At 41.6% G+C, this 261923-nt stretch overlaps 2 protein-coding genes across 7 annotated transcripts; both read left to right on the top strand.

Annotated features, from left to right (window-relative positions):
- The first annotated feature begins 1295 nt into the window (after positions 1–1295).
- LOC133262192 (adenosine 5'-monophosphoramidase HINT1-like) lies at positions 1296–5604 on the top strand. Its single transcript, XM_061441134.1, is given in 4 exon segments — positions 1296–2040; positions 2042–2080; positions 3608–3712; positions 4480–5604. Coding segments are annotated over 4 exon segments (558 nt in total). The 5' UTR covers positions 1296–1791; the 3' UTR covers positions 4645–5604.
- Positions 5605–73460: 67856 nt separating this feature from the next.
- LOC133262194 (nipped-B-like protein) lies at positions 73461–255133 on the top strand. 6 transcript variants are annotated; one of them, XM_061441138.1, is made up of 48 exons: positions 73461–73714; positions 124523–124586; positions 138160–138303; positions 140625–140790; positions 141871–142001; positions 146514–146613; positions 148132–148283; positions 149318–149478; positions 153038–153131; positions 166676–167308; positions 183518–185005; positions 195972–196154; positions 203070–203267; positions 203416–203487; positions 203594–203683; positions 204835–204938; positions 207100–207186; positions 211865–212096; positions 212400–212551; positions 212930–213010; positions 214064–214164; positions 220547–220685; positions 220911–220993; positions 222016–222148; positions 223024–223167; positions 226919–227008; positions 227213–227427; positions 227526–227628; positions 228496–228594; positions 228697–228843; positions 230092–230226; positions 231673–231771; positions 233276–233329; positions 234798–234906; positions 237856–237992; positions 239629–239769; positions 240092–240185; positions 240296–240450; positions 240716–240806; positions 243787–243960; positions 244491–244681; positions 245464–245571; positions 248905–249105; positions 249482–249628; positions 251506–251801; positions 252153–252327; positions 253070–253255; positions 253814–255133. In XM_061441138.1, exons 3-48 carry the CDS (start codon positions 138240–138242, stop codon positions 254177–254179), a joined length of 8301 nt encoding a protein of 2766 aa, XP_061297122.1. In that variant the 5' UTR covers positions 73461–73714; positions 124523–124586; positions 138160–138239; the 3' UTR covers positions 254180–255133. The 6 variants fall into 6 exon arrangements, with proteins under 6 accessions (XP_061297122.1, XP_061297121.1, XP_061297125.1 ...); XM_061441137.1 differs by lacking the exon at positions 124523–124586; XM_061441141.1 differs by lacking the exon at positions 124523–124586 and having other exon boundaries at positions 253070–253299; positions 253814–253954.
- The last annotated feature ends 6790 nt before the right edge of the window (positions 255134–261923 follow it).

Here is a 261923-nt window from a genome sequence, read left to right as displayed (position 1 = left end):
TTGTGCGGTTGCAGGGCTACGATCTCGTTGGGATCACGAAGGCGTGGTGGGATGGCTCCTGTGACTCTTTAGGAAGGACAGGGTGGGGAAATGAGGAGGGGGAGCGGCCCTTTTAGGTAAGAGAACAGCTGGACTGCATGGCGCCCTGCCTGGGGAGGCCTGATGAGCCGACCGAGAGCTTATGGGTAAGGATGGAAGAGAAGAGGGGTGAGGGTGGCATTGTTGCGGGTGTCGGGTATAGGCCGCCCGACCAGGAAGAGCAAGCGGGTGAGGCCCCCTAAAGACAAACAAGAGCAGCCTCGCGTTCGCAGGCCCTGGTCCTCACGGTATTGGCTGGAGGGACAACACAGCGGGGCATAAGCAATCTAGGAGGTTCCTGGAGCGTGTCGACGACAACTTCCTCACCCAAGCGATAGAGGGGCCAACGAGGAGAGGTGCTCTGCTGGACCTCCTACAGGCCAACAAGGAGGGGCTTGTTGGGGGTGCAAAGGCAACCTTGGCTGCAGTGATCGTGAGATGGTGGAGTTCAGGCTCTCGAGAGGAGGGTGAAAAGGCAAGCTCGCACCCCTGCACTGGAGGAGAGCTGACTCTGGCCTCTTCAGGCATCTGCTTGGAAGCGTCCCATGGGATAAGGCCCTGGGGGGAAGAGGGGCCCAAGAAAGCTGGTTCGTATTGGAGGGTCACCTCCTCCAAGCTCAGGAGTTGGTCCATCCCAAGGAGCAGGAAGTCTGGCCAAAATGCCGGGAGGCCCATGTGGATGAGCGAGGAGCTCCTGGGCAAACTCAAGCGCAAAAAGGAAGCCTGCAGAGGGTGGAAGCAAGGACCCACCCCCCTCCAGTAGGTAAGACAGGAGATGATCTAGTGACAAGCACCGAGGAGAAGGCTGAGCGGGGTACTCAACGATTTTTTTTCCCTCCGTTTTCACTGGCAATCACTGTTCCCAAGTGCCTCAAGTCCCTGAACCTCAAGGCAGGGACTGGGGGAACAAAGTCCCTCCCATCGTGGGAAACGACCCGGTTCGAGACCGCCTGAGGAGCCTGAACATGCACGAGTCCGGCACCTGGGGTGGAACAGCCCCACGCACCGGTATATGCTGGAAGCCGACTGGCTGGAAAGCAGCTTTGCAGGAAAGGGGGGGGGCGGTCCTGGTGGACACCAAGTTGAACGTGAGCCGACAACGTGGCCTTGCCGCAAAGGCGGCTAAGGATATCCTTAGCCCGATAGAGAGGAAAGCAGGGGTTATAGAAGCTGCAGTACCCAATCAAATTGCTCGCTATTCCCCAGGGATGCAGGGCACCCTCGGGCAGCTTTGGGGGCGCTGCCTCTTTTTGTAAAAGCCTCCTACCCAGGTCAGCACAAAGCCTCTCTCGATCGGCCCTCGAGCCACCAGTGCTGAACACGCGCTTTGTATTTTATTTGTGCTTTCTTTTCTCCCGGGAGGCGTGCATCTTAGAAGCGCCTGCAATTGAAGCGGGGCTTTCAGGGAGCAATTCAGAGCAAGTTCTGTTGGTTCTGCGAAATGTTCCTAAAAGTTAAGGCCCGCCCCGGCAGAAGCAGTCATTTGACTGGAAGGAGCAGCACCAAAAAGCCACGGGCACGTTTGGGGTGGAGTCGATGCGGTAATAAATACGAGGAGCCAGTAGTTCTAGCTACAGGAGCCTCTTCGGAGGCCTCGTTTCCCGCCCACAGGGTCGCAGCACTACACGGCGCAGACCCCTGCGCGGCCTCGCCCGGTGTGTTCTCCTTCGGCGCCCCAAGGGCGCGCAAACTCCCTGAGCCCCTGTAAGCAGCATGTCGACGAGGGCTGATCCGCCAAGGGGGCGGGGACAAGCGAAAACGGCAGGCGAGGCAGCCAATCGAAGCGCGGGATCGGCCGGCGGCGATTTGGCGGTCCAATGGGCTCTGCGGAGGGCCTGGCCGAGCGGAGGAAGCGCGGGGGCGACAAAGGGCTTTGTGGTGGCAATCGAGATTGTCGGGGCGCGGGCCGCGTGGCCCGGTGGCGCCGCTACTGTCTTCGGAAAGTTCATCGGCAAGACGCTTCCCCGCCAGCGTCATCTACGAGGACGAGGGGAATGAGGAGGTGGGGGTAGCCCCGGCTTTGCTCTGTGCGCGGTTCCTCTTCCTTCTCCGCTCCCACTCCCGCTGCCCCCGCGCTCGCAGGCTCCCTGAGCCGAGGACCCGTTGCGCGGTGGGTGCCCTGGAGCGGGGCAGGGCGGGTGGCGGCGTTGCTGCGGGTGGCTGGAGGGACGGACGGGGCCTCTCTGGGATGTTGCGCTCTCTACTGCACCGTCCCTAAACCGTCGCGCTTTTTCGGTGCGCCGCCCCCGTCCCCGGCTGTCGCGGCGCGTACTGGGTTGCTGGTGCTGTCCGGCTCGCCTCGGTTCCCAGCCCCACCGTGCCGTGTGCGCGCGCGCGTAGAGGAGGGCCTCTGACGGGAACGCGCTTGGCGTAGGCCGCAGACGTTTGCCGCGTGATATCCCTTTGGCGGTGCAAGTCGCGCAAAGTTGGCTGCCGAGGGATGGGAGCGGTCCTGCCTCGTGTAGGATGTTAGCCTTGAAACCTTAGATTAAGCGCGCGCAGCCAACCTCCTCGGGGCTTCCGGGGTGTGTGTGATGTGTGTACGTATGTGTGTAAACAGCAAACGTCTGAGCAGTGACCGTAATGCGTTAGTTCTGCGTTGGAGACACGGAAGTCTTGATGTGCCTCGTAATACCATTGTAGAGATTTCACGGCTCTGCCGTGCTGGGCTTTCTTTCTGAACAGCCAAACTGGATTATTTAAGGCAAAGAATGACAGCGTTTCTTAGTTTTCTATTGCAAAAAGAAGAAAAAAATCTAGAAACCGGCCAGGCTGCAAAAGCTTCTCAGACCTTGTTTTGGTGGTGAAGGGGGACCGTGATAAGAACAGGCTTGCAAGGCTCACGGATGCTGGCGCACTACAGCCTGCTAGGAGCCGGAGTGAGCTGCTTAGGTTGTTTGGGGGGGGGTGTTGGGGAGAAGCAGCCCTCACGTACACGATGTTAACTTTCAGTTAGTATCCCGTTGAATTTTGTCATTGGGGTGCTGATGATGAGCAGTTCGGGATGTCTTCTGCTTTTGAAGGTAGGGTTTATGCGCAGTACAGAGGACAGGCTCGTACTACGCACTTGCAGGCTTCCTGTGGTTATGCTTTGGTTTAGTAGTTGAGCTCCCTGTACCATGGAGAGTGTATGGCCGCTCATCTTGCGCTTCACTAAATTCTTTGCTGATTCAGTTAAGCCGTTTGTCTCCTGCCTCTGTGTGGACCACTTCTCAAATTGACAAACTGCTTAGGAAATGGCCATCCCGAATTCAAACCTGCTGGAGGTTGCTAATCTGAAGTGCTGTCCCGTCTCCTTGCCCCCGTCGTCTTGGATGCCGAATCCCAGTTCTGGAGGGGGGCTCTGTAACTACGGTGGGTTTTGCGTATAGAAAGCGTTAATATCGCGTAAGAGAACTCAGCGTTTCGGCTTGTGTTTGGGGTATGTGGTAATCTGCTTCAGTGCGAGTTCTTGGGGGCGTCTTGATTTGCTTCAGCTATTACCTTTTTCTGGAGCCAACTACGTTTTAACTGCTTACTCTTCCTCCAGCGCCTTGTGTTCCATGAGCTTTCACCCCAAGCTCCGACGCTTTTCCTAGTCATGCCTAAGGAGGCAATGATCAGGTTATCTGAAGCAGAAGATCCTGGTGAATCTGTAAGTACTGTGGAAGCCTTCTGTGTGCTAAACTGTACCTGTAGTTAGTTCCTCTTTCCCCCGCCCCCCTTTCCCTCTTGATAGGGCCCAGCAGTAGGCTCTCTTGGGTTTTCTGGCTTGTAATGGAGTTGAGCTTTCTGACTAAAAGTAGTGAGCTAAAGCAATGCTCATCCCTGGGTATGTAGTTCTGGTGCAAAATGCAGCGTTGTTGTGGAGCGCAGTCTGCTGCCTATTGTCGTGGTTTAGAGTAAGAGCGGTAGTACTTCTGATATGGGGAAGAGGGCTTGGGGGTTTTGGCAGGTCAGGGGTGAGGAAGGGCAAAGCTGGCTGAGAGGTGCTGGATGCTTCACTTTTAGCTATAAACGTCAAGTTCAAAGGCTCTGTAAACCCACGCAAAAGGCAGCCTAAAGTTTATTTCCGGCTAGAATTGCTTACGTCGCCTGAAGATATGAATGGGGGCTTTAACCCGGAGACAAACTTAGCTTCTGTGGTTGTTTAGTACTCTGTTAGTGTCTAGCTTGACAAAAATTGAGTAGCTCTTCGCCCCCCACCCCCTTATAGCGTGCATAGTCGGTCTTTGTAGCTCTGCTTGGGAAACGTTGGCTGCGGGCGGAGAGGCAGTAATTTTGAAGCGCAGCGGTTGACTTGCTAGGAATTGGCTATCTGGTTTCTCTGGGTGGTTCTCTGCTCCCGTCCCTTCCCTTGCCGCCCCCTTTGTGTGTGGCTTTTTATTTACTTTATTTATGGTTTCGTGCTTCCTTCTCCAGCTTCTCGGGCGTTTAATGATTGTTGGCAAGAAGCGTGCTGCTCACCTGGGCCCGCCTGATGGATTCCGGACGGTTGCGGGTGAAGGGCCAGAGGGTGGGCAGTCTGTCCATCACGTGCACCTACATATTCTGGGTGGCCGTCAGTTGGGCTGGCCGCCTGGCTAAGGCTTTTGTCCCCCAAGAGTTGCTGCACGTGTACAAATCATCACTGGATGGATTTTTTCTGTTGCCCGTCAGTCTAGCCACTGTTGGTGTCTAATTTCTCGTGAGGCGTGTCTGTGGAAGGTAATAAAAGCTTTGAGCGGCAGTTGCACAATAAAGATTTAGCATGGGGATATCATCTCTGTCTTGTGCATCTTACTGAGGGGAAATAGTTCTGCAAGGTAAAACGGTGTCTCCCCGGAGCGTAAGCATGTGGAATGTTTCGGTCTGTTAACAGTGTTGCGTAGATAGATAGTGATTTGCCCAGTCATTTGAAGCGTGACAGGGGAACCGCACAGCAGTCTCCTGCGTCTTGTTGGGTGCAATCTCTTAGCTTTTTGGGAAGTGGGATGCAAGTGTGCATACAGCCAGTGTAGGCTGCTGCTGAACCTCTAGAGAAGACTGTATGCGACGCTAGAGGCAGGCCGGCCGTACAAGGGCGGTTTCATCACGGTGCAGTGTGCTGGGAGCATCCGATTCCTGTTGGAGCACTCGATGAATGGCTGTGTAGTAAGGCCCCGTTGATATCCCTTTTCTGGTGAGGAGGGGTATATATGGTAGGAGAAAACAATTGGCCTGAATGGCAGCTTTGCTGCTTCCATAGCACAGTGGACAGTTGTGGAATTTGTCAGTTTGGGTCAGCTGTCCTGGCTCTGTCCCCTCCCAACGTCTTGCCCACCCCCGGCTTACCGGATGCTGGGGGAAAGGGTGGTTGGAGAGACAGCCTCCATGCTGTGGGAGCACTGCTCAGCAGTAGCCAAAACACTGCTGTGTTATCAAAGCCCTTCTAGCTACAACTACCAAGCGCAGCACTATGAGGGCTGCTACGGGGAAAGTTGCCGCCGTCCCCGCCAGACCCAAACCAAAAGTACATGACAGGGAGACGGCAAACTTCATCTTTCTTTTTTTCTTTTCGGTGATCAGGTTAAGTTTGGTGACGCTGGCACGTAAGCAACCCGAGGACTTGACCTTGATTTAAGCTTTCCCGGGAGGCGATGGAAACTGATATAGGATGTTTCCTTGACACCGCACGGGTGCAGCGAAGCGGAGTGCAATGCAGCGCTTGCTTACTGAACGATTGAGCTAGGTAACATCGATTGTTCTGTCTGTGCAAACTCCCTAAGGTATTTAGGAGGTGTTCCTACTTCCGGGGGCAGGGGAATTTTGAAGAAGCTGGTATGGCTTGTACATTCAGAGGGACTGGGTGATTACCGTCGGTTTTGGAAGCCTGTGGTGCCTGGTGGAATTGATGTCTCTCCTCACAGGCAGCGTTGGAGAGAGCAAAGGGTTATTAAAACAGCCCCCCCCCCCGCGCTGGGGAGTCTACCGCATCCCTGGGGACGTTGTTCCAGTGGTTGATGGTTCTCACTGATTAAAAAAAACCCAAAACAACCCGAACGCAAACCCCAAACCCCAAGTTTGTCTTGTATGGAGATGAAACCTCTCTCCTGGCACAGACTTGTACCTGTCGTCTCTATGTGGCTCCTTGAGAAGAGAGTGCCTCTGTCCTCTTTTTGTAGCCTCCCCTTTAAGTAGTGGAAGACTCTGCTGAGGTGTGTTGTGTCGTCCCCGTGTCGTCGTCCCCCCCCCCCCCCCCCCCCCCGAGCCTTCTCTTCTCCAAGGGAAAAAAGACCCAACTCCTTCATTCTTTGCTCACAGGGCAGGTTGTCTGGCCCTTTAATCATCTTTGTGGCCCTCCTCGGGACCCTCTCCAGTCTGTCTGCATCTTTGTTTGAATTGCGGTGACCAGAACCGGACACAGTGCTCCAGGGGTGGCCGCCTCTGCCAGAGGAGGTCAGGGTCTGCCCTGTGGCAGACACGGCTGGTTCCAGGCAGCAGGTCACCTCCAGCATTTGCATGTAAGCAAAGAAGCGCCTACGAGGCGGCGTTTTGGAGAAGTCCCCAAAGCCCTTTCTAGGGAGCCAACATGCTGGGGTGCCTCTCTGAAGTGCCTGTACGCGATCGCACGCAGTATGGGGAATAAGCGTGAGGAGCCGGAGATGCATGTGCGGTTGCAGGGCTACGATCTCGTTGGGATCACGAAGGCGTGGTGGGATGGCTCCTGTGACTCTTTAGGAAGGACAGGGTGGGGAAATGAGGAGGGGGAGCGGCCCTTTTAGGTAAGAGAACAGCTGGACTGCATGGCGCCCTGCCTGGGGAGGCCTGATGAGCCGACCGAGAGCTTATGGGTAAGGATGGAAGAGAAGAGGGGTGAGGGTGGCATTGTTGCGGGTGTCGGGTATAGGCCGCCCGACCAGGAAGAGCAAGCGGGTGAGGCCCCCTAAAGACAAACAAGAGCAGCCTCGCGTTCGCAGGCCCTGGTCCTCACGGTATTGGCTGGAGGGACAACACAGCGGGGCATAAGCAATCTAGGAGGTTCCTGGAGCGTGTCGACGACAACTTCCTCACCCAAGCGATAGAGGGGCCAACGAGGAGAGGTGCTCTGCTGGACCTCCTACAGGCCAACAAGGAGGGGCTTGTTGGGGGTGCAAAGGCAACCTTGGCTGCAGTGATCGTGAGATGGTGGAGTTCAGGCTCTCGAGAGGAGGGTGAAAAGGCAAGCTCGCACCCCTGCACTGGAGGAGAGCTGACTCTGGCCTCTTCAGGCATCTGCTTGGAAGCGTCCCATGGGATAAGGCCCTGGGGGGAAGAGGGGCCCAAGAAAGCTGGTTCGTATTGGAGGGTCACCTCCTCCAAGCTCAGGAGTTGGTCCATCCCAAGGAGCAGGAAGTCTGGCCAAAATGCCGGGAGGCCCATGTGGATGAGCGAGGAGCTCCTGGGCAAACTCAAGCGCAAAAAGGAAGCCTGCAGAGGGTGGAAGCAAGGACCCACCCTCCTCCAGTAGGTAAGACAGGAGATGATCTAGTGACAAGCACCGAGGAGAAGGCTGAGCGGGGTACTCAACGATTTTTTTTCCCTCCGTTTTCACTGGCAATCACTGTTCCCAAGTGCCTCAAGTCCCTGAACCTCAAGGCAGGGACTGGGGGAACAAAGTCCCTCCCATCGTGGGAAACGACCCGGTTCGAGACCGCCTGAGGAGCCTGAACATGCACGAGTCCGGCACCTGGGGTGGAACAGCCCCACGCACCGGTATATGCTGGAAGCCGACTGGCTGGAAAGCAGCTTTGCAGGAAAGGGGGGGGGCGGTCCTGGTGGACACCAAGTTGAACGTGAGCCGACAACGTGGCCTTGCCGCAAAGGCGGCTAAGGATATCCTTAGCCCGATAGAGAGGAAAGCAGGGGTTATAGAAGCTGCAGTACCCAATCAAATTGCTCGCTATTCCCCAGGGATGCAGGGCACCCTCGGGCAGCTTTGGGGGCGCTGCCTCTTTTTGTAAAAGCCTCCTACCCAGGTCAGCACAAAGCCTCTCTCGATCGGCCCTCGAGCCACCAGTGCTGAACACGCGCTTTGTATTTTATTTGTGCTTTCTTTTCTCCCGGGAGGCGTGCATCTTAGAAGCGCCTGCAATTGAAGCGGGGCTTTCAGGGAGCAATTCAGAGCAAGTTCTGTTGGTTCTGCGAAATGTTCCTAAAAGTTAAGGCCCGCCCCGGCAGAAGCAGTCATTTGACTGGAAGGAGCAGCACCAAAAAGCCACGGGCACGTTTGGGGTGGAGTCGATGCGGTAATAAATACGAGGAGCCAGTAGTTCTAGCTACAGGAGCCTCTTCGGAGGCCTCGTTTCCCGCCCACAGGGTCGCAGCACTACACGGCGCAGACCCCTGCGCGGCCTCGCCCGGTGTGTTCTCCTTCACACGCACACACACACACAAACGGGATCCCACAGACACACTCTTACAGTTACAAGACTTGAGACAGAGACTAAAATTCAACCAACCAACCGTTAGTAACACAGTTATAATATCCTGTCACCTCTACCAATATCCCAAGAACAAAGTCATTACTGTAAGAAGCCACAAAATAAGGCAAATACCAGTAGAATCAAAAGCAGTTCTTTCTAACCCCTATGGCTCAGACCATATTGTAACATTAATAGGGGGGTTTCCTTGAACAATTTATAGTTGACGAGCCTGTCAGTGTCCCAAGAAGGATGAGACCCTTGTGTCCCACCAGCCTGTCTGCGTCCCACTGTTGGAACAGTACTGGACAGCTGTTAGCAGCGAGGAGAAGCAAGACTCGCCAACTCAGTATGGGCGATAAGCAAACTTCTACTTTTTCCGTGGTGCACATCGCTTATATCGGCGTGGTGTTAGCCACGCCTACTAGTCACAATAGTATTGGTTAGTTCTACTCTGCTTCCTTTACATTCTCCTCCCACATCCGGTTTCTGGTTACCTGTGAGGCCTACACTTTGCTTTGCTCGCACAAGGCCTCTAAGGATCCATGGCCTTGCTCTTGGAGCCATTCTGCAACAATTCCCCCTTTTTTCTTTTGTATGAGCAAAACATTGTGGGTCATTCTGTTCACTTGTTTCATTACACAACTATAAGCAAGTCCAACAACTACAATGATTAAAATAACAACGATACATAAGCGCAATCCTTCAAATAGCAGTGTTTTAAGTCAATCTGTAATGCCCCATGAGGACAACCATTTAGTTATCCCTAGGTCATTGCTCACTTGCAATTGTTGAGTAAGCTGAGCCAGGGTTTTCAGCTGTGCGTGTATCGAATTAGAATGATCAGAAAAATTCATACAACACATTCCATCAAACTTTTCACATCCATGTCCCTGTTCCAACAACAAAAGGTCTATAGCGGCTCTGTTCTGCAGTGTTGCATGTCTTATGGAGTCTACATCAAACAACAAATCAGAAATTGCCTTCGATGTAGCCTTTGTCTGCTTAGCAAACCAGCAACCTAGCTTGTTTAACTGAGCCAAGGCCCCGGCCAAAGCACTTACAGTGATTTGGCATATTATGATTGGATACATGTCTTGAAGACCCTTAGTGACTAGCATATAATTGGTTAAACACAGGTGTGAGAACTCAACCTTGAAAGCTTGCCAACAGTCCACAGTTCTCATTAACTTGGTGAATTCCAGCCTCTTATCTTGCTTGCTTAATCTTCTTCAGGCCTCTCATGGCCTTGCTGTATCTTTCAGGATTATTCAGAGTTTATGTACCAATTATGCATTCTCCCGTGAGAACACTGTCTCCACATCTCCCCCCTTTTGTTTTATATCCAGTAACAAGTCGCTACTACAGCAAGGCACACACATATTTACATTAGCAGAGTAACTATTACAGGGTGCAGCAGCATGTTGAAGATGCTGGTGGTAGCGAGGGACTAGCCAAAGAAATTTCTTACCAGTAGAATTCTCCCACCCTCTTAATTTGTTCCATTACCTGCATTATAACACTACCATTGTATTAAAATCTTTCTAGCTTTTGCCTTAGCATTTTCTAGCAGCTACTGCAAATTTCCATACTCTAACATCTCTTTTACAAGTGACAAATCTATACAATACAAGGTGTAGTTTCTTATTAGCAACTAGCTAGTAAATACAGGTGGTTTTATACACAAAATCACAGCCTCTAATAATAGCTACTTTACAAGCACACATATTCAGGATGTTACTTTGCAGTTGACCCCAAGTGATGTTTTGCAATCATTCGTTTTTCTCTTCTTCTATCTCATTCTGCTTGGGGTATTCACGGTCAGCTCCTGTAGCTGAGGCATCAGGTTTCTCCATTTGTCTGTCCAGCTCATGGCAAGCCTTGACAAACTTTGCAGGGAGTCGCCCCGTGGACCTGTAGGCAAGAGGACACAAATATACCCCCTCCCCCCAGGTTATCAGTTCTTGAGAAGTAGACAGGTTAAACTGCATATTTGCAGCATCATTACTCTCTCTCCTGCCCCGCCCCCCCCCCTTTTTTTTTTTTTCATCCCTGCAAATGCCTGCCTGCTGGGCAGCAGCTATAGCAGCCTGCCTGCTTCAGCAGCAACCATAAATACCTGCTGGCAGCCGCACTTTTACATTAACCCTTTCATGCCCGAAATGTTAAACAGCTACCCGTTGAAAGCTTTTACATGAACCTAACAACAAAAAAAAATACACAGAACACTGACTGCCCTCAGCACACACACACACACATGCGTATGGGATCCCATAAGCACACGCCACACAACTACAATATCTGAAGCACAAAATCCAGACAATCATTACTCACACTACAGTTCCGCGTACAGAACATGGCACAAGGACCCTGTGGAGACTAATAGCAAACCAGCTCCGAGAAGCATCACTGCAGTGCGAGGTGGCAGGCTCAACCTTAGCGGGCATCCCCGCAGAGGCTCTGCCTCCCCCACATCGTATGAGACTTGGGCTTTTATACTGACCAAAATGCACACTCATTCCGACACAGGTGGCCAGCCTGTGCTGGAAGAAGTGGCCAGCAGTATCTACAAAGGTCTCCAAAGGTTGATAGAAACCTAGACATACTCATTTTTACCAACTTCTAGTACATGAGTGTCACAGAGAAACTGTATGAGCTCCCCCTGTCAATCGCAAGAAAAAATCATAACAATACAGCTTGAGTATAAGAGGATTTTAACCCATACGTGGTCACTGCTTGTCAGGCCTCCTTAACTATTTTGAGATCAAAAGCTTCCCACTCTTTAGCCCCCTGCCGTGTAGTAAACACAGGATATGCAGAGAGGCCCATTGCATAAAATTCACCAGTAATGATCGCATCTTTGATTAACCCATGCCAACAGTGCGCAGGATTTGTGCCCCCCCATACCCCTCCCACCCCCTCCCCCTGTTTGCCTTCTTTAAGGAAGGGGTTTTACGGAGGGTAAGGTGGAGGCGCCGATGGAGATGTGTCAATCCGAGTCTCGAGGGCTTCAAGCTTTTTCATCAATTGTTGCAGCTGAGCGTCTCCAAGGCCAGTAAGTAGTTGCTGATGAGCTGAGCAGACCGACCCGGGAGACAGAGTCAGAGTCTGGAAGCAGAGGATATAAATCTGGCTCGGATTCAGGGGACTCGGGGTCTGATCCTGGGTCAAACTCAGGGTCTCTGTTGTTCGCAGCTATGTCTTTATTGTCAGATGTCTCTCATTCAGTATGTGGCCATCTGCAGACCTGGCTCCTCCGTAACTGAGTTAAAAATTTCCAATCTAGGGCATAATGGGTTGGAAAGGCTCACAGTTCCTTTAAATCTCCCGCTAGCGCATAATCTCTATTTTCTACTGCGTGCTTCAAAATGGCGCCCCAATCGATCCGGCGATGAGGCACCACCCTCTTCCTTTCAGCTTCCTCAACATTCATCATGCGTATCCCTTCTAATATAATTTCTCTGTCCTTTTCAAAGTCCCTAGTTTTGGAACTGGGGTGGTGGGGGAGCAGGGAGTTGCACCTCCTCCACTGCACTTTCTGATGAAGAAGGAGGGGGAGAAAAGGAAGTGTGGGGGGGAACCCTGTGCTCCAAGCACAGGGAGCGCCCCGCGAGTTGGGGGAAACGAGTTGTAATCTTCCCCCGGCTTCAAACGACTGGGGACGTCTGTTCCTAATTTTTCTGTTGCTACAGCGGCAGTTTTCTTTTCCGCCTTGTATCTTTTTATACAATTTATTACTTCTCTCCGTGGCTTACCGAGTTTCTTTGCTGTTTTATCATCATTAAGCATTGAGTCAAATAGTTCATCACCAAACTTTTGCCACTCACTCTCCTCAAAAACTGTATTAGGATCTACAAAAAATCCCTTAGCCTTCCCTACAGCCACTAGACCTGCTAGCTGCTTTAGAGTCTCAGGCTTAATTCCCTGCTTTTGTAAAAAGCACTGTAATCAATCAGGGGCTACCTCTTGGTCCATTTTCATGGCCGGCCTTTTCCGGATCATCCTCTTCTGGATCGTCCTGTAACCTCGGTCTCCGGATCGTCCAGTACTGGATCGTCCTCCCGATGCAGGTGTATCTGGCTCGCCCCAGAGGCAGACTCCTTTTGGTCAGTCCAAGCACCCGGGTCAGTCACGCCACCGCAGTAACACTGCCCGCGCTCCCCGGCCGCTGCTGCCGGTGTCACTCACTCGCCATTCCGGGTCCCTGTTACCCAGGGCCCTGTTATCCGGGTCCCCGCTAGCCGGGCCCCTGTTATCCGGGGCCCTGTCATCCGGGGCCCTGTATTCCGGGTCCCCGTCATCCGGGGCCCTGTATTCCAGGTCCCCGTTATCCGGGGCCCTGTATTCTGCGTCCCTGTTTGGGTGCCATTTGTTAGCAGTGAGGAGAAGCAAGACACGCCAACCCAATATGGGTTATAAGCAAGCTTCTACTTTATTCGTGGTGCACATCGCTTATATCCGCGTGGTGTTAGCCACACCTACTAATCACAACAGTATTGGTTAGTTCTACACGGCTTCCTTTACATTCTCCTCCCACATCCGGTTTCCGGTTACCTGTGAGGCCTACACTTTGCTTTTTCTCGCACAAGGCCTCTAAGGATCCATGGCCTTGCTCTTGGAGCCATTCTGCAACAGACAGCCCACTATAGGAGGGTGATTCGACTAACCTATTCAGGGACCCACTCTGACAGCATCACTGAATCAAATCCCGTATGGGCTGTTGATAGCACACTGGACCCAAAACCATTTCCACAAGACACCCCTGCATCTTGTAGGACCCAAACCACAAGATGACCCCTGCTTATTTATAACAGTCTGTCACTGATACCAAAATCACAAGACCAAAATCCTTAATGTAACAAGCCACAAAATAAATCAAATACCAGCAAGATCCAAAACTATTTCCACAAGACACCCCCTGCGTGTTGCAGGACCCAAACCACAAGAAGCCCCCTGCTTCTTTTGGGTGTATAGCAGTAAAATCCAAAACCTTTTCTACAAGACGCCCACTGCGTCTTGCAGGACCCAAACCACAAGAAGCCCCCTGCTTCTTGTGGGTGTATACCAAACAGATGCTAGCATCCAGGTATACGCCTTTACCTACGAGATTTCCTATCTCGATTTACGGAAGGCTTCCAAACCTTGCTTACGCTTACGAAACGAACCCAATTACCAATTTAGTCTTTATGCAAGATGCCCCCTGCACCTTACAGACTGTACAAAAGAAAAGAATACCTTTTATGAAGATGGTCATTGTCTGCTCCCGCAGTGATCCAAATGAGTCAAGGGGTCCCTCCGGGAAAATCTCCCAAGGGCCCTAGGGAGCCCTATCCTCAGCGGGTCCTGCAGCCGAGCAGAGAGGGTCCCATCTGGGTCGCCGGATTGATTCGGAGAAAACTCCAGGAACAAACTTGCCAACAAAGTTTTCAAGCTGACAAGTAGGTATTCTTTATTGTGGCGTCAGGAGACATGGGGGATAGCTCCTCCTAACGTGTGTCCCCCTATTGCTACACAAGCCGTCCTTATATAGTCCCTGGGTATACATACATATTCATGAGGCTACATATAGATTACATCATATTCCAGAAAGTTCCCCGCATGCATACAGAATTGTGGTGGTGGTCTCTGAGGGTTGTTTACTTCTTCCAACAATCTTCATCACTTCTGGCTGCCTTTGGAGCATGCGCAGTAGATGCTTATACCAGCTTAATTGGTTTGTTAGCACCACAGACATAATAATCCTCCTGTCCTCCTACTTATCAGTTAGTTTAGCTGTAGCCCATCCTGGACACCTGCCATTCCCAGATATTCCTTATCTCTGTGTCCTGTTCTTCTAGACTGTTTTTCTTAAAACTATGTCAACTATAACGATTTATCTTGTACAAGAATTCTCAGTATGTTCCCTAGCTGTAGTCTACTTTTTTTCTGTGTATCATGCACCTCAGTAATTTTCCATTGCTACTGTTACAAAGCCTTCAAACTTAACGCTACTTAAAACTGATTCTAAAGGTTTATATATTTCATTTTGTAATTTTGTGCTCCCCCTTGTCTCGCCACCAAATACCAAAGTCCAGACAACCAAAACCAAACAACCTTTTACCCACCGCACAGGGCATCCCGCTGCACCTTACATAGAAAGGGACCAAAAAGAATGCATTTTTAAAGAAATAAAATCAGCAGTCTTACCGAGCTCTTGAGTTGGTCCGGGGAGCTGTGGTTCGTTTCAGAGAAACTCCCCCAATGCCAGCGTGAAGGTCCCAGATCCCTGGATCCACGGGAAACATGGGAGATGGTCCCTGTTCAGGCACCAAATTGTTACCATAAAAGTCGGTCAGACAAACTCTCTAAGACTCAATTTGGTGTTTTAGAAAGCAACCATAATTTATTGCAGCGCTGGGCCCGGACACGAATCATTTCGCAAAGGTGAGCGCACCTGATACTTGCTGACAGTGGCTGCATATTTATCATACTTATGCATATTCATAGCTTTTCTGGGAACTAATTATAATATTTGCATCCTAATTGCACATGCACTTTCTTGCTGAATGGGGGTCTCTGGTGGTTGCTGATAGTCTTCCTCGCTGTGTTTACTGAATGACCTCAGTGCTTGCGCACACTTGCAATATCCTAGTGCCGAGTTAGCAGTTGGTATATCCTTGCTTCTGTTCTGCTTCGGTCTCCCTCCATGCTGGGTGCCACTCTGTTATCTTGAAGGCTGACATCCCTGGTCTTATTTACTGTCTTCCTAGTTGTTATCAGTCCCATGATGTTCCTTCCCCCATTATCTGAACATTCCTTTCTATGTGTTACTAAGTTAGAACAGTTTGGCCTATTCTATTATGTTAAAGGCACACACACTATTGTTAGTTTAAGATTTCAGGTTACAAAACCATAACAGAAAAATGGGAATATGTCCCTGCAAATAAATGCTATTTAAGAGAATGATATTATTATGTTTTAGCTTTCTGTTTTACAGGAACTACAGAATCTTTCCGTCCTCATATGTCTTATGGTCGCTTTGGGCGATGCCATTACCACAGGAAGATATCGGAAAAGGACTGACATCTCACTTGTGCGCTGGAGACGGAAGAGCAGCACCACACCTCACAGACAACAAGATAATTACATCTGTAATGTGAATGAACCTTGCCTTCATAGCTAATTCAGCATTTTCCCCAGGAGTACACCTGTGGACAACCAGTTTGTCAGAAAAATGCTACAAATTAATGTTTGTACACCATCAAACAGATTAAGATGTAGTAACTGTAGCTAATGCTAGTATTGTTGTTATCAAATGTTGTAACCTTTCTAAGTGCTTGCAATCACTGTTCTAATAGTACAGAAAATGTATACAACCTGAGTAGTAGTAGTGGGAATACAGCTCTAGCATCCTTCAGTGTGCATAATAGTTGTTATACTCATTTTATTAACAATATGGACCTCCTGTCTATGGTACCAGTCATGAGACATTGTGCCTCATGTGTCTCCGTCGTGATCGGGAATCAAAGGACCAAATGTAATGCATGGGACACTAGCTGAGAGTTGATTCCCTCTCATGTCTGAGAGAGATAGCAAAGTATGTGAAAGGCAAGGGATGTGAAAGATAACAGGAAGGGATTCTATAGGTAAATTGCAAATAAAAGACAGACTAGGGACAACGTGGGCCCTCTCCAGAAGCTGTCAGGAGAACTGGCTACACAGGATTTGGAGAAGGCTGAGGTTCTGAATGACTTCTTTGCCTCAGTCTTCACTGGCAAATTCTCTGACTGCACCACCCAAGTCTTGGAAGGCAGACACAGGGACTGTGAGAATGAAGACCTTGGGCCCACTGTAGGAGAGGATCTGGTTTGAGACCATCTTAAGAACCTGAACCTACACAAGTCCATGGGACCTGATGAAATCCATCCGTGGGTCCTGAAGGAGCTGGCAAATGAAGCTGCTAAGCCACTGTCCATCATATTTTAAAAATCATGGCAGTCAGGTAAAGTTCCTGACAACTGGAAAAAGTGAAATATAACCCCCATTTTCAAGAAGGGGAAAATGGATGATCTGGGGAATTACTGACCAGTCAGTCTCACCTCTATGCCTGGCAAAATCTTGGAGCAAATTCTTCTGGAAGGTATGCTAAGGCACATGAAAAACAACAAGGTGCTTTGTGACAGCCAGCATGGCTTAACTAAGTAGAAATCCTGCCTGACCAATTTGGTGGCCTTCTATGATGGGGCTACAAGACTGATGAACAGGGGTAGATCAGTTGACGTTTTCTACCTGGACTTGTGCAAAGCGTTCAACACTGTCCCACACAATATCCTTGTCTCTAAACTGGAGAGACATGAATTTGATAGGTGGACCACTCGGTGGCTGGATGGCCACTAAAAATTCAAATAAACTTTAAGTACATTTTATAAATCTAGCGTGTCTTTAAACCTGATGTACAAGCTTATAAATTTCTCCACTAAGAACATGACAGAGGGGTTTTGTTTTCTATCTGCCAAACTAAAATGGTAAAAAAATTGAAAGACATACATTATTACTGAGACTCTCAATATTCCCTTTCTGGAATCATTAAGGAAAAAAAGTTCTGAAAAACCCACTCGCAGGTATCCCAGTGAGCGGTTGCATGGTATTTTGTTGATGGCTGAGGTTAAACCATGACAGTCTTTCTGCCTTTCCCAGTTTGATTCACTGCAGGCTTCATTTCAGAACCAATCTTTGAGCCATCTGAGACTGCATTATTACAGGACACTGTTGTTTAAGAAATTGAAATAAGTAAATTTGCATAAACACAATCTAAACCAGATATGGTTGGTTGTTTACCTGGGGAACAGTAACAGCCTAAACTGTACCACATTTAGTGCCTCCTGCAGCATTTTTTCCCCTAAATATGGCAAATATAAATGTCTACCATGTTTGGTCACGAAACCTAGATTGTCTCCTTGAGTTGCGATGCCCCAAACTGGTCTGTTTAAAAGAGGAATTAAAAAAAAAAAAGAGAGTGAATGTGTTTATTGGAACAAAGAATTGAAATTATGTTGGCACAAGCAAAAAAAAAAAAAACAGTATTGTCCAAATTCAGAAATTGATTGCAGGCACAGACATGGAGGATTGGCATAGGGATATCTGGGGAGATTCTGATGAGGGTAGTTCTGAAGAGGTGGAGGAACTGGAGGAAAGGAACGTGTTGCCTCTTATTAAAACTGAAAGGCACACGGGTCCACAAGGTGTCAACTCCCGAACCATGGTCAGCACCTGAGCTCAATGAATTGCAAAACAGAAAGGGAGTATTTGTGGAGAGTCTCTCTGACAGAGGGAGATCAGATACTGTTAAATGACAAAGCAAGCGGGGTTTGGGGTCCAGGAGTGGTTTTGAGCAACAGACCAGCGGGTGATTGCTCAATAACCTCCTGAGGGCTTATTGAGCTGGGGGCATAGACTGCAGGGAGAGCGGAGAGCCTGTCACTGCTCAAGTGAAAGGACTGTCCAGGCTACCGGAGGGAGTACAAAAGGTTGCTTGCATCCCAACAGTGTGTGAGAGAGGGTTGCATGGAGTACTGATGACTGCTCTGGTAGATCCCAGCCACCTCAGAACCTTCATTAGAGGATTACCAGATGCCCTGAAAATATTTGTTCAGTCTCTTAGGAAGAGAATTTAAGCAGCCACTGAGTACAATTGGCAAACCTCTCAGAAACACACCCCACCCCCCCCCCCCCCCCCACACACACACACACACACATGAATGTTTTGACTTGGGCAGAGTCATTAATACACGGTATAGTCACCCATGGGTGTGAGATGGGCTGGACCGATCCAGAGGGTGGCATGGACAGGAGCAGGAGGGTCCAGCAGGTCATTCACAAACCCCGCCCTGGCCACTCGGCTGGGATCCCAAACCATCTTAAGACAGACCAGGATGAACTCTAGATTCAGAAAGAAATTATCTTTGGCACTTAGGAGCCCAGAAAGACAGGCAACCACCCCCCTCCAGCAACGGTGCCATTAAACCTTGTGCACCTTTCCGGGAGGACCTGAAGGGGTTAAAAAACTAGAAGCCGCTGTTTGGGTCTCCAGCAGCTGACTCTGCATAGTGAACACCTGCCAGTAGTCCACTGATAAGGAGCCCTATATACATATCCCTGTGGGTCCAAAGCGAGTAAGTCTGGAATTTTTAATTCATACAGGGGCCCAAATTAGGGTTTTAAATAAGCAGCAAGTGGAGAAGTTAGGAATTAAACCATCAAGGAAAGCTATAAATATAGTGGGGGTAAATGGTGTAGTGGAAAAATTCCCCTTGGTTTGAACTCAATTCTGTTCATCTGGGGAGAAGAGGATGACAGCTGTGGAAGTGGTTCTAAGTCCTCACAAGGAAAATATATTAGGATTTTACATACTAGCAGGCAAGCAATGGTATCTACCCAATGGCAGGGCATGGAGTTTTGGATGCAGAGAGGCAAAAGTTGCTCATGCAAGGCTTTTGCAGGCTGTCCCTGCACTACAACAACCTAGAACAACCTGTACCTCTCAATATCTGCTGCCAATCACTGCCAAATGGGGCACCTCTGAAGTAATTAAAGAACTAGAGAAGAGACACATTGTAAGTCGTACATGCGCCCCTTATAACTCTTCAGTCTGGCCAGTCCGTAAGGCTGATGGCCAATGGCATTTAACAATTGATTACAGGAAATTGAATAGTTGTGGAGGCAGTGTTCTCACAGGAGAATGGATAATTGGTACATAAACTCTGAATAATCCTGAAAGATACAGCAAGGCCATGAGAGGCCGAGGAAACTTAAGCAAGCAAAATAAGAAGAAGCTGGAATTCACAGAGCTAATGAGAACTGTGGACTGTTGGCAAACTTTTGAGGTCAAGTTCTCACACCTGTGCTTAACCAATTATATGTTAGTCACTAAGGGTCTTCAAGACCTATCCAATTGTAATATGCCAAATCACTGTAAGTGAATGTAAGAAATAGTATATAAGGAGTTAAGGATTTGTAATAAACGGCTTTTGTCTGATCATATTGATCTCTGACTGGGTCCATATATTCTGTGGCAAATAGTAATAATCACTGACTGCTGCTGTTCCAAGCATAACCTCTGTAGTGACAGCAATACAAGCTGCTGCCCACCCCTGGATGACCACTCTAGATGTTAAGGAAATGTTTTTTATGGTTTCCCTAAGCGAAGAAGGCAAACCTCAGTTTACTTTCACTTGGGAGGGGACGCAATACACCTTTAACCAACTCCTGCAAGGGTATAAACACTCCCCCACTAGTGCCCAAAATGCTTTAGCCAAGCTCCTCAGTAATGTGGAGGTGCCAGCAGGCATCCACATATATCAATATATAGATGATATCCTAATTGGTGGAGACAATAAAGAACAGGTGGGGCAAGTGGCTGGATCCATCTGGACCCTATTGAATAAAAACGGGCTAAATGTTCCACCCTGCAAATTCCAAGGTCCTGGACAAGAAGTTAAATTCTTAGGGGCTTGGTGGGTAGTAGGAGCTGTTCAGTATCTGATGATACCCTCTCAAGTATCAAGAAAGGACAAACCCTGGGCAATAAAACAGAATTTCAATAGTTGCTAGGCACATTAGGCTATTGGAGAAAACATAAAAAAGGGGTTTTGGTAATTGCTTGACCATTACACAATTTGCTTTGGGAAAAATAAGGTATGGGACTGGACTCCACAACTTATGGAAGCCCTTAATAATCTGAAAGATTAACTCAAAGCCTATAAGAGACTGGGTCTACTGCACCAGCAGGATATGTTAAGACTAGAGTGGTGATTTGCCACCCACACTTCATACTGTGATGTGTTACAAAAGGGACCATGAGGACTGGCCAGGCCTCTACTGTTTTCTTCTACCTCATTAAAGAAACAGAACAGCAGTACTTGGATTGGGAAAAGGGGGTCCTGTCCCTCACTAGTGCAGTTAAGGAAGCTGAAAAACTATGCACATCGCAAGATGTTATAGTACAGTGCCTTGGTGGGTTGGTGGGAGTGTGATACAGTCAATCTGCCAGGTCTCCCATATTTGTACTACAGCCATCATCCTCCGTACCAAAGAGGCTTTAACCGTTTGGCTTGTTTAATTGCAGCACGTTTCACATTCCTGAATAAACTGAGCAGTAGTGTCCATTGTTAAGTCCACCCCTCAATCACAAGCCCATCTATATGTTGCATCTCTGCCCTGATGGTCTGAAGTGTCATGGGCCCACTGGGCCAAAAATAATTCACCCTTCTGTTGCCAATTTAAGTCCAACTGAGCCACTTCAATCTTAGCAGCTTTATCTACTTGTTGGTTGTTCTGATGTTCCTCAGTGGCCCGACTCTTGGGTACATGAGCATCTACGTGGCGTACCTTCACCACCATGTCCTGCACCCGGGCAGCGATATCTTGCCACAGTGCAGCAGCCCAGATGGGTTTATCTCTGCGTTGACAGTCGCTCTGCTTCCATTGCTGTAACCAGCCCCACAAGGCATTTGCCACCATCCATGATTCAGTACAGAGATAAGGTACTGGCCACTTTTCTCATTCAGCAATGTCCAAGTCCAGCCAGATGGCTTTCACCTCTGCAAACTGACTTGATTCACCAAGTCCTTCAGCAGTTTCTGCAACTTGTCATCAGGGACTCCATACAGCTGCTTTCCATCTCCAACACTTCCAAAGCACTGGAGGGACCCACTGGACTACATACTTGCCCATACTGTCCCACGCACTCTGCCACTCATGACTGTCCATCCTCAGGGAAAATCTCTTGGTGGCCCTCCTACATCATCATCTAATCCTCGACAAGACTCAAGCCAGACCCTGCTTAGCTTCTGCGATCAGACAAGATCAGGCATTTTCAGGGTGGTCACGCCATAGGCAAAACATAGAGAACATATGCAGCAACAAGCTGGTTCCCAGCAATAGGAGCAGGATGCTTTCAAGGGCATTGAAAAGATATTCAGGATCTTTAAATCTTCCAGTATCTACTCCCACTGTAAATAGTCTGGTGGGGGAGCAGAGGGTGTGAGGGAATGTCTCCTTCATAGGCTGACCACTTGAGGAGAGGAGAAGAGATGTGTAATTGCTAAACATTTCCATTATATACCTCTGTCATGGTTTAAACCCAGTCAGGCAACTCGTTCACTCACTCCCCCCCCTTCTTGCGCTCCCCCTACTCCCGGAGGGACGGAGAGGAGAATTGAAAAGAATGCAAATCCCATGGGTTGAGAAAAGAACAGTTTAGTAACTAAGGTATAACACAAATCACTACTGCTACCACCAAGAATAATAGTGATAAGGAAATAACAAGGGAAGAGAATACATCAACTCACCACCAGCCAACCGATAACTCGTCCCTCCCCCCAGCCCGACCAAGCACCGACTGATAACTCCTCCAACACCTGCAGTCCTAGCCCTTCCGGGTAACTCTCCGTTACATCCTGGGCATGATGTGCTGTGGTTTGGAATACCTCTCTGGCTAGCTTGGGTCAGGTGTCCTGTTTCTGCTTCCTCCCAGCTTACCCTCCTCCCTGGCAGAGCATGAGGCTCACAAAGTCCTTGGCCAAACCAAAACATTAATGTTACCAGCTCTGTTCCCAGGCAGAAAGTCAAAACACAGCACTGCACCAGCTACCAAGAAGGAGAAAAATGACTGTTGCAGAATGATTCCAAGAGCAGAACCATAGAGTTCTGGAGGACTGTGCAAGCAAGGCAGAGGGTGGCCTCCACAGGTGGCCGGAGACCGGACCTGGGAGGAGAATATGGAGGAAGCTGTGGGGGGCTAACCAATACTCTTGTGCCAAGAAGGAGAGGCTGAATACCACTCCTATATATGTGTGAACTGCATCACAAATAAAGTAGAAGTTGCTTATCACCAGTATTGGGTTGGCCTGTCTGCTTCTCCTCGCCGCTTACAAATGGCGCCCGAACAGGGACGCAGACTACAGGGCCCTGGTCGCTGGGGACCCGGATTACAGGGCCCCAACTAGCGGGGACCCGGGATACAGGGCCCCAGTCGACGGGGACCCGGATACAGGGCCCCGGTCGACGGGGACCTGGATACAGGGCCCCGGTCGACGGGTACCCGGAACGGTGAGTGAGCGGCGCCGGCGGCAGCGGCCGGGAAGCGCGGGCAATGCTGCTGCGGTGGCGTGACGGACCCGGGTGCTTGGACTAACCGAAAGGAATCCGCCGCTGGGGTGAACCAAACACTGCTGCGTCGGGAGGCCGATCCGGAGACCGAGGTTACAGGACGACCCAGAAGAAGACGATCTGGAAAAGGCTGGCCATGAAAATGGACCGAGAGGTAGCCCAGGACTTATTACAGTGCTTTTTATAAAAGCGGGGAATTGAGCCTGAGACTCTAAAGCAGCTAGCAGGTCTAGTGGCTGTAGGGAAGGCTAAGGGATTTTTTTTGCAGATCCTAATACAATATTTGAGGAGAGTGAGTGGCGAAAGTTTGGTGATGAACTATTTGATTCAGTGCTTAATGATTATAAAAAGGCAAAGAAACTCGGTAAACCACGGAGGGAAGTAATGAACTGTATAAAAAGATACAAGGCAGAAAAGAAAACTGCCGCGGTAGCAACGGAGAAACTAGGAACAGACGTCCCCGGTCGGTTGAAACCGGGGGAAGATTACAACTCGTTTCCCCCAAGTCGCGGGAGCACAAGGTTTCCCACACCCCCCCACCCCCCTACCCCCCACCCCCCCCTTCCTTTTCTCCCCCTCCATCAGAAGGTGCCGCGGAGGAGGTGTAACCCCCTGCTCCCCCACCACCCTAGTTCCGAAAGTAGGGACTTTGAAAAGGACAGAGAAAGTATATTAGAAGGTACACGCATGATAAATGTCGAGAAATCCGAAAGAAAGAGGGCGGTGCCTCGGCACCGGATCGATTGCGGCGCCGTTTTGAAGCACGCAGTAGAAAATAGAGATCATGCGCTAGCGGGAGATTTAAAGGAACCGCGAGCCTCTCCAGCCCACTATGCCTTAGAGTGACAAGAAAAAAAAAAAAAAAATAAATTTTTAACTCAGTCACGGAGGAGCCAGGTCTGCAGATGGCTACATACCGAACGAGAGACATCTGATAAGAAAGACACAGCTGCGAGCAACGGAGACCCCGAGTTCGGCGCAGGATCAGCCCTCGAATCCCCTGAATCCGATCCAGATTTATATCCTCTGCTTCCAGACCCTGACTCTTCGTCTCCCGGGTCGGTCTGCTCAGACTTACTGGCCCTGGAGACGCTCAGTTGTAACAATGGGTAACCAAAGATGTGATCATTACTGGTGAATTTTCTGCAATGGGCATCTTTGCATATCCTGTGTTTACTACGCAGCAGGGGGCTAAAGAGTGGGAAGCTCTTGATCTCAAAATAGTTAAGGAGGCCTGACAAACGGTGACCACGTATGCGTTAAAATCCTCTTATACTCAAACTGTATATGTTATGATTTTTTCTTGCAATTGACAGGGGGAGCCCATACAGTTTCTCTGTGATACTCATGTATTAGAGGTTGGTAAATATAAGTATGTCCAGGTTTCTATCAACCCTTGGAGACCTCCGTAGATACTGCTGGCCACTTCTTCCAGCACAGGCTGGCCACCTGTGTCGGAATGAGTGTGCATTTTGGTCAGTATAAAAGCCCAAGCCCCATGCGATGTGGGGGAGGCAGAGCCTCTGCGGGGACGCCCGCTAAGGTTGAGCCTGCCACCTCGCACTGCAATGATGCTTCTCGGAGCTGGTTTGCTGTTAGTCTCCTCAGGGTCCTTGTGCCACGTTCTGTACGTGGGACTGTAGTGGGAGTAATGATGGCTTTTGCAGGGACTTAAAAAAAAAAGGGGGGGGGCGGAGAGAGAGTAATGATGCTGCACTTAACCTGTCTAACCTGTCTACTTCTCAAGAACTGAAGAACTGATAACCTGGGGGAGGGGGTATATTTGTGTCCTCCTGCCTACAGGTCCATGGTGACTGCCTGCAAAGTTTGTCAAGCCTTGCCATGAGCTGGACAGATGAATGGATAAACCTGATGCCTCAGCTACAGGAGCTGACTGTGAATACCCCAAGCAGAATGAGATAGAGGAAGAGAAAAAAGAATGACTGCAAAACATCACTTGGGGACAACTGAAAAGTAACATCCTGAATATGTGTGCTTTAAAATAGCTATTATTAGCGGTTGTGATTTTGTGTATAAAACCACCTGTATTTACTAGCTAGTTGCTAATAAGAAACTGCACCTTGTATTGTATAGATTTGTCACTTGTAAAAGAGATGTTAGAGTATGGAAATTTGCAGTAGCTGCTAGAAAATGCTAAGGCAAAAGCTAGAAAAAATTTAATACAATGGTAGTGTTATAAAGCAGGTGATGGAAAAAATTAAGAGGGTGGGAGAATTCCACTGTTAAGAAATTTCTTTGGCTAGTCCTTCACTGCCATCAGCATCTTCAACATGCTGCTGCACCCTGTAATAGTTACTCTGCTAATGTAAATTTGTGTGTGCCATGCTGTAGTAGCGACTTTTTACTGGGTGAAGCAGGTGAAACTGTGCATTGACAGCAAGGTGCAAGGACTGAGGCTGACCAAATGCCTGCTACCACAATCAAGGGCAAGACTGGGTTGGCTTCTGTGTTTGCCACCAAGAAGAACCTTTAGCTCCGCTGTTGGCTGCAACCCAGCAGGTGTGTAGCGGTGGGGACACATGCCATGCCAGACCTTGATGTGAAGGATCAGAGAGCTATACAGCCTGTTATCAGAGAGCCATACAGCAGAAAAAAGGGGCAGGCCCAGGCAGCCTCTAGTTGGCATATGTTGGGGATATAATCTAGCCCAGATCCCCTGCTCAAGTAGGGCCACCCAAACCCTATATAAAACATAAAGGGGGAAGATGTGGAGACAGTGTTCTCACGGGAGAATGCATAATTCCTACATAAACTTTGAATAGTCCTGAAAGATACAGCAAGGCCATGGGAGGCCTGAAGAAGATTAAGCAAGCAAGTTAAGAGGCTGGAATTCACCAAGTTAATGAGAACTGTGGATTTTTGGCAAGCTTTCAAGGTTGAGTTCTCACACCTGTGTTTAACCAATTATATGTTAGTCACTAAGGGTCTTCAAAACATGTATCCAATCATAATATGCCAAATCACTGTAAGTGCTTCAGCCAGGGCCTTGGCTCAACTAAGCAGACTGGGTTGCTGAGTTGCTAAGCAGACAATTCTACATCAAAGGCAATTTCTAATTTGTTTTAATGTTGACTCTGTAAGACATGCAACACTGCAGAACCTTTTGTTGTTGGAACAGGGACATGGATGTGAAGAGTTTGATGGAATGTGTTGTACGAGTCTCAGATTATACTAATTCGATGTACGCACAGCTGAGAACCCTGGCTCAGCTTACCCAGCAATAGTAAATGAGCAGTATTCTAAGAATAATTAGATGGTTGTTTTCACGGGGCATTACAGGTTGAGTCAAACACTGTTTAAAGTATTGCACTTATGTATCATTGATTAGGTTAATCATCATAGCTATTAGACTTGTTTATAGTTGTGTGATACAACAGGTGAACAGAATAACCCACAATGCCTTGCTTGCACAAAGAAAAAGGGGGGAATTGTTGCAGAATGACTCTAAGAGCACAACCATAGAGTTCTGGAGGACTGTGCAAGCAAGGCAGAGGGTGGCCCCCACAGGTGGCCGGAGACCGGACCTGGGAGGAGAATGTGGAGGAAGCTGTGTGGGGCTGACCAATACTCTTGTGCCAAGAAGGAGTGGCTGAATACCACTCCTATATATGTGTGAACTGCGTCACAAATAAAGTAGAAGTTGCTTATCACCCATATTGGGTTGGTCTGTCTGCTTCTCCTCGCCGCTTACAAATGACTGCTACTGCTGAACCCAGGACAACCTCTCAAAGTATAGAGGCGATGACCACACCTGGAACGCAAGCCAGATCAATGACTCTGTTGTATTACAAGTCATTACCATAAAGTACAGTGAAATATGAACCTTAGCCCAAGCCCCCCAGCCGATAAACACTAAAACAGCAAATATCGGCTGTAAGTAAGGTACAACATGCTGGCTCATGTTCAGCTGGATGTCAATCAGCACCCCCAGGTCCTTTTCTGCTGAGCAGCTTTCCAGCCACTCTTCCCCAAGCCTGGAGCATTGCAAGGGGTTGTTGTGGCCCAAATGCAGGACCTGGCACTTTGCCTTGTTGAACCTCATGCCACTGGCTACCGCCCATCTATCCAGCCAGTCCACATCCCTCTGCAGAGCGTTCCTATCCTTCAGCTGAGCAACACACCCAGCCAACTTGGTGTTATCCACAAATTTACTGAGAGTGCACTCAATCCCCTGATCCAGAACACCAATAAAGATATTACACAACACTATCCCTAACACTGAGCCCCGAGGGACACCACTAGTGATGTGATTCCACGACTAGTGGCAACACCACTGGTCACCAACTGGATGTGATGACATTTACCACCCCACTTTGGGCTCTATTATCCAGCCAGTTACCAACCCAGTGAAGAATCCACCTATTCAGGCCATGAGCAGCCAATTTCTCAAGGAAAACTAGAGTATGATATACTTGTAGAAGCCCCTCTTGTTGTCTTCAATGTCCTTTGCTGGACTCAATTCAAGCAGGCCTTGGCCTTCTTTGACACACCCCTGCATACCCTGACAATGTTTCTATAGTCCTCCCACTTGGCCTATCCCTTTTTCCACATCTCAGAAATTTCTTGCATTTGAGATTTACTAGGAGCGCCCTGCTCATCCATGCAGGTCTCCTGACCCCTTTGCCTGATTTCTTCATCATGAGGATCCACTGGTCCTGAACTTGAAGGAAGTGGTGCTTAAATATTGACCAGCTTTCTTGGACTCCTTTTACTTCTAGAGTCCTATGCATTCTGTGAGTCTATGAACAAATTATTTACTAAATTCTAATGAACTGAAGCAAAGGGATTAACAGCAGAAAACATACTGTCCCAATGTGGGAAAAAGACCCTGCTTGAACTCTCTGAATGCACACTGAGTTTGCAGCACTGGAATCTGTAAGTTTTACTTATTTTAAAAGGCTTTTCTTTGTACAATGTAATCATTTGAGGTACATTTCATGGAACAAGAAAATACCATATGGTAAAACAGATTTTAAAGGTTGTGTTTCACAGTAAACTTCAAAGGAAAAGTTTTATTCATCTGATTACATATAAAATTACAAGGACACCAAAACCAAACAAAATCTTCTCATTCCTTTCATAATCTTTTCTTCTTTTTCACCGAGAAATAATATGACCCAACCGATTCTAGAACATAAGTGCACTGGTTTTGGCTGGAATAGAGTTAATTTTCTTCATAGCAGCTTGTATACTGTTCACACACACACACAGATATCATTCTTTACTCCATGGACCAATCCCTATGAAGTTGCTGAATTCATCCAGTCCATGAAGTCAGGCTCCATCTGTTGTAACAATCTTTCAGGGCAGGAGAGATGGTGTGTAGTGTTGGAATGCTGATGACACCGCCAAAGTCATCTGGTCACTGTTGAGCTCATCTGGTTTCGTCAGTGTTCATTCTTTGTTGGGGTGATGATCGGAGTGAAGTCAGGGTCAGTCGATGGTGGCCTGAGGACAGTTCTGCTGCTGCTGCAAGCTTTTCCATGACATTATTCTCCACTGATGATCATGACAGCACATATCTTCTTTTCAAAGCCCAGAGTGGTGGAGATGGGCATCTAGTTGATGGGCTATAAAAGTGTTATATAGCAGGCAACAGCATATAACTGAATTCATGGGCTGTTTTCCCCTAAAATTAAATCCCCTTGAGGTACACACTGGACTTCCCCATCTTCCCACATTACCCACCAAGTATATCCGGGTCCTTGAGCAAAAGCAATCCCACGAGTGGGTTTGCCTTTACCTGAAGCAGGAATAACCCAGACTGTCTTCCCCAACAAATTCTCTATGGGCACCACAGGAACTTTATCCCCTTCTACAGTATGAAAAAGTTCTGACTGGGCTGGGCCAGCCCTGGTGGCAGATCCCCTCGTATTGATCAACCAGGTGGCTTTTGGTAAATGTGTATCCCAAGGTGTGAAAGTCCCACTACCCATTGCTCTCAGTGCAGTTTTTAACAGCCCATTGTACTGTTAAATATTCCCAGAGGCTGGTGCCTGATAGGGGGTATGATATACCCACTCAATGCCATGCTCTTTGGCCCAATTTTCTATAAGCTTGTTCTGGAAATGAGTCCCATTGTCTGACTCAGTTCTCACTGGGGTACTGTGTTGCCACAAGACTTGTTTCTCAAGGTCCAGGATAGTGTTCCGGGCAGTCACATGGGGCACAGCGTATGTTTCCAGCCATCCGGTGGTTGCTTCCACCATGGTAAGCACATGGCGCTTGCCTTGGCGGGTCAATGGCAGTGTGATATAGTCAATATGCCAGGCCTCCCCATATTTGCACTTCAGCCATCGTCCTCCATACCAGAGAGGCTTTAACCACTTAGCTTGTTTAATTGCAGCACATGTTTCACATTCCTGAATAAACTGGGCAGTAGTGTCCATTGTTAAGTCCACCCCTCAATCACAAGCCCATCCACATGTTCCATCTCTGCCTCGATGGCCTAAGGTGCCATGGGCCCACCAGGCTAAAAATAATTCACCCTTATTTTGCCAATTTAAGTCCAACTGTGCCTCTTCAATCTTAGCAGCTTTATCCACTTGTTGGTTGTTCTGATGTTCCTCTGCGGCCCAACTCTAGGGTACATGAGCATCTACATGGCGTACCTTCACTACTATGTCCTGCACCCGGGCAGCGATATCTTGCCACAGTGCTGCAGCCCAGATGGGTTTCCCTCTGCATTGCCAGTTGCTCCACAGGGCATTTGCCACCATCCATGAGTCAGTATAGAGATAAGGTACTAGCCACTTTTCTCATTCAGCAATGTCCAAGGCCAGCTGGATGGCTTTCACCTCTGCAAACTGACTTGATTCACCAAGTCCTTCCGCAGCATCTGCAATTTGTCATCGGGTACTCTATACAGCTGCCTTCCATCTCTCTTGCCTTACCACAATACAGAAGCACTCATCAGTGAACAAGGCATATTACTTCTTATTTTCTGACAGTTCATTATATGGTGAGACTTCTTCAGCATGCATCACCTCCTCCTCTGGTGACATTCCAAAATCTTTACCCTCTGGCCAATCCTTGATAACTTCTAGAATTCCTGGACTACCGGGATTTCCTATTTGAGCTAGTTGTATAATTAGTGCAGCCCACTTACTCCATGTCTCATCGTTTGCTTGATGTGTAGAGGAGACCCTGCCTTTGAACATCCAGCCCATCTCGAGCAATCAGGGTGCCAGGAGGAGCTGTGCTTCAGTGCCAATCACTTCTGAAACAGCTTGAACCCCTTCATAGGTTGCCAGTATCTCTTTTTCAGTTGGATTATAGCTGGTCTTGGAACCTCTGTATCCCCGACTCCAAAAGCCAAGGGGTCAACCTCAAATATCCCTTGGAGCTTTCTGCCAGAGGCTCCAGGTAGGACCATTCTCCCTGGCTGCGGTGTAGAGCACATTTTTTACATATTGCCTGGTTTGGACTGGTCCAAGGGCTACTTCATGAACTATCTCTCGTTAAATTTGTTCAAAGGCTTGCTGTTGCTCAGGGCCCCATTTGAAATCATTCTTCTTCTGGGTCACGTGATAGAGAGGGCTTACAATCAGACTGCAATTTGGGGTGTGCATTCTCCAGAATCCCACAGAACACCCAAGAATGCTTGTGTTTCTTTCTTATTAGTTGGTGTAGACATTGCTGTTATTTTGCTGATCACATCTGTGGGGATATGGTGACATGCATCTTGCCATTTTATTCCCAAAAACTGAATCTCCTCTGCAGGTCCCTTGACCTTACTCTGTTTTATGGCAAAACCAGTTTTCAGCAGGATTTGGTTTATTTTCCTCCCTTTCTCAAAAACGTCACCCCACACAATAATGTCATCAGTGTATTGCAGGTGTTATGGAGCTTGCCCCTGTTCCAGCGCAGCCTGGATCAGTCCATGGCAGATGGTAGGGCTGTGTTTCCACTCACCCCTTGGGCAGTAGATTTCAAGTGTACTGGATGCCCCTCCAAGTAAAAGCGAACTCTGGAATGCACTCTGCTGCCAAAGTAATTGAGAAAAAAGCATTGGCATTTCAATTGTGGCATGTCACTTGTCTGCCTTTGACCCCAGTTCATATTGAATTTCTAGCATGTCTGGTACGGCAGCACTCAATGGTGGTGTGTGGGTCCTGCTGATCACTCCTTGGCTCTCCAGCCTACGGATCAGCTTATGGATGGGAATCAAGGAGTCTAGGTTGGTACACTATTGCCACCGGAGCACTGTTGTGGTCACGATTGGTACTTGTTGTTCTTCAACCTTCAGCAACCCCACAACAGAAAGATCCTCTGAGAGACCAGCCAAGGTGGACAGCTACTTAATTTCCTCCATCACCAAGGCAGCTATGACAAAAGCCAATCGGTCTTTGAAGTACCCTCTCCTAAGACAGTCCAAGGATGCATGGAGCTTCTGGACCAGTCACAACAGGGTGCTTTTGCCACTCCTTCCCAGTCAGGCTCATTTCAGCCTCCAGTACCATCGACTCTTGGGATACTCCTGTCACTCCAGAAATACAAATGGGTTCCACCCCTTGATAGATTGATGGTGTCAGGGTACACTGTGCACCGGTATCGACTAGAGCCTTACACCTCTGTGGGACTGATGTGCCAGGCCATTTGATCCAGAGTCCAGTAAATCCGACTGTCTCCTACCACCAACTGGCTGGAGGAGGGCCCCTTTACTAGTGATCATAAAATTCTCCACTTATGTCTTGTATAAAGGGACTAGTGTAAGCGGCGAGGAGAAGCAGACAGGCCAACCCAATATGGGTGATAAGCAACTTCTACTTTATTTGTGACGCAGTTCACACATATATAGGAGTGGTATTCAGCCACTCCTTCTTGGCACAAGAGTATTGGTTAGCCCCCCACAGCTTCCTCCACATTCTCCTCCCAGGTCCGGTCTCCGGCCACCTGTGGGGGCCACCCTCTGCCTTGCTTGCACAGTCCTCCAGAACTCTATGGTCCTGCTCTTAGAGTCATTCTGCAACAATTCCCCCCTTTTTCTTTGTGCAAGCAAGGCATTGTGGGTTATTCTGTTCACCTGTTGTATCACACAACTATAAACAAGTCTAATAGCTATGATGATTAACCTAATCAATGATACATAAGTGCAATACTTTAAACAGTGTTTGACTCAACCTGTAATGCCCCGTGAAAACAACCATCTAATTATTCTTAGAATACTGCTCATTTACTATTGCTGGGTAAGCTGAGCCAGGGTTCTCAGCTGTGCGTACATCGAATTAGCATAATCAGAGACTCATACAACACATTCCATCAAACTCCTCAGATCCATGTCCCTGTTCCAACAACAAAAGGTTCTGCAGTGTTGCATGTCTTACAGAGTCAACATTAAAACAAATTAGAAATTGCCTTTGATGTAGAATTGTCTGCTTAGCAACTCAGCAACCCAGTCTGCTTAGTTGAGCCAAGGCCCTGGCTGAAGCACTTACAGTGATTTGGCATATTATGATTGGATACATGTTTTGAAGACCCTTAGTGACTAACATATAATTGGTTAAACACAGGTGTGAGAACTCAACCTTGAAAGCTTGCCAAAAATCCACAGTTCTCATTAACTTGGTGAATTCCAGCCTCTTAACTTGCTTGCTTAATCTTCTTCAGGCCTCCCATGGCCTTGCTGTATCTTTCAGGACTATTCAAAGTTTATGTAGGAATTATGCATTCTCCCGTGAGAACACTGTCTCCACATCTTCCCCCTTTATGTTTTATATAGGGTTTGGGTGGCCCTACTTGAGCAGGGGATCTGGGCTAGATTATATCCCCAACATATGCCAACTAGAGGCTGCCTGGGCCTGCCCCTTTTTTCTGCTGTATGGCTCTCTGATAACAGGCTGTATAGCTCTCTGATCCTTCACATCAAGGTCTGGCATGGCATGTGTCCCCACCGCTACACACCTGCTGGGTTGCAGCCAACAGCGGAGCTAAAGGTTCTTCTTGGTGGCAAACACAGAAGCCAACCCAGTCTTGCCCTTGATTGTGGTAGCAGGCATTTGGTCAGCCTCAGTCCTTGCACCTTGCTGTCAATGCACAGTTTCACCTGCTTCACCCAGTAAAAAGTCGCTACTACAGCATGGCACACACAAATTTACATTAGCAGAGTAACTATTACAGGGTGCAGCAGCATGTTGAAGATGCTGATGGCAGTGAAGGACTAGCCAAAGAAATTTCTTAACAGTGGAATTCTCCCACCCTCTTAATTTTTTCCATCACCTGCTTTATAACACTACCATTGTATTAAATTTTTTCTAGCTTTTGCCTTAGCATTTTCTAGCAGCTACTGCAAATTTCCATACTCTAACATCTCTTTTACAAGTGACAAATCTATACAATACAAGGTGCAGTTTCTTATTAGCAACTAGCTAGTAAATACAGGTGGTTTTATACACAAAATCACAACCGCTAATAATAGCTATTTTAAAGCACACATATTCAGGATGTTACTTTTCAGTTGTCCCCAAGTGATGTTTTGCAGTCATTCTTTTTTCTCTTCCTCTATCTCATTCTGCTTGGGGTATTCACAGTCAGCTCCTGTAGCTGAGGCATCAGGTTTATCCATTCATCTGTCCAGCTCATGGCAAGGCTTGACAAACTTTGCAGGCAGTCACCATGGACCTGTAGGCAGGAGGACACAAATATACCCCCTCCCCCAGGTTATCAGTTCTTCAGTTCTTGAGAAGTAGACAGGTTAGACAGGTTAAGTGCAGCATCATTACTCTCTCTCCGCCCCCCCCCTTTTTTTTTTAAGTCCCTGCAAAAGCCATCATTACTCACACTACAGTCCCACGTACAGAACGTGGCACAAGGACCCTGAGGAGACTAACAGCAAACCAGCTCCGAGAAGCATCATTGCAGTGCGAGGTGGCAGGCTCAACCTTAGCGGGCGTCCCCGCAGAGGCTCTGCCTCCCCCACATCGCATGGGGCTTGGGCTTTTATACTGACCAAAATGCACACTCATTCCGACACAGGTGGCCAGCCTGTGCTGGAAGAAGTGGCCAGCAGTATCTACGGAGGTCTCCAAGGGTTGATAGAAACCTGGACATACTTATATTTACCAACTTCTAATACATGAGTATCACAGAGAAACTGTATGGGCTCCCCCTGTCAATTGCAAGAAAAAATCATAACATATACAGTTTGAGTATAAGAGGATTTTAACGCATACGTGGTCACCGTTTGTCAGGCCTCCTTAACTATTTTGAGATCAAGAGCTTCCCACTCTTTAGCCCCCTGCTGCGTAGTAAACACAGGATATGCAAAGATGCCCATTGCAGAAAATTCACCAGTAATGATCACATCTTTGGTTACCCATTGTTACAACTGAGCGTCTCCAGGGCCAGTAAGTCTGAGCAGACCGACCCGGGAGACGAAGAGTCAGGGTCTGGAAGCAGAGGATATAAATCTGGATCGGATTCAGGGGATTCGAGGGCTGATCCTGCGCCGAACTCGGGGTCTCCGTTGCTCGCAGCTGTGTCTTTCTTATCAGATGTCTCTCGTTCGGTATGTAGCCATCTGCAGACCTGGCTCCTCCGTGACTGAGTTAAAAATTTATTTATTTTTTATTTTTTTTTGTCACTCTAAGGCATAGTGGGCTGGAGAGGCTCGCGGTTCCTTTAAATCTCCCGCTAGCGCATGATCTCTATTTTCTACTGCGTGCTTCAAAACGGCGCCGCAATCGATCCGGTGCCGAGGCACCGCCCTCTTTCTTTCGGATTTCTCGACATTTATCATGCGTGTACCTTCTAATATACTTTCTCTGTCCTTTTCAAAGTCCCTACTTTCGGAACTAGGGTGGTGGGGGAGCAGGGGGTTACACCTCCTCCGCGGCACCTTCTGATGGAGGGGGAGAAAAGGAAGGGGGGGTGGGGGGTAGGGGGGTGGGGGGGTGTGGGAAACCTTATGCTCCCGCGAGTTGGGGGAAACGAGTTGTAATCTTCCCCCGGTTTCAACCGACCGGGGACGTCTGTTCCTAGTTTCTCCGTTGCTACCGCGGCAGTTTTCTTTTCTGCCTTGTATCTTTTTATACAGTTCATTACTTCCCTCCGTGGTTTACCGAGTTTCTTTGCCTTTTTATAATCATTAAGCACTGAATCAAATAGTTCATCACCAAACTTTCGCCACTCACTCTCCTCAAATATTGTATTAGGATCTGCAAAAAAAATCCCTTAGCCTTCCCTACAGCCACTAGACCTGCCAGCTGCTTTAGAGTCTCAGGCTCAATTTCCCGCTTTTATAAAAAGCACTGTAATAAGTCCCGGGCTACCTCTCGGTCCATTTTCATGGCCAGCCTTTTCCAGATCGTCTTCTTCTGGGTCGTCCTGTAACCTCGGTCTCCGGATCGGCCTCCCGACGCAGCAGTGTCTGGTTCACCCCAGCGGCGGATTCCTTTCGGTTAGTCCAAGCACCCGGGTCCGTCACGCCACCGCAGCAGCATTGCCTGCGCTTCCCGGCCACTGCCGCCGGCGCCGCTCGCTCGCTGTTCCGGGTCCCCGTCGACCGGGGCCCTGTATCCGGGTCCCCGTTAAACCGGGGCCCTGTATCCGGGTCCCCGTCGACTGGGGCCCTGTATCCCGGGTCCCCGCTAGTCGGGGCCCTGTATCCGGGTCCCCGTCGACCGGGGCCCTGTATCTGGGTCCCCGTCGACCAGGGCCCTGTATCCGGGTCCCCGCTAGTCGGGGCCCTGTATCCGGGTCCCCGTCGACCGGGGCCCTGTATCTGGGTCCCCGTCGACCAGGGCCCTGTATCCGGGGCCCCGCTAGTCGGGGCCCTGTATCCGGGTCCCCGTTGACCGGGGCCCTGTATCCGGGTCCCCGCTAGTCGGGGCCCTGTATCCGGGTCCCCGTCGACCGGGGCCCTGTATCCCGGGTCCCCGCTAGTTGGGGCCCTGTATTCCGGGTCCCCGCTAGTCGAAGCCCTGTAATCCGGGTCCCCAGCGACCAGGGCCCTGTAGTCCGCGTCCCTGTTCGGGCACCATTTGTAAGCGGCGAGGAGAAGCAGACAGGCCAACCCAATATGGGTGATAAGCAACTTCTACTTTATTTGTGACGCATTTCACATATATATAGGAGTGGTATTCAGCCACTCCTTGTTGGCACAACAGTATTGGTTAGCCCCCCCCCAGCTTCCTCCACATTCTCCTCCCAGGTCCGGTCTCCGGCCACCTGTGGGGGCCACCCCCTGCCTTGCTTGCACAGTCCTCCAGAATTCTATGGTCATGCTCTTAGAGTCATTCTGCAACAGACTAGTATTCCTTATCACAGGAGGGAGTTAGAGTAAAAACAGATCTTCCACTCCATCTGGGAACCTGCCCACCAGAGACTGAAGACGCAGCTTTCATGGGAGGATTATCCTTGACTTTTGTTCTGCTCTTCAATTCACGCACCCGTACCTCTAGGACTGAGATAGGTTTTCCATCCCATTTCCTCATGTCTTCTCCGTGATCCCGCAGGTAACACCATAGGGTGGCCCGTGGCGTATACCTCCTATATCTTCTCTCTCGAGCAATAGGGTGCCTTCTGTTAATAGCTGAGATGCAGGTTGGTACGCATGGGGAGCTGGATAGGTCATCTCTCAATTGTTTGAACTCCTGGGTCAGTAGTTTTTCCACAGCTGAGATGATGGAAGGGGTTATATTGTCTACAAACTATTGGAGTTGACAACTCACTTCATCCACTCTTGGTGGTGCTGCCTCACTCCGGGTCATTGATGCCAATGAGTGGGCATATGATGATGGCACACTTTGTGTAAGTTTCCTCCACATGGGTTGTGGACATTCAACTTCATCTGGATCTACAGGTGCATTCCCAGCATCCAGCCTACAATAGATGATCTCTAGAATGGCTGATTCCCTCGGGGACTGGATGCATCTCTCTATCGTGGTCCAGTTGGTTGAGCAACTCATAACATCATCCTTGTAGGGAAACCTTTCCTTCACAGCTGCCAAGAGCTGCCTCAAAAGGCTGAGGGCTCATTTCTCTTTTGCAATCACTTTGTTAATTCTGCCTTCCCTAGCAAGTGATCCCCGCTACCTGGCTTCCCTACCTTCTAGTTTGTTACTGTTGGCCCCATTGTCCCAGCATCAGAGCAACCAGGTGATGATGTGCTCATCTGGAAGATGGCTGAAATCTTTTTGTCTATTCTGCGGCTTGGTCAGGGTCCAGGATCGAGAAGTTAACTCTTCTTCTTCTTCCTCTGATTCATGTATTAATAACTCCTGTTAATATGTCATCCCCTGTAATATGTGCATTGAGTCTTTGTCTTTCTTCACTGCATGAGTTGCTCTTTGTGGCTCTCATTTGCTTTTCCCCTTTGCATATAGAGGAAATTGATATTGGCACAGATTGGTCCTTTAGTTTAGCTGCAGTGTCTATCACTGTGGTTGTAGTGGCTGCAGTGTCTTTTGTCAGGGTTGGTGCAGCTGCTGTGCTTAGAGCTTGAGTAGCTGTGTTGTCTGTTGCTTTGCCATCAGATCCAGAGACATTTTTTTCCAGAGAGTGTAGGCACAGGCCAAGCCCCAGCACGTTGCCATGATTTGTCCTCTCTTGTATTGCCAGGATGACTGCACACCTCATTTAAGTGCTTTACTAGTTTTTCTGGATTTCGCACTTGTTGAGGGGTGAAGTTCCAAAGCACTGGAGGGGACTGCTGGCCTAGATACTTGTCCATACTATCCCACACACCCTGCCACTCATGACTGTCCAGCCTTGGGGAAAATCTTTTGCTGGTCCTTTTAGATTGTTGTGCAACCTTAGACAAGACTTGAGCCCAACCCTACTTAACTTTCAAGATCAGATGAAGTAGGGCGTTTTCAAGGTGGGATGGCCGTGGTTAAAACACATGCAGTATTTGTGGCAACATGCTGATTCCCAGCAAAAGCAGCCAGGCAGGTCTCAAGGGTTTTCAAAGGCCATCCAAAACCTTTAGAATTCTCAAAAGCTGCTGTAAATAGCCTGGTGGGGAAGCAGGAGATGTGAGGGAATGTCTCCTTCATAGGTTGACTCCCCAAAGGAAAAAAAATAGTGTAATTGCTAAAAATAACCATTATATAAGTCCCAAAGTATAGAGTTGATGACCATGCTGGGAATGCATGGCAGACCAGTTTCATAATCAATGATTGTATTGTATTACATGTCATTACCATGAAGTACAGTGAAACAATAACCTTAGCTCAGGCCTCCTAACTGATAAACACTAAAACAGCAAATGCTGGCTCTAGGTAAGGTATGCAGAAACTGAGACCAAGCACAATAACTCTGAGAGCAAATAAATCAACATTGTGATGAGTGACTATTAATCCAAAACAATGAATGCTTATCACAAATACAATTAGACACACTCTGGTCAGATCTGCTGTTTTCTCAACAATTTGGGCCCCATGTTGGGTGCCAAAAAGAAATGTGGTGTAAGCCCAGCTGGTAAGTGGGAACGTCTTGCTCACTCCCTCCCTTCCTCACCCCCCACCCCCCCCACTACTGGAGGGATGGAGAGAAGAGGAGAATCGAGTTGAGAGAAGAACAGTCCAGTAACTAAGGTAAAATACAAAACTCCTACTGCTACCACCAACCACAACAATGATAAGGGAAAGAACAAGGGGAGATAATAAAAGTGCTCACCACCAGCTGACCGACACCCAGCCCAACCCGGGCCTTCTGGGTAACTCCCCCAAAGTTGATATACTGGGCATGACGTCTTGTGGTATGGAATACCCCTTTGGCTAGTTTGGGTCAGGAGTCCTGTCTCTGCTTCCTCCCAGCTTCCCATGCCCCTCCTCACTGTAAGAGCATGAGACTGAAAAGTCCTTGATCAGAGTAAGCATTCGTTAGTAACAACTAAAAACATAGGTGTGTTATCAGCATTGTTCTCAGGCTAAAGTTGAAAATGCAGCACTGCACCAGCTACTAAGGAGAAAAATTAGTGCTACAGCTGAACCCAAGACACCCTACCAGGCGAGGCTTTCACCTCTGCAAACTGACTTGATTTAACCTCTCCTTCAGCTGTTTCTGCATCTTGGCATAGGGGACTCCATACCTCTGCCTTTCATCTCCGACACTGTACTGTCCATTTTGATATGGTATGCAGCCATCCTTAGAGTAAAATTCTGAAGCTATCAAGAAGCAAATAGATGTGACTGACTTGGACAGAAGTTTTATAAGGCTACTCTACAGTATGTGTTCATGAATCTTTGAGCACTTTATACACAGAACTTTGGGGATTTTCAGTGAAATGGAGAACTTCTTGTAGGTGAAGGTGAGGCACAGAGACCATGCAGAAAATCTGGAAAGAGACAGATACATATTCCGTGCCTTGATTTTAGAAACGTTTCTGAGTGGTATAGCCTGATGACACTGTTGTACAAGGATCTCTTAAAATCATCTGATAAGATAAGAAACATCTGTTCAAAATCAACTTGTTTGATTGGCATAGCTGCAAGAGTCCCCTGGAAACCCATCTGTTGGTAAAATGGTATCTGACATTTGGGCTATAAAACATGATGGGGTGTGTGGTATTTTATTTTAGCTTAGTTTTATTGTTTAAATTTAGGAACAATAAATGTGATTATGATTTTTTGTGTCCATAGCTCTAGTTGATGGGGAAAATGGAATTGTCTGCCTCTCTTTTTAGGTTTTATAAGCTTCCATTTTGTGAAAAGTACAAGGAAAAATATTTACTAAAAGTCATCTGCACATTATTATGCAACCAGTTTGCAAATTCCTAGTCTGCGATGCTTTAGAAAACTATTTTTGTTCTATTTCATTTGTTGCTTTTTCTCTTCTTAATTCTCTGATTTTTTAATTATTTCTTTTTAACTGCTTGTGAATGTAAATCGGTAGCCAAAGGCTGATGTTGACTGTTGTTGTCTTTTTGATAGAAGCTAACTACATTCATGGAACGAGAAAGCAGTTGCCTTGAAGTTGCCAATAATGCAAGAACCTGGAGGAGTTTGCACTCTTTGTGATGCTTTGTGTTCCAATGCCAAGTTTCATTTCTTTTGCTGACTACTAAAGAACCATCTTTTCCTATTCCACCTTTCTTAAGAAGCTTTTGATTATAGGTTTATTCTGGCAAGACCAGTAGATCTGACATACTATGAAATCCACTAAACTTCCTGCATTTCTCCAGTGGATCCAACTTCAGAATTACCAGTATTAGATTGAGAGAACGGTGTCCAAAAAAAGTATGCAAATAGGAGACATGTACACAGTAGAAATTTTGCCATCACAGTAATCAGTTAATTATAGATTACTTATAACTGTTGCATTCATAATTTGTTAAAACTTGTTATTAAACCATGGAAAGACATGAAACTTGTGGAATAGGAAACTAATTTAGCTCGTTAGCTGGACTAAACTAACAGTTGAGGTTTCTTTTTCAGTGATGTTGAAGTTTTGCTGAAGACAGACTATTGCTGTTGAAATTGAATCCATTTCTGTTGCTGGAGTAGGGAAGAACTTATTTGTATTCCACAGCCTCATTACTTGCATGCTGTGTGGGGAAAAAGCTGGTCAGCAATAGCTTAATGACTGCTGCTATAACATGGTATGGAATAATGACTGAGTACTTATTTCCTTTGAGCTTTTCTTTCTTTTTACATCTGAGTTGAAAATTTAACTTTGGACTAATGGAGGAAATTCAGGTCCTCCAAAGAAATAGGGAAAGCAAGTCTAGTCTGATGATGCATCTTCCCAGACATGTTAAATTATTGTGTTTGATCTAAGGATAATGAAATAACTATATTCACATAGAAAGTTGTCATGATACTTAAGATACTTCCATGGAAAGCAGTATACTTTCTGCATTTTTGTACTTTTATTTAGTTTATTATGTAGCATCCTACACAAATATAGCACAATGCTTTTATTGCTTCATTCTCCCCCATATCCCTTGAAGTAACTGAAAAATACAGAAATTCTGAACTTCTTAAGCCAGCAGATTTCTATGCTTTATTCTTCTAAATTTCCATATTTTCCTCGATAACTGGTTAGTGCCATCTGCTGGGTCTGCCTGGGATGAAGTTAATTTTTTTCATAGCTGCCCATATGGTGCTGTGCTTTGCATTTGTGGCTAAACAGTGCTGATAACACACCAGTGTTTTAGCTATTGCCAAACAGTGCTTGCACAGCACCAAGGTCTTCTCTGTTTCTCACTCTGCACTTCAAGTCAGTAGGTTGGGGGTAGGCAACGATTCGGACAAATCTCCAGGAACAAAGTTGAAGTTGACAAGCAGGTATTCTTTATTGCAGCGCCAGGAGACACAGAGGGATAGCTCCTCCTAGCGTGTCTCTCCAAATTGCTAAACAAACCGTCCTTATATAGTCACTAAGCATACATATTCATTATGTATATACATATTCATAAGGTTACTTATGTATTACATAATTTTTCTAGAAAATTTCTCCCGCATGTGCACAAAAATGTGGTAGTGGTCTTTGGGGGTCGTTTAATTCTTCCAACAATCTTCATCACTTGGCCGTTCCTTGAACTTTTGTCCTGGCAGCCTTTGAAGCATGCACAGTAGATAAATGCTTATGCCAGCTTAATTAGTTTAGTAGCACTACTGACATAATAGAATGATTTCTCCCCATCCTTCTACTTATCAGTTAACTCAGCTACAACTCATCCTGAACATCTGCTAGTTTCAGATAATCTTTATCTACACGCTCTGTTTTGCTTACCATAAACTTTGTACACAATACTCCAGTTGAGGTGTCACAACAGCAGAGTAGAGGGGCAGGATCACCTCCTTTGACCTGCTGGTCACGCTCCTTTTGATGCAGCCAAGGATACGGTTGTCTTTCTGGGCTGCGAGTGCACACTGCTGGCTCACGTTCATTTTCTCATTGACCAGCACCCCCAAGTCCTTCTCTGCAGGGCTGCTCTGAATCTCTTCTCTGACCAACCTGTAGCTGTGCCTGGGATTGCACCACTTCTCATGGTTAAACTTCATGAGCCCATCAGCCCACCTCACAAGCGTGTTGAGGTCCCTCTGAATGGCATTCCTTCCCTCCAGCGTATCAACTTGTCGTGGTTTAAACCCAGTCAGGTAGCTTATTATAGAGTGGTGTAGCTGCTGTACTTGGAGCTGGGGTAACCGCACTGTCTGTTGCAGTTGAAGTTTGAGCAGCTGCTGTACTTGCCACTGGGATAGCTGCTCTGTTCATTGAGGCCAAAGTTTGAGTAGCGACTGTACTTGTTGCTGGGGGTGGTGCAGCTGCTGTGCTTGGAGCTAGGGTAACCGCGCTGTCTGTTGCATTTGAAGTTTGAGCAGCTGCTGTACTTGCTGCTGGGGTAGCTGCGCAGTTCATTGCAGCCAAAGTTTGAGTAGCGACTGTCGCTTTGCCCTCAAATCCGCCGACATTCTTTTCCTTTTGAAGGTGCCGGATAGTGTTGAACAAGGCCCTGTAAGCATAGGCCAAGCCCCAGCACGTTGCCGTGATTTGTCTATCTCTGGTATGGCCAGAATGACCACACACCTCATTTAAGTGTTTTACTAATTCTTCTGGATTTTGCAGTTGTTCGGTAGTGAAATTCCAAAGTACTGGAGGGGCCCACTGACCTAGATACTTGCCCATACTATCCCACTGTCCTGGGTTCAGCAGTAGCAGTCATGTTTTTCCTTTGTGTTAACTGGTGCAGTGCTGTGTTTTGACTTCTAGTTTGAGAACAGTGTTGGTGAAGCCGATGTTTTCGGTTGTTGCTAAGTGATGTTTACCCTGACCAAGGACTCTGTGAGGCTCATGCTCTGCCAGGGAGGAGGGGAAGCTGTGAGGAAGCAGAGACGGGGCGCCTGACCCGGGCTAGCTGGGGAGGTATTCCATACCACAGCACGTCATGCCCGGGGTGGGGGGTAACTGGGAGTTACCCGGAAGGACAGGGGCTTCCAGGTGGAACTCGTTTTCTTGGCCGGTGGTATCGTATTCTCTTCTCTTGTTATTTTCCCTTATCATTGTTTTAGCTGATAGTAGCGGTGGTGATTTGTTGCTGGACTGTTCTTGTCTCAACCCGTAGGAGTTGCACTCTCTCGATCCTCCTCCCCGTTCCTCCGGGAGTGGGGAAGGGGAGAGCCCCGGTGTGGGGGGGGGGAGACGGACACGGACCTCGATTGTTGTCAGCTCGGCACCACTCACTGGGAGTGAGTGAACAAGTTACCTGACTGGGTTTAAACCACGACAGTTCTTTTTGGCGCCCAACGTGGGGCACGAGGGGTTGAGATAAGAACAGATCTGACTGGATTGATAGTCACTCGTCACAATGCTGATTTATTGGCTCTCAAGGTTGTTCCTCTTGATCTCACAGTTTCAGTATATCATATCTTACTTCCATCCGGTATTTGCTGTATTAGTGTTTTTCAAGTGTGGGGCTTGGGCTAAGGTTTTTATCCCATTGTACTTTATGGTAATGACTTGTAATACAATAGAATCATTGATCATGAAACTGATCTGGCTTATGTTCCCAGTGTGGCCACCACCTTTACACTTTGGGAGGTATATGATGGAGGTGCTTAGCAATTACACATCTTTTTTCTCCTTTTCAGGTGCTCAACCTGTGAAGGAGACATCCTTTCACCCTCCTAGTCGTCCCCCCAGACCATTTACATTTGAGAGTTTTGAATTTTTTGAATGGCCTTTTAATGCTGTTGAGAATTGTTTGCTGATGGTGATGGGAATCACCATGCTAACACGCATACAGAGTGTGTTTTGCCCACTACTGATTTCAAGAGTTAAGCAGATTCAGGTTTGGGTCTTGTCTGGGGTCAAACGACGATGTAGGAGGACCGAGAGATTTTCCCTGAGGCTGGACAGCCATGAGTGGCAGGGTGTGTGGGTGTCGTGGTTTAAACCCAGTCAGGTAACTTGTTCACTCTCTCCCAGTGAGTGGTGCCGAGCTGACAACAATCGAGGTCCGTGTCCCTCTCCCCCCCCCCCTGCACCGGGGCTCTCCCCTTCCCCGCTCCCGGAGGAACGGGGAGGAGGATCGAGAGAGTGCAACTCCTACGGGTTGAGACAAGAACAGTCCAGCAACAAATCACCACCGCTACTATCAGCTAAAACAATGATAAGGGAAAATAACAAGGGAAGAGAATACGATACCACCGGCCAAGAAGACGAGTTCCACCCGGAAGCCCCTGTCCTTCCGGGTAACTCCCAGTTACCCCCCCACCCCGGGCATGACGTGCTGTGGTATGGAATACCTCCCCGGCTAGCCTGGGTCAGGCGCCCCGTCTCTGCTTCCTCACAGCTTCCCCTCCTCCCTGGCAGAGCATGAGCCTCACAGAGTCCTTGGTCAGGGTAAACATCACTTAGCAACAACCGAAAACATCGGCTTCACCAACACTGTTCTCAAACTAGAAGTCAAAACACAGCACTGCACCAGTTAACACAAAGGAAAAAACATGACTGCTACTGCTGAACCCAGGACATTATCCACCCCTTATTCCATACCATTCACGTCGTGCTCGGATCCCACATTTTCAATACACCATCGCTCTCCCACATATATACATCCATATACATACAGACCAAGAGGAAAAAATCATTTTCTTAGTGCATGGACCAATCCCTATAATGCTGCCGAGTCCATTCGGTCCATGATGTTCCAAGTTCATTCTCTGTTGGGATGATGGCTGGAGGGAAGTCAGGGCCAGTCGCTGGTGACCTGGAGACATCTAGTTGATGGGCTATAAAAGCATTACACAGCAGGCAACAGCATACAATTGAGTTCACTGGCTGTTTTCCCCTAAAATCAAATCCCCTTGAGGTATACATCGGTCTTCCCCATCTTCCCGCATTACCCACCAAGTATATCCAGGTCCCTGAGCAAAAGCAATCCCACGAGTGGGTTTGCCTTTACCTGACGCAGGAATAACCCAGACTGTCTTCCCCAGGAAATTCTTCATATGCACCACGGGAACTTTGTCCCCCTCTACAATATGTAAAAGTTCTGACTGGGCTGGGCCGGCCCTGTTGGCAGATCCTCTGGTGTTGACCAACCAGGTGGCCTTTGGTAAATGTGTATCCCAATGCTTGAAAGTTCCCCCACCCATCGCTCTCAGTGTAGTTTTTAACAGCCCATTGTACCGTTCGATTTTCCCAGAGGCTGGTGCATGGTAGGGGATGTGATATACCCACTCAATGCCATGCTCTTTGGCCCAAATATCTATAAGGTTATTCCGGAAATGAGTCCCATTGTCTGACTCAATTCTCTCTGGGGTGCCGTGTCGCCACAAAATCTGTTTCTCAAGGCCCAAGATGGTGTTCCGGGCAGTGGCATGGGGCACAGTGTATGTTTCCAGCCACCCGGTGGTTGCTTCCACCATGGTAAGCACATGGCGCTTGCCTTGGCGGGTTGGTGGGAGTGTGATATAGTCAATCTGCCAGGCCTCCCCATATTTATACTTCAACCATCGTCCTCCATACCAAAGAGGCTTTAACCGCTTGGCTTGTTTAATTGCAGCACATGTTTCACACTCATGAATAACCTGGGCAATAGTGTCCATTGTTAAGTCCACCCCTCGGTCACGGGCCCATCTATATGTTGCATCTCTGCCCTGATGGCCTGAAGTGTCATGGGCCCACCGGGCCAAAAATAATTCACCTTTATGTTGACAATCTAAGTCCATCTGAGCCACTTCAATCTTAGCCGCTTTATCCACTTGTTGGTTGTTCTGGTGTTCCTCAGTGGCCCGACTCTTGGGTACATGGGCATCTACATGACGTACCTTCACCACCAGGTTCTGCACCCTGGCAGCAATATCTTTCCACAGTGCAGCAGCCCAGATGGGTTTACCTCTGCGTTGCCAGTTGCTCTGCTTCCATTGCTTCAACCACCCCCACAGGGCATTTGCCACCATCCATGAGTCAGTATAGAGATAAAGTACTGGCCACTTTTCTCGTTCAGCAATGTCCAAGGCCAGCTGGATGGCTTTCACCTCGGCAAATTGACTCGATTCACCCTCTCCTTCAGCAGTTTCTGCAACTTGTCGTCCAGGACTCCATACAGCTGCCTTCCATCTCCGATGCTTTCCCACAATACGGCAAGAGCCATCAGTAAACAAGGCATACTGCTTTTCACTTTCTGACAGTTTATTATATGGTGGGGCCTCTTCAGCATGCACCACCTCCTCCTCTGGTGACATTCCGAAATCTTTGCCCTCTGGCCAGTCCATGATGACTTCTAGAATGCCTGGACGACTGGGATTTCCTATTCGAGTTCGTTGTGTAATTAGTGCAGCCCATTTACTCCATGTAGCATCAGTTGCATGATGTGTAGAGGAGACCCTGCCTTTGAACATCCAGCCCAGCACGGGCAGCCGGGGTGCCAGGAGGAGCTGTGCTTCAGTGCCAATCACTTCCGAAGCAGCTCGAACCCCTTCATAGGCTGCCAGTATCTCTTTCTCAGTTGGGGTATAGCTGGCCTCAGATCCTTTGTATCCCCGACTCCAAAAGCCGAGGGGTCGACCTCGAGTCTCCCCTGGAGCTTTCTGCCAGAGGCTCCAGGTAGGACCGTTCTCCCCAGCTGCAGTGTACAGCACATTTTTTACATCTGGCCCGGTCCGGACTGGTCCAAGGGCTACTGCGTGAACTATCTCGCGTTTAATTTGCTCAAAGGCTTGTTGCTGCTCAGGGCCCCATTTAAAATCATTCTTCTTCCGGGTCACATGATAGAGAGGGCTTACAATTGAACTGTAATTTGGGATGTGCATTCTCCAGAACCCCACTGCACCCAAGAAAGCTTGCGTTTCTTTCTTATTAGTTGGTGGAGACATTGCTGTTATCTTGTTGATCACATCTGTGGGGATCTGTCTACGTCCATCTTGCCATTTTATTCCCAAAAATTGAATCTCCTGTGCAGGTCCCTTGACCTTACTCTGTTTTATGGCAAAACCGGCTTTCAGCAGGATTTGGATTATTTTCCTCCCTTTCTCAAAAACTTCTTCCGCTGTATCGCCCCACACAATAATGTCATCAATGTATTGCAGGTGTTCTGGAGCTTGCCCCTGTTCCAGTGCAGTCTGGATCAGTCCATGGCAAATGGTAGGGCTGTGTTTCCACCCCTGGGGCAGTCGGTTCCAAGTGACCTGGACACCCCTCCAAGTAAAAGCAAACTGTGGCCTGCACTCTGCTGCCAAAGGAATTGAGAAAAATGCATTGGCAATATCAATCGTGGCATACCACTTGGCTGCCTTTGACTCTAGTTCATACTGCAGTTCTAGCATGTCCGGTACGGCAGCACTCAATGGTGGTGTGACTTCATTCAGGCCACGATAGTCTACTGTTAGTCTCCATTCTCCATTAGACTTTCGCACTGGCCATATGGGGCTATTGAAGGGTGAGCGGGTCCTGCTGATCACCCCCTGACTCTCCAGTCTACGGATCAGCTGATGGATGGGAATCAGGGAGTCTCGGTTGGTGCGATATTGCCGCCGGTGCACTGTTGTGGTCGCAATTGGCACTTGTTGTTCTTCAACTTTCAGCAACCCCACAGCAGAGGGATCTTCTGAGAGACCAGGCAAGGTGGACAGCTGCTCAATTTCCTCAGTCTCCAAAGCAGCAATACCAAAAGCCCACCGGTACCCTTTTGGGTCTTTGAAGTACCCTCTCTTGAGGTAGTCTATGACGAGAATGCATGTAGCCTCTGGACCAGTCACAATAGGGTGCTTTTGCCATTCCCTCCCAGTCAGGCTGATTTCAGCCTCCAGCACAGTCAACTCTTGGGATCCTCCTGTTACTCCAGAAATATAGATGGGTTCCACCCCTTGGCAGCTTGATGGCATCAGGGTACACTGTGCACCGGTATCTACTAGAGCCTTATACTTCTGTGGGACTGATGTGCCAGGCCATCTGATCCACACAGTCCAGTAAATCCGATTGTCCCCTACCTCCACCTGGCTGGAGGCAGGGCCCCTCTAATGGTCGTCACAGCATTGGACACTTAAGTCGGGTTGAAAGGGATTATTCTTCATTATCACAGGAGCTGGAGTAAAATCAGCTCTTCCACTCCATCTGGGAAACTGCTCACCAGAGACTGAAGCCGTAGCTCTCATGGGACGATCAGTCTTGGCCCTTGCTCCCCTCTTCAGTTCACTCACCCGTTCCTCCAAAGCTGAAGTAGGTTTTCCATCCCACTTTGTCATGTCTTCTCCGTGATCCAGCAGGTAAAACCATAGGGTACCCCGTGGCGTATACCTTCTGTATCTCCTCTCTTGAACAATAGGACGCCTTTTGTTAATAGCTGAGACGCGTGTTGGTACACGTGAGGAGCTGGATAAATCAGATACATCGTCCCTCAATTTTTCGAGGTCCTGGGACAGTTTTTTCACAGCTGAGATGATGGAAGGGGTGAGATTGTCTTCGAACTCTCAGAGTTTATGAACCATTTCATCCACTGTTAGTGGTACTATGTCATTCCAGGTCACTGTTGCCAATGAATGGGCATATGATGACGGTGCATTCCGTGTAAGTTTTCGCCACATGGGTCGTGTACATTCAACTTCATCTGGATCTATAGGTGTATCCCCGTTATTCGGCTTGATGTGATAGATCATCTCTACGATGGCCGATTCCCTCAGAGACTGGATGCCTTTGTCTATAGTAGTCCACTTGGCCGAAGGAGTCGTAACATCGTCCTTGTACGGAAACCTTTCTTTCACAGCTGCCAAGAGCCTCCTCCAAAGGCTGAGGGACTTTTTCTCTCTTGCAATTGCTTTGTCAATTCCCCCTTCTCTAGCAAGTGATCCCAGCTGCTTGGCTTCTGTACCTTCTAGTTCGTGACCATCGGCCCCATTGTCCCAGCATCGGAGTAACCAGGTGATGATGTGCTCCCCTGGTTGACGGGTAAAATCTTTTCGCATATTCCGCAGCTCGGTTGAGGTCCGAGGTCGAGAAGTTACCTCTTCTTCTTCTTCTTCGTCATGTGATGATGACTCCTGATCAGATTCTGGACCGGGTGGTGAATTCATTGGTTCTTCATCTCGCTTCACCCTTTTTGCCTCTTTTTGCTTGTTCTCTTGCGTACAGGGGCAACTGATATTGGTACGAATTGGTCCTCTGGTTTGGCTGCAGTGATTATCACTGTGGTTTGAGTAGCGACTGTACTTGTTGCTGGGGGTGGTGTAGCTACCGTGCTTGGAGCTGGGGTAACCGCGCTGTCTGTTGCAGTTGAAGTTTGAGCAGCTGCTGTACTTGCCCCTGGGGTAGCTGCGCAGTTCATTGCAGCCAAAGTTTGAGTAGCGACTGTCACAAAAACCTTAGCCCAAGCCCCACACTTGAAAAACACTAATACAGCAAATACTGGATGGAAGTAAGATATGATATACTGAAACTGTGAGATCAAGAGGAACAACCTTGAGAGCCAATAAATCAGCATTGTGATGAGTGACTATCAATCCAGTCAGATCTGTTCTTATCTCAACCCCTCGTGCCCCACGTTGGGCGCCAAAAAGAACTGTCGTGGTTTAAACCCAGTCAGGTAACTTGTTCACTCACTCCCAGTGAGTGGTGCCGAGCTGACAACAATCGAGGTCTGTGTGTCCCCCCCCGGGGTTCTCCCCCACTCCCGGAGGAACGGGGAGGAGGATCGAAAAAAAAAGTGCAACTCCCACGGGTTGAGACAAGAACAGTCCAGCAACCAGTGTACACAAATCACCACCGCTACTATCAACTACAACAATGATAAGGGAAAATAGCAAGAGAAGAGAATACGATACCACCGGCCAAGAAAATGAGTTCCACCTGGAAGCCCGTGTCCTTCTGGGTAACTCCCAGTCACTCCCCACCCTGGCCATGACGTGCTGTGGTATGGAATACCTCCCTGGCTAGCCCGGGTCAGGCGCCCCGTCTCTGCTTCCTCCCGGCTTCCCCTCCTCCCTGGCAGAGCATGAGCCTCACAAAGTCCTTGGTCAGGGTAAACATCACTTAGCAACAACTGAAAACATCGACTTCACCAACACTGTTCTCAGGCTGGAAGTCAAAACACAGCACTGCACCAGCTACCACAAAGGAAAAAATACATGACTGCTACTGCTGAACCCAGGACACAACTGAACCACACAGCTTGGTGTCATCGGCAAACTTGCTGAGGGCACACTCAATCCCACTGTCCATGTCAGCGACGAAGATGTTAAACAAGACCGGTCCCAACACCTATCCCTGAGGGACACCACTCATTACTGGTCTCCAGCTGGACATTGAGCCATTGACCACAACTCTGTGTGCAGCCATCCTGCCAGTTCTTTATCCACCGAGTGGTCCACCTATCAAATTGATGTCTCTCCAACTTAGAGACAAGGATATTGCGTGGGACAGACTCGAATGCTTTGGACAAGTCCAGGTAGATGACATCAACTGCTCTACCCCTGTCCATCAGTTCTGTAGCCCCATCATAGAAGGCCACCAAATTGGTCAGGCAGGATTTCCCCTTAGTGAAGCCATGCTGGCTGTCACCAAGCACCTTGTTGATTTTCCTGTGCCTTAGCATGCCTTCCAGGAGAATCTGCTCCAAGATTTTGCGAGGCACAGAGGTAAGACTGACTGGTCTGTAATTCCCCAGGTCATCGATTTTCCCCTTCTTGAAAATGGGGGTTATATTTCACTTTTTCCAGTCGTCGGGAACTTCACCTGACTGCCATGATTTTTCAAATATGATGGCCAGTAGCTTAGCAACTTCATTCGCCAGCTCCTTCAGGACCCGTGGATGGATTTCATCAGGTCCCATGGACTTGTGCACGTTCAGATTTTTAAGATGGTCTCGAACCAGATCCTCTCCTACAGTGGGCCCAAGGTCTTCATTCTCACAGGCCCTGCGTCTACCTTCCAAGACTTGGGTGGTGTGGTCAGAGCCTTTTCCAGTGAAGACTGAGGCAAAGAAGTCATTCAGAAGCTCAGCCTTCTCCAAATCCTGTGTAGCTATTTCTCCCGAGAGCTTCCTGAGGGGGCCTACATTGTCCCTAGTCTGTTTTTTGCTACGTACCTGTAGAATCCCTTCCTGTTATCCTTAACATCCCTAGCCAAGTTTAATTCTAACTGGGCCTTGGCTTTCCTAACCTGGTTCCTAGTTTCCCAGACAACATCCCTGTATTCTTCCCAGGCTGCCTGTCCTTGCTTCCACATTTTATAAGCCTCTTTTTTCATTTGAATTTTCCTCAGTAGCTCCTTATCCATCCGAGGAGGTCTCCTGGCCCTCCTGCTGCACTTCCTTCTAGTTGGGATGCAACACTCCTGAGCTTGTAGCAGGTGATTCTTGAATATCAACCAAGAGTCTTGGGCCCCCCTGCCCTCTAGGGCTCCTTTCCTTAATTGCAGCTGAGATATTTACAATCACTTTCTTTAATTCACTAACACCTAGAGATGGAATAAGCCATCTAACAAAGCTATGGAAAGCAGTATTTCGTTCTGCTATGGGATTATATCCTCGTTTGATTCTTTTAATAAAACTACGAACCCGGGTTCCAGAGGGATGAATGTCAATTACTGTAAAGTTAGGAACCACTACTCCTAGTGTGCATGTTCTTTCCTGTTAGGGTGGTGAGGCACTGGAATAGGTTGCCCAGGGAGGTGGTGAATGCTCTGTCCCTGGCAGTGTTCAAGACCAGGTTGGACGAGGCCTTGGGTGATATGATTTAGCATAAGGTGTCCCTGCCCACGGCAAGGGGGTTGGAACTAGATGATCTTAAGGTCCTTTCCAACTCTAACGATTCTATGATTCTATGTTCCTTTCCAGTTAGGAGGCAAAGCCTTATAGGCATTTTCTCCACATAACCAATACCACCCCTTTCCTTCAGGAACATTCCAATAACCAGTTAAAGGTTTTCAAAGGTGAAGTTGCATTGCCCAGCTGCAATATGGGTAATTTCTTACCAACATGTTGCCTTGATTAAGAGTTTTGTTAGTGGTCACTTTTAATTTCTGACATATTCGAGGCTTGAATCCTTAAAACCTATAAATTTGTATGGCTCTTGTCTGTATAAATAGGATCTTTCCACAATCTATTCCAATTTGTCTTAAAGGGGATAGGGAGGCCAATTAAAGGAATACCTGGTCTCTCTCCTGATTTAGGTAGCTGAGTACAGATCCAACAATCACTCTTGTTTAAGACAGTAGTAACATTTTGTATAAATCTCAGCTATAGATTTTGATTCCATGCTTCTACACCTATTATTATACAAGTCCAAATTATGATCGATGTAGTCTCATATGTGTGGGTCCTGAAGACTTGACACGCCATACTTTTTCTCAGTTCTTTTTTTTTTTTCCTGGTTCTGTCATCTTCTTGAGTAATGTATCCAAGCAGGTTGCTCTTTTATCTTGATTGCAGTGAAGGTGATCAGCAGCACCTGATATGGTCTATTCCACTTTTTCTTAACAGGATTACCTGTAAAGTTCTTAATATAAACCCAATCTCCTGTCTTAAAAAGATGAATAGGATAATCTAAACCTCTGGCCCTGGTCCCTAACACTCTGCTGTTTATTTTTTCTGTTTTCCTAAGTTTGCTAAGAACTGTTGAAGGTATCCTTCCCCTACTTCTTGAAGGCTCTCCCCTTTAAATTGAGAATGGTATGGCCTTCCATATATAATCTCAAATGGGATAATTCCTTCCTTTGACCGAGGTTTTGTTGTGAATCTTAATAAGGCCAATGGTAATGCCTGATACCAATATAACTTAGTCTCTTGACAAATCTTTCCAAGTTGTTTAATTAAGTGATTCATTTTTTCTACTTGCCCACTGGCCTGAGGCCTATATGGAACATGGAATTGCCAATCTATTTCCAATTTCTTCCTGATTTCCTGTAATAATTTTGCACTGAAACTTGTACTGTGGTCAGAGGAGATAGTTGCTGGTACCCCAAAACGAGGTATTATTTCATTTAATAGCACCTTAATCACTTGTTTCGCATTATTTGCCCTGGAAGGGAATGCTTCTGGCCAACCTGAAAAAGTATCTGTCAATACCAACAAATATCGATAACCTCCTTTTCTAGGTAATTCAGAAAAATCTATTTGCCACTGTTGTCCTGGATAATTCCCTTTTCCAATTGTCCCAACCTGATTTCTGTTTACAGTTTTAGGATTATATTTCAGACATAGTTGACATTGTTTTGTAACTAATCGCACTATTGTATAGAAATTTCTTCCTATGATCTGTTTGTTTAAATGTTTATACAAGGCATTACTTCCCCAATGAGTTTTGTTGTGTTCTTCTTGTATCAATTTCTATAACTGATTATCGGGCATCAATACTCACCCATCAGGTATTTTTATCCAACCCTTTTCATTTTCCCGTCCTTCCAAGTCTTCAATTAGTTTCATATCTTCCTTGGAGTACCTAGGTTTATTTTGCTCAATTACCAGTTTACTGTCAGGACTTAAGGACATAACCTCAACTCTTTCTGTTTCTGCCACCCATTTAGCCTCACAATCAGCCAAATTATTTCCAATCTCTTGATCAGTTCCCTTTTTGATGTCCTTTACAATGTATGATATCCACTTCATTAGGTAATTGTACAGCTTCTAACAATGGCAGAATCTCCATTGCATGTTTAATTTGTCTTCCCTGGGTATTTAAAAGTCCTTGTTCTTTCCAAATTGCTCCATGTGCATGAACTACACCAAAAGCATATTTGGATGTTTATCCCTTTGTCCTTTGCCAACTCCAAGACTCTAGTCAGGGCTATTATTTCTGCCTTTTGTGCTGAGGTGTTAGAAGGTAATAGTTTAGCATCTATTACCTTTGAAGTTGTATTTATGGTGTATCCTGCTTGTCACTTACACTCTTTAACAAAGCTGTTGACATAGGTGAACTAGGAATCTGCACCCTCCAGAGGCTCCTCCTTCAGGTCTGATCAGCATGTATACTGTCTCCATAGTGGTCAAGCAATCGCGAACCAATGGTTCGGTGGGGGTTTCCTGAAGGAAAGATGCTGGATTCACAACATTAGTGACCACAATTTCCACATCATCCAGTTCTACTAGGATTGCCTGATATTTCAAGAAACACAATGGCGATAGCCAATGAGTACCTTTTTGTTCTAGGACTGTTGATACTGCATGTGACACTAACATGGTGATCTTTTGTCCCAGTGTAAATTTTCAGGCCTCTTGGATGTTTAAGATAACTGCTGCCACTGCTCTCAAGCATCCAGGCCAGCCTTTGCTTGGTTCATCCAGTTGTTTTGAAAAACAGGCTACTGCTCTTTTATAAAGTCGCAATTTTTGAGCCAAAACCCCCAAGGCTATTCCCTGTTTCTCCTAGGAATAGAGCCAAAAGTGTTTGGTTATGTCCAGGAGCCCCAGAGCTGGAGCGCTCATGAGTTCTATCTTTAAACTTTTTAACACCTCTTCAGCCTGATCTGTCCATTTTAGAAAGGTTGGATTTTCTTTTAGTAGCTCATATAAAGGTCTTACCAGAGTCCCATAACCATGGATCCAGAGTTGACACCACCCTGTCATTCCCAGAAATGTCTGGAGATCTTTAACTGTGGATGGTCATGGTGTTTGACAGATTGCTTCCTTCTGAGCTGCTCCAAGTTCTCACTGTCCTCCTGCTATTTCGTATCCTAAATAAGATACTTGAGTTCAAATTATTTGAGCTTTTGAGTTAGATACCCAGTATCCATTTAGCCCTAGAAAGTTTAACAATTCTACAGTCCATTAAACACATTCTTTTTCGGTTTCAGTAGCAATTAACAGGTCATCAGCATATTGTAGTAAAGTTCCTGTCTGGGTGGGTGCTTCCCAGGATTGTAATTCTTGTGCCAATTGATTTTCAAAAATGGTCGGACTGTTTTTAAATCCCTGAGGTAACACCTTCCAAGTGAGCTGTGTCCTTCCTGTTTCAGGATTTTCCCATTCGAAAGCCAATAAATTTTTATTTTCTTTGGCCAGAGGCAGACAGAAAAATGCATCCTTTTAAGTCCAGAACGGTAAACCACTACTGATTAGTATTCAATTTAGTCAAGAAGGTACATGGATTAGCTACTACTGGATGAATATCCTCCACAATTTTGTTGATTGCTCTGAGATCTTGAACTAATCTGTAACCTTTTCCATCATATTTCTTTACTGGCAAGATAGGAGTATTATATTCCAATTCACATTCAATTAATAATCTATATTTTAACAATTTATCAATGATTTCTTTGATTCCCTTCTGATCCTCCAACTTTAACGGATATTGTTTTTTTTCTAATAGGGCAGGCCCCCTTTTTTATTTCTACTTTAACAGGCAAAACATTTTTCACCTTACCTGGAACTTCAGGTGCCCATACTCCCAGATATACCTGATTAAGAATTTCTTCTATTTCAGGGAGGGCCTCCTGTTTGCTTTTCTGTTGAATTAAAGATAAACTCAAAACTGCAATTAATGGTTTTAAATGTTTAATTACATTTTGCTTTTTTTAATTGTTGCTTCTCGCCCTAATAAAGATTTTGGAGAATTTGGCATGTGTAAAAATTTATGCATTCCTATTTGTTTTCCCAATTTGCATTCCAAAGGTTTCAGAAAGAATGCTTTCTTTTTCTTTTTTTCTTGGTGGCCAATAGCTCCCACAACTGTAACAAATTCTTTTCCCTCTGATTTCACACTGATTATGTTGCTCCTGTATCCACTAAAATTCCTCTTTATTTCCTCTGGTCCCTAGTTTTAATTTAACCAGTGGATCTGCTAGGGTAGATTCCCCAGGTCCCTTGTCAGTCTAGTTCTAATTCGTTCACCAGAGCCACCTTGTGGGTATTCCTTTTAGGGCAGACTCACTTCCAACGTCCAAATTCCTTACAGTGTGAACACTGATCTGGTCCCACAGGAGAAGAATTCACTCTTTCACCCTCTGCCTGACATTCCTCCTCTACCTCTGCCTCATCCTCTCACATTAGTCCCTCCACCAGTTTCCACTTGTCCCCAAGCAGCCACCGTAGCCGCGGCTATAGCACGACTCAGCTTTTTCTACTCTACTTGTTCCCGATTCCTATACGCTCTCCATGCTTCTTCTTTTATTTCTGTTTGTATTTATCCAATAAGTTCTTAATCTCCTCTGGACTATAGTCTGTCCATTCGTCTGTTCTTACTTGTCTGTTTGCCCTAGTAATCATCTTATGTTTAAACACAGGAGCTACGCAAGCTCCTTCCATTTTTTCGATTTTTTTTTCACAGTAGATCACCCTGCTCTGCAGGGGCTGCAGATGCCTGCCTCTGCAACAGCACTTCTGGTTTAACCCTTTTTTAACTCTGTATGTGAATCTGCTACTTGTTGCCAGTGACAGCAATCTCTTCCTCCTTATCAATATCAGATAGGACAGATGCAGAGGGTGCTCCTCTCGGAGGTACCTGTGATACATAATTTTCCAACCTATCTTCCTGATTACTCTGTTTTGTTTTTTTTTTACTTTGAACATCTTTCCTCAATATCACAGGCTGAACAATATCTCCACTGTAGCTTTCTGGTTTTCCCTGTCATTTTCCAAAGCCATAATTAAGGGATCTGGCGGAGCTATATTAATTTCGCATTCCATCTGCTACTCCGGGCGGTTTCTTAAAGTGAAAAACATATCTGCATACATTACTTCATCCTATTTTCCTTGTTGCCCTAAGAATAACATCAGTTGTAATAATGTATTATAGTTCAAAGTCCCGTTTTTGGGCCATTTTCAGTAAGGGTTGAGGGCTGCCTTGGTTGCAGCGACCACAAGATGGTGGAGTTCAGGATCTTGTGTGGTAGGACTAGTAGAATAGCAAGTAGAATTGCAACCCTGGACTTTAGCAGGGCAAACTTTGGCCTTTTCAAGCAATTGCTAGGGGAAATCCCATGGGCAAGGCTGTTTGAAGGCAAAGGGGCCCAAGATAGTTGGTTGACATTCAAGGATTGCTTTTTCCAAGCTCAAGATCGGAGCATCCCGACATGTAGGAAGTCAAGGAAGAGGACCAGGAGACCTGCGTGGCTAAATAGGGAATTGCTGTATATGCTTAAGTGGAAGAGGAGAGTTTACAGGTCATGGAAGGGGGGCTGGCCACTTGGGAGGAATATAAGGCTGCTGCTAGAGGATGTAGGAAGGCAGCTAGGATGACTAAGGCATCCTTAGAATTAAACCTGGCAAGAAGGGTCAAGGACAGCAAAAAGAGCTTTTTCAAATACATGGCAGACAAAACTAACACCAGAGGCAATGTAGGCCCACTGATGAACAGGATGGGTGCCCTGGTGACAGAAGATACAGAGATGGCAGAGTTACTGAATGCCTTCTTTGTCTCTGTCTACTCTGCTGCAGGCAGTCCTGAAGAGCCCTGTACCCCTGAGACATTAGATGAAGTCAGGTCAACGGAGCGGTTTGCCTTAGTCGATGAGGAATGGGTTAGAGACCAGTTGAGCAATCTGGACATCCATAAATCCATGGGTCCAGATGGGATGCACCCGCGGGTGCTGAGGGAACTGGTGGAAGTCATTGCTAGACCACTCTCCATCATCTTCACCAAGTCTTGGGAAACGGGAGAGGTGCCTGAGGACTGGAGGAAAGCAAATGTCACTCCAGTCTTCAAAAAGGGCAAGAAGGAGGACCCGGGTAACTATAGACCGGTCAGCCTCACCTCCATCCCTGGGAAAGTGACGGAACACCTTATCCTTGGTGCCATCTTAAGGCATATCAAGGATAAGAGGGTTATGAGGGGCAGTCAACATGGCTTCACCAAGGGGAAATCATGCTTGACCAATCTCTTAGCCTTTTATGAGGAAATAACACGGTGGATGGATGATGGCAGAGCGGTGGATGTGGTCTACCTTGACTTCAGCAAAGCATTTGACACAGTCTCCCACAGCATCCTCACAGCTAAATTGAGGAAGTGTGGTCTGGATGATCAGGTAGTGAGGTGGACTGCGAACTGGCTGAAGGAGAGAAGCCAGAGAGTTGTAGTCTATGGGGCGGAGTCTAGTTGGAGGCCTATAACTAGTGGAGTGCCTCAGGGGTCAGTACTGGGACCGGTATTATTTAATATATTCATCAATGATTTAGATGAGGGAATTGAGTGTACTATCAGCAAGTTTGCTGATGACACTAAGCTGGGAGGAGTGGCTAACATGCCACAAGGCTGTGCTGCCATCCAGCAAGACCTGGACAGGCTGGAGAGTTGGGCAGGGAATAACTTGATGAAATATAACAAGGGAAAGTGTAGAGTCCTGCATCTGGGCAGGAACAACCCCAGGTTCCAGTATAGGTTGGGGAACGACCTGTTAGAGAGCAGTGTAGGGGAGAGGGACCTGGGGGTCCTAGTGGACGACAGGATGACCATGAGCCAACACTGTGCCCTTGTGGCCAAGAAGGCCAATGGCATCCTAGGGTGTATTACAAGGGGGGTGGTTAGTAGATCGAGAGAGGTCCTCCTTCCCCTCTACTCTGCCCTGGTGAGACTGCACCTGGAATATTGTGTCCAGTTCTGGGCCCCTCAGTTCAAGAAGGACAGGGAGCTGCTGGAGAGAGTCCAGCGCAGGGCAACGAAGATGATTAAGGGAGTGGAGCATCTTCCTTATGAGGAAAGACTGAGGGAGCTGGGTCTCTATAGTTTAGAGGAGACTGAGGGGTGACCTTATTAGTGTCTATAAATATATAAAGGGGGAGTGTCACGAGGATGGAGCCAGGCTCTACTCAGTGGCAAACAATGATAGGACAAGGGGTAATGGGTACAAACCGGAACACAAGAGGTTCCACTTAAACTTGAGAAGAAACTTCTTCTCGGTGAGGGTGACGGAACACTGGAACAGGCTGCCCAGGGAGGTTGTGGAGTCTCCTTCCCTGGAGACATACAAAACTCGCCTGGACACATTCCTGTGTAACCTTATCTAGGTGTTCCTGCTCCGGCAGGGGGATTGGACTAGATGATCTTTGGAGGTCCCTTCCAATCTGTAACATACTGTGATACTGTGATACTGTCATCTTCCAAAGTATATAAAGGCCACCATTGGTTACAGTATTTTATCAAAGTTTTCAAGATTACCAAGCCCCAAAGAGACCTTCCCAGTTCTTTCCAGTGTGCCAAAATACACCCTTAAAGGACTTTTTTTCAAGATTTCTCCACTCTGTTGATTTCCCCTTATTAATTTTGCATTCACACACACTAGGGATCCCACAGACACACTCCACACAGTTACAATACTTCAGACAGGGACTAAATTCAATCAAACAACAATTAGTAACGCAGTCACAACATCCTGTCGCGAATGACAGAATCGTCACCGTAATGAGCCACAAAATAACTCAAATACCAGTAAAATCAAAAACCGTTTCCACAAGACTCCCCCTGCATTTTGCAGGTGTATGCCAAATGCATGCTAGCAGCTGGGTATAGGCCTTTAACTATGAGATTTCCTATCTTGATTTACAGAAGGCTTCCAAACCTTGCGTAGGCTTACCAACCCAATTTAGACTTTATGTAAGATGCCACCTGCAACTTGCAGACTATATAAAAGAAAAGAATACCTTTCATAAAGATGGTCCTTGTCTGCTCCTGCAGCGATCCGAATGAGTCAAGGGGTCCCTCTGGGAAAAGTTCCCTAGGGCCCTAGGGAGCCCTGCCCTCAGTGAGTCCTGCAGCTGAGCAGAGCTGATCCCATCTGGGGTGGGCAACGATTCGGACAAATCTCCAGGAACAAAGTTGAAGTTGACAAGCAGGTATTCTTTATTGCAGCGCCAGGAGACACAGAGAGATAGCTCCTCCTACCGTCCTTATATAGTCACTAAGCATACATATTCATTACGTACATACATATTCATAAGGCTACTTATGTATCACATAATTTTTCTAGAAAATTTCTCCCGCATGTGCACAAAAATGTGGTAGTGGTCTTTGGGGGTCGTTTAATTCTTCCAACAATCTTCATCACTTGGCCATTCCTTGAACTTTTGTCCTGGCAGCCTTTGAAGCATGCACAGTAGATAAATGCTTATGCCAGCTTAATTAGTTTAGTAGCACTACTGACATAATAGAATGATTTCTCCCCATCCTTCTACTTATCAGTTAACTCAGCTACAACTCATTTTGAACATCTGCTAGTTTCAGATAATCTTTATCTACACGCTCTGTTTTGCTTACCATAAACTTTGTACAAGGTTACAAGGTCCTAGAACTATGTCAACTATGGTCATTTATCTTATACAAGGATGATCACTAAGCAGAACTAATTCACTTATTTAGATTATATTTAAGCCTATATTTCTCTATTTCAATTCCCCCTTCCTTTGCAAATTCTTTTGCAAAAGTTTCTTAAATTATTTTGTTATGTTCTAGAGTTTTTCTAAAATATTCTCCAGTTTCTACCTGATATTTAATTCTGTTCTCATAGTTCATTACTGATTGTTTGCAACACCAAAAGGAACATTGGACTGTCATACATGTAATCAAAACCATTCCTATTATTACTAATAGAGTTAAAACCAATTGTCTCAACCAGGAGAGATTGGGTCCCCATGATGTTGATTTTTCCCAAATTTCCTCAAATACCAACGAGGTGTCATACTCTGCCACCTTATGAAATATTTTCATTGGTTACAGAACAAACTCCTCCTGATTATATTTCAGCCTATATTTCTCTATTTCAGCAAGAGGCTGTGAAGGGAGACAGCCAGCACAGCTGCCCCAAATTGACCAGAGGGATATTCCATGTCACATAACATCATGCTCATCATGATGAGGGGGCAGTCTTTACTCGGGGGGTAGTCTTTACAAGGTTGCCATTGCTCAGACACCAGCTGGGTGTCGGTTTGCTTGTGGGAGGTGATGAACGATTGCCTTTGCATTAGTTGTTTGTTTTTCTGTTTCACTTCACTTATTAAACTGTCTTCATCTTGAGCCATGATGGGTTTTTTTCCCTCTTTTGCTCTTCCAGTTGTCTCCCTCATCCCACTGGTGGGGTAAGTGAGCAAGTGGCAGGTGGGTGCTTATTTGCTAGTCAGGGTCAACCCATCACATGCCATTATCAGATTTCAGTTAGAACTTTAAAGAATGCTCTGTGAAGACCTGATCATGAAGCGGTAATTGCAGAGATTTGTGATTCCATGCTTATGAATGTTTCCCCATGCTGTGAAATAGAGTACCTGAAGCTGTTTGTCAGCTCTTATATTCTTGACTCCTGGCTGCTGACCTTTCTGGCAATCCTCCCATTGGTTTTCCTTGGTATGTTATTTTTCACCACTATTAATTTATCATTATCTCTGGGTTCTCCTTGCTGCTCCAAAGGCATCCTGACCAGTTACTTCATCAGTATGTATCTCATGAATTTATCCTGTAGTCACAAACAGCAAATGTTTTGGAGATAATAAATTTAAATAGTCATTCTCTGACTGCAGAAAGTCATTCTTCAAAGGAGCCCTTTAGAACATCCAGCTGGATTATTCACTTCTGTGTTCACCAAGTAGTTTCTCAGTAGGGAGTTAGCAAGTAATTGAACCAGTCTACAAAGAGAAATTATATGTTCTTTAGTTACCTTCTTGTGGGAAGCAATGATAAGCCTGTTTTCTGAGAGTAATCATTTAATAAAAGGAAATTTATTTTTCTCTTAGCTAGGCTTCTGATCCTGAAAGCCACTAGGAAGCTCAATTAAAGCAACCCTGCCAGATAAATGTGACCTGATTTAGTCTCATATGCTGCTGGGATACCCACTTCTACACTGTAATAGTATGGATAGCTTGATTTCCTTTTAAGGGTTGATTTATTTTTTTTAACAGTCTTAAAATTAAAGGAAAGACTGATACAAGACTGGAAAATGAATCTCAAGAAGTCGATATCTTTACTGTGCATTAGATAAGGTGCCAAAGCCTGATGGTTTTTTTGTTTGTTTTTTCCCCCCGATTATGTATCAGTGTTATTGGTTAAAATACAAAAATATTTCTTATTATTTTATTCAGAAAGGAAGATTGTAAAGCACAGGGATCATGCCTCAGATAATTAGACAGATTGAAAGACAACTGTGTTGAAAAATACAGATGCATCACATTATTTATAGATCACTTCATATTGATTTGGATATGGCTGGAGACCTGGTGCTTAGACTAGATCAGATCAGCATGCTATTTCCTTTCTAATTTAGTTTACTGTGCCCTACACAGATAAATGGTTAAGTCTAGTCTGTCTTTGATATTAATCTGTTGTTAGCATTGATATGCTCCATTCTTTCTCTTTAATAGGCTCATGTTGGGGGCAGTGGGTGTTCTGTTGCTTAGTTTCTTAGTTTACTTGAAATTAATGCAATCTTAGAATCAACCACTTCCCTGGGCAGCCTGTTCCAATGCTTAATAACCCTTTCAGTGAATAAAGTAGACGTGATGAAATGATAACTGATGACAAAAAAGTGTTCTATGAAGGAATTTCAATAAAGAAGCCTTGCTTTCAGAAATTGAATGCTTTCAGTACAACAATAATTCCTTGAATTGCTTTGGTTTCTGCGATGTATCACTGTCCTGGGTTCAGCAGTAGCAGTCATGTTTTTTCCTTTGTGTTAACTGGTGCAGTGCTGTGTTTTGACTTCTAGTTTGAAGTGGTGCGGGGGGGGGGGACGGACACGGACCTTGATTGTTGTCCGGACACGGACACGGACCTTGATTGTTGTCAGCTCGGCACCACTCACTGGAAGTGAGTGAACAAGTTACCTGACTGGGCTTAAACCACGACAGTTCTTTTTGGCGCCCAACGTGGGGCACGAGGGGTTGAGATAAGAACAGATCTGACTGGATTGATAGTCACTCGTCACAATGCTGATTTATTGGCTCTCAAGGTTTTTCCTCTTGATCTCGCAGTTTCAGTATACCATATCTTACGTCCATCCGGTATTGGCTGTATTAGTGTTTTTCAAGTGTGGGGCTTGGGCTAAGGTTTTTATCCCATTGTACTTTATGGTAATGACTTGTAATACAATAGAATCATTGATCATGAAACTGATCTGGTTTATGTTCCCAGTGTGGTCACCACCTTTACACTTTGGGAGGTATATGATGGAGGTGCTTAGCAATTACACATCTTTTTTCTCCTTCTCAGGTGCTCAACCTGTGAAGGAGACATCCTTTTACCCTCCTAGTCGTCCCCCCAGACCATTTACATTTGAGAGTTTTGAATTTTTTGAATGGCCTTTTAATGCTGTTGAGACTTGTTTGCTGATGGTGATGGGAATCACCATGCTAACACGCATACAGAGTGTGTTTTGCCCACTACTGATTTCAAGAGTTAAGCAGATTCAGGTTTGGGTCTTGTCTGGGGTCAAACGACGATGTAGGAGGACCGAGAGATTTTCCCTGAGGCTGGACAGCCATGAGTGGCAGGGTGTGTGGGATAGTATGGGCAAGTATCTAGGTCAGTGGGCCCCTCCAGTATTTTGGAATTTCACTACCGAACAACTGCAAAATCCAGAAGAATTAGTAAAACACTTAAATGAGGTGTGTGGTCATTCTGGCCATACCAGAGATGGACAAATCACGGCAACGTGCTGGGGCTTGGCCTATGCTTACAGGGCCTTGTTCAACACTATCCAGCACCTTCAAAAGGAAAAGAATGTCGGCGGATTTGAGGGCAAAGCGACAGTCGCTACTCAAACTTTGGCTGCAATGAACTGCGCAGCTACCCCAGGGGCAAGTACAGCAGCTGCTCAAACTTCAACTGCAACAGACAGCGCGGTTACCCCAGCTCCAAGCACGGTAGCTACACCACCCCCAGCAACAAGTACAGTCGCTACTCAAACCACAGTGATAATCACTGCAGCCAAACCAGAGGACCAATTCGTACCAATATCAGTTGCCCCTGTACGCAAGAGAACAAGCAAAAAGGAGGCAAAAAGGGTGAAGCGAGATGAAGAACCAATGAATTCACCACCCGGTCCAGAATCTGATCAGGAGTCATCATCACATGACGAAGAAGAAGAAGAAGAGGTAACTTCTCGACCTCGGACCTCAACCGAGCTGCGGAATATGCGAAAAGATTTTACCCGTCAACCAGGGGAGCACATCATCACCTGGTTACTCCGATGCTGGGACAATGGGGCCGATGGTCACGAACTAGAAGGTACAGAAGCCAAGCAGCTGGGATCACTTGCTAGAGAAGGGGGAATTGACAAAGCAATTGCAAGAGAGAAAAAGTCCCTCAGCCTTTGGAGGAGGCTCTTGGCAGCTGTGAAAGAAAGGTTTCCGTACAAGGACGATGTTACGACTCCTTCGGCCAAGTGGACTACTATAGACAAAGGCATCCAGTCTCTGAGGGAATCGGCCATCGTAGAGATGATCTATCACATCAAGCCGAATAACGGGGATACACCTATAGATCCAGATGAAGTTGAATGTACACGACCCATGTGGTGAAAACTTACACGGAATGCACCGTCATCATATGCCCATTCATTGGCAACAGTGACCTGGAATGACATAGTACCACTAACAGTGGATGAAATGGTTCATAAACTCCGAGAGTTCGAAGACAATCTCACCCCTTCCATCATCTCAGCTGTGAAAAAACTGTCCCAGGACCTCGACAAATTGAGGGACGATGTATCTGATTTATCCAGCTCCTCACGTGTACCAACACGCGTCTCAGCTATTAACAAAAGACGTCCTATTGTTCAAGAGAGGAGATACAGAAGGTATACGCCACGGGGTACCCTATGGTTTTACCTGCTGGATCACGGAGAAGACATGACAAAGTGGGATGGAAAACCTACTTCAGCTTTGGAGGAACGGGTGAGTGAACTGAAGAGGGGAGCAAGGGCCAAGACTGATCGTCCCATGAGAGCTACGGCTTCAGTCTCTGGTGAGCAGTTTCCCAGATGGAGTGGAAGAGCTGATTTTACTCCAGCTCCTGTGTTAACGAAGAATAATCCCTTTCAACACGACTTAAGTGTCCAATGCTGTGACGACCATTAGAGGGGCCCTGCCTCCAGCCAGGTGGAGGTAGGGGACAATCGGATTTACTGGACTGTGTGGATCAGATGGCCTGGCACATCAGTCCCACAGAAGTATAAGGCTCTAGTAGATACCGGTGCACAGTGTACCCTGATGCCATCAAGCTGCCAAGGGGTGGAACCCATCTATATTTCTGGAGTAACCCTATTGTGACTGGTCCAGAGGCTCCATGCATCCTCGGCATAGACTACCTCAAGAGAGGGTACTTCAAAGACCCAAAAGGGTACCGGTGGGCTTTTGGTATTGCTGCTTTGGAGACTGAGGAAATTGAGCAGCTGTCCACCTTGCCTGGTCTCTCAGAAGATCCCTCTGCTGTGGGGTTGCTGAAAGTTGAAGAACAACAAGTGCCAATTGCGACCACAACAGTGCACCGGCGGCAATATCGCACCAACCGAGACTCTCTGATTCCCATCCATCAGCTGATCCGTAGACTGGAGAGTCAGGGGGTGATCAGCAGGACCCGCTCACCCTTCAATAGCCCCATATGGCCAGTGCGAAAGTCTAATGGAGAATGGAGACTAACAGTAGACTATCGTGGCCTGAATGAAGTCACACCACCATTGAGTGCTGCCGTACCGGACATGCTAGAACTTCAGTAATAACTAGAGTCAAAGGCAGCCAAGTGGTATGCCACGATTGATATTGCCAATGCATTTTTCTCCATTCCTTTGGCAGCAGAGTGCAGGCCACAGTTTGCTTTTACTTGGAGGGGTGTCCAGTTCACTTGGAACCGACTGCCCCAGGGGTGGAAACACAGCCCTACCATTTGCCATGGACTGATCCAGACTGCACTGGAACAGGGGCAAGCTCCAGAACACCTGCAATACATTGATGACATTATTGTGTGGGGCGATACAGCGGAAGAAGTCTTTGAGAAAGGGAGGAAAATAATCCAAATCCTGCTGAAAGCCGGTTATGCCATAAAACGGAGTAAGGTCAAGGGACCTGCACAGGAGATTCAATTTTTGGGAATAAAATGGCAAGATGGACGTAGACAGATCCCCACAGATGTGATCAACAAGATAACAGCAATGTCTCCACCAACTAATAAGAAAGAAACGCAAGCTTTCTTGGGTGCAGTGGGGTTCTGGAGAATGCACATCCCAAATTACAGTTCGATTGTAAGCCCTCTCTATCATGTGACCCGGAAGAAGAATGATTTTAAATGGGGCCCTGAGCAGCAACAAGCCTTTGAGCAAATTAAACGCGAGATAGTTCACGCAGTAGCCCTTGGACCAGTCCGGACCGGGCCAGATGTAAAAAATGTGCTGTACACTGCAGCTGGGGAGAACGGTCCTACCTGGAGCCTCTGGCAGAAAGCTCCAGGAGAGACTCGAGGTCGACCCCTCGGCTTTTGGAGTCGGGGATACAAAGGATCTGAGGCCAGCTATACCCCAACTGAGAAAGAGATACTGGCAGCCTATGAAGGGGTTCGAGCTGCTTCGGAAGTGATTGGCACTGAAGCACAGCTCCTCCTGGCACCCCGGCTGCCCGTGCTGGGCTGGATGTTCAAAGGCAGGGTCTCCTCTACACATCATGCAACTGATGCTACATGGAGTAAATGGGCTGCACTAATTACACAACGAACTCGAATAGGAAATCCCAGTCGTCCAGGCATTCTAGAAGTCATCATGGACTGGCCAGAGGGCAAAGATTTCGGAATGTCACCAGAGGAGGAGGTGGTGCATGCTGAAGAGGCCCCACCATATAATAAACTGTCAGAAAGTGAAAAGCAGTATGCCTTGTTTACTGATGGCTCTTGCCGTATTGTGGGAAAGCATCGGAGATGGAAGGCAGCTGTATGGAGTCCTGGACGACAAGTTGCAGAAACTGCTGAAGGAGAGGGTGAATCGAGTCAATTTGCCGAGGTGAAAGCCATCCAGCTGGCCCTGGACATTGCTGAACGAGAAAAGTGGCCAGTACTTTATCTCTATACTGACTCATGGATGGTGGCAAATGCCCTGTGGGGGTGGTTGAAGCAATGGAAGCAGAGCAACTGGCAACGCAGAGGTAAACCCATCTGGGCTGCTGCACTGTGGAAAGGTATTGCTGCCAGGGTGCAGAACCTGGTGGTGAAGGTACGTCATGTAGATGCCCATGTACCCAAGAGTCGGGCCACTGAGGAACACCAGAACAACCAACAAGTGGATAAAGCGGCTAAGATTGAAGTGGCTCAGATGGACTTAGATTGGCAACATAAAGGTGAATTATTTTTGGCCCGGTGGGCCCATGACACTTCAGGCCATCAGGGCAGAGATGCAACATATAGATGGGCCCGTGATCGAGGGGTGGACTTAACAATGGACACTATTGCCCAGGTTATTCATGAGTGTGAAACATGTGCTGCAATTAAACAAGCCAAGCGGTTAAAGCCTCTTTGGTATGGAGGACGATGGTTGAAGTATAAATATGGGGAGGCCTGGCAGATTGACTATATCACACTCCCACCAACCCGCCAAGGCAAGCGCCATGTGCTTACCATGGTGGAAGCAACCACCGGGTGGCTGGAAACATACGCTGTGCCCCATGCCACTGCCCGGAACACCATCTTGGGCCTTGAGAAACAGATTTTGTGGCGACACGGCACCCCAGAGAGAATTGAGTCAGACAATGGGACTCATTTCCGGAATAACCTTATAGATATTTGGGCCAAAGAGCATGGCATTGAGTGGGTATATCACATCCCCTACCATGCACCAGCCTCTGGGAAAATCGAACGGTACAATGGGCTGTTAAAAACTACACTGAGAGCGATGGGTGGGGGAACTTTCAAGCATTGGGATACACATTTACCAAAGGCCACCTGGTTGGTCAACACCAGAGGATCTGCCAACAGGGCCGGCCCAGCCCAGTCAGAACTTTTACATATTGTAGAGGGGGACAAAGTTCCCGTGGTGCATATGAAGAATTTCCTGGGGAAGACAGTCTGGGTTATTCCTGCTTCAGGTAAAGGCAAACCCACTCGTGGGATTGCTTTTGCTCAGGGACCTGGATATACTTGGTGGGTAATGCGGGAAGATGGGGAAGACCGATGTATACCTCAAGGGGATTTGATTTTAGGGGAAAACAGCCAGTGAACTCAATTGTATGCCGTTGCCTGCTGTGTAATGCTTTTATATCCCATCAACTAGATGTCTCCAGGTCACCAGCGACTGGCCCTGACTTCCCTCCAGCCATCATCCCAACAGAGAATGAACTTGGAACATCATGGACCGAATGGACTCGGCAGCATTATAGGGATTGGTCCATGCACTAAGAAAACGATTTTTTCCTCTTGGTCTGTATGTATATGGATGTATATATATGGGAGAGCGATGGTGTATTGAAAATGTGGGATCTGAGCACGACGTGAATGGTATGGAATAAGGGGTGGATAATGTCCTGGGTTCAGCAGTAGCAGTCATGTTTTTTCCTTTGTGTTAACTGGTGCAGTGCTGTGTTTTGACTTCTAGTTTGAGAACAGTGTTGGTGAAGCCGATGTTTTCGGTTGTTGCTAAGTGATGTTTACCCTGACCAAGGACTCTGAGGCTCATGCTCTGCCAGGGAGGAGGGGAGGCTGTGAGGAAGCAGAGACGGGGCGCCTGACCCGGGCTAGCCGGGGAGGTATTCCATACCACAGCACGTCATGCCCGGGGTGGGGGGTAACTGGGAGTTACCCGGAAGGACAGGGGCTTCCGGGTGGAACTCGTTTTCTTGGCCAGTGGTATCGTATTCTCTTCTCTTGTTATTTTCCCTTATCATTGTTTTAGCTGATAGTAGCAGTGGTGATTTGTTGCTGGACTGTTCTTGTCTCAACCCGTAGGAGTTGCACTCTCTCGATCCTCCTCCCCGTTCCTCCGGGAGCGGGGAAGGGGAGAGCCCCGGTGCAGGGTGGGGGGAAGACGGACACGGACCTCGATTGTTTTCAGCTCGGCACCACTCACTGGGAGTGAGTGAACAAGTTACCTGACTGGGTTTAAACCACGACAATCACTTTATGTTTAGAAAGCAACATCTTAATCTACACCTGCAATACCACTTTCTTTTGAGAGCTGACAGATGCATTTGCAAAGCTGGGATGGAGGCTTCAGCAATTAAAATCACCATAGGCTTTGGTAGTAAGAGGGCAGATCATTAGAAGTGATGTACATCAGTTCACTCAGACCTGGGTTTAGGGTATGTATGTATCTGATATCTTGTAATAATCTGTTGTAGATTAAGCAGAACATGCTTTTCTCTATGCTAAACAGGAGACACCTCTTTGCCCTTGATCCCTTGGGTATATACATATAGACTCCTACTTGCAGTGAATTTAGGATATCTTTGTATGCTCTTCTGTGTTTGACTTCATTTAGGACTTCTACTTTTAACAGCTTTCAGAAAAATAATTATCAGCCTGCTTGGATCTAAGTGACATAACTTGTAATTTTTATTATATATTTGAGACCCGACACTACTTGATGTTCTTCTCCACTAACAAACATGACAGCACATATCTTCTTTTCAAAACCCAGAGTGGTGGAGATGGACATCTAGCTGATGGGCTATAGAAGTATTATATATCAGGCAACAGCATATAACTGAGTTCATTGTCTGCTTTCCCCCCAAATTAAATCCCCTTGAGGTACACACTGGACTTCCCCATCTTCCCGCATTACCCACCAAGTATATCCAGGTCCCTGAGCAAAAGCAATCCCACGAGTGGGGTTGCCTTTACCTGAAGCAGGAATAACTCAGACTGTCTTCCCCAACAAATTCTTATGTGCACAACAGGAACTTTGTCCCCCTCTATGGTCCATAAAAGTTCTGACTGGGCTGGGCCAGCCCTGGTGGCAGATCCCCTCGTATTGACCATCCAGGTGGCTTTTGGTAAATGTGCATCCCAAGGCTTGAAAGTTCCCCCACCCATTGCTCTCAGTGTAGTGTTTAACAACCCATTGTACTGTTCCCAGAGGCTGGTGCCTGATAGGGGATGTGGTGTACCCACTCAATGCCATGCTCTTTGGCCCAAGTGTCTATAAACTTGTTCTGGAAATGAGTCCCATTGTCTGACTCAATTTTCTCTGAGGTGCCATGTTGACACAAGATTTATTCCTCAAGGCCCAAGATTGTGTTCTGGGCAGTGGTGTGGGGCACAGTTTATGTTTCCAGCCACCCGGTGGTTGTTTCCACCATGGTAAGCACATGGCTGTGGTGCTTGGAGCTGGAGTATCGGCATTGTCATTTATGGTCGTTGTTTGAGTAGCTGCTTTGCTTGTTGCTGGAGTTGGTGAAGCGTGCTTTGCTTGGGGTTTGAGTAGCTGCATTGTCTGTTGCTTTATCATCAGATCCAGGGACATCTTTTTCCTGCTCCTTACAGAGCAGGGCCCTATAGGCATAGGCCAAGCCCCAGCACATTTCACTGAGTTGCCCCTCTCTGGTATTGCTAGGATGACAGCACACCTCGTCTAAGTGTTCTGTTAATTTTTCTGTTATTTTTTGGATTTGTCTGGATTCTGCATTTTTTCAGGAGTGAAATTCCAAAGCACTGGAGGAGCCAACTGGCTTAAGTGCTTGCCCATACAATCCCACACACCCTGCCACTCAGGACTGTCCAGCCTCTGGGAAGATCTCTTGGTAGTATTCTTAAATAGTCATTTAACCTTCAACAACACCTGAGCTACACCCTGCTTAGCTTCTGAGATGGGACAAGATCAGGCATTCTCAGGGTGGTCACGCCGTAGGAAAAAACACAGCATATGCAGCAACAAGCTGGTTCCCAGCAAAAAGAGCAGGATGATTTCAAGGGTCTTGAAAGGATATTCAGAATCTTTAACTTTTCCGGAATCCACACCTACTGTAAATAGCCTGGTGGGGGAGCAGAGGGTGTGAAGAAATATCTCCTCCATAGGTTGACCCCCTGAGGGGAGGAAAAAGAAAATAAATGTGTAATCGTTAAAAATTCCCATTACATGCCTCCCATAGCATAGAGGTGATAACCACACTGAGGATGCAAACAAACTCAGTCTTACGATCAGTGAGTCTATTGTATTACAAGTTGTTACCATGAAGTACAGTGAAACAAGAACCTTAGCCCAGAAGCCCCAACTGATGCACACAAAAACAGAAAATATTGCCTGCAATTAAAGTATTACATGCTGATACTCTGAGATCAAGTGCAACAATTCCGAGAGCAAATAAATCAACATTGTGATGAGTGACTATTAACCCAAAACAATGAATGCTTATCACAAATACAATTAGACACACTCTGCTCACATCTGTCATTATCTCAACCCTCTGTGCCCCACGTTGGATGCCATAAAGGACTGTCGTGGTTTAAGCCCAGCCTGTAACTCCAAACCACGCAGCTGCTCACTCACAATACCCCTTATTAGAATTATAGAATCGTTAGGGTTGGAAAGGACCTTAAGATCATCTAGTTCCAGCCCCCCTGCCCAGGGCAGGGACATCCCCCACTAAACCATGTCACCCATGACTCCATCCAACCTGGCCTTGAACACCACAAGGCCAAATTTAATGACTTAAATTTGTTGTTTTCTTGTGCAGGTAATAACATCATAGTACTCAGACAATATAGCCATTTATACAAATTATTTTAGTTGAACAGTATTTTAAAAGCATAAAATGGTCCAGTGACATTCTCACTGGAAAATTTCAACAGAAACAAAGTAGTCAAATATGTGTTGTGTCTTGCCATGATGTTTCTACTGGCTAAACCATATTTGCTATGGAAGACATCTGGCATTTGAAAAGCAAAATTTCAGTATTTACATTCTTTACACACTAAATCACCAATTAAGAACAAAACCCCCACTATATAAATAAGTTACTAAAAATCACATAAAGACTCCATCAACATGAATTAGTAACAATCAGTTAGAAGTAGTATTCCTGGGCCAACTTTGTTATTTTAGAATCACATTTTCCTGTGAATTCATAGGTCTATATGTCCACTAAATAGGTAGCTTATTAAACCTTAGTTTGTTACCAAAAGAAGATATTTTCCCCCTTGACTTACAGAGTTGTACTATATTAAATTAAGCATAAAGACATATGAACATACTTCATTTACTACACCAATTATTTGACTTTATTTCAAATGGATAACTTGAAGTTCTGAATGAATAAACAATTACAGGATTGGGATTTTTTTATATTAACTTGGAACAAAGGCATATAATACATATCTTTCAGAGCCCAGTTTACTTTGTCTCCATTAAACTTACAGAGCATGTACCTATTAGATAATAGCATTTCCAGTACTGAATGACCATATTCTCCAGTGCCAATCTTCATTTCTGTAGTCTCAAATAAAAACACATACACTTGTAAAAGAAACTTTGATTCATCCAACATTACAGATTTAAATTCTTTAAGCTTGAGAGAGGCATTTTAAATTTGCATTTAAGACAGAGCATTATGCAGAAAATCCTTGGAAAGATTCAAGTGCATTGATGTAAGATATTATCTCTTTGTATTGGTGTAAGATATTATTTCTTTGTGCAAATAATATCCATTCAGAGTTGAAATATGTCATAAAACTAGCTGTGCCCAACTGTATGGCTGAATCCTCAAGTCCACAGACAATGAAAACTTCCTTTAAAAATCAAAGGATTTTTGTCCAAGTACTGAAGAGCACAATAACATGAGTAGGAATAGACACAATTAATTCATCATATATTAATACTATTATCCTATTATATGATTATTCAGCTTTACCTGTACAGAAGAAAAACAGAAAATCTTTCAGACTAGGATACTCTCTTTCACCAAACACTTTTTCACAACCCACAATTAAAACATTTCCAGTAAATCTGGTGGTGGTGACAATAAACATCAGCCTCCTTCATCTGAGCATCAACATTTTCCCACATGACTGTCCCCAAAAAAGGTGTTTTTAAAAGTCACTCCAGTTTGGTATGCCCACCTGGAAATTACTCTCCCCAGCAATGCTTTCAGCATCAGGTGTTTCAGTTCCTGTGATGCAGCCTATTTACACCCCCAGAGACACACGTGAATGATAACAGTAACTCCAGCAAGTGTCCCAGGTCTTCCATATCTCATCCACTAGGATAGGGGGACCAGACTGATGCTTTTGTGGGTTTATTTAAAAAAAAATTTTAAGTCTGCCTCCTGCGAGGTGGCATTTTGCAGTCCTCCTCCCCACCATCCTTAAGGAAAGCAAAAATAAACCCCAAAACGTTTTTGTATTTTTGGTGGGCTTTTTTTGGTTTGTTTGTTTTTTTTTTTTTTTTCTCCAACAGTCATTTAATCACAAATTGCTGGCTGCCTTTCTCTCAGTCTAGTCCTAAACTTCAGTCTTCTTCCACACACACCAAAAGGGGAGAAAAAAGAAACTCAGGCAGTAGCTGAAGAGGTAGGGGAAAAACAGCTATACAGTAGAGACTCAATTGCGCCCACCGTTGCTAGGCAAGGTAAGGTAAGGCAAGGCTAAGCTAGGCAAGGCAGAGGGAATCACTCCAGCAGCCATAAAGCAACGCAATAACAGCGGCGGAAGCGACGCGGTTTGAGTAAGAAGGTGGAGCCTGTTGATGGTTGGCGCTGGTGAAGGGAGTTATTCCTGTAGCTGCACTTCCGGTCGGCATTTTGTTCTGAGAGGGAGCGAGAGAGACAGAAACAGAGGACCCTTTCCTTTCTCTTTTTCTTCTTTTTTCTTCTTCTTCTTTCCCTCCTCCACCTCCCCTCCCCCCCGCCCGCCCCTTCCCCCCCCCCCCCCCCCCCCCCCCCAGCTCGATACCGGTTCACAGGGGCTGCCGCCTCTCCACCCTCCTGCAGTCGCTTATACAGAGGGAGCGGTGGCCCCTTGGCATCTGCTCTTCCCCTAGGGACTCGGAGTGTGTCTCGGAATTGGTTCGGTTCGGCCCGGCCCGACCCGACCCGACCCGACCCAAGTTAATATTGTGAAGCAGGCTCAGGAGGAAGGGATTTGTTTCGGTTGCTTACGCCCCGGCTCTACATGTTCGCTTCACTGAGGAGACGGAAGAAGAACCAGCCCCCCTCCCGGCCTGGATTACTGTTGTTATATTATCTTCCCTTCTCCTGCTCCGCGGTGGCGGCGGCCTAATAGCGGCAGCGGCCCTTCTAAGAAGGGAGGGGGCGGATTTCTCTCCCTCTCTCTTGGATTTTCGTTGGATTCAGACGCCGATTTGCTCAGGTAATTCTCCTTCATGTCTCCCTTTCCCCTCCCTGCTCTCTTCAGCAGCAGGATGGGCCTCCCAGCCCAGGCGGCCTAGCACTACCGGGAGCAGAGGGAATTAGCTGTTATCCGTGATAGAGGAGAATAAGTGGCAACCAGAAGTACTTATTTCGCAGCCCTCCTTCCTGCTCGCTTGGGTTTGGTGGAGGAAATTGGTTCCTCATGGGCTGCCGGGAGGCCTAGGCCCGGTGGAGAGCGCAGGCCCGCTGGCCAGCGCGTTTAGTCTAGTTTGTGGATTAGAAAGGCGAAGTGGCTTCTTAGTGACAGGCCTCAACCCGGAGAGGGGCGGGAGGAGGAGGAAACAATGCAATTAGTCACAAATGTGTATTGATCCTTTTGCCGTATTTACAACTTTACCTCGGCAAGGAAGGAAGATCTCAGCGCAGACAGCTCTCTGAAGTGGGGAAGGAGTAAATTCAGTAGGGGAAGAGAGACAATGTAAATACCCAGAAACAAAAATGCCACCTCTCTTTGCTATTATCTTCTCTTTCTAACCAGCTCTGTTCTGAACATTCAAAAGTTTGGAATGCACATGGATTTATAATGTGCAGAGGATTAATTTCTAAATAATATAGCAATTGATTAGTGTTAATCACTTTATATTTATACCATAAATATACTATTTGTGGGATGATTTGTCACGATACAGGCACCTGCAGACCTAAGAAATACAGATAAACAAGCATATTGTGTTGGGTACTCCACACAGTCTCAGCGTTCATGCGTTGTATACTTTATAGGAGTATGTACTAAATTCATATGAAATACTATTTTATACTCTCAACAAACAAAATGGGAGAGGAGTCCTGTAAAGTGCTGTTTATGACATTTCAGGGGCCAAGGTGATGAGATCTTATACTGAGTATTTGAGAATCAAGAGTAAATTTAATTGAAAAGTGAGGAATGCTTAAAAAGTGTCATCCTTTGTCAGGCTATATCAATTTGAGATCCTGAGGTTGTTATTGATGTGTTCATGACTGTAATTAGGTGTCATTTTAACAGGTCAAATGTGTTTTGTAAATGACGGCTGATTAAGTGTCAGGACTTTATAAATGGTAGCTTATTTACAGTAAAGTAAATATAATATTTATTGTGTGGTAGAGTTGAGAGTGCTATTAGAACTTGAGGTGGACTTAAAACAAACACCCTGTGAACTAATAAAAATGCTTCTACAGAAATTAAATAATTGAGGGAAATTTTAAGATACCAAGTTTGATCTTTCATATAGAAAAGAAACTTGTAAATCACAAGCAAGTATCAATATTACATAATCTCTCTATTTTTCAGTAGGTTTTTAGTTGTTCAGGCAGACCTGTTGTAATAATAAGTGGTTAATGTATCTAATAAAGTAACTTTCTGGTATATTGTGTTTAGAGTCTTATAAACTGTGCTAACATGTCTCTGCCCTGATAGATGTTTAAAAGGGTGAAGCAAATATAGCTGTTGCATAGAAGGTGTGTTTTTAATGCCGTAAATCCGCGTAGTAGTCAGTAATGTGTTCGTGTTTTGTATTGGTCAGTGAGCAGTTTGAATTTTAAAAAGCCTGAAGATCCTGCTGAGCCCCAAATCCCTCCCTCCCACAAATCTCCTATTCTTGTCTTTGTGCTGCCTGGTCCTGTTAGACACTGTTTGCAACAGGTCTTTGAGTCTATGAATGGAAAGGAATTGTTTACACTTCAAAAAAACAGGGTTTTATTTTTAAACTTTGTGATTGCAGAAGGAGCCACTAGTTGTCTCCGTCACAATCTCTGTGTGTAGTTGAACTGTTTTCTTTTGGTCCATATCATGCATAGAGGCTGAGTGTAACTGCTTTGCAAGAAAGAAAGGACTGTGCAGAAGTAGTTGTAGTTCATGTGTAGTTTTCGTCATCGGGAAGCGACATTAGCTCTAGTGTTTCTTTCATTATCTGTTTCAAACAGCTCTTGTTTTAACAAAAATGGGTTTGTTAAGCTAACAGTAGTGAACTTCTTTGACTTATTTTTCATTTAAGGAGGTTTACTTTAAATATACCAGATAAGCTCAGGAAATAAGCTACTGTAGTTATGTAGCTCTCATCAAGTTTATCTTGCCAGGGTTCTGTTTATGGTACTTTTGTTTTCCTTTTAAATCAGAAAGCATGTACTTTTCTGGTATGAAAACTAGATATATTTATAGAAGAAAATTTAAGGTGCTGCCTTTTTATAATGAGGATTTTTTTTGTTTTGTTCTGAGCCATATTTGATCCTGAATTAGTTGCTTTATCACAGTTTATGTAGTTATAAATGTCTGTCTTGGAAATTATATTTAGCATATAGAAATACTCAATGTGGCAATGTTTAGAAGATTATGTTTGGTTTAAATTGTGTTTTTAGCACACTTAAGAGTGTATGGGAAGCAGGACTGTCACTTTACTCCTTTTTCCTTAGTGTTAGGAGTTCATACTGGTCCACTGTTTATCACAAGAGCTAGCTGCTTAAGGAGGATGTAGTTTTTATTCCTGTTATAGAAATACAAAATTAATTATTCTTAAGGTCTTAGTTGTAACAATAATTTTAACTGAAAAAGAAAATAATTTTATTTTTTGCTTTTGACTACCTTGCACATTTTGAATTTGCTTCTTGTGTACAGGTTTTATTTATTTTTAGATTTTGCTATCTTTAAGCTATTTATATACTGTGTCAAAACATTTTTTACATATTGATTTAGGAGAAACAAAACAGGATCAAAGATGCAAAATTATACTGCTAAAACCATTTGCAAATCTGTGTTCTACATAACAGCACACATACTCTGCAACCTCATTGTGTGTTTGAGTTCCATGTGTACTAATATTCATATGACTCTTCTTGCAGAATCAAGACAATAGATGGTTCTAACCCAAGGGAATGACTCTTGTGTTTGTATGATGATTGAGGTGATACAGACTTAAGATTAAATGTTTCATGTATGTATTCCTCTATAATAAACTGTATTTTGAAGGATATTAGATGAATAAGTCCCAAGTGTGAATTGATTTGAGTCAGGAATTGGTATAACAAGTTTCCTACTGCAATTTTCAGTGTGTTCAGTGGAAAGTGTGGTACTTTTTGTGTATTGTACTACAAAGTCATGATATTAAATTTATATTAACATACTTCATAACTATTGCACAAGAAATGCAAATTTAGTGGACAAATGCTAGTAACTAGAAAGAAAAATATTTCTGTTCTGAGTATCTGTATGTAGGAAATTAAGTTTTCAAATTCAGAAGGAATTCTAAAGGAGTATATAATACACATCAATGTGGGGACATGTTGACATACTTAATTGGAAAAATGAGTTGTAAGTTTGGTGTCTGGTAGGTGTGTGGTGGATCATCCAGTCTTATAACAGCTATTTGGTGTCACAAAACACATCACTAGAAATACTTAACACTTGAAAAAACTGTCCATTTCAGTATCATGCTGCTTATTTCCAGTCTTGCCTTTCATATGCCTTTATTAGAAGTAGTGCAGGTTAGGTTAGCTTCTGATTTTTTAATCATCAGCAGTAATGAGCACTCAGTCACATATATACATCTACCTACAAGCAAATGCTTTAAATTTGTGGTATGTGTGTATTATAGAATCATAAAATAGTTAGGGTTGGAAAGGACCTTAAGATCATCTAGTTCCAACCACCCTGCCATGGGCAGGGACACCTCATGCTAAACCATGCCACCCAAGGCTTCATTCAACCTGGCCTTGAACATCACCAGGGATGGAGCATTCACAACTTCCCTGGGCAACCCATTCCAGTGCCTCACCACCGTCGCAGTAAAGAACTTGTTCCTTATATCCAATCTAAACTTCCCGTTTAAGTTTTAACCCGTTAACACTTGTCCTGTCACTACAGTCCCTAATGAATGGTCCCTCCCCAGGATCCCTATAGGCACCCTTCAGATACTGGAAGGCTGCTATGAGGTCTCCATGCAGCCTTCTCCAGGCTGAACAGCCCCAACTTTCTCAGCCTATCTTCATTCAAAAGGTGCTCCAGTCCCCTGATCATCCTCATGGCCTCCTCTGGACTTGTTCCAACAGTTCCATGTCCTTTTTATGTTGAGGACACTAGAACTGCACACAATATTCCAAGTGAGGTCTCATGGGAACAGAGTAGAGGGGCAGGATCACCTCCTTTGACCTGCTGGTCACGCTACTTTTGATGCGGCCAAGGATACAGTTGGCCTACTGGGCTGCGAGCACACACTGCCAGCTCATGTTAATTTTCTCATTGACCAACACCAACAAGTCCTTTTGCACAGGGCTGCTCTGAATCTCTTCTCTGCCCAACCTGTAGCTGTGCCTGGGATTGCTCCGACCCAGGTGTAGGACCCTGCACTTATCATGCTTAAACTTCATAAGGTTGGCATCAGCCCACCACACAAGGGTGTCAAGGTCCCTCTGGATGGCATTCCTTCCCTCCAGCGGATCATCCGCAGACTTGCTGTCCATGTCCATCCCACTGTCCATGTCAGTGACAAAGATGTTGAATAATACCAGTCCCAACACCAGTCTCTGAGGCATACCACTCATTACTGGTCTCCAGCCTGACACTGAGCCATTGACCACAACTAATTATTGCTAATAACCCTGTATAATATCCTTTTTAATAATCAAAAAAGGAAGTCCTTTTGATATGATAATCATTAAAGGCTTGTATTCTAAAAAACCTTTAGTATAATTCATTTATATTTGTGTTTTTATTAGTATTGCATGCTATACTTCTTCATAGCTGATCTTGACCTCTAAAGTACATGAGAGAGAAGTGCTTTACATTGACGTGCTGCACCACAGGACCGGGAAAATTGTGTTTGTGGAGATTGCGCAGGATCTATTATTTGTCTTGTTTCTTGTTCCTACTGTTCAGCATGGAAAATCTCACTTGCAAAAGGGAAGGGAGAAAGGGTTTTGACCCAGTTGTATGTTGTTGATACTGTACTTCAAGGTGACTATTTGGTTTGCACAAATAACTAAAAAAAACCCCAAACCATCATTGAAAAAAAATTTTTCATGTTAAACTCTAAGTAAGGAAAAAAATTGCAGAAAAGTTTATTTTTATGGCTTTTGGTATGCATATCAGTTGGTTCTAAGTGGTTTTCCGATTAGAGATCTCAAAATTCTTTATGTGGGTAGATATTTTCATTTTTCACATTACTGCTGTGGCTTGACTTGAAGGAGTTCATATATGTAGACATACAGGAACAGCGTTAAAAAAAAAAAATGCTAGGCTGCAAAGTCAGGGACTTGGATAAGGAAACATCAGACTAAGATTGTGTAAACAAATGTAATCCAGTCCCCTTCTCCATACACTGGGCCTTTAACTACATTACTGTATTTCCTCCTTATCCTTGTCGCCTCAATTCAGTGCTTCATACAGTGTATAGGAAATTATAGCTGACTAGTATACTGTAAGTTTAGTCCATATATTTGCTTTTCTTTGTCATTCAGTGTACAGCCTGCTGCTTTATTACTTGCTGTATACCATCTGAATCTTTCATGAATACTGAAATGTTTTCATCTATTCATTTGTAGGAATTGTCTCAAAACATATACCTGCACAAACATTAGATTTTTTTTTACACATCTGTAAAACACTATTTCCATTTTACAGATGCAAGACTGAAACTGAGCCAAATAGTAGGCTTGTAAATCTTGTATAACTTAAAATGCTTTATTCTTGAGATTTTTAGTTAGTTTACAGAACTTGGGAAGTTCATAAAGTTTTCTTTGACTTTATTTGTGGTTGCAAGTGCCTTGCATTTCAACATATTGGGCTCATTGTTTCTCATGGTGGTTTCCTAAATAGTATAGAATGGGTTTTCACTTAGGGCCTTAAACATCTGTTCAGTTTCGGCTGTCTTGATCATGCCAAGAGCTGGACAAGAATAGATTTTTTGTCCTGAAAAATTGAAAAGAATCATCGTCCACATTGTGAAGAAACCAAAATCTATTAAATTTTATCAGGAAGAACAGAGATGACAACTAGAGAGTAACCCAAATCTGCAAGTAATTAAATGGCCTGCCTGCAATACTGGAAAAAGTTTCAAAATATTACTCTTAACTTTCAGCAGGAACTAGCAACCCTGGAGAGTATCATAAGCATTGGTTATTGGGTGTTAAGGTTAAAACTCTGCCTCTTAAACTGATAATTGTTGCAGTTGATGTAAACTTGTTCAATGGAAACCTCTGCAGCTTGGTGGTCAGACCATTTCATTATGATGTCTGTCTGTTGCCCAACTGCTGTATGGCTCTGTTAGGAAAGCAAGACTGTTCAGACATGTAGCAAATGTGTTCCTAGCCAGATCATTGCTTTTGGGATGTAGGAAGTACAGACTCAAATGCCTGACCTGTATCAGACAGAGAAGTTCTTGAGCTTTTCCTCCCCCGTATGACTTTTTATGTTCTGATCGTATGCTCTATATGCTGTGGGTATATTATGGAACAGGTAGAAATAGAATTACTAAAGACTTTCTTCCTTTATATCTACCTTTTTTTGGGTTAAAGCCATTTATTCTTGTCCTGTCACTACATGCCCTTGTAAAAATTCCCTCTCCAACTTTCTTGTTGGCCCCCTTGAGTTGCTGGAAGGTTGCTATAAGATCTCCCCTGAGCCTTCTCTTCTCCAGGCTGAACAAGCCCCAACTTTCTCAGCCTGCCTTCATAGGAGAGGTGCTCCAGTCCCCTGGTCATCCTTGTGGCCCTACTCTGGACTTGCTCCAACAGCTCTATGCCCCTCTTATGTTGAGGACACCAGAACCGTACACAGTACTCCAACTGGGGTCTCATGAGAGCAGAGTAGAGGGGCAGGCTCACCTCCTTTGACCTGCTGGTCACGCTCCTTTCGATGCAGCCTGAGATATGGTTGGCTTTATGGGCTGCAAGCACGCAATGAAGCCAGCTCATGTTCAGTTTCTCATTGACCAACACCCCCAAGTCCTCCGCAGGTCTGCTCTGAATCACTTCTCTGCCCAACCTGTAGCTGTGCCTGGGATTGCCCTGACCCAGGTGTAGGACCTTGTACTTCACATTGTTGAACTTCATGGGGTTTGTATTGGCCCACCTCTTGAGCCTGTCAAGGTCCCTGCAGCTGGCATTCCTTCACTCTGGTATGTTGGCTGTACTACACTTGCAAGCTTGAGGGCACACACAGTCCCACTGTCCATGTTGCCAGCAAAGATGTTAAACAGTGCAGGTCCTAACACCTACTTCTGAGGAATGCCACTTGTCATGGGTCTTCACTTGGACATCAAGCCACTGACAGCAACTCTGAGTGTGACCATCCAGCCAATTCCTTATCCACAGAGTGGTACATCTATTAAATCCATGCCTCTCCAATTTAGAGACAAGGATGTCATGCTTGACAGTGTCAAACACTTTGCACAAGTCCAGGTGGGTGATGTCAGTTGCTCTTCCCTTATCCACCAGTGCTGTGACCCCATCATAGAAGGCCACCAAATTTTTCAGGCACAATTTGCCCTTAGTGAAGCCATGTTGGCTGTCACCAATCACCTCTTTTGTCCATGTGCCTTAGTATATTTTCCAGGAGGATCTGAGTTGTGATCTTGCTGGACACTGAGGTGATACTGACTGGTCTATAGTTCCCTGGGTCTTCCTTTGTTAAAAATGGGGGTTATATTTCCCCTTTTCCAGTCAGTGGAAACTTTACCAGAGTGCCATGATTTCTTAACTATGATGGACAGATAGTGGCTTGGCAACTTCATCTGCTAGATCTCTCAGGACCCGTGGATGCATCTCATCAGGTCCCATGGCCCTGTATACCTTCAGGTTCCTTAGATGTTCTTGAACCTGATCTTCTCCTACAGCAGGTGGTTCTTCATTCTCCTAGTCTGTGCTTTTGCCTTATGCAACTTGCACTATGTGGCTGGAGCTCTTGCCAGTGAAGACCCAGTACAAAAGCCATTGAGTACCTCTGCCTTCTCCATGTCCTGTGTAACCAGGTTTCCTGTCTTCGTTCTGGAGAGGCCCCGCATTTTTCCTTGTCTTCCTTAATGCCCCTGGCCAGGTTTAATTTTATCAGGGCTTTAGCTTTCCTTACCTGATCCCTGGCTGCTCAGACGATTTCTCTATATTCCTCTGAGGCTACCTGTCCTTGCTTCCACCCTCTCTTGGTTTCCTGTAGGTTTTTATTCTTCTCTGTTTTAAATCATATTACCAAATAGGTTGTCAAATGCAGGAGTTTAACTGAGAAAAACAATCATGGAATCTGAAATCCTGTAATAATTTTCTAGATATGAGGTGTTTCTTCTCTTAAACCTCATTTTGATATTGCTCATCCAGTCATGCCTGTAAATACAGCTTTAATTTACCTAAACAAAAAATATTCTTCTTGTTTTAGGTACTGGGGGGTGTTATTGGCTAGAAGCTTTCTTGATGGACTTGATAGCATTAGTCCTGCTTGTGATATTGAGTGTGTCTGTCTATATATATAATACAAAAAGAACTAACAAGTATATAATTTGAAAAACAATTTGAGTACCAGACAAAAACACTCAACCAACTGGCAGGCAGTTGAGCTGTGATTCTTAACAAAAAATGCCCCTTCTGATTCCTAAATAACTAGTTTTTCAGAATTTGATTATTGTAGTATGATGTCAGTTGCCTTTTAGTCTGTTTTCTAAAAAGGTGGTCTTGTTTTTCTCACTAAGATTTGTCTATCTGAATGTATTAAAACACAGAGATAAATGTTACAAGAGCAGACCTTAATATTAACAGTAATCATGTAACTCTTCTCTGTAATTCAGGTAACCTGTGCAGTATAATTTCTCAGATTTTCAAGTTGCTAGCTTGAAGAGCAAGTGGCTAAAACATGGTAAGATGGTGTAGAAGGTTGTGGTACCCACAGCCTTGCAACTTTTAATGTTTCCACCACCTTATTAGCAGAGAGCACTTCTGCACCCTTTGTCTAGTCAGGTATCATACACAGCTTGTGCCTTATGAGTCTTGAACTGCTGTTTTCCACCTACTAGTCAAGAGGTCTCAGTCATGTTGTGCCAGAAATCTTGACAATTGTATGGCAATTTTTTTTCTTTATTTTTTTTTTTTAAAGTTAAGTAAGAGTTTTTTTGTTTCTTATTGTTTTTTTTTTTTTTTTAAATCTAAACAAACCCAAAACACCCCCCCTCCCAACCCCAAGCCAAAGCACAGTGAATTGCAATACACTATTTTTGGGAAACAACATACAAACTGATATTTTAAAATAATATTTTCTTATAGTCTGTTAGTTAAGCTGTGCCTCATTTTGGATTTACCAAATTAAAAGTTTTTGGATAGGAGGGATGTTTTCCTTTGTGCATTACCTAATGTGTAGTATCTATTCTTAATTGAACTCTGTTGCTAGTGGGGCTGTATCTGATTGTGAGTAGTATTAAAATTGACATAGCCTATGATTAAATTCTTTGCTGGACTAATGCAGTTTTGTAAAACAGTCATAATTCTGAAACTGTGTGCCGTATGTGCCTGGATAGGTTTGAGGTACCTTTGGTCCTACTCAAACAAAAGCCTGTGTTTCTTCTTACTGCTAATGCTGACTGAAAGATCAGTATTGTTTTGAATATGTCATGCTACAAACAGCAATGCAGAAAACATAAGCAACTGCGTTTACGTTTCTTTTGATAAGCTACTTAACAGGTAGGTCCTTTAAGTAATCAGGCTTTGCTCTGTTATGTTCATAACTTTTTGAAGTATTTGGTACAGTCTTTTCTTATGTGACCGATATTAACAAAGCAAGCTTGCCGATGACACCAAACTTTGTGGTTTGGTTGACATGCTGGAGAGAAGGAATGCCATCCAGAGGGACCTTGTGTGGTGGGCTGATGCCAACCTTATGAAGTTTAAGCATGATAAGTGCAGGGTCCTACACCTGGGTCGGAGCAATCCCAGGCACAGCTACAGGTTGGGCAGAGAAGAGATTCAGAGCAGCCCTGTGCAAAAGGACTTGTTGGTGTTGGTCAATGAGAAAATTAACATGAGCTGGCAGTGTGTGCTCGCAGCCCAGTAGGCCAACTGTATCCTTGGCCGCATCAAAAGTAGCGTGACCAGCAGGTCAAAGGAGGTGATCCTGCCCCTCTACTCTGTTCCCATGAGACCTCACTTGGAATATTGTGTGCAGTTCTAGTGTCCTCAACATAAAAAGGACATGGAACTGTTGGAACAAGTCCAGAGGAGGCCATGAGGATGATCAGGGACTGGAGCACCTCCTGTGTGAAGACAGGCTGGGAAAGTTGGGGCTGTTCAGCCTGGAGAAGAGAAGGCTGCATGGAGACCTCATAGCAGCCTTCCAGTATCTGAAGGGTGCCTATAGGGATGCTGGGGAGGGACCATTCATTAGGGACTGTAGTGACAGGACAAGGGGTAATGGCGTAAAACTTAAACAGGGGAAATTTAGATTGGATATAAGGAACAAGTTCTTTACTGTGACGGTGGTGAGGTACTGGAATGGGTTGTCCAAGGGAGTTGTGAATGCTTCGTCCCTGGTAATGTTCAAGGCCGGGTTGGACAGAGCCTTGGGTGGCATGGTTTAGGGTGAGGTGTCCCTTCCCATGGCAGGGGTTTGCAACTAGGTGGGCTTAAGGTCCTTTCCAGCCCTAACTGTTTTATGATTTTATGAATGTAGGATGAGAATTATGCATTCCATAAATTCATTGTTGTAGCTCTGCTTTTAGTCTTGTGCTGAAGCGTTTTTGCTACTCAGAATCTGAGCCTATTTTGAGAGGCACCTGCTAGTGATGTTTAATTATATGGTAATTTCTAGTTTATTACTGTGGGCCAGCTGCTGTCTTTCAATTTAGGATACAAACCTTCAATTTGTATTGTGCTGTCTTTTTTAAAACGTGGGATCATTTATCTCTTTAGGTTGAGTAGCAAACCTAGGAATAAATTATTTACTCAATAGCTTATTCTTACCTCTGACACTAGTGTGGCTTATAGTTTTGACAATTTTAGGGAATATGAGGAAAATTCTATTAAGAAAAAAAGTACAAATGTAAACAGACAACCAACCCTAAACTTTGATACGTTAAATTTTCCTTTATGATTGTATTAGATTAAATTTTTTGGCATATGTCCTGAGTTCAGCAGTAGCAGTCATTTTTCTCCTTCTTAGTAGCTGGTGCAGTGCTCTGTTTTGGACTTTCAGCCCAGGAACAGCGCTGATAACACTGATGTTTTTAGTCGCTGCTCAGTAATGTTTAGTCTGACCAAGGACTTTGAGTCTCATAGTCTGCCAGGGAGGAGGGGAAGCCGGGAGGAAGCAGAGACAGGACACCTGACCCGAGCTAGCCAAAGAGGTATTCCATACCACAGCATGTCATGCCCACTATATAAACTGGGGGCAGTTACCCAGAAGGGGTTAGATCACTGCTCGGGTTGGGCTGTGTATGGGTCGGGGAGTGGTAGTTGATTGTATTCCCTTTCCTTCTTATTTTCCTTATCATTATTGTTGGTGGTAGAAGTAGTGGTTTGTGTTATACCTTAGTTACTGGACTGTTCTTATCTCAACCCGTGGGAGTTACATTCTTTTGATGCTCCTCCCCATCCCTCTGGGAGGGAGGGGAGGAAGGGGGCAGGGAGTGAGTGAGTGAGTGGGCTGCGTGGTACTGAATTACCGGCTGGGCTTAAACCATGACAGCATATTTCCTGTCTTTTCCTGTCATTGTTATGTTTAAATTTGCATATTTCTTTTTTTCTCGTTTGCTATCCTGATTGAGATGGTGTGATTTCTTCTAAGGCTTACCCTTATTGGCTTAGGAGAACCTTGCTTTAAGAATTGTTTCCAGTTAAGAATTGTTGCTGTTACTGAATGTGCTTTGATAGTTTTTTCTTAATTTATTTATTTTTTTCTATTATATTTTCATATGCATTATTTTTCTATACTATTTTTTCTTTCCTGAATTGTGATAATCAGTGAAGAATTTTTTCATTCTTAGAATTTCAACTTTCAGATTGCATATGTTGTGTTCAAAATTATCATTTGTAATTGAGGGAAAGAAAAGCAGCAAAACCAAACCATGTCAGAAGTTAAGGAATTTGAAAATGCTTGTTCTTAGTAAATTTAATCATGTGTTTACTTTTGTGATGGCAATTTCCAAAAAGATGGAAAGGAGGGAGAGATTTAAGCATGTTGTCATTATACAGGCCTTATTCCTTGTTTGCAGAATTCAGGCATAAGAATATTTTGCCGAAAGCTGGAAAAAACCTACTTGTAGTTTAATGGGCAAGTGTCTCTCTGTTCACCATATCTTGCATTGATCATGCGTCTTTGCCTACTACCTTCTAAAACTCAGACAACTTTCTGGTCCTTGACAGGCCAGTAAACAAGTCTGCAAGACCCATAAATATTTCCTAGAAATACTGCTACTTGAGCCTGGGCCTCTTCATATATATATATATTTTAGAGGTCAGCTGTGAGTTGTTTTGAGTCAGTCTATTTAGTAGACCAAAGCTTCCAGTGAGCTGATATGGTTTTGTTGGAAAGTGAAACATGAGCTGGAGTTTGAGTTAGTTTGGTTCTTCAGAAACCACAACGGGTAGTTGTACAGTATAAAAATAGAAATAGTAGTAACTCGGTTAAGTCTTAGATTTTTTTTTTTTTCCTCTACAGTACTACTAGTAAAAATAGCCAGAGCATGCTAGTGTTATGCTGCTGTATTGCAGAAGTTGTAAGGAAGAGTTTCCTGGATTCTGCAGAACAGCATGTTAGAAATACTTCAATGACGCAAGTAGATTAGAATAGTGGATGTTATAGTGATTGTATGCCTTTATTTTGATGTGGATATAGTATATAGTGTTATTTTAAATCCAGCTTGTTTTACATTTTGCTTGCACATGATTTCTGACATACTAATGCCTGTTGTTATATAATTATCCCAGAAGAGGTACAGGTAACCCTAGGATTGGGTTAGAATAGCTGAAGGCTTTTGTCTGTGTGTGAGACCAGTAGGGTTTTTAACAGCGGACTTGAACATCTGGATGCGAGTTTTTGAAGTGACCAATTTCCCCATGTAGACTAACTCTTGCTAAGATGGTAGCAACAGCTTGTCATGGTTTAACCTCAGGTGGCATCTAAGCACCATGCAGCTGCTTGCTCAGTCATCCCATTGTTGTCCTGTTGTGTCATTCCCCCCCCCCCCCATCCCCTGGTAGGATGGGGAAGAGAATTGGAAAAGTAAGAAATAAAGACAGTTAATAGGTAAAACAAAAGCTGTGCACGCAAGCAAAGCAAAACGAGGAATTCATTCACCACTTGCCATTGGCTGGCAGGTGTTCAGCCACCTCCAGGAAAACAGGGCTTCATCATGCATAACAGTTACTTGGGAAGACAGTGCCATCACTCTGTGTGTGTGTGTGTGTGTGTCCCGTTGTCCATGTCCTGTCCATCTGTCCCCTCCTTTCCCTAGTGTTGTGGTTTAAGCCGAGCTGGTAACCTGGCACCATGCAGGTGTTTGCTCACACACGTACCCCTCCCCCGGCGGGATGGGGAGGAGAATTGAAAGAATGTAAGCCCTACAGGTTGAGATAAGAGTCCAATAACTAAAGTATAATACAAAACTACTACCACTAATAATGATAAGGGAAATAGCAAGGGGAGAAAATATAAACTTAAAAGAGGAAAGGAAAAAAGCCCAAACCAATAACCAGCAGTGATGCACAATACAATTGCTCACCACCCACCTGACCTGAGCAGCGATCTGGGCCTTCTGGGTAACTCCCCCCAGTTGATATACTGGGCATGACATCTTGTGGTATGGAATACCCCTTTGGCTACTTTGGGTCATGTGTCCTGTCTCTGCTTCTTCCTGGCTTTCCCAGCCCCTTCTCACAGGCAGAGCATGAGGCTGAAAAGTCCTTGATCAGGGTAAATGGTATTTAGCAACAGTTAAAACATGGGTGTGCATTATTCGCAGACTGAAGCTGAAACACAGCACTGTACCAGCTACTAGGAAGGAGAAAAATAACTGTTACAGCTGAACCCAGGACACCCAGCTTGATATGCTGAGTGTGACATCCTATGGTACAGAGTATTCCTTTAGTTAGTTGGGGTCAGATGTCCCAGCTGTGACCCTCCCAAATTTCTGTGCACCCTGAGTCTATTTGCTGGTGAGGTGGTGTGAGAGGCAGAAAAATCCTTGACTCTGTGTAAGCACTGCTCAGCAATAAGGAAAACATCCCTGAATTATCAACACTGTTTTCAGCACAAATCCACAACATAGTCCCATGCCAACTGCTATGAAGAAAAATAGCTCTACTCTGGCCAAAATCAGCACACAGCTGAAACAAGTCTACTTTAGGTCACCAGATAGTCTCTGTAATACTTGGAGATGAGAGGAATTTCATTAGAGAGTAGTTTTTGATCACTCATGATCACGTTTCCATGACCTTTTTGTCTTAAATTATGATTGTATAATATTTAACTATTTACAAATATTGGCAGATAGGACAGAAGAAATTAGCATATCTGTGCTCTAAAAGATTACATCACTTCCTCACCAATGTTTTTAATAATACTTATATTGAGTACACTACAGTGTTGCTCCCCTCTCCTGAGGGAGCAAAAGAAGTGGAATTAATCCTACTTTTTCTTGGTGTTAAAGTAGTAATAGTACTGCTACCACCAATAGTAATGATGGCTTGACTTCGTGAAGGAAGATTTGGGAAGGGCTTTACCCACGCTTGCTACAAGCGCGCTGATGACTAAAACGGCGAATGTGGGACAAATCCGGTTGCAAAAAGCACAACGAAAGGTCTCCTTGGGTGGTATAGACGAGGCACGATTCTTTCTATATTGTCTTTTCTCCTCGAGACTAATTCTGCGTGTGTTCTCAAAGGAGACAACACCGTTATGTATGGTGTGTCTCCAGGTCTCCTGATTGGAGGCCAAGGTGGACCATTGATGGTAGTCAATATGGCCAAGGCTGAGGTATTGTTTCAGGGAGTCCTTATATCCCCTCTTTGGGGCACTTCGCTTGTGGCAGCCGGTGGTGAGTTCACCGTAAAACACAATCTTGGGGAGGTGGTGATCCTCCATCCTGGAGACGTGCCCTGCCCAGCGCAGCTGTGACTTCAGCAATATGACTTTGATACTGGTGACCCCTGCCTGTTCAAGGACAGTAACATTTGACACAGTCAGTCCAATGGATGTTTAGAATTGTCCGGAGGCAGCGCTGATGGAAGCATTTGAGGAGTTGCAGGTGATGGTGGTAGATAACCCATGATTCAGAGCCATATAAAAGAGTAGACAGTACAATGGCTCTATAGACAATGATCTTTGTACTTTTCTTCAGGTGTTTATTGCACCAGACTCTTTTATGGAGTTTTCTGAAGGCTCTATATGCCTTTGCTCTTCTGTTATCTGTATCTTTGTCGATCATGGCATCTGAGGAAATAATGCTTCCCAGATGGCTGAACTGCTGAATCGATTTAAGCTCTGACTCGCCAATGGTAATGTGGGGATGATGGTAATCTTCTTGGGGGTGCAGGTTGGTAGAGAGCTACTGTCTTCTTCAAGCTAACTTCCAGCCCAAAAAGCTCAGCTGCCTCCACAAAGCAAGATGTTAAGCACTGCAGAGCTGCTTCTGTGTGGGCAACAAGGGCGGCATCGTCAGCAAAAAGCAGTTGACGGACAAGGTGATTTAGGGTCTTAGTGTGGGCCTTCAGCTGCCTTAGATTGAATAGGCTCCCATTGGTACAACATCAAATATAAATGCTGTTTTGTTTGCCAAGGTCTACCGTAGCCCTTTGGAGCATCATGCTGAAGAAGATTGTGAATAAAGTTGGTGCGAGAACACAACCTTGTTTCACACCACTTTTTATTGGGAAGGGCTCGGAGAGTGCATCGCCATATCTGACTTGGCCGTGCTGATCCTCATGTAACAGAATAATCATTTTGAGGAACTTGGGGGGACAGCCTAATCGTTCCAAGATCAGCCACAGGCCTTTTCTGCTCACAGTGTCAAAAGCTTTGGTGAGGTCAATGAAAGTTACATAGAGTCCCTTATTCTGTTCTTTACACTTCTCTTGCAGTTGTCTGAGAACAAATACCATGTCTGTGGTACTTCTGTTAGCTCTGAAACCAAATTGACTTTCAGGTAGTATTCTTGCAAGCATTTTTCCAGCAATGGAGAGCAGAGTTATACCTCAGTAGCTTGAGCAGTCTGACTTTACACCTTTTTTCTTATACAGAGTGATGATGATTGCATCACGAAAATCTGATGGTAATTTACCTTGTTCCCAACAGCACACAACTAGCTCGTGAACTTTAGCTTGGCCTCCATGCTTCCAGATTTTGGGTGGGATTCTGTTGACCCCAGCTGCCTTGCCAGTTTTCACCTGCTGTATAGTCTGAAGAGTCTCTGCCATGGTAGGGGCTATGTCCAATTCATTTTTCACCGGATGTTGTAGAATGTGCTGGATTCCTTCGCCTTGGACTAAACGGTTAGCACTAAAGAGTGTTTGAAAATGTTCAGACCAACAATTCAGGATGGAGATTTTATCTGTAAGAAGTGTTTGGCCATCTGCACTAAGTAAGGGGGTTTGAACCTGGCATGTAGATCCATACACTGCTTTCAGAGCCTCATAGAATCCTCTGTGGTCACCCATATCTATCTGTGCATAGTTGAGTCTTTTCTGCTAGGTTGAGCCACTACTTGTTCTGGATGTCTTGAAGCTTCTGTGGGAGTTTACTGCATGCAAGACAAAAGGCTGCTTTTCTTACATGGCAAAATGGCTGAGTGAGGTGTGCTTGATGGGCACATCTCTTCTTTTTCAGCAATTCCTGGACCTCCTGATTGTTATTATCAAACCAGTCTTTGTTTTTCTTTAAGGAGAACCCAAAGGATTCTTCGGAGGACTGCAGGATGCTATTTTTAATATGTTGCTGAAGTGCTTCAGGAGAAGAATCTATAAGATGGTCTTCAAGCCTAGTTTAAAGGTTAGCCTGAAAGCTGTCCCTCACTGCAGCTATTTGAAGATCATTAACCTTGAGCCTCCTCCTCGGAATGCTGCTCCTCTTAGGTTTGGGCTTAAAGTGGAGGTTAAGTTTGCAATGCACAAGGCACTGGTCTGTTTGAAATTCTGCACTAGGCATCACTCGGGTGTGACAGACATTGCAAGCATTTTCTCTGGTGCACTAAGACAAAATCGGTAAGGTGCCAATGTTTAGTTTAAGGATGCATCCAGGTTGTCTTCAGGCTGTCTTTCTGCTGGAAAATAGTATTGGTGATGGTAAGCTGCTGCTCTGCACAAAACTCTAGCAAGAGGCGTCCGTTATTGCAGCTACCAACACAGTGCTTGCCTAGTACTCCTTTCCAGGCTTCAAAGTTCTTGCCTACTCGGGTGTTGAAGTCACCAAGGATTATGGTCCTATCATCTATAGGAGCCTTTTGAGTGAGGCGATGCAGGTCGGTGTAGAATTTGTCTTTTTCTGCAGAGTCAGCCTGCAGAGTTGGAGCATATATGCTGAAAAGAACATGTTGCTTATTGTGTAGTGGAAGGCGTGAGGAGATCATACGATTGGAATGACCTATTGGCAAATTTTGAAGTTTAGAGATGATGGAGTTTTTAATCATGAAGCCAACTCCAGAAAGATGAATTTCAGTTTTGGATTTACCTTACTAGTAGTGTGTATAGCCAGCACCATGTTCTTTAAGGCTGCCTTCCTCATGAAGGTGAACTTCACTGAGAGCAGCAATGTCGATGTTGAGTTGTGACAGTTTGTGGGCAACTAGTGCAGAATGGTGCTCAGGATGCCCATTGTCCGCTGTATCGAGCATGGTTCTGATGTTACAACATGCGAGTGTCAATCTGGACACACCTTTGGAGGCAGGTGTATGCCTTTGTCTCTTTGTCTTTGATCGACTGCAACAAAAGATGCCCGTTGGCTGCGGCTAGCCAGCCAGGTGGAGGGGAGATGATCTTTGGTTAGGCCACCTTTTCTAGGCCTCTCTCCATATGGTGCAAGCAGTGCTGTCCTTGAAAAAAGGCTGCTTGGTCATTCAGGATGTTGCCGAACAAGATTGTCATCTCCTGGGTCAATCTTGAGCAACCAATGTACTGAACCGCCTGCATGCAGGGTTGGGTCCGCGGCTTCCAGTGCACCTTATCACCTGCCGTTTTGTCCCTCGCCTGTCGCTACAGAGCTTTTGCAAGTGTGAGTAAACCCTTTGGGCCTGCACAGTGGATTTTTTAGGTGAGGCACAGTGTGTGCAGAACTGGCCCCACCCTTTATACCTGAGGTTTATTTGCCAGGGCCTAGCGAGCTTGGACAGTGACAGCAAAGTCCTCAGGTTGTAGGTTTGGTTAGAGTATCCTTCTCTTAGATGGATGGCCTTACAAGGCTAAACGAGCTCCATCTGCCCAGGTTTGAAGTTACAGTTGTCCTTCTCCTAGGATGGTTGCCCAAAGGCTAGTGAGCCCATCCTGCCCATGGACACACTTTGTTTGACCATTCAGTTGAGACCTGTCTGGCATGGGAGACCCTACCAGAGGCATATTCCACCACCAGCATAGCTCTCAACCTCACAAGGGCACACAAGCTCTTTCCCCACTACAAGGGGGTGTCCATGAAAGAGACCACCAATAATAATAATGATAAGGGAAATAACAAGGGAAGAGAATACAACCGCTCACCACCCACCGACCGATACACAGCCCAACCTGAGCGGTGATCTAACCCTTCTGGGTAATTGCCCCAAGTTTATATAGTCGGCATGATGTGCTGTGGTATGGAATACCTCTTTGGCTAGTTTGGGTCAGGTGTCCTGTCTGCTTCCTCCCGGCTTCCCCTCCTCCCTGGCAGAGCATGAGACTCAGGAAGTCCTTGGTCAGTCTAAACATTACTGAGCAGCAACTAAAAGCATCGGTGTTATCAGTGTTGTTCCCAGGCTGAAAGAAAAAACACAGCACTGCACCAGCTACTAAGAAGGAGAAAAATGACTGCTACTGCTGAACCCAAGGCACCCAGCAAATTCTTTATGTGCACACAGGAACTTTATTCCCCTCTATGGTCCATAAAAGTTCTGATTGGGCTGGGCCAGCCCTGGTGGCAGATCCCCTAGTGGATCCAGGTGGCTTTTGGTAAATGTGTATTCCAGTGTTCGAAAGTCCCACCACCCATTGCTCTCAGTGTAATTTTTAACAGCCCATTGTACTGTTAAATATTCCCAGAGGCTGGTGCCTGATAGGGGGTATGATATACCCACTCAATGCCATGCTCTTTGGCCCAATTTTCTATAAGCTTGTTCTGGAAATGAGTCCCATTGTCTGACTCAGTTTTCTCTGGGGTGCCCTGTTGACACAAGATTAGTTCCTCAGGGCCCATGATAGTGTTCTGGGCAGTGGTGTGGGGCACAGTGTATGTTTTCAACCATCTGGTGGTTGCTTCCACCGTGGTAAGCACATGGTGCTTGCTTTGGCAGGTTGGTGGGAGTGTGATATGGTCAGTTTGCCAGGCCTCCCCATATTTGTATTTCAGCCATGGTCCTCCATACCAAAGAGGCTTTAACCGTTTAGCTTGCTTAATTGCAGCACATGTTTCACATTCCTGAATAACCTGGGCAATAGTGTCCATTGTTAAGTCTACCCCTCGATCACAAGCCCATCTGTATGTTGCATCTCTGCCCTGATGGCCTGAGGTGTCATGGGCTCACCAGGCTAAAAATAAATCACCCTTACGTTGCCAGTCTAAATCCATCTGAGCCACCTCAACTTTAGCAGCTTTATCCACCTGTTGGTTGTTCTTATGTTCCTCAGTGGCCTGACTCTTAATTTTTCTTTTATTTTTTGGATTTGTCTGGATTCTGCATTTTTTCAGGAGTGAAATTCCAAAGCACTGGAGGAGCCAACTGGCTTAAGTGCTTCCCATACTTCAGTCTTAGAAGCTTGATCCTCCTGTTGGTTGTTCTGGTGTTCCTCAGTGGCCAGACTCTTCAGTACATGGGGGTCTACATGACGTACCTTCACCACCAGGTTCCGCACCTGGGCAGTGATATCTTGGCACAGTGCAGCAGCCCAGATGGGTTTACCTCTGCGTTGCCAGTTGCTCTTCCATTGCTGCAACCACCCGCACAGGGCATTTTCTGTCATCCTTGAATCAAGAGAGATAAAGTTCTGGCTGTTTTTCTTGTTCAGCAAAGTCCAAGGAGAGCTGGATTGCTTTCACCTTTGCTAAGTGACTCAATTCACCTTCTCCTTGAGGAGTTTCTGAAACTTGTTGTCTGGGACTCCATACAGCTGCCTTCCATCTCAGATGCTTTCCTACAATATGTCAGGACCCATCAGTAAACAAGGCATATTGCTTCTCACTTTCTGACAGTTTATTATATGGTGGGTCCTCTTAATCACCCATCACCTCCTTCTCTGCTGACATTCTGAAATCTTTGCCCTCTGGCCAGTCCATGATGACTTTTAGGCTTCCTGGGTGACTGGATTTCCTGTTTGAGCTCGTTGTGTAATTAGTGCAGCCCACTTACTCCATGTAGCATTGGTTGCATGATGTGTAGCAGAGACCCCACCTTTGACCATCCAGCCCAGCACAGACAACCGGTGTGACAGGAGGACCTGTGCTTCAGTGCCTGTCACTTCTGAAGCAGCTTGGACTACTTCATAGGCTGCCAGTATCTCTTTTTCAGTTGGAGTATAGCTGGTCTTGCATCCTCTGTATCTCCGACTCCAAAAGCTGAGGGGTCAACCTCCAGTCTCCCGTGGAGTTTTCTGCAGAGGCCCGAGGTTAAAACTTAAACAGGGGAAGTTTAGATTGGATATAAGGAAGAAGTTCTTTACTGTAAGGGAGGTGAGGCACTGGAATGGGTTGCCCACGGAAGCTGTGAATGCTCCATTCCTGGCAGTGTTCAAGTCCAGGTTTCACAGAGCCTTGGGTGGCATGGATTAGTGTGAGGTGTCCCTGCCCATGGCATGGGGGTTGGAACTAGATGATCTTAAGGTCCTTTCCAAACCTAAGTATTCTATGGTTCTATGACCATTCTCCCCAGCTGCGGTGTAAAGCACATTTTTCACATCTTTCCGAGTCCGGAGTGGTCCAAGGGCTACTGTGTCAACTGTCTGTCATTTCATTTGTTCAAAGGCTCATTGCTCAGGGCCCCATTTGAAATCATTCTTCTTCTGGGTCACATGATAGAGAGGGCTTACAGTCAGACTGTAATTTGGGATGTGCATTCTCCAGAACCCCACAACACCCAAGAAAGCTTGTGTTTCTTTCTTATTAGTTGGTGGAGACTTTGCTGTTACCTTATTGATCACGTCTGTGGGGATCTGTCAACATCTGTCTTGCCATTTTATTGCCAGAAGTTGAATCTCCTCTGCAGGTCCCTTGACCTTACTCTATTTTATGGCAAAACCAGCTTTCAGCAGGATTTGGATTGTTTTCCTCCCTTTCTGAAAAACTTCTTCCACTGTATCGCCTCACATGGTAATGTCATCAATGTATTGCAGGTGTTCTGGAGCATGCCCCCATTCCAATACAGTCTGGATCAGTCCATGGGAAATGGTAGGGCTGTGTTTCCACCCCTGGGGCAGTTTGTTCCAAATGAACTGGAAACCCTCAAGTAAAAGCGAACTGTGTCCTGCGCTCTGCTGCCACAGGGATTGAGACAAATGCATTGGCAGTATCGGTTGTGGCATCCCTCTTCACTGCCTTTGACTCTAGTTGACATTGACATTCCAGCATGTTTGGTAAGGCAGCACTCAGTGCTGATATGACTTATGTATGGTGAGTTTGAGATCCTCAGGATGGGGAGAATAGCATGCAGCAAGCTCACTGCCCTGGACTTCAAGAGGGCAGACTTAGGCCTTTTCAGGAACCTGCTTAGTAAGGTTCCGTGGGATATAGCCCTAGAGGGCAGAGGGTCCCAAGACTTTAGGTTGATATTCAAGGATCACCTACTGCAAGCTCAGGAGTGTTGCATCCCAACTAGAAGGAAGTGCAGCAGGAGGGCCGGGAGACCTCCATGGATGGATAAGGAGCTGCTGGTGAAACTTCGAAGGAAAAAAGAAGCTTATGAAAGGTGGAAGCAAGGACGGACGGCCTGGGAAGAATACAGACTCGTTGTCTGGGTAGCTAGGGACCAGGTTAGGAAAGCTAAGGCCTAGTTAGAATTAAACTTTGCTAGGGATGTTAAGGATAACAGGAAGGGATTCTATAGGTATGTAGCAAATAAAAGACAGACTAGGGACAATGTGGGCCCTTTCCGGAAGCTATTGGGAGTACTGGCTACCCTGGATTTGGAGAAGGCTGAGGTTCTGAAAGACTTCTTTGCCTCGGTCTTCACTACAAAAGGCTCTGACTGCACCACCCAAGTCTTGGAAGGCAGATGCAGGGACTGTGAGAAAGAAGACCTAGGGGCCACTGTAGGAGAGGATCTAGTTCGTGACCATCTTAAAAATCTGAACGTGCACAAGTCCATGGGTCTTGATGAAATCCATCCGGGGGTCCTGAAGGAGCTGGCAAATGTAGTTGCTAAGCTACTGGCCATCATATTTGAAAAATCATGGCAGTCAGGTGAAGTTCCCAATGACTGAAAAAAAGGAAATATAACCCCCATTTTCAAGAAGGGAAAAATGGATGACCCGGGGAATTACAGACCAGTCAGTCTCACCTCTGTGCCTGGCAAAATCTTGGAGCAGATTCTCCTGGAAAGCATGTTAAGGCACATGAAAATCAGCAAGGTGCTTGGTGACACTAAGGGGAAATCCTGCCTGACCAATTTGGTGGCCTTCTATGATGGGGCTACAGAACTGATGGACAGGTTTAGAGCAGTTGATGTCGTCTACCTGGACTTGTCCAAAGCATTCGAGTCTGTCCCACACGATATCCTTGTCTCTAAATTGGAGAGACATCAATTTGATAGCTGGACCACTCGATGGATAAAGAGCTGGCTGGATGGCTGCATGCAAAGAGATGTGGTCAATGGCTCAATGTCAGGCTGGAGACCAGTAACAAGTAGTGGTATCCCTCAGGGATCGGTGTTGGGACCTGCCTTGTTCAACATCTTTGGCAGTGACATGGACACTGGGATTGAGTGCACCCTCAGCAAGTTTGCTGATGACACCAAGCTGTGTGGTTCGGTTGATATGCTGGAAGGAAGGAGTGCCATCCAGAGGGCCCTTGATACACTTGTGAGGTGGGCTGATGCCAACCTTATGAAGTTTAAGCATGATAAGTTCAGGGTCCTGCACCTGGGTCAGAGCAATCCCAGGCACAGCTACAGGTTGGGCAGAGAAGAGATTCAGAGCAGCCCTGTGCAAAAGGACTTGTTGGTGTTGGTCAATGAGAAAATTAACATGAGCCGGCAGTGTGTGCTTGCAGCCCAGTAGGCCAACTGTATCCTTGGCCGCATCAAAAGTAGCGTGACCAGCAGGTCAAAGGAGGTGATCCTGCCCCTCTACTCTGCTCTTGTGAGACCTCACTTGGAGTATTATGTACAGGTCTGGTGTCCTCAACATAAAAAGGACATGGAGATGTTGGAACAAATCCAGAGGAGGGCCACGAGGATGATCAGGGGACTGGAGCACCTCCTGTGTGAAGACAGGCTGGGAAAGTTGGGGCTGTTCAGCCTGGAGAAGAGAAGGCTGCGTGGAGACCTCATAGCAGCCTTCCAGTATCTGAAGGGGGGTATAAGGATGCTAGGAATGCACTATTCATTAGGGATTGTAGTGACAGGACAATGGGTAATGGGGTAAAACTTAAACAGGGGAAGTTTAGTTTGGATGTGAGGAAGAAATTCTTTACTGTGAGGGTGGTGAGCCGCTGGAACGGGTTGCCCAGTTAAGTTGTCAATGCTCCGTCCCTGACACTGTTCAAGGCCATGTTGGATGAAGCCTTGGGTGACATGGTTTAGTGTGAGGTGTCCCAGCCCAAGGCAGGGGGGTTGGACCTAGGTTGTCTTAAGGTCCTTTTCAACCCTAACTACTTTATGATTCTATGATTTCATGCCACCACAGTCTGTTTTTAGTCTCCACTCTCCGTTAGACTTTTGCACTGGCCTTATGGGCCTATTAAAGGTTGATTGGGTCCTGCTGATCACTTCTTGGCTCTCCAGTCTTGTGATCAGATTATGGATGGGAATCGGGGAGCGTTGGTTGATGCATTTTTTGATGCTGGTGCACTGTTGCTATTGCGATTGGCACTTGTTTTTCTTTCATCTTCTGTAACCCCTTTCGCCTTATATTCCTGTGGGACTGATGTGCCAGGCCATCTGATCGACAGAGTTCAGTAAATGTGATTGTCTCTCTTCTCCACCTGGTTGGAGACAGGGCCCCTCTAATAGTGGTCATAACATTCTCTAGTTATGTCTTGTAGAAAGGGATTAGAATTCCTTTTCATAGGAGTTGGAGCAAAATCATGTCTTGCACTCCATCTGGAAAACTGCTCACCTGAGACAGCAACAGCAACTCTCCTTGGAGGATCCCCATTGACCATTGATTTGTTTTTCAAGTCACGCACCTGTTCCTCCAGGACTGAGGTGGGTTTTCCATCCCCCTTTCTCATGTCTTCTTTGTGATTCCACAGGCAAAAACATAGGGTGTACTTCCTGTATCTTCCCTCTCAGGCAGTGCCTTTTGTTAATAGCTGAGATGTGGGTTGGTGCACGAGGGGGAGCTGGATGGATTGGATATATGATCTCTTAATTGTTTGACTTATTGAGACAGTTTTTCCACAGCTGAAATGATCGAAGAGGTGGGATTGTCTTCAAACTCTTGGACTTGATGACTCGCTTCATACACTGTTAGTGCCACTGTATCCCTCCAGCTCATTGATGCTAATGAGTGGTCAAATGTGATTGTGCACTCTGTGTAAGTTTACACCACATGGGTCCTGTACATTTGACTTCACCTGGATTTAAGTATGCGTTCCCAGCATCTGGCTTATGATAGATCATTTTTAGAATGGCTGATTCCCTCAGGTACTGGAGGCCTTTTTCTGTTGTGGTAAACTTGGCTGAGTGATACCTAATATTTTCCTTGTAGGGATGCCTTTCCTTCACACCTGCGAAGAGCTGCCTTTAAAGGCTGAGGGGTCATTTCTTTTTCACAGTTGCTTTCTCGGTTCCCCCTTCCTTAGCAAGTGATCCCAGCTGCTTGTCTTCACCGTCTTCTAATTTGTCTCTGTGGCACCATTGTCCTGGCATTGGAGCATCCAGGCGATGATGTGCTCACTTGGACCACGGCTGAAATCTTTTTGAGTATCCCACAGCTCAATCAAGGACGGGGATTTACAAGTTGTGTCTTGTTCTGCCTCTTCCTCTTTTTCTTGTAATCGTTCCTCTGGTTTTAGTAATGGCCCTTGTTCAGTGAAAGAAGGTGAAGGAGTTGTTTTTTGTTTCTGTTTCCTTCTGCACCTAGTGCTAACTGATACCAACACAGGTTGGTTCTCTGATTCAGTTGTATCACTTATCACTGGTGTCATTTTTCTCCTTAGTAGCTGGTGCAGTGCTGTGTTTCTGACTTTCAGCTTGGGAACAACACTGTTAACACTGATACTTTCAGTTGTTGCTCAGTAATGTTTAGTCTGACCAAGGACTTTCTGAGTCTCATGCTCTGCCAGGGAGGAGGGGAAGCCAGGAGGAAGCAGAGACGGGACACCTGACCCGAACTAGCCAAAGAAGTATTCCATACCACAGCACATCATGCCCACTATATAAACTGGGGGCAGTTACCCGGAGGGGTTAGATCACTGCTTGGGTCGGGCTGTGTATCGGTTGGTGGTGGTGAGCGGTTGTATTCTCTTCCCTTGTTATTTTCCTTATTGTTATTGTTGGTGGTAGCAGTAGTGGTTTGTGTTATACCTTAGTTACTGGACTGTTCTTATCTCATCCCGTGGGAGTTACATTCTTTTGATTCTCCTCCCCACCCCTCTTGGAGCGGGGGGAGGAAGAGGGAGTGTGAGTGAGTGAGTGGCTGCGTGGTTCTGGGTTGCTGGTTGGGCTTAAACCATGACGGTTCATTGTGGCACCCAACGTGGGGCACAAAGGGTTGGGGTAATGACAGATCTGACCAGAGTGTGTCTAATCATATTTGTGGTAAGCATTTATTGTTTCGGATTAATAGTCGCTCATCACAATGCTGATTTATTGGCTCTCAAAGTTGTTGCTTTTGATCTCACAGTTTCAGCATGTTGTACCTTACTTACAGCTGATATTTGCTGTTTTAGTGTTTATTGGCTGGGGGGCTTGGGCTAAGGTTCGTATTTCACTGTACTTTATGGTAATGACTTCTAATACAATAGAGTCATTGATCATGAAACTGATCTGGCTTGCGTTCCAGGTGTGGTCATCACCTCTATACTTTGGGAGTTGTATAATAGAAGTGTTTAGCAGTTACACATCTTAATTTTTCTCCTCAGGTGGTCAACCTATGAAGGAGACATTCCCTCACCTTCCCAGCCCCCCCCCCCCTTAATCTATTTACAGCATCATTTGAGAGTTCTGAAGGTTTTGAATGGCCTTTGGGTACCCTTGAGTCTTGCCTGCTGTTTGTGATGGAGATCACCGTGTTGGCATGCATACAGAGTGTTTTTCCCACAACCATTTTGTCTGATCTCGAAAGTTAAGCAGTGTCAAGTTTGGGTCTTGTGTAGTGTTAGATGACAATATAGGAGGGCCTATGCTTACAGAGCCCTGTTCAACATTGTCCAGCACCTTCAAAGGGAAAAAAACGTCCCTGGATCTGATGGCAGAGCAACAGACAATGCAGCTACTCAAAGTACAGCAACTGCACCAAGCCAGTGATAAGGACAGCAGCTACTCAAACTCTGACAGCAACAGACAGTGCAGCTACTCCAGCTCCAAGCCCAGCAGCTGCACCAGCCCAGCGACAAGTACAGCAGCTACCTAAACTCTGACTACAACAGACAATGCAGCTGCTGGTGCTACTCCAAACCCAAGCCCAATAGCTGCACCAACCCTGACAACAGATACTGCAGCCACTCCTACCACAGTGATAATCATTGCAGCTGAACCAGAGGACCGATTCGTGCCAGTATCGGTTGCCTCTGTATGCAAGGGGAAAAGCGAAAAAGAGGCACAAAAAGCAACCTGTATAGCGAAGAAAGATGAAGAAACAATGCAGTAACTACACGGGGCAGCATCTGATTAGGAGTTATTATGTGAATCAGAGGAAGGAGAAGAAGAGGTGACTTCTTGACCCCAGACCTCAACCGAACTACAGAATATGCAAGAAGATTTTACCCGTCAACCAGGGGAGCGTATCTTCACCTGGTTGCTCCAATGTTGGGACGATGGGGTGGATGGTCATGAACTAGAAGGTAGGGAAGCTAAGCAGCCTGGATCACTTACTAGGGAAGGGGGAAATGGCAAAGCAATTGCGAAAGAAAAACAGTCCCTCAGCCTTTGGAGGTGGCTCTTGGCAGCTGTGAAAGAAAGGCTTCTATACAAGGATGATGTTATTACTCCTTTGGCCAACTGAACCACAACAGAGAAAGGCATCCAGTCCCTGAGGGAATCAGGCATCATAGAGATGATCTATTGCAGGCCAGATGCTGGGAATGCACCCATAGATCCAGATTAAGTTGAATTTACACAACCCATGTGGTGGAAATTTACCCGGAGTGCACCGTCATCATATGCCCACTCATTGGCAGTAATAACCTGGAATGATATAGCACCACTGATAAGGGATGAAATGATTTGTCAACTCTGAGAGATTGAAGACAGTCTCACCCCTTCCATCATCTCAGCTGTGGAAAAACTGTCTCAGGAGTTCAAACAGTTGAGAGACGATATGTCCTATCTGTCCAGCTCCCCGCGTGTACCAACCCATGTCTCAGCTATTAACAAGAGGCGTCCTACTGCTCAAGAGAGAAGATACAGGAGGTATACACCACAGGCCACCCTATGGTTTTACCTGCAGGATGACGGAGAAGATATGAGGAACTGGGATAGAAAACCTACCTCAGCTCTGGAGGAACAGGTGCATGAATTGAAAAGGAGAACAAAAATCAAGGATGATCATGCCATGAAAGCTGCAGCTTCAGTCTCTGGTGAGCAGCTTCCCAGATAAGGAAGACTAATCACTTTTTACAAGACGTAAGTGTCCAGTGTTGTGTTAGCTATTAGAGGGGCCCTGCCTCCAGCCAGGTGGAGGTAGGGTACAGTCAGATTTACTGGACTGTGTGGATCAAATGGCCTGGCACATCAGTCCCATGGGAGTATAAGGCTCTAGTAGATACTGGTGCACAGTGTACTCTGATGCCATCAAGCTGTCAAGGGGCAGAACCCATTTGTATTTCTGGAATGACAGGAGGATCCCAAGAGTTGACTGTACTGGAGGCTGTAATCAGCCTGACTGGGAGGAAGTGGCAAAAGCACCCCCATTGTGACTGGTCCAGAGGCTCCATGCATCCTCAGCATAGACTACCTCAGGAGAGGGTACTTCAAAGACCCAAAAGGGTACCGATGGGCTTTTGATATTGCTGCTTTTGAGACAGAGGAAATTGAGCAGCTGTCCACCTTGCCTGGTCTTTCAGAGGATCCTTTTTTTGTGGGGTTGCTGAAGGTCAAAGAACAATAAGTGCCAACAGTGCACCGGCATCAATATCGCACCAACCGAGACTCCCTGATTCCTATCCAGAAGCTGATCCGTTGACTGGAGAGCCAAGGAGTGATCAGCAGGACCCGCTCACGCTTTAATAGCCCCCCATGGCTAGGGCGAAAGTCTGGTGGAGAGTGGAGACTAACAGTAGACTATCGTGGCCTGAATGAGCACCATTGAGTGCTGCCATACTGGACATGCTAGAACTTCAATATGAACTGGGGTCAAAGGCAGCCAAGTGGTATGCTACAATTGATATTGCCAATGCATTTTTCTCAACTCCTTTGGCAGCAGAGTGCAGGCCATGGTTTGCTTTTATTTGGAGGGGTGTCCAGTTCACTTGGAACCGACTGCCCCAGGGGTGGAAACACAGCCCTACCATTTGCCATGGACTGATCCAGACTGCACTGGAACAGGGGCAAGCTCCAGAACACCTGCAATACATTAATGATATTATCATGTGGGGCGATACAGCAGAAGTTTTTGAGAAAGGGAGGAAAATAATCCAAATCCTGCTGAAAGCTGGTTCTGCCATAAAACAGAATAAGGTCAAGGGACCTGCACAGGAGATCCAGTATTTGGGAATAAAATGGCAAGATGGACATAGACAGATCCCCACAGACATGATCAACAAGATAATAGCAATGTCTCCACCAACTAATAAGAAAGAAACACAAGCTTTCTTGGGTGTTGTGGGGTTCTGGAGAATGCACATCCCAAATTACAGTCTGATTGTAAGCTCCCTCTATCACGTGTCCCGGAATAAGAATGATTTTAAATGGGGCCCTGAGCAACAACAAGCCTTTGAACAAATTAAATGCGAGATAGCTCATGCGGTAGCCCTTGCACCAGTCCGGACTGGGCCAAATGTAAAAAATGTGTTCTACACCGCAGCTGGGGAGAATGGTCCTACCTGGAGCCTCAGGCAGGAAGGAGGGGGAGTGAGTGAGTGGCTGTATGGTTCTGGGTTGCTGGCTGGGCTTAAACCATGACAGTAGCCATAGTACCTGCCACTGGAGTCTGAGTCCTTCTTTCAAGCTGCAGTGCTTCTCACGGGGTTTGGAGTTGCCACAGGTAGTTGTTTAACCCTAAGTAAGATTCCTAGCAAAAGAACCAGGCTCATTTCAAGTGTTCTCAAAGGATACTTAAAATCTTTAAAATTCTCAGATACTGCTGTTGTTATTCTAGAGGAGGAGGAAGATATTGGAATGGAAGAAGGGAGAAAGGAAAGAAGGATCCAAGGTGAAAAGGAAGCATTTAAGCTGTAGGAAGTTTTTTATCATTTGGCTGAGAAGTCCGAAGTTGTAATTGTCAAGAGATCCCACCAGGTGGCTCCCGAGGGACAAAGGTGGTGACTATACTGAGTGCACTTACTGAATTAGTTTCATGACCAGCTATTCTGTCATATTGAAACTTAGCACTACATAGTACAACAGAATTATAACTTGGGCCCAAGCCCCATGGATAAACATCACCACAGGGACTACATACGACAAGAACAGTATTAAATAGCGTACCAGTGAGCACATGCACATGAGCTCTGAGAACAAATGAGGGAACATTTGTTCCCTCATTTATTTGGGAGGGACTCTTCATTAGGGACTGTAGTGATAGGACAAGGGGTAATGGGTTAAAACTTAAACAGGGGAAGTTTAGATTGGATATAAGGAGGAAATTCTTTCCTGTTAGGGTGGTGAGGCACTGGAATAGGTTGCCCAGGGAGGTTATGAATGCTCCATCCCTGGCAGTGTTCAAGACCACCAGGTTGGACGAAGCCTTGGGTGACATGGTTTAGTGTGAGGTGTCCCTGCCCATGGCATGGGGGTTGGAAATTGATGATCTTAAGGTCCTTTCCAACCCTGACTATTCTATGATTCTAACACTGTGACCAGTGACTATTATGATACAGTCAATAATTAATATGCATGTTTTTTGACATGCTCTGGTTAGTTCCATCGTTATCTCAATCCTTTTTGCCCTACACGGGGCACCAAAAAGGACTTCTGTGGTTTAAACCCAGCCAGTAACTGAGCACCATGCTGCTGTTTGCTCTCTCCCCCTAGTTTATATACAGAGTATGATGGTCTATGATATGGAATACCCATTTGGCTGGTTCAGGTCAGTGTCCTGTCTGTGCTCCCTCCCAGCTTTTTGTGCCCTTTCTCACTGGCAGCGCATGAGAGACTAAAAAGTCCTTGATCAGGGCAAGTGCTGCTTAGCAACAACTAAAACATCGATGTGTTACCAGTATTGTTCGCAGACTACAGCCAAAACACAGCACTGTACCATCTACTAGGAAGAAAATTAACTGTATCCCAGCTGACACCAGGATGAGACACAGGAGTCTGAATTGCTCCACTGTTATTTTTAATTTAGATTATTGATAATATAAATTAATTGAGAATGCCTAACATACTGTGTACATAAACAGAAAAAACAGCAAAATGTAGTATGATCAATTAACAGAAAGGTAGTCCCATGCCTTTCTCTCAAGGAATGCATCAGCAAATGGAAAGAGTAAACAGAAATTAATATAAACAAAACAAAACCAATGCCACCACTACCCTCGCTAGCCCCAATAAATGCTGGATACCCTGAGAATCAGAGATGCTGAGTGAAAGTAATAGCACTGAAGGTGCTGTGACAGGTATACCTGCTCTGAGAAAAGCCCTGACAAAAAACCTGTGAAAGCTTCCCATCACAGATGAAAGAAAATCTTGATGACCGCAGTTCTTGTACTGAACTAAATTAAAACTTATCCAGCAGTTTATCATGAAAATAATAGAATCCATTCTGGAAATAAGCAGCTTTCAAAAATGATGAGAGAGTACCTCATTGCACATCATGTGTAACTGCCTTCTAAATGAAAAGTTGCAGCAACCTTTCAGTCCTAGGAAAGATGGGTTAATTTTGGGGTACTTAAAGTAACTAGTTATGTTTACAAGTTGTACTTCATGTATGGCAATCCACAAGTGTTCCATGCTTTTCAAGAAGACTATTGTTCACAAGAGATTTCAGGGTGGAGAATGCATAGGGCTTGTGGTGAAGGACTTGGGGGTGTTGGTCAATGAGAAACTGAACATGAGCTGGCTTCAGTGCGTGCTTGCAGACCAGAAAGCCAGCCGTATCCTGGGCCGCATCAAAAGGAGCGTGACCAGCAGGTTGAAGGAGGTGATCCTGCCCTTCTACTCTGCTCTTGTGAGACCTCACTTGGAGTACTGTGTACAGTTCTGGTGTCCTCAACATGAAAAGGACATGGAACTGTTGGAGCAAGTCCATAGGAAGGCCATGAGGATGATCAGGGGACTGGAGAACCTCCCATATGAAGGCAGTCTGAGACAATTGGGGCTGTTCAGCCTGGAGAAGAGAAGGCTGTGTGGAGACCTTATAGCAACCTTCCAGTATCTCAAGGAGGCCTGTAAGGATGCTGGGGAGGGACTCTTCATTAGGGACTGTAGTGGCAGGACAAGGTTTAACGGGTTCAAACTTAAATGGGGGAAGTTTAGGTTGGATATAAGGAAGTTCTTTACTGTGAGGGTGGTGAGGCATTTGAATGGGTTGCCTGGGGAAGTTGTGAATTCTTCATCCCTGGTGGTGTTCAAGGGCAGGTTGGGCAGAGCCTTGGGCGATGTGATCTCGTGTGAGGTGTACCTGCCCAAGGCAGGGGGCTTGGAACTAGATGATCTTAAGGTCCTTTCCAACCCTAACTATTCTATGATTCTATCAATCTAGGAAATGTATTTACAGAATACAGATGATGGAACAAAGCCTTTGGTTGTTAGCATCAAAGGGGCTAATGGTAGAGGGAGGTGGTCTTAGTTGCAACATAGAGGAGGTGGAATGGATCATGTTGTGAGACAGCGAAGTGCGTAAGTAATATGTAACATCAAGTTAGAAGAAGATACGTAAAGTCTTGTAGCTGTAACATTATGGGGAGAAAATGGAAGCTGGTTGAAGGGGCAAGATGAAAAGGTTGACTAAAAATGCTTAGAAGACAGTTGTAATGAAGAAGTATGCTTTAGGGTTTGAGGACAGAATTGATCTGAAATCAGAATATAAATTAACATGACTAGTTTAAAAAAAAGAAGCTGACAAACTAGCAGGAGTGTGACAGAGGGCCAATAAGATGGTTAGGGGGCTGGAAGGTGAAATGTAGGAGAGTCTGAGATATCTGGCTTTGTTTACCCTGGTGAAGTGAAAGCTACGAGGGCTTGAAATGCTGCCCTTAGCTAATGAGCATTTCTATAGAAGATGAAGACAAGTTCTTCCAAGGTGTACAACAAAAGGGTGAAATCGGTGTGCTCAGCTCGCTCCCTGAAATGCCTGTACACCAATGCGCGCAGCATGGGAAATAAGCAGGAGGAGTTGGAAACCTGTGTTAAGTCAGGAGATTATGATCTGGTGGCAATTACAGAGACGTGGTGGGACAGCTCACATGACTGGAATATAGTCATGGAAGGCTATGTCCTTTTCAGGAAAGACAGGCCAGCCAGGCGGGGTGGTGGGGTTGCTCTTTATGTGCGGGAGGAACTACAGTGCACCGAGTTCTGTCCAGGGACAGATGATGAGCAAGTTGAGAGTCTGTGGGTGAGAATTAAGGGGCAGGCTGGCAGGGGGGATACTGTTGTAGGTGTCTGTTACAGACCACCGGATCAGGGAGAGGAAGTTGACGAGGCCTTCTACAGGCAGCTGAGAGCGGCCTCACAGTCACAGGCCGTGGTCGTCGTGGGGGATTTTAACTTCCCTGATGTTTGCTGGAAGGACCACTCGGCAACCCAGCCGCAGTCCAGGAGGTTCCTCCAGTGTATGGATGATAACTTCCTCCTGCAAATGGTGGATGAGCCGACCAGGAGAGGAGCGCTGCTGGATCTCATCCTCACTAACAAGGAGGATCTGGTTGAAGTAGTAAGGGTTGAGGGCTGCCTTGGTTGCAGCGACCACGAGATGGTGGAGTTCAGGATCTTGTGTGGCAGGACTAGTAGAATACCAAGTAGAATTGCAACCCTGGACTTTAGCAGGGCAAACTTTGGCCTTTTCAAGCAATTGCTAGGGGAAATCCCATGGGCAGGGCTGCTTGAAGGTAAAGGGGCCCAAGATAGTTGGTTGACATTCAAGGACTACTTTTTCCGTGCTCAAGATCGGAGCATCCCGACACGTAGGAAGTCAAGGAAGAGGGCCAAGAGACCTGCGTGGCTAAATAGGGAATTGCTGGGTATGCTCAAGTGGAAGAGGAGAGTTTACAGGTCATGGAAGGAGGGGCTGGCCACTTGGGAGGAATATAAGGCTGCTGCTAGAGGATGTAGGAAGGCAGCTAGGAGGACTAAGGCATCCTTAGAATTAAACCTGGCAAGAAGGGTCAAGGACAGCAAAAAGAGCTTTTTCAAATACATGGCAGACAAAACTAACACCAGAGGCAATGTAGGCCCACTGATGAACGGGATGGGTGCCCTGGTGACAGAAGATAAAGAGATGGCAGAGTTACTGAATGCCTTCTTTGTCTCTGTCTACTCTGCTGCGGGCAGTCCTGAAGAGCCCTGTACCCCTGAGACCTTAGATGAAGTCAGGTCGACGGAGCGGTTTGCCTTAGTCGATGAGGAATGGGTTAGAGACCAGTTGAGCAATCTGGACATCCATAAATCCATGGGTCCAGATGGGATGCACCCGCGGGTGCTGAGGGAACTGGCGGAAGTCATTGCTAGACCACTCTCCATCATCTTTACCAAGTCTTGGGAAACGGGAGAGGTGCCTGAGGACTGGAGGAAAGCAAATGTCACTCCAGTCTTCAAAAAGGGCAAGAAGGAGGACCCGGGTAACTATAGACCGGTCAGCCTCACCTCCATCCCTGGGAAAGTGATGGAACACCTTATCCTTGGTACCATCTTAAGGCATATCAAGGATAAGAAGGTTATGAGGGGCAGTCAACATGGCTTCACCAGGGGGAAATCATGTTTGACCAATCTCTTAGCCTTTTATGAGGAAATAACACGGTGGATGGATGATGGCAGAGCGGTGGATGTGGTCTACCTTGACTTCAGCAAAGCATTTGACACAGTCTCCCACAGCATCCTCACGGCTAAAATGAGGAAGTGTGGACTGGATGATCAGGTAGTGAGGTGGACTGCGAACTGGCTGAAGGAGAGAAGCCAGAGAGTTGTAGTCTATGGGGCTGAGTCTAGTTGGAGGCCTGTAACTAGTGGAGTGCCTCAAGGGTCAGTACTGGGACCGGTATTATTTAATATATTCATCAATGATTTAGATGAGGGAATTGAGTGTACTATCAGCAAGTTTGCTGATGACACTAAGCTGGGAGGAGTGGCTGATACGCCAGAAGGCTGTGCTGCCATCCAGCGAGACCTGGATAGGCTGGAGAGTTGGGCAGGGAGTAACTTGATGAAATATAACAAGGGAAAGTGTAGAGTCCTGCATCTGGGCAGGAACAACCCCAGGTTCCAGTATAGGTTGGGGAATGACCTGTTAGAGAGCAGTGTAGGGGAGAGGGACCTGGGGGTCCTAGTGGACGACAGGATGACCATGAGCCAACACTGTGCCCTTGTGGCTAAGAAGGCCAATGGCATCCTGGGGTGTATTAGAAGGGCGGTGGTTAGTAGGTCGAGAGAGGTCCTCCTTCCCCTCTACTCTGCCCTGGTGAGACCGCATCTGGAGTATTGTGTCCAGTTCTGGGCCCCTCAGTTCAAGAAGGACAGGGAGCTGCTGGAGAGAGTCCAGCGCAGGGCAACTAAGATGATTAAGGGAGTGGAGCATCTCCCTTATGAGGAAAGACTGAGGGAGCTGGGTCTCTATAGTTTGGAGAAGAGGAGACTGAGGGGTGACCTTATCAGTGTCTATAAATATATAAAGGGGGAGTGTCACGAGGACGGAGCCAGGCTCTACTCAGTGGCAAACAATGATAGGACAAGGGGTAATGGGTACAAACTGGAACACAAGAGGTTCCACTTAAACTTGAGAAGAAACTTCTTCTCAGTGAGGGTGACGGAACACTGGAACAGGCTGCCCAGGGAGGTTGTGGAGTCTCCTTCCCTGGAGACATTCAAAACCCGCCTGGACGCATTCCTGTGTAACATTATCTAGGTGTTCCTGCTCCGGCAGGGGGATTGGACTAGATGATCTTTCGAGGTCCCTTCCAATCTCTAACATACTGTGATACTGTAAAAGAAACAACAGTTGCTGTTGCAGTAAAGGAAACAAATAGTGATTGGATTTAAGGGAGAAAAAAAAAATCACAGTGAATCTCTATCCTTGGAGATATATAGAACTTGACTTGGAAGGCCCTTAGAACCCTGATGTAACTTTGAAGTTTCTCCTACTTTGAGCAGAGGGTTGGTCCACAGGTCATAGAATCATTAGGGTTGGAAGGGATCTCTGGAGATCACTTAGTCCAACCCCCTGCAAAGACAGGGCAACCTAGAGCAAGTTACAAAGGAACACATCCAAGCACATTTTGAATGTCTCCAGAGAGGGAGACTCCGCATCCTCCCCCGTCAGCCTAATCCACTGCTATGCCACCCTCAAACATCCCTTTAAGCCTAAATAAATCTGTGATTTTGTGGTAACTTCTGTTTAGAATCATTATCTATACTTGTGTAGCAGCAGGAGTTATTGAGGGGAAGTACTGTTAAAATACTGGACCAGTTAAACAATGGATGACATACTGAATATAATCCAAGTGTGAACTTAAAGTTTGATTTAAGCACAGTACTTGGCAGTTACTCTACTGTCTAAGATGAGTTGTATGGTACTTCTCATGAATTTTATGAAATCAAATATTTCAGTCAGATTAAGATGGTTATCTAAAAGGTAGCTTTAAAAATTTATTTTCAAATTTCTGTATCTGGTTTACTGCGTTAGCATATCCAGTTTTTGAAGTTCTATGTTTAAATAATGAAAGAAAACGTGGGAGCTAAAGTATCTTGCACAGTGGTGTTTTCTAAAGGGTGTTACTCAAATCAGTCATAATTACAAGTTCAGTTACTACATAAGACTTCTATTCTTTGTTTCCTGTTCCTATGGATGGACTTTTAGAGGCTGTCATATAGCTTTAACTCAGTGTTGTTTCACAGTAGTGATATTTAAAGAATACAAATTGATAATTTCTACAGAACGTATTCTTTTAACTGTTGAAAAGTTATATGTTGGTATAGGATCTCATTTTGTAGGTGAGTGCAAGAAGGAATGCACTTCTGTTTTAAAGCAGTGTTCAAGTGTTAAGACTGTGTCATGGTTTAAACCCAGTTGGTGACTCAGCCATGCAGCCCATTCCCTCATTTCCCCCCCCCCCCCTTAGCTCCCGGAGGGATGGGGAAGAGAATAGAAAGAATGTAACTCCCACGGGTTGAGATAAGAACAGTCTAGTAACTAAGGTAGAACATAAAACCACTACTGTTACCACCAATAATAATAATGATAAGGAAAATAACAAGGGAAGAGAATACAGCTGCTCACCACCCGCTGACTGGTACCCAGCTCGACCAAGCAGTGAACCAGCCCTTCCAGGTAACTGCCCCCAGTTTTATGTCTTGGGCATGACATGCTGTGGTATAGAATACCTCTTTGGCTAGTTTGGGTCAGGTGTCCTGTCGTTGCTTCCTCCCGGCTTCCCCTCTTCCCTGGCAGAGCGTGAGGCTCACAAAGTCCTTGGTCAGAGTAAACATTACTGAGCAACAACTAAAAACATCGGTGTTATCAGTGCTGTTCCCAGGCTGAAAGTCAAAAACACAGCACTGCACCAGGTACTAAGAAGGAGAAAAAATGATTGCTACTGCTGAACTCAGGACAGACTATTAATAGTAAATACAATTTCTGAAGATGAATCTATAAGCTGTTTAAAATTGTGGCTTTGTTAATAAGCTATGAATAAAAAATCAAGTTAATTGTAACACTTGTGGTTTTAAAGTTGCTAACTATTGTCAGTACTCCCTTGTATGGGATGGGAATACCTGTCAGGAAAAAATTGATGACAGAGAAAGCATAAGATCTGTGTATATTAATATTATGACAAAATATCTAGTCAGTCATCAGTAAAATGAGACTATTAAAGCATGTGTGGGGTTTTTTAATCCATCAGGAGAGGTATGTTTGTAGATACATGCAAGGATCAGAGTATGCGCATTAAGGTTGTATCTGTGTGTGGTTTCTTTGTGCTCAGGAAAAAATAATCAGATGGTGTCAAATGCAGAGATTAGTAAGAAAATGTATGACAATGTATTTTATGTGAAAACTTATTTTGTAAGAGGAGACTCAGCATACCTTATGGTGTAGCAAGCAGTCTGAACTAATTTATTTGTTTGCATGGCTTTTGGGCTATAGCTGGCTCATGTCTAAGTAGTGTTTACTGAATGGTACTCTAATATTTCACCTGTTTATGACACAATTCCCAAGCTTTTCTTCTATCATTTTTCTTCTTCCGTTTTTGAGCTTGTGACCATAGGGTTTATTTTTTTTTTAATTTTTTTTTTATTTTAATTGGAGGTGTGTGTGGGGAAGGTTTTTTTTTTTTGTGTGTGTGTGTGTGTGTCGTGGTTTAAACCCAGTCAGGTAACTTGTTCACTCACTCCCAGTGAGTGGTGCCGAGCTGAAAACAATCAAGGTCCGTGTCCGTCTTCCCCCCCCCCCCGCACCAGAGCTCTCCCCTTCCCCGCTCCCAGAGGAACAGGGAGGAGGATCGAGAGAGTGCAACTCCTACGGGTTGAGACAAGAACAGTCCAGCAACAAATCACCACCGCTACTATCAGCTAAAACAATGATAAGGGAAAATAACAAGGGAAGAGAATACGATACCACTGGCCAAGAAAGCGAGTTCCACCACGAAGCCCCCTGTCCTTCCGGGTAACTCCCAGTTACCCCCCACCCCACGGGCATGACGTGCTGTGGTATGGAATACCTCCCCGGCTAGCCCGGGTCAGGCGCCCCGTCTCTGCTTCCTCACAGCTTCCCCTCCTCCCTGGCAGAGCATGAGCCTCACAGAGTCCTTGGTCAGGGTAAACATCACTTAGCAACAACCGACAACATCGGCTTCACCAACGCTGTTCTCAAGCTAGAAGTCAAAACACAGCACTGCACCAGTTAACACAAAGGAAAAACATGACTGCTACTGCTGAACCCAGGACATTATCCGCCCCTTATTCCATACCATTCACGTCGTGGGCAGATCCCACATTTTCAATACAGCATCGCTCTCCCATATATATACATACAGACCAAGAGGAAAAAATAATTTTCTTAGTGCATGGACCAATCCCTATAATGCTGCCGAGTCCATTCGGTCCATGATGTTCCAAGTTCATTCTCTGTTGGGATGATGGCTGGAGGGAAGTCAGGGCCAGTCGCTGGTGACCTGGAGACATCTAGTTGATGGGCTATAAAAGCATTACACAGCAGGCAATGGCATACAACTGAGTTCACTGGCTGTTTTCCCCTAAAATCAAATCCCCTTGAGGTATACATTGGACTTCCCCATCTTCCCGCATTACCCACCAAGTATATCCAGGTCCCTGAGCAAAAGCAATCCCACGAGTGGGTTTGCCTTTACCTGAAGCAGGAATAATCCAGACTGTCTTCCCCAGCAAATTCTTCATATGCACCACGGGAACTTTGTCCCCCTCTGCAATATGTAAAAGTTCTGACTGGGCTGGGCCGGCCCTGTTGGCAGATCCTCTGATGTTGACCAACCAGGTGGCCTTTGGTAAGTGTGTATCCCAATGCTTGAAAGTTCCCCCACCCATTGCTTTCAGTGTAGTTTTTAACAGCCCATTGTACCGTTCGATTTTCCCAGAGGCTGGTGCATGGTAGGGGATGTGATATACCCACTCAATGCCATGCTCTTTGGCCCAAATATCTATAAGGTTATTCCGGAAATGAGTCCCATTGTCTGACTCAATTCTCTCTGGGGTGCCGTGTCGCCACAAAATCTGTTTCTCAAGGCCCAGGATGGTGTTCCGGGCAGTGGCATGGGGCACAGCGTATGTTTCCAGCCACCCGGTGGTTGCTTCCACCATGGTAAGCACATGGCGCTTGCCTTGGCGGGTTGGTGGCAGTGTGATATAGTCAATCTGCCAGGCCTCCCCATATTTATACTTCAACCATCGTCCTCCATACCAAAGAGGCTTTAACCGCTTGGCTTGTTTAATTGCAGCACATGTTTCACACTCATGAATAACCTGGGCAATAGTGTCCATTGTTAAGTCCACCCCTCGGTCACGGGCCCATCTATATGTTGCATCTCTGCCCTGATGGCCTGAAGTGTCATGGGCCCACCGGGCCAAAAATAATTCACCTTTCTGTTGCCAATCTAAGTCCATCTGAGCCACTTCAATCTTAGCCGCTTTATCCACTTGTTGGTTGTTCTGGTGTTCCTCAGTGGCCCGACTCTTGGGTACATGGGCATCTACATGACGTACCTTCACCACCAGGTTCTGCACCCGGGCAGCAATATCTTTCCACAGTGCAGCAGCCCAGATGGGTTTACCTCTGCGTTGCCAGTTGCTCTGCTTTCATTGCTTCAACCACCCCCACAGGGCATTTGCCACCATCCATGAGTCAGTATAGAGATAAAGTACTGGCCGCTTTTCTCGTTCAGCAATGTCCAGGGCCAGCTGGATGGCTTTCACCTCGGCAAATTGACTCGATTCACCCTCTCCTTCAGCAGTTTCTGCAACTTGTCGTCCAGGACTCCATACAGCTGCCTTCCATCTCCGATGCTTTCCCACAATACGGCAAGAGCCATCAGTAAACAAGGCATACTGCTTTTCACTTTCTGACAGTTTATTATATGGTGGGGCCTCTTCAGCGCGCACCACCTCCTCCTCTGGTGACATTCCGAAATCTTTGCCCTCTGGCCAGTCCATGATGACTTCTAGAATGCCTGGACGACTGGGATTTCCTATTCGAGTTCGTTGTGTGATTAGTGCAGCCCATTTACTCCATGTAGCATCAGTTGCATGATGTGTAGAGGAGACCCTGCCTTTGAACATCCAGCCCAGCACGGGCAGCCGGGGTGCCAGGAGGAGCTGTGCTTCAGTGCCAATCACTTCCGAAGCAGCTCGAACCCCTTCATAGGCTGCCAGTATCTCTTTCTCAGTTGGGGTATAGCTGGCCTCAGATCCTTTATATCCCTGACTCCCAAAGCCGAGGGGTCGATCTCGAGTCTCCCCTGGAGCTTTCTGCCAGAGGCTCCAGGTAGGACCGTTCTCCCCAGCTGCAGTGTACAGCACATTTTTTACATCTGGTCCGGTCAGGACTGGTCCAAGGGCTACTGCATGAACTATCTCACGTTTAATTTGCTCAAAGGCTTGTTGCTGCTCAGGGCCCCATTTAAAATTGTTCTTCTTCCGGGTCACATGATCGAGAGGGCTTACAATCGAACTGTAATTTGGGATGTGCATTCTCCAGAACCCCACTGCACCCAAGAAAGCTTGCGTTTCTTTCTTATTAGTTGGTGGAGACATTGCTGTTATCTTGTTGATCACATCTGTGGGGATCTGTCTACGTCCATCTTGCCATTTTATTCCCCAAAATTGAATCTCCTGTGCAGGTCCCTTGACCTTACTCCGTTTTATGGCAAAACCGGCTTTCAGCAGGATTTGGATTATTTTCCTCCCTTTCTCAAAGACTTCTTCCGCTGTATTGCCCCACACAGTAATGTCATCAAGGTATTGCATGTGTTCTGGAGCTTGCCCCTGTTCCAGTGCAGTCTGGATCAGTCTGTGGCAGATGGTAGGGCTGTGTTTCCACCCCTGGGGCAGTCGGTTCCAAGTGAACTGGACACTCCTCCAAGTAAAAGCAAACTGTGGCCTGCACTCTGCTGCCAAAGGAATTGAGAAAAATGCATTGGCAATATCAATCGTGGCATACCACTTGGCTGCCTTTGACTCTAGTTCATACTGCAGTTCTAGCATGTCCGGTGCGGCAGCACTCAATGGTGGTGTGACTTCATTCAGGCCACGATAGTCTACTGTTAGTCTCCATTCTCCATTAGACTTTCGCACTGGCCATATGGGGCTATTGAAGGGTGAGCGGGTCCTGCTGATCACCCCCTGACTCTCCAGTCTACGGATCAGCTGATGGATGGGAATCAGGGAGTCTCGGTTGGTGCGATATTGCCGCCGGTGCACTGTTGTGGTCGCAAATGGCACTTGTTGTTCTTCAACTTTCAGCAACCCCACAGCAGAGGGATCTTCTGAGAGACCAGGCAAGGTGGACAGCTGCTCAATTTCCTCAGTCTCCAAAGCAGCAATACCAAAAGCCCACCGGTACCCTTTTGGGTCTTTGAAGTACCCTCTCTTGAGGTAGTCTATGACGAGAATGCATGTAGCCTCTGGACCAGTCACAATAGGGTGCTTTTGCCATTCCCTCCCAGTCAGGCTGATTTCAGCCTCCAGCACAGTCAACTCTTGGGATCCTCCTGTTACTCCAGAAATATAGATGGGTTCCACCCTTTGACAGCTTGATGGCATCAGGGTACACTGTGCACCGGTATCTACTAGAGCCTTATACTTCTGTGGGACTGATGTGCCAGGCCATCTGATCCACACAGTCCAGTAAATCCGATTGTCCCTTACCTCCACCTGGCTGGAGGCAGGGCCCCTCTAATGGTCGTCACAGCATTGGACACTTAAGTCGTGTTGAAAGGGATTATTCTTCATTATCACAGGAGCTGGAGTAAAATCAGCTCTTCCACTCCATCTGGGAAACTGCTCACCAGAGACTGAAGCCGTAGCTCTCATGGGACGATCAGTCTTGGCCCTTGCTCCCCTCTTCAGTTCACTCACCCGTTCCTCCAAAGCTGAAGTAGGTTTTCCATCCCACTTTGTCATGTCTTCTCCGTGATCCAGCAGGTAAAACCATAGGGTACCCCGTGGCGTATACCTTCTGTATCTCCTCTCTTGAACAATAGGACGCCTTTTGTTAATAGCTGAGATGTGTGTTGGTACACGTGAGGAGCTGGATAAATCAGATACATCGTCCCTCAATTTGTCGTGGTCCTGGGACAGTTTTTTCACAGCTGAGATGATGGAAGGAGTGAGATTGTCTTCGAACTCTCGGAGTTTATGAACCATTTCATCCACTGTTAGTGGTACTATGTCATTCCAGGTCACTGTTGCCAATGAATGGGCATATGATGACGGTGCATTCCGTGTAAGTTTTCGCCACATGGGTCGTGTACATTCAACTTCATCTGGATCTATAGGTGTATCCCCGTTATTCGGCTTGATGTGATAGATCATCTCTACGATGGCCGATTCCCTCAGAGACTGGATGCCTTTGTCTATAGTAGTCCACTTGGCCGAAGGACTCGTAACATCGTCCTTGTACGGAAACCTTTCTTTCACAGCTGCCAAGAGCCTCCTCCAAAGGCTGAGGGACTTTTTCTCTCTTGCAATTGCTTTGTCAATTCCCCCTTCTCTAGCAAGTGATCCCAGCTGCTTGGCTTCTGTACCTTCTAGTTCGTGACCATCGGCCCCATTGTCCCAGCATCGGAGTAACCAGGTGATGATGTGCTCCCCTGGTTGACAGGTAAAATCTTTTCGCATATTCACTTAGCAACAACCGAAAACATCGGCTTCACCAACACTGTTCTCAAGCTAGAAGTCAAAACACAGCACTGCACCAGTTAACACAAAGGAAAAATATGACTGCTACTGCTGAACCCAGGACAGTGTGTGGTTATTTTTGGATTGTTTTTTAGGAAGTTGCTGAAGGTTGGTACAGATGAGCTCCCAAAATATTCTGGAAGGCTTCACTTCTGGAAGGGAGAGGCGCTAAAGGCAAAGTTGTTTAAAAAAGTGAATATAAGATGACTGAATAATTCTAGTCTGGAAATTGATATGAAGTTCTAAGATGCAGAATAATGAAATACCAGAATTACACTTCAGTAAGAATGATGAAGGCAAAATGTTTAACTAGTTAAGGAAAAAAATTGTTGGAATTAATAAACAATTTATCCCACCCTTCTCAATAATATCACATAATTTATTTCAATTATTTAAAAAGTTTTGGTGTATTTAAAGTGAAAAAGATAAAATGTACAAATAATTAAAGTTACACAAACCTGAAATATTACATTACAGGACTGCTATATTTAGCCATATTCACTCTGAGGGAATTACTGTTACACATCCAGCTCCTGGTAGCTTTAGACTGTACCTCTCTTCAAAAAGGAACTTTATAAAGTATCTAATTTATTAAGATGACTTTTTAAAGTATAATCTGAATATTATATTTTTTACACTGATAACTAAAGTTTCCTGTTGGTTTATTTTGTTTTTAAGTTTTTTTTTTTTTCCTGTTCAGAATGTAGACATTGCTAATATTAGAAGGTGAGATGAATTTGTCCCCTTCATTTTGCTCAGTTGGAAATTAATATTCACACAGTAATCCATTGGTGCTAATAGGATTAAAGGTTTTGTGAAGAAGTTCTTTACTGTGAGGGTGGTGAGGCACTGGAATAGCTTGCCCAAAGAAGCTGTGAATTCTCCATCCCTGGCAGTGTTAAAGGCCAGGGTGGACAGAGCCTTGGGCGACATGCTCTAGAGTGAGATGTCCGTGGCCGTGGCGGGGGGTTGGAATGGAACGATCTTAAGGTTCTTTCCAACTGTAACCATTCTATGATTCTATGATATGAAGCATACATTTATAGTGTTGAATTGTTTTCATTGAAGTTTTTGTGCAAGTGTAATGCAGAACCTAAAGAAGTGGTGTGCTTGAAAGGAAGAACCTGATTTGATCTAGCGGTTATAGGTGGATACTTGAAAAGACCAACCTACTAGTTTTGCATGTTACTTTTTTCTTTGAAATCATAGAATAGATAGGGTTGGAAAGGACCTTAAGACCATCTAGTTCCAACCCCCATGCCATGGGCAGGGACACCTCCCGCTAAAACATGACACCCAAGGCTTCGTCCAACCTGGTCCAGAACGCCGCCAGGGATGGAGGATTCACAACCTCCCTGGGCTACCCATTCCAGTGCCTCACCACCCTAACAGGAAAGAATTTCTTCCTTATATCCAATCAAAGTTTCCCTTGTGTATGTTTTAACCTGTTACCCATTGTCCTGTCACTACAGTCCCTAATGAATAGTCCATCTCGAGCATCCCTATAGCTCCCCTTCAGATACTGGAAGGCTGCTATGAGGTCTCCACACAGTGTTCTCTTCTCCAGGCTGAACAGCCCCAACTTTCTCAGCCTGTCTTCATACAGGAGGTGCTCCAGTCCCCTGATCATCCTCGTGGCCCTCCTCTGGACTTGTTCCAACAGCTCCATGTCCTTTTTATGTTGAGGACGCCAGAACTGTACACAGTACTCCAAGTGAGGTCTCACAAGAGCAGAGTAGAGGGGCAGGATCACCTTCGACCTGTAGCCAACCATATGCTGAGCTGTCTGTGATGCGAGCACACACTGCCTGCTCATGTTCATTTTCTCATCGACCAGCACCCCCAAGTCCTTCTCCACAGGGCTGCTCTGAATCTCTTCTCTGCCCAGCCTGTAGGTGTGCCTGGGATTGCTCTGACCCAGGTGTAGGATCTTGCACTTGTCATGGTTAAACTTCATAAGGTTGGCATCAGCCCACCTTACAAGCATGTCGAGGTCCCTCTGGATGGCATTCCTTCCCTCCAGAGTATCAATTGAACCACACAGCTTGGTGTCATCGGCAAACTTGCCGAGGGCGCACTCAATGCCACTGTCCATGTTGGCGACAAAGATGTTGAATAAGACGGGTCCCGACACTACTTGTTACTGGTCTCCAGCCTGACATTGAGCCATTGACCACAACTCTTTGCGTGCGGCCATCCAGCCAGTTCTTTATCCACCGAGTGGTCCATCCATCAAATTGAGGTCTCTCCAATTTAGAGACAAGGATGTCGTGTGGGATAGTGTCGAATGCTTTGCACAAGTCCAGGTAGATGACATCAACTGCTCTACCCCTGTCCATCGGTTCCGTAGCCCCATCATAGAAGGACACCAAATTGGTCAGGCAGGATTTCCCCTTAGTGAAGCCATGCTGGCTGTCACCAAGCACCTTGTTGATTTTCATGTGCCTTAGCATTCTTTCCAGGAGAATCTGCTCCAAGATTTGGCCAGGCACAGAGGTGAGACTGACTGGTCTGTAATTTCCTGGGTCGTCCCTTTTCCCCTTCTTGAAAATGGGGGTTATATTTCCTTTTTTCCAGTCGTTGGGAACTTTACCTGACTGCCATGATTTTTCAAATATGATGGCCAGTAGCTTAGCAACTTCATTCGCGAGCTCCTTCAGGACGTGCGGATAGATTTCATCACCTCCCATGGACTTGTGTGCATTCAGATTCTTAAGACGATCTTAAACCAGATCCTCTCCTACAGTGGGCCTAGGTTCTTCATTCTCACAGTCCCTGTGTCTGCCTTCCAAGACTTGGGTGGTGCAGTCAGAGCCTTTGCCAGTGAAGACCGAGGCAAAGAAGTCATTCAGAACCTCAGCCTTCTCCAAATCCTGTGTAGACAGTTTTCCCAATATCTTCCAGAGGGAGCCTACATTGTCCCTAGTCTGTTTTTTATTTGCTACGTACCTGTAGAATCCCTTCCTGTTATCCTTAACATCCCTAGCCAAGTTTAATTCTAACTAGGCCTTGGCTTTCCTAACTTGGTCCCTAGCTTCCCAGATGTCCTGGGTTCAGCAGTAGCAGTCATTTTTCTCCTCCTTGGTAGCTGGTGTAGTGCAGTGTTTTGACTTTCAGCTCGGGAACAGAGCTGATAGCGGTGTTTTGGTTTGGCCAAGGACTTTGTGAGCCTCATGCTCTGCCAGGGAGGAGGGGAAGCCAGGAGGAAGCAGAGACAGGACACCTGACCCAAACTGGCCAAAGAGGTATTCCATACCACAGCACGTCATGCCCAGGATGTAACTGGGAGTGAGCCGGAAGGGCTGGGAGACTGCAGGGATGGAGGAGGTATCGGTCAGAGCTTGGTCGGGCTTGGAGGGCGAGTTATCGGTCAGCTGGTGCTGAGGTGTTGTATTCTCTTCCCTTGTTATTTCCTTTATCATTATTATCATTGGTGGTAGCAGTAGTGATTTGTGTTATACCTTAGTTACTAAACTGTTCTTATCTCAACCCGTGGGAGTTGCATTCTTTTCAATTCTCCTCTCCATCCCTCCGAGAGCAGGGGGAGGGCAAGAAAGGGGGGAAGTGAGCGAACGAATTACCTGACTGGGTTTAAACCACAACACCAGACAGCATCCCTGTTTTCTTCTTAGACTGCCTGTCCTTGCTTCCACCTTTTATCAGTCTCTTTTTTTCCTTTGAGTTTTTCTCAGCAGCTCCTTATCCATCTAAGGAGGTCTCCTGACCTTCTTGCTGCACTTCCTTCTGGTTGGGATGCAACACTCCTGAGCTTGTAGCAGGAGATCCTTGAATATCAACCAAGAGTCTTGGGACCCCCTGCCCTCTAGGGCTGTATCCCATGGGACCTTATTACGCAGGTTCCTGAAGAGGCTAAAGTCTGCTCTTTTGAAGTCCAGGGCAGTGAGCTTGCTGCATGCTCTTCTCACTGTCCTGAGGATCTCGAATTCCACCATCTCGTGATTGCTGCATCCAAGGCTGCCCTGGAGCATCGCATTTCCAATGCGCCCTTCCCTTTTGGAGAGCACGATGTCAGTCATGGCACCTCTCCTTGTCGGCTCCTCTATGACTTGCAGAAGGAAGTTGTCTTCCACACAATCGAGGAACCTCCTGGATTGCTTTTGGCCAGGCCGTACCATCGCTCCAGCAGATATCAGGGTGGTTGCAATCCCCCATGAGAACGAGGTCCTGTGAGCGTGAGGCTTTTCCTATCTGTCTATAGAGTGCTTCTTCCGCAGGTTCTCCTTGATCAGGCGGTCTGTAACAGATCCCCACAGTAATGTCTCCCATAGCTGTTTTCCCTTTAACCCTGACCCACAAACTCTCTGTTAACTGCTCACCTGTCCCTAGACAGAGTTCCATACTCTCCAGCCTATCTCTAACATAAAGGGCAACTCCCCCTCCCCACCTGCCAGGCCTGTCTTTTCTAAAAAGCCTGTAACCTTCCATTCCAACACTCCAGCCATAGGAGCCATCCCACCATGTTTCTGTGATGCCTGTTATATCATACCCCCCTAGATGTGCACTCATCTCTAATTCCTCTTGTTTGTTCCCCATGCTACGGGCATTTGTATAGAGGTATCTGAGCCATGCTCCAAATGAAGCCAGCTCATTGGCTGTAGTGGTTGGAATATCTCTACAGTCTTCCCTTCCTTCCCCAGCAAGGTTGGAGCTTTTCAGCTGAAGAGTGGAAGACACTTCTCCAATTCCCCTATTCTAACAACTTACTAAATAGAGTGAATGGCATTATGATACTTGACTTTATCATTCTTCTTTACTTGGTGTTAATATAAGTATGTAAGTTTCGTGGAGTTTTACTCATTTTGTCTGAACCATTTGTAGTTAGCAGTATATGATTTCTGCCCCTGGCATTAGATAAAGCATGAAAGTTTTCAAGTACTAACTGCTTCTGTTTCAAGTACTTCTGCTTCCCCCACCCCCCAGTCTTTTTTATTAGTTGGAAATTATTTAAACTGGTTTGGAAGAAAAACTTTTAAGTCTGCCAGTTATAGACAGATAAATATTTAATGTTATTGAAGTTTATAAGATTCACATGAAACAACAAAATATCTAGGTTTGCTTATATTAGTGAAGTAAAGTTTCAAATTAATAGGGTTTGAATGAGACTTTGATTATATTACTTTAATGATCTAGGTTACTGTTGATTATACCACCTTTATTTTATGACTTGCTAAATTCTAACAGCATTTCATCATGAACCCTGTTCTTTTGAATTGGGGATTTGATATATCGCCTCTGAGTTAAATTGCTGGCATGTTCAATTTGCTGATTATTGTAGTTCACTTTATGTACTATTTCCCTGTCTATTGATGAATTTTTTTTAAGCCTTTGAGTGCTATGTGATTTCTTAGCTTGATTTCTTGCAGAAAGAAACACAGATGTACCAAATATTGGTAGAGAAGGTTCAGAATCGGCAAGAGGAGTGCAAGTCTGAAGTTTTAAGGCAAAGCTTAATGAAGACTGGCTTGGCTGAATGTGGTATAAGCCCTAATTAGTCCTCCCCTGCCACGTTATCTTAGAATCAAATCAGTCATAACTTCACTTCATAAAATTGACCAATATCATTGTAGCGCTGCATTGGGAGTCAGATGTTGTTTGTCTATATATAGTATATCTATGATAGATGAGGGTTAAAGGGCGATATTCACGTTAGTGATGCAAAGCTGCATGAAGCAAGTTCTCCTTAGTTGTGCTTCATGTGGAACAGCTCGTTTTGTTCTTTGTATCTCCCTGTACTAGGGAGAGAAGCAGAGAAAGTGTCTTGGTTTAAATTTAGAGTTTCTGATGATAGTGCCTTGTTTCTTTCCATCCCTGGCAAAATATATGGACTCTATGAAGTGTGCCAGAATTCTCAGGTTTAAATGTTGTTTTTAAATGGTTCTGGCAATACTGGGGCACCACTTTGAGAGGACAGACTTTGCAATTTTAGGCTACTTGGTTACCAGGAGGTACACTTAAATAGCAAAACAGCCTCATCCCGTCTTCCAACCTGAAACAGTTTTACAGAGCTGAAATATAGTTTTTAAATTCTCACATGCTTTCTTTCTGAAAATCTAAATAATCCCTTCTAGTCTGTAATAAAATTGAGTCTATAATGGAGGAACATTTCTGACCCAAATTATGAAGATATTCACGTCCATTTTTCTGGTTACTTTTTTTATTTAGAGTACTGCTCAACTTGATGAGGGTTTGTTTTTTTTTTTATGCATTAAACTCTTAAGTGGGTGTTTAAAAAAAAAATCCATTCTCCTTTACATCTGTGGAAGTAGCTACTATCAGTTGTCATTGGTAGCAAAGGGTAATTTATAAGACAAACTGCTTTGACTTGCCTTTCTCTCCTACTCTGTATAGCGTTTGTTGCAAAAAGCAAGTACTTCAGGTTTTCATCACATCTTTTGTAGTCACAAAATCATGGAGCTTTATGTTTCTTTGGAACACTAAATAGGGTAGTGTGTGCCAAAAAGTTTATGTAATCCTGAATTTCAGAATATAAACTCTAAAGTCAGTTATCAAGAGATGAAATTTTTTATGTTTGAAAACAATTGTTTTATTAGATACCAATGCTACATTATTATTTTTTTTTAAAGTTACTTTTCCTCTCATGTTTAATCTTGCCAAGCAGTATGTTTTTGAAAGATGTTAGCAACCTTAATTAAAATGTTAAATTACATTAAATATGTTGGGATTTTTTTTTTAAATAATGTTAGCGTACTGTCCTTTAGAGAGAATATATCTTATCTGTATGTTGTGCGAGCAGTATAAACTACCTCTTGTAAACGAACCAAATGGAACAAACTTTGGATAGTAAATGCTATAAAATTCCAACAATAATTGCATTACCAGTAAATTGTGCAAATGCATCCAATGGGGTAATGCAGCCAAAGCTCTTTATGTGGTTCTGCACATAGTCAGTAAAAACACTGATTTGTTTAATCTTTTTCTGCATAATGGTCATGGCACTTGTTTATTTTTAAGTCCTTCCATCTAATAATTTTGGAAAGCATCAGCTAATTTAAGTTATATTTTACAGGGTGTGAAAGTCTCAGGCAGTTGTCTGAGGTGGTTGTTGAGTAGAGGAGATACTCATGACCCTGCTGAGGAAGAGGCTTCATCATGTGCTGTCTCTCTTCCATCTAGCAGCTCAGAAGTGTGGGAGTGGATTAAATGAGGGGAGGAAACTGGGTGTGTTACAGAGGACTGTCATAGAGCCTTTGGATGGAGGAATTGCATCACTGTGGTAAGGGGATGAGGGGGAATAATACACCAATCCAGAGGAAAAGCCTCTTAACTGCCTACGGTGCCATACAGCATCTCTTACAGATGTGTATGGAGCTTAGGTTGAAAAGCAGGCAACAAGATTAGGACAAAAGGGAATAACATCACAGGTCAATATTAATTCCAGTATAAAAAGGCAGTGAGCTGCTTTTGAAATGCAACACACTATATCTGTGTTTATAGAATTTTCCATTGGCATTGATTGTGGTTCTCTACAGAGATGTTATAGTTGTGCATCTGTTTCCTTAGTGTGTATTAAATAAGCTTAGAGGTTTCTTAATTGTTTTTCAAAGACAAAGAAGAGGCAAAAATGACATGACTGCAAGACTTGTGCAAAATCAGTTACTGTTTCAACAGGTATCTTTCTTCCTAGTTTTATTTTATAAAGTTTATGAATCATATGAGAGAGTTCAAGGACAGAAGTGCCAGATTAAAAGTTGGAAGACACTCCTGAATTAAATAGATTTTGGTCCAGTCTTCAGTCACTAGGTTTTCAGCCTGGTTAAGATTCAACATAATTAAAGTCTTTAAAATATAAATAGTGTAAGTACAGTTGTTTTTAGAAAAGGGTAATGCTACTACTGGCTAACATGAGACATTCAAGAAGTTGAAGAAAAACAGGTTACTACTTCCTCTCTCATACCTGTCACTACTTTGTTAACAAAGATATGTTGCAACCTAAAGCGCTTTCCATTTGACAGAGCTGCTGTATCCATCCCTTTTAGTTGCTCTTTCTATATAGCTCTTAGCTGTTTTCTTTCAATAACATGAACTTTAACATCAGCCACTACTTGTGTGCCTGAGCCAGCAAAAGGGCAATGCTCACCAGAAAGAGCACAATTAAAAATATACTTTCTTTGTTGCAATACAAGTTGCATATGTAATATGCAACAGATGGAAAATAAATTTGTGAACTACTGAAGTAGCTCGGGGCTTTCCCTTTGTTTGAATTTCTTAGCTCTGCAGCAAAGTTAGGTCTTTACAGTTTAATTCTATGGTTGCTTCTTCAGAACAGAAAGAATTAAGTAGCTTTCAGTAGTGTTAGAATCGTTGATGTGGAGAGGCTCATAAAGAGGATATTTATTGTTTAAAAAGATGTAAAAGGGGCAGTAATAAACTCCCTGAATAACTAGATTCTCCCTGACAGAAGTTTTAGCTGTTTTATTTTGCAAAACTGGTGAACATAACTACCCTACTATTAGTGTAATAGTCTAATAGCTATTAATGTTATTGTGACGGAAAAAAATGTGTATTTTATTGTAGCTTTTTGAAACATATCAATACTTTGGTTTAGGTTTTACTACCTTATCAGTAGGACTTGATCTTGTGTCACTTTTCTAATGAGAATGAGCCACTAGTATCTAACTTCAGCCACTTCAAAAATTCAGAGGAATCCCATGGGATAGGGCCATAGAAGAGAAGGGAGTCCAAGAGAACTGTCTGGAGAAGAGAAGGTTCGGGGTGGCCTTATCATTCTCGACAACTACCTGAAAGGAGGTTGTAGTGAGGTGGAGGTTGGTCTGTTCTCCCAAGTAACAAGTGATAGGACAAGAGGTAACAGCCTCAATCTGTGCCAGGGGAGGTTTAGATTAGATATTAGGAAAAATTTCTTCACAGAGAGGGTGATCAGGTATTGGAACAGGCTGCCCAGGGAAGTGGTGGAATCGCTGTCCCTGGAAGTGTTCAAAACTGTGTAGATGAGACCCTCAGTGATATGCTTTAGTGGTGGCATTGGCAATCCTGGGGTGATGGTTGGACTTGATGATCTTAAAGGTCTTTTTCAACCTAGTTGATTTTATAATTCTAAGAGAGCTGGTCATTATTTAAGCACCACTTCCTTCAAGCCCAAGACCATTTCAATAATTTTTAATTTCTCACCATTTAACGGAATGCCCCTTCATGAGATATTCAAAGAAATTTCTCTTCTTCTATAACAATCACTATGTCATTTTTTTAAAAAGTTCAATTTTAGGCAGCCAAAAGAATTCTGAATTACGTATTTGGAACAGTACAAACTTATTCAGTGTACTTGTCACAAATCTTTCATTCTCTTGATCCTTTTGTCTTAGTTCGGTTCATAGAATCATAGAATAGTTAGGGTTGGAAAGGACCTTAAGATCATCTAGTAGGTCATCATTCAACAGCATCCTTTGGGAAACATTATAATTTATATTTAAACCAGATGTCCTAAATGAATTGTTTAGAATGATGGCCAGATGTCAGGTGGATACAGTGAGCCTAGAAGCCCTTAAAACATGTAATTACTGTGAAAGTTTTCCTTAACTTGCTTTACTTTGAATTTAAGAATTTCAACAGCCACTGTGGCTAATAAGTAGATTAAGATCTCTCTGAAATTCCTGACAATCCGCTTTATTCTGAACCATCTTAAATAATTTTTCTTTAGTAACAGTGAATTTAATAAAAGAATAAGTAATTATTAAGATCATAAACAGGTGAAATGATATGGTAAACAGAGGGTACAGAATCCTGAATGAAGCAAATCATCTGATTACAAGTTAACTCATGGTCAAAACAACATTATTCGGTTATACTTTAAATGGGGAAAAACCCCAAACAAAGCAAAGGACATTCTTTTCTGCCTCTCTGATAAAGATCAGAGGTATCACTATTATAATTTTTATGTGTATGTGTGCATATGCATTGCATACCTGTTACAGAACTTCTTGAAACATATTAAAAATGCAGGACAACAAAAATCTTTCTCTTTTGGACCCTAAGAAAGCCTAAGCAGCAAAACATTGTTTTACAAAAGTTCAGTAAGATGTTTAGATAGGTAAAGGTGGAAAGAGTCTAAACTTGTGAGAAAATCATTATAAGCAAGATGCTTTCTCAGCAATACGCACTTTTGTAGCCCTGCATAGGTATCATAGCTAAGATGTTACTCAGACTGAAATGATTCACTCCATTTTAATGAAGTTTATTTTCAGTGTTGACTAACTAAACTATCATCGAGACAAACTAACTACACTCTTACTGGAAAGTAGGAAATCCCTTCTTAACTTAGAGACATAACAATTTTTTTTGCACTTATGAACTTTGCCTGATTGCACAGCAAAAGTCTAACTACAAGCTTCCTCTCTTTCTTTGACACCACTTAATTCAAAAATAGTGTCATCATCAAATGCGATTTTGAGACACCATTTGGGAATAATTGAGGTTTTTCAAGCAATATACCATGGAAAAAATAGAGAAGTAATATTTTAAGAAACCTCTGGGCACTAACATCAATTAGTTATCAAGTCAGAAAAACTGAATAGAGGATCCTTTTCTTATCAATGAAATTCAGAAGAAGTTAAAATGTATTTACTAGAAATTTTTCATTGCATAACTTTGTGTACAAGTTTCCTAAGCTGCTTTAGAGAATATTTTCTTTAATCTGATTGGCTAAAAATGTTTCATTGCAGTGGCTTCCCATAAGGTAATTAGGGAAAGAAATTTAATAAGTAGCTGCTTTTCTTTTTGAGTGACAAATTGAAATAAAATACTTTTTCTATTAAAAAAAAAGGTTCTTGGCCAAGCAGTTAGCTGGACAGAAAATTTGTTTATATATATTTTAGGGTAATAAACAAACAAACAATATTTTTGGGAAAGCAAAATATTAGCCTTCCTTAGGAGTAGGAACAGAATGATGTACTACTTACATTCAAAAGCTTCTTCACTGTCATTGTCTTCATCAGAACTGATTTCAGCATATTTTGGTTTCTCATTAATTGTGTTACGTTTGCGCTTGTTCATTTTCACACGTTCACAAAGCGGCATGGTGGATTCAATTTCTGCCAGGAGCTCAGGAGGCAACTCCTTTAACACTGACTGATCTATGCTGCCTAGTAATGGAGAACAAGAAGAGTAAATGTGAACCTGAAGATAATAAGGGCCTAACACTGCAGTCCTTTCTCAGAAACTGCTTATAGGATATCTACTAACAAAAACCACCACATTTAGATATACTTGGATGTATTTGACAGCCCTTTCTAAAGTTGCACTTACTGTTCACACTGCAATTAGAAATTAACATAATAAATTGCATACGTGTCTCCTTCAATAAAATATTTTCTCAGGCATATATTCCACAGAGGCCAAGCTCACCTTCCTTGCATGTCCTCTCTGAGCATTTGATAGAGGATGTTTCAGTAGGTTTGGGTCTACCTCCCTTATGTATCACCAGCTTACAGTCTAACAAATCACTTTGGGTCACTGCTATAACTACACTGATAAAGCCTCCTGTGTCAGACATACATGCAGGTAGGAAAGCAGTTTCTTTCTGGATTAGCTCAAACAACATTCAAATGTTGTGCTAAATCAAATGAAATATTACTCTTACTCCATATCAAGAGTGCCTTCTTTCTTGTTGCATAGCCATGTCATTGCAACTACCACAGCACAGACTCACAGCTTAATTCTACTACAGCCACTCAAATAAAAGGGTCTACTTTAGATGATTAAGAACTAAAAGAAAAAAAAAAAAAAAAAGTACTTCCCTACTTTATAAAATGCTCAGAACATAAACACCCTTTTAAAATAGTTAAATACCGTTACAGTATAGCACTTAGAGACTACAGTGCAAATGGCCACACAACTGCCTGTGACTGATGAATAGCTTACTGGTTAAAGCTGAAAATTTTCAGCTATTCTTTAGCGTGGAAATTTAATTATATCCTTCCCACAGTGCTTTCCCTTAAAATGCTCCAGTATGTTCTTTATATCTCAGTCCTTTGTAATCAGAGGCCCTTGCCCAGCAGGATCACACTCCTCCAAATAATTCCATGCCCTGGAGAGTTTTAAGAACAGAAGGGGAATCACAGGGAAATCAAAATCCTTTTTTCAAAATGGAATTTAAGGTATGAGGAAATTACATCTGCTCATAAGACAAAAGTTCCGCTTTTATCTCAATACCATATCATCAGCTGAAAAACACACCATCAAGATGAATACTGATGAAAATAATCTGAGTTCATTTACTTCAGTGGCTTAAAGTTTATGGAAGGGTATACAGCTACATCCTATAAACAGGATATAACCCTCTATTAAGCCCCTTACCCCACCTTTTGACTACATCCATGAAGGGATAAGTCCTGAGCTCAACTCACATACAGACACCTGGAAGAAGGCAGGAGACTGAAATCCCCTCACCACCACCCAAAGGACCATGCCCACATGATTCTCTGCTGTAATGGATTTGGCGGGAAGAAGTGGTGTTAGGAAGATGTGCTCAAGCAGGTTCTATGGAATGATATAGGACATCTTTCAAAATATTTTTTTCCTTATCTACCCCAATACTAGCACAAAAGGAAGGCTCCCAGCCTCGGGCTAAACAAAAGGAGATGCTAGAGCTCCCTGGTTATATTCCAGTCCCCAGCTATAGCCTTGAGAAATAGGACCCAGCCGGGTTGGTGGGTCAGGGAAGAATCTGGACACAGCAACTGAATAATTCCATGATGTTAGTAGGGGTCATCACTGCATATTGAAATGCATTGTTGCAAAAAAAATTATGCAAAATAGCTGTAGCTTTTCCCAGAAGTAAGAGGAACCTGATCAGGCATCCAAGCCCATGAACCAAAGTCAGTTTCAGTCTTTCAACAAGTTGCTCTGACAAATTAGTTAATACATTTCTATCACTTACATGTGCCAAAGTAATTTTCTGAAAGTGAACTAATTAAACAATGAACTCCTAAATCAGCAAACAGACAAAGAATTGTATTTCAGATAAACCAAAGTACAATGAAACTAGTAATTTGGTTAAGTTTATTGTTGCTGCTAAGACCTAGATGTGCAACATGCAAAGTTGACTCTTATTGTCAAGAGAAGACTTAAGGATGCTTGAGTGATCAAGAATCAAAATATTTACCTTAGCAGCAAAGACAAAAATAGGAAATAACTCAAGCAGCCTCTAGGCAAAGCAGTATGCTGAAAATGTCTCATATTGTACTGGTAACAGATCAACATAAGAAAGGACTCCAGTGTGCAACTACTGAACTCCTGCTGTCTATCAATAACAGTTTATCCAGCATCTCCTGATAGCAACTTATCCAGCATCTCCTTCTGAAAAAGCAACACCAAAACCAAAGGCCCCATAGAATACATAAAATGCCCATCATGTTAGATAAATGCCATGGGACTTTTATGCTGCTGCAACCTACTGCTGACTACAAATAATAGTCATTATAGGCTTTGAAAAAGTCATCCGGAATTAAAAAAACCCACAAACACACAAGCATAGAAAACAGAAAAATCTAGATGCATTGTTTTAGCTCTGTGACATAAAGATGATTAAGCAGAAGTAAATTTTTTAGCTGCACCTGTAAAAATATGAAGAGGACCTTCAAAGAAATAGCAAATCTTCAATCAAATTTCAGATCATGATAGCAGAGAACATAGTATATTTAGGAAGACTCGTAGCAAGCAACGAAAACCTGTGTTTAAAGTTCTGTGTTTTACAGATAATGAAATCCTGTAATAACAATATATACAATGAAGGAATAACATTCAACATTAGATTCTGCGGTGAAATAATCACTTTTTAAAAAAACAAAACTAAAAAAAACAAGCAAAAACCCAAAACCAAACCAACTTCCCCCCCCCCCCCAAAAAAAAAAAACAAAAACGAAAAATAAACTCAAAAAACCCCGAACAGACCACCAAACAAAAAACAAACCGACAAATTCTTTTCAGGTGAGATTTGAAGACCCAAAAGGTGTTTTGGCACAAGTCTTAAAAAACATGTACTCATTTGTCCTAGAACTAAACCTTGCGTTACATACATGTTGTTATTTTTGGAAAGACAGTCCTTCAAATATATTATAAGACAACTCAGACATCTCCTTAACACAAACAGCTACAGTTTCTCCCATTACTCATATCTGTTTCAAACATTAACAAAGTAAAATATGTCTTGTTCAGAATGCAGTAACTGTAAAACTGGTAACAGCTCCCATCTCAACACAGCTGATCAGTATGGCTATAAGAAGCAGCAGAGAAGGTATTTTTTGAAGCTCTGAAAAGAACGGACAGCAAACATGATCTCCTCATCATAGGCACAGACTTGAAGGGAAAAGTTTCATGGATTCCCCCAACAGCATACATTTGCATTAAAACCAGGATAAAAGGCATTCACAGATGTTAAAACTAGAAGAAAAAATATGTTACGGTTCATTCTGACCTGGGCAAAACAGGACACAAAATTTTACCCTTTAACAAAGTACTATGAAAAAAAAAAACAAAAGCAAAACAAAAAAAAAACAAGAACCCAGAACAAAACAACCAAAACAACCAAACAAAACCACACACACACAAAAAACCCCAAAACAAAACCCAAAAAACTCCATAACCTTCTTCTGAGCTAGAGTGCAAAAAAATCAGAGATCAGGAGAGAGAAAAGCATTGCTTCTTCTGTCAATGCCAAAAGGGACTGTTGGGACGGTTCAGTCTTAATCACGGACTACAGCTACCCCAGAGACTGCAGTGATAGGACAAGGGGTAACGGGTTAAAACTTAAACAGGGGAAGTTTAGGTTGGATATAAGAAGGAAATTCTTTCCTGTTAGGGTGGTGAGGCACTGGAATGGGTTGCCCAGGGAGGTTGTGAATGCTCCATCCCTGGCAGTGTTCAAGACCAGGTTGGACGAGGCCTTGGGTGATATGGTTTAGTGTAAGGTGTCTCTGCCCATGGCAGGGGGGTTGGAACTAGATGATCTTAAGGTCCTTTCCAACCCTAACGATTCTATGATTCATATAATAGCTTAAGAAATTTTCAAACTTGTCTATAAAATTTGATTAAAATGTTACTAGGTTTATCCATGTGCACAACAAAGGTATGATTTTCAAATTTAAAGTTTATTGAAACAATGGAAAAACCTATGGAATTGCAGCACATATAGCATTAATTTTAGCTTAAAACACATCAATTTTGCTGAGTTTTATAATGAATAGGCATTAGTCCCTTAAGATGGAATGACTATCTAAATGTTGTTTTGAACTAGATGAACTAATTCATGAATCACAGCAATGATGATGTTGCCCCAAAAGTGGGATAGTTACCCAGTGTGCAGAATGCCAATGCATACACAGAGTTGAGGTATTTTATTGTCAGCTATTTAGCAAAACAAGGTGGTAGGTGGAAGCTACACAAATCAACCAAACCTTAGGTTTTTTGTACATCAGATTATATACCTTTCAGAGAACAAAGAAATTACTTTTCATTGGTCAAAAGTTACCAAATCTATGATTAATTAGTACTCTATCATCTACAGGGTAAATTTTCCATGTAAATTAGCACACAAGCTCTGTGAAGGGGGGGAGGAAGCTTTATTGGTCCTGAATTGAGTCAGTGGTTGTGAACTCCCCCTGCCACCTTTACCTTTCACCCAATTACTGCCATTCCTTGTTGACTACTTGTTTTTCCTAGGACTTATTTTGTCTTCAGCACCTTCTGGTGCAGATGTTCTCCTTTTATCAGTCCTTTAGCTCTGCCTCCAAGGTTGAGGTAGTTCGTAAGGAATGTACTGCTTATACAAAGTCTTGTTCTTCTAAGCGATGCTGTTAATCAAGCTAGGAGCAACTGGAATATATCCAGCTCTACTGAGGGATAGATGAGTTGGGAGTCTATGGGTGAGAATTAAGGGACAGGCTAATATGGGGGACACTGTTGTGGGCGTTTACTATAGGCCACCTGATCAGGAGGAGGAAGTTGATGAGTCCATCTATGGGCAGCTGGAAATAGCCTCGCAGTCACAGGCCCTGGTTCTCCTGGGGGAATTCAAACCACCCAGATATTTGCTGGAGAGATAAAATGGCCAACACACACAGTCCAGGAAGTTCCTGCAGGTCACTGAAGATAATTTTTTGTTACAAGTGGTGGGGCCAATGAGGAAAGGTGTGTTGCTGGACCTTGTACTTACAAACCAGGAAGGACTGGTTGATGACATAAAGGTTGGGAGCTGCCTTGGCATTATCGATCACGAGATGATAGTGGAACTTGGGATCCTGTGTGGGGGCAGCAAAAAAGTAAGCAGGACTAGAACCCTAAACTTCTGGAATGCTAACTTCAGCCTCTTCAAAGACCTACTGAGAGGAATCCCATGGGATAGGGCTCTAAAAGAAAAGGGAGTCCAAGAGAGCTAGTCATTATTTAGGCACCACTTCCTCCAAGCCTAAGAACAGTGTAATCCCATGATGAAGAAATCAGGCAAAGGGGGCAGGAGATCTGCATAGATGAGCAGGGAGCGCCTAGTAAATCTTAAACTCAAGAAGGAAATTTACGGGATGTGGAAAAAGGGACAGGCCAAGCGGGAGGACTATAGGAACATTGCCAGGGTACGCAGGGATGTGACATGGAAGGCCAAGGCCCACTTAGAATTGAGTCTGGCAAAGGACATCAAGAACAAGAAGAAGGCCTTCTACAAGTATATTGGCAGCAAAAGGAAGATAAGGGAAAATGTGGGGACACTCCTGAATCAGATGGGTGTCCTGGTAACAGAAGACACAGAGAAGGCGGAATTACTGAATGCCGCCTTTGCCTCAGTCTTTACTGCTAAGGATGGCCCTCAGGAGTCCCAGGCCTCGGAGGTTAGAAATGAAGGCCAGAGAAAGGAACACTTTTCCCTGGTTGTAGATGGTTAGGTTAGGGACAGGCTAGACAAATTTAACATCCGTAAATTCATGGGCCTTGATGGGGTGCACCCAAGTGTGCTGAGGGACATGTGCTGAGCACATGTTGCTCTCCTGCTCTCCATCATCTTTGACAAATCATGGAGAATGGGTGAGGTGCCCGATGACTGGAGGAAGGCCAACTTACTCCCATCTATGAAAAGGGCAAGAAGGAGGACCTGGGAAACTGCCGTCCAGTCAGCCTCACCTCCATCCCTGTAAAGTTGATGGAACAGGTCATTCTGGAAGTGATCACCAAGCATATAGAAGAGAAGAAGGTCATCAGGAGTAGTCAGCATGGATTCACCAAGGGGAAATCTTGACTGACCAATCTGGTAGCCTTCTATGATGACATAGCAGGATGAATCTCAGTCAGCTGATCGGAGCTAGCCCAGCTAGAGCCGCAGCCGGCACGCTTCAGCGACCATGAGGTTCAACAGAGATTAGGAAAATCAGAGGGGATAGCGCAGAGGCATCGCGATTCCCGACATCTCCTGATCCCCGAAGCCCCAGCAGCCCTTGCGAGAGAGCGGCTGATGTGGCGGGGGGCGTTCCCACGGTGACGGCGACCACCCCCCTGCCCCTTGCCTTGAAAGAGCCTCTGAGAGGGCAGCGACGTGCCGCTGCCCACCGGGCACAGGGAGGAACAAGCAGGTCGTGGTTCTGACCCTGTTGCTCGTGTCCCAGACTGCTGACCAATATGGTCGCCTCCAGAAAGAGAGCTTGCAGTAAGGTGACTGCAGCAACTCAGACAGAGACCCCGTCCCAAACCGTGGCTGTTCAGGTCTCTGGGTGCAGGGAGTGCCAGAGCCTGCTGCTGCCGGGGGAGGGAGGACAGCATTCCACCTGCGTGAGGTGTGAGCAGGTAGAAGATCTGCTTAGCCTGGTGGCAAGACTTAAGGAGGAGGTTGAGACGCTGAGGACCATCAGGGAGCGTGAAAGGGAGATCGACTGGTGGAGTAACTCCCTGGCGTGCCAGTCGGAACGGTTCCAGGGAGATACCCCCCCAAAGGGGAAGGACCCCCTGCCTTCTCACACAGAGGGGGATGGCCCGAGGCAGCCCCTGCCCTGTAGCTGTTGCGCAGAGGTAGGGGACCAAAAAGACGACAAGGGTTGGAAGCGAGTTCCAGTTCGGCATCGTGGGCAACCCTCCTCCCTTCCTGCCCTGCTTCCCCAGGTGTCCCCCCGTAATAGGTTTGAGGCCCTGGATCTTGAAGGAGAGGTAGGTGAGGATGTGGTGCAAGGCCCGGTCGACTTCGCACCTCAAGACTGCCTCTGATAAGAAAGAAAGAAGGGTCATTGTAGTAGGCGATTCCCTTCTGAGAGGAACAGAGGGCCCGATATGCAGAGTTGACCCTCATCATAGGGAAGTGTGTAGTCTGCCTGGAGCCCAGATCAGGGATATCACCAGGGCGCTCCCCAGCCTGGTGCACCCGACAGACTACTACCCGCTGCTGGTCTTCCAGACAGGTGAGGGGGAAGCTGCTTCCCGCAGTCTGAGGGGGATGAAGAAAGACTACAGGGCCTTGGGGCGGATGGTGAAAGAGTCTGGGGCTCAAGTGATCTTCTCCTCACTCCTTCCATTTTCCATTGATGATGTGGGACGGAATGGGAAAATTCAGTCCATAAATGATTAGCTTAGAGACTGGTGCTGCAGGCAGGGCTTTGGATTCTTTGATAACGGCTGGTTTTATAGGGCACCAGTCTGGACAATGGCATGTGGGAAAGGTTTATCTCACAGAGGCAAAAGGATGCTGGGGCACGAATTTGTGGGTTAGATGAATGGACTGTGAGGTGGATTGAGAACTGGCTGAATGGCAGAGTTCAGAGGGTTGTGATGAGCAGAGCAGAATACAGTTGGAGGCCTGTAATCAGTGGTGTTCCCCAGGGATTGATACTGGGTCCTGTCTTATTCCTGGATGAAGGGCTAGAGTGTACCCTCAGCAAGTTTGCTGATGATATGAAGCTGGGGGCAGTGGCTGATACACCTGAAGGCTGTGCTGCTTATTCAACAGGACCTTAGTAGGCTGGAGAACTGAGCAGAGAGAAACCGCATGAAGTTCAACAAGGGCAAGTGTAGTGTACTGCACCTGGGGAGGAAGAACCCCAAGTACCAACACAGGCTGGGGGCTGACCTACTAGAGAGCAGTTCAGCTGAGAAGGACCTGGGAGTATTGGTAGATGATAAGTTGACTATGAGCCAGCAGTATGCCCTTGAGGCCAGGAGGGCCAATAGTATCCTTGGGGTGCATTGGGAGGAGTGTGGCCAGCAGGTTGAGGGAGGTAATCCTCCCCCTCTACTTGACCCTGGTGAGGCCACATCTGGAGTACTGTGTCCAGTTCTGGGCTCCTCAGTAGAAGAAAGACAAGGAGCTACTGGAGAGGGTCCAGCAAAGGGCCACAAGGATGATCAGGAGTCTGGAGCATCTCTCTTATGAGGAGAGATTGCGGGAGCTGGGCCTGTTTAGTCCAGAGAAGAGCAGACTGAGAGGGGATCTCATTAATGCATATAAATATCTCAAAGGTGGGTACCAGGAGGGTGGTGCTGGACTCTTTTCAGTGGTGCTCAGCAACAGGACGAGGAGCAGTGGCCATAAACTAAAATACAGGAAGTTTCATTTCAACATGAGGAAGAACTTCCTTACATTGAGGGTGGCAGAGCACTGGAACAGGCTGCCCAGGGGGTCTGGAGACATTCAAAACACACCTGGATGCATTCCTTTGTAACCTGCTCTAGATGGCACTGCCTTGGCAGGGGGTTGGACTAGGTGATCTCCAGAGGTCCCTTCCAAACCTAATGATTCTGTGACCTGTGGACCAACCCTCTGCTCAAAGTAGGAGCAACTTCAAAGTTACATCAGGTTTCTAAGGGCCTTCCAAGTCAAGTTCTGAAGTTTGGACTTCCTTTACAATTGGGATATTTATAGTTAGTGAAAACTGGATGAACAAATTCCTTTTCAGTAGTTGAATATAAACTGAGCTGTTTTACAGGAAATAAACAAGCTAGTTCAGCGGTGACTAAACCTTTTCTTCCTGTGGTGTGTATGAAACATTTCCTGGTTGTAGGTTGACCAGAGTTTGTTTAATATTAAAGAGATATTTTCAGATCAATGTTGAAGTAGCTACTATTTTTAAAATTGTCTTGGCTTCGGCTGGAACAGTTTTTTCTTCCTAGTAGCTGGTTCAGTGCTGTGTTTTGGCTTTATTCTGAGAACAGTTCTGATAACACACCAGTGTTTTAGTTTCTAAGTAATGTTTACCACTTTCAAGGACTTTTCAGTCTTTCATGCCCTGCCATTGAGGAGGGGCACGGGAGGCCAGGAGGAAGCAGAGACAGGGCACCTGACCCAAACTGGCCAAAGGGGTATTCCATACCACAACGCATCATGACCAGTATAGAAACTGGGGGGAGACACTGGGTAGGGAGCAATTGCTGCTTGGGTCGGTCTGGGTATCAGTTGGTGGGAGGTGAGCAATTTTATTGTGCATCACTTGTTTGTCTTGGGTTTTATTCCTCTCTCTCTTTTTGTTATCTTCCTTTTCATTGCAATTATTTTTTATTGTACTTTATTTCAGCTATCAATCTGTTCTTATCTCAACCTGTGGTTTTTACCTTTTTCTTATTCTCCTCCCCATCCTGCTGGGGCAAGTGATGGTGGTGTTGGGGGTGGCTGCATGGTACTGGGGTTAAACTGCAACAAAAATATACTAAGATTTTTTTATTTGTCACTTTGTTTACTACTTGATACTTGCATCTGTAAACTAGTACTTCTTTTGGTTTTGCTATATGAAAAATCTCTTCCAAAATTGTTATGTGATTATAGCAACTAATTACTTAAACTGGGTTATGCATTAAGTACTGTCCATTGCAGTATGAACCAACAGAAGTTTTGTTACCAGTTTTTGAGTTTGCTGCTGTATAACTTAAGCAAATTTTATTTTGATTATCATATCTTGTATCTTTTTTGGTGAAGGGCTCTGCTTCTGAGGCCGAAAGCTTGCCTTTTGATTGCTGAATGCCATTTGATATTTTAATTCTACATTGTTTTACTTACTTTTGACTAAATTTACTTAGTATGTGGCTGAGGTTATGGTCTGTGTTTCATTTATGTTATTGAATTAAAAATTCTTTTAAGTAAAATGAGAATTTTAATTTGGTTTTGTTTGTTTTGTGTCTGTGGTTTTTTGTTTGTGTGGTGTTTTGTTGTTGTGTTGGGGGTTTTTTGTTTGTGGTTTGTTGTTGTTTTTTTGTTTGTTTGTTTTTTTAGTGCTTGGGAGATGGGAAGTAATGATAGCTGGCACCTGAACTAAAATATCTGTGTAGGCGCTACCATCCCAGAACTTCAGGATGAATGGGGATATGCCTCATGTTCCCATCACTACTCTTGCAGGGATTGCTAGTCTTACAGACCGTAAGTACTCTTCTTTTTTTATCTTTGCTATGTTCCCTTATACCTCTTCAGTAAATGCCTGCATTTGAAAATAGAACTGGTTTTAGTGTTTTGAAAAGTTCTTAAAAGTTAATCTGTTAAAAATCAGATTTTGTATTAAAAATGTTAATTTTGTCATTGCTTGAATTTTAGAAATATGCTAATTTAAACATGAAATGTAGGTTTAAAAAATATTAAATAAACCTGAATATACTTTAAACCTAGTTTTGGGAAAGTATGAAAAAGTTGCTGTAGTTAACAGGTGCAGTTGGGACAGAGATGCATATTGTTTATCAAGTGTAAGCAAGAGTTTTTAGCTCACTTGTCTGTGAGGATAATTGGACTCAGTGACTCAAGTGCTTCTTCTGAGATCTTGTTTTAATTATTATTATACTGTTGAAAATTGGAGACTTTCCGAAAGACACTGAAAGTGTATACCCAGCAATTGAATTCAGTTGCCTACAGTAAAAAAGCAGATGTATTCAAGGGAAAAAAAACCCTACTTCTTTGTCAGCTTGATATTGTGAAGTATCAAATTTGAAGATGCTGCTTATGTATCTAATATGTGTATATATGTATCATTATGTGTGTCTAATAATGGGCCATCAGGATGCAAATCATAAGTTTCTGGGCTACAGGAAGTTTTCCATCACTAAGTATTTGCAGGTGAGGTTTTAAAGAAGTCAAGATACTTCACTGGTAAAAGTCACTTGTCAGAATCCTGGTGCAAGTTTCTTGAAACACTGAATGAAATACTTTTGGTGGGATTAGCCCTTGTGTTAGGTATATTTGCTTCATTATTTGTGGTATTTTTCTGATGCTTAGAAAGTCAGGTGAAAGATAAAGGCTTGTCACTGCTTCACCTTCTCTTGATGTGAAAAGAAGGTGCTGGAATGGACAAGTTCCATTGCCCTAAAAACATGGAGGACATGATGACTAGAGGCAGTAGAGTAGGCTCAGTTAACTAGCTGAATTTATATGGCTTTAATAAATGTGTTTTGCTGATCTTGCTAATTTTTCCAAGTTTCAAGGCACATTCAAGGTAATCTAAAGCAAGTAATAAAAGCTAGCTATTTTAATTTATTATAAACTTTTATTTGAATTGCAATTTATTTCTAAATGCAATAATGATATACATTGCATAGGGGAAAAAATACTGGAATTATGTGTGTCCCCCCTTTCTTTTTTAAAAAAGAATTTAAAAATATAAAAGAGCCAAAAAGAGTCTGTTTCACAGTTGGTTTTCTTTGAAGCTATTTCTAACGTAATCAGTCTGGAAACTTCAAGTCAGTTAGCTTATTTTTGTGGCCCTATGAAAATTACTTTGCTATATAGCAGACTTTTTGGCCTCTTCTGGCTTACTCATCTCTGTAACACTTACAAATCATCTCGTCAAGGCTTGTTTGGTATACTTCCTTGTTATGCTTGTAGACCTAAGAATGCCCTCTAAAAGTATAGTATGCTCATTTATATTCTATTACTGGGATAACTGTTTTCATTAAACAAATCTTTTTACCAAGATTTGTGAATATATTGACTGGATTGACATTTTAATGATCATTCCAACCAACTATACTAGCCTTTTCTTGAGATTACTTACATAAAAATGAATATAACAGGAGAAGAATAAGCCAATAATTTAATTAGTAGCTTAAATTGATTGTGGACTTGTTTAGTTTTTGTGCTGGTATTTTTGGTGGGGATTTTTTGTGGGTTTGTTTTTTTCTTTTATGGTGGTTTTGTTTGTTGGTTGTTTGCTTTGGTGGTGTTTTGTGTGGTGTGTGGTTTGGGTTTTTTTTTATTTTTATCTATCCTCACCATAGGAAGTGAGAACACTGATTAAATATGAAGGTCAGAGTAGAAAACTTAATGTATATGATCAGTGCACTTACAGTACTGCATGCAGCTACAAGGATTTTGCATTTCCTTCCTTCCCTTTATCCATTCATTCTGCTCCAAGAGAAAACTACCATAACATTAAATACTTTAATATTCTGGTATGTTTAAAAGTATGGTTTTATTTACTATACTTGTGTTAGCACAGTTAAATATTTACAATAATATAGTAATATAACTTATGGACTTGACTGCATCACTTTGTTTAAAATAGAGTCCAGCCTTTGTGCATGTTCAATATTAAAAAAAAAATCCCCCCAAAAAATAATCCAGAAATCTTTCCTATATTTCAAATGTGGTTGTTAGATTTTCTTTCTTAATCACATGAGGGAATAAGAAGGTTTCCATCTTTGTATGCTCATGTTTCATGAAATGATTCTGAACTCTTTTTTATTTTCTGATAACAGTTTTGAACCAGCTGCCTCTTCCATCACCTTTACCTGCTACAACAACAAAAAGCCTGCTTTTCAATGGACGGATAGCTGAAGAGGTGAACTGCCTTCTGGCTTGCAGGGATGAAAATCTGGTTTCACAGCTCATCCACAGTCTCAATCAGGTGTCAACAGATCACATGTATGTATTTTGAACTTTGACTATATAAGAGGCTAGTTTAGCAGATTATCACTGTGTAAGAGTCAATTGTTTCAATCAGAATGCTAGTAAAATGTCCAAGAGCCCTTATGTAGATCTGCTGCTTGTTCCATTCTTGCTAGTTAGGAGTGCAGCCTTTGTGTTATTGATTGTGCAATAGTCATTTCTGTTCTACTTTGGTCAATAATGCACATAGACAAATTATATACCCCGTATTACACAAAAATATACTTTTATGAGACATCCATGTAAGACCTATGTGAGTTTGGATTACATATTGAACCAGTAAGTATGCTAACGTATTCTCTTTTTGTTAGTATATGTTTTGTTTTATCATTTTTCCCTGATGTCCTTTGAATTGTCTTATGTTGACAGCCCTTTTTCCTGCATGTTCCAATCAATTTTTTTGATCAAATGGAAGTAGCTCTTAAAAGTCCTCAAAGCAAACAATAAGTGAAAGTACAGATGTATTTATAGAAAATCCGTTACATTTTTGATGGTTCAAAGAGAATCCTGTGATGTCAAAGATATGCTGATTTTCCTTTTTAAATTAAAAGATTCTCAAAGTGTTGGGCTGCAGCCTGAATATTATACATTTTTTATGGAGAAGATCACAATACAAAAGTGGGCATAAGAAACTTTTTATAATAGTCTGAAACTGACAGCCATGTATAGAATCATAGACTGCTTATTAATAGAAAATAAATTTGAACTCTAGTAGAAATACCTCTTCCATTCCTTCAGTAAGAAAGGGGAAAAAAAATAGAGGGTGAGGAACAGTGCTTTGCAGACTTGGTTTCTGGTTTTGTTTGTTTGGGTTTTTGTTTGTTTTTGTTTTGGGGGTGGGTGAGGTGACTTTGCTTGTTTACTTTTTGGATTTGGTTTGGTTTAGTTTTGTGCCTTTTTTTTAATTATATATTTTAACAGTAAATTGTCATCATTTGTTTTGGTTAAGCTAGTTGGTTTGTTTGTTGTTTTGTTTGGGCTTTTTATACTTGATTTTTTTTTTTTATAATTTGAAATTTCATTTGCCTCTTTAATTGCTTACTTTCACAATTCCAGAGAACTGAAGGATAACCTTGGCAGTGATGATCCAGAGGGAGATATACCAGTCTTGCTACAGGCTATCCTGGCAAGGAATCCTCATGTTTTCAGGGAGAAAAGCATGCAAAACAGATACGGAGTACAAAGTGGTAAGGTTTTTTGTTTGTTTATTGATTGTGTTTTATGTTGTTCTGTAAGTTTAGGGGGCCGATACTAACCACAATTTTTTATGGAGCACAACTGTGATATTTATGCCTTACCTTGTGTTTGATAGTGATATAAAGCTATGTATCTTGACATCTTCTAAGAGTGATTGTATTAGAATAAGCATGGAAATAAACTCTACTGGGTATTTTTGTAAAAAAAAAAAATAAATGCTTAATTTCACTGAAAAGTTTAATTTCTGGGGTGATTGATTGGATTTTATTGTAATTTTATTTTAATTTCTTTATGGCTAGGTTCATATATTTGTCTTAGTAAATAATCAAAGTTGGGGGAAATATGCCTTGATCTTACCGAAAATTTATACAATTATAGTGTATCATTGTTCTTAATGGTTCTGGGGTAAGGAATAAGGATGAATCAGTCATACTTAACAGCTCCTCCCTGCCATTCCTCTTTTCAGCAGTTTGAGAGGCCCTTCTGATTTTACTTTTTCAACAGTTAATTCTTTTCTGTGTTTTCATGAGATATACTGCTGGATAGCAAAGATGGAGAAGGGGAGAGACCAATCAACAGATTAATCAGACAGATTCTACTTTTAGATCTTTATACTTCTTTATTTGCACCTGAAATCTTTTCTTTAAACTATGAAATGAGTAGGAGAATTTCCAGTTTTCTGGTGTGATGATAAAGCTTTGCTAGCATTGTAGAGATATAGATAAAAGTGTTAATGGAGTCCATAGGGGATAGACAGTTTAAGGGTTTTTTTGTAGGGGAGAGATAATAAAATGAGATATTAAATTAATTCACCTAGGCTAGTGAGTAAAAAGCCATACAATTTTTGAAAAGAACTTGCTAATGACTGGACACGTAATGTTCCTTGAAAGAATGCAGAAATTTCCTGGAATGAAAATGTGTAAGGCAGTGCTAAATATCTAGTAGCCCATTGATACGTATATCCTGAAATTTAAGCTCTGAAAACAGTCTCCAAATTCTGAGTTTGGTGGTAGCTGTGGCAGAGTATGATATCCACCCCCCAGCCATGGGAAATGTGACTGTCCTGACAGTTTTTGCAAAGCGGTTCCTTAAAGAACATATGCTTGAATCAGAGTTGTCCACCAGTTTTGTAGAGTAAAATATTTTTTTGCCAGTGCAAAAGGAAGACATTGTTTTTGGAATTATTTTTTCTAGCAGAGGCTAATTCAGTACTTCAGAGGAAGAAACGCTTTTGCCGATTGATTCAATAGGTTAAGAATAATCTTTAATGAAATAAAAGCATCTCTATCTTTAGTAAATATGCTTTGGCCTATGCTTGAAGGAAGGTACTAGTACAGTATTAAAAACAATTCAACATGAAACTTAAAGTAGCAGTTGATGTTTTTTAAAGTTAACAAAGTTATTTCAGAGAGCCAGAAGAGATCAGACTTCCTTGAATATTTAATTTTATTTTACATAATTCTGAATACTTGTACCAGTGTGAGCCTTGCAATGTAAGATTGAAATCAGAGAAATTGAAAGAAAGGGGGAAGAGGGGAAAAACGTAGCTGTAGACCAAGTATTTTGAGAGGAAGGTGGCCCTGAAATTAATGTTTGGAAAACCTAGGCAAAGTGTCACTTAATTTTCTATGGAAAAAGGCCACACTGTTACCTTGAAATAGGGGGATATTTAAGCTACATTCTGGCAAACTGTGGTAGCCTTATTAGATGTTAATGCATACTATTCAGATCTCCAAGGCCAGTGGAGGATATACTGATGTGTTCTGGAAGCAAAGGTTGGGTTTTCTTCTGCTTTCTGAACAGATATTGTAATCTCTGTAGTAGAGTCATGATTTGTAGAACAATTGGGGGGTTGGTAGAGATATTATGTAATGCATTTTGCCAGTTAGAAGAATGACATTTTGGCTGTTTTCTAGTATTGCAAATTAATCTTTTCCGATTTCCTTATTTTCTGCCTTCTGAATATTGTCCTTCTGCCTTCTGTTGAGTCCAGCATGTGGTGAATTCAGCGATGGGTACTGTGATCCAGTATTTGTAATGCCCAGAATTGAGAAGGAACAAAAGCAGCAGGGACCCCCTGTTTATTTACTCAGCCTGGGGTGGCCCTCTGCATCATGATCCCTTCCTTGATTGTCAGTTCTGGCATTAGTATGGACAAACTGAACTCAAATTAATTTCTCCCAGCCTTCTTTTTTAACCGAAGAAGAGAAAGACCACATTAAATGCAGAATAAAATTCTGGGTTCTGTACAATTTGCCAGGAAATAAAGGCATTTTCAGAAAGCTAAATATTATGTTTTGAATACTTGTGAATATAAGGTAAAACACTGGCAGAATTCTGTGCTGACGTGCTTTTTTTTTTCCCAAGGTCATATTGATTTGTTGCTGAACACTAAATCTGGAGCAAGAATAGTTTTTAGTTATGATGAACAAATAGTGCAAGATTTATTATGTGGGCACTTTTGCTTTGTGTCCTCTGTGCACCCCACCACCACCTGCACCCCCAAAAATTTGCTGGCGTATTTCATTTCAGGTGATGTAACAGCAGTGTTCAGACTCTTATTCCCTGTCTTTTGCTAATAGTCCCATTATTGAAACAGTCTTCATAGAGATCAGATTTTTAGTAAGATTTTTCAGACTGTTTTCTATTACTAGGTTGTCTGAACATATGTGGCAAGAGGCCTAACTTAGCACAAGGGCAGTACGTTTATTTTAGACTTTTATCAGATGACAGAGAAAGTTCTGGGTGCCATCTTTCAGCTGCGTTTATAGTGTGAGTGAATTTTTAATAATTTTTTCTCTTTGGCTTTGTCTTTCAGCAGATATGTGTTGGAAGATCAGCTAAAATAATGTATTGCAGTAGTTTAGTATTCATAACGTTGCTTAGGGTGCAGAAAGGACTTAAAGTTCACTTTAAATTATTTACCACAACTTGTGACTTTTTTGAGGATTAAAATCTTATGCATCTTTCAATAAATGTCAATTACTTCACTTATATAAGAATTCAAGTGCACATATGCCTGTAAATGGGGTAAATTTTGTAGACATGCTTTCAATATGACTGTATATTTAACTGAAAAATCACCTGTTAGTGAGCAGTCCTAGCTTAAGCATGCGTGATGCTGTGATAAAGTTTAATTATACAATACTTTTTCTGTGATTGTGAGCTGTGGTTTTACATAGTGAGTTCTTTCTTATTTAGTAGGAATACTAAAATGAATTTAAAGTACACTTTTTTCCAAGAAAAAAAAATTATAATCAAGATTAGGGGTATGTGTTAAGGGAACTCATTCTAGAAATTTTATTACTTTTGATAAAACTGAACATTGCCAACAATCAAAATTAAAGCTGCATTTGAAAGAAATTCTTAAGTATTTTACCGTATGGAAAAGCATTGGAGACATAAATCTGCTGTTTGATGATACGACAACAATGTAACAAAAAATGTACAAGAAACTATTTTAATGTTAATGTCCACAGGCTGGTTTTAACCTCTTTTCAGCCTAAATGTTTGGGGCAAACTTTTACTCCTTCCTTATTACATCTTTACTAGGCAGAATTGTTATCTGTCTGGAAACTTTGGAGAAACTGTTGTGTTTCTGGGGGGATATGTTGTGGGTTTTTTTTTATTGGGAGGTTGGGTTTCTGTGGTTTTGTGTTTTTTTTTTTTTTTCTCTTCTTTTTTGATTTGTTTGGGGGGGATGACTGTGGGGTGTTTGGGCTTTTTGTTTTGGTTTTTTCAGTTAAAATCTGGATAGTGTACCCCATTTTGGGGCTGTTCACCCTGGAGAAGGCTGCATGGAGACCTCATAGCAGCCTTCCACTATCTGAAGGGGGCCTACAAGGATGCTGGAGAGGGACTCTTCACTAGGGACTGTAGTGATAGGACAAAGGGTAACGGGTTCAAACTTTGTCAGTAAGTACCATGTGCCTATAATCCAGGACTTTGTTAATATAATAAAGCACTTCAGAATAGAAGAAAGAGTTCTGCATGTAGTTTCAGCCCAGTTACTGGGCTTTAACAGATTTAATCTCCAGTTATTTGATATCAAAATTGTTTTGGAAATTAAATGCTCTGTATCTGCACAAGAAAACCAGTACATTACTTTTAGATATAAAAGTGATACTGAAGAAGGTTTTTTTTTTGAATTGTGAATATTACAATGTGCTAAGTCTTCTCAAAATCCTTGCAAAATCTTTATGTTGTATACTTTGCTATTTCTTTCTGTAGAAGCTTACCTTCATAGAGTTGCTATCTAGAACTGAGGATAGTGAAAGCATGTGTTGTATTTTCTGAACTATTTATTTGGTTTATTTTTATTTTGAAAGCTCATATAGATAATTTAATTTTTTTCTTTTTTTTTTAATGCTTCCTAGCAGTTGTACGTAGATGTTAATGGCTGTAAGGTTTATAATCTCTTTGTATGTAATAATTTCTGAAATTAGAGATTTCCTTGATTAAAAGGAAATGCATGTAAAGTAATGATGGCTTCTTCTTAATAGGGATGATGATGTCGCAGTTTAATATTTCTCAGAATTCTGTGCGAGGTAGTCCTGCATCTTCCAGTTATCAACAAACCACTATCTCACATAGCCCTTCCAGGTAACTTTCTTTTTAAATGGGGTGGGATTGGCAGCAATCTGCAAATTCTTCCTACAGCGACAGTCAATTATTGTTGCAAGTATGTGAATGGAAAATGTTCATTTTGAAGACATATTTTACATTTATCTGACAGCAGGGTGAGTTTCTTCAGCTAGCAAAGAAACATCTTTTTGTTAGCAAGTTAATCTTAGTATTCTGACTAGTCATGATTCCCTATTCTCTCTCCCTCCAATCATTTTGGCAAAATTAACTTTCTTTCCTGCTTAAGGGCTTTCCCTGCCTCCTGCCACCCTTCCAGCTGTTCTCTACCTGGGACAGAGACTGAAACTGGTGGCAGGAGGATAGAAGAGGCTGTGTGTTCTGACATGTGTAACAGTACTAATGTGACGGGAGGGAAGGAAAGAAAGCTTTTAAAAACATGGAGTACTGCTATAATAGTTATATGAAAGGCTGCTCAGAGGAGGTTAGTCCCAGTTGTTGTTGGTTTTTTTTTTTTGGGTTGGGTTTTGTTGTTTTGTTTTTTTTTTTTCAGACTTTGTCAGCAAGTACCATGTGCCTATAATCCAGGACTTTGTTAATATAATAAAGCACTTCAGAATAGAAGAAAGAGTTCTGCATGTAGTTTCAGCCCAGTTACTGGGCTTTAACAGATTTAATCTCCAGTTATTTGATATCAAAATTGTTTTGGAAATTAAATGCTCTGTATCTGCACAAGAAAACCAGTACATTACTTTTAGATATAAAAGTGATACTGAAGAAGGTTTTTTTTTTTGAATTGTGAATATTACAATGTGCTAAGTCTTCTCAAAATCCTTGCAAAATCTTTATGTTGTATACTTTGCTATTTCTTTCTATAGAAGCTTACCTTCATAGAGTTGCTATCTAGAACTGAGGATAGTGAAAGTGTATTTTCTGAACTATTTATTTGGTTTATTTTTATTTTGAAAGATTATATAGTGATATAGGTTACTAGAATAAGTTGTATTCACTGGACTTTGGGTCAGATCCTACCTAACTGCCTATCACATTCCAGCATCTTACCAGCATAGTTCTGTCAGATGCAGTTCTTTGAAATCTTACTGGAAAAATCATATTTAGAGTAGACAGCTCCTTCTTAATCCTAGTGAGCTAGTTATGTGATAATTAAACCTTAGCTGTCACTTTCATTGAAACTTTTAGGACTAATTTTTGGAAACATATCTTGTTTTAGTAAATTTGCAGATCTTATTGTCTTATTTTAATAAATATTTCTGTTACTGTTTCCTTTCCCTGGTAGAGGTTTTATGAATGCTTTTTATTCTGTTCTTTACTTTTACTAATGGAGTACCCAAGCTCTTAAGTAATAATTGAAGTTGGGGAGTTATTGTTAGTTTAAAATACTACTTTTGAAGGGGTTTCTTGACTGCATTGGAATTTTGTCTCTTACAAAATTTATAATGTTCCAAATGTATAATTTTCCAAAAGAAATATAAATTTGTCTAAATTTTCTTTTCCAACTTTTTAAAAATTTATTTTTAGCCGGTTTGTGTCACCACAGACAAGCTCTGGTAATAGATTTTTGGCACCACAGAACAGTCCAGTGCCTAGTCCATATGCTCCTCAAAGTCCTGCAGGATACATGCCGTATTCACATCCTCCAAGTTATACACCACATCCTCAGATGCAGCAAAGTAAGCCTGTGATCTTTGTTTTATTCTTCTATCTCATGTCAGCTTTACTTTTACGTGCATGTTTTACAACTCTCTAATTTCTTTGAAGGAGTTATGTGCTTTATGCAAATCTTTGAGTAGATAGGGACTTTTTTCGGTATGTTTAAGTTTTGCTTTCCTGACTGTACAGAGTGCTAGTATATACTTTATTAAAAAAAAAGGGGGGAAGGAGAGGGAGGAGAAGAAGAAATAGTAAAACACATGTTCATGTTAAACTGCTCCTCCCCTTCTCCCCTACGTACACTGATTTTTTTATAGCTATCATGTATAAATGAGAACAGAAAAATCAGAACAAAACCCCTTTTATTTGTTATGGCAATTGTTTATCTGTGCTAGTGAAAACCTAATCTTTGCCAGTGCAACGTAAGTTTTACTGTGAGCTTTTTTAGCCTTACCAAACCTTTGTAGTGTAGACTAGACTAAGTTGGCTAGAATTAAGCTCAAGGTATGCACTAACTGACAAAGATGACCTTCAGAAATAATGGATTTATTTGTTCTTCCCTTTTCTAAAAACAGTCTTTTTTTTCTTTTAAGTAGAATCCTCATTGGATTCTTTCAAATTATCTGTTCTTGAAGTTTAGCAATGTGCTTAGAATTTATATAGCTGTTCTGTATGTAATGTTGTGTGTCTCATGAATACCTTGCAAGTTACTGAAGTACTAAACTAGTCAATGCAATTTATATAGAGGAAAATAAAGTTTTATATAACCTATAAGGATATGATTGGTGTAGATGTGGAGGGAAACTTGGCTAATTGTACATGCAGTTTAGGTTTTAAATCCTCTTGAAAATTCAATTCTTAGATATCTAATTTTATTCAAGGTATTTGTGGCAAAAGTATTCAATCAAGAAAGTTGCATCCTTATTCAGATTCCAAATCTCTTGCATCCAGCTTATTAATATCCACTATTATTGTGTTTTCTGTGAAATTTTTTAGAGTTAATGACTGTGTGAATATATCAGTATACTTTATTCACTTATTTTTTGTATTTCAGCTTCAGTATCAGGTCCCATTGTCACAGCTGGGATGAGAAATCTTCATGAAAATAACGTTTCAAGTCAATTGTCTGGAAATTCAGCTAATCATCATGCTGATAATTCTAGACATGGCTCAAATGAAGACTACCTACAGATGGTGCACAGGCTAAGTAGTGACGTATGTTACCTCGATCAGTTTATGATGATAAAGCAAGTATGTGTTTAGTTGCATTAGAAGTCAGATATTTTACTGTGTTGTTGATGAATAAAACCACTGAAAATGTTTCAGATGTGTGCACTCAACTGTGCAACTTTAATGTGTGTTAATTTTTTCTACATCGCTCTTTCCTTGGAACTGTTTGTAGCATTGATTCTGGTGAAATTATGAAAAGTAAAAATTTGTACTCGTATGTGAGTTTATTTTAAAGAAAGGGTAGAGTGTCTCTGCAATTACTGTAGCAATATCTTGATGCAAACAATACTAGATTCTATATAGGTGTATAGTTAACTTGTCTTTCTGAAGATTCCCACAACTGTCAAATTAGACTTGATGTATTGGAATAACCTATTGGGTAATATAGTAGTGTTGTCAAAGGCAAAAATTCCTTTTGACGCTTTTTCTTACTGGTCTGTTATATGCTTTTATGGCCTGTATTTTTTATAAGACATTTTCCCCCATTGGTTTTAGTTCATGTGGGAGAAATTCTTGTTGAAATCTTAAATATAAAGGAAAAAAAAACAAAAAAAACCTTTCTCCCACAGTGTTTTGGAGCTCTTTTCTTCTTAATGAGCATCTCATCCTGTGGATGAAGCATGTTGGGATTAAGTTTCATTTTCATTTTTTGACTTTAGCTCTTTGAACAGTGTGGTCATAGCGATGCCTACAACAGTAGGCATAACAGTAGTTACAAAACTTCATCAAAACCTGGTGGCAAGCAGAAGCCACCTTTGGTGTCTTTGGGTGTGTGCATTTTATTTAGCTTAAAAAAACGGGCAACTCTTGTTTTCCACTTAACTTGTGGAAACAAAAAGGTGTTGTATTCAATAAGTGTACTATTAATGCCAGGCTCCAGGATTAATACACTAGAACTCTAAGAGAGTTTTTTTTTTTAGTATTTTTTTTTAATGCAAGAATTATGCTGATTAAAGTATTAACTAAGAAGAGAGCTCTGTAATGAAGATATTTATCATAAAACACAATCATCAGATGTTTTTCTTAGTCTTTGCTTCAGCAATGCAGAGTCTTCAAAATAAGCTGTTCTTAGCATTAAGTGTATGTATAAACCCCAAACTATGTTAAAGGTACATTTTCAAGAGAGTCTTCATTTTGTTAAGATAAGATATTTGGAAAACTTTAATATTAGGATAATTTATTTCACAATGTTCAAAGAGGAAGTAGTTAAATATATTCAACCCTAATTTTGTGATCCAAGCAATGCAACCACATCCTAGTTTGTGAGAACTTAGAAATGAAACTCATTCAAAACTGACAGACTATGAAAACATAAAACATACTATCACTGTTTGGTTTAACTAGAAAAATACTAAAGGTAAAAGGTAATTATAGCTTTAAAAGCTGATTTTAGTAGTTATTATGCAGAAAAGAGTTTGAAGAATTTGGATTTGAGGTCCCTTCCAATCTCTAACATACTGTGATACTGTGTGATACTGTGATTAATTAAAGTTTTGCATCTGTGTATGTATAATATGCTTAATCGTAATCTCGCAGCCTCTTCAGAAGCAGCGTGACATTCGGCACAGATAGTTATGAATGAGGATTATTAAATCGTAAATCTTAAAAGCTTTAACTATTGTTTAGTCTTTTTCTTAGTTCTAGGATTTAGTTGCTTTAAAAATTATGAATAGCTACAGGATATTTTATATTTGCATTATATTATTTTACAGAATCAGGAAGTATATCCTTGAATGCTCGCTGCACATATACTCAATTTAAGCACAATTTTTTGATAAACTTGAGAACATTCATAGAACAAAAATTCATGCTTTCAGTTCACCATTTAATGAAATTCTGAACTAGGAAACAGTAAATGAGCACTTCTGAAAACGTCAGCTATGGTAGGAATGGCACGTGTACCTGAAAGGTCATCTACCTAGTCTGCTTAGTTAAGAAAAGGTACTTTTGCCTTGACAGTTATAGGTAGAAAACCTCTCCTGTCCTAATAAAGCATATATGTTAAAAAGTTTCTAAGCTCCACCACCACCAAATATTTTTTTTTGTTTTTTTTTTGTTTTTTGTTTTTTTTTGAGATTTATTTCAATTCAAAGGTAAGTCAGGTTTGAAAAATATCAGCTCCATGATTTCAATGTATTAAATAAACAAGTAACTTGTACATTCATTTTGACTTGCAATAAAGCACATGTAAGTTTAATGTATAGTTCTTTTTATTGCATTGAATCTGAATATTAGATTTCTTTACACATGAGGCTTTCCTCATGTGAGGCAACAAGTCTTTTTGCAAGCAGTGTTGCAAAAATAAGTGTAATTAATAGCACAGCATGAGTTTGGGATTCATGCTGCTGTGGGAGGGGAAAATAAAATGAATAGACTTGTTTTGTGAGTTGTAATGGTTTAATTATGAACCCAGGACATAAGTGCTCATAGATGGTAAAACTGATGAAATCTGGTTTCTTAAAGATTTATACTCTTTGCATTGTAAGCATCTTTAGTCCATAAATATCAGTCTCTTTTCCTTTTCCCTAATCTGTGTGAACTGTACCTTCGCAAGGTGTAACATGCACGGTGCCTAGTCTACTGCTATGCATGTAGTAATTGGCTGATTGTTAGAGGGAGTGTGTACTTGCCATCCATTTATGTCAGCTGCTGAAGTGGGAGTACTATAGATTTTGTTTGGTCCTGATGTGTGTATGCTGGAGGGTATAAATACAGTGTTAGTTTGCTTAACTGTAAAAGTAAGATGGCTTTCTAATAAACTTTTAAGGGTAGATTAAATGAAAAAATGGCGAGTTCATTTAAAAAAAAAACAAAAAATCAATTTTTTATACTCCTTTCAGTTGGTATTGTGTAGAATTATAGAATGGTTAGGGTTGGTTGGAAAAGACCTTAAGATCATCTAGTTCCAACCCCCCTGCCATGGACAGGGACATCTTCCACTAGACCAGGTTGCTCAAGGCCCTGTCCAGCCTGGCCTTGAACGCTGCAAGGGATGGGGCAGCCACAGCTTCTCTGGGCAACCTCTTCCAGTGCCTCACCACCCTCACAATACCAAACTTCTTCCTTATATCTAACCTAAACCTCCCCTATTTAAGTTTAAACCCATTATCCCTTGTCCTGTTGCTACAGTCCCTGATGAAGAGTCCCTCTCCGACATCCTTGTAGGCTCCCTTCAGATATTGGAAGGCTCCTATTACCTTTCTGCTTTTCAGCTCTTTACTATGAGTGTATGTAACAAAATCCTTCTAAATGGAATCTTAATGTCAACCAAAAGCACTTATTTAGCTGGAAGACATATACATAGATTAATTTTTGTGTACGTGTTCTGGGCCTAGATTCTTAAGGCTGATTGTGCTCTGTAATGTTGCCTATATAGTAGTCTAATAGCAGTCTGAATTACAAAGATTTTTGTATGAATCAATATTTTTAATATTTGTATGCTTTTTCATCCAATCCATTTTATCAGTATATGTACTAATTTCAGTCTTTATTTTATCAAGTGTTCATGTTCATAATGTTATTTTTTTTATCATTGTCACTTTAGGATGGCGATCCTTCAATAAGGAATGCTGCATCTTTTTCCTTGAGGTCACCACAGTCAGTCTGCTCTCCAGCTGGAAGTGATGGAGCCCTTAAAGGTAGTCTAGTGGTCATATATCTCAATGTATTTTTTTTTTCTTCCCCAATTTTCAAGAATAGTGAGTTTAAAGAGGTTTTTAGTTAGTTTTCCTGACTTCTGTATTCCAGTAGTACTAAAGAGTATGTCATTATGTTTTGGATACGAAATTGTTTTGAGCCCTGATCCAGGAGAAATTTCTGAAGGTCTAAAAATTGACTAATCGTACTTCAAAACAAAGCTCAATTTCATAAAGGACAGAACAATTTTACATATTTTCCAATATGAGGATTAAATTCTTTATAACAGTGGTTTCAGTTGCTCTACATAAAAATGGTTTAAAGGCAGCATTACAAGTATTTAATTGTCTTGATTGCAATCATCAGATTTTAAGAACATGGAAAGTACTTCAATGAACACAATATATCTAGCATAAATGAACCCTGAAAGCATGAGCTATGGAGAAGGAATAGGGTGAACTGTCAGTCAACTGAGAAAATAATTCTTTAAGCTAAAATCTGGAATGCATACTGATGTTTTTAATATTATCCCAAAGAAGTAACAACCGAGATACACAAGATTTAGCAAGGTAGGGATTTGGCCATATTCCTGCTAATCTAGGTTTTCAGTACTTATGTATTTACATGGCAGTAGTAAAAAGATGAAACATTACTTTCTTCTCTTTATCCCTGAAGCAAAATTAAGTCTTTTTGGATGGTTAGGTTAGGTGGGGAGGGAGAACAGGAGATGGGTAAGACTCTAGTCTTACTTAGCGAGGGTATTGGGCTTGTGCAGTCTGGATAAAAGAAGTCTTGGAAGTGGGGCAGGACAGGACCTTAGAACAGTCTCCTCATAGGTATGAGGAGATTAACAGGAAGTCTTGAGTCAGGCTTTTCATAGTGTTATGGAGGAAGGATGAGAGACAGTGGACTTAATTTGAAATGAGAGGTTCTGACTAGGTATAAGGAACAACTATTTCATTATCAGGACAGTTGAGCATTGGAAAAGCCCAGAGAATCTGTGCATTTTCTATCCTTGGAGGTTTTCAAGACCAGGCTGGGTAAAGCCCTGTATAATATGTCCTTGCTCACCCTGCTTTGAGAATGAGGATCGGCTCCTGAGGTCCCTTCTTAACTGAATTATCCTATGATCCTGCGACTGCTAAATGATATCTGTGGTTTATCTTCTGTAGGCATATACTGTGTTAGTGATAGAAGAAATGTGGCTCAAATGCAAGTGAGAAGTACTTGTATAGTATGCCAGCAGCATCAATATTTTAGGAGATCTTGTGCTAAAGGACTTGTAAGACTTCTCTAAATGGCAAAGACTGTTTTTCTTTTAACTCAGTACACAAAATACATGTTATCAGTTTAACAGCTAAGTTGCTTCCACTCAGGTATGTGATTGCCACTCAGACAGAAGAATACTTGAATTTTTTTTTGTCAAAGTTGCTGCTGTTTCAATTGCTTGTTTTGGAACCCATTTTGAAGGTATACCTTTTCAGATTTTTCTGAAAAAAATCTGATTGTACAATTCAGATTGTAAAGTTTCAGCATTAGAGGGGCTGAAAAAGTGCAAGAGAAGCTTTTTGATTTATTTACCTCTGTTAATTTTACTTTTTTCATTGATAAAGCACTCAAATGAAATACTGTTACTAATGGTGCTACCATTTTGCCGTCTTAAAGAAATTAATGAGCCCCGACTGAGAGAACCTGTTCTTGATGCTTCAAGAATCTTGCCATACATTTACTTCCTCTAATTTTGCATTTTAGAAATGTATTGAAGAGGTGTGGATAATTACAGTGTTACATAGAATACATGATCCTTGAGTTTTTGGCCTATGATTTGGAGTGAAAGCAATTGGTTATGCTGATAAATTTTCCAGTGATGAGCAAGCTGCAAATATCTATGCTGAGCTTTTTTGTTGCTACTCTCATTAGTCCTTGAAGGCTTGGTTGACAAATTGCAAATTTTGCTAAAGAAAATAAGCAAAGTATTTGTTTGGGAAGACAAAAAGAATGGCACTAGACATCATCAGTCCAGAGAAAGATCACAGGAAGGATGTTATATATAAGTTTTCTTATATAATATAGAGATGTGGGGCAGTTATCAAAGTATGGGTACAGACTGCGTTTCTGTACTTCTGACATGAAAGTAGCAAGGACTTCTGGAGACTTGGAGAAAGGGATAGTCCAGCCTTGAATTACTTTAAGGCTGTCTGATTGTGACAGAATCTGAATGAAGAATTTTTGTTTGCAACTCGGGCAAATATTTGAGAGATGGCAGAAGTTGCATTTGTTCTTTTGGGTGGTTATTTACTTATTCGATGGTGTAAAATTTCTTTGTTACATAAATTTTTGCCTCACTTCTGCTCCAGTAAAGGTATCATTGCAGCTGAAGTTTTATCAACAAGTTCTAGGCTGGTCTTTATACTTTCTTTTTAATGTAAATTTTATATTTTTAGCTATGCAAACAGAATAGTGTCTCTGTTTTCATGCTATCATCTGTTACCACATCTGTTTTCATAGAAAATTAATTTCTATGAATTCATCTACAAAAAATTAATATGAAGTATTTTACTTCTGTTGAGCTTGCAAAATATTCCATGTATCCATTACCCAAGATCGATTACTCATCATAATCCTTTATCCATTTGTTCTACTTTCCCACTATTCTGGAATCTTTTTTTTTTTTTTTTTTTTTGTTGGTTAGTTTGTTTGCTTGCTTTATTGTTTGGGTTTTTTGGTTGGTTGGTTTTTTAACTTAAACCGACTTCTAAAGATTTGTATTAAAGGAAAGCCTTCCACAATGTTTTTAGTCCATTCCTTTCCAAAGAGGAGTTCATGTATTTACAGTCCGGTTTCCATACAGTTTCATAAATTCTTGGGAAAACAACTGTAAGGAATGTCAACAACCCTTATGAAACTATATAATTTTGCACTCTTTTCCAGAAATAAGTTGTATTCCCTCCAGAAATTCTTAATGGGTACTTGATTATTTTCTGAATAATTTGGAAAGATTGCTTTTATTTTCTTAGGTATTTATAGGACTTCTCCAGAGAGATTCCCCTACACTTGGTCTTTGAATGTATAGTGGGTGGCAAGAATTAGGAATCTTCTCAAATGTGTAGTACAAACTTCAGTGCTCTCAAAGGTACTTGTTAAAAAAAATTATCATCTCGCCTTCTCTCCTTCAAAACAAATGTGGAAGAAATTTATTCAAAGATATTTTCTGACAGGGCCAAAACATATATTCATTCTTGTTTCTTTCTTCAAGTCTTATTTTTTTCCATGCAAGGATTCTTCTGAATTCAGCAGTTCTAAGCTAGAACAGCCAAAGCTGAGGCTTTTCATGAGGCATTTGAAGCTCTGGAGAAAGTGGTGTGACTTTTATCTGAAAATTACTGAAAGAATATATGGAAAGTGAATACAATCTGTTTAAAAAAGCCTCCCAAATGTATGTTGTTCTTTGTCTCATATGCTATCCCTTTAAGTCTGAATATTAAGTTATGCTCTTTGAAAATGAATGTCAATATAGTCTGTTAATCAAAACAAGTAATAATTCTGTTATATCTAGTACAAAACTTGGGAAGATTTCCAGAGGGAAGGTACTGTGATTTTAGTAAACACAGCAGGAAAGGGCTTAGGGGCTTCCAATCTTCTTACCCTTGTGGATGTGCTGTATCAGTGTCACTCCCAGTAACTTTCATCTTTGTTTTGTTTTGTTTTGTTTGTTAAAATGTCGGTAATGGAGTTTCCTTACTCTTGCCATGCAACCTGTTCAAATTCTTACTGGTAGAAAGCTTTTCTCCTAATGCTTAGCTCTAATCATTTTTGTTGCAGTTAGGTATGACACTTCTTTCCAGTGGGCAAGGAAAACCAATTTGTCCTTATTGTTTATTATTATTTTATTTCTAGCAGTCATTTACATATCAATGAATGTTATTGTGTCTTGTACTGATCTAATCTTCTACAGACTGAACAGCATGGGTTCTTTCTATCATCTTTACTACAGGAATTATTTCTGAGCTTTTAATTCTCTTTGGTTTTATCTGAATTCTAAATGGTCTGCATTTATCCCAATTCTGTACTGCCTTAAGTCATAGTTACAACTCTATTTGAAGACTTAGAAGGATGAGTAGTTAGAAAAGTACTGTAGATGACCTTGTCATATGCAAATATAGCTGCTCTTTGGTGATAACTTAGTGTTGCAAGCTGTTATAAACATATTGCTGTCTTTCTGTAGAGCTTATCTATCTTCCTCCCATGTTATAATTGCTTTTTCTCAGATGAATAAAAAGTTTGTGCTGCTTCTTATTGAATTTCTGTTGTTTCAAAAGGTTATTCCAATTAGTCAAGAAAACTAAATTTTGATTCTGTTTTTAAAAGCAGTTGTGGGCCTCTCACTTGACACCTAAATCTCATTTTTAGACTAATGACTAAATTCATCTTTAGACTAATAAAATACTAATTCTGTTACATGCAAAATTATTAATGACAATATTTTGCACTAATATTCTTGAGTACTCTGGAAAGCTGCACTTGTTCACTTATATTCTGTTCATCAGTTTTTACCAAGAACAACTGATACTCTCAACACAGTTTTGCAGTAGGGTGTACTGCAATTTTTGCAGTATTTTTGTCTAGATCATACTTCCTGAGTTTGTTATGAGGGAGCTATATAGAAAGCCATGCTAAATCCAGGCATGGCACTCAGTTCTCCTTAATCCACAAGACAGATTTACAGAATAAAATTATTTTGATTTGATGATAGTTATTCATTAAAAAAATCACCTTGTACTACAATCTCTTTGCTATTATCTCAATCCTTATAGAGAAATTGTTTTTCTTGTATGTACTTAAATCACACAGACTATACATAATACTCTGTGCAGTCTTTTACCAGCCTTTTGAATGGACTATTTGGTTTCCCTTTTTGAATATGCTGTAGGCACAAATTCTCAAGATAATTATTATAAATTCTGAGATAGGTTTAACCAGCATTCCAGGGTAAATTTATCTGATTCCATTTTCATGAAAACAATTTATATGAAGGTGCTAAATAGGATTGTATTAAATAAAGCAAACAAAAAAATAGACTTTTTCATTTACATATTGTAACTTATATTTGGCAGTAGTGTGTGAAGTTCCTCAGGATCTGTCATCACCAAGTTCTCAACTTTTTCCAACACATATCAGTATGAGTGCAGTATGGGTATTGTAGTTTTCTCCTCCAGCTTCTGCCTTCAAGAACTTATTTACAGAATAATTACTCAGATGTGAAGTCTAATAATCCACATGTAGAAAATATGCCTTTATTAAATCCTCTCTTTCAAAAGACTTTTTCAGTAAAATGTCTGGAATGCTGTATCCAGGTTTGCTGAACAGCAGTTTGGTATCCGCTTGAATAATGTTCCTCAAGTCACAAGGGTCATTTTGCTATGGATTTAAAAAGGCATAGCAATTGAATGTTCCTGATGTTTCTCTCCAGTGTGTTATGAACCAAGTATTAGCCATCAGTCTTCATTTGTTCACTCATAGGGTTTTTTCCAGCTTTCAAGTATAGGGAACAATACTTCTGACAAAAGAACCTGTAGGATGGGTAAAAGACTTACTTTCAGCATCTGGGTACCTTTACCTGCAAGGGATTTAAAGGAATGTGGAGATACTGTTTTGAGTGACCCATTTGAAGTTGTTGTGCAAGTGGAAAGCTAATACTTCTTTAAAATTCTTTACAATATGTGAATCCTAAGTTCCTGGTAACCTTAATAGTTGGATTTTAACTATGTGGATCATAACAAAGACTGTGATCAGTGGTGGGACTTCAGTGAATCAGCTTTAAAAGGTGAGTGGTCTCTGAAGAGGCTCAGAGATGATCAGAGAAAGTATTGTGAATGTTTAAATAAGATGTGAATAGAATAGAATATTTCTGTTAGAAGTGACCCCCTACAATGGTCATCTAGTCCAACTTCCTGACCACTTCAAGGCTGACCAAAAGTTAAAGCATGTTATTAAGGGCATTGTCCAAATGCCTCTTCAACACCAACAGGCTTGGGGTATTGACCACCTCTCTAGGAAGCCTGTTCCAGTGTTTGACCAACCCCTCAAGAAAGAAATACTTCCTTATGTGCAGTCTTAATCTCCCCTGACGCACCTTTGAAACATTCCCACACATCCTGTCACTGGATACCAGGGAAAAGAACTCAGCACCTCCCTCTCTACTTCCTCTCCTTAGGAAGCTAGCAATGAGGTTGCCCCTCAGCCTCCTTCTCTCCAAACTAGACAATCCCAGAGTCCTTAGCCACTCCTCATAGGACATGCCTTCCAGCCCTTTTACCACCTTTGTCACCCTGGATGTATTCAAGGACCTTAACATCCTTAAATTGTGGGGCCCAGAACTGCACACAGTACTCGAGGTGAGGCTGCACCAATGCTAAATAGAGTGAGCTAGTCACCTCTTTTCACCAGTTGGTTATACTGTGTTTGATGCACCCCAGGATGCAGTTTGCCCTCTTGGCTGCCAGGGCATACTGCTTGCTCATATTGAGCCTGCTGTCAACCAGCACCCCCAGATCCCTCTCTTCAGGGCTGCTCTTCAGCCAGTCCTCTCCCAGTTTATACTTGTGTCCGGTGTTACTCTGTCCCAGATGCAGAAATGGGTATTTGGATTTGTTAAATTTCATGCCATTAATGATTGCCTAATGCTCCAGTATATCTAGATCTCTCTGCAAGGCCTCTTGTTAACAGCACCTCCCAATTTGGTATCATCAGCAAACTTGCTAATGGTGCATTCAACTCCTGCCTCCAGATCACTGATAAATATGACCAGAACTGGCCCTAGGATTGAGACCTGGGGAACGCTGCTGGTGACTAGTCACCAGCCAGATGTAGCTGCCTTGTAAACTGGAATAACCTTGGCTAGTTTCCAGTTGGGGGGACCTTCCCAGACTCCCAAGAGCTTTGGTAGATGATTGAGAGGGGTTCTGCTGTAACATCCACTACCTCCTAAAGTGCTCTGGGATGAATTCCATCAGGCCTCATGGACTTGTGAACATTCAGCTGATACAAATGGTCTCTTACAATTTCAGTGTCCACAAATGGAAAGTCACTACTCCTGCAGTTGTGGTCCTCTGACTCAGAGGAACCAGGCAGCCCAAGGTCTATCAGTATTATAAAAGCCTGATGCAAAAAAAGGCATTGAATGCCTCTATTTTTTCTTCATTCCCATTTGTCAGGTGGCCATCTTCAACAAGTATTGTTCAATATGTTCTGGACAGAGCCTTGGGCAACATGGTCTAGTGTGAGGCATCCCTGCCCATGGGGGTGGGGGGGGTGGGGGTGTGGAACTAGATGATCTTAAGGTCCTTTCCAACCCTAAGCATTCTATGAGTAGCATAGCCTTTCTTCTTCTCTGACACAACTCTGTCCGGTTTCACCTCTAGTTCAGTTTGGCCTTTGATTTATTCTCCCTGCATACATGAACCACAGCTCTGTAATCTTCCTGAGAAGACTGACTTCGCTTCCAGAGGTCATACCATTTCTTTTTTCTAAGTTCCATGAGGAGTTCCCTGTTCAGCTACCCTGGTCTTCTGCTCAGCTTGCTTGACTTTTGATGCAATGGGATTGCCTGCTCCTGTGTTTTTAAAAGGTGGTTCTTAAAAACTGACCAGCACTTATGGATCCCTAAACCCTCAAAAGCAGATTCCCAGGGGACACTGCTAAGTAGCTCCCTGAAGAGCTTCAAGTTTGCTATCTTAAAATCCAGGGTAGCAACTATGCTGTCCTTTTTTCTCATTACACTGAAAATTTTAAACTTGACCATTTTGTGTTCACTGTGGCCAAGACAGCCACCTGCCATCACATCTCCCATGAGTTCTCCTGTATTCACAAAGAACAAGTCTAGGAGAGCATCTTTCCTAGTTCACTCCCTGAGTACTTGTGACAAAAAGTTCTCTTCTACAAACTTCAGTGATTGCCCAAACTTGCCCATCAGAGCAGTATGGTATTCCCAGCTGATGTATGGGAATTTGAAAACTTCCATAGGGACAAAGGCTACTGATCTAGTTTATTTTTCCTAAATTGCCTGTAGCACAACTCATTAGTGCTGCCATCCTGGCTGGGAGATTGATAGTAGACACCCACTGTGATGTCTCCTTTGTTTTCCATCCCTCTAATCCTCACCCACAGGCTCTCAACCACATCATCCCTAACTGTAAGGGCTATGCAGTCAAACCTCTCTCTCTTATATACAGTGCAACAACCTCCACCTCTCCTGCCCTGCTATCCCTCCTAAACAGCCTTTTGGCCCTCTGTCCCAGCACTCCAGTTGTCAGACTCATTTCACCACATCTCCCTAATACCAATGGCATCATAACTCTAGGAACAGATTAAGGCTTCTAGTTCATCCTGTTTGTTTCTCATACTGCTTGTGTTGGTGTACAAGCATTTCAAATGTGCTCTTAGGAGCAGCATAAATGTTCACACTAGCATTGCCATTCTCAGAGGATGCCATGCCAACCCGTGGTTTACCTTCAGCTCTCCTGATGTTATCCCTCCTCCCATTGTTTCTAATTTAAAGCCCTCTCAGTCAGTCTTGCCAGCTTATAAGCAAAGTGGTGTTTCCCCCATTGGGACAGGTGGATCCCCTCAGGACCCAGTATACCTTGTGTTTAGAAGACTCTTTCATGGTCATAAACCCCAAAGTTTTGGCAGAGGCACTAGTCCTGGAGACAGGTATTGATGTCTTCAGCTCATCAGTTTCTTCTGAAGTTTCTTCCCATTAATGGGAGGATTGAGGAAAATGCTACCTGTGCTCTTGAACTTTTTAGCATTCTTTCCAGGGCCCTTAAATATTTTGATTGATTTTAGACTTTTTGTTGCAGTATCATTAGTACCCACATGAAAGAGCAGGAGTAGGTAATAGTCTAAAGGCTGTACTAAGTTTGTCAGTCATCCCTGATTCAGACCCTAGGGAGGCAGGAAACTTCTCTGAAAAAAGATGGTGTGGTCTGCAAATGGGTGCTTCTGTTCCCTCAGGAGGGAATCACTGATGACCATAACTTGCCATTGTTTCTTCTCAACACTAGTCTTAATGCAGTTATTTTTGCAAGAGATTGGTTGACCTGACTTTGGCGAGACTACTTGCATAGCTTCTTCCACTTCTATCTTATCATGTACTTTGTCTACCATACCCAGGACCTCATACCTATTCTGTAAACATACCTGAGAGGGTAAGGGTTTCTCTTATAGCTCTGTGCAGAGTATTGTAGGATAACTAGAAAGTGTAGAAACAGAAACTGTAAGATTTAGATGTCAGTGATGTGTGCAATCACCTGGACAGAAGCTTGTTTGTTTACTACCCAAGTCACTGAGCAAGTGATGCTATTCCATGGTAAAAAAACAAGAAGTGTTTTTGAAATTGCATTTTTAAGAAGGCTAAGTTACTGTCAGTGTAATGCATGTTATAATTGCTCACATTATAAAAGATAAATCAGTTAAGAGTCACAGGAAAGAGAAGTGTTTGCAAGATTTGTAGTAGATAAAACTTCTTCCATACTTAGTGCTGTCTACCACTAGGAATCAGTAGGATAAACCAATTTGTACAGAGAACTGGTCCTGGGATTTTCATGGCTGGTCAGAATGACTGTTACTGAAAAACGATGGAGGTAGTGTTGATGGTGTTCTCTGTAGAGACCTTATTTTCTATGAAGTTACCTGCTTTGCAGATATGTTTGGCATTATGCGGCTGGATGGCCGCATGCAAAGAGTTGTGGTCAATGGCTCAATGTCCAGCTGGAGACCAGTAACGAGTGGTGTCCCTCAGGGATCAGTGCTGGGACCAGTCTTGTTCAAGGTCTTTGTCGGTGACATGGACAGTGGGATTGAGTGTGCCCTCAGCACGTTTGCCGATGACACCAAGCTGTGTGGTTCAGTTGATACGCTGGAGGGAAGGAATGCCATCCAGAGGGACCTCGACACGCTTGTAAGGTGGGCTGATGCCAACCTCATGAAGTTTAACCATGCCAAGTGCAAGGTCCTACACTTGGGTCAGAGCAATCCCAGGCACAGCTACAGGTTGGGCAGAGAAGAGATTCAGAGCAGCCCTGTGGAGAAGGACTTGGGGGTGTTGGTCGATGAGAAAATGAACATGAGCAGGCAGTGTCTGCTCGCAGCCCAGAAAGCCAACCGTATCCAGGGCTGCCTCAAAAGGAGCATGACCAGCAGGTCGAAGGACATGATCCTGCCCCTCTACTCTGCTCTTCTGAGACCCCACTTGGAGTATTGTGGGCAGTTCTGGTGTCCTCAATATAAAAAAGAAATGGAACTGTTGGAACAAGTCCAGAGGAGGCCACGAGGATGATCAGGGGACTGGAGCACCTCCCGTATGAAGACAGGCTGAGGAAGTTGGGGCTGTTCAGCCTGGAGAAGAGAAGGCTGCATGGAGACCTCATAGCATCCTTCCAGTGTCTGAAGGGGGCCTATAGGGATGCTGGGGAGGGACTCTTCGTTGGGGACTGTAGTGACAGGACAAGGGGTAATGGGTTAAAACATACACAGGGGAAGTTTAGATTGGATATAAGGAAGAAATTATTTCCTGTTAGGGTGGTGAGGCACTGGAATGGGTAGCCCAGGGAGGTTGTGAATGCTCCATCCCTGGTGGTGTTCAAGGCCATGTTGGACGAAGCCTTGGGTGATATGGTTTAGGGGGAGGTGTCCCTGCCCATGGCAGGGGGGTTGGAACTAGATGATCTTAAGGTCCTTTCCAACCTTAACTATTCTATGATTCTATTCTGTCTTTATAGCCATCAGTATTTCCTGTTCAGCAATGATACAATGACCTTCCCGAATCAGTGGAGAATCTGGTTTTATCTCAAATTTTACGTATTCCTGCTGTATAGAAGGAGTTTGGAGAAAGTTCTTTTACTGATACTACAGAAAGTCAGTTATTTTTTCATCAATTACTACATGGCCATAGATTTAGACTCAGTATCTGTCTACATATATCTCTGTTCTAAAAGAACATTCTGAAATTTGATTCAGTCCCAAAGGTCAGTGTATGATCCATACAAATGTATGATCCATAAAAATGTTTATTCTGTTATCAGCAAGTCCTGTAAGAGCTTTGTTCTCAGACATATAATGGCTCAAGCCTTCTCCCATAGGAAATATTTCAGAATGACTTCAACATTAATAGGCACAACTCTCTCTGTAATGGGTGATGTTTTGTCTGAAGTGTAAGTATCCAACAGAATATGGTACATGTTCAATGTGTACCTGTTCAAATCTGTTAGTGTTTGTGGTAGAATGGAAGTGTTGGAGAATGCTTTTTCTTTTTCAATTTCTTTTCACCTCAATATATAGGTATTTTAGTTTGTAAGCTCCTTTGTTGCCAGAGGCTTAGCCATCATTAGACATCTCAGAAATATGTGAAGTTATTGCCAGAACATGTACTCTTAAAATGCAGCTTATAGGCCTTACTGTCAACACCTTTCAGGAATTTCCTTCAGGAGGAAGTTACTTTCAAATACCTGCCTAGAAGAGGAAAACTATTGTTTTTTCATTTACTGGATTCCAAGTATGTTTGATTGAATGCACTGCAATCCTTCTGACTTCCACAAGTCTACCCAAAGATAAAAAAACCACCTTATCTGTTGGTGCAGTGGGATTTTTCTTTTTTTTCAGCATGAGAAATACTAAATGAATATAACAGTCTTGTCATATTTACTTAAAAGTTTAGGACAAGGGAGAATCAAATTTATGTCCTATTTGAAGTGTAACTGTGAAAAATGGTAAATGGTCCATTGTTGCAACTTCAGAAATATTCATTTAAGAGAGAATTCAAGAGTAAGATGTCAGTAAGATCTCTGAAAATTTTGAACTGCCTCTAATATTTGTAGAAATAAAAATGCAGCTTGTATTTTCAGTAAGTAGTAGTCATTGCCTTTAAATTAGTAGCTAGCAGTTTCTGCTATACATTACACTGAGATAGTCTCATAAATTATTGTCAAAAGAGACAGTAATTAGAAGTGTGTGTGTGGAGGGGGCATGAGAAGAATAGGCATGTCTGGTGGAAGGCAAGTGAGAGATCTTCCTAGGGTGTAGCCGTGTCTTCAGTACTAATGATTGACTGTGGTGTGTAATTTGAGGGGGAAAATGGAGTAGTGAAAATGTCTTGAGAATGAGGATGAGTCAAAACAGGGCTTCCCAACATTGTGGATTTTATTGGCATAATATGGAGTTGTTGCTGATGGTCAAAAAATGGCAATATATGCTCATTTTATATGTTGCTCTACATACAGAGTTTATAGGACTTCTTACAGAATATACCAGGGAGAGAAAATAAGTATAGCGGTCTGTGCAAAGAAGTCATCAGTAAAGGCACACCTTTCATGTGAATTGAAGCTTTGCTAGAGGTATCCATTCTTATTTTCATCTACAAGTTAGTACATTGCTTAATGATTCTTGATCTTTCTGAAAATATGATAGAAAATTAAGCTTCAAAATAAAGCTACTTTCTTGTTTAGCTGTGTATCTTGAATGAAGCACATGGGGACTTATATTCCAATTAGTTTTTGAGTGTTGTTAGAAGTATCGACCTATGATGACCTAAACCAGAATGACTAATAATAATCTCAGTCACTGCTTTCTGAAGATCAGTATTCCCCAGTGGATGAATGGGATCAGATAAATGTTTTCTTTATTTAACAAGAAGAGGCTGGCCTTATTGGTCCAGCCAATAGGCTTTTTTTTTTTTTTTCCTCTCACAACAATGTTTCTTTTTAAGCCAGAAGTTATAGCTTAAAATTATAATTGGGACAGGTTGAAAAGCATTTCTTTTTTTAGAAGCTTTTTCTGGGCTAACAGTTATGGGGAGCTGGTTTAATTTGAGGAACAAAAAAATTTCATGTGAATAACTGGAGAATGTTTTAAAAATTTCTCTCGATATACACAAAGCCTGAAATGGATTAATGTACAAGTAAAAATTCCTACATTTAAAAATAAAAAAAGAGGGAAGATAAGGCAGGGAATGATAGAAAAGTGGTTTAGAGACAATTAGTGTTTTTTAGATAGCAATGAGTGGAGGAGGTTGGAATGAGCTTGCTTAAAATAAAATAAAGAAAAAAAAGTTGTGTGGCTGAAATGGTTAATGCCTATATACTGATCATTAAGTCGTTATCATTGAATCTTTATTAATAATCTTTTTGAGATTTCCTTTTTCTGTAATAAACTTGCTTTCATTGACTGTTTTCTTATAGTTGATACTCTGAACCTGCAGGTACTTCTTTTATTTATTCTTTTTTGGTGGTTGGGTTTTTGTTCCATTTTCTTTGAAATGATCCCTTCTCTACCTTCAGTGAATGGCTAGAATTCCTAGGAAATACACTGCAACTATCTGGATTACATCTTGATCTAGGAATGATGTACTTCCTACCAATCTCACTTAGACCTTTTGTGAACACAGATATATGTACATATACATATTAAAATTATGTAGGTTATATTTAGTGTGTTTATATATAAACATGAAACAACATAACTGTTCAGTTTTTCTGAATTATTATTCTAGGACCAAGACAACATTTAATCCAACAATCTCAGCCTCAACCTTATTCATCACCTAGAGATGTTCCCCCAGACATATTGTTAGATTCTCCAGAAAGAAAGCAAAAGAAACAAAAGAAAATGAAGTTAGGCAAGGATGAAAAAGACCAGACTGAAAAAGCTGCAATGTATGATATTATTAGTTCTCCTTCCAAGGACTCCACTAAGCTTACATTAAGACTCTCTCGTGTAAGATCTTCGGATATGGACCAACAGGATGATATGCTTTCTGGTTTGGAAAACAGCTGTGTGTCAGAGGGTGATATTCCTTTTAATGTGCAGTACCCAGGACAGACTTCTAAAACACCCGTTACTCCACAGGATATTAACCGCCCACTAAATGATGCTCAGTGTTTGCCACAGCATGAACAGACAGCATTCCTTCAGGCGCAACAAGTGCCTGTTTTACAACAGAACGCTTCAGTTGCTGCAAACCAACCTCAAACTCCTGTGGTACAGACACAGCAACATGTTTCTCAACAAGGAACTGTAACGTCATATGATGAAGTAGAGTTGGATGCATTGGCTGAAATTGAGCGAATAGAACGCGAATCAGCTATTGAAAGGGAGCGATTTTCAAAAGAAGTACAAGATAAAGGTAAAAGGATTGTGTGTGTGTATACACTATATATATTTTATAAATATATATATGCATATAATCCCCATAGATATAAAAAAACCTTCCTGGCATTGTCACATAGTTCAGTTTTGTTTACTCAGTGTAGGTGGTTCTGTGCCATTCATCTCCATTCCCCTCCAACAGTGAACTGTAATCTCTCTTGCATGCATTTTTTTTTTTTATTATTTTTTAAATATCTGGTATTCTTTATTTGGGATCTTAATGGCTGGAAAGTGAAGTTCTGCTTCAAAATTCTTTATAAGCTACATTTTTTTGAACCATGAGACTGAATGAAGTACAATTGACATTATAGTTTCTAAAATCCTAGCAGTACCATAAGTAAAAATTTGTAATACATTTTGGTAGTTGAATTATTAATTAATTCTATGCTGCATAATTTAAGAAAATACAGGAAAACACTTTTATACCATTTCTATTCATAACCCAATTTGAATCCAATATGAAGGAGGTGTTAGACTCAAATCACATCTGTTTTTTTAAAGGCATTGTAATGATTACATAATATATTCTACTATATTGTCTTCATTGTTTGTTCAACTGGATATTCATTATTATGTAGGCATAACAGGCTTTAGAGAACTAACATATACCCATATGGGCTAGCACAGAACCAAATGAGCCTCTGAAGTATTTGTTCTTCACTTCAGTAGCTGTAGTGGTTGTCTAAACTGATTTTCATTGAATTTATCTTCTTTGATTTTCTTTCTCTGTTTTTTATCCTATTATTTTTCTAGTCTTTCTTTTTTCTTCAGAAATATTGAAAGTGGATACAAAACCCACATGTAAATTTTGAAGATGAGATATGGTTTATAAAGTAGATAGTGATAGGTTAACATAAGTATTTTTCAGAAGCTTACTCTGCACTGTTTAACTTAAGAGAAAAAAAAAAGTATAATGCTAATTTATTAGATCATTCTCCAAGAAAAATCTTGTAGAATGAAAAGCAGCACATATTTGGAAGTTCATAGGTGAAAATAGTTGATGTTGGACATACTTGTGCAGAGGCAACTGAATTTACATACAGTTTGGGTCTTTAACCAGCAGAGAGCACAAGTTCAAGCATTTTTATTGCACACACACCCCCCCCTTAAAGATGCCTGGAGGGAATGTGTGTGAGAGAGTGAGTTTGTTTTGTTTGTGTGTAAATATTCTTGTTGCAATTACTAAAAGGATTACTTTTTTAGATATTTCTTATTTCGTAACTAAATCAAGTTTTGTTAGAAGACACTGTGAATATACTGGGAAAATGGGTGCTCATCTCAAAAGAGATCTCTACTGACTTTAATTTTGATTTAATGAAGTGGTGGAATTTGTTACTTTGCTTACATCTCTTCTAATTTAAAATTTATTTATGGAGAGCTTGTGGTTTGTCTCCTCCTGCTTAAAATGCTACTTTTACATCCCCACACTTTGAGTAGATTCTCCAGCATATTTTAGTTGCAAAGCATCTCAAAAAATGCAATGTATTTTTGATGGTGCACAGCAGTCTTCAAACAGTTAGACTAAAACACTCATTCTCTTTTGTTCTGGAGATGTTGAATATTAGTTGTGAAGTTTGTTTGCCATAGTTACATAGCCAAGGGCAGACTCCGATTTGTTTCCTTTGGGGAAAGGAGTGATTTTTATGGAATGTGATCTCTCCCCTTCACTACTGCTCAATAACCATCTTACCAAATAAGGATTCTAACCTTATGCTTCCCTTCTGCCTGCATCCTCTGCCAGGTCTCAGTTCTTCCTGAGTTCCTCCAATTGCTATGGATCAGGTGCAAGAATTGCTGCCTTATATTGGGACAAATGATCACCATTTATTCACTGGTGATAAGTTGCCCCTATGCTAGACAGCAGCTCTTCTCACTTTGGCTGCTGAGCTTTCAGCCATGAATGAATAGTATTGAGTAGAAGGATTTTTAGTAGTTTTGAGACATGTTTCCTGAAAAGTTGTTACCTTGGAGAAATAGGATTCTTATTTTTTGGTAATGCTTTTGCTGTTGCTTGTAAGTTTCTACTGTGTCTACAATTTGATATACTCCAGGATTGTTCTAGTTATAGCAATTTGGTTTGGTGGAAGCTTCCTCTATTATTCCTATGGGAATATGTCTGTTAGAAATATATCCAGTAACTCCTAAATTTGTCATTATTTTTTGTGAAGTTGCTTACTGTATTTATGCAAAAGCCTGGCATTTATGCATTTTAGTATGTACACTGTAACTTCAGTTCACATTATGTCAAGAAAATAGCATGACTGTAGCCTGTACTCAGTCTAATTAGAACAGAAATGTATAGTGCTAGCTGATACTGTACATAGCAAGCATCCATCTAGAGACCTTACTCTAGATGCTAGCGCATGCCAAAATCTAGGAAAACCTTTGCTGCTTTTGTAGGCTTGGGAATACATATTACAGTCACACTACACTTTCTGTGTAGGCATGCATTGTTGTCTTCCATAAATTATTTTGAGTAGAATTGTATTCACAAGTTCTGATAGAAGTGGCCACTTCTATCCTTTTTTGTTGTGGTTTTTTTTTGTTTGTTTTTTGTTTGTTTTGTTTTGGGTTTTGTTTGTTTGGGTTTTTTTTTGTTTTTTTTTTTATAGACATAAAATCTCCAAAGTACTATGCTTCATCAGAGGTTTTCAGATGCTTTTTTTTTAACAGTAAGGCTTTTGTTAGGTATGACATGTGACATGTTCTTTCTGAGGGAAACCATTAATGGGAACCATTAGTGTGGTGAAACTTGTTTATTCTAAAGGAGAGGCAGAAATGTTTTTTGGGGATGTTCTTATACAACTACTGCACTTGTCTATGGCAATGCTGAGGTTTTTTGCTTTTTTGGAGTTTTTTTGTTCAACATTTAGGTTCTTTTAGAATGTTTGGTACATGTGGGACATGTAGATTAGAATCCTTTGGAAATTATAGTACTTTCAGTAATTCCTAATTCTAATTAAAATGTTAAAATATTTAGCTTCCACCAAACAAAGTTTCTCAAAGTAGGAGGCAGTCTCCATTTCAGAGGTAGAACACAGGGTTTTGCAAAAGTGCCACCTTCTTTGAAAAGCAGCATATCTTTCTGGAACCTGATTGTCACACTTTTGCTTTCTGAAAAAGGAATTCTTAGTGCAAAAATTACTAATGCAAAATCTGGCAGATTTGACCTAATGTTTATCAGATATGCATAAGGAGAGATTTATATAGCAAAGAACTTTTGCCTCCATATCTGAGCTCTTTTCAGAGCTCTGTTTTTATAATTCTGTCCTTTGGTCTATTTGGATCTTGGATTAAGTGTATTATATGGTGTTTTCATCATGATAGAGAGGTAAAAAATTGGAAAAAGCTGTTTTCGTCCTTGTCCTCTGTGTGGAAGGACAAGAGTCAATCTATTCCTACTTTTTCCATCAAGGAAGTCTCTCTGTATTGATTAATTTTGCAATTAATTTGTCTGTATCTGTTAATGAAAGGAATAATTGGAGATTTTGGAGATCAAGGCGCTTGGCATCAAAAGTTACATTCTAATGCATCTATTATGTTTAAAAGCTTCAGAACAAACAAATAAGTCCATGGAACATGACAGGCCTCAGGTTTTCATTTCCCATTACCTCCCTCATGATGGCCTCTATATCCTCATCAAATACAAGTTATCAGTCAATAATAGATCACATCTTCTCTTTTGAAAGGATGTGTAATATATAACAGGTAGATCAAGCTATTGTTTATCAAGACTCAGATTATTTGAGTTGAAAAAAAGTGATTCAGAAGGTTTAATACAGAAAGGAATTATCTTTTCCCACAACAGTTGAGAACAAGTGAATTATCCTCTGCTTAGGTACATCAGGATACCTTTGTAAAGAATTAGAAATAATGAAGCTTCACGCACGCTTTCTTCTAATCACTGTCAGTAGTCACATTTCCCGTATTACCTGGTGCTCTTGAATGCTTTTGAAACAAGCAGAGGTCCATATTCTGAACCTATTTTTTTCACTTAACTGGGGCTGTGCTTAGTTCACATTCTGAATTTGACTACTCTGAGAAAGTACAGGAAATCCTGTGGAGTTTTAGAAAATTATGGCACAGGAATTTTTGCTCTTATCAGAAATATTTTCTTCCTTGGGGTGGGGTGGGGTGTGGGGAGTGTTGATGGAGAAATTGCATGTTGGTAACCTCAGTTCTTTTCATTAACTCCTGCTTTGCCACTGTTCAGATACAAATGGGTTATTTTTGTTTGTAGTCAAGTAGTTCAAAGCTAGTCAGTCATTTTCAGTCTAAACCTTTCTCAGAACATTACATTAAGTTCTTGTTTGTCAAGATTTAGATGTACTGAATTAATTTTCAGGTTCAAGGTTTCTACCTCAAGATATGTCATGCTTTCCTAAAAACCCCAAATACTACAAATAAAAAATATTAAAGATACTAATATTAAAAGGAGCATTGAGTCTTTTAGAATGGGGAAAAGGAAATATAACCTTGAAAATTACTTGAAAAAACAGAAAGCAACCCATCTTTTTTTCAGAGACTCTTTTTCACATTGCTTTAGTTTTTTATTTTGTTCAGATTTGCTCAATTTTAATTTGAGCTTTTCCATACATAGTAGATTTTAGGCTACTTTAAAGACACTTATATAATGCAGCTGTGTTAACAGACTGAGTTCTACTTTTACTTGTAAAAGGCACTGTTCTCTAGAGTTTGCGAGAAGAGTCAGGAATTCATTAATCAGTAACTGTTTTACTATTAGGCAATTTTTTTTAGTTTTCTTGTTTTGGTTTGGTGGTGGTGTGGTTTTTTGTTTGTTTGTTTGCTTTAACTTAAAAGCATTAGAAGCTTTTTTTTTTTTTTTAAATGAGACAAACCTAGTAATTTCTGTGGTGTTTTTTTCCCCACTGTATAGTTTACCTCTGAGGATACATTTTACCCACTTTGGAATCTTACTGTAGGTTCTTTGAATTAGGAAGAAGTGAAGCTGTAATAACTATTTCCGATAATTGTATCAGTTAGGGGGCATTTGGATGTCTGCTGTGGGCCCTTCTTTTTTTATTTAACTCCAAGCCCATAGTGGCAGACACACACATCTCAAGAGTGTTAATCTGCTGGAGCAAAACTTGAAACTACAGTTATAGGTAAGTAAACTTTTTCTCTTAAAAGATAAGTTCTTATCCAGCTCTTCTCCCTTTCTCCCCATTACCAGTCTCCCCATGAAAATCCCCCAAAGAGGAGACTAACAGAAGAACACTATTAAAAATTGTTTGTTTACATCTAGTTTTATGTAGACCATGAATGAAATGACAGAATGTGTAATTATACCCAGTATATTACCATTCATTTAAAAAAAAAAGATGTTTAATTTACTTAAAAATGGAGATACGAATGTAAGTGTAGTCATTTGTATAGCAATCTTGCAGAAGATTACAGTCACTAATACCAGAAGATGAAACGAGACAGTGTAAAATATAAATGATTGTGGCTCTATGTAGTAGGACAATGAGATAATCAGGTATGGTGTATTTTGTGTATACAAACATTCATTTGGTCTGCATTTTGTAATGTTTTGTAATGGTGTAATGGATGAAACTGGTACCTCATATAGCTTTCCCAAGAAAAAGCAGGTTTGCAATGTCCAGTCCTATAGATGAGAGGTTTTTTTTGTCTTGTGTTCACATGTGTTTTAAGAAAATTAAGGGGAAGAAATTCTTCTTCTATCTAGAGAAATTCCAATGAAGTGTTGCAATGTTTTCATCTATCTAGGAAAAAGTACTTTATATTTTCTTAAAGAATGAAATATTGAGTGAAAACACTCAGGAGTCCGTATTGGGACCAGCGCTCTTTAATATCATCATTAATGACATAGTGGGACTGTGTGCATCATCAGCAAGTCTGCAGATGACACGAAGATGAGTGGTGCAGTTGACACACCCAGGGGATGGGATGCCATCCAGAGGGACTTGGACAAGCTTGAGAAGTGGGACCATGTGAACCTCATGAGGATCAGTGGGGCCAAGTGCAGGGTCCTGCACCTGGATCAGTGCAACCCCTGGTATCAATACAGCCTGGGGGATGAAGGGATTGAGAGTACCCCAGAGGAGAAGGACTTGGGGATACTGGTGCATGAAAGACTGGACATGAGCTGGCAATGTGTGTTTGCAACCCAGAAGGCCTATCGTATCTTGGGCTGCATCCAAAGGAGCATGGCCAGCAAGTCAAGGGAGGTGATTCTGCCCCTCTACTGCACTCTGGTGAGACCCCACCTGGAGTACTGCATCCAGTTCTGGAGTCCTCAGTACAGGAAAGATGGACCTGTTGAAGAGGATCCAGAGGAGGGCCACAAAAATGATCAGAGGGATGTAACACCTCTCCTATGAGGAAAGGCTGAGAGAGTTGGGGTTGCTCAGCCTGGAGAAGGTTTGAGGAGACCTTATTGCGTCCTTTCAGTTTGGAAAAGGGGCCTGTAAGAAGGATGGGGAGAGAATTCTTAGCAGGCCCTGTTGCAATAGGATGAGGGGAGATGGTTTTAAGCTAAAAAAGGGGACATTCAGGCTGGATGTGAGGAAGAAATTTTTTACAGTGAGGGCGGTGAAATACTGGCACAGGTTGCCCAGAGAGGTGGTAGATGTGCCATCCCTGGAGACATTCAAGGCCAGGCTGGATGTGGTTCTGGACAACCTGATCTAGTTGAAGATATCCCTGCTCATTGCAGGGGGGGGTTGGACTAGATGAGTTTGAAGGTCCCTTCCAACCCAAACTGACTCTATTTTATGATCTTTGACAAAACGTCCACAGATGTCAACATAATGTCCATTTAGTTCATTTAGTCCATGTCTCTGGACTCCATCTGTTATGGTGGTCATTCAGGGCAGGAGAGGTGGTATGTTGTGCGGAGTTACTGGGCACCAGAGCCAGCTCAGGTCAGGTCACTGGTGCACTTGCATTGCTTCTTGTAAGGCTTGTCCTCCATTAGTTCAGGTGGTTCCTGCTGAACTAATTCTCATAACTTACAACTCAAATCACAGGTTGCAACAATTGAAAGGTATTTCCATTACAATCTCCACCCTCTTTGGATCAGACCATAGGGTTTAACACTGAAATGAACTCCTCCCCTTGCCCCTGCTTTGGCTTGGACTTACCCACAGACTACAGTTCCTTAGGGGTGTACATGCTCCTAGCAGAGCCTTATCTATGAGCCACAGATGCTTCAGGGTGTCCTTCTGCCATGTGGACTCATTCACAGGTGTCATGGTTTAAGCCCAGGTGGCAACCCAGAGCCACACAGCCACTCGCTCACTCCCCCCCTTCCTCCAGGGATGGGGAGGAGAATCGAAAGAACGTAACTCCCATGGGTTGAGATGAGAACAGTCCAGTAACTAAAGTATAACACAAACCCACTACTGCTACCACCAATAATAATAATTCATCTGTGAGTGAGGGGAGGAAGGGGGGGATGTCTCCTTCACAGGTTGACCACCCGAGGAGGGGAAAAGAGATGTGTAATTGCTAAACACTTCTATTATATTCCTCCCAAAGTATAGAGGTGGTGACCACACTGGGAATGCAAGCCAGATCAGTTTCATGATCAATGAGTCTATTGTATTACAAGTCATTACCATAAAGTACAGTGAAACAAGAACATGTTTCACAGTCCCTTCAACTTGTGTTCACACTGGAGTTCCAGCCTGTCTAGTACAACAGCACAGAAACAGCAGTGATTCCCTGGCCATCTGCTAGCCCAGACACATGGCCACTGCTGTTATCAAAATGTTCCCAGGCACAGCAGTCTAAGATGATAAGCACTGCAGCAAACAGCAAAAACAAAAAGCAGCCATTAATGAGCACTAGACTCTGATTTACAATAAGGCAAGCAAGCCCTATGGCAATCACAGGAGCCTGTCAATTAACAGTTAAACAGCAATAACAGCTGTAAATTCAATTGTCACATTCCAATCAAACCTGTCATTATCTTGAACCTTTTGAGCCCCATGTTGGACAACAGAAAGGACTGTTGTGATGAAATTCCAGCCAGCAACTTAAGCCCCACACAGTTGCTCAGTCACTCCCCCCTAGTGGGATTGGAGAGGAAATTGGAAGGATAAAAGTGAGAAAACTCATGGGTTGAGAAAAAGACATTTTAATAGATAAAGCAGAAGCCACACACACAAGCAAAGCAACATGAGGAATTCACTCACCACTTCCCATCACAGGCAGGTGTTCAGTTATCTCCAGGAAAGCAAGGCTCCATCACATGTAATGGATCAACTGCTCTACCCCTGTCCATCAGTTCTGTAGCCCCATCCTAGAAGGCGACCAAATTGGTCAGGCAGGATTTCCCCTTAGTGTAGCCATGCTGGCTGTCACCAACCACCTTGTTGTGTTCCTAAGGTCTTCATTCTCACAGTCCCCGTGTCTGCCTTCCGAGACTTGGGTGGTGTGGTCAAAGCATTTGCCAGTGAAGACTGAGGGAAAGAAGTCATTAAGAACCTCAGCCTTCTCCAAATCCAGGGTCACCAGTTCTCATGATAGCTTCCAGAGAGGGCCCCTGTTGTCTCTAGTCTGTTTTTTATTCGCAATGTACCTATAGAATCCATTCCTGTTATCTTTCACATCCCTAGCCAAGTTTAATTCTAACTGGGCCTTAGCTTTCCTAACCAGTTCCCTAGCTTCCCGGACAACATCCCTGTATTCTTCCCAGGCAGCCTGTCCTTGCTTCCACCATTTATAAGACTCTTTTTTCCCTCTAAGTTTCCTCAGGAGCTCCTTATCCATCCAAGGAGGTCTCCTGGCTCTCCTGCCGCATTTCCTTCCAGTTGGGATGCAACACTCCTGAGCTTGTAGCATGTGATCCCTGAATATCAACCAACAATCCTGTGCCCCCCTGCTCTCTAGGGCTATATACCATAGAACCTTACTAAGCAGGTTTCCTGAAGAAGGAAGTTGTCTTCCACACAATCGAGAAACCTCCTGGATTGCTTGTGCCAGGCTGGACTGTCCCTCCAACAGATATCAGGTTGGTTGAAGGACATGAGGACCATAAGGACAAGGGACTGCGAGCATGAGGCTGTTCCTATTTGTCTACAGAGCAGTTAATCCACAGAGTCCTCTTGATCAGGCGGTCTGTAACATATTCCCACAGTAATGTCTCCCATCACTGTTCTCCCTTTAACCCTGACCCACAAACATTGTGTTGACTGCTTACCTGTCCCCAGACAGAGTTCCATACTCTCCAGCCTATCCCTAACATAAATAGCAACTCCCCCTCCCCATCTGCCGGGCCTCTCTTTTCTAAAGAGCCTGTAACCTTCCATTCCAACACTCCAGTCATAGGAGCCATCCCACCATGTTTCTGTGATGCCTATTATATCATAACCCCATAGACATGCACACATCTCTAATTCCATTTGTTTGTTCCCCATACTACAGGCGTTTGTATAGAGGCATCTGAGCTGAGCTCCAAATGAACCCATCTCATTGGCCGGAGCGGCTGGAATATCTCTACATTGCTCCGAGCATTTATTGTAGGTGCTGGCAGCTGACTGGGAGTGCTGGGATGGAATGATGCTCCCCTCCCCCAACACATCTAGTTTAAAGCCTCCTTGACCAGTCTGGCAAGCCTCCTACCAAAACCGCTCTTCCCCTTCATTGTCAGACCAGCTCCACCAGTCTCCAGTAGACCTGACTTCCCAAATTGAGTCCTATGTTCTAGATACCCAAACCCCTGACTATGACACCACCCTTTTAACCATTTATTAACCTGCCAAATCTGCCTAGCCTTTTTAAGGTCCTCCCCTTTATCCTGGAGAATTGATGAAAAGACTATCTGAGCTCCAGAGCCCCTAACCACCTCTCCCAGGGTTCTGTAGTCTTTTATGTTCTCCGGGCTACTGCTGTCTATATCACTAGCACCCACATGGATGACTGGAAGTGGGTAATAGTCAGTGGGACTTACTAGACCAGGCAGCCTGTCTGCAGCATCCCTTGATCCGAGCCCCTGGTAGGCAACACACCTCCCTTGAGACTGGGTCAGGCCGACGGATGGGTGTCTCTGTCTTTCAAAGTAGAGTCCCCTGTTACTATGACCCATCACACCAGTAGTGATCTTTACTGATGATCAGCTGGTTGTTCATGTTTCCTCGTTACCCCCCTGCAGAACTGCAAAGGGGTTCTGGGTGGGGATATCAGATTTAGGAGGAAGTTTAGATTGGATATAAGGAGGAAATTCTTTCCTGTTAGGGTGGTGAGGCACTGGAATAGGTTGCCCAGGGAGGTTGTGAATGCTCCATCCCTGGCAGTGTTCAAGGCCAGGTTGGACGAGGCCTTGGGTGATATGATTTAGCGTGAGGTGTCCCTGCCCATGGCAGGAGGGTTGGAACTAGATGATCTAAAGGTCCTTTCCAACCCTAACCATACTATGATACTATGACCTCTTCCTCCTTGTTTTGTTGTGTTTTTTGGTTACTAGTTCCCAGCTTCCTGGGTTAACAGCCTCCTTCTTTCCTCCATGAGCTACGATGGACGCTTGAGGCCCCTGCACAGTTTAGACCTGGAGCAAGCAGTCCAGCTTCCTCTCAGCCTGACATCTTTTAGCCTATTGACAGTGTCCCACAGCTCAGCCACCTGCTGCAGGAGGATCTCCACCAGGGAGCACTGGGTGCAGCCCTGCCCATTGTGCACCCTCACCTCAGAAGACCAGTGCAGGCACTCTCTACACTCTGAGCTCTGCGCTGCAGCCTCCCCTCTCATCAGCTCTGTCTGAGTACCTACGTTGGCCACTGCTGGGGCAGCCATAGCAGAGCTCCCAGACCAGGCCCTGGTCATAAACGAGTTCTCACCGTCCTGCTCACCTGCCAGCACAAACTACATCACCACACTCCTGACCACTCCCACTCCCTGGGGCAGGTATTTAACCAGTCAGGGTGATGCCATTCCTCCTGGCACTGCCCCCTGTGAGTCAGCTGCTCCCATCCGCTGAACTGCTGGCTCCTGGGCAAGTCCTGTTGAGGACTTGAGGCTCCCTTGGTGGCTCTTGCTGCTCTGAATTGAGACTCCTGGATGCTGAGCTTACCCCTGCTCAGGTGTTGAAGGCATCTTCTCTCGAGCTACTCACCTCAGCAGTCTTCCTTGTATACAGTTTATATTTATTGGTTCAGATTCTTGCAGTCTACACAACACGGTTGGGGGACAGGGAGCTTGGACAGCATTGGAGAGATCTGTGAAAAAAACCTATGAAATAAAAACAGTTGTCAGTAAACATAGATAAGCTTGTAATTGGCCTCTGGCTGACTTGTCTCTGATGTTCAAAAACTGAAGGTTTGACAATAAGTAATAACTACTTAGGACTGGTATATTTGACATCAACTTATTCATTGCTGATTTAAATAATGTAAATAAGTGGTATTTCAAATGAGTGGAGGCATATCCCAGTAATCTCTGAAGAGTGTTAGAACTTTAAAATATAAACTCTTAATTGTTGTGTGTAAAAAAAGAAAGTTTGTACTGGAGTTATCAAAATGGTTCATCTAGAATTCAGCGTTAGAGTATCAGTCTTTTTTGCAGTTCTGAAGAGGAGTACATTCACGTTTATCCATCTTGGATATGAAGTCTCCAACTGAAACCCTTAGGAGGTGTAAATGGGGAAGTGGTAATTTTTCTGTTGTGTATTCAAGATCATTCAGAAATCTCTGGATTTTAAAGTCTACCAAACAGTATTAATAGAGTGGAGTCTTACGATTCTTCTAAAACAAAGCTCAGCAACTATGCCCATGTTTATTATTTAGACTTGTTGACTTTCTACAGGTATTTACAAAAGTCCCATTTCCATTTGCTAGGACAATCAGTTCTAGAAGTTTTAAGCTATCATCCTGTTAATAGTCATTTGTTGAAAGAGTTTAATCTGTTTAATCTGGGATCTAAGACAGTCATCGGCTTTGCAAGAAAGCAGTAGTATTGGAGACTCCAGCACTAGTGGTGTTCTGGTTGCTGCTTTGGAAAGATTTCAGATTAAATGGAAGAATGGAGATACTTCTTTAATACAACTCCCCTTGTCCAGCTGCTGGATGCTCAGCTTCCAAGTATATCTGTTTTCAGGATGGATGTTCTTCAAATCACAATTGGCTTGCAGTTTCAGCAGAAATATATTTGAAGATATCTGTGGTAATTCCAGTGCAATGTGGTTTTGCACAAAGGTTCTGCAGTAATTGATTTCTAAATCTGAAGGTACTCATTGTTTTGACACACAAATATTTCCAAAGATGAAGGCCACAACCAGTCTCCAGTAATACTGTTCATAACAGGACAGGTGAGACACAACTGCTTGGAAATCCAGCTAACCTTTTTTTCCATTTTGAACTTGTGGTTCTTTTAATATTTTGTTTCTTGCACTATAGTGACACATTTAATTTTACAGAACATCTTTCCTAGTTTTTAGAATAAGGTAGCTTATGATATTGTTTTAAGTACCAAGACACTGCCTTTTGGTGAGCATGTTGCAATGTAAAGAGAACATCCATAGAGATTGGCCCAGCCAAAAGATTGCATACATAGGAGAATAACTGGGATCAGACTGTACTCCAAACTGTTATAAATTTGTTCAAGGAAATGTAGGTACATTTTGGATGTTATGGGGGGGGGGGGGGGGGAAGGAGTGAATAGTGTTTCTAAAAATGAAAGAATCTGAGAAAAACAAACTTGGATACCTGTTCTCTAATATAGTCAATATAGTCAGGAAGCTCTTCTGTGGCTTACTACATCTTCCTTTTATTAAGAAAACTGTTACAAAGAGTGAAGGAAAAGTATCCTGATCACACTTTATTGGTCTCAAAAGCTTATGGGCCTACCTGTTCAGAACTTGTGGCAAGCTTTGAACCTAGGTCTGCAGGACTTGAAAGAAAAACATTAGTGTAATATTTTTGCAAAGTCCTGGATCATGATAATAAAAAAAAAAATACTATTTATGGAATAAAGTGGATGAAGTTTTGATACTGATGCCTTGAAGGTTATGAAGTATATTTAAATGAATATTGTAAAAGTTGCTAAGATCATCTGTTCGTTAAGACCCTAAGGGGTCTTGTTACTCATGCCTTAACAAGGCAGATTTATGCAAATTTGTAAAAGAGAAGAACTGAAGACATCTGTTTAGAGGTTAATTACTCTTATTTTTTCTGATACTCTATTAATTCTCATATAGTTCAAAGTGAGTTCAAGATTTGATAAAAGCCCTCGAAGCCCAAAGCCCGATGGTGTTTTTCACCTTTCATATTTCTGCAGCTATGATGGCAACCTAAAAAGTTTTTCTGCTCATTCAGTGGAAATTTTCCATTATGCTCGATGAAGATAGTGGTAATATGTACTCATCCTACCTTTGATGTCATCATTCAACCTAATATTTTCATATCCTTGGGTTAGCTTTTTTGACCTAGATCCAGAAATCTTATAGAGGCATGTAATGATCAATTCTAGTTTTCAGGATCGCCATCAAGATGCACTGGAAATATATGAAAAATCTGTGAGAAAACTGTAACTGTCTGCAATTGCCTTACCATTTGGGAAAAGAAAACTTTGAAGGCATCCCTTTCTTCTCAGATGTCAACAGGTTGTGGTTATAACTTACTAAAAGATCAGCACCCACTTGTCAAGAGAAATGAAGAAGGTGCATCAAGAGAGCTCTGTATTTAGAGGGAATATGCCATGTCATGATGTAATCAATTATTTATGCATTCTGAACTTACAATTTCATGTTTTGGATGATGATGAAGGGCAGCATTTTGAGCCTGGTCAGTTATAGAAGTTCAAGAGAGAAAATTGGTCCTACCTGAATTGTTTTGGTTGTTTTATCTTGGAGCCCTCAGCATGAGGGTTCTGAAAGGTGAGTTTTGGTTGATCCAGCTACAGCAGTTTAAGGCATCACAGCTCCTGGCCATCTGCCTTGCTCCTGTAGTAGGGGTAGCAGAAGGAAACATTTGCTTGGCTCTTGGCTGACATATTCAGTCTAGTAGGTTAATGCAAACCTAGCACTAGTGCCTTCAGATGATGCACAGGACAGTGAAACACACTTGTGGAAATGTGAATGTGTGTTCCCTTCTGCTACAGGTGATAATCTCAGTTAAAGGAACATGGCAGATAACTGGTATCAGTCATGTCTTAAAGGCTACTGTTAGATCCACCATCAGAGCTTTACGGTACTTTTTTGGTGTGGTTGAGATTTCTGGATTCAGATGAAAAAGCTGACTGACTTTTTCCTAAGAATACAGGCTTCTCAATTTGTGTTTCAAAATTTAAAGAGTTTTAATTGAGAAATAAGGTAGTGATATCTATGTATATCTGCATATATTAATGTATATGTTAAAAAAAAAAATCAAATTTGAAATCTATCCATCTGGCAGCTTCTACTTCATGGCCATTCCTATGACCTGCCATGAAGCTCAGTGAGGTCAAACATCTCTTCATCACAGGGAGAAAAAGAATTTTTATCACTGCATGAAGGTTTCAAAAAATACATTTATTTTAATAAGTAGTGTAGGGAAGTTTATATAAGCTTTCATATCAATCCAACAGTTGTAAAGAAAAAGCAAAAAAGCTGCACCTTCAATTTAGCAAATTTATTTTGATCAACATGTCTACCATAAAGCTGGCAGGCATTCCTACAGTTTTTTGTTGAACTTTGAAAAGTTCCTTACTTGCAGGTGATCAGTTTCTGCATGGAGTTTATTGTATCTGTCCTTACTGTCTCCCAACCATTAAATGTACATAATTTTAGAGTTTTAGGGAGGGATATAAAAATAGACCTGAGAATGAAAAGGATGGGGGAAAATCCCCCACAAACCTGTTCATATCACTGAAATTGATCATGTTGCTACTTGTTAGTGTGCTGTAATGTTCATTTTTGAGATGATCTTTCAGAGTTTTAATTCTTCTGAATAAGAATCTTCTACAAGTATAAAAGAAATTAAAAGTAAAATGTTATATTTCCAGTTTATAGCTTGAGAGGTTGGGGTTTTTTTTGGTTAGAGTTTAATTCCCTCTTCCTTCTCCCTTCCCCTGCTCCCCAAAACAGAGCTGGCTCATTGCATCTGGTGATAGGGCACCACAAATATAGTTACAAAATAAGTTATTTTTCTTAAATTGCATTTGTGGTCTAGATGTTTTGACAGTAGATCTACAACAGAATTTCCAACCTGTGTTTGATCATTACTTAGACTTAAAAAAAATATTCCCTGATTACAGAGAAAATAATTGTGGATTTTTTTTGATAAATTATGGAATGATATTTGAGACATGAGAATATAAGCATTAGTGCAGGCAGGGCTTTTGAGTTTCGTGGCAGAAATTAATTTTAGAGTACCATGTTGGTAATGTAAATAGGTTGTATTTTAAACTAATAGAACATAGTTCTTTTGATATTTCCATGTGCTTCTCATTTCTATGAAGTCTACCAAATTACAGGGTGTGTGGTTGGTTTACTTTTTTTTCTGTATTCTACTCTTAATGATTTTTTTTTAAATGTAAACTGAAAGGATTACTGCAGAGTCAAGCTTTTGACACTACATAAAATTATCACCGAACTTTTTATTTCATCCATGAAAAGCATTATGGTTGCAAAGGGAAAATACTCTAGCTTTTATGTGTGTAGGGGCCCCTCACCTAACACATGTGTGTTATGGTATAGACTCCAACTCTTTATTTACTCCTTGTTTCAAAGAGAAGCATGGGGTGTTGAAGTTATTTAAATAATTTTTGTTCATTGTTCACGTGTTCCCTGGCTACAATATGTGTGAAGTCCAGCTGATGCACTGAATCAAATAGGGAGAACTTCCATCTTAATCATTGCAGATCCTAGGTTAGTTCATGTATAATGAAGCAGGCTGAATCTGCAAAAGAGAATCTTTTATAGTAGTATTCCTCAAAACCTGCTTCATGTGTAAATTGATTTGTGGACTTGGATTTCTTATGCTTTGAGGGTGTTTTTTTAATGATTAATTGGCACATGTGGTAGACTGACAACAAATGATAGTATGAACACATTTAAAAGTATTAGAAAAGTTCTATTCTTTCTTTTAAATTCAGTGGGTTTTGTTGTGTGTGCACATACATGCTGAGGAGGATTAATTGGTGGGGGTAGAAGGGAATGGATGTTTTTGCTTGGACATTTAACTGTTTCTATATATAGCATGTGTGATTTTTCTCTTCTAATTTGTAGATAAGCCTCTGAAGAAGCGAAAACAAGAAAACAAACCACAGGAGGCTGGAGGTGCTACTGGAGGAAATAGAGCAGCTTCTCAGGAGACAGGTTCTGCAGGAAATGGGGCGAGGCCAGCGTTGATGGTTAGTATTGATCTTCAGCAAGCAGGAAGAGTAGACTCTCAAGCAACAGTAACTCAGGATTTGAACACCATCAAAAAACCTGAAGAAATTAAGCAGTGTAATGATGGATTTGTGTGTGTTCCACAAGAAGACACTGTTGGAGTTCTTAGATTTAATCCTGAAAACAATCCTGAGATTTTTAGGAAAACATTGGACTTTGAGGGTCAAAAGATGGATATCCAGCAAAATGAAAACAGACAAATGGAATTTCAGCAAAATGTGAGCAGGCAGCTGGAAAGTAAACATAATGAGAAACAGGTAGAAGCTAAATGTGAAAGCAGACAAATGGAAGTGAAACACAATGAAAATAGACAGACAGAATCAAAACAAAATGAGAGCAGGCAAATGGAGATGAAACAAAATGAGGGAAAACAAAATAGTGGCAAGCAGGAAATAAGGCAGAGGCCTGAAATACTGAAACAGAAGAGTGAAGGCAGGCCCGAAATGCCTAAACATAGACATGATAACAGGAGGGACTCAAGTAAATCACTGTCAGATAAGAAAATTGAAATAGCTAGGCATAAACTAGATGTGAAATCTGATCCTTCAAGGATAAAATCTGAAAGTAGATCTGATCCAACAAGACAGAGGCCTGATGGACGTTCAGTTTCTGATACACTGAGGCATGACCATGATACCCTTAAACAAAGATCTGAGGACAGGCAGGAGTCAGAGAGATACAGAGGAGATCCATCCAAGATTAGAAGGCCTGAATATTTGAGATCCTCAAACAAAAATGAACGTGATTCTAAGCATGGTATTAAATCTGATGGTTCAAAAATTGAGAAATTTGAAAGGAAACATAGACATGAGTCTGGTGAATCAAGGGAAAGGTTTTCTTCTGGGGACCACAAATCAAGACCTGACAGCCCTCGCATTAAACAGGAAGGTAAAGGAGATTCTAGTAAATCAAGACCTGATAAACCTGGCTTTAAATCACCCAACAGCAAGGATGAACGAAGGACAGATGGTAATAAGAGTAAAGTAGATACTAATAAAGCACATGACAGTAAAGCAGAGTTTCCCAGTTATTTGTTGGGGGCAAGATCTGGTGCATTGAAACATTTTGTCATTCCAAAAATCAAGCGTGATAAAGATGGCAATGTTACTCAGGAGTCAAGGAAAACTGAGTTTAAAGGTGAACAGAAGGACAAAATAGAGAAGACTCTGCTAGTTGAAGATCTAAATAAAGGAGCTAAGCCTGTAGTTGTCCTTCAAAAGCTATCATTGGATGATGTGCAGAAATTTATTAAGGATAGAGAAGATAAATCAAGGGGCTCTTGTTTTAAACCTAACAAGAACAAGTCATCCAAATCTAATAAAGGTAAGATTTTATTTTTTTTATTGCATTATATCTTGTACACTCCTGTTCTTTTAGATTTGCTACTCCTGTGGTTAGAAATTAAACACAAACATTTGATAGTTTATATGTGTGCTTATATGGTGATTTTGGGGAACAGAGTGAAACTTGCCTATGGGATTATCATTATTGGAAATCTTGCTACAGTGTAACTGAAATAATTTGTTTTTGCAATGCAAGTACCTAATGTGGGAGCAATTAAATATTAAGCTGTACTTCAGCTACATTAGTTTGATCTGGTAATTTATCTGTTTAAACATAACAGCTATATGAATGGTTTAAACTGGTTTCAGTGTGTCTATATAAGGGACTGTTACTACTGTAACTAAATCAGTGTAGTTGGAGTGTTGTATACTATGTATACAAGCCCTAAGATTCTTTTATATTTTTAATTGAAAATTAAATGTGATTTTTCCAAGGGATGTTTTGACATGATGCAATAAGAATGCAGTTACAAAGTCCCATCTGCCTCTCTTATACTATAAATAAAACTCTGTTGGGAAGCCTCCACATTTTAGTCCCTGTGACAATAAGCTTATAAAAAGGTTCTCTCTTTAGGAGAATTCAGGTATTGTTGTCTCTATGGTCAAGTGTATGAGGAAAGAGGAAAGAAACTGGTAAACAGTGGGCCAGCATTTTCAAATTAGAAATATGAATAGGAAATTATTCAGAATAGTTTGTAGGTTTGATATTTGATTGATTGTCTCTTCTGCAAATTTGACACTTTTAAAAATAAGATTGCTTTTCTTCTTGGTGCTGTAATTTTGGCTTTGGTTTCAGACTGAAGCAGATCATTTCACATTGTGAAATCTATGTCATTAACTGGTCAGTGTTCCTTTCTTATTTAATGTTATTAATTTAAAACATTTACATTTCCTATGTAGTTATTTTTATAGAGCTGTTGTATAAAAAATAGACAAAGTGGCAGGGGAGAGGATTTCAGCTGTATACAGGCTTATTTATGAATGCTGTTTCAGGTATGTCACTGCTTATGAATTTGAAATTAAACTGTTTCCATAAAAAGTTGATCTGATAAGAAATTATGTAGAAAACTTCTTTGTGAATGTATAACTTCATGTGCATGTGTACAGAGTTGATATCTATAATGAATTTAGCACGCTGTGTTTTTTTCTCTACTAACCTTAGACTTTTAAAGACTTAATTCAGAATGAGTATTACTTATTTGTAAAAATATTAGCCTCCTTGATAAATATTTTCTCTTTATCCTGGAAATATGAACATTTCCCCTCTTCCTTTTTGAGGTTTAGAATAGGAAAAATTTCAATTTCTTAACAGTAATAGGTAGCTAGACTTGGATGTAAAATTGCTGTCAGTTTAGTCTACAGATTACAAATAAAACATTTATGTTCATAATACGGAATACTGAAAACTTTCTGCTGGAATTGTGTTCTAGTCTCAAAAGGATAGACTTTTCTATCACATAAATCTATGTGCAGAAACTCAGGAATTTTCAGAGCCCTCAGAGATACATACAGTGAGTGTATGCTTTCTAAAATGTTTCTTAACTATACTTTCTTGTAGTCTGTATTGTATGTGGTTATTAATATAGTATATTTTAGTAATGTGTAAAGGTTTTAATGACTCTAATTGGCATGACTCTAGTAGCTGTGTCACACATGAGCAATGAATCCATTTTAATGTCAGGTTTATAACTTTTCTGCAGTTTTTGAGTATTTTGTTTTTTGAAGGAATATTTTATACATATTCTGAAATAACTTTGGACATACTTTTAAAGGGGAAAAAAAGGTTTGAATCCGATATCAGTCTGCTATTGTATCACTGTAAGAATCTTATTCTAGATACTAGAAATAAGTTTAATGGAAGAAATTATGTTGTAACTATGTTTCTCTTGCAAATCAAGCTTTGAGTGTTCATCCAGGCAGTTTTGGGAGAAAGTGTCTTGAACTTCAGATTTTTCACGTGTATTTTTGATTTTACTTTTTTTTTTCCCCTCCTTCCTAGGATATATTATGCAAAATAATTAGGTGAAATTCAGTGTTTTAAGAGGTTCATAAAGATATCTCTTCATAAAGCAAAATACATTTCCAAGAATCACAGGAAGAAAAGGTTTAGTCACCGCTGAACTAGCTTGTTTATTTCCTGTAAAACAGCTCAGTTTATATTCAACTATTGAAAAGGAATTTGTTCATCCAGTTTTCACTAACTATAAATATCCCAATTGTAAAGGAAGTCCAAACTTCAGAACTTGACTTGGAAGGCCCTTAGAAACCTGATGTAACTTTGAAGTTGCTCCTACTTTGAGCAGAGGGTTGGTCCACAGGTCACAGAATCATTAGGTTTGGAAGGGACCTCTGGAGATCACCTAGTCCAACCCCCTGCCAAGGCAGTGCCATCTAGAGCAGGTTACAAAGGAACGCATCCAGGTGTGTTTTGAATGTCTCCAGACCCCCTGGGCAGCCTGTTCCAGTGCTCTGCCACCCTCAATGTAAGGAAGTTCTTCCTCATGTTGAAATGAAACTTCCTGTATTTTAGTTTATGGCCACTGCTCCTCGTCCTGTTGCTGAGCACCACTGAAAAGAGTCCAGCACCACCCTCCTGGTACCCACCTTTGAGATATTTATATGCATTAATGAGATCCCCTCTCAGTCTGCTCTTCTCTGGACTAAACAGGCCCAGCTCCCGCAATCTCTCCTCATAAGAGAGATGCTCCAGACTCCTGATCATCCTTGTGGCCCTTTGCTGGACCCTCTCCAGTAGCTCCTTGTCTTTCTTCTACTGAGGAGCCCAGAACTGGACACAGTACTCCAGATGTGGCCTCACCAGGGTCAAGTAGAGGGGGAGGATTACCTCCCTCAACCTGCTGGCCACACTCCTCCCAATGCACCCCAAGGATACTATTGGCCCTCCTGGCCTCAAGGGCATACTGCTGGCTCATAGTCAACTTATCATCTACCAATACTCCCAGGTCCTTCTCAGCTGAACTGCTCTCTAGTAGGTCAGCCCCCAGCCTGTGTTGGTACTTGGGGTTCTTCCTCCCCAGGTGCAGTACACTACACTTGCCCTTGTTGAACTTCATGCGGTTTCTCTCTGCTCAGTTCTCCAGCCTACTAAGGTCCTGTTGAATAAGCAGCACAGCCTTCAGGTGTATCAGCCACTGCCCCCAGCTTCATATCATCAGCAAACTTGCTGAGGGTACACTCTAGCCCTTCATCCAGGAATAAGACAGGACCCAGTATCAATCCCTGGGGAACACCACTGATTACAGGCCTCCAACTGTATTCTGCTCTGCTCATCACAACCCTCTGAACTCTGCCATTCAGCCAGTTCTCAATCCACCTCACAGTCCATTCATCTAACCCACAAATTCGTGCCCCAGCATCCTTTTGCCTCTGTGAGATAAACCTTTCCCACATGCCATTGTCCAGACTGGTGCCCTATAAAACCAGCCGTTATCAAAGAATCCAAAGCCCTGCCTGCAGCACCAGTCTCTAAGCTAATCATTTATGGACTGAATTTTCCCATTCCGTCCCACATCATCAATGGAAAATGGAAGGAGTGAGGAGAAGATCACTTGAGCCCCAGACTCTTTCACCATCCGCCCCAAGGCCCTGTAGTCTTTCTTCATCCCCCTCAGACTGCGGGAAGCAGCTTCCCCCTCACCTGTCTGGAAGACCAGCAGCGGGTAGTAGTCTGTCGGGTGCACCAGGCTGGGGAGCGCCCTGGTGATATCCCTGATCTGGGCTCCAGGCAGACTACACACTTCCCTATGATGAGGGTCAACTCTGCATATCGGGCCCTCTGTTCCTCTCAGAAGGGAATCGCCTACTACAATGACCCTTCTTTCTTTCTTATCAGAGGCAGTCTTGAGGTGCGAAGTCGACCGGGCCTTGCACCACATCCTCACCTACCTCTCCTTCAAGATCCAGGGCCTCAAACCTATTACGGGGGGACACCTGGGGAAGCAGGGCAGGAAGGGAGGAGGGTTGCCCACGATGCCGAACTGGAACTCGCTTCCAACCCTTGTCGTCTTTTTGGTCCCCTACCTCTGCGCAACAGCTACAGGGCAGGGGCTGCCTCGGGCCATCCCCCTCTGTGTGAGAAGGCAGGGGGTCCTTCCCCTTTGGGGGGGTATCTCCCTGGAACCGTTCCGACTGGCACGCCAGGGAGTTACTCCACCAGTCGATCTCCCTTTCACGCTCCCTGATGGTCCTCAGGGTCTCAACCTCCTCCTTAAGTCTTGCCACCAGGCTAAGCAGATCTTCTACCTGCTCACACCTCACGCAGGTGGAATGCTGTCCTCCCTCCCCCGGCAGCAGCAGGCTCTGGCACTCCCTGCACCCAGAGACCTGAACAGCCACGGTTTGGGACGGGGTCTCTGTCTGAGTTGCTGCAGTCACCTTACTGCAAGCTCTCTTTCTGGAGGCGACCATATTGGTCAGCAGTCTGGGACACGAGCAACAGGGTCAGAACCACGACCTGCTTGTTCCTCCCTGTGCCCGGTGGGCAGCGGCACGTCGCTGCCCTCTCAGAGGCTCTTTCAAGGCAAGGGGCAGGGGGGTGGTCGCCGTCACCGTGGGAACGCCCCCCGCCACATCAGCCGCTCTCTCGCAAGGGCTGCTGGGGCTTCGGGGATCAGGAGATGTCGGGAATCGCGATGCCTCTGCGCTATCCCCTCTGATTTTCCTAATCTCTGTTGAACCTCATGGTCGCTGAAGCGTGCCGGCTGCGGCTCTAGCTGGGCTAGCTCCGATCAGCTGACTGAGATTCATCCTGCTATGTCATCATAGAAGGCTACCAGATTGGTCAGTCAAGATTTCCCCTTGGTGAATCCATGCTGACTACTCCTGATGACCTTCTTCTCTTCTATATGCTTGGTGATCACTTCCAGAATGACCTGTTCCATCAACTTTACAGGGATGGAGGTGAGGCTGACTGGACGGCAGTTTCCCAGGTCCTCCTTCTTGCCCTTTTCATAGATGGGAGTAAGTTGGCCTTCCTCCAGTCATCGGGCACCTCACCCATTCTCCATGATTTGTCAAAGATGATGGAGAGCAGGAGAGCAACATGTGCTCAGCACATGTCCCTCAGCACACTTGGGTGCACCCCATCAAGGCCCATGAATTTACGGATGTTAAATTTGTCTAGCCTGTCCCTAACCTAACCATCTACAACCAGGGAAAAGTGTTCCTTTCTCTGGCCTTCATTTCTAACCTCCGAGGCCTGGGACTCCTGAGGGCCATCCTTAGCAGTAAAGACTGAGGCAAAGGCGGCATTCAGTAATTCCGCCTTCTCTGTGTCTTCTGTTACCAGGACACCCATCTGATTCAGGAGTGTCCCCACATTTTCCCTTATCTTCCTTTTGCTGCCAATATACTTGTAGAAGGCCTTCTTCTTGTTCTTGATGTCCTTTGCCAGACTCAATTCTAAGTGGGCCTTGGCCTTCCATGTCACATCCCTGCGTACCCTGGCAATGTTCCTATAGTCCTCCCGCTTGGCCTGTCCCTTTTTCCACATCCCGTAAATTTCCTTCTTGAGTTTAAGATTTACTAGGCGCTCCCTGCTCATCTATGCAGATCTCCTGCCCCCTTTGCCTGATTTCTTCATCATGGGATTACACTGTTCTTAGGCTTGGAGGAAGTGGTGCCTAAATAATGACTAGCTCTCTTGGACTCCCTTTTCTTTTAGAGCCCTATCCCATGGGATTCCTCTCAGTAGGTCTTTGAAGAGGCTGAAGTTAGCATTCCAGAAGTTTAGGGTTCTAGTCCTGCTTACTTTTTTGCTGCCCCCACACAGGATCCCAAGTTCCACTATCATCTCGTGATCGATAATGCCAAGGCAGCTCCCAACCTTTATGTCATCAACCAGTCCTTCCTGGTTTGTAAGTACAAGGTCCAGCAACACACCTTTCCTCATTGGCCCCACCACTTGTAACAAAAAATTATCTTCAGTGACCTGCAGGAACTTCCTGGACTGTGTGTGTTGGCCATTTTATCTCTCCAGCAAATATCTGGGTGGTTTGAATTCCCCCAGGAGAACCAGGGCCTGTGACTGCGAGGCTATTTCCAGCTGCCCATAGATGGACTCATCAACTTCCTCCTCCTGATCAGGTGGCCTATAGTAAACGCCCACAACAGTGTCCCCCATATTAGCCTGTCCCTTAATTCTCACCCATAGACTCCCAACTCATCTATCCCTCAGTAGAGCTGGATATATTCCAGTTGCTCCTAGCTTGATTAACAGCATCGCTTAGAAGAACAAGACTTTGTATAAGCAGTACATTCCTTACGAACTACCTCAACCTTGGAGGCAGAGCTAAAGGACTGATAAAAGGAGAACATCTGCACCAGAAGGTGCTGAAGACAAAATAAGTCCTAGGAAAAACAAGTAGTCAACAAGGAATGGCAGTAATTGGGTGAAAGGTAAAGGTGGCAGGGGGAGTTCACAACCACTGACTCAATTCAGGACCAATAAAGCTTCCTCCCCCCCTTCACAGAGCTTGTGTGCTAATTTACATGGAAAATTTACCCTGTAGATGATAGAGTACTAATTAATCATAGATTTGGTAACTTTTGACCAATGAAAAGTAATTTCTTTGTTCTCTGAAAGGTATATAATCTGATGTACAAAAAACCTAAGGTTTGGTTGATTTGTGTAGCTTCCACCTACCACCTTGTTTTGCTAAATAGCTGACAATAAAATACCTCAACTCTGTGTATGCATTGGCGTTCTGCACACTGGGTAACTATCCCACTTTTGGGGCAACATCATCATTGCTGTGATTCATGAATTAGTTCATCTAGTTCAAAACAACATTTAGATAGTCATTCCATCTTAAGGGACTAATGCCTATTCATTATAAAACTCAGCAAAATTGATGTGTTTTAAGCTAAAATTAATGCTATATGTGCTGCAATTCCATAGGTTTTTCCATTGTTTCAATAAACTTTAAATTTGAAAATCATACCTTTGTTGTGCACATGGATAAACCTAGTAACATTTTAATCAAATTTTATAGACAAGTTTGAAAATTTCTTAAGCTATTATATGAATCATAGAATCGTTAGGGTTGGAAAGGACCTTAAGATCATCTAGTTCCAACCCCCCTGCCATGGGCAGAGACACCTTACACTAAACCATATCACCCAAGGCCTCGTCCAACCTGGTCTTGAACACTGCCAGGGATGGAGCATTCACAACCTCCCTGGGCAACCCATTCCAGTGCCTCACCACCCTAACAGGAAAGAATTTCCTTCTTATATCCAACCTAAACTTCCCCTGTTTAAGTTTTAACCCGTTACCCCTTGTCCTATCACTGCAGTCTCTGGGGTAGCTGTAGTCCGTGATTAAGACTGAACCGTCCCAACAGTCCCTTTTGGCATTGACAGAAGAAGCAATGCTTTTCTCTCTCCTGATCTCTGATTTTTTTGCACTCTAGCTCAGAAGAAGGTTATGGAGTTTTTTGGGTTTTGTTTTGGGGTTTTTTGTGTGTGTGTGGTTTTGTTTGGTTGTTTTGGTTGTTTTGTTCTGGGTTCTTGTTTTTTTTTTGTTTTGCTTTTGTTTTTTTTTTTCATAGTACTTTGTTAAAGGGTAAAATTTTGTGTCCTGTTTTGCCCAGGTCAGAATGAACCGTAACATATTTTTTCTTCTAGTTTTAACATCTGTGAATGCCTTTTATCCTGGTTTTAATGCAAATGTATGCTGTTGGGGGAATCCATGAAACTTTTCCCTTCAAGTCTGTGCCTATGATGAGGAGATCATGTTTGCTGTCCGTTCTTTTCAGAGCTTCAAAAAATACCTTCTCTGCTGCTTCTTATAGCCATACTGATCAGCTGTGTTGAGATGGGAGCTGTTACCAGTTTTACAGTTACTGCATTCTGAACAAGACATATTTTACTTTGTTAATGTTTGAAACAGATATGAGTAATGGGAGAAACTGTAGCTGTTTGTGTTAAGGAGATGTCTGAGTTGTCTTATAATATATTTGAAGGACTGTCTTTCCAAAAATAACAACATGTATGTAACGCAAGGTTTAGTTCTAGGACAAATGAGTACATGTTTTTTAAGACTTGTGCCAAAACACCTTTTGGGTCTTCAAATCTCACCTGAAAAGAATTTGTCGGTTTGTTTTTTGTTTGGTGGTCTGTTCGGGGTTTTTTGAGTTTATTTTTCGTTTTTGTTTTTTTTTTTTGGGGGGGGGGGGGGAAGTTGGTTTGGTTTTGGGTTTTTGCTTGTTTTTTTTAGTTTTGTTTTTTTAAAAAGTGATTATTTCACCGCAGAATCTAATGTTGAATGTTATTCCTTCATTGTATATATTGTTATTACAGGATTTCATTATCTGTAAAACACAGAACTTTAAACACAGGTTTTCGTTGCTTGCTACGAGTCTTCCTAAATATACTATGTTCTCTGCTATCATGATCTGAAATTTGATTGAAGATTTGCTATTTCTTTGAAGGTCCTCTTCATATTTTTACAGGTGCAGCTAAAAAATTTACTTCTGCTTAATCATCTTTATGTCACAGAGCTAAAACAATGCATCTAGATTTTTCTGTTTTCTATGCTTGTGTGTTTGTGGGTTTTTTTAATTCCGGATGACTTTTTCAAAGCCTATAATGACTATTATTTGTAGTCAGCAGTAGGTTGCAGCAGCATAAAAGTCCCATGGCATTTATCTAACATGATGGGCATTTTATGTATTCTATGGGGCCTTTGGTTTTGGTGTTGCTTTTTCAGAAGGAGATGCTGGATAAGTTGCTATCAGGAGATGCTGGATAAACTGTTATTGATAGACAGCAGGAGTTCAGTAGTTGCACACTGGAGTCCTTTCTTATGTTGATCTGTTACCAGTACAATATGAGACATTTTCAGCATACTGCTTTGCCTAGAGGCTGCTTGAGTTATTTCCTATTTTTGTCTTTGCTGCTAAGGTAAATATTTTGATTCTTGATCACTCAAGCATCCTTAAGTCTTCTCTTGACAATAAGAGTCAACTTTGCATGTTGCACATCTAGGTCTTAGCAGCAACAATAAACTTAACCAAATTACTAGTTTCATTGTACTTTGGTTTATCTGAAATACAATTCTTTGTCTGTTTGCTGATTTAGGAGTTCATTGTTTAATTAGTTCACTTTCAGAAAATTACTTTGGCACATGTAAGTGATAGAAATGTATTAACTAATTTGTCAGAGCAACTTGTTGAAAGACTGAAACTGACTTTGGTTCATGGGCTTGGATGCCTGATCAGGTTCCTCTTACTTCTGGGAAAAGCTACAGCTATTTTGCATAATTTTTTTTGCAACAATGCATTTCAATATGCAGTGATGACCCCTACTAACATCATGGAATTATTCAGTTGCTGTGTCCAGATTCTTCCCTGACCCACCAACCCGGCTGGGTCCTATTTCTCAAGGCTATAGCTGGGGACTGGAATATAACCAGGGAGCTCTAGCATCTCCTTTTGTTTAGCCCGAGGCTGGGAGCCTTCCTTTTGTGCTAGTATTGGGGTAGATAAGGAAAAAAATATTTTGAAAGATGTCCTATATCATTCCATAGAACCTGCTTGAGCACATCTTCCTAACACCACTTCTTCCCGCCAAATCCATTACAGCAGAGAATCATGTGGGCATGGTCCTTTGGGTGGTGGTGAGGGGATTTCAGTCTCCTGCCTTCTTCCAGGTGTCTGTATGTGAGTTGAGCTCAGGACTTATCCCTTCATGGATGTAGTCAAAAGGTGGGGTAAGGGGCTTAATAGAGGGTTATATCCTGTTTATAGGATGTAGCTGTATACCCTTCCATAAACTTTAAGCCACTGAAGTAAATGAACTCAGATTATTTTCATCAGTATTCATCTTGATGGTGTGTTTTTCAGCTGATGATATGGTATTGAGATAAAAGCGGAACTTTTGTCTTATGAGCAGATGTAATTTCCTCATACCTTAAATTCCATTTTGAAAAAAGGATTTTGATTTCCCTGTGATTCCCCTTCTGTTCTTAAAACTCTCCAGGGCATGGAATTATTTGGAGGAGTGTGATCCTGCTGGGCAAGGGCCTCTGATTACAAAGGACTGAGATATAAAGAACATACTGGAGCATTTTAAGGGAAAGCACTGTGGGAAGGATATAATTAAATTTCCACGCTAAAGAATAGCTGAAAATTTTCAGCTTTAACCAGTAAGCTATTCATCAGTCACAGGCAGTTGTGTGGCCATTTGCACTGTAGTCTCTAAGTGCTATACTGTAACGGTATTTAACTATTTTAAAAGGGTGTTTATGTTCTGAGCATTTTATAAAGTAGGGAAGTACTTTTTTTTTTTTTTTTTCTTTTAGTTCTTAATCATCTAAAGTAGACCCTTTTATTTGAGTGGCTGTAGTAGAATTAAGCTGTGAGTCTGTGCTGTGGTAGTTGCAATGACATGGCTATGCAACAAGAAAGAAGGCACTCTTGATATGGAGTAAGAGTAATATTTCATTTGATTTAGCACAACATTTGAATGTTGTTTGAGCTAATCCAGAAAGAAACTGCTTTCCTACCTGCATGTATGTCTGACACAGGAGGCTTTATCAGTGTAGTTATAGCAGTGACCCAAAGTGATTTGTTAGACTGTAAGCTGGTGATACATAAGGGAGGTAGACCCAAACCTACTGAAACATCCTCTATCAAATGCTCAGAGAGGACATGCAAGGAAGGTGAGCTTGGCCTCTGTGGAATATATGCCTGAGAAAATATTTTATTGAAGGAGACACGTATGCAATTTATTATGTTAATTTCTAATTGCAGTGTGAACAGTAAGTGCAACTTTAGAAAGGGCTGTCAAATACATCCAAGTATATCTAAATGTGGTGGTTTTTGTTAGTAGATATCCTATAAGCAGTTTCTGAGAAAGGACTGCAGTGTTAGGCCCTTATTATCTTCAGGTTCACATTTACTCTTCTTGTTCTCCATTACTAGGCAGCATAGATCAGTCAGTGTTAAAGGAGTTGCCTCCTGAGCTCCTGGCAGAAATTGAATCCACCATGCCGCTTTGTGAACGTGTGAAAATGAACAAGCGCAAACGTAACACAATTAATGAGAAACCAAAATATGCTGAAATCAGTTCTGATGAAGACAATGACAGTGAAGAAGCTTTTGAATGTAAGTAGTACATCATTCTGTTCCTACTCCTAAGGAAGGCTAATATTTTGCTTTCCCAAAAATATTGTTTGTTTGTTTATTACCCTAAAATATATATAAACAAATTTTCTGTCCAGCTAACTGCTTGGCCAAGAACCTTTTTTTTTAATAGAAAAAGTATTTTATTTCAATTTGTCACTCAAAAAGAAAAGCAGCTACTTATTAAATTTCTTTCCCTAATTACCTTATGGGAAGCCACTGCAATGAAACATTTTTAGCCAATCAGATTAAAGAAAATATTCTCTAAAGCAGCTTAGGAAACTTGTACACAAAGTTATGCAATGAAAAATTTCTAGTAAATACATTTTAACTTCTTCTGAATTTCATTGATAAGAAAAGGATCCTCTATTCAGTTTTTCTGACTTGATAACTAATTGATGTTAGTGCCCAGAGGTTTCTTAAAATATTACTTCTCTATTTTTTCCATGGTATATTGCTTGAAAAACCTCAATTATTCCCAAATGGTGTCTCAAAATCGCATTTGATGATGACACTATTTTTGAATTAAGTGGTGTCAAAGAAAGAGAGGAAGCTTGTAGTTAGACTTTTGCTGTGCAATCAGGCAAAGTTCATAAGTGCAAAAAAAATTGTTATGTCTCTAAGTTAAGAAGGGATTTCCTACTTTCCAGTAAGAGTGTAGTTAGTTTGTCTCGATGATAGTTTAGTTAGTCAACACTGAAAATAAACTTCATTAAAATGGAGTGAATCATTTCAGTCTGAGTAACATCTTAGCTATGATACCTATGCAGGGCTACAAAAGTGCGTATTGCTGAGAAAGCATCTTGCTTATAATGATTTTCTCACAAGTTTAGACTCTTTCCACCTTTACCTATCTAAACATCTTACTGAACTTTTGTAAAACAATGTTTTGCTGCTTAGGCTTTCTTAGGGTCCAAAAGAGAAAGATTTTTGTTGTCCTGCATTTTTAATATGTTTCAAGAAGTTCTGTAACAGGTATGCAATGCATATGCACACATACACATAAAAATTATAATAGTGATACCTCTGATCTTTATCAGAGAGGCAGAAAAGAATGTCCTTTGCTTTGTTTGGGGTTTTTCCCCATTTAAAGTATAACCGAATAATGTTGTTTTGACCATGAGTTAACTTGTAATCAGATGATTTGCTTCATTCAGGATTCTGTACCCTCTGTTTACCATATCATTTCACCTGTTTATGATCTTAATAATTACTTATTCTTTTATTAAATTCACTGTTACTAAAGAAAAATTATTTAAGATGGTTCAGAATAAAGCGGATTGTCAGGAATTTCAGAGAGATCTTAATCTACTTATTAGCCACAGTGGCTGTTGAAATTCTTAAATTCAAAGTAAAGCAAGTTAAGGAAAACTTTCACAGTAATTACATGTTTTAAGGGCTTCTAGGCTCACTGTATCCACCTGACATCTGGCCATCATTCTAAACAATTCATTTAGGACATCTGGTTTAAATATAAATTATAATGTTTCCCAAAGGATGCTGTTGAATGATGACCTACTAGATGATCTTAAGGTCCTTTCCAACCCTAACTATTCTATGATTCTATGAACCGAACTAAGACAAAAGGATCAAGAGAATGAAAGATTTGTGACAAGTACACTGAATAAGTTTGTACTGTTCCAAATACGTAATTCAGAATTCTTTTGGCTGCCTAAAATTGAACTTTTTAAAAAAATGACATAGTGATTGTTATAGAAGAAGAGAAATTTCTTTGAATATCTCATGAAGGGGCATTCCGTTAAATGGTGAGAAATTAAAAATTATTGAAATGGTCTTGGGCTTGAAGGAAGTGGTGCTTAAATAATGACCAGCTCTCTTAGAATTATAAAATCAACTAGGTTGAAAAAGACCTTTAAGATCATCAAGTCCAACCATCACCCCAGGATTGCCAATGCCACCACTAAAGCATATCACTGAGGGTCTCATCTACACAGTTTTGAACACTTCCAGGGACAGCGATTCCACCACTTCCCTGGGCAGCCTGTTCCAATACCTGATCACCCTCTCTGTGAAGAAATTTTTCCTAATATCTAATCTAAACCTCCCCTGGCACAGATTGAGGCTGTTACCTCTTGTCCTATCACTTGTTACTTGGGAGAACAGACCAACCTCCACCTCACTACAACCTCCTTTCAGGTAGTTGTCGAGAATGATAAGGCCACCCCGAACCTTCTCTTCTCCAGACAGTTCTCTTGGACTCCCTTCTCTTCTATGGCCCTATCCCATGGGATTCCTCTGAATTTTTGAAGTGGCTGAAGTTAGATACTAGTGGCTCATTCTCATTAGAAAAGTGACACAAGATCAAGTCCTACTGATAAGGTAGTAAAACCTAAACCAAAGTATTGATATGTTTCAAAAAGCTACAATAAAATACACATTTTTTTCCGTCACAATAACATTAATAGCTATTAGACTATTACACTAATAGTAGGGTAGTTATGTTCACCAGTTTTGCAAAATAAAACAGCTAAAACTTCTGTCAGGGAGAATCTAGTTATTCAGGGAGTTTATTACTGCCCCTTTTACATCTTTTTAAACAATAAATATCCTCTTTATGAGCCTCTCCACATCAACGATTCTAACACTACTGAAAGCTACTTAATTCTTTCTGTTCTGAAGAAGCAACCATAGAATTAAACTGTAAAGACCTAACTTTGCTGCAGAGCTAAGAAATTCAAACAAAGGGAAAGCCCCGAGCTACTTCAGTAGTTCACAAATTTATTTTCCATCTGTTGCATATTACATATGCAACTTGTATTGCAACAAAGAAAGTATATTTTTAATTGTGCTCTTTCTGGTGAGCATTGCCCTTTTGCTGGCTCAGGCACACAAGTAGTGGCTGATGTTAAAGTTCATGTTATTGAAAGAAAACAGCTAAGAGCTATATAGAAAGAGCAACTAAAAGGGATGGATACAGCAGCTCTGTCAAATGGAAAGCGCTTTAGGTTGCAACATATCTTTGTTAACAAAGTAGTGACAGGTATGAGAGAGGAAGTAGTAACCTGTTTTTCTTCAACTTCTTGAATGTCTCATGTTAGCCAGTAGTAGCATTACCCTTTTCTAAAAACAACTGTACTTACACTATTTATATTTTAAAGACTTTAATTATGTTGAATCTTAACCAGGCTGAAAACCTAGTGACTGAAGACTGGACCAAAATCTATTTAATTCAGGAGTGTCTTCCAACTTTTAATCTGGCACTTCTGTCCTTGAACTCTCTCATATGATTCATAAACTTTATAAAATAAAACTAGGAAGAAAGATACCTGTTGAAACAGTAACTGATTTTGCACAAGTCTTGCAGTCATGTCATTTTTGCCTCTTCTTTGTCTTTGAAAAACAATTAAGAAACCTCTAAGCTTATTTAATACACACTAAGGAAACAGATGCACAACTATAACATCTCTGTAGAGAACCACAATCAATGCCAATGGAAAATTCTATAAACACAGATATAGTGTGTTGCATTTCAAAAGCAGCTCACTGCCTTTTTATACTGGAATTAATATTGACCTGTGATGTTATTCCCTTTTGTCCTAATCTTGTTGCCTGCTTTTCAACCTAAGCTCCATACACATCTGTAAGAGATGCTGTATGGCACCGTAGGCAGTTAAGAGGCTTTTCCTCTGGATTGGTGTATTATTCCCCCTCATCCCCTTACCACAGTGATGCAATTCCTCCATCCAAAGGCTCTATGACAGTCCTCTGTAACACACCCAGTTTCCTCCCCTCATTTAATCCACTCCCACACTTCTGAGCTGCTAGATGGAAGAGAGACAGCACATGATGAAGCCTCTTCCTCAGCAGGGTCATGAGTATCTCCTCTACTCAACAACCACCTCAGACAACTGCCTGAGACTTTCACACCCTGTAAAATATAACTTAAATTAGCTGATGCTTTCCAAAATTATTAGATGGAAGGACTTAAAAATAAACAAGTGCCATGACCATTATGCAGAAAAAGATTAAACAAATCAGTGTTTTTACTGACTATGTGCAGAACCACATAAAGAGCTTTGGCTGCATTACCCCATTGGATGCATTTGCACAATTTACTGGTAATGCAATTATTGTTGGAATTTTATAGCATTTACTATCCAAAGTTTGTTCCATTTGGTTCGTTTACAAGAGGTAGTTTATACTGCTCGCACAACATACAGATAAGATATATTCTCTCTAAAGGACAGTACGCTAACATTATTTAAAAAAAAAATCCCAACATATTTAATGTAATTTAACATTTTAATTAAGGTTGCTAACATCTTTCAAAAACATACTGCTTGGCAAGATTAAACATGAGAGGAAAAGTAACTTTAAAAAAAAATAATAATGTAGCATTGGTATCTAATAAAACAATTGTTTTCAAACATAAAAAATTTCATCTCTTGATAACTGACTTTAGAGTTTATATTCTGAAATTCAGGATTACATAAACTTTTTGGCACACACTACCCTATTTAGTGTTCCAAAGAAACATAAAGCTCCATGATTTTGTGACTACAAAAGATGTGATGAAAACCTGAAGTACTTGCTTTTTGCAACAAACGCTATACAGAGTAGGAGAGAAAGGCAAGTCAAAGCAGTTTGTCTTATAAATTACCCTTTGCTACCAATGACAACTGATAGTAGCTACTTCCACAGATGTAAAGGAGAATGGATTTTTTTTTTAAACACCCACTTAAGAGTTTAATGCATAAAAAAAAAAACAAACCCTCATCAAGTTGAGCAGTACTCTAAATAAAAAAAGTAACCAGAAAAATGGACGTGAATATCTTCATAATTTGGGTCAGAAATGTTCCTCCATTATAGACTCAATTTTATTACAGACTAGAAGGGATTATTTAGATTTTCAGAAAGAAAGCATGTGAGAATTTAAAAACTATATTTCAGCTCTGTAAAACTGTTTCAGGTTGGAAGACGGGATGAGGCTGTTTTGCTATTTAAGTGTACCTCCTGGTAACCAAGTAGCCTAAAATTGCAAAGTCTGTCCTCTCAAAGTGGTGCCCCAGTATTGCCAGAACCATTTAAAAACAACATTTAAACCTGAGAATTCTGGCACACTTCATAGAGTCCATATATTTTGCCAGGGATGGAAAGAAACAAGGCACTATCATCAGAAACTCTAAATTTAAACCAAGACACTTTCTCTGCTTCTCTCCCTAGTACAGGGAGATACAAAGAACAAAACGAGCTGTTCCACATGAAGCACAACTAAGGAGAACTTGCTTCATGCAGCTTTGCATCACTAACGTGAATATCGCCCTTTAACCCTCATCTATCATAGATATACTATATATAGACAAACAACATCTGACTCCCAATGCAGCGCTACAATGATATTGGTCAATTTTATGAAGTGAAGTTATGACTGATTTGATTCTAAGATAACGTGGCAGGGGAGGACTAATTAGGGCTTATACCACATTCAGCCAAGCCAGTCTTCATTAAGCTTTGCCTTAAAACTTCAGACTTGCACTCCTCTTGCCGATTCTGAACCTTCTCTACCAATATTTGGTACATCTGTGTTTCTTTCTGCAAGAAATCAAGCTAAGAAATCACATAGCACTCAAAGGCTTAAAAAAAATTAATCAATAGACAGGGAAATAGTACATAAAGTGAACTACAATAATCAGCAAATTGAACATGCCAGCAATTTAACTCAGAGGCGATATATCAAATCCCCAATTCAAAAGAACAGGGTTCATGATGAAATGCTGTTAGAATTTAGCAAGTCATAAAATAAAGGTGGTATAATCAACAGTAACCTAGATCATTAAAGTAATATAATCAAAGTCTCATTCAAACCCTATTAATTTGAAGCTTTACTTCATCTGGTATTTTTCCTATGCTTCTTCATAAACTTGTCAGTTCTGTTCCAGTTCTGTTTGAATGTCTGGAGCCACTTTGCTCAGAAACAACTCTATATACAGTCATAACTCTCTAAACTTCAGGAGACTTTGGTAAAGACCCACAGATTTCAGGGCTATTATATGTAAGTTCAGAAGAATAATAAACTCTACTACTCTAGAATGTAATGTTTTGCAGCCATTTTAATCTTCATACCACAGTCTCTTTTAGACATCTCTTTGCTAGCCCAGTTATGCTGTTACCTTAGATAATGGAAAGTTAGCTGATTTCATGGATGAAATTACCTCCTCCTCCCTATCCTTTTTCTACTACATCTTAGGACCCTCTCCTCTTCAAGACTGTCTTTGAAAACAACGAAAAACTCTCAATGCCCCCTCTCCCCTGTTTATTTCCACCAGGTTTCTGTATAGAACATTTATCCCAGTCTTTCAACATTCAGTTCTGCAAGACATTCTAGTCCTGACTGAAAACTTGTTATAATAACCTTCTGTGGTTATACTTGCTGCCTGGCCCAGAATTATTGCTCCAGCTTTCTCCTTTACATTGAATTTCCTGCAATATATATGTATATTAAAACAAAATTTTATTTGTCTTGGCAAAATAGAATATTTTTAAACAACTAGGTTTCCAAGTCTCATTGGAACTTGCTGCATTAGATGGGCAAAGCAATCACTCAATTGGAACATGGACACCCATTAATAGTCACAATTTAGATAACTGAAGAAATTATCTCAAGGTTCTCTTATGAAAGTATGAAACTTATTTTTATTTGTTCTATTTTCCTGACTTTGTTTAAAAGAACAAATGTCTTATAAATTTGTATTGTTTTCAGACACAGTTTTCATGTAAATCAAAAGAAATTGTTAGAATAACAGAAATTTATGATAGTTTTAGTGTTTACTTATTTTACAGAACATCTGTACAATAGTGTTTAACTTGCAAATGTATAATTTTGAGCTATTAAAAGTAGAATTTTGTACTTATAATGAAAATGCATTTCATTTCTAGCTTCTCGTAAAAGACATAAAAAGGATAGAGATGAAGCTTGGGAGTATGAAGAACATGACAGAAGAAGTTCTGGTGACCATAGGAGAAGTGGTTATTATCATGAAGGAAGGAGGACTTCTGGTAGTGGCCGTTACCGTAATCGTAGTCCCGAAAACTCTGATATGGATGATTATTTTCCTTCTCCTAGTCTCAGTGAGGGTAACTGATTGTTTTAAAATTTTTATTTTCTTCCATAATACTAGTGCATTTTTAAACACTATGTTAAACATTTTAAAATAAACATCTTTACATGCAGAATTGAATATAAGCTTAAGAAATATAAACAAACCTTTATTCTCTTAATTAGTGGCTAGAAAAATTAAGAAAAAAGAAAAACAAAAGAGGAGGAAAGCTTATGAACCTAAACTAACACCTGAAGGTAATTTTAGAAGATTTATTTTCTACAGTTTGTGTTTTCTGTTTTGTATATAAAATAATTATATACTGTGGGTTTTTTGTTTGCTGTTTTTTTTTTTTCTCTCCAGAAATGATGGATTCTTCAACTTTCAAAAGATTTACTGCTTCAATAGAGAATGTTTTGGAAAGTTTAGAAGACATGGATTTAACAGCTTTTGGTAATATGTCAGAAATTTTCAAAATGCTTCCACCAATTAGAAACACAGGAAAGAAAAAATATTGCATCTCAGTATATTCAAACTTCCTCCTTTGTGATTTAGCTGCCTGTGATACATGCTACAGTATACTGCATTTATATGGCTTCCACCTTGAGTGGAGGCATTTACTTTCCAATTTCACTTGCTGCTACAAGAAGAAGATCCTTCTTCTTTGTCCCTGTAGAATCCAAAAGGGACATAAATCACAATGAGACAACTAATTCTCTGGAATGGATAGGATGCATCTTTGGGATATCATTAGGGTGTTATCTCCTGGCAGACATATCTTTGTGAGCAACACTAACGCAAGATGGTTCTCTTGCCAGTAATGTCTGAGGCACATAATTTTGCATCTGTTGTGGCCTTTGGCTCAACAGAGATTGATTATTCAATTCAGCAGCAATGATTATGCACTTATGGGTGAGGTACTGAATCACTGTATGCTCCTTATCCATTTCAGTGGAAAATAAACCAGTTTAGTATAAGTGTCTGAGGTAGTAGTTCAGGTTGACCAAGATGACTTTATATTGAAACGGTTAATGGAGAATTCATTAATTTTTTCCTACCATCTTTTTCACAAGATTAGAACAAGGGGAGGAGCATAGTAAACAAATCACTACAGTAATGGTGTCTACAACCTTAGATTAAAAAATTAAGTAATTGCTTCTTTCTATATGACTTGTAACATCATGGGGTTTCTTTGTAAGGGCAAATGTGATTATTCCAGGGTACTTAATTTCCTATGTGTTTTCATATATTGCCCTTCCCGAGATTTGAACTTTAGAATTAGGGCTGCAATCATTTAAGATTAGTTTTACTGAAATGAGGGTGATTGCACAAGAGCTGGACTTTGCTATATTAAAAATATTTTTAATTTATTACCTTCAGTCATATTTAACAAGTAGTCATTTTAACACAGCCAAAAGTTGTCATCATCAGTCTTCATTAGATGGAACTACTAGATGCCAGCTATTTGAAAAATCACTTCTTTTTCTTCAGTTGGCTTTTTCATATTGACTGGAAAATACAGGTTTCCTTCAAGTCTTATTTGAAATATGATTGTTAATGTTTAGTGTTGTTTGGGCTTTGTTTATTTGTTTGGTTTTTTTTAGGTGGTGATGATGAGATTCCGCAGGAATTGCTGCTGGGAAAGCATCAGCTTAGTGAGTTGGGTAGTGAATCTGCAAAAATCAAGGCAATGGGTATTATGGACAAGGTACATCTTCATAGTATTTAACTCTTTTCCAGCATTTAATTTTGTTAAACATACAAAAACTTGTGTTCCCTATAATATTACACCCTCATCAGGTGTGCATGTGACAGATATTGTGAAAAGTTGTGCTTCTGCTGACTTAGCTGAAGTGCTTAAAAAGTTACATCTTAACTGCTACTGTCTCTGAAGCTGAGATGTTTTTGTTGAATGGTCCTTCTCTGTTTTAGTGCTGACTCATAACACTATATGCCAATAGGTAACATGCCTGAGAAGTAAAATCCAAAATAATGAATTTACTTTCACAAAAGCACATCAACTTATAGTCTTTGCTCCTTACAGCTAGTGTTGAGCAATTACAGTAAAACAGAACCTGCTGGCAAAGTAAAAAAAAAAAATAATCACCCTTTCTGATATATGCTGTTAGCGCAATGTAAATCTATGATGTCCATCCAGTATCACACTGAATTGACTACTTCCTTCTTCTCTTTGAAGAGTCCTTTCAAACCTAGAAGATTTAATGGCTCAGGTGATAAGAAGATTAATTTATTGTAGCCTGCATAGTGTGGTTTCTTTGCCAAGCTCTTCCTGACTTCAGTTCAAGGGAACTTTCTGTCGGCACAAACTCTTGGTATCGCACCTCTAGAAACAATGTTCTTGATTTCCTTATCTTCCTAGAACTGTTGGCTTTGGGCAGTCTTGTGTTGAATTCTTACTCTGCCTGCTCCTGACCACTTACTATGTTTGTGAAATGTCTGTGAAGCCACTTATGCAAGTTACTCTGAAGGGGTTAATTCAAGATTTAGATATTCTTACTGGCCTTTTCTTTTATCTCCCTGCCTTCCTCTGTAGTGTGTTATCAGCCCGAGTGTTTATCTTTCCTTACAATTCTTGCCATTAACCTCTGTTTCCTGGGGTTTTTTACATACGTGAATGTATACATAAAATTAGAAATTTGCTGCTTCTAAAAGTGAGCACTAATAGTATCTGGATAAATGAAACTGACTCTTCTGGAGTTTAGCATATTCTACAGATTGCTTAATTATAATTCTGTAGAACATCATGTCATGGTTTAAGCACAGCTAGTAACTCGGAACCACGCAGCCACTCTCTCACTCCCCCCCTTCTTCCTCCCCCACTCCTGGAGGGATGGAGAGGAGAATCAAAAGAATGTAACTCCCATAGGCTGAGATAAGAACAGTCCAGTAACTAAGGTATAACACAAAACCACTACTGCTACCACCAATAATAATAATGATAAGGGAAATAACAAGGGGAGAGAATACAGTTGTTTACCACCCGCCGACCGACACCCAGCCCGACCCGAGCAGTGATCTGGGCCTTCCAGGTAACTCCCCCCAGTTTATATATTGTGCATGACATGCAGTGGTATGGAATACCACTTCGGCTAGATTGGGTCAGGTGCTCTGTCTCTGCTTCCTCCCAGCTTCCAATGCCTCTCCTCCCTGGCAGAGCATGAGACTGAAAAGTCCTTGATCAGACTAAGCATTACTTAGAAACAACTAAAAACATTGGTGTGTTATCAGCACTGTTCTCAGACTAAAGTCGAAAACACAGCACTGCACCAGCTACTAAGAAGGAGAAAAGTGACACCTACTGCTGAACCCGTGACACATAATTAAGCGACTTTGAGGTTTTTTCAACATGCAAGTTTTTCAAAGTTAACACAGTTGTTAAGAATGCATTTCCTTTTTATTAGCGCTCAAGTATCAGGAATTTTTTTTTCTGCTTTTCCATAGAATTTGGATTTTATCTTAATAAAGCTCTGCATGGTAAGATAGAATTTGTGATTGATACTTGGATTTCATAAATTTATGTTTCTAGAAGCAAAGGTGTATAACTATACAACATTAATTACAGATATTCAGTTTTAAATACATTTCTGTGGATTTTGCTACTTGAAATGCAGTTTGATTGCAGTCTTAGAAATATTTTGCTAGTTTAATTCTGTTATCAGCATTCTCAGTTATGTGTTCAGAAATCAGGCAAGTTGAGATCCAATCCTTATCTCTGATTTCTTACAATTTAATTTTGTCAGATTACATAACATGTTCTGTCCTTCATCTGTGGACTTTCTTTTTTCCTCAGCAATTTATAAGCCTTTATGTTACTACAGTTGTTTGATGTGTTTTATTACTTGTTTTAGCTCTCAACAGATAAAATAGTAAAAGTCCTGAATATTTTGGAGAAGAATATTCAAGATGGATCAAAGCTTTCTACATTACTAAACCATGTGAGTTTCAAATTACATCATTTCACACCATTGTGTAGAATAGTTTTCTTCACTTGAGTCCCATATAGTGATAGTTTCAAATCTTCTGTGTGTGTGAAAGGAATTTCTGATTTAATATATATGTGGTAAAGGGATTGCCCAATTTTAAGATTTGAAGTAAAATTCAACATATTCTTTCAGTGCTAAACATGTTCTACTATAGTACTGACAACTAACAGATGTATGTGAAGTTGTCTTTTGACTTAATTTTAAATACTGAAGTTTCATCCTGATTCATGGTAACTGGTGTAACTTGCGCCATTGGACATTTCTTTGCTACTTTTCTGTGTGTGCATTAAACATCCCTTACACAATGGAAGTCATATTATAGCTTTCATGTAAACTGTATCCTTCTCCTGAGCATGAAGAACTAGGAAAGTGCTTTATTTAGGTCTCCTCTTATGTTGCACAGTTGAAGCTATCAATGTAAGCAAAACTAACAGGAAGTTTAAGACTTTAGGTTTTTTTCTTATATACCTAAAACTACATGGGAATTTAGAAGTTGTTTGGGTATTTTTAATGAGGCTGAGATGTGATATTGCAAATTTTATATATCTGTTTATTTCCATGATTTGTAATCAAAACAATATTGTGGCAGTGATAGAGTTCTTAATTTTTATGGAAAGAACTCTTGATCTGCAGAAATAGAGAGTAATTATGTATACTGGAAAGGAGGAATTTGAACTTGAAAATAAAAACCAGAGACATGTCATTTGTGCCTAAATATTTTCATGTAGATAAGTTTGTTGAGTTTTCAAAGTTTCAGTATATGGTTTTGAATGTCTTCAGCAGTATGAAGAATAAGTGAAAAGAAGGTGCTGGTTTACCTACTCTAATTGAATATGGTAGAGTCTTTATGCCAGTGTCTTTAAAGTGATATTTCTCTTTTAGCTTTTTGTAGTAAAACTCAATATTACTAAGCTTTTAATGAAATTGTCCAGTTATTACAATTCAGAGACGAAGCTTCAATTAAAAAGGAAGCAATCTTTAGCCATACAAGTTTTAGATTTATTTTAAAGCCTTTTAAACATGATTCAGGTCATTATGGCAAAGGAAGCCTCTGCTAAGGAGTAAACTTCTTTTACAGTGCAGTGGAAATATCCTACCTCCATGTCAGGATATTTTTCAGAGGCAGATTGCTCTTACAGATTCTTTTTATTTTCAAGATTAATAAGGGGAATAAATGGAAAAGATGTAAAACTACTTGGGTTTTTGTTTTGTTTTTTTGGGGGGGGGTTGGGGTGATTTTGTATTGTCTCTTTAAGCCTCTTTTGTACAAGGAACAAATTATTTAAAGCCATTCTATGCAAGAAATTTACAGGGAACTCCTGATTTTCAGATTTATGTTGGTTTTTCAAATATATATATTTCATATATATAATGTACTGTGATATTTTTAGATTCTCTTACCCCAAAGGGAAAAAGTTGATAGGGTTTCACCAACCCCTCAGTTTTACAAGGAAAGCCAACAGTGTTGAACTTTGCTGTTATACAAACAGGAAAGAATCTCTTTTTTTTTTTTTCCTGTACCAGAGAAGTTATTAAAAATTCCCTTTGGTTTTGCTATTAATTATGTTATTGCAATATTTCAGTGGTGCTGGGTGTTTGAACATCATTAACTTCATGTACATTTGTTTTTATAATTGTGTAAACACAAATACAGAGATTCTATAACCTGTGCTAAATCTAAATGGCTATATTTGATAAGACATGTTTTAAACCCATTGATAATAGATGAGTTGGTCTGTGGAGAAAGTTGTATTCTTATGAGTTTTTTGTGACTTAACAGTCTTTTTGTGTAAGAATTCCCTGTAGTGGCAAAAACTAGAGTGATCAAAGCAGCAACTGGTGTTCATAGGCCACTGAAGAAAACACTAGAAGAAAGAGTTTAGATTTTGATTAAGGTACATCATTCTTGAGCAGAAAATGTGTGTCGCGGAATGGGTGGTTGCCTTAGGCCAGTGGACGTATGTTAGGGGGCTTGCACCTTCTTATCCAAATTTGTCCTGCATGCCAATACTGTCACATTACAAGGTGTTTTTTTTCCTCAAACCCTTTATATTTGACCAGCCTGCCAGTTTCCCCAAAAAGATGAGACCCTTATGCCCAACCAGCCTGTCTGCATACTGGGCAGCCTATTGAATCGGGGACTGGTTGAACTAACCTATTCATGAACCCCCACTGACAGTGTCACTGAGTCAAATCCCTTATTTCAAATGTTCAAGTCTCCGGAGACTTACACAAAACGGGCTTCAGCTGAAGATTTTAATTTTACAAAATACGAATTTGTAAGAGGATAAGGTTCAGAGATTGCCAGTGATAGGGACTGTCTGCAAAACCAAGGTTTAAGTGATACACAGCCAGACTATAATCACTAATAACAGCTGGCATTAATCAATTTAGTGCATATAAGATCAAGCTCTCACCCAATAGACATTCTTATAGGGGAAAAGATGGGTTCAGACCATCAACTGATCCCAGGAGTTATGAAGGAGTCTGCCCTGCTTTGCCTTTCCTAATTTCACATATTTAAACAATTTGATTCAGTTTAGTAACTTCCTATAACCATCCCACCATGTACAGAGTGGTCAGTAAATTTGCATAAGTTTACATCATAGAATCATAGAATAGTTATTTTCATCAAAAGGACACCCATGTTTTGCTGATGCATGAAGCCATATATTGATGATATCCATGTGCTCCCAGGATGTACCAAGATTCAAGGATAGTCTTTCCTGATTAGAGATTCATTGCCCCTGTTTCTTAATCTGCCTACAGAAGGGCAAAGCCTCCTCTCCCACTATCAGTTCTTTGTTTGTCAGTGTTGTTCATCCTGACCTTGTAGGAGGCCCTTGGATCTGTCCAGGATTCTCCATAGTAACACTAGTTTCATTTTTTTAACTCTATGCCTATGGAGCTTGAGTGATTCTAGTCATACACACTTTGTTACTGATAGGTGTAAAATTCTCTCACTTTTACAAATAGGCTTTTACAAATGTAAATCCAGTTTCCTTGTCTGTCAGCTGCTCAGTGGTTTATCAGTACATGGTGCCTTCAAGTTCCTGCTCCTGCCGGGAATATAGCAGAGCCTGGCCATGGGGCCTTTGCTCTGCTCCACCCTCTGTTCAGTTTCTCTTATCACATGCCAAGGCTGCAGGGTTGTCTGGTGAACTATAATCAGTTAGATTCCGTGCATGCCAACCGAATCCCATCCTGGAAGTAGCAGCTGCATTTTGCCATAAGGTTTCTTTAGTGTTATATATATAGTGTTATAGTATTTCTTTAGTTTACAGCTCAATGTCCAGTTAGAAACCAGTAATGAGTGGTGTCCCTCAGGGATCAGCGTTGGGACTGATTTTGTTCAACATCTTTGTCAGAGACATAGACAGTGGGATTGAGTGCGCGCTCAGCAAGCTTCCCGATGACACCAAACTGTGTGGTGCACTTGGAATGCTGGAGGGAAAGGATGCCATCCAGAGGGACCTTGACACACCTGTGAGGTGGGCCAATGCCAGCCTCATGAAGTTCAACAATGTGAAGTGCAAGGTCCTACACCTGGGTTGGGGCAATCCCAGGCACAGCTACAGGTTGGTCAGAGAAGAGATTCAGAGTAGCCTGGTGGAGAAGGACTTGGCAATGTTGGCTCATGGGAAACTGAACATGAGCTGGCTTCAGTGTGTGCTCGCAGCCCAGTAAGCCAACTGTATCCTGGGCTGCATCAAAAGGAGCGTGACCAGAAGGTTGAAGGAGGTGATCCTGCCCCTCTACTCTGCTCTCATAGACCTCACTTGGAGTACTGTGTACAGTTCTGGTGTCCTCAACATAAAAAGGACATGGAGCTGTTGGGACAGGCCCAGAGGAGGGCCACGAGGATGATCAGGGGACTGGAGCACCTTTTGAATGAAGATAGGCTGATAAAGCTGGGGCTGTTCAGCCTGGAGAAGAGAAGGCTGCATGGAGACCTCTGAGCAGTCTTCCAATATCTGAAGGGAGCTTTAAGGATGCTGGGGAGGGACTCCTCATTAGGGACTGTAGTGACAGGACAAGGGGTAACAGGTTCAAGCTTAAACAGGGGAAGTTTAGGTTAGATATAAGGAGGAAGTTCTTTACTGTGAAGGTGGAGAGGCAGTAGAATGGGTTGTCCAAGAAAGTTGTGAATGTTTCATCCCTGGCAGTGTTCAAGGCCAAGTTGGACAGAGCCTTGGGTGGCATGGTTTAGTGTGTGGTGTCCCTGTCCATGGCAGGGGGGTTGGAACTAGATGATCTTAAGGTCCTTTCCAACCCTAACTATTCTATGATTCTGTAATATAACTTTGAGGGACTGGGGGGAGGTTGTCTCTAATTTCCCCCATTTTCCCACAGTGTGGCAGTCCTCCTTCATAATGATTCCTGATAATGCGCAGAAAGCTTCTTTGTGTTTTACAAAAAAAATACAGTAATATATTGAAGACTTGTAACTTAAGGTTACAAACAAGTTGCTAGGAGATTTCTAAAGCAAACTAATTTTTTTTAATCTTAAAGGAAATACCACATTTTGTATGTGTATGTAAGTGTATTAGAATAATGTTAGTTTTTACTTGGTAAGGATAAAAATTGGACTTTTTGTTAACAATATCTTGGTTCTTATTGCCTGTTACAGAACAATGACACTGAAGATGAGGAGAGATTATGGAGAGATCTTATTATGGAGAGAGTGACAAAATCAGCTGATGCTTGTCTTACTGCTATCAATATTATGACATCACCAAATATGCCTAAAGCTGTTTATATTGAGGATGTAATAGAAAGAGTTATTCAATACACAAAATTTCATTTGCAGAACACTCTCTATCCTCAATACGATCCTGTGTATAGAGTGGATCCTCATGGTGGTTAGTATGCTAAATGTTTTGCATTTAGTGTGTTGTTCTCATATACATACCTTCAGATGTGGGTATCCAACTTCAAGCATGGTTTTAAAAATCCTAGATTCAGAATTCAGAGCAATTATAAAAACATGAAATTTTTGCTTTCCAGTTGATTCTACCAAATAGTTTTTCTTCTCTAAGCAATTGCATTTACAAATCTGTTGTCATAGAGTTGTTTTGGGGACGTTTTTTTGAGGAAGATCATCATCTTTCTAATATTCAATGTGAAAAACTGAAAAAATAATAAAGATATTTTTTATTGTCTAGGTTGTGTTTTAAGTTCAAAAGCAAAACGTGCCAAGTGTTCCACCCACAAGCAAAGAGTTATAGTGATGTTGTATAACAAAGTTTGTGACATTGTCAGCAGTTTGTCAGAGTTGCTAGAGATACAGCTTCTTACTGATACAACTATTCTTCAGGTACGTTTTATCAAACTTCTGTCTGAGAATTCTTGTTTTCCTCTTCTCAGAGATTGTAAAGTGTGATTGTCTCAATGACATGAAGTATGAAATCAGTACAAACTTTTGAATTATTAACATCAGTAGCCAGTTTTATTGTGTTGTATGTAATCGGCAGAAGAACATTTAATGTTCAAATCTTTAATGGCTTTTATTGTACACTTAAGAAGTTTGACCTGATTGTATTCAGATCTCCTTTAATAACTTTATTTGCAAATAATGTGAAGTAATACATGTTGCTGAATATCTTACCTGCTGACTGAATAACTTACTTGTAAAGCTGCATAAATATCAGTTTGTTAGTCATATATACTTACAATAGCTTATTTCCTTTGATAGGTATCATCTATGGGAATAACACCTTTCTTTGTAGAAAATGTCAGTGAACTACAGTTATGTGCCATAAAATTAGTGACTGCAGTAAGTAATTTTTAATTTGTATTTTCATGTTCCTGTACTTCTGAGAGTTGTTAGGGCATTTACATAGGCAGTGGTTTTGCTAATAGAGGATTGGAGTTCAGAACTAATTTTATTCTTGCATGTTTGGTATCAGAATCTTGGAACAGTGTTAGATCTACCTCAGCTCCTCCTATTTGAAGAGAAATAGCCTGCTTAAGCCAAGGAATTTACTTAATTATAGATATGTTATTTAGAGTGTATAAACAAACCCCTTCCTTGTACCTGTCCTTTCTTGTCTTAAGGAAAACCATATTGTTAAGATTTCTTATTTCCTTTGTTAAGATCTGAATTTATGCAATGGAACAAGCTATAGAACTAGTAGGATACTTCTATATAATAGAGTAAATCTTTTTCCTCAGAAGAGGTGGCTATGTGAGGAATTCATGGGGCGAATAAAATAATCTTTCAGGAAAACCACAGTGCAGCACAGATATGCTTGTTCAAGTGGAAGTTTTCCATCTTTCTAAAGATGATGTACTCCAGTATTTATAAAAGTAATTCTGATTAAACAAAAGAAGAGGCAGACTCTACAGTCCTGACCCCATAAATTGAAAGAATATTTCATGTCAGGCAAACATTAAATCTTAGGATATGAAGTAAAACTGGTTTCTCAAATGTGCTCTAAACCCATGTATGTGTTCATGTTAATTTATGTTACCATAGTTTTGCTCTATATTGGAGTCTGAAAGCTTAGCATTATACTGTGTGACTTTCCTATACAGTGTATTGTACCACTGGCAGAAATTTTAAAAACAAAGTTTTTTTTTTATACATTTCTGTTACTTAAAGGTTTTTTTACAAATCTGTATTTGAAAAAGGTTTTTCATTTTTTTAAAGAAACTCTTGCTTTGTAAAAGCAAAACAAAGCATTAAAACCGAGGTATGCATTAAATATAATTTATTTAAATGTAATGTAAAGTATATATTTCTATATATAATTTTTAACAATATTTAACAAGTGACATTTTATGTAACAATTAGTAATTTTTTAATAATACTGTAACTGTTAAATAGGTGTTCTCCAGGTATGAAAAACATAGACAGTTAATCCTAGAAGAAATTTTTACTTCCCTTGCGAGACTACCAACTAGCAAGAGGAGTTTGAGAAACTTCAGGTAATTTCTGACGTAGATTGATAATATGTAGGCAGTAGCATTTATAGTTTTGTAGATGTAAGATTTTAGGCTTCAGTATCAACTTGTTCTTTAAAACTTTGTGACTCCACAAGCTGTTCTTGGTTAAAGGTTGATATTTCAAAAGTGCAAGGTCCTACACCTGGATTGGAGCAATCCCAGGCACAGCTACAGGTTGGGCAGAGAAGAGATTCAGAGCAGCCCTGTGGAGAAGGACTTGGGGGTGTTCGTCAATGACAAACTGAATATGAGCTGGCAGTGTGCGCTTGCAGCCCAGAAAGCCAACCGTATCCTGGGCTGCATCAAAAGGAGCGTGACCAGAAGGTCAAGGGAGGTGATCCTGCCCCTCTATTCTGCTCTCGTAGACCTCACTTGGAGTATTGTGTGCAGTTCTGGTGTCCTCAACATAAAAAGGACATGGAACTGTTGGAGCAAGTCCAGAGGAGGCCATGAGGATGATCAGGGGACTGGAGCACCTCCTGTATGTAGACAGGCTGAGAAAGTTGGGGCTGTTCAACCTGGAGAAGAGAAGCCTGAGTGGAGACCTCATAGCAGCCTTCTGGTATCTGAAGGGGGCCTATAAGGTTGCTGGGAAGGGACTCTTCATTAGGGACTGTAGTGATAGGACAAGGGGTAAGGGTTCAAACTTAAACAGGGGAAGTTTAGACTGGATATAAGGAGGAAGTTCTTTCCTGTAAGGGTGGTGAGGTACTGGAATGGGTTGCCTGGTTAAGTTGTCAGTGCTCCATCCCTGGCAGTGTTCAAGGCCAGGTTGGACAGAGCCTTGGGTGACATGATCTAGTGTGTGGTGTCCCTGCCCATGGCAGGGGGGTTGGAACTAGATGATCTTAAGGTTATCTCCTTTCCAACCCTAAATATTCAATGATTCTATGATTCAAAACCTCTGCAGTAAGAGCAACTGTATTTTGTAATAATCACCGTTTCTTATGATATATTTATCTGCTTACAAATATAATGAAATATATTATACTTTGTAAATAAAAGTAATGTTAGCATGTGTTCAAAGGTTTATTGTTGGAAAATTCTTTGATTCTGGTTATGTGGATTTTACATAATTTCTTTATTGGTAAAGCTTAATTGGAAAATTCTAGCTGAATTTCTTTGAGGTTACACTCAGACCACACTTTGCAAGTGTTGTGGTTTAAGCCCAGCACCACGCAGCTGCTCACTCACTCTCCCCCTTCCCCCACTGTGGGTAGGTTGATATGGAGAATTGAAAGAATGTAAATCCTACAGGTTGAGATAAGAACAGTTTAATAATTGAAGTACAATATAATACTACCAATAATAATAATGATAAGGGAAATAACGAGAAGAGAATATAAAATGAAAAGGGGAAAGAAAAAAAAACAAAACAATAACAAGCAGTGATGCACATTACAATTGCTCACCACCTGCCAACCAATACCCAGCCAGACCTGAGCAGCAACTGGTCCCTTCCAGGTGACTCCCTCCCGTTTCTATACTGGGCATGACGTGCTGTGGTATGGAATGCCCCTTTGGCTAGTTTGGGTCAGGTGTCCTGTCTCTGCTTCCTTCTGGCTTCTTGTGCCCCTCCTCACTGGCAGAGCATGAGACTGATAAGTCCTTGATCAGGGTAAGTGCTACTTGGCAAGAACTAAAACACTGGTGTGTTATCAGCATTATTCTCAAACTAAAGCCAAAACACAGCACTCCAGCAGTTAGTAGAAAGGAGAAAAATAACTGTTGCAGCTGAACCCAGGACAGTATCCACCCCTTATTCCATACCATTCAAATCATGCTCACATTTTTCAATATACCATCACTTTTTGTCTTTATACACACACACACACACGCACACAAACACACAGAGCTATCATTCCTTAGTTCATGGGCCTTCCCTGTAAAGTTCGTTGAGTTCATTCAGTCCATGATGTCAGGCTTCATCTGTTGTGACAGTCTTTCAGGGCAGTATAGACGGTATGTAGTGCTGGATTGTTGACTGCTGATGACACTGCTAAACTCATCTGGTTTTGTCAAAGTTCATTATTGTTGTGGTGGTGATCAGAGGGAAGGCAGGTTCAGTCAATGGTGACCTGAGGACAGTTCTGGGAGACTTCCTCTGCTGCTGCTGGTGGTTTTCCCATGACTTTATCCTTTGCTGATGATCATGACAGCACATATCTTCTGTTTAAAGTCTGGACTGGCAGAGATGGGCATTTAGCTGCTATAGAAGTGTTATATTGCAGGCAAGAGCTTATAATTGAATCCATCAGCTTTTTTCACCCAAAATTAAATCTCTTTGAGGTACACACTGGGCTTCCCCATCTTCCCTCATTACCCACCAATTACATATAGGTCCTTGAGCAAAAGCAGTCCCATGAGTGAGTTTGCCTTTACCTGAAGCAGGAATAACGCAGACTGTCTTCCCCAGCAGATTATTTATGTGCACCACAGGAACTTTATCCTTCTCTACAGTGTGGGCTGGGCCAGCCCTGCTGGCAGATCCTCTGGTGTTGACCAACCAGGTGGCTTTTGATAAATATGTATCCCAGTGTTTGAAAGTCTCACCACCCATTGCTCTCAGTGTAGTTTTTAACAGCTCACTGTGTCATTTGATTTTCCCAGAGGCTGGTGCATGATAGGAGATGTGATATACCCACTCAGTGCCATGTTCTTTGGCCCAAGTGTCTATAAGGTTGTTCCAGAAACGAGTCCCATTACCTGACTCAATTCCCTCTGGAGTGCTGTGTTGCCACGAGATTTGTTTCTCAAGGCCCAGAATAGTGTTCCGGGCAGTGGCGTGGGGCACAGCGTATGTTTCCAGCCATCTCGTGGTTGCTTCCACCATGGTAAGCCCATGGCGCTTGCCTTGGCAGGTCAGTGGGAGTGTGATATTTTCAATCTGCCAGGCCTCCACATATTTGTACTTCAGCCATCATCCTCCATACCAGAAAGGCTTTAACATTTGGCTTGCTTAATTGCAGCATGTTTCTCAGTTTTGAATAACTTGGGCAATAGTGTCCATTGTTAAGTCCACCCCTCAATCATGGGCCCATCTATCTGTATGTTTCATCTCTGCCCTGATGGCCTGAGGTGTCATAGGCCCACCTGACTAAAAATAATTCACCCTTATGTTGCCAATCTAAGTCCATCTGACCCACTTCAATCTTAGCAGCTTTATCCACTTGTTGGTTGTTCTGGTGTTGTCTGAGGGGATTCCATACAACTGCCTTCCATCTCAGATGCTTTTCCACAATATGGCAGGACCCATTGTAAACATGGCATATTGCTTTTCACTTTCTGACAGTTCATTATATGTTGGGGACTCTTCATCATGCATCACCTCCTTCTCTGGTGACATTCCAAAATCCTTGCTGTCTGGCCAGTCCATGATGACTTCTGGATGACTTCTGGATGACTTCTGGATGACTGGGAATTCCTATTTGAGCTAGTTGTGTAATTAGTGCAGCCCACTTACTCCATGTAGCATTGGTTGCTTGATGTGTGGAGGAGACCCTGTCTTTGTACATCCAGCCCAGCATGGGCAACCAGGGTGCCAGGAGGAGCTGTGCTTCAGTGTCAGTCACTTCTGAAGTAGCTCGAACCCCTTCATAGGCTGCTGGTATCTCTTTTTCTGTTGGAGTATAGCCGGCCTCGGATCTTCTGTATCCCTGATGCCTCGAGTCTCCCTCAAGTCTCCCCTGGAGCTTTCTGCCAGAGGCTCCAGGTAGGATCTTTCTCTCCAGCTGTGGTGTAAAGCACATTTTTCACATATGGCCCAGTCCGGACTGGTCCAAGGGCTACTGCATGAACTATCTCTTGTTAAATTTGTTCAAAGGCTTGTTGTTGCTCAGGGCCCCATATAAATCATTCTTCCAGGTAACATGATTGAAAGGGCTTACAATCAGACTGTAATTTGGGATGTGCATTCTCCAGAACCCCATAACACCCAAGAAAGCTTGTGGTTCTTTCTTATTAGTTGGTGGAGACATTGCTGTTATCTTGTTGATCACATCTGTGGGGATCTAGTGACGTCCTTCTTGCCATTTTATTGCCGGAAGTTGAATCTCCTCTGCAGGTCCCTTGACCTTACTCTGTTTTATGGCAAAACCAGCTTGCAGAAGGACACCTTGCCATGGTGTCTGTTGCTTTGCCATCAGATCCAGAGACATCCTTTTTCACTCGATGGTACTGGGTAACATTGAGCAGGGCTCGGTAGGCATAGTCCAAGCCCCAGAATGTTACAGTTATTTGTACTCTGGTATTGCCAGGGTGACAGCCCACCTTGTCTGAATGTTTTACTAGTTTTTCTTGATTTTGCACTTGTTCAGGGATGAAGTCCCAACCCCGGAGGTGCCCACTGACCTAGGTACTTGTCCATATTATCCCCCACACCGTGCCACTCGTGGCTGTCCAACCTTGCTGAAGATCTCCTTCTGGTGTTCTTAGATAATTGTTTAACCTTAAACCATGTGCAGCAACATGCTGGTTCCCAGCAGAAAGACCAGGTTGGTTTCAAGGGCATTCAAATGGTATTCACAATCTTTAAAATTCTTTAATGCTGCTGTCAATAGCCTCATGGGAGAGCACAAGGTGTGAGGCAGTGTCTCCTCCATAGCTTGGCCTTCTGAGGGGGAAAAAAAAGAAGTGTAATTATTAATAATTCCCATTACATGGCTCCCAAAGTGTAGAGGTGATGGTCACGCTGAGAACACATACCAGGTTAGTTTCATGATCAATAGTTCTGTTGTATCACAAGCCATTACCATAAAGTACAGCGAAACAAGAACCTTAGCCCAGGCCCCCAGCAAATACTGGCTTCAAGTAAGGTGTGACATAATGAAACTCTGAGAACAAGCGCCACAACTCTGAGAGCAAATAAATCATCACTGTGGCGAGTGACTAATAATCCAAATCAGTGAATACTCATCGCAAATACGATTAGACACACTCAACCATTCGAGTCCCACATTGGGGACCACAAAGAAGTGTTATGGTTTACATCCAGCCGGTAACTCAGAACAATGCAGCCACTCGCTCCCCCCCTTCTTCTCCCCTCCGGGCAGGATGGGGGGGGATAATTGAGAGAATGTAAATCCCATTGTTTACAATCTAATATTCCTTTGAATGAGTTTCATTTAGAAACCATACAGTTCACTTTAGCTGTCTTTTAAGCCCTTAAGCTGGATTTCAGTGCATCTTCTGAATAATAGTATGGGTTCAGGTTCAGGTTCAGTTTGAGAGAGAATCTTACCTGAAATGGTTTCAGTTAAAATTGAGGTTGGGCACTTTAAATGATTCTAAACCATTTGTTGTTGGCATTCATTTTGTCCTTTCTTGCATACATTTTTTTCCCTGTGACAGACAAATTGTCAATAAAATAAGTTGTCCAATCCTGAGTGAATGAATAGAAAATATCCAGGAAAAGAAATTCACTGTAACTTTAAAGTCAAATTCAGCAACCTTAATATTAATATGTGTGCTTATACCTAGTATTTCCTGTTGGTTTAGTTACAGACATCAGAGATCAGTCAAATATGAAGGTGGTAGGCATAGGAGCATAAATGGTAGATACCCTTTTTGGATTGGGACTGTTAGTGGAAGGAGTACACTATCTCAAGGCCACAATAACTGCACTATTTATGTCTGGAGTCCTAGCTCTGATCTGTTGAAAGACATTCCCTATGTGCGCTACAGTCATGAAGGGTACAGCTTACCTAAAATTTGATATGAAAAATTTTTCTCTTTACAAGTAATCAAGAATAGCTTCATAAATATAATAATTTGCATCTGGTTTGTGCCCAGTTATTATTTTGATAATTAGGGGAGAATGATGTCAGAGATTTTCACCTTTTCATATTGATATGGGTAGCATCAAGTGGTGTTGGTGTACATATGGGTAGTAAGCACCATACTATTTGTCAGGTTAAATCACTTGGAAGTGGAGAAATGTGAGGTGTAGTGTATTTGTACTGGTTATACTAACTTATAAGATATTGACATTATACATAATAAATCTATTATTAAGTGCTTTATGATGTAGTTCTTTGATTTATTAAATATTTCTGTAGATTTTCCAGCTGCTGAACTTCATGGGTATTCTGATCGTGCATCTGTGAGCTGTTTCAGTTCAGCTCTTTGGCTGGAGAATAGTGCTTGCTTTGTTTGTTAGACCAAATCTTTCACTGCATAAGATATAAGCAAATGACTAGATAAATTTCTAGAACACAAATTTCTATCTGTGGTAATAGTTTTAGAAAGATGTTGCTTAGGACCAAAAGTTTGGGGTTTTTTTTTGTTTTTTTGTTTTGTTTTGTTTTTTTTTTTTTTGTTTTGGTTTTGTTTAGTTTTAGTGTAAATGCTCTTTTCTTATTAACAGATTAAACAGCAGTGACACTTATGGAGAACCTATGTATATTCAGATGGTAACGGCACTAGTTCTGCAGCTTATTCAGTGTGTGGTGCATTTGCCATCAACAGAAAAAGATTCTAATTCAGAGGAGGAATCAAACAAAAAAGTAAGGTGTTGGTTGGTTGGTTGGTTGGTTTTTTTAAGAGCCATTATTTTTGTGTGTGTGTGCAGGGAATACTTTATAGGTATAATATTTTATGGTTGTGCTCAAGTAATTACGCATCATAATTTTATGTCTGCTGGAATTATCCGATGAATGAGAAATGCTGATCTGGAAGTCATATTTCTGTGTATGTTAAAATATTAGACAAATAAATCTTGTTATTTTTAGGTGGATCAAGATGTGCTTATTACTAACTCATATGAAACAGCTATGAGAACAGCACAAAACTTCCTTTCTATTTTCCTTAAGAAGTAAGTACTGTTGTATTCTTTATTGTATCGATGAAACCAACTCCAAATAAAATCTGTCACACGTTAAGACAAACCAAGCCACTTCACAATGCTAAATGCCTACTAATAAAGTTACTTGTAACAACAGATATTTAGATCCCTAAGAGAGCTACCTGTATGGATAAAAATGTTTATGGAACAGAAATTTTGCAGGGATTTCTTTACACATTTAATAATCTGTCTGATAGTTTATGTAGGATCCTTTTATAAGGGGTCTTTTACTCATCTGATGCATGGAATAGAAGGCTGAGTAAATATTTTAAGTGATGAAATCGGATACTTTCTGAATGACAAAGATCTAAAACTCCTAAGATTACTTTCATTTAGATAAACTTAGGAATGTCAATAGCTCAACAGGGGAAAAAAACTGTACCTGAATGACAAAGGGATTTATAACAAAAAGTCTTGAGGTTTTTATCATGTTAATTTCTACTGTTATGCCAAAAGGCTATTTATGAGCCATCTAGCTCCATCTAGTTATCTCTGCATACTTCTGGTATATAAGTGAAACACTACCAGGTATGTTATCTTTTGATTTTTGATTTTTATTTTTTACATTCCGATTTTAACTTTTGTGGAGCATAATACTGAGTTTTCTCATAATTGTGTGATAAGTCAGACCAGGTTTAAGGACATAACACCTCCTAAATACCCCACTCTAGCTTTAGCTTTAGAATTTTACCTACTTTGTCCATCCAAATTAATGCAGACTTTAACTCAAAACAATAAAAAAAAATAAAGCTTAAGAACAAAATTCTAGTATTCTGGATTAGCTGCTTTGCTTGCAGTACAACTTGGAGTGATAACCATTTAAACTATTTGTCTGTAAAGGGATAAAAGGAATTTTTCTGCTAATTGGATTTTTTTTTTTAAATTGCATACAATTAGTTTTCTGGTTAAACATAGGTTTACTTCTATTTGCATCAAAAGATAAGCTTAAATGTCTCTTAAATTCACTTAAAAATGCATTTTCTTTTGAACAGGTGTGGCAGTAAACAAGGGGAAGAAGATTACAGACCACTTTTTGAGAACTTCATTCAAGATCTTCTTTCCACAGTCAATAAACCAGAATGGCCAGCTGCAGAGTTGCTACTTAGTTTATTAGGAAGGCTACTGGTAAGGGTTTCTTATTTTTTAACTATTATATTAATTTAGTTTTTATTACAATGCAACTTGCTTATTTCAGCTCAGACTGTTACAGGAATGCTTTCTGATTGCAGCACTTAGGGATTTTCTTACATATATCACTATTATGTAATGCATAAAAAAATAAAATTTAGGTCAGAAGATCATTGATATGAAACTTGGTAAAGGTCATATGTATACAGTTTCTCATGGAAGTCCACATTGAAAAATGCCATTGTATAGCATCTTATAAGTGTAGATATTCCTTGGGAATAAAGTCAGACTGCAATTATTCATGTTAAATACTCGGGACAATTCCTTTAGCACAGAACCTTCAAACAGTTAAGTAGTTTTTTAACAATAGTAGTATATTTACTTATGGAATATAATGTTTTACAGAATGTGAATATTTTCATTTATGTGTTTTTTGAGAGTTGTTCTTCAATATTACGATGCAATTAACACAGTAATTTGACCTGTTTCTTGGAAAAATATTTTATGGTCCTGTTCCTGGTAAAATGTAATTTTCTTTATACTTACGTACATAATGAGGAAGTTGCATTATTGTCTTTAAGATCTGTACTATTGCAAATGATATCTGCTCTACTAGATGTCCAGTTTATTTTCTAAAAACGTGTATTTAAAAAAAAAAATGAAAGGGCATCTTTGTAGAGGGAGACCCGATAAAGGAAAAAATATAGTGTAAAATAAGGAGTGTATCTGTGATGTAATAGTAAATTACAGAATTTTATGCAGTATGGAAGTTATGTGGAATTTTTAGAGAAGGCCAAGCAATGTCTTTTGAGAAGAATCTCAGTTGCATAAATAGATAGTTTTTTTCTAACAATTTATTCTGTTTTTCTTAGGTTCACCAGTTCAGTAACAAATCTACAGAAATGGCATTAAGAGTTGCATCACTTGACTATCTTGGAACTGTAGCTGCAAGACTCAGGAAAGATGCAGTCACTAGCAAAATGGATCAAGGATCTATAGCCAGAATCCTCAAACAGGTGTGTGAGAGATTCCATGTCAGCTGGATTGAAATTTATTCATTTAAAAATTTGAACATTTTGAAGATGTGTGAAAAACTGGCATTGTGGAGAATGAGTTTTCATTGTTGTTCAGAGTTCTGAATCAAATATGCTCAATTTATAAGTATCATATTTGTTAATTCATTACTTTCTCATGCCATCTCCCTAGTGATCATGTTAAGTGGTTAATTACAATGGTAAAACCAGTTTTCTTGTGACAATATAGAGGACATAATGGAAGGACAGTTGGTTTCTACCTTAAGAGGCCTTAAAAATATATGTGTGTGTATGTATGCATTTGCTATTGCAAAGTGGTAATTGAGCTTATGGCACTCATACACAGGCTTTAAAGAGTTAAGCTGTTAGTCCTGTAAGGTTAGCTTTTATGTGATGTAGATGGTATTGGTTGGGGTTTGGGGAGAGGTTGGTTGTTTGGGGGTATTTTTGTCTGGTTTTGTTTTGGTTTTTTGCTTGTGGCTTGGTTCAGTCTATTGTTTTTTAGTGTTGTGGTGGTTTTGTTTATTTATTTACTAGATTTGTATATATCTTTCATTAGAGAATGCATATTTTCATTTTTTCTAATGCTGTTTATCAAAATGTCTCCAGATGTGCAAGGGTGGCAGCAATTAACAGAGCAGTGTAGGCATTTGGGCTCTGTAGTACATCGTATGATGAGAAAATCTTGGGTCTTATTTGTCCTTTTAAAAATATGGACTTGCACATTTCTTATGGATGCTATATGTTTCTTTCTGATCTACTAGTTGTTCTCAACATGATTAGATCCATGACTTAATATAATTTATACTTGTATGTGCTAAGGGGTTATTGTTCTCCTCTGTTGTCAGTGATTTTGACAATTCTACATTAGACTTCACAGGAAAATATTTTAGAAAAATAATTTCCTCTTATTTCCAGCAGTTATATAACAGTATTGAAAAGTATTCTAAAAATATACATACCTGAATGGTGACCTGAAGTTTTCTGTTTGTTTGGGTTTTTTTTTTACAGGATCATGCAGTCACTAGGCATTGGCATCTGCAGAAAATAAAATTGTTGTGTGCGATTGAGTGCTAAAAACATTTTTTTCAGTTACTCAGGAAGCTTAACATCAATGATGGTAGATAGCACCATCCATACTTTGTGGAAGGTGCGTACTATACAGTACCATCAGTCAGAGTAAAGTGTGTTGCTTATAAATGATTTGTAACATAAGAACAAGTAAGTACTTGGAAATGTGTAGGTGACATTTAAGCTTCAATTTGTTTTTCAACTGACAGGAAAATAAGATCCATTGATAGACATTCAGCTTTAGTCATTAGAAAGATCTTAAATTATTGTTTTCATTCAGAAATGAGCTTATACCTCTACAGATTTTTCTTTCCTGCTGAATTGAATACTTAGACACTGTTGGATATTACCTTCTACCCTCTGATACCATTGCCATGATATTCCCCAATGATTAATGAGTGCTTATAACTGCCTGCTGCGGTTTGGCCTCATGAACCATAGAATTAGATTTAGGAGAAATTCTATTCTGTTTTGACATTTTTAAACAGTAGATTTTTTTTCATAGCAATTGGTCATAGATTGTCAAATTGATTTGAACACTTGTGCATGCTTTTCATTAGCTTATCTCTTGATACACTGAAGTTCTGGACTTCTGACTGTACCTTTTTCTAGTTGCTGATGTTTGAAAGCTATATTATGTGCTGCATTTGTGACAAGATTCTCAATCTGTGCTGTTCATACAGAAGATGGTTGCAATTTACAAGTCATATTGCCAAAGAAGAAAAATGGTTTGTAGCTGAAGAAGTTTAAGCCAGGAATTATTCTTCTACTTTTATTATCGATATGTTTCAGGCTTCACAGTTTCTTTTTGTTTGTTCCAGACATTTTACTTGTTTGAAAATACCTAGGCAGTTAGAGGTTCATCAGGCAACTTTTTTTTTCAGACTTTTATCCACAGAATTTAACACTGGTTAAAGGCCAGGCTTTCAAATCAGAATTTCAACCTATATTAGAGTGCCCAATATATATATATGTATATATATATGTAAAGAAATCATATTAGTATTATGTCCACTGTAGACATGTTTTGAATTCTTGAATTCATTTTTGAAAAAAAACCCACATTTTTTTTCTGCTGTAGCATCAGCAATTGCAAGGACCTGTGTATCTCAGTATTGTACTAGGGGGAAAAATGTGTGGTTTATGTTTTGGGCTTATGCTGCCTTGTAGATGTCAAGAAAATTAGTTTCTGATTCATTAACAAGTTAATTGATACTGCTTTATTCTCTATAGCCACTATATGGGGAGAAGTACATTGTCTGACAGTCATTTACAAAATCGTTCAATTTGCATAGGCTAGAACTATTTAAGAGGTTCTGATTTTAGCATTCATACAGTTTAGATATTCACAAATGTGATAGAGTCTCCAGTGCTAGTTCTCAGGTTAATATTTCATATGTAATCCTTTCTGTGCATCTTAGAAGTGCTTCACAGGAAAATTAATATTACCCTATTCTGTAGATAGGCTTTATGCACTAGGTGGCATTTTTATAAAATGGATGATTGTTCTCAAGTTTTTTGACTGTTAGAAACTTAGTTGAGTCTCAGAGAGCATGATTCTTTAGTGCTAGAGCTCAAGGGTGTTTGGTAACAACCTCTATAAGATTGAGCATACTTGCTGCACTTTGTATGGATGCTTTATCCCTGATAGAATCATAGAATGGTTAGGGTTGGAAAGGAGATAACCTTAAGATCATCTAGTTCCAACCCCCCTGCCATGGGCAGGGACACCTCACACTAAACCATGCCAACAAAGGCAATGTCCAGCCTGGCTTTGAACACCGCCAGGGATGGAGCATTCACAACTTCCCTGGGCAACCCATTCCAGTACCTCACCACCCTAACAGGAAAGAATTTCTTCCTTATATCCAATCTAAATTTCCCCTGTTTAAGTTTGCACCCATTACCCCTTGTCCTGTCACTACAGTCCCTAATGAAGAGTCCATCCACAGCATCCCTATAGCCCCACTTCAGATACTGGAAGGCTGCTCTGAGGTCTCCACGCAGCCTTCTCTTCTCCAGGCTGAACAGCCCCAACTTTCTCAGCCTGTCTACATACGGGAGGTGCTCCAGTCCCCTGATCGTCCTCATGGCCCTCCTCTGGACTTGTTCCAACAGTTCCATGTCCTTTTTATGTTGAGGACACCAGAACTGCACACAGTACTCCAAGTGAGGTCTCATGAGATTTATATCAAATATTTTTAATATTTTTACCCATATGTTTTTACTGTTGTCTGTATTTTATATTTATTTTCATCTGACTTCTTTTCCTTTTGTCCCTTGTTCACCTGAGTAGTCAGTTTCAGTATTTAATATTGGTGAGAGAGCTTTTATAGGTTAAACCTTGTGTCAGTCTACTATGTATGATTTTTTTGTCACTGACACAATCTTCACAGGAGATCATGGAATGAAAATTTATCAAATCAGACAGTCTTTTTTTAAACCATTTTTATTCTGCTGTTAATCTTTTTTAGACTTCGGAGCTACCATCTATTTTGGTTTAGTCTGTATAAAGTTTAGAAGTAATTGCTTAACAAATTATTAGTTGTATTGCTAATTGCAGAATGTTAACTTCAGTGTATTTTATATGTGGACATGCAGATTTTCAGATGATAATTACCACTGCAATATTCTATTTTATAACTTTTTCTATTTCTGATAGGTTTCAGGAGGAGGAGATGAAATTCAACACCTGCAAAAGGCTTTGCTAGATTATCTGGATGAGAACACAGAAACTGATGCATCATTAGTGGTAAATTTCAGCTTTCTCAAGTCAAGTGTAAATAAAAATAATTTCAATAACATGTACTTCATGAAATTAATTTTTGTCATACATATTAGTGCTTCAATTAAATTGTCATCCTAACATATACTGTTCACTGTGTTTTCCAAAATATGGTTGATGCATTAATATCTTTTGGCTTTGTTTTCTGTGTATCCTGCTATATTTCTCCAGTTTTCTCGGAAGTTTTATATAGCACAGTGGTTCCGTGATACAACTATGGAGACAGAGAAAGCAATTAAATCTCAGAAGGATGAGGATTCATCTGAAGGAAGTCATCATGCAAAAGATGTTGAGACCACAGGACAGATTATGCATAGAGCAGAAAGTCGCAAAATGTTTCTTCGCAGCATCATTAAAACTGCTCCATCTCAGTTCAGTATATTTAAGTACGTTTCAGCACTACTGATTTCTTTATTAACCATGCATTTAACATTTTTATTTTTTTTATAAACATGTCTTAATTAAAACATTGGTTTTGTTCCAGGATGAATTCTGATACTGTGGACTATGAAGATGCATGTTTGGTCGTTCGGTACTTGGCCTCTATGAGGCCATTTGCCCAGAGCTTCGATATTTATTTGACACAAGTAAGCTGTGCTGGAAGTCTTAATACAGTGAAACACAGTTGGTTTCTGGTTTCAAACACTTTTTGCAATATTTGTTCATTGTTGAGCATGGGTATTTAACAGACTATGATAACACCATGTGCTTTCATATTCTGTATTGATGACATAAGTGCTTATATTTCTTTTTCTTTCATATTGTGTCATATTGTACATACATTATTTTATTTGTCCATGTATGTATATGGCAAAATCATTATCTTAGATGTACACAGTAAAAGGATAATTGCAAAATGTTGAAATATTTTTTTACAGTTTCTGTAGGATGCTTGTTTGATGATATTAACTCATTAAGTTGATCTTAATTTGATTTGGAAATACAAGCCAACTTGGTCAGTTACTTGCAGTGCATGTTACTGTCACTTTGGAAGCTGCTGTTTGACCAGCATGGTTTCTTTCCTTTTTTCTAGGAGAAGAGCACTAACATGTCATAGTTCCTTATTATTTAGTTAAAATTGTTAATTATTTAGTTAATTTTGTGCTGAATCTAACTCTCCTGTTGAAAGAACCATGGTGAAAGTCCCAACTGAATGGCAAAAATAGAGTTTAAAATGAAGTCTTAAAGTGAATATATGGACCCTGTGTAAATGCTGTTTGGACCAGTCTTAGAGATGTAACAAATCCTAGTAAATATCCATGCGCAGTTATCAGTGCCATGGAACACCATTTGCATGCACCTTTTTACTATCTGAGAAGATACATAGAATTTTTAGTAGACAGATATTATTTTAGTGAAATCATATGAATGTTATTCTGCTGCATTTTTGACTGTTAAACATTGTTTGCTACCTTCCCAAAGCAATTGAATCTTTGGTTTTGTTCTCTTATTAGATTCTGCGTGTACTTGGTGAAAATGCAATTGCTGTTCGAACAAAAGCCATGAAGTGCTTGTCTGAAGTTGTTGCTGTAGACCCCAGTATTCTAGCCAGGGTAAAAAAAATGAAATATGCATCATGTACATGCATTCTTCTGTCACACTTGAAATAAATATAGTTTCTTATTTTGGATTTGTGTTTTATTTGTTCTTTTTAGCTGGATATGCAACGAGGTGTTCATGGACGGTTAATGGATAATTCCACCAGTGTACGAGAAGCAGCTGTGGAGCTGCTTGGCCGATTTGTGCTCTGTCATCCTCAGCTTGCTGAACAGTATTACGACATGCTGATCGAAAGAATATTGGTACAGTGACTTGTGATATTTATGATAAAATAAGTGTCATTGGAAAATTAGTTTTCAACTGAGTTTATATGATTAATAATATAGAATAATGATCCCAAGAGTAAATATTATCTTATTAAATATTATTTTAATGGGGAGTATTGTTCTTTTAAGACCAACCTTGCAAAATGCATCACTTGTTTTCATTGATGCTTTGTTAAATAAAAGGTAAGCATACATAGAGAGTTGTACCACATCAGAACCAGGATTATATTCCTTTTGGTTCTTTTATTAAGGCACAAATTAGGTGAAATGAGGAATTTTGCCACATCTCTGAAGTCTGAGATATGGGTTATTGAGGGCAGTTCAGTAGTGTGGGTGATGAAGAAAGTTCTACAACACAGTAATCTGAAGTTGCCATTTGCAATCCAAAAGAAAAGAAAAGAAAAGAAAAGAAAAACGAAAAGAAAAAAGACAAGACCAACCTGGCTGTTTGGGTTTTTTTCTTTTTCCTATGTGATGTTTTAGTGTTTTAAAAGGCTTCTTATTAGACTTTTTGTCTAATGGTTTGTCTAAATGGTTTTTGACTGGATATTCAGGTAAAATACAACGTAACTATAAGATAACACTAGCTTTTAGCATTCATTTCAGGTTTTTAGTGAAATGCTACTCATTTGCTATAGTTAGATGATAAAACATGTTTGCAAAGGGTTTTGGAGATGTGCATATGAGCATGCATAAAGCCGTTCATCCTAACATTCAGATTAAACAGGTTTTGAATAAAGTAATATGAAATGCAGCTCCTCATCCTTCTCCTTAGATGAAGCGTAGGAAACTGGAAAATATTTGCTGCACATATCTTTTCCATAATCTTTATCCATAAGCTTTTTGAGTATTACAATCCAGATCCACAAAGGGTCTTGTGTGTTCCAATAAAGTAACTAAAGCATCATCACATCTAGCTTATAAGCTCTTGAGTTAAGAAGTGGAAGCATACATTTGTAACATCATGAGCTCTTAAATGGGAGGGTATATAAATGGAGGAAGTGTTTCAGTGTTCTGGGGACACAGCCAGAACCATTAGAACTGTTGCAAATACAGTGGTGCAAGTTATGCTGACCTTTTATATAAATGCATTCAAGAATATTTTAGCTGCCTCTCCTAAATAAGTTTTGCAGCTTGGGTGAGCTTCAAATATTAATTCATAAAATACATACGTTAATTAATGTCTGATTTGTTTTCAAGAGCATAATGCTTTTCTCCTCACAGGATACTGGTATCAGTGTCAGAAAAAGAGTCATAAAGATACTTAGGGATATCTGCATTGAACAACCAACATTTCCCAAAATTACAGAGATGTGTGTGAAAATGATTCGAAGAGTCAATGATGAAGAAGGAATTAAGGTAGAATGAAACATATCCTCATATCCTTCAAGATTTTAATCATCATAATGTGTTTCTATATTTTTATTTTTTAAAAAATAACTAAAAAGTATTTAATTGCTCCTTTGTAATTTTTATAATTTTTATTCACTTCTAATTTTTGAGAGCAAATATCTTAGCTTTCTACATTGCTGTATGACTTGGTTTTCTATTTTCAAGTTCTTGCTGGCAGTCAAAAGATTTTAAAAATTTATTGACTAGAATTTGTTTTTCTTTTCTTTTCTTTTCTTTTCTTTCAAGTGGTGTCTCTGGTATTTCTCTTTCCTAACAAGCAAAATTGGCATATAAAACTCCTTTCTGCAAGCAAAATAAACTTTTAAGTCAAAATTAAGTATTTAGTGTTAGTATATGCCAGATTTGTAAATTCTGCAGGTAAAATTTATATTCATCTGTACTTATTTTACATTAATTCTGAATGTTTAATGAATTATTCCCCCTAAAATGTTACTTATTTGATCATATTCTACTCTTTGTGCAGTGTATTGGCAGAAGGGCATAAAACTATGATTATGTGTTGAATCATAAACCCGACACTGATGGATTTTGTTTGATTTGGCCAAAATAATGTTCAAATTGCTGGGTAATTAAGAATACACCTGTAATAATTTTGTATCATGCTTCCAGTGGGATTTGAAATCTGCAGCTTTAAAGCTGCAGCATGTATTTTTACACTTGAGATATGTTAATGCCAAGTGGCTTTCAGAGAAGACTATTTGTTAACCAAGTAGATGAACAGCAAGATCCAAGATGCTGCTAGGAAAGGAAGATGACCTTGTTCTCTCTCCTCCTTTCCCTTGCCTTTCCAACAACCTCAGAAAGATGAGGCAGAATCTGCAATGTATTGGTTTTATGTCTCCATAGATGAGGAACGCGTCTAACAACCATATGCTTTATAAGTAATTTGCGAATAATAGTTCACTTTCATTTTATTCCATATTTTTCTCCATCCAAAAACATTGGACAGGAACTGACTTCCTATGTTTTGTTAGGGACACTTGGCTTCTCTCTCTTCCCCACCTTTTCATAGCTGTTCTGAAAATGCCAAAGTAATCTACAGTTGCTGCTAATTCTGCTGTAGAAATTGTAATCTTGTGTTCTGTTGTCAGCCTCTCAGGGTACTATGTTTTCCTGAGGAATGCAAATTAGTGCGGGAAAGTAGTAACTCCGTTTTTTGTAGCCTCATTTCCCAGTCAGTGATCATTTTAGTGAAGGCTGCTTAGATGCCAGTATAACTGCTGTAGTATTAGTAGATCAGGGTCTGTCTCAACAGTCTCTACAATACTGAAGTTGAATAATTCCTTATGAAGTTACACATATCATCAACAAATCTATAGTATGGATGTATTAGAAATGCTACCTATGTGCCATGATAAGTTTGTTAATTTTTGCTAATTTTTTTTCCCCCAGAAATTAGTAAATGAGACATTCCAGAAGCTCTGGTTTACTCCAACTCCACACCATGACAAAGAAGCAATGACCAGGAAAATACTCAACATCACTGATGTGGTATGTTAAACAAATTTTAATTAGGTTGCATGCAAAATTTGATTGTTTTTAGTATCTTTGAAATATTGTCTGTAGTCTTTTAGAAGAATCCTGCTTCACTTAGACATACACAAGTCTATAGGGCTGGATGGGCTCCACCCAAGAGTGCTGAAGGAGCTGGCAGAGGAGCTCACCAAGACACTTTTCATCATCTGTCAGCAGTCCTGGTCTAGTGAGCAGGTCCCAGAGGATTGGCGGTTGGCCATAATGATGCCTCTGTACAAAAAGGGCAGGAAGGAAAACCACAGAAACTACTGGCTTGTCAGCCTGACATCAGTGCTGGGGAAGGTCATGGAGCAGATCATCCTGAGTGAGATCACACAGCATGTGCAGGAAAATGAGAGGGATCAGGCCTAGTCAGCATGGGTTCATGAAGGGCAGGTCCTGATTAAGCAACCTGATCTCCTTCTATAAGGTGATCCACCTGGTTGATGAGGGAAAGGCTGTGGATATTGTCTATTTGGACTTAAGTAAAGCATTTAACACTGTTTCCCACAGCATTCTCCTGGAGAAACTGGTTGCTTATGGCCTATATAGGTGTATTCTTCACTGGGTTAAAAGCTGGCTGGATGGCCAAGCCCAAAGAGTGGTGGTGAATGGTGTCACGTCTAGTTGGCAACCGGTCACTAGTGGTGTCCCTCAGGGCTTGGTATTAGGGCCAGTGTTGTTTAATATCTTCATTGATCTGCATAATTTTGTCTACTTTTACAGACCAGCAAATTACATAGCATGTCACAAAAATGTCTGGTTCAATGTCTGTTTCAAGTAAAATGCTTATAGATTTGTAGTGAAATTATATTGTGTAAAACCACTATGCTGAGAAGGTATTTTAATATAAATTACGGCAAGATGTCAAAATCAAATAGAAGTACTTACTTCAGTACTCTAAATTATGGGTTTAAATTCCATCTGCCTTTTCAGTATGTTTACTAAATGGTAGTATAGTGCCCATTTTTCCAGTCTGAGAAGTCAGTTGATTTTACTTCAGCTTAATTCTCAATTCTCCTGCCAATTCTATTTTGGAGTACCTATGAGCTGTTCCTGACACATGATACCAGTGAAGGCCATATAAAAATATATAAATATATATATTTATATATTTTAAATACATTTATATAAAAATATGCATATGCTTATACACACATTTAATATGTCAGGCTTTAATTTGTGCTTTAATCTGTACAAAATGTTGTTCTACAAAACCAATATTTGGTGTACCTTAGAGCCAGCAGTCTCCAGTAAATTGTGTAGGCCTTGTATTGGATACAAATTCTGGGATCACTACAATGGTGAGAACTATTTTTCACGTGCATAAGGCAGTTTCTAATCTCCAAATATGTTGTACTTAATTTATATGAAAATATATTTATGTATGTTTACTGATCTTTTCAGATGACATCTGTATTGAAGTAATTTTTCTTCATATGCCTTTTTTTAACCAGTTTAATCTCAAAACTACTTTTAGGTTGCAGCTTGTAGAGATACAGGGTATGATTGGTTTGAACAGCTTCTTCAAAATGTAAGTAATGCATTCTGAATGCATGTCACAGTTGTTGTAATTTTTAACATGTCTTTTGGTACAAAAACACATTGAAGGGAGACTACAAGAGCATTCCTTTACAGTAGACAAATTCAGTTAATGTGCCTTTAAATATCTGACCTTTTTAAAAATTTTCATTGGTGTAATTTCTTTGTCTCCAACATTAGTTTCTTTCTTTCCATATGGTCTGTTTTAAGAATACTTCACATTTTGTTTTGGGGAGGGTTTTTTTTTTCATTTCATGGTCTCTTCAATAATGAGTGACAACATGAAGTCCACAGCTAAGATACTTAATTGTGAAATGAGGCCCCTAGTATAATGTAATTTTTTTTTTAATGGCAGATATTTGTATTTTCACATCCAGTATATTTATTACACAGTTTATAGAAGCAGTGAATCTCCAGAGTATAGCTTACTTCTACATTAAGTGTGACCAGCAGGTCAAAGGAGATGATCCTGCCCCTCTACTCTGCTCTTGGGAGACCATACTTGGAGTACTGTGTACAGTTCTAGTGTCCTCAGCATAAAAAGGGCATGGAACTCTTGGAACAGGTCCAGAGGAGGGCGACGAGGATGATCAGGGGACTGGAGCACCTCCTGTATGAAGACAGGCTGAGGAAATTGGGGCTGTTCAGCCTGGAGAAGAGAAGGACTCATAGCCGCTTCCAGTATCTGAAAGGGGCCTATAGGGATGCTGGGGAGGGACTCTTCATTAGGGACTGTAGTGACAGGACAAGGGGTAATGGGTTAAAACTTAAACAGGGGAAGTTTAGGTTAGACATAAGGAAGAAATCCTTTACTGTGAGGGTGGTGAGGCACTGGAATGGGTTGCCCAAGTAAGTTGTGAATGCTCCATCCCTGGTGGTGTTCAAGGCCAAGTTGGACAGAGCCTTGGGTGGTATGGTTTAGTGTGTGGTGTCCCTGCCCATGGCAGGGGGATTGAAACTTGATGATCTTAAGGTCCTTTCCAACCCTAACTATTCTATGATTATATGATTCTACATTATATTTTACTCTGATTTTTCTAACAAAAGATCTTGCTTCATTTATATAGCTTAGCCTGTGTTATCTTTCCCCTTTACCACTTGCATGCGCAAGTAGTATTAACTTGTGACCACTTGCATTAACAACACCATACATGGGGGAATTAAAGATCTCCAAAAATTTTACTTTAGCCTGGTAGTGCCTTGAAAATAGGTAACCAAGTAAACCAAAGTGTCTCTTAATGCCTGCATTGAAGAAAAAACTATACTACAGGATCAATTGAATTATCTGGTTAAAATGTTCATTTTGGTTTGATTTTTTTTTAATCTTTTATGGAGAAGTTAAATGCTTTTGTACTGCAAAATCCTTGTATATCTGTAGTAATTGTTATAAACCCAGCATATATCCAATGCAAATGAATGCACCCTTAATACTAAATAATTTTTTGTTTCATCTGCTATAGCTGTTGAAGTCAGAAGAGGATGCCTCATATAAACCTGTGAAGAAAGCCTGTACTCAACTTGTTGACAATTTGGTTGAGCACATTCTTAAATATGAGGAAACCTTATCAGGTAATACTGTTTGCAACCCAGTAGCTCCTTTGTATATATATATGGTACTGTAACAGTGGTGGTTCAAATTATTACTGTAAAAAGTTACTGTTACAGAATTCCTATTATGAAACAGGTGGTAATGAATTATTGCATTTAAGTTAATCATGAACTTTTGAGCACTGTATAATAATAAAGTTTTCTTAATTTTCTCTAGCTAACCACAATAGCAGAAATACTTTTAAAATAATTTTTCAAACTTTTAGATCACTAAAATCATAACAAATGTGTAAAGCTTAATTTGCATTACTGTGTTCTACAGTTGTAAGACGAATCATTGGCTGGGCCAGTTTTCCATGTACAGCAAGTAGTTTAAAAACTAGTAATGTCTTTGAATCATCTTCGCTTCTTCTTTCATGTATTTTGTGATCACATATAAATGTTAACACATGTTCTCATCTCTAATAAGAATATTCTGTATTGATATTGGAGAAGGCTGAGGTTCTCAATGACTTCTTTGCCTCAGTCTTCACTAGCAAGTGCTCTACCCACACTGCTCAAGTCTTGCAAGGGAGATGCAGGCACTGCGAGAATGAAGACCTTAGGCCTACTGTACAAGAGGATTAGGTTTGAGATCATCTAAGGAACCTGAACGTGCACAAGTCCATGGGACCTGATAAAATCCATCCACGGGTCCTGAAGAAGCTGGTGAATGAAGTTGCTAAGCCATTGGCCATCATATTTGAAAAATCATGGCAGTCAGGTGAAGTTCCTAAAGACTGGAAAAAGGGTAATATAACCCCCATTTTCAAGAAGGGGAAAATGGAAGACCCGGGAAACTACAGGCCAGTCAGTCTCACCTCTGTGCCTGGCAAAATCTTGGAGCAGATTCTCCTGGAAGGCATGCTAAGGCACATGAAAAACAACAAGGTGCTTGCTGAATGCCAACATGGCTTCACTAAGGGCAAATCCTGCCTGACCAATTTGGTCGCCTTCTATGATGGGGCTAGAGAACTGATGGACGGGGCAGAGCAGTTGATGTTATCTACCTGGACTTGTCCAAAGTATTCAACACTGTCCCACGCAACATCCTTGTCTCTAAATTGGAGAGACATCAATTTGATAGGTGAACCACTTGGTGGATAAAGAGCTGGCTGGATGTCCACATGCAAAGAGTTGTGGTCAATGGCTCAATGTCCAGCTGGTGACCAGGAACGAGTGGTGTCCCTCAGGGATTGGTGTTGGGACCGGTCTTGTTCAACATCTTTGTCGCTGACATGGACAGTGGGATTGAGTGCGCCCTCAGCAAGTTTGCCGATGACACCAAGCTGTGTGGTTCGGTTGATACGCTGGAGGAAAGGAATGCCATCCAGAGAGACCTCAACACGCTTGTGAGGTGGGCTGATGCCAACCTTATGAAGGTTAACCATGCCAAGTGCAGGGCCCTACACCTGGGTTGGAGCAATCCCAGGCACAGCTACAGGTTGAATAAAGATGATATTCAGAGCAGCCCTGCGGAGAAGGACTTGGGGGTGTTGGTCAATGAGAAAATGGACCTGAGCTGGCTTCAGTGTATGCTCACAGCCCAGAAAGCCAACCGTATCCTGGGCTGCATCAAAAGGAGCATGACCAGCAGGTCAAAGGTGATCCTGCCCCTCTACTCTGCTCTTGTGAGACCTCACCTGGAGCATTGTGTGCAGTACTGGTGTCCTCAACATAAAAATGGCATGGAACTGTTGGAACAGGTCCAGAGGAGGGCCACGAGATTGATCAGGGGACTGGAGCACCTTTTGAATGAAGATAGGCTGAGAAAGGTGGGGCTGTTCAGCCTGGAGAAGAGAAGCCTGAGTGGAGACCTCGTAGCAGCCTTCCAGTATCTGAACGGGCTTATAAGGATGCTGGGGAGGGACTCTTCATTAAGAACTGTAGTGGTAGGACAAGGGCTAATGTGTTAAAACTTAAACAGGGGAAGTTTAGATTGGATATTAGGAAGAAGTTCTTTCCTGTAAAGGTGGTGAGGCACTGGAATGGGTTGCCCAGGGCAGTTGTGAATGCTCCATCCCTGGCGGTGTTCAAGGCCAAGCTGGACAAGGCCTTGGGTGACATGATTTAGTGTGAGGTGTCCCTGTCATAGAATCATGGAATCATAGAATAGTTAGGGCTGGAAAGGACCTTAAGATCATCTAGTTCCAACCCCCCTGCCATGGGCAGGGGCACCTCACACTAAACCATATCACCCAAGGCCTCGTCCATGGAAGGGGGGTTGGAACTTGAGGAACTTAAGGTTCTTTTCCAACTCTAACTATTCTATGATTGTATGATTCCATGATCCTGCTCCTCTGCTCTGCTCTTGTGATACCCCACCTGGAGTTCTGTGTACAGTTTTGGTGTTTTCAGCATAAGAAGGACATGGAGCTGTTGGAGCAAGTCCAGAAGAGGGTCACAAAGATGATAAGGGAGCTGGAGCACCTCCTGTATGAAGATATACTGAGAAAGTTTGGGCTGTTCAGCCTGGAGTAGCTGCATGGAGACCTCATAGCAGCCTTCCAATATCTGAAGGGGGCCTACAAGTGTGCTGGAGAGGGACTCTTCATTAGGGACTGTCGTGATAGGACAAGGGGTAATGGGTTTAAACTTAAACAGGGGAAGTTCAGGTTATATATAAAGAAGAAATTCTTTGCTGTGAGGGTGGTGAGGCACTTGAACAGGTTGCCCAAAGTAGTTGGGGATGCTCTATCCCTGCAGTGTTCAAGGCCAGGTTGGACAGAGCCTTGGGCAACACGGTCTAGCGTGAATTGTCCCTGCCCATGGCAAGGGGTTGGAACTGGATGATCTTAAGGTCCTTTCCAACCCTGACCATTCTATGATTCTATGATCTTGAAAGATATGTTATGAAAGAGATATTAATATGATGTTTTGGACATTTTTTTTCATTGTTCAAACATTATGTATTTTGCAACTTTTTTTCAGATTCTGACAGCAAAGGTGTGAATTCCGGTCGCTTGGTTGCGTGCATAACCACTTTGTTCTTATTTAGCAAAATCAGGCCCCAACTAATGGTCAAACATGCCATGACCATGCAGCCATACCTGACCACTAAATGTAGTGTAAGTAAAGCAAAATCACTCTTCCCCCCTGATAATGATGCATGGAAATTAATGTCTGTCTTATATGCCTGATGAAATTGAAGGTAGGAAAAAAGAAATAAAAAATTTGTTTCCATTTCATGACTGTCGTACTTTCCAAAGATATTAGGTCATTTTGATGATCTCTAGCTTTTAAGATGTTGTTCCTCACCCTCTACCTCCACATTTTACAGCCAGATGAAAATGAAACCTGTTCTGCCTCTTTCCCTTGAGGAACTCAGTTTTTCACCTGTTATAATTTCTTAAAATATTTTTGGTTTATAGTCAGTCTTAAAAGTAATTAAGATTTAACATATGAATCTTAAGACTAAAGGTATGGTTCCATAGGATAGAGTGATCTAACATATAGCAAATATATAAGAAGGAAAATGTCCTGCTCTATCATCTTCAGCTCTTCACCTCTCCCTACCTTAGCTCTGGTGTTTTTGTATTCCCCTGTAAGACAGTTTAACTCACAAAAATTGTCTAGTGCTATAATGCTGAACCCTCCTCTCTGGTAAAATGTCTTCCCTTCTCTGAAACATTGTATTGCTTTCTGCCAATTTGATTAGTACAGTTGGCTCAGTGAAGGTTGTGATGAACACCTGATCTGTCAGAAGGAGCAGGGCAGGATCATGCAGCCATGGCTCAGAGAAAAGCTTGGCTGTGTGGGTGGCAGCAATCTATTACATTAGTTCAATTGGCCAGGGAAGGGCAGGTTTGAGGAAACTTATCATCTTAGCTTGTATGCGTAGCCTAGCATTGTACAGGTTCAGCCCTGGAACATTCTCTAGGCACACCTACAACCGATATTTAGAGCTGCTTCTGATCAAACAGTGTAGAAAAGGTTTATCTGATTATTTACTTGCTGCAACATCTCTTTAGTGCATTACATAAGTTTTATACAGATTGAGATGAATTGTAGAATTACCACTGTCAGCTCAGATATGTTAAATAGCTTGAGAATAGCATTTGGGAATTCTCCTATCGTGATTAGTGAGTTTGATTTATCATAAATTTCCAGCGGGATGTATATTTAATATATAAATGTTTTCCATAGATTCCTCACAATACATATACCGTCATGATAATGCAAACCAGTAATCATTTTAATTGTCATTTCTATATTTGTATGCATTATTATCTATATTTTTGAGCTAAATTCAGCCATAGCGCAACTTCATTTGTTGCTGCTAACTATTACAAGGTGTTGTGTGTTCTCTAGTGTGCGTGGGTCAGGAAAAGTTCCCAGATTTGTTGTAGGACTCCAAAAAATTATTGGGACCAAAAGTTTTCAGGTCTGTCACAGTCTTGATGAGAGGTGAAGTTCTGCTTCTACAGATTTTATTTTTTTTTTCTCCCCCAGAAGTTCTGTAGAAGAACTTGCTTTCAAAATAATATGCAGTTTAAAAGCAGATGTAAACTATATCAATATTTTTAAATCTTTACCAAATATCTTATATAAGGTACATAATTGTATGATACTAATATGCAATTTTATTATGTGTGTATATAATATGTAATTAATGTATATGTATTACATTACACATATTAATGATACTTAGCTTATAGGTAACACAACCAGAAATATTATATGCTATAAATACTGTCGTTTCAGACCCAGAATGATTTCATGGTGATCTGCAATGTTGCAAAAATCTTAGAACTTGTAGTGCCACTAATGGAGCACCCAAGTGAGACCTTTCTTGCCACTATTGAGGAAGACCTCATGAAACTTATCATCAAATATGGCATGACAGTAAGCTTTTAATTGCTACTATTCAGTTGATTCTACTTCACATTGTGAAATACATGGCTTTGATTTAAAGTCTGTCTTCATTATCAAGATAACTTTTGAGCCACAAAAAATCAATGTTCTTGTCTTACTGATGTTTGTAAGTGTTGTTGCTATATTTTAACAATTTTCAGTTTGGTCATGTTTTCAGAGCAGTCTAGGGGATGGACATTGCATCTGTTAGATTGTTAGTTTTAGTTCTACATAGCTTTCTCCTACATAACTTCATAAAAATCTCAATTTTAACTTCTAAACATTTAGCTCATTTGTTCTTTCTTGCTCCTAGGTTGTTCAGCATTGTGTGAGCTGTCTTGGGGCTGTTGTGAACAAAGTCACCCAGAACTATAAATTTGTGTGGGCCTGTTTTAATAGATACTATGGTAAGTAAAATCGTATCATGTAATGGTCAGTCTTCAGTTTTGTTTACAAGTCTTGTCTTAGGGATGCACCATGATTAAATACTGTGATCAAAACTTTTATCTTACTGTAGGTGCACTTTCAAAATTAAAAAGTCAACACCAAGAAGACCCCAATAGTACAATATTTACTACCAATAAACCAGCACTCCTTAGATCACTTTTCACTGTTGGAGCATTGTGTCGGCATTTTGATTTTGATCAGGAAGATTTTAAGGGCAACAGTAAGGTAAAATAATTTGTATTTACTCTCCACATATTATGAATATTGAATGCTTCATTTCAGTTTGAAAGCACAGTATTTCTAGTCCCTCAAAGCTATGTATTTTTTCATAATGCATACAGTATAGCTTTTTGGTTTGTAAATACATGGTTTTGCAAAGGTCATGCAGTAAGATTGTGTTTCTCCTTTTTTATATTTATTATTTTTATAAGAGATAAAAATCTTCTGATTCATCTTCAAATAGCTATTATATTTGTTTTAATTTCCTCAGGTTAATATTAAGGATAAAGTACTTGAGCTACTGATGTATTTTACAAAGCATTCAGATGAAGAAGTACAGACAAAAGCCATTATTGGCCTTGGTAAGAAATATTAATAGTTTTTATTATTCTGCTATAGTAAAAATCCATGCATTTCAGCAGGAATTAATTTATTTATGTAGTGGCAGTGGAATTTATTTAAAAACAGAGTTCACTGCATGTTTTATTTGAGAACTGGCTATAGAAAAGTACTCAAAGTGATACTTCAAAGTTGTATACTTCTGCAGCCGAGTGGATGCTTTTGACAGTGAATGCATTTTTGATGTGTGACCAAGTCTTAAAAAACATCAGGTTTCCAAAGTAATGGAGATGCTATTTTTTTCCCCACATGCACGTATGTTGTATCTCCAAATTTTGTTTTTCAGTCCACAAGGAATGATTAAAGAATAACTAGAAATGCTGGATAAACTTTGATCATTTTAAGTGTCAAGGGAACCTTGCCAGTTTATACGAACTGGGGGATTTCACGAGGCATTGAGATGATGTCATAGTTTAAATATTACAGCTTCTATGAGGATTTTGGCAGTATTTCAGTTTTAAATAGATTCTTTATCTGAAGGCAATAGTATGGTCTCTCAGTGACTTGCATTAGTGCATGAACTGCCATTGAGTGGTTTGTATCATGTTCATCCTCTGCTCAAGGACCAGAACTCTGCATGTGAGATAATCTTGTTTGGGCAGATAGGCCTTGGTTTCTGGAAGAGTTCAGTTCATGGTTATGGTTTAGTCTAAAGAAAATCGTCTCCCATGTGTGTGAGCTTGCACTGTGTGGTTTAACTATGGACAAGTATTTGCCTCCTTATGCTGCTGTTTAGGTGTTTTTTTAGATATCCTGCTTCGGCTCAGTCTGAGGAAGACTCTGAGGATAAGGACTAGGATCAAATCTTGATTTGATATTCTGAGGAAACAATTTCATACAGTTGAGTGGGATTAATAGCTTTAGAGTTGCCTCTGTTGCAGAAGCAATGCTATGGTGTTCTGACTTGTCTTTCTAGGAATTGTATCAGTAGGCATTCTTCAGATTTATGTTTTTTTCCTTTTCTGCCTGTAAGCATGTCAGTCTTTAATTAAACCTCAGAAAACTGTTTTCAGTGATATCTTAATCTCATCTAAGTACTGGTTCCATTTTGAGGGTAGCTGTTGGATGTACAGAGATATGGTAGGCAATGCAAAATTCTCTTACAGGCTGGTAATTGAGCCAAGTTGTGAAATCCATTCAACATTTGTGTGCAGCAACAAGGTGAAAATGACTAACAATCTAATTTAACATTTATATACAGTGAAGGCATCACATGAAGAGTGTGTACTTTCCTATCGGTAATTATTTGTGTGTCCTTTCAATAAGGACACTCAACAGTTTTAGCCTTTGATTTTGGGATGTGTCACTGCTGTTGAGAGATTAAGTTTAATCATAGAATCATAGAATAGTTAGGGTTGGAAAGGACCTTAAGATCATCTAGTTCCAACCTTCCTGCCATGGGCAGGGACACCTCACACTAAACCATGTCACCCAAGGTTCTGTCCAACCTAGCCTTCATCTCCTGTGACAGATTCTTATGCCAAGTAAGATATCTTCCCCACTTACAGGGGATGGAACAATAAGAATTTCCTAAAGAATGCTGGTGGTTTAAGACACACTTAAGTAAGCAAATGTAGGAAAGAGTGAGTTATGGATTGTTACACATATATGCAAATGCTTTTCTTTTAATGTTTAAAATTTACCTTAAAAAATGGGTTAGGCTTTCTCAGAAGTGGTCAAGTTATAAATATCAATACACCTGTATAGAGTGCACAATTATACTCCAAACCACATCATTCCTTTTATTTTTTTTTTTACCACTTCTTTCCCTTCTATCTCCCCTTCGTTCTCTCCTCTTTCTGTTTTGAGATCGAAACAAGATCTTAAACACACTGAGGTCTTGCCCTAGACTTGACTCAGACTTTACCTACACTGTCTTTTCTGTGTGCACAGAGCCAATGTTAAAACCTGACTCAGTCTTCCCTTTGTTACAGCCACTTTTATAGATCACTTTTGCATAATTTTATTTTCTTTCATTTTCCCCCCATTCTTCTTTCATATGTTTTCTGTTTGTTCGTTCAGAATCTTAGTTTCTGTGGTCGTGAAAAATACGCTTAATGTCTGCTTTTCTCATAGTTTTAAAAAATTAATCAAGTAGTTAAACATAGTTAAATTTGGGAAGTTATGTTCCCATTGCTAGTTTTTTTTCTGATACTCTGTAAGAGTTTGTCGGCAGCACTTCTAAATCTACCTATGTGATCTAAAATGATATATACTGTCACTAATTTAGATCAAAATTTTTATGAAATAAAGATTTCCCTGACTAGTAATAACAAGTTCTTTGTCAATGATAAAGCTGCAGCTAAAAGCAGTTCTATAGTGTGTATCTTTACAGTGATGTCGTCTTGGGAATGCTTCTGATAGTTTTCAAGAGAAGAGCTTAATAGGTATATGAATAATGACAGTGAGAGGTATAAATTTTATTTTACTGTGTTTGCTATGTTTTGGGGTATTTTTCTTTTAAGAACTTATTTTTTAAATAATCATGATATCTATCAGCTTTTCCACATTTGCTCTGCCTTCATATGAGTAACTCTTCACAGTTTCAGCAGAATGTTTTTCTCCAAATGTATTAGAAAAACGATGGGTAATTTTTTAGCAACGTTCCTTCCTTACTCTTGGGAGACCTCCTAGCCATTCAGATGCAAAACAGTACACTGGATATGCTTCCAAATCTGTATAACTCTTCTTTTAGTGCAACTGCCCTAGGTTGATACCCCGTCTTGATCAGACTGAGTCATGGCTAATAGAACTGTCATGGCTAATAGAACTCCTTATAAGCTTAGAATGGTCTCCATATGAAAAAGCAATACTGTTTGTACTAGAAAGAGCTATGCTGTTGGGAGGAGCTAAATTTCATTCTTCTATTTTGAAGAAAGACTTAAAAAAGCAGAAATTTCTAGATAACGATGTGGAATATTTCCTCTTTTCTTCCATCCTTAGGGTTCGCATTTATACAACACCCAAGTTTAATGTTTGAACAGGAAGTGAAGACTCTGTACAACAGCATTCTTTCAGATAAGAACTGTTCAGTAAACTTAAAAATCCAGGTGTTAAAAAACCTTCAGACCTACTTGCAGGAGGAGGATACACGTATGCAGCAAGCAGACAGAGACTGTAAGTGTTGATTTCTGTGCTAATGAGGCATGCAAAACCTAACTTTCTTGCATACAATTACTGTATGCGTAAACTGAGTCACTTAAGATTGCTATCTAATCAATAATATTGTACACAAAGCATCTTATAATAATATTTTAAGAATCATTATGTGCATAGGTATTTTGAGAAGTGTAACTTATTATTTACTTACAAGGTGTATAAATCCTGAAAGCAATCCGGAATGCATAATTACTGTAATGATAGTATTAATACTTTTTAACAAAATCTTCTCTAAGGTTACTTTGCATATACAAAATAAGAACTTTTTAAAATGAAAACTATTGAGGAACAAGATTTTAAAGTCACGTCTATTTCTTTGAAGACTATTTGCCATCAGACTGTTCTGTGTTTCATGAGATCATAAACCCATTCTAAGATAGCTGAAATGTATATGTATTGTAAAACTTAAAGAACAGTACGCATCAAGCAATATCATAGTAAATGATTATACTGTGGTGAATGTGCTATTATTTTTGTCCTTTTTACAGGGAAAAAAGTAGCAAAGCAGGAAGACCTGAAAGAAATGGGTGATGTTTCCTCAGGGATGAGTAGTTCCATCATGCAGCTATACCTCAAACAGGTCCTTGAGGCTTTCTTTCATACCCAGTCCAGTGTACGCCACTTTGCTCTCAATGTAATTGCGCTAACGTTAAACCAGGGTCTCATCCATCCTGTTCAGGTATGGTAGGCTCTTATGATGTGTTTTTTTGTTATTCAGGTTTTCACAAGTTTTTACACTTGCTAGATACATTTCTAGTTTTTTCTCTTCCATCTATGTTACAGTGATTTCTTATTGTAGGAAGGGGCCTTTACAGAAAGCATGTTTTGGAATCTGTTTTATGTTATTTAGCCAGTGAGATCCCAAATACTGTATACAATCAAGATGTAAAAGCCCAGCCAGTGCCTAAAGAGCACTTGCAAGTGTACTTTGGAGGATATTTCTGTTACAAATTTCAGGTGTATGCCAAGCTGTTTTCTTTCTTTGAATCTTTATCCTAAAAAATGCATCAGCTTCCCTCCACTGCAATCCCCATGTTCTTCAAACACTATGGAATTCCAGAGTCAATGTCAGAACTTGAGTTATCATCTCCATTATTCATAACATTTTTGTAATTATTTGCTTATACTACAGCCATTATATATGTTCAGTCATAAGTGATGTTTGGTTTTGTTGGGGGTTTTTTGTTCTTTTGGTTTGGGTTTGTTTGGTTGGTTTTAATGGCAAACTTCTGAGTTTGAGGGAAATGGAAATACCACCTGAAACCTCACAACTTCTAACAACTTCTGTCATTTATCATGTCTGGTCTCTTGTGTATTTTGTACTATTTGCTTGTAAAAAGTAGTCAGGTAGTAAGTTGCATAGAGTTTCTTATTCTAATTTTTGCAGTAGTAAGAATATAACAAGAACAATGGTATAATAGAAGAACAAAGACTGAATAACTATTTCATTTGATTTTCAAGTGTGTGCCATACTTGATTGCTATGGGCACAGATCCAGAGCCCTCTATGAGAAACAAAGCTGACCAGCAGTTGATAGAAATAGACAAAAAATATGCTGGGTTCATTCATGTAAGTAATTCTAATTTTATCATTTTACAAAATACTGTTACGTTGTCTGGGAACTAGATGATCTTAAGGTCCTTTCCAACCCTAACTATTCTATGATTCTATAGGATTATAAAAGGTGGAAGCAAGGACAGGCGGCCTGGGAAGAGTACAGGCATGTTGTCCGGGAAGCTAGGGACCAGGTTAGGAAAGCTAAGGCCCAGTTAGAATTAAACTTGGCTAGGGATGTTAAGGATAACAGGAAGGGATTCTACAGGTACGTAGCAAATAAAAAACAGACTAGGGACAATGTAGGCCCCCTCTGGAAGCTCTCGGGAGAACTGGCTACACAGGATTTGGAGAAGGCTGAGGTTGGGAATGACTTCTTTGCCTCAGTCTTCACTGGCAAAGGCTCTGACTGCACCACCCAAGTCTTGGAAGGCAGACGCAGGGAATGTGAGAATGAAGAATGAAGACCTTGTGCCCACTATAGGAGAGGATCTGGTTCAAGACCATCTTAAAAACCTGAACGTGCACAAGTCCATGGGACCTGAAGAAATCCGAGGGTCCTGAAGGAGCTGGCGAATGAAGTTGCTAAGCTACTGGCCATCATATTTGAAAAATCATGGCAGTCAGGTGAAGTTCCCCATGACTGGAAAAAGGGAAATATAACCCCCATTTTCAAGAAGGGGAAAATGGATGACCCGGGGAATTACTGACCAGTCAGTCTTACCTCTGTGCCTGGCCAAATCTTGGAGCAGATTCTCCTGGAAGGTATGCTAAGGCATATGAAAAACAAGGTGCTTGGTGACAGCCAGCATGGCTTCACTAAGGGAAAATCCTGCCTGACCAATTTGGTGGCCTTCTATGATGGGGCTACGGAACTGACGGACAGGGGTAGAGCAGTTGATGTCATCTACCTGGACTTGTCCAAAGCATTCAACACTGTCCCACACGACATCCTTGTCTCTAAATTGGAGAGACATCTATTTGATGGATGGACCACTCGGTGGATAAAGAACTGGCTGGATGGCTGCACGCAAAGAGTTGTGGTCAATGGCTCAATGTCAGGCTGGAGACCAGTAACAAGTGGTGTCCCTCAGGGATTGGTGTTGCGACAGGTCTTGTTTAACATCTTTGTTGCTGACATGGACAGTGGGATTGAGCGTGCCCTCAGCAAGTTTGCCGATGACACCAAGCTGTGTGGTTCGGTTGATACACTGGAGGGAAGGAATGCCATCCAGAGGGACCTCGACATGCTTGTGACGTGGACTGATGCCAACCTCATGAAGTTTAACCATGACAAATGCAAGGTTATACAGCTGGGTCGGAGCAATCCCAGGCACAGCTACAGGTTGGGCAAAGAAGAGATTCAGAGCAGCCCTGTGGAGAAGGACTTGGGGGTGTTGGTTGATGAGAAAATGAACATGAGCAGGCAGTGTGTGCTTGCAGCCCAGAAAGCCAACTGTATCCAGGGCTGCGTCAAAAGGAGCATGACCAGCAGGTCGAAGGAGGTGATCCTGCCCCTCTACTCTGCTCTTGTGAGACCTCACCTGAAGTATTGTGTACATTTCTGGTGTCGTCAACATAAAAAGGGCATGGAACTGTTGGAACAGGTCCAGAGGAAGGCCACAAGGATGATCAGGGGACTGGAGCACCTTTTGAATGATGATAGGCTGAGAAAGTTGGGGCTGTTCAGCCTGGAGAAGAGAAGGCTGCATGGAGACCTCATAGCAGCCTTCCAGTATCTGAAGGGTGCCTATAGGGATGCTGGGGAGGGACTCTTTGTTAGGGACTGCAGTGACTGGACAAGGGGTAACGGGTTAAAACTTAAACAGGGGAAGTTTAGATTGGATATAAGGAGGAAATTCTTTCCTGTTAGGGTGGTGGGGCACTGTAATGGGTTGCCCAGGGAGGTTGTGAATGCTCCATCCCTGGCAGTGTTCAAGGCCAGGTTGGACGAAGCCTTGGGTGATATGGTTTAGTGTGAGGTGTCCCTGCCCATGGCAGGGGGTTTGGAACTAGATGACCTTAAGGTCCTTTCCACCCCTAACTATTCTATGATTCTAATAAGTCTCAGCTGCAGAAAAAGAATATGAAGTAAGAAACAAAGAATAACTATAAGCAGTAGTAAAGAAATTCCCTACTCTTACCCCTGTTTGGAGATTTCTGTTCCTAGAAATAGAAAGGATATCATAATTTGAAGCATCTCTTCCAGTATAAAAATTCATTTAGTTTGTAATTCACAGTGTTTTCCTCACTGAATAATACATAATAGCATTTATTTGATAAGCGATAAGGACAGCTTTTTCATAGTGTTTAGCAATGATTTTCCTGTATCAGTAGACTAGGGAAGAGAACACCTAAGTATTGGTCCTTAATGTATATGTATTAGAATGTTAAAGCATCAAGGGCTTATAAATGGTAATTTAAGCAGAAGGAGCATAGGAAGATGTTTATATCTGAGGGACCTTGCTGAAAGTAAAGACTGAGGATTGTGGCATAGTGCTATTAGTTCTCCTTAAGATATGAAATAGAGCTGCAGCACCATTTCCTTGTTTCAAAAGGCCCCAGTCTTGTGTGTGTACTACATTATGGGACTTTCAAATATGATTGTATTCCACTGAAATTGGAGCATTGCACTGTTCATGGCATCCAAACAGATACCTAATTCAGTAGGTGAGGATGAGCAGATGAAATTTGCTACGTAGGCAGCTGGGATTTAAGACAACATATAGATGAAGAGACAACTATGCTGAACAGAAGCAGAGGGGGGATATAAGGAGAGTTGGATATGCAGCCTAGATAGACATTGTTCTGAAACTAGAGCAGGAGCCTTGAATTAAGTAAAATCAGCTTGAAATTACAGAATGTATGCAAAAAAAAACAACCCACCAAACCTAATTTTCTTTTTGGCAGTCCTATTGTACCAATAAGGACTCAATTACTGGTTTCACTACAAGTGACATCAAGCATGCACATTTGGTAAAATATTCTGTTCATGTATGAAAGCATTCTAGTATTATTGAATCATAGAAAATTGAAATTTGCTTAAATTGGACTACCTGGCTGCAGTGGGTAAACAGATTGGCTGCTTGTTTCTAACATAGAATTTATGGTGAATGACGTTCACAAGACATTTTGATCTCTGCAATAATTCTGTTTTAATTTGTTTGCCAACTCAAAAGGTAGTAGCTCACCACAGTGCATGTTTGAAAGTTAAACTTCAGATGAGCATCCACTTAAAATGAAATAAGCTCAAAAAATGAGCTAGCATTTTCTGTTGACAGGCATTTGCTTAATTTTCAGTTTTACTGCTTGAAAGCAATTTTTAAAATAAAAATAAATACTTTTCAGATGAAAGCAGTGGCTGGTATGAAGATGTCTTACCAGGTACAACAGGCAATCAATACCTGCCCAAAGGATCCTGTAAGAGGTTTTAGACAGGACGAATCATCCAATGCTTTGTGTTCACACCTATACTCCATGATCCGAGGCAACCGTCAACACAGACGAGCATTTCTAATTTCTTTACTCAACCTCTTTGATGATACTGCAGTAAGCATCACATTTCACTTAAAAAGAAAATAAAATATAGCATGCATTTTTAGGACATTGGTAATTTTATTTTTTTACAGTACTTTATTTTGCTTTGTAATATAAGGTATTTACCTATATAATAGACTGCATTTGTTAGTTTCACGTCATTCTGTACCTTTATGTACTCAGTTTAGATTAATCAGAAATAATGTATCTTTCAGGTATGACTAAATTTTGCATATATATATATATATACTCTTTAGAGTGGGTTTGGGGGGTATGTAGAATAAAATTTGTGATCATGTTTTTACTCTAGACTGTTAGGAACACAGGATAAATGTATAAATCTAAGTTATTTTTATGTATATTTATATGTACTTTTTTAAACTTCCAGAAAACAGAGGTGAATATGCTCTTGTACATAGCAGACAATCTAGCCTGTTTTCCTTATCAAACACAAGAAGAACCACTGTTTATAATGCATCATATAGACATAACTCTATCAGTTTCTGGTAGCAACCTACTACAGTCATTTAAAGAGGTATGTGCAGTTATATTTTAGTATACCTATTATGGTGGCAACATCAGCCAATTTTGAGTCAGTTTTTCAGTGAATACAGTACTATTATTACTATACGGACCAGAAGCGATACTTTGTAACCAGTAGTTAAAAAACAAACAACCTGTTCTGTTCGGTATTAAAACTACTACCACCAATAATAATAATGATAAGGGAAATAACAAGGGGAGAGAATATAAAACTAAAAGGGGGAAAGGAAAAGAAAACAATAAACACAAGTGATGCACAATATAATTGCTCACCACCCACCAACTGATACCCAGCCTGACCCAAGCAGCGATCTGGGCCTTCCAGGTAACTCCCCCCCGTTTCTATACTGGGCATGACATGGTGTGGTATGGAGCACCCCTTTGGTTACTTTGGGTCAGGGGTCCTGTCTCTGCTTCCTCCTGACTTCCCATGCCCCTCCTCACTGGCAGAGCACGAGAGACTGAAAAGTCCTTGACCGGACTAAGCATTACTTAGCAACAACTAAAAACATTGGTGTGTTACCAGCATTGTTCTCAGACTGAAGTCAAAAACACAGCACTGCACCAGCTACTAAGAAGGAGAAAAATAACTGCTACAGCTGAACCCAGGACAATCTGATAGACACTAGTTGCAAGCTTTCCTACGTTGCTGCTTGTGTTATTAAAAATGACATATTTTGAGATCTTAATATTAAATCTATATCATTCCCTAATATTGCTGAATTAATTTGATTTAATATTAATTGCATGCATCTGGGAAGTAAATAAACCCAGAATAATCATGAAATAGTGGTTTATTGTGGTTGTTTGTGTAATTTTAATAATAAAATCCAGTTTGCTGATTCTTTTGCTGTCAAGTACCTGATGGCAGTTGCATGTGTGTCACCTAGGAGATTTTAAATGCATTGTTTATTGAAAGAAAAGAGTGAAAAGAGCATGCAATATGTCTTTTCTTAAGGTAGAATATAAGAACCTGAATAATGGTATAGTTTCTGTTGTCATGGCAATATACAACCACATAAGAAAAAGGCCTCTATTACTTAAAGACTTCAGTCTCATAATTTCCTGGACAATTTTAACAGTAGAAGGTCCAAACTGTCAGGAAACAAGCCCATTTCTAGAATTTCCAATCTGACTAGTAAGTACAAGTCAGACTTGATACCTGGAAATTACACTGCTTTGAATTCTCACCTTGCCAAAGTTGATTTTTAACCTGCTAGAAAGAGACAGTACATTCTTTAGATGGGGGACCAGTGTGTAACACCAGCGCATAGAGGATGACATCCTACTTGGGACATTTTAAGTGCTGTGTTATAAAAAAACCCAAAACATACTGTGTGCAGTAATAATGCAAATATGAAATTCTGTAGGTCTACAGTTAGTAGGACTATTTATTAGTAATACTGTACCTGACAACTTGGGGGTTTCTCTGGGCAGCACTTTAATTAGTGTCATAGAATTTTAACAGAGGCAAGGATTAAAACCAGAATGGTCTAGTCTGTACCAAAGTACATATGGAAATATATGTAACATGCAAAAATTATATAATATATATAATTCTTCCTGATATATTGTATTTGGTTTTCTACTGCATTTTACTGTCTCCACTAACAAACTTGAGCAGTATAACATGCCAGTGCAGTACTTATTGCTTCAGTTCCTTCTGCAATCACCTTGAAAAACAATGTAGACTTTGGATCAATTTTCCAGGGTTACAGTTCAGCATCTTCTTTCCATAATTTTAAACTTTGAAGTTATGAATTAATAATATTGTTCAGGCCAATAATGATTTTGGAAAGATTTTTTAGAAATGTACATGATGCTATTTACCTTAATTTTGGAATTTGTGTTAACTTCTCTGTCTCACAGTCTATGGTAAAAGACAAAAAAAAGGAAATAAAGCCTTCATCAGACGAGGAGACTGAGAGTGACAGTAACAGTGGTAGTGAGAGTGAAAGTGAGGAGGAACCTTCTAAGCCTCGGAGGTTACGGAAACGAGTACACTCTGATTCAGATTCTGATGAAGAAAATGATATAAATGCTGTGATGAAATGTTTACCAGAAAATTCAGCTCCTTTAATTGAATTTGCAAATGTCTCCCAAGGCATATTATTACTTTTGATGCTGAAACAGCATTTGAAGAACCTGTGTGGATTTTCTGATAGGTAAGGATATTTAGGTAATAGGATATCTTGTTATCTAGTGAGTTCTCCATAAGGATTAAGTTTGGAAAGTTGGTTTGTTTTGCTTGGGGGTTTTGTTGGGGTTTTGTTTGTTTTAAGTTGATTGTAAATAATTGTTTAAGTAATAGATTTGTGTAAGAAAAAACATAAATTTAATAGGTTGAATGTATTGAAAAAGCTTAGAGAAAGCAATGATTTAATTTCTTAACAGGATATCTATTGTATATGAAATGATTAAAATATAAGTACTTATATTGAAGATTTTAAAAGCTTTTCCTTGAAATTGCTTTGTACTTTCTGTAAAAGCTCTTCCCTTTTGTTTTCTTTAAACAGTAAAATTCAGAAATATTCTCCATCTGAATCTGCAAAAGTTTATGATAAAGCAATAAACAGGAAGACAGGAGTTCATTTCCATCCAAAACAAACTCTGGATTTTCTGCAGAGTGATATGGCTAATTCCAAGATCACTGAAGAAGTGAAGAGGAGTATAGTAAAACAGTACTTAGATGTAAGTAGAGTTGCTTTGCAGAAAATCTGAAATCCTTTCAAACTGTGTGACACAGTATAAACTGCAAAGTAGATGCTGATGTATTGGATGAGCATTTCAATATGTTAAATTCCTGGTAATCTTATGTGATATACTGATAACTCACCATTTCCTTTCAGGATGTTTAGCAGGATTATCTTTCAGTCTTCTAATAAATTTATAAGACACAATAAAAATTAATTTTAACTAAAGGATATTCATCTTTACAGAATATTTTCTAATTTCTGGTATACAACTTTTATACCTCTACCATATACCTTGTTCACCTTATCCCTGACTAGATCTAATGTATGTAACCTTTTGTTATATTATTATTGTTGTTATTATTATCCCCCAATTCATTAAAATATTAACTAGAGAAAACTTGAAAGTTTTGAAAAACATGAAGAAAGCTTTTACACATCTACTAGAAAATGAAAGTAAGAAGTCTGTAGAATGAAACACAAGCTGTTGAAGTTTGAAGTCTGCCATTTGTTTTACTGTTTCTTTATCTTTTCATTTGTTTTTTATTTAATGTAGTGTGATATGAATGTTTATTTTTAAAGTTAGAATATGGACTGATCTGTTTGGTTTTGTTGTTTGTTTTGTTGTGGGGGTTTTATTGTTTTCTTTGTTGGGTTTTTTTGTTGTTTGGGTTGGTTTGGTTTCTGGTTTTTGTTTGGGTTTCTTTTTGTTTTTTGTTTGTTTTTTGTTTTTTTAATAGTTCAAGCTCCTTATGGAACATTTGGATCCTGATGAAGAGGAAGAAGATGGAGAGGTGTCAGCTAGCACAAATGCTCGGAACAAAGCCATTACCTCACTGCTTGGAGGAGGCAGCCCTAAAAACAATGCAGCTGAGACAGAGGATGATGAAAGTGATGGGGAGGATAGAGGAGGAGGCACTTCAGGGGTGAGGCGGAGGAGGAGGAGTCAACGTATTTCACAGCGTATTACGTAAAATGATTTTTATGTGCTTATAAATGTCAGTCTATTATATCAAATGTACACCAAGTAATGTAATCCACATGAAAGTATTTTGTAGATAGAGATTCTCTACTTAACTGTTTATACAACTTTTGTAGAAAGTTTAACAGAAAAGACAATAAAAAAATACCCTAGTAAATGAGATTTATCCCATACAAAAATTTATTAATTTTCATTGGAATGTACTGTGTGTTATCCTTTTTATTGTTGCTAAGTTTTTATGTAGCTTTATGATTTGTGTGTATATATAATTTTATATATCAATAAGAGATAAATACACGGGTACAAATTAAGAGTATGTGGTTTTACAAGTATATGTTAACCCCTTGGCGCTGGCGGTCGCGGTGCGTCTCATTGCCGGCAATGGAATGTGTGCTGGGAAATCCCAACTCCCGGCGTCAAGGGATTAAAAGCAATAAAAGCAATAATTTCACTAAAGTTCTTTTGTGTAACACTTGGTCTTTTTTCCCCCCTAATGTTTTAGTCATTGAGAAGGTCAAAACGAAATTCAGACTCTACAGAGTTGGCAGCACAGATGAATGAAAGTGTTGATGTCATGGATGTCATCGCTATTTGCTGTCCAAAGTACAAAGACCGACCGCAAATTGCAAGAGTAGTACAGAAAACCAGCAATGGCTTCAGTGTTCAGTGGATGGCAGGCTCCTACAGTGGCTCCTGGACTGAAGCTAAGCGCCGTGATGGCCGCAAACTGGTGCCTTGGGTAGACACTATTAAAGAATCAGACATTATTTACAAAAAAATTTCTCTAACGAGTACTAATAAGTTGACTACTAAAGTTGTGCAGACTTTGCGATTGCTGTATGCTGCCAAGGATGGAACTTCCAGCTAATGAATTTGTACATGCAGCCAAATTTACAGGAATTGAAATAACAGAAAAACTTGAAATATCAAATTTATGGAAAGAAAAACAAAAAAACCCAAACAAATCAGTTAAATGAAGAGTAAGAATGGAACCTGGGATGCAGGAAAAAAGAAGGAAATGTTTGGTAAACATTTATGCGGGAGCTTCCTTCGCTGTTGTGCAGCAGAAACTTCTCAGTTCATTTTTGCTCCCACTGTATTATAGTTTAAGAGAAAAAAAGTTTATATCTTGAAAAGAAAAAACCACCCACCATCTTTCTGTTTAAAAAAAACAACAAGTGAATGTTGGAAATTAGTCTGTTAATGTTCTTAATAAAGTGTTCTTGGAATTTAACCTAGCAGCGGATGGCTTTCTTTAGCTTAGCCCAGTTTCCAGGGAAGCATTGTTTTTCCAGGCTGTAAAATGGCAGAATCTCCTGGATATGTAATTTATTCTGTTAAAGAAGAAATGAAAAAAAAGCATGCAGTATTTATGGCCTATCTGCAGGAGGAGTTTTTGTAAATGTAGATTTTGATGTATTAGGTCACCCTGAAATAATACAAGAAAAGGGATCCCCAGCAAATCTGGTGGAACAAATACTGCAATAAATTTTTTTACTGCTCTTTGTTACTTGTCTGTTTCCATTTGAATTTCTTATTGTAAAGATCTGTTTGAATCCATTTATATTATTTTGCAGTCTTTTATGTACAATTTACTATAGCATTGGTTTTCAAAACAAGACAAAATATTGTTTATACAGTTTGTGTAGGCTGACTTCTGAATAATTGCGATCTTAATTTTTTATCCCTTAAAGGGTGTAAACACAAGTTAACTCTAAGGTTTTATTGTATCCTGCAATATTTAGTATTGACTATATGATTTAGCACTGTGCCAAACACATTTTCAGAAGTACATTTTGATATAAAAAGAAACTATAGTTTATATCTTGTATGTTTCAATTTCTTTCTAATGCTGTCCAAATGGTAATTTATGATAGTTTAAATTTGGGGAAAACTGGGCTAACTTGCTATGTATTCATTTCTCTGGCTTAATATAGAAAGGTTTGTGTCAAGAGGAGCTAGCTACCAGTATCTGAGAAGTGAATGGGTATGAGTCTGGGTAATTACACTACATTCCTTCACAAATGAATTTTAAAAAAGTTTGTATATTAGCCTATTTTTTTTACTAATTGAAAGATGTTTTCACATTTTGTAAATTGAAAAAATGCTATTGAAAACTTTCATTTGTTTTGACTATGTTCCCACAAGCCTTTCATACAGCTCACCTTCCTAGAGAGTAACAAAAGCAGCAGAATTCCAAACAGAAAAAGATCTAAAACTACTAAACTTTTTAGGGAAGTATTAAACCCTGCTGTGTTTACAAATATGTTTATCTAGAACAGGTGTTTCTCAATAAGTAAATCTCATGTTTATTTTCTTTTCCAAATTTAATTTATGGTAGGAGGCTGTTTTTATGAAAAAAGCTTGCAGAATTCTAATGCGTTATTCAGTTTGTGAGGAATAGTAACAGGATTCCAAAATAGTCTCATGTACAGAAAAAAAAACAAAACATTAAACTGAATTGATTAATAACTCCTCAGAATCTATATAGTAATTGTTCCCATGGGAAATGCCTTTTTGCTGTTTCACCACTTCAGTTTTTCTAAACAGAAATATTTATTCACCTTTTTGTTTTCACTATCTATGGTGTTTTCTTCACTGCACAAAAAGACCGTTCTCATTATAAGATAGGTATTGTTAAAGTAGGGAGGAGTAGAAAAAGGAGAAGTCATCCCTGCAGCTCTGGAAGCAGGACATTTTTGTAGCAAACAATGAAATACTGTATTTTTCTCAGAGCCAGGAGCAGCTTTTATAGTGGGAATTTCATACTTTGCAAATAGAGGGGTTGTATGACATGTCACACATTACTAGTGTAACTCCTGAATTGTCAAAACCAAGAATTTCATACAAATGCAGTCTAAAATGAATTTGCCACTGGTCTGTTAACTATTTCTGATGTTATTTATGTGCTAAATCATTTCCTTGTTCATAAACAATTTTTTTTTCCTGGTCATGTGGCTTTTGCAATACCAAAGAGGGATTTTTATTTCAATTTCTTTGGTATTTATTAGAATAAAATTATCAGAAAGAAACTATAAACAGTAGAAACCTGAAGCCTAAAGTTGTTTTAGTTGAGAGGATTTAGACCATTACTATATTGTGTATGTCAAAGGGCATACATGCTCCTTGATGGGTTCTGTTAGCCATAATATAGACTTATAAAATTAATTCTAGATTATTCAATAAATTGAATAAAATTCTCACTAGTTGAGTTAAATTTTCACCTTCTGTACTGCACAGAGTACTATCTAGTTTTGTTTTACCTATCACAAACATTCAGTTTACTCACTGTGAAAGAAAAGATAGCAGAGTTAATTTTGGGGAACCTAATTCCTGTTAGCTGTGTATAACATGGGCTGATGATTTTCAGAAATATGAAATAATAAAAATCTGAAAGCCCAAGGCTACAGCTGAATTATCTTCAGTGCTCAGTCTCTGAGTAGCAGCTAAGGGTTTACCAACATGAACCACATTATCTTAGTACCTGCTGTTGCAAATAAGGGTTGATGTTTTTCTGGGGTATTTTTTACATTCAAAAAGTTTTTTGGTTTTGGTTTTTGTTGTTTAGTTGTTTTTTTTTTTAAGTGTTATACTGCAGTAATTGATACAGTAAAAGAATTTTACTCCTTTATGTTGACATAACTTCGTAGTATTGTTTTCACTATGGCTATAGATTTTTTACACACAGAACTATATTCTGTGATTATTGAATTTTCTTATTCTTACTGTTTTCTCCCTTTGAGTACAAGTTTTGTACATGGAAACTTGTTACAGTAGCTCACCTAACCCCTATCTAACAAAGGGATACTGTCAGGCTTTTAGAATTAACACTAACCATATTGTACTCTTTAAGAAAACACAGACACTTCCACAATCTAAATAAATAAGGATTAAATTATTATTTTTAATCTTCCACTTCGGTACTGCAAAATTGCAGAATAATTCTTGAGTTTTTTCATCATCTGCAGCTATAAAAGATCACAATAGTTTTTGACAAAACTTTAATCACAAATAATTTTTTTAATTATTCAGTAATGCCCTTAAATTAATAACTAACATGTATAAAGGTAGGCATGGGCAATATTCAGCATAAGTATTTTAGTGAGGTGTGGCCATTCAAATGCTATTTAAAATTTAAGACAAACTGTAGCCTTTGTTTTGCTGTTGTAGTGTCACTAGTGAGAATATTGTTGCTGTGAAATAATTGGATTGTGCTAAACATTAAATACCTTGTGGCACTGAAAAAGTTCTTAAATGTATTTGTGGCTCATGACTAAAAAAAATTGTAAATGAGTCTGACTCACCTGGTGCTAGTTAAACAGAAGGATGTTCTGCGTAAATGCAGGTGTTAATAATGTTCCAGGGTAAGGAATGTATAACTTCAATTGATTTTTACTGTAAAGATAATACATTTTAATACTGAGCCCCATATAGATATTAATGGAGTTGAACTCAAATATTCACCTAATGCTTTTGTTATGCACCTGATGCTCCTAAGTCTCATGCACTAGAAATAGCAAGAGCCCAAGACACAAATTTGCTTCCACTCACCAAAGAGCCACACTTGTGATTTAACCCCAGCTGGCAACTAAGCCCCACCTAGCTGCTTGCTCACTCCCCCCACAATGGGACAGGGAAAAGAATCAGAAGAGTAAAAGTGAGAAAACTCATGGGTTGAGATAAAGACAGTTTAATAGGCAAAGCAAAAGCCTTGCACACAAGCAAAACAAAACAAGGAATTCATTCACCATCTCCCATCAGCAAGCAGCTGTTCAGCCATCTCTAGGAAAGTAGGGCTTCGTCACACATAAGTTACTTGGGAAGACAAATGCCATTGCTCCAAATGTGTTGTGTCATCATTCCCCCTATCTTCCTTCTTCCCCCGGTTTTATATTGCTGAGCATGATGTCACATACAATGGAATATCCCTTGGGTCAGTTGGGGTCAGCTGTCCTAGCTGTGCCCCCTCCCAACTCCTTGTGTACCCCCAGCCTACTTGCTGGTGGGGTGGTATAAGAGCCAGACTCTGTGTTAGCACTGCTCAGCAATAACAAAAACATCCCTGTGTTATTAACACTATTTCCAGCACAAATCCAAATCATAGCCCCATACTAGCTGCTATGAAGAAAATTAACTCTAGCCCAACCAAATCCAGCACACAGCATAATCATGACAGCATTTTCATATCCCTCAGAGAATGTTATCTTATCATTAAAGTTCTGAGTTGTAATAGGTGAGTTCTTAATAATTAGTGAGGTTTTAGATTTCATTTTTCCTTGACTAAATATTAAAGTGTTACTGTTATACACAATTTCATAGTATTTTCATGTTTCATTTATTTAAAATAAATGTCATAAGAGTTCACTTTAGACCCATCCAAAGTAAAGCTTACAAGTTTTTATCCTAGAATGTGCATACACTTTTTTGATCCCTTTCTCATTGTGCTCATAATGCTCAACTTACACCTGGGGCATCAACAAGGCATCCATTATTTAATTAGTCTGAGAGAATTCCTGCCAGTCTGTGTTCAACCCATCAGACATAGCTATGTAGTTTCTAGTTTCTACATCATTCAAATGCAGTTTCCCACCTAATTTTTTATTTCTCTGTATTAGAAAGGAATAATTGTTATTGGCATGCATGTAACTGCATGCACAACTTGTAGCTACCAAACGTCTTCTTCAAAAAGTTCTTAACCTGAGGGTTGGTTTAGGGGGAAGTGAGGGAGTGGGAGGGGTGAGTTTATCCTCTGTGGAAAAGCAGTAGCTTGGGCAACCAACCAGTAGTGTAATTAATGATTGTACAAGTGTGTGGCATGCATATCGGCAATTATTTGTCCAGGCAAGGGAGTCTACAACATTGGAGTTGTGAAAGTATGTTACCAAATAACTGACTGTCCCAGTATATAATGACAGATGGTGGCAAGTATTTATCAGTATTTCAGTGACTATTTAAAAAAAAAAAAAATGTTTTGACTTTAAAAGAGCTTTTTCTTCATAACTGTACTTATTGAAGCTGTGTTGAAAGGCACATATTTTTGTTTTGAAAACAAGTATCCTAGTTCCACAAAGCTAGTATGGAGATTTAGCCGATATCCACTCCCACTTCCCCAGGGGATTGACTATTAAACAGGGTACTACTGTATTTGTAATGTAGCCTCTGTCTTTTTGAAGCTGTAGTTATGAGCACTAAAACATGTGCACCTCTTCGAATGCTAGGTTTGAATGCAAAACACACGCACACGGCCTTTTTTTGTCAATCAGCTCATTCTCAAAGCGCTTCCTCCTTACCCTTCCCCCAAAATAGCTTCAGAATTTGTTTTACCTATCCCTTATTTGCAATACTCTTTCCAATTATAAAGGACAACAAAATTTCCTGGAAACAACCCAGTCTGTCATTACAGTTAATTTAGTTTTGAGAAAACATACAGATGGCTCTTTCTTATTTTGACAAGCAGACTGAAGACTTGCATTTTCTTTGGACCACAGCCTTCTTTCTATCACTTGTTTAGTTCTCTTGTTACAGTTCATGCTTGTACAGAAATATTACAGAACCCGAATCACACATAAATTGCTATAATCCAGAAATACATGCGGAGAGGAGAAAAATGGATTTGTGCATCCTCTTAGACCAAATGTGACCTGTGAGCACAGGCAAACAAAGTGAAATTCCTTGAGAAAAAAAATAGTTTCAAATTTATGAGTTTTTCTTTAATTCTGAATAGTTCTGTGTGAAGGTGGATTTTCAAATACAAGGTCAGCCTCAAATATCTCCTGTCTGATGCATTCCTGCAGTTCTGAACAATACTGCTTAATCTACATACAAATCTTCAGGTCAGAGCCATGTAACACTAAGTTCTCTATGATTTGGAGCACTCCTCATGAATTCTTTTTATTTGCTATCCAAAAGTAATGATTTGAAAAAAAAATATCACATAGTGGTATTTTCTAAAAATCATAGAATCATAGAATAGTTAGGGTTGGAAAGGACCTTAAGATCATCTAGTTCCAACCCCCCTGACATGGACAGGGACACCTCACACTAAACCATCTCACCCAAGGCTTCATCCAACCTGGTCTTGAACACTCCCAAGGATGGAGCATTCACAAATTCCTTGGGCAACCCATTCCAGTGCCTCACTACCCTCACAGTAAAGAACTTCCTCCTTATATCAAACCTAAACTTCCCCTGTTTAAGTTTGAACCCATTACCCCTAGTCTTAGCACTACAGTCCCTTCCTGTTCAGCCCGTAGAAGAGAAGGCTGCGTGGAGGCATCATAGCAGCCTTCCAGTATCTGAAGGGGGCCTATAGGGATGCTGGGGAGGGACTCTTCATTAGGGACTGTAGTGACTGGACAAGGGGTGATGGGTTAAAACTTAAACAGGGAAAGTTTAGGTTGGATATAAGGGGGAAATCCTTTCCTGTTAGGGTGGTGAGGCACTGGAATAGGCTGCCCAGGGAAGTTGTGAATGCTCCATCCCTGGCAGTGTTCAAGACCAGGTTGGACGAAGCCTTGGGTGAGATGGTTTAGTGTGAGGTGTCCCTTCCCATGGCAGGGGGGTTGGAACTAGATGATCTTAAGGTCCTTTCCAACCCTAACCGTCTATGATTCTGTGATTCTATGAAATTAAAAATAATAGCACCTTTCCTGACCAAGCAAAACCAGGGCTTGGCCAGAGCCCCGAACACGGTTTGTAGGGTTTCCTAAAATACTTTGCAGACAATTGCACAATATCCTTGAAATCGTAACCATTGTGGTGTTAAAACAGTTAACATAAGTGTTTTGTTGAGTCTTTATATGAAGTTTATATATTTAAAGACATCAGTGTCCTGGTTTCAGCAGTAGCAGTCATATTTTCTCCTTCTAAGTAGCTGGTGCTGTGTTTTTGACTTTCAGCCTGGGAACAATGCTGATTCCACTGACGGTTTTAGCTGTTGCTAAGTAATGCTTGCTCTGATCAGGGACTTTCTGAGTCTCATGTCATGGAAGTGAGCAAGCAGCTGCGTCGTTTTGAGTTCCTGGCTGGGCTTCAACCATGACTTGGCTTACTTGATTGCAGTGCATGTGTTAAGTGCTCCATCCCTGGAAGCGTTCACGGACAGGCTGGACAGAGCACTGGGAGATATGGTCTAATGCGAGGCATTCCTGCCCATGGGGGTTAGATCTGGATTATCTTAAGGTCCTTTCCAACCCTAACCATTATATGATTGTATGAATCTATGTTTCACATTCATGAATAACCTAAGTGATGGTGTCCATGGTGAGACAAGGGGGCACAAAATCACAAAATGGAATATAGAAACCTTTAGAATTAGTTTTAAGTAACGTTACGTTTGATGGCTTTGTAACAGTAGCAATGGAAAATTACTAAGGTCCATGATACATAGAGAAAAAAAAAATAGAGTACAGCTAGAGAACATACTGAGAATTCTCACAAGATAAATCGTTAGAGTTGTGACAAAGTTTAAGAAAAACAGTCTAGAAGAACAGGACACAGGGATAAGGAGTATCTGGGAACCGCAGGTGTCCAGGATGGGCTACAGTTAAACTAACTGATAATTAGGAGGATAGGAGGATTATTATGCCTCTGGTGCTAACAAACCAATGAAG

This window comes from Pezoporus flaviventris, unplaced genomic scaffold, assembly GCF_033815535.1.
Source record: "Pezoporus flaviventris isolate CSIRO_AGI_PZ_B2104156 unplaced genomic scaffold, CSIRO_AGI_Pfla_v1 ptg000193l, whole genome shotgun sequence".
Lineage (NCBI taxonomy): Eukaryota > Metazoa > Chordata > Aves > Psittaciformes > Psittacidae > Pezoporus > Pezoporus flaviventris.
Note: the sequence above shows the minus strand (reverse complement) of the source record. Positions and strands in the feature narration are given on the sequence as shown.

What these genes read in the sequence shown, in the direction of transcription:
- LOC133262194 (XM_061441137.1), top strand. Translation starts at nt 138,240, where the DNA reads ATGAATGGGGATATGCCTCATGTTCCCATCACTACTCTTGCAGGGATT. An exon ending in ACCTAAACTAACACCTGAAG is followed by an intron (nt 203,488 to 203,593) that starts GTAATTTTAGAA and finishes TTTTCTCTCCAG; the next exon opens with AAATGATGGATTCTTCAACT. An exon ending in AAACTGATGCATCATTAGTG is followed by an intron (nt 227,009 to 227,212) that starts GTAAATTTCAGC and finishes ATATTTCTCCAG; the next exon opens with TTTTCTCGGAAGTTTTATAT.